The following is a 202,128-nucleotide window of genomic DNA, read 5'->3' as shown; positions in this document are numbered from 1 at the left end:
TCTTTACTTCAGGACATAAATACAGAATATACTAGACTGATACCTGTAATGGGCAGGTTGTCTTATAGAAATGTTTAAAATTATGAGGGGCATAGATAATGTGGATAGGGTTGGACAGGGAAGGTTGTATTCACTGGAGTTTAGAGGAATGAAAGAGGACTTGGTTGAAAGAGAGTTTTTTAAAGAATGGAAAGGGTGTTTCCTCTCATATAAAAATATGGGGTGACTAATTTAAGACAGATGAGGTGAAACTTTTCCTCTCAAAGGGTTGTGACTTGAAATAGAACTCTCTTCCTCAAAGCACAGTACAAGCCATCTTTGAATAATTTTAAGCTCGAGTTAGGTAGATTCTTAATAAGTAAGGGTGAAAGGTTATCAGGGTTAGGCAGGAATGCAGTTCAGCCATGATATTAATGAATGGTGGAGCACACTCGAGGTGCTGAGTGGCCTACTCCTGCTCCGAGTTCGTAGGTATCAAGAAAGTTTTGAATCAGTGGATCTTCGGCTTGGAAAAGTGTTCTTCACCCACGTCAAATGCAGCTACCTAGGTATTCTTTTTATACCTTATACTAGAAGGACAACTTTCTTCACACTGGGAGCTCCAACTGGGCATAGGGCCTTACCTGTCTGTTGGCAGAAACTTATCTTGCCTGTAGAATCAGACAGCTCACCCTTATGATGTTTTCATAAGTGGCCCTTCACAAGCGCAACCTTCGGCTGCCTGAGTAAAAGAGTGTTTGGAGAGCAAGACCTCAGACTTGGCCATTGGCCAAGACCTCAGCTCATTGGCTACCCATTTTCCTGTATGCTCCAAAGTCATGGACCATCAACACCTCAAAGCAATGGGGGAGGTACCAGCAATATTGTCTATGAAAAATCCTAAATGTTTACCAGTAAGATAAGCAAACCAAGGTCAGCTTCCTCACCCTTGCCAACATCCCACATTGAGGCCCTAAATACACTGCATACAATGGGCGGGCTTTAATCGACACCAGACTCCTGGTGCTGTATTCTGAGCTCAATCACAGCAAGAGACTTCCAGGAGGATGTTCTTTGAAGCCTCCATGAAAGAGTGTAATGTCCCCATCAACTTGTGGGAAACCCTGGCGTGTGAACATTGAAAATGGAGAAGGATCATCTAGGATGGCATGCCAGAGCCCACTGAGACTGGTGGAGGGAGTACACCACACTCCTTCAGGGACCTCCTGCCCCACCTGTACCGGAGTCTGCAGTTCTAACATTGGCCCATGGAACTGGAGTGGAAACAAGTGGTGTTCCGCCTTAAGAGGAACCCCTCTATAACCAACGCCTCTTTTACATTGTTTTCTTTGTTTTTATTCTAGATCTAACACAGACTACCCTAGTCCTGACCCATCAAACACTTCCACTCTCCTGCATGATTCACAATGGAGAACAGTCTGACGATTAAGTCTGGTTGAACAAGCCGCGTCGTTGCCCCAACCTGCACCATACCAGTCCAGAGTAGGGCGACCATTGTTCCCAACCGGGGGGGGGGAGGGCGGGGGGATAGGTACGGAAAGCAAACATCTAGTCGTGGCCCTCGGGATACCATTTGTTTCTCATTTAGCTAAATAGGGTGGAAATTCACCACTTAGCAACTAGTCACAGCAACTAAAGCCCCACCCCTACTGCATTATTGACTGGAAATCAACCTGATGGTTCATTTCTGGCGAAGAGCAAGATGCATTGCTGTTGGTATTTAGGTTTTAAATGATCACTAGGGTGATGTAGGGTATAAACAGTGTCTACAGATAAACCAACACACGCCTGGTCTTTTCAACGGGCTTGTGTCCATTGTAATTGTGGTCACCTCAGTCCATAGAGTTTGATGCGACAAGAGCAAAAAGAACTTGCTGCTGCCCTAGGAGCCGTGCAACCCCTTGCCGTGCCCACCCTGCCCCTTGCCCGGTGCTGCCACCGCCGGGGGGACGCGCCCCCGTTCACCCATTACATCACCCAGCTCGAACAAAGCCCGCGCCGCCTCCCCCCCGTCGGGACATGACTGGCAGCGCCGGCAGCCAATCGCTGATTAAAAGCCCGCCGACCGTTCGCGCCACCCGCCAATGGGAGAACGGCTCTGGCGCTCGCACCAATCGGAGCGCACGAGGGCGGGGCTTGTCGGGCGGCGTTTATAAATAGGCGGCGGCGGCGGCGGGGCGGGCAGCCGGTCGCGGGCACGGGAGCGGGAGGCAGCGCTGGAGATGACCACCACAACCACGTACCAGGGCCTGGACTCCACAGGCCGCAGCAGCTCCAGGTAGTTGCGGGGGCATCTCCCGAGCTGCCGTTGCCCTGGAGACGGGGTTGGGAGGGGCGGGTGGTCCGCCCCACCCACCGGCTCCGCGGCTCGGACCCCTTCACCCCCCCCCCCCCCGCCCCCCAGGGCCGGGTCCCTTCACCATCCGCCCCCCCCCCACCCAGGATCGGGCCCCCTCACCACCACTCCCCCCCACCCAGGGCCGGGTCCCTTCACCACTCTCTTCCCCCCCCCCCCCCCCCCCAGGATCGGGCCCCTTCACCTCCCCCCCCCCCCCCAACCACCACCCCACCCACCCAGGACCGGGTCCCTTCACCACTCCCCCCCCACCCAGGGTCGGGTCCCTTCACCACTCCCCCCCCACCCAGGGTCGGGTCCCTTCACCACTCCCCCCCACCCAGGACCGGGTCCCTTCACCACTCCCCCCCCCACCCAGGATCGGGCCCCTTCACCTCCCCTCCCTCCAACCACCACCACTCCCCCCCCACCCAGGGTCGGGTCCCTTCACCACTCCCCCCCCACCCAGGACCGGGTCCCTTCACCACTCCCCCCCCACCCAGGGTCGGGTCCCTTCACCACTCCCCCCCCACCCAGGACCGGGTCCCTTCACCACTCCCCCCCCACCCAGGACCGGGTCCCTTCACCACTCCCCCCCCACCCAGGACCGGGTCCCTTCACCACTCCCCCCCCACCCAGGACCGGGTCCCTTCACCCCTCCCCCCCCACCCAGGACCGGGTCCCTTCACCACTCCCCCCCACCCAGGACCGGGTCCCTTCCCCACTCCCCCCCCCACCCAGGATCGGGCCCCTTCACCTCCCCTCCCTCCAACCACCACCACTCCCCCCCCACCCAGGGTCGGGTCCCTTCACCACTCCCCCCCCACCCAGGGTCGGGTCCCTTCACCACTCCCCCCCCACCCAGGGTCGGGTCCCTTCACCACTCCCCCCCCAACCAGGGCCGGGTCCCTTCACCACCACCACACACCGCCCCTCCCAGGGCCCGGGCTCCTTCACCCTTCACCCCCCCCCCCCCCCCCACCCCCGCCCAGGGCCGGGTCTCATCAGCTGCCCGCCCCTCCTTCGGCTCTCTGCTTCCGCGCCCCCCCCCCCCCCCCCCCCCGGGACCTGCCCCGTCCCGTCCAGCCGGAGGGCGGTGCCGAGTGGTCCTGACCCCTGTCCGGGTCGCCCTGGGCCAGGTGGGCTGGTTCGAGCCCCCACCCCTCCGATCTGGGCGTTGCTCCCGACACACTGATAGCCGGGTTGTCTTGCTGCATTGTTCAAATCAATTCGAGCCGCTCTCTGAGGCAGACGCATTCCGTGTGGTTTCTGCCCAATGGTACCCGGGGTATTGGGCGACAACCGCTCCTGGACGCGTGTGCATCATTAAAACGGTGCTACAACAGTCTTGACAGTAGCACTAATTGGGTAAAACGAGCCTTCCTGGAAGCCCCGTGGAAAAGCAAGTGTAATAACGGCTCCTTGTGACCGTAATGATGTAGTTGGTTCTGACAATGGAACCCCTCTCGGCAGTCGGCACCTTCAGAGGCAAATTTCTGCCCATCTTTTATTCGGTTTTCATATGAAGCCCTAATGCTGCTTATGTACTTGGTGAATTTATTAGGTCTGCGGAGCTTTCCGATGACCAATTCTAACGCATGAAATGTCTGTGAAATGGCCCTGTTCCAGAATGATGGGTGGGTCGTTCTTTTATTGTCTATTAGTGTAAACCTGCAGTATTCAGATATAACCAGCCACGTATGTTCAGCATATTTGTAAACGGCTGATATATTCATCGTGGATTGGAACCCTGAATTAGATTATTAGCTGGAATGTACATATTGTACAGGTAAAGATGTTTGGTTGAAGAGCTTTTGACTGGCTTTATGCATTGCCTAGGTGTTGGTCAAATTCGGCCTGTTAATTTGCGTATAATAAAGGCTTGCAATCCAGATTTGCTTAATTAAAGATTGTGAATATGTATGATTGAATGTGCTTTGCTGAGCTCCTTTGTTCTGTTCTGGATTTAATGCACAGGCTTAGTAACTAAAGTTAATGGTTACTTGGGACTAAAGGTGAGAAAACAGGATCCTACTATTTGAGGGTAAGAGAGAGAACTAGGAACTACTGACCTGTAAGCCTGATATTACTTGTTGGGAAAATGCTGGAATCTATAATGGATTTAATAATAGAACACCTGGGGAAGAATAGAAGACTGAACAGTTGACATGGATTTATGAAAGGGAAAATCATACCTGACTAATTGGGAGTTCTTTGTGGATGTGACTAGTAGAATTGGTAAGGTAAGGAGAAATGATGGATGTGTTGTAAAAAATATTTTTGGAAGTCTTCAATAGGGTTCAATAAACTGGCTGGCCACTCCCCATCTCTTTATGCTGGCCACCTCTCCTCTCCACTCTTGGACCTGATGCAGGGTATTGACCTGAAACATTGACAATCTCTTTCCTCCCACAGATGCTGCTCAACCAGCTGAGTTCCTTCAGCAGGTAGTATTTGCCATAGGGTGTGTGCAGTGAAGATTTATTAGACTGGTCCCAGGGATAGTGCATTCGTTGTGGAGGGTGAGCTGTAGATGCCGCCATCCAGTTGATGGGTTAATGAGGGCAATTGGAGAGAACATAAAGGAACTGTGCAGCTCTGCACTTTGCAGCTTTTGAATTCCCTTTTCATGTTCTCTTGCCTTCAATGGGATGACTTCATCTGCAGCTTATCCCTACAGCAGCCCTGACCTAGCCCTTTGTCTTATCCACCCCCCCTTGTATCCTCCAAGTTAAAATCAACATGCTTTTTTTATTTCCCAACTCTGATGGAAGGTCTTCAAAACTGAAACCTTAACTCTTCTTTCCACAGATGCTGCCTGACCTGAATGTTTCCAGCATTTCCTCTTTTAAAATGATTTTTGGAGAGTGACTTGTACCCCTGCTGCTCCTCCCTTTTGAACACTTCCCTGTTAGGAGATGAACAAGTCTCTGGGCAAAACAGATGGGTGATGGTTTGGAGTTGGAGTGGGGTGTAACTGAAACATGGAGACATTTGAAAATGAGGATGAGCATCATGGAATTAGGATGCAGCTCTGCGAGCACAGATTAATGAGCCTTGATAAAGTTAGGATATGATCAGTAGAGATCTGGATGATTTTGTTTACAGGGCAGGTAACAGGTGAGATTGGTTATGATTACCTTGTAGCAGCCAACTCCAGCAGTATCAAAGGAAGATATGAAAATTTCAGCAGCAGATAAGATGGTGATATTGTAGAATATGACACAGATGCCTGTTGTCTGTCTGATTTGAGGTTGAAGACTTGATCTTGGGTCAAATGTGCCAACTTGTGAAAAGGCTGATTCAGTTTTGGACAGTTCCAAAAAGAGGTTGGGAATTAGTGACAAGGCAATGGTATTTGTGAAGGGATATGAATGTCTTGGGTCCTCCTGGTAGAATATAGAGCATAGTACGGCACAAGAGCAAGCCCTTTGGCCCATGTCTCTGCTGACCATAATGCCATCTGCCTGCACATGATCCATATCCCTCCATTTCCTTAATATACATGTCTGTCTAAATGCTGCTTAACTGGTATTATCATGTATGCTTCCACCCCTGCCCCTTGGCAGTGCATTCCACACTCTGCGTTTGTATCAAAAAAATGTAAAACAACTTGTCTTGCACTTAAACTCTTTCCCCTCTGGCCTTAAAGCAATGCACTCTAGTATCTGACATTTCTACCTTGGGAAAAGACTAATTATTTACTCTGTCTGTGCCTCTCATTATTTCATAAACTTCTATCTGGTGTCCCAGGCCTCTGACACTCCAGAGAAAACAGTCCAATTCTGTCCAACCTCCCCTTGTAGCTAATAATTTCTAATCCAGGCAGCATCCTGGTGAAACTCCTCTGCAAACCCCCCCACATCCTTCCCATAATGGGGTGACCTGAGCTGAACGCAACACTTCAAATACAGCCTAACCAAAGTTTTATACTGTTGCAACATGACTTCCTGATTCTTGTACTCAATGCCCCAATTGATGAAGGCAAGCATGTCATGTGCTGCCTTTACTATCCTCTCTACTTGTGTTGATCACCCTATCTACTCAATTGAAGGAAATTTCTTGATTAGCAGGATTTTGAGTAAGTCTCTTACTTGGGCAAGCCTACCACTACTGTCGTCTGGTGGTATGGAGACACGAGAGGCTGCCAATGCTGAAATCTGGAACAAAAACAAGATGTTTCAGGAACTCTGTAGGTAAGGCTGCATCTGTGGAGGGAAATGAACAGTTGTCATTTTGGGTGAAGACCCTTCATCCAGACCCTTCATAGCCTTCATAACCATAGATGAAGGATCTTGACCTGAAGTGTTAACTGTCCATTTCTCTCCACACATGCTGCGTAATATGCTGAGTTCCTCCAGCACCTTGTGTGTTGCTGTAGTCCAGCAGTGGTGTCAACATTTGAATAGGAATTGATAATCTGCTATCTAATGTTGTTGAGGGGCAGCATGTAAATGAATGTTACCAGAGAAGTTATTGCTGGTGATTCCCTGATTACGACTGTGTAGGTGAGAGGGGGAATTGGGTGACTATATTCCCAATTGGCAGGATATCACTGAAGGGGAACACCAGATTGCAGATGCTAGAATCTGGAGCAAAAAACAAACTTGGAGGAACTCAACAGGTCAGGCACCATCTGTGGAGGCAAAAGGATGGTTGACATTTTGGGTTGAGACCCTGCATCAGGACTTGGAGTACAGAGGGAAGATGGAAAGTACTGTATATGGAAGCAAGGGGAGGTAAGACAGGCTGGAAGGTGATAGGTGGGAGCAGATTGGTTGAGGGGGGGTCGTGGGTTGGGGAGAAGGAAGTGTTGAAATGGGCTTATAGATAATAGGTGGCGGGGGGGGGGGGAATGACAGATGGAGCTGGGTGAAGTGGGGAAGGGTAAAGAGAGACCAGCAGGTGATGGGTGGAACCAGGTAAGGGAGGGATGAAGGGAAATGGAACGAGGTGGGGGGTGAGTAGGGGATAGGAAAGGTGAATGAAGGGAGAAGAAACCTTGGTAGATAGAACCAGGTGAGGGATAGTGAGTCTTGGTGACTGGGGTGGGGTGGAAAAGGTGAACAAAAGGACAGAGACCCCAGATGGACTAGTGGAAGTGGGAAAAGAACATGGGGAGTGGGTTACCTGAAATTGGAAAAGTCATTGCTCCTACCACTGGGTTGTCAGATACCCAAGAGGAATGAGGTGGTGTTCTAGTTTGTTTGGCTTCACTGTGGCTGTGGAGAAGGCCAAGAACAGATGGGGGAATTGACATTCAACAGGAAGCTTGCGCTGGCTGTTGCAGAGAGTCCAGATGCTCTTTAAAACATTCCCCTAGTCTATGCTTGGTCTTAACAATGTAGAGGAAGTCGCATTGTGAGCACGGAGTGTAATAGACCAAGTTGAGGAGGTACATTTGAGCCTCTGCCTCACCTGAAAGGGCTGTTACGGTCCCTGTATGGTGCTGAGGGAGGAGGGACAGGTGTTGCACCTCCTATGGTTGGGGGAAGGTACTTGGTTGGGGGGGATGGTAGGGTGGGTGGTGTTGGAAGGGGATGAGCAGACCTGGGAGTCAGAGTGGTCCCTATGGGAAAACAGGAAGATGTGGCTGCTTGTTGGATCCCATTGGAGCTGGCTAAAGTGATGAAGTATGCTAGATGAGGAGGCTAGTAGGGTGAAAGATGAGGACAAGGAGAGCTGCTCCTCTGTTCTGTCTGGGGGAAGGTGGGTGAGAGCAGGTGTGTGGGAAGTGGAGGAAATGCATGCGAGTGTTCCATTGATTACAGCAGAGGGGAAGCAATGTTTGCTGAAAGGACATTACAGAAGTACTGGAGCAGAAAGCCTCATCTTGCAAACAGATGTGTCAGAGACAGAGAAACAGACCAGGGGTTGGTGTCCTTGCAGGAGACAGTGGGAGCAAGTATAATTCAGCTAGCTGTGGGAGTCTGCAAGTTTATAGCAGATATCAGTGGATCATTTATCTCCTGAGATGCAGATCCAGAAAAGGAAGAGGTGTCAGAAATAGTCCAGGTGAATTTGAAGGCAGGGTGGAAGTTTGTGGCAAAGGTGATAAAATTGACAAGTTCTGCACGTGTCCAGGAAGCAGCACCAATGCAGTTTTTGATGTTGGGGAGAGGTGCCAGAGTAGGTTTAGAACAAGGACTATTCTACGTAGCCATCAAAAAGACAGATGATGCAAGTGCCCATGGCTACTCCTATACTTTGTGTAAAGTGGGAAGAATCAAGAAGTTCTGTTAAGTGGATGAGAGTGTTAGTGGAAGGGAACTGGTTGGGTCTTTGTCCCAGAAAGAAGCAGAGGGCTGTAGCTTGTGGTGGGGGGGGGGGGGGGGGGGTGAAGGTGTATAGAGACTGGACTGCCATGGTGAAGGTGAGGCAGTTAGGACCAGGGAATTGGAAATTGTCAAAATGGTGGAAGGCATGACAGGTGTTCTGGATGTAGGTGGGAAGGAACTGGAAGAGGGAGATGGGATAGAATGGAGGTCTGAAGCGGTAAGTTCAGTAAAACAAGAGCAGGCAGAAACAATAGGTCTACCAGGTCTGACCTGTTTATGATCTTGGATAAGAGATGGAAGTGGGCAGTGTGGGGTTGGGGCACAGGTTGGAGGCTATGGAGGGGAGATCTCTGATGTAATGTGATCTGTAATGGTTTGGGAGGTGGTGTCCTCGTGGAATTGTGGTCTGGGGAAAGTGTGAGAGATGCCAACTGGCCTGTAAGGTAGAGGTCAGTGTGCCAGACCACAATGGCACTCCTTATCAGTGAGTTTGTTTGGGATTGGTAAGGTGAGCAGAACGTTGCAAGCTGAGGGAGTAAGGTTGGAAGGGATAAGGGAGTGGAGAATTCAAGGCTGTCAATGTCACATTAGAAATGAAAAGATTGCAAGGGCAAGAGGCCAGAAAGGGGTGTCCATGTGGAAGAGGAGTGTTGGCGAAATTGTGTGTGCGCGCGCATGTGGTTGAGGATTCCTTGTTGAAGAAATAGGCATGGAAGTGAAGGTAGTGGAAGAAGACCTTGGGCCTGGAACTCATTGAGGTACAGGGGTACAAAGGTGAGGCCTCTGCTGACTGACTGCTCTGTGTCAGGAGGAGCTTGGGGGGAAGATTGGGCTTTGAAGGGGTATCGGCAGAGGATGGCCAAAGACTGCAAATTGTGAAGACCAAGGAGGAACAGATTATCTTATAGTCATTAGTGGTTTTGATCAGGTCTGCTTTGGTGCTCTAGGGTTGAAAAACCTAATTCAGGTATGAGATCCAGGTAAGAGGACACAAATCTGAGAGATTACAGCACATTGAAGGACTTGAGGAAAGGAGATTGGAATGGAGCAGGAATCTGCAAAGACAGAAGGGGTGGTGGGGGGGGTGTTTTGAGGATTGGTGGTGAATTTGTGGGAGAGTGGGACAGTATCTGAGTGGAGTCGCTGTTAACTGTCACATTACAGGAAGACAGAATGGAAGATGGGTGCTTGGTGGGTGTAGGATCAAGGAAGTGGAAGCTGGGTCAAGGGGCAGTGCAGGAGGAGAGAAATCTGTTTGTGGGATGGGGTGGGGGTTGGCTGAAGAGCTTGGTTTAGTGGGCGAGTGGAAGGAAGTAGACAACAGGGAAGTAACCAGAGTTCAGATGTCTAACACCATTGTAGCAGGAGTTGAAGATGAGAGGTTTGGGATGACTTTGCAGAAGGCAGAAAGGCCTTATTAAATAATGCTGGAATGGTAAGCAGTTTTGGCAGTTGATGGGGGTAAACAAGTACTGGGTGATCATGAAGTTAGGAGACTAACATCTCTTTTCTCGCTGTCCTCAAAACCTGGCTTCCACATCCTTGACCCTAGCCCCCAACAAACTCTTGTTCAAATTGCTTAGTGCTGGGGTGGCTGAATCTCTGTTCAGTGTACTTGTGATCAGACAGATGACAAGGTAGACTTTGGTTTTATTATTTTAAATCAAGAGATTATGGGATTGGATTGACTTAATACCTCTCTGAGACTCCATTTGGAAGCTAGTTAATTCTCAATTTGTTTTGAAATTGATTTTCATTTAAGTGTATTTGTGTGATGGGAATGCAGTGTTCCAGGTTGAGGATGATGTTGATCAGCCCTTGAAACTGCAGAGAGGAAATGGGCCTACTTTCAAGGTGCAATGTCAGTAGTAATACTGTGGAGTGTTGTGTAGTTGATTTTGCCCACAATACACAAGTACAGTGAATGAAAGGGGTTGAAGGGATATGGCAATGGTGTAGTACTTGGTGTTTAATCTATTTGCTCTATTTGGAGGCAAACAGACAACATGACTGGTTGGGCTTAATGCCTATTTGTATTATAACTTGTTTAGATCTTGTTTTGACAAATTCTGTTCCTGATGTCAATTATGCAGCAAGGGGGAAGCCAATTAGGGAGGGGCCAGAAAAGCTTCAGTTTTAAATTTCACTGTTTTCTTTCTGAATAAATGAGGCTTTCCTGTTGCAAAATGGATGTAGCCAAGTTTGGTTCCTGCAGACTAACATGTCATCTGAGCTAAGGGCCCAAGTGTACACAAATTGCAAGGAACTTGTTGTTTTAGGGGTTATCTGTATATAATACTATGTAGTAGGGCTATTCAAGAGTTAATTGGGTATTTTAAAGACATGACATTCATGTAAGTCTTGATTTTTTTTGTCTTGCAATCAGAGTGTTGCAGCCTCCTGGTGGTGGATCCAGCATTTCATTCGGGGTGGAGGAAAATGTCAAACCTGTGCATTCCCGTCCAAACAAAACTGCATCCAATATCTTTGGGCCACCAGTGGAAAGTCAACCTGTGGCTAGAAGAAGCAACCCACCAGGTGCAGTGCAATGTTTGGTACTTAATTTAAATAAGCTTGGAGGTGCCCAAGCTTAATTTCTGTCTTGCAATCTCTCCTTAAGCACATCTGTTGAAACTAATCTGGTGTTGGGCAACTTTACACTAAATTGTACCTATACTTGTTTTTGTTCTCCACTGCCTGATCTTTATGCCATTATATGGTTAGTGATGGCCTGTAAGCAAAGCTTTCTGTAGGATGTCACTTGGTAAATGAATGGATTGTGTGCAACAGGTATTCTTTTTAATCTTAATGTCTTCTAACAGGTGATACAGATTCGAGTATTTAAATTTTGAATGCTTGGAGACAAAATACCATACTTCAGGAATAGTTTGCATTTAAGTTTCCTGTGACTCCTTGTGTGGAGGTGGCCATTTGGCCTATAAGTCAATGCCTGCTTTCTCAACCAGTGCAGTCAGTCCCATATTTGCAGCTCTGCAAATTCATTCCCCTTGCATACCTATCAAAGTTCCTTTTGAAATCATTTTTCAGTTTTCCTCCACAGCACATGTAAATAGTGAGTTCCATGTCATCACCACTGTTTGTATCTTGAAAGGATTTGTCATCCTCCTATACAACCTCCTCAAAAGTTCAAGTTTATGCCACCTAGTCTTTGTGCCATCAGCTAATGGAAACAGCTTTTATGTTTACCTTATCAATATCTGTTATTATCTTGTACTTCTATATCAAATCTCCTTCAACTCCTCTTCCATGGAAGACCAACACCAACTTCTCAGACCTAATCTTATAAGCTAAAATTCCTCATTCCTGGAGCAATCCTGTTTTGCATCTTCTCAAAAGCTTGCACATCTTCCTAGAGTGGCCTAATATGAACACAATTATCCAGTTATAGCCAAACCAGAGTTTTGTAAAGGTTCAGCTTAATTCCCTGCTTTAGTACTCAGCATTTGTTTGAAACCCCCAGGGTTACACACAATTTGTTAACTTGTTTTGCTATTTTCGAAAGAATCGTTGCAGATGAGCCCAAAGTTCTCTGTTCCTGCACACACTTTTGAACTATGCCATTGACTATATTGCTTCTCGCCATCCCAGCTGCCAAAATGCTTTGTACTTTGACTAATAACTTAATCCATGTATTATACAGGAAGTCCCTGATTTATGAACACCCGACTTACAAACGCCCATACATATGAACCGACCTTCGTGGTCTTAACGACCTTCGGTTCATAAGCGGGTCCGGCTCTCGATCCTACCACGGCGGCGGTACACCACCTTTGGCCCAACCCCGGGCCAAGTGCGCATGTGTGGCCAGGGAACCCCGGGCCAAGTGCGCATGTGTGGCCAGGGAACCCTAGGCCAAGTGCGCATGTGCGACTGAGGCCATGCGCGGCCACGATCCCCGGGCCAAGTGTGCATGTGCGGACACTGTTCCGAGTTACAGACAAAATCGGGTTACGAACAGTCTCAAAAACGGAACTTGTTCGTAACCCGGGGACTTCCTGTACTTACAATTTACTTCAATACTTTTGCAATCTAAATTTGAGTTCAAGGGCTGCATACTTTGTGGGTTCCAAAGAATTTAAATTTATTGCTCAGATTGCAGTATTCCTTGGTTTAAAACATCTGGTCTAAAATAGTCTTCAAACAGGCAGGACTGAGGGAGGGGCATATCAGAGATCCAGTCTTTTGTGTAATTGCAGTCCTGTCTGATCTTGCAGGTGAATGGCAGCATTTGAAAAGCAGGATAGGTATTTTGGTATAAGCAACACCAAATTTTCATTCAATATCACCAAGTCAGATTGGTTCTTTATGGCATTTTATATGTAGTCCTATATGGAAGTTGTCTGCCATGTGTTCCTACATGATGGGTGTCAAATAATACAAATTGGATTTGGATAAGGCCTTTAATGTTGTAAAACCTACCATTGTGCTTGATAGAAGTATAATTGGTCAAAAACAGTGGGGTTAAAGGAGGAGACATTGGGGTAGATTTAAAGCTTGATCAGAGTTGAGCTTGGAGACAGCTTGTCCTCTCCCATCTACCTGCTATATAGGTGCATCTGTCTGGGAGAACACTGATAGAAGTAACCATCACATGGTCCTTGTGGAGACAGATCTGTCTTCATATTGAGGAGTGCCTCATGTTGAGTGGCACTGTAATCATGACCTGGACCAGATCTGGCAGCTCAAATCTGGCCACCCAAGAGGTGCTGTAGACCATCAGCAGTAGTAGCAACACAGAACTACATGTATGCTGAACAGCATGCAATAGATGATGCTGTTAAACCAGTAGATTGTGTAACCATTCTGCAGTTCTGCTGCTTAGTTTGGAATGGTATTAGATAATCAAATAACTAATGGGAGGGAAGCTTTGGAGCATTCACTGATAGCAAATCCCACCATAAGTGCTGAAGAAGAGGCTGAAGAATTTGAAGACCAGAAGTGCTGAGTTGTCCATTCATCTTGTCTTCCTCCTGAAATTTTCACTATCACAGAAGCCAGCCTTCAGCCAGTTTTTGCTCCACATGCTGCTAAGAAACAGTTGAGAGCTCTAGATGTGGCAATAGCAATGAAATTAGACAACATCCCATTAGTAGACTGAAGGTGTGCTGCAAAACTACTCATGCCTTTAGTTGAGCTGTTCTGCTAGTTATAATGTGACATCTACCTAAAATTTCCCAGGATGTCCTGTTCACAAAAAGCAAGACAAATCCAAACTGATTAATTACTATCTATTCTTAATGACTGCCAGGAAGATACTGTTGACAGTGCTGTAAAATGGCACCTTCCAGTAATCTGCCTGCCAATGGAACATTAGAGCAGTATAGCAGTACAGGCCCTTTATCTGTGTTGATCATGATGCCAAATTAAACTAAACCTATTGTGTGCTCATGATCCATATTCCTCCATTCCCTGCATATTCATGTGCCTGTCTCAATGCCAACACCCAATATTGGTTTTGTCAGCAACCCTCAGCTCGATCCCAGCATAACATTAATCCAAACATACTCAAGAATGACATTCCAGGAGTGAGATGAGAATGGACTGCCCTTGACATCAAGGTAGTGTGGCATCAAACAGCTGTGGTAAAACGGTCAGTGTACATAAGGGAAAAAACTCCAGTGGTTAGTTGTCTCTTGCCCAAAAGATGGTTGTGGCTGTTGGTCAATTATCCCAGCCCCAGACATCACTGCAGGAGTTCCTCAGGACAATGTCTTCAGCTGTCTCATTGACTTTCCATCATAAGGTTAGAAGTGCAGCTATTTGTGAATGATGGTATGTGTTCAATTCAATGTGTAACTTCTCAGCGAATGAAGCTGTCTGTGTCTGCATGCAGCAAGTTCTAGATGACCACCTGGTGGCAAATAACATTCTACACTTCAAATTATTTCAAATCCTGGTTCTCCCAACCCAGTAACAATGTAGGAGTACCTCAACCAGATGTGTAGCAGTTCCAGGAGGTGGCTCACTACCTGAAATATTTCAAAGGTGGAAGAGCTGAGATTGGCCTAAAAGTGCATGGAAATTGTAAAATGGAGGTAACAATAGATCTGGATTTCTGCAGGAGTGGTGGAAGTGGGGAGTTTGGGGATTTAGGAGAGGAGCTGTGCTTGGTTAAATAGGATATGGATTTTGTAGGATGGACTGGCTGTCTCTGGTGGCAAATGAGAACTTCTGTCTTCCTATTACACGGTTGAAACCTTTGCTCTATGACTAAGGCTATGGGCTGGGGTGGACAGATCATGAAGTAGAGCTGGATGTCTGTACATGTGGAATGAGACTTTGGAATTTGATGAAGATATCCTTGTAAAAATGGTGAATGTGGATAAATGCTTGAAGGCTTTGGAGAAAGATTATGGTCAAAAGGCTATTCCAAGTAGCTCTGTCTATCATTGAAAAGGCAAGGTTAACTCTAGTGATTGTGATTTGAACTGGACAAAAACTACGGCAAGGGATGCCTTGTTACTCAAAGGTAAGTTTCCAGCATTTTCTATTTGATTTCTAGCATCTGCAGTTTTTTGACTTGATCAAAAGGCTGCTTGTTAGAGAAGGATGAACATGGGCATTGTTGTAACAGTTGCAAGTTGTCATGAAGAAATTGGGGTGTTTACATACTGTGAGCAGGGGTGAAAACATGATCAGGGAACTTGTAAATAAAAGCTTGGTTCATGAATATAGAGCTTGAACAGAATGAGAATGTCAGTTGGGTGATGATTGAGCACTTGCTCAATGTGAGCTGTCAAAGTTGATATGCATTTCTAAAAGGCAAATCAAGCCTAATATGGTGGATAATGACTTTTTATATTGGTTTTCAGACAGATCCAAAACAATGAATTCAATGTTTTAACATGGGTAGAGAATTAAAAGGTAGACAAAGCAACCAAACCAGTTAGCAAGGTGTGACAAGCTATGAAATCTATATTAACTTTTCAGTTTATTGGTGACTGATGGAGCGAGAACTATTTATTCAAGTTGGCTGATAACAATGTACTGTGACCCATAATAGAAGATGGAATCAAGAAGTGTGAATGAATGGCAGTAAATGTATTAAAATAGGCTATTTGAATCAACTACTGCTTTCAGTAACATGTTACAGATTCTAATTGCTTCCTGTATTCAGCATTGGATTTTGACTACAAATGGAAGCATCTTCATCAACTTTCATAATAGACATGAGAACAGGAGCCCTTCAAACCTTTCATATTGTTAAAGATGATCATGGCTGATCCATACTGGTCTCAGCTTCTCCTTTGTGCCAGTTCCCCATAACCCTCAATGTACCTGCCTCCACCACCACCCCAGGCAGTGCATTCCATGCCCCAACCACTCTCTGGGTAAAAAACCTTCCTCTGATATCTCCCTTCAACTTCCCACCCATTACTTTAAAGCCATGCCCTCTTGTATTGAGCATTGGTGCCCTGGGAAAGAGGTGCTGGCTGTCCACTATCAATTCCTCTTAATATTTTGTACAGCTCTCTCATGTCTCCCCTCATCCTCCTCTCCAAAGAGTAAAACCCTAGCTCCCTTAATCTCTCCTCATAATCCATACTCTCTAAACCAGGCAGTATCCTGGTAGATCTCCTCTGCACCCTTTCCAACACTTCCACATCCTTCCTGTAATGAGGTGACCAGAATTGGACACAGTACTCCAAGTGTGGTCTAACCAGAGTTTTGTAGAGCTGCATCATTACCTCGCAGTTCTTAAACTTGATCCTGTTATGAACCAGCAACAAAAGAAACACACTCAGTCATGATTTAGTGTTAAAAACTATTTTATTAATAACTACTTATGATAATAAGAAAAATAAAAGTAAAAAGTTAGAAGTAAAAATGTTAAACCTTGAACATTAACCCCAAAAACTAAACTCTTCGTGTGTGTGGCAAAGTCCCAAACCCCAAGTCCAGGAATGGTTCTTAAAGTTCAGTTCAGCAAGCCATAAGGTGAAACATGAGCAAAGGCTTCAACAACCACCGTTGTCTGAAGATAAGACGTAGATGTGGAGAACATAGAGAGAGTAATTACGAAATCCAAATGTTCCACGATGGAACCCAAATGACACCTCAGTGTGTACTTGGTAGTGACTTCCTCACCCCAAAAAGCATCTGAATCGTGGTCATCCACACAAATACCTGTTTCTTCTACAGGTCAGCAACAAAGTGAACTCCACCGGATTACTTCCAATTTCCATACGTGGATTGCAGTGACAGACAGTTATTGTTTCTCATCCATCGATAGAGAAACCAGCAGGCTGGCCCCTCCCCCAGACATTCACCGAGTCTGTAACACCTCCCACCTAAAGAATTTTTTTCCAAGAAAAAATTTAACTGCGCATACAGTTAGTAATGTTAATAATTATCATGCTACACAATTACAGAATATCAGACTAGTAAAGATGCATGTTTCCCATTTAACATCAGGTAAGACAATCAGCGATCATGTTATCTTTGCCTTTAATATGAGTTATCATGAGGTCAAACTCTTGCAAAATTAAACTCCAGTTTAACAGCCTTCTGTTCTTATTTTTGACTTGGCTCAGAAACACCAGTGGGTTATGATTTGTATACACAGTCAGTGGTTTCTGAGCGGTGCAAACATACACTGAAATGTTGCAAGGCTAAAACAAGTGACAGTAATTCTCTCTATGGTGGAATAATTCTTTTGATGCTTATTAAATTTCTTTGAAAAGTAAGCTACAGGATGGTCAATATCATCACGGTCACCCTGCTGCAACAACAGCTCCTGCAGCTTCATCACTGGCATCTACTGCTAATGAAAATGGCTTTTCAAAGTCAGGTGATTTGAGCACAGGATGGTAGCATAAAATGGCTTTCAGCTTCTCAAATGCTTCTTGACAAGGATCTGTCCAAACAAACTTTACTCCCTTCAGAAGATTAGTTAGGGGAAGAGCAACATCAGCAAAATTTTTACAAAATTTTCAATAATATCCAACCATTCCCAAAAATTTTCTAACAGTCCTTGTACCCGTGGGAATGGGGAACTCGGATATTGCTTGAACTTTTGCCTGAACAGGAGCTAACTTGCCTTGACCTACAACATAACCAAGATACGTCACAGCAGCATGGCCAAATTCACTTTTAGTCAAGTTAACTGTAAGGTTGGCTTTGGAAAGTCTTTCAAACAACCTTCCTAACGCAGAGATGTGATCTTCCCATGTATCATTCCCTGTCACTAAGTCGTCAATGTAGGCATCTGTATGTTTTAACCCACGAATCACTGAATTAATCATTATTTGAAATGTTGCCAGTGCATTTTTCATTCCAAATGGCAAAACATTATATTCATACAATCCAGAAGGGGTTACAAAGGCAGAAATCTCCCCTCCTCTGCCTGTTAATGGAATGCACCAGTAGCCTTTTAATAGGTCAATCTTTAATAAATTTAGCCTTTCCCATTCTGTCTATGCAATCATCCACCCTAGGAATAGGGTAAGCATCTGACTTCGTTACAGCATTCACTTTCCTGTAATCTGTGCAAAATCTAACAGTTCCATCAGTTTTAGGTACAATAACACAGGGCGAACTCCAGTTTGAAGCGGAACGTCTAATAATATCATTTTCTAACATGTATTCAATCTCCCGGTCAAGTTTACTTTTTCCCACATTCATTTGATATGGGTGTCATTTGATTGGTTTTGCATCCCCAACATCAACATCGAGTAACTATCAACGTTCTGTTTGGAACATCTGGGAACAGATTGTTAAATTTTAAAATTAATTCTCTCATCTGTTGTTTTTGTGAAACTTGTAAATGGTCCAACTTCATTTCAAGGTTCTCCAGGATATTTTGGTTTTTTTAGTTTTGATGGAACAATATTTGGTCTAAATTGGCCTTCCTCATTATCAACATCAGATATCTTAGGAGCAACATTCACATCACATGGTATTGCCTCTGGAAATCTAGAAGTTGCACACATGATGGTTAACAAATACTGATTTCCAGTCTTAGACTTTGGTAATGGGCCAACACAGTCCACAATTACCTTTGAAAAGGGTTCACCAAAAGCAGGAATAGGTTTCAACGGGGCCACAGGGGGTTCTTGATTTGGTTTACCTACCATCTGTCATGTGTGACAGATTCAACAAAACATCACCAGATCCTTTTTCAAACCAGGCCAATAGAATTGTTTCAAGATCTTCCCTACAGTTTTATTCACACCAAAATGACCACCCAAAGGCATACTATGGGCCAGATTTAAAATCTCATTCCTATAAACTTTAGGAACCACAACCTGATGAATAACTTCCCATTCCTCATTAACAGGGATGTGAGGAGGTCTCCATTTCCTCATTAACACTCCATTTTTGACATAATATCCAATTGGCACTTTCTCAATCTCATCACATGAGAGAGCTTTTTCTCTCAATTCTGTAAGCTCAGGGTCTTTCGTCTGTTCCACCATAAATTCTTTCCTCGACAAAGACAAATCTTTAAATTCAGGCTCACTACAAGGATTTTGATCCTCCAGTGAAGACAAAGTCTCAGACAAGGCATCATAATTTTCTTCCTGTTTAGGACTGTCACAGGGAACCACATCAGGCTGCACAGGACTGTCGGCCTTGGCTAATTCTTTAGCTCTAGCTCGAGTCACTGCACATGATGGGTAAACATCTGGATCATTCTCAGACTCATCAATCCTTGGTTTGGTCATTAACTGTACCACGGGGACAAATTCTCCATCTGCAAGGTCATTCCCCAATAACACAAGCTCCTTCCACTGGTAAACTAGGTCGTATCCCTATCTCGACAGGTCCTTCTATGAACTTTGACTTTAAAATCACCTTGTGCAAAGGGACGGACATGGTATCACCTGTAACGCCTCGCACTAGATTTACCTCACCAGTGTCAGTTTCTTCACCAAAATTTAAAACACTGTCCAGCAAGAGAGATTGGCAAGCCCCAGTATCTCTAAGGATTTTCACTGGCACCTGGGGTGACCCATCATTAGGTGAAACAAAACCCTCTGATACATAAGAACAGAATTCCTTTCTCACCTCCTCCAACTTTTCAGCCTTTACCTTTGGCAAGGACTGATCTTTAACAACATCCCCTAAACCTTTTTGATTTTTAATTACCTGAAAGCAAGCATTGGGCACGGCTTCCTTCCAAAAGGGCACAATTAGCTATTACGTGGCCAGGTTTCTTACAGTAATAACAAGTACGCTCAACAGGTTTCTCCAGCACTGGCTTCTTTTCATCCTTCCCTTTTTGATTACCTCTCAATTTAATCTCCGGTTTACCTGGATTGTCCTTATAACTCTTTTGAAAGGTTTTAGGTGGTCCCCATTTGGATTTATGGGTTAAAGCATAATCATCTGCCAACCTAGCAGTTTCTTGTAAAGTTTCCACCTCCTTTTCATTTAAATATGTTGTTATTCAGCTGGGACACATCTTTTTAAAGTCTTCCACTAACATCAATTCTGCCAATCTATCATAATCCCCAACTACATTTTTAGCCATGCACCATCGTTCAAAACATATTCTCTTTCCATTAGCAAATTCCATTTACGTCTAATTTGCGGATTTCTTCTGGTCTCTAAATTTTTGTCTATAAACTTCAGGTACCTATTCATAGGCTTTCAACACGGCTCGTTTTACCTGGGTATAGTCAGCTGCATCCTCAACAGACAAAACAGAATGAGCTTTAGCTTTTATTACACTCTGTAACATCAGAGTCCATCCTTCCTTGGCCAACTTGAACTCACGACAACCTTTTCAAAATGTTGGAAATATTGATCAGCCTGATCATCCTCTAGAGGAAGGACTTAATCGAACCTCCGTGCTGGCTAATCAACAATCATCAGAATCAGTTTCCAATCCTTCTCTCCTCATTTTTAACTCATGTTTTTCCTTCTCCTCCCTATCATGCTCCATGCTCCACATTTCCATCCTGCTTTCCTTTCTTCTGCCTCAGCCTCAAACATCAACCGAATTAGTTCCCGTTCCCATTCAGCCTCTAACTTCACCCGAGTTAGCTCTCGTTCCTGTTCAGCCTCAAACTTTAACTGAGTTTGCTCTTGTTCAGCCTCTAACTCTAGTTTCCTTCATTTGGCCTCTATCTTTGCCAGCTGCACCTGTGCCTCAGAAATTGCTGGTTCACTGCCCGGAAACTGTTTTAACACTTCCTCCTCAAATACCACCTTTTCCACATAATGGCCTGCTATTAGTCTCTGAATATCTGCCTTTCTCATAAATCGCGTTACTGCCTCAAGATGTAGCTCTGCAGCAATTTTCACCAAATCAGGCTTCCTTATCCCCTGCAATCCTCCAGGAGTGGGTTTTTTTCAAAAATGTATCCATTGTTGCTGGTTTCCACACACAAGCCGATTAAAAAGAATTTATCAGACCGACCACAATCAGTCGTTCACTAAGACCCCAATTTGTTCAAACTCAGACCTCCCTCGCCAATCTTTGGATTGGATCCTGGGCGAATCTCGTCAATCTGGGGAACAATCCCGGACAAGGCCCCCAATTTTGTTACGAACCAGCAACAAAAGAAACAGTCATGATTCAGTGTTTAAAAACTACTTTATTGATCACTACTTATGATAATGAGAAAAATAAAAGTAAAAGTGTTAGAATGTTAGAAGTAAAAATGTTAAACCTTGAACATTAACCCCAAAAACTAAACTCGTCGTGTGTGTGTGTGGCAAAGTCCCAAACTCCAAGTCCAGGAATGGTTCTTAAAGTTCAGTTCAGCAAGTCATAAGGTGAAACATGAGCAAAGGCTTCAACAACAACCACCGTTGTCTGAAGATAAGGCGTAGATGTAGAGAACATAGAGTAATTACGAAGTCCAAATGTTCCACGATGGAACCCAAACAACACCTCAGTGTTTGCTCGGTAGTGACTTCCTCACCCCGAAAAGCATCTGAATCGTGGTCGTCCACACAAATACCTGTTTCCTTCTACAGGTCAGCAACAAAGTGAACTCCACCGGATTACTTCCAATTTCCATACGTGGATTGCAGTGACAGACACAGTTATTGTTTCTCATCCATCGATAGAGAAACTAGCAGGCTGCTCTCGCTCTCTCTCTCCTCCCCCCCCCCCTCGACTGACTTCTTCAACAATGTCATTACGTCCTTTATCTTCTATTGACGTAAGCACGCCACACACACACTACTATTCTATCTTAAAGGGACATTCACCAAGTCCGTAACAATCCCACGATTTATGAAAGTTAACATCCCATAAGCTTTCTTAACCACCCTATCCACCTGTGAGGCAACTTTCAGGGATCTGTGGATATGAACCCCCAGATCCCTCTGCTCCTCCACACTGCCCAGAATCCTGCCATTTACCTTGTACTCCACCTTGGAGTTAGTCCTTCCAAAATGTACCACCTCACACTTCTCCAGATTGAACTCCATCTGCCACTTCTCAGCCCAGCTCTGTATCAATATCCCTCTGTAAGCTTCGACAGCCCTCCACACTATCCACAACACCACTGACCTTTGTGTCATCTGCAGACTTGCCAACCCACCCTTCCACCCCCTCATCCAAGTCAGTAATAAATATCACGAAAAGTAGAGGTCCCAGAACTGATCCTTCCCAGCCATTACTTTAAAGCCATGCCCTCTTGTAGTGAGCATTGGTGCCCTGGGAAACCACTAGTCACAGCTCTCCAATCTGAATGTACACCCTCCACTACAACCCTTTTTTCTACAGGCAAGCCAATTCTGAATCCACACGGCCAAGCCTCCCTGGATCCCTTGCCCTCTGACCTTCTGAAGAAGCCTACCATGTGGAACCTTGTCAAACACCTCACTAACATCCATGTAGACCACATCTACCGCACTGCCCTCGTCAATCTTCCTGGTTACCTCAAAGAACTCTACCAGGCTTGTGAGGCAAGATCTTCCCCTCAAAAACCATGCTGGCTGTCCCTAATCAGTCCATGATTCTCTAAATGGTCATGGATCCTATCTCTTAGAATCCTTTCTAACAGCTTACCCACCACAGACGTAAGGCTCGCTGGTCTGTAATTCCCTGGACTATCCCTACTACCTTTCTTGAATAAGGGGACAACATTTGCCACCCTCCAATCCTCCGGTACTATTCCCGTGGACAACAAGGACTCAAAGATCCTAGCCAACGGTTCAGCAATCTCCTCCCTTGCCTCGCGGAGCAGCCTGGGGAATATTCCGTCAGGCCCCGGGGACTTATCTGTCCTAATATTTTCTAACAGCTCCAACACATCCTCTCTCTTGATACCTACATGCTCTAGAACATTACCCTTACCAACACTGTCCTCAGTGTCATCAGGGCCCCTCTCCTTGGTGAATACTGAAGAGAAGTATTCATTGAGGACCTCACCCACCTCCACAGCTTCCAGGCACATCTTCCCATCTTGGTCTCTAATCGGACCTACCTTTACTCTCGTCATCCTTCTGCTCTTCACTATGAGAAAAAAGTCTTGGGATTCTCTTTAACCCTACTCACCAAACCCTTTTCATGTCCACTTCTTGCTCACCTCAGCCCCTTCTTAAATTCCTTCCTTGCTACTCTATATTCTTCACGAGCCCTATCTGATCCTTGCTGCTTACACCTTATGTATGCTGCTGCCTTCTTCCTAACTAGTTGTTCCACCTCTCTTGTCACCCATGGTTCCTTCATCCTGTCATTTCTTCTCTGCCTCACTGGGACAAATTTATCCCTAACATTCTGCAAGAGATCCCTGAACATTGACCACATCGCCATAGTACAGTTCCCGTCAAAAATGTCATCCCAATTTACACTCTCAAATTCTAGCCTTATAGCCTCATAATTTGCCTTTCCCCAATTAAATATCTTCCTGTCCTCTTTGCTCCTATCCTTGTCCATGACAATGCTAAAGGTTATGGAGCAGTGGTCACTGTCCCCCAAATACTCACCTACTGATAGATCTGTCACCTGACCCGGTTCGTTACCTAATACTAGATCTAATATGGCATTCCCTCTAGTCGGTCTGTCAACATACTGTGACAGGAATCCGTCCTGGACACACTTGACAAACTCTGCCCCGTCTAATCCTTTGGCACTAAGCAGGAGCCAATCAATATTTGGGAAGTTGAAGTCTCCCAAGACAACAACCCTGTTATTCTTGCATCTTTCCAAAATCTGCCTCCCAATCTGCTCCTCAGTATCCCTGCTGCTACTGGGGGGCCTATAGAATACTCTCAGTAGAGTAACTGTTTGTTCCTAACTTCCACCCATACTGACTCTAGAGAGGATCCTTCTACATTATCCACCCTTTCTGCAGCTGTAACAGTGTCCCTGACCAGTATCACCACCCCTCCTCCTCTTCTTCCACCCCCCCCCCCCCCACCATCCGTTTTAAAACACTGAAAACCAGGAATATTCAATATCCATTCCTGCCCTGATGTCAGCCAAGTCTCTGCAAGAGCCACAATATCATAGTCCCATGTACTTATCCAAGCTCTCAGTTCATCACCCTTATTCCTGATGCTTCTTGCATTTAAGTAAATGCACTTTAGCCCATCCACCTTTCAACTTTTATAGCCTGTACTCTGCTTCTCCTTCCTCAAAGCCTCTCTACCTGTCAGATCTGACTTTTCCCCATCCTCTTCTTCCTCTGACCTACCCCTCTGGTTCCCATCCCCCTCGCAAACTAGTTTAAACCCTCCTGAATCACCCTAGCAAACCTGCCTGCAAAGATATTGGCCCCCCTCAGGTTCAGGTGTAACCTGTCCTCTCTGTACAGGTCCCACCTTCCCCAGAAGAGATCTCAATGATCCAAAAATCTAAAACCTTCCCTCCTGCACCAGCTTCTCAGCCACGCATTCATTTGCCATCGCCTCCTATTCCTACCTTCACTATCATGTGGCACTGGCAGCAATCCCAAGATTTCTACCCTTGAAGTCCTGTTCAGCCTTCTGCCTAGTGCCTTAAACTCACTTTTCAGGACCTCATCCTTCTACCTATGTCGTTGGTACCCACGTGAACCACGACTTCTGGCTGTTCTCCCTCCCGCTCAAGAATCCTGTGGACCTGATCAGAGACATCCTGGACCCTGGCACCTGGGAGGCAACATACCATCTGGGATTCATGCTCACTGCCAGAGAACCTGCTATCTGTTTCCCTGACTGTCGAGTCACCTATCACTACTGCCTTCCTCTTCTCCTCCCTTCCCTTCTGAGCAGCAGGACTGGTCCCAGTACCAGAGACCTGGCTACTGCTACTTGATCCCTGCAGGTCATCCCCCCTCAACAGCTTCCAAAGCAAAAAACCTGTTACTGAGGGGAACAGCCTCCGGGCTCCTCTGCTCGATCTGCCTGTTCATTTTCTTTTTCCTTTTCTCTCCCCTGACAGTCACCCTTCTATCTGCTTCCTGGACTCCAGAAGTACCTGCTGTAAGGGGGGGGTGACTGTCTCCCAATGTACAGTATCTACATAACTCTCTTCCCTCCCTGATGCTTCGCAGTGTTTGAAGCTGTGACTCCAGCTCATTAATTCTGAGCCAAAGTTCCTCCAGCCTCAAGCACTTGCTGCAGACGTGGTCACCGTGCACCACAGCAAGGTCCACTAGCTCCCACATCAAGCAGCTGCAGCACACCACCATGTCCTCCATCTGAACTAATTCTTTCCCTACCTAGTTTTATCCTACTTAAAATTTATAACAGATAACAAGCAAACCTTACCTTTACCTACCAGCTACTCTACCGCCTAAGCCCCTTGAGCTAAAGCCCAAACACTCTGCTCCCTCTCACTCTGCTGCCTGCTCTGACGCTGCCTGCTGGATATGGCGGTCTTTTTAAACTGTTCGCGTGCTACTGACTGACGTCACGTGCCTGCGCAGTTACTCCCTGCTATCCCCGAACCATTAGAGAGAAAAAAACTTATCTGTTCGGAACTCCTCGGCTGCTTCCGCTCGCTCGCCTCTCACTCCTAATCTGGGTCCATACATGTTTAACCTCTGGCTTTTTGTTACTTTGGAAATGAACAAAGCACAGATTCATTGTTGATGTTATTATTTCATAATTTGTATATCTGTACCTTTTTGAAAGAGGTCTTTGCTCCCTGCCCCATTTACATCCCTTTCCATTCCTCCTTGTACAAGATGCTTAAAATGCACCATCTTGAACTTGGCAGAATTGAAATGTATTTGCCCATTATATGTATAGTTTGCAAGTTCATTGGTCTTGTATTTTGTTAGTCTACATCAATTAATTACACTGTAATTTCATTTTAGTTGAGTATCATCTGCATATTTTGAGTTGTACTTTGGTCTTTAATAATGAATGACATGTCCCAAACGTATCCCTGCGAAACTGTTGCCCACCATCTGCCAATTCATAACCCCTGCCACGTTCTGTTTGTGCAGAGCTTGGTCTTGATTCTGCTGTTAATCTCCTTATTCCATGCACCTGACCTTTATAATGGAGTTAAAATAGAAATTAATCACAAATTGAATGGTGGAACAGGCTTTAGGGCTGACTAACCTCTATCATTGATACTCTGCATCTTGGGATATTTTGGGTACTTGAAAAGCCAGCTTTGTGAATATACACATTTCAAAGACTTGGCTATATTAATGGGTAGGCTTCAAAAATCCTGCTGTATTTGTGCTGGTGTGTATGTGTTACTTGCTAGCAGATTAACAGTGCAACGGAGGTAACCATGGACTGAACTAAAGGAACTAGTTTTAAGCATGGTGTTGCCCAGCCAAATTTCCTTTGCTCATGTGTGATTGACCATGCTTTAAGTTTATTCCTTGAGTACCATTTATTGATAGAACAACATGAAATCTGAAAGTTTCAAAGTGCCAAGTTATAACGTGGTATTTAAGTTATTCATTTCTTATTTTCCTAGGTGGAAAAAGTAGTGGTATCTTTGGGGCAGCTACCACTGAAACGCCAGACCTAAAACAACGGAGAAATCCTCCTGGTGGCAAGACAAGTGGCATTTTTGACACTGTGAAAACACCTCCCAAAACTCTGGTAAACTAACATGATGTTGCCTGATAAGTTTGAGATTTGCAACTTTTGCTGCAGGGTACCTTGCAGTGCATATTGGGTTGAAGTCATCTCCGGGCAATTGTACTGTCCTTGACTTTTTAGCAAGCTACTTGTCATTAGTTTTAATCTAATGTAATGACTTGGGGACTAGTGCAGTCCTGTTGTGATCTTCAGCTGTAATTTGGTCTTTGGTAACTGCATTCTGTTATTCCCCTGAATAATACAAATCCAAAAGGTGGTTGTTCGCTCTGAATGGAACTAAGCAATGTTCAGGCTTGATTTTGATAGTCTTATTTGCTTCTATCATTTGCAATAAGATGCAATTTTTCATGGCTTTTTGGTAAATTGGTTTATTATTGTCACATGTACCAAGGTACAGCGAAAAACTTTGTTTTGCATGCCATCTGAACAGATCACTTCATTGCAATGGTGCATCGAGGTAGTACAAGGGAAAGCAATAACAGAATGCAGAATGAAGTGTTACAGTTAGAGTGCAGGCAGGCAATAAGGTGCAAGGCCATAACGAGCAAGATTGAGAGGTCGAGTCCATTGGATCTGAAGACATTAGGGCTTCTAGGATGCTCCTTCTCTGGATTCAAATGCTATCTATAGGCTTTATGAAATGTCATTACTCCCACTGTAAAAATGCATGTCATTTTGGTCTATGCATTCAAGACCATGAGATACTAGATTCTTAGCTGAGATGTGATTCTGGGGTACATTGAAATAGATGATTATTCTCTTGTACCAGCTATTGCTATCAGATAGTTCAATTATTGCTATCAAAATTAGTTATCTTTTTGCAATTTATGAAACTTCACCAAATTCGTGTATAACAATTGCGCTTCCAGGTCATTATATGTGAAGTGATTTGTGACATTTGCAAGATAACTTGTTTACATAAATACTTATTTGCTCAATTTGTTGCCAGTTGTTTGAGCACTTGTGATCAATCTGATAACAGACTTTATTACCCCATCGCTGGCCATGTTTTCACTGCCTGGACTGTAAGCACTGGAATTTCCGTACCAACTTCTCCGTGTCTTGTCTAAGATGCTCTTCAATTGTTTGTAGGTTTTGTTCCAGATTCCAGCATCTGTAGTCTCTTGTGTCTCTAGTTTGCTCTACAATCTACGTGAATCTAAGTTTTTGATTACTGGTCCAGATGCTGAAAATTTATTACATTAAAATGCTAAACAAGTAATAACTTTCCTGAATTGATGGGCAAAACCATATCAAACCTTGTGGCAAACCTTGTAGTCAATCACAAAATAAAACTTGTGTGATTTTGATCTGTCATATAATTCTGGTAGAGTCCTTAATGAGAACATTGCAATAATTTCTATATACAACTGCACTTTTATTTCTCACCAGTTAAATGCAAATGTACCTCCATTCACAATGTTCAGATGAAGTAACCCAAGGTTATGAAACCATATCCAATTTTCCAATACTGCTTTTCTGGCTTCTGATATACTGAATCTCCTGGCTAAAGGTAACTTTTTTAAAAGACAGAACAGGTTTAAGGAAATTTTGATGACATCAAAGCAGAGATTATGCCCATCAGAAAAGACTGAATTGCCTGTGTCTAGTGTGTTTAGAAAAATATAGGACAAGGTGTGAGCTGAAGTTCAATAATTTGAAAGGTTTGGCAGACATTTCCATTTGCTGTTACTAAAGTCCAGCATTGAATAGAGGATTAGAATTTGAAGCCTGTTACCTTAAGCAGACACACAGTTTGTTTTAGTCAAGTATGTTTTGTAATTTAATAGCCCTTCTATTCTACTTTGGAGCATCTTGCATTCTTTGTTAGGAAACTTTGATAAACAGTCTATCACTAAACCTTGCTACCTGGCTCGCATACACAGCATTGCATCAATTAAAGTACCATTGATCTGCTGTTTCAGAAAATGATTGTAATCTGCCTTGGTACCATTCCTGTAAATCTTCTGGCACTGTTTTTGCCAAATGGTTGCATTTAGCTAGAAGATTTAATATGGAAGATGGCAGGAAAACATCACAGGAAAATGGGTATTCATTTCAGATTGATGCCATAACCTTAAAGTATTTCAATTTGATCATCTTGAATACAAGTCTGTTTGCACTCTTATCAGTGCTTGGGAATAGATTCACACTCCTAAGAAGAAGGTCAATGTTCTGGTTATGTACTTCATAAATGAGCTTTAAGGTTGGACAATTTCTTTCTTTTTGTCTTGGCTTGTTTTAAGTTTCAATATGGTTTTCACATATCTATTCACCAATGTCTTTCACTGGTTTGGTGTTTTAATGTAATAAAACTTGGCACATTTTTTTAAACAAAATTTCATTGAGTTATTTAGTCACCAGTCCAAATCCTGGATCTTTATAGATTGAAAAGCATCCAAATAAGCTGGAAGAAGCTTGCTGAGGAAATTGCAATGTTTGCAGTTCAGGGGTGATGAGGCAATGAAAATCAGTAATGTGTAAGATATCAGAGATTGGAGGTTAGAAATGTGGAGGAGTGAGGCCATGGAGGTATACTGGCAGCCACCAAAGGTCAACAAGCACAGGAATAGTGTGACTTAAGACAGACTGCATTTAGATGGGTTCAAGTTTATGGGAGGGTTAAAGAGATAACCAAGGAGATGATTTACATTGTCAGGTTTAGTAGATAGGTGGAGGGAGAAGCTGAGAAGACTTAATGTTATATGGTGGCAGGAAGCAAGCATGGCAATGGAATGCAGATTTGGTCAGAATTTTTGTCTAATCAGATTCTAGGGTTTTAAACTGCCTGGTGCATTCTCCCTGTCCTAGGGGGAAAAAATGATGTTTCAGTGGTTGGGGAATAGATTCTCAATTTGTAGTTGGAGGAAATGTCAGCTTGTAAAATATTGGATCTTAAGTGAGAACTTCCCAAAGTTAATGCTGTTTGAAGCATTACCTGTTGTACACAATATGGTCTCCTCTGTAAACCTTGATATTCATTTTCCTTGAAATTGAAAATATTTGCATGCTGTCACTTAAATTTTCAGTGTGATGGAGACCTGTTCATTTGGTCTTTTGAATCTGTTGCAGCTCCCCAAGGTTGATATTGCCAATTGACTGATGCATCAATACATCACTTACCTTGCAGAGTAGGGGCATGCCACATGATCTACAATGTTCTGAGTCTCAATATGGAATTGGGTACAGTTTGAATGGTCTGCTTATGTATCAAAAAACCTAACCATGAAACACCAACTAAAAACCTGGACAAGCAGCAGCAGCAGGAAGAATAAGTGATAAGTGAAGAATAAGGGAGTGGCAGGTGTGATTAGTGGGTTAGGACATAGTTGGGAGCCAAGCACCAATCCATTTTAAAGCATTTCAATAATTTGGATGAAGGAAAAGTGTAATGTATCAAAATCCATAGCCTTCCATAATTTCTGTACAGTTTCTTGAAATTTGTGGCCAATTTGTACACTGAAAAGTTCCATAAATAGCAATTATAAATGACTAATCTGCTTTCTCCTGTTTGAACCATAGAACAATACAGCACAATACAGGCCCTTTGGCCCACCATGTTGTGCTGACCTTTAAAACGCGCCTAAGACTATCTAACCCCTTCCTCCCACATATCCCTCTATTTTAAATACCTCCATAGGCTTATCTAACAATCTCTTGAACTTGATCAATGTATCAGCCTCCACCACCACCCCAGGCAGCGCATTCCATGCACCGACCACACTCTGGGTGAAAAACCTCCCTCTGACATCTCCCTTGAACTTCCCACCCATTACCTTAAAGCCATTCCCTCTTGTATTGAGCATTGGTACCCTGGGAAAGAGGTGTTGGCTGTCTACTCTATCTAATCCTCTCAATATTTTGTATACCTCTGTCATGTCTCCCCTCATCCTCCTCCTCCAATGAGAACAGCCCTAGCTCCCTTAGTCTCTCCTCATAATTCATACTCTCCAATCCAGGCAGCATCCTGGTAAATCTCCTCTGCACCCTCTCCAACACTTCCACATCCCTCCTATAATGAGGCAACCAGAATTGGACACAGTACCCCAAATGTGGTCTAATCAGAGTTTTGTAGAGCTGCATCGTTACCTTGCAGCTCTTAAACTCGATCCTACAACTTATGAAAGCTAAGATCCCATAAGCTTTCTTAACCACCCTATCGACCTGTGAGGCGACTTTCAGTGATCTGTGGATATGAACTTTCAGATCCCTCTGCTCCTCCACACTGCCCAGAATCCTGCCATTAACTTTGTACTCCACCTTGGAGTTAGTCCTTCCAAAGTGTACCACCTCACACCTCTCCGGTTTGAACTCCATCTGCCACTTGTCAGCCCAGCTCTGCATCCTATCAATATCCTTCTGCAAGCTTCAACAGCCCTTCACGCTATCAACAACACCACCGACCCTTGTGTTGTCTGCAAACTTGCTAACCCACCCTTCTACCCCCTCATCCAAGTCATTAATAAATATCACAAAAAGTAGAGGTCCCAGAACTGATCCTTGTGTGACACCACTAGTCACAGCCCAACAATCCGAATGCACTCCCTCCACCACAACCCTCTGCTTTCTACAGGCAAGCCAATTCTGAATCCACATGGCCAAGCTTCCCTGGATCCCATGCCCTTTGACCTTCTGAAGAAACCTACCATGTGGAACCTTGTCAAACACCTTACTAAAATCCATGTAGATCACATCTACTGGACTACCCTCACCAATCTTCCTGGTCACCTCAAAGGCAAGATCTTCCCTTCACAAAGTCCCTAATCAGTCCATGATTCTCAAAATGCTCATAGATCCTATCTCTGAGAATCCTTTCCAACAGCTTGCCCACCACAGACGTAAGGCTCACTGGTCTGTAATTCCCTGGACTATCCCTACTACCTTTTTTGAATAAGGGGACAGCATTTGCCATCCTCCAGTACCATTCCTGTGGACAACGAGGACTCAAAGATCTTAGCCAGCAGTTCAGCAATCTCCTCCCTTGCCTTGCGAAGCAGCCTGGGGAATATCCTGTCAGGCCCCGGGGACTTATCTGTCCTAATTTTCTAACAGCTCCAACACATCCTCTCTCTTGTTATCTACATGCTCTAGAACATTAACCTTACCAACACTGTCCTCAGCGTCATCAAGACCCTTCTCCTTGGTGAATACTGTATTCATTTGAGAACCTCACCCATATCTAGGCACACCTTCCCACCTTTGCCTCTAATCGGACCTACCTTTACTCTCGTCATCCTTCTGCTCTTCACGTAGGAGAAAAAAGCCTTGGGATTCTCCTTAACCCTACTTGCCAAAGCCTTTTCATGTCCCCTTCTCGCTCTCCTCAGCCCCTTAAGTTCCTCCCTTGCTACTGTATATTCCTCATGAGCCTGCCTGATCCTCGCTGCTTACACATTATGTATGCTGCCACCTTCCTAACTAGTTGTTCCATCTCCCTTGAGGGATAAATGACATCTTGGACAGGAGAAGGAACTTGCTCTTCCAATAGTTAATACTTTACAATGACCTGAAGTGCAAAATCCTTACTTTCATCCCAAGAAAAGTTTCCTCAATATAGCATTCTCTGTGCTGCACTAGACTGGATGTTGTTTAACCACAAATTTTCTGAATGCACTGACCTACAGATAGAAGGCAGATGAAGTTTAATATAGTTTACAAAAATGTCCTTTATTATATGGTGTATAACATCCAAGTGTGTTAGGGTATTAATAGGGAAAAACATCCAATAGTCTGAAAAATCTGCCAGTCTGGCACCACAAGTCCCATGCATGCCAGATCATCAGTCTTACTGCACTAGTGAAGTGCCCAAAGCTTAGTGCCTATTGTATAGTGGAGTCTTTTATTGGTCCAGAACACCATTTGGCGAAATAATTGTTATCATTTCTGCTGCAATGTCTTTATCCCATGTACCCTTTTCCCCCATAAGGCACCTGTGTGAGACACTAATTCTCTTGGCAATCTTTAATATCCCATTCAGCTCTTAAATTTGTCCAAATCATCCCTATTTCACAATCCATATTGACTGCTGTTAATTAGCCAGGTCTCTCCAGGTGGAATTTCATTTAAGTTTGGACCACAAGGCCCTTTTCCCTCTACTCTGCATTGTGTCCTGTTAAGAAGTGATACTTTTCGACTGATTTTTGACCACTCACTTCAGTACGATGCTCAGATACTCAAGGCTGTATCTTCAAATCTTTCCATTTCCACTTTTGTTCTCTTCTGTGAAAATCAAGGCTAGGTGTCCTTGACATTCCTTTACATTGGCTGTGGTATTTCACTTAAATTCTTATTGCCCATTACCCATTATTTTAGCAACTCACCTATCTGATTTCTGTTTTGTATCTACTTGATTTTCTCTTCACCCCCAGATTTGTTAGTCTTTCCTTGTACACCTAATTTAAAGTTTCTACTTGTGCAAGGAGCTCCTGCTGAAGGCCTGGCTTCAGCCTGAACATAGAGCAGTACAGCACTGGACAGGCCATTCAGCCCATGATGTTGTGCTGATCTTGATGCCAATTTATACTAAATATCCTCTTTGTATCATCCATATCCCTCCATTGCCTTCATATGGATGTGACTATCTAAAAGCCTCCAACTCCACCAACCTGCCTGCTTCCACTGCTACCCCGGTAACCCATTTCAGGCACCTACCACTCTCTGCATTTTTCAAAAAAAAATTGCTCCTCACATTGCCTTTAAACTCCCCAACCCAACCTTAAAAGCATGTCCTCTGATATTTGACCTTTCTGCCTTGGGGGAAAAGATTCTATCTATCCTATCTATGCTTCTCAAAATTTAAAAACCTCAATTAGGTTCTGACACTCTAGGGAGAGCAACCCAAGTTTGTCCAACTTTTCCTTGTAGCTCAGACCCTCCTGGTAAATCTTTTCTGCACCCTTTCCACATTGTCCTATAACAGGGCAGCCAGAACTGCACATAATACCCCAAGTGCGGTCTGACTAAAGTTTTGTATAGCTGCAGCATGACTTCTGTACTCTGTATGCCATATGCTGCCTTTACTACCTTATCCACTTAAGATTCCTGTCCTCCAATGCTATCAAGGGACCTACATTAATTGTATACTTTCTCCTTTCGTTTGACCTCCCAAAGCACGACACCTCACTTGCCTGGATTAAAATCCATCCGCCCATGTCTGTAACTGATCTATACCCTGCTGTATTCTTTGCTAGTCCTTTACACTGTCCACAGCTCCACCAATATTGGTGTCTTATGTAAAATTGCAAATCCACCCATCTGCATTTTCATCCAAATCATTGTTATATATCAAACAACAGAGGTCCCAGCACTGGTCCTTGCAGAACACCACTGGTCACAGACCTCCAGCCAGAATAACAACCTTCCACCTCTACTATGGGGAAGCCAGTTCTGAATCCATACTTGCAATTCACCCTGGATCCCATGCATCTTTATCTTCTAAATCAACCTACCATGAAGGACCTTATCAAATTGTATCTTTGTATTCCACAAAGTGCCCAGTCTGATTTTTAGCTTCTGAAACCTTGCATATGCTTCCTTTTTCTTCCTAACTAAATTTAGGACCTCTTTGTTCATCCAGAGTTCCCTTACCTTGCCATCCTTGTCCTTGCTCCTTACAGGAATGTGCTGATCCTGAGACATCGTTGGTTATTCATCCATATTAAGCCACTGTTTTATCTAAGTATGCATTTCCAATTTGTTTAAATCTCTCTTCTTTTTGATCTTTGTGAACTCTAATTGAAGTATCTCTATTACCCACTTTTTCAGGAACCAGACTTTTCACTACCTCTTGGACAAGAAAATATTGATGATAAATGCCTTAATCTGCATTTGCATCATTCTGTGTCTGAACAATTGACTTTGTTCCTACAATTTTTAATTATCAACTTGATGCCTCAGGTAGTGACCTCTGACTTGGTTGTGGATTGAATTCCATTGCAGAGACTCCAGGCACAGGAGTGCTGTACTGCTTCAGCTGTCTTTCCCATGAGACACTGAACCAAACATTGGTAACTTGGATGAATATACTTCTGAAGAGGTGTTTAAGTATTTGGAATAGAATTTCCTCCTGATTGATTGTAGTATTATGGTTAATTGTACCAGTCCTGTTCAAAATTGATTCAACATGGTTAGGTTTTCTGGTTTGTTTTGTTTGGCTAAGGGAAACTGGGGTAAAGTTTGCCCCTGCGTATGTGTATCTTTCCCTTTGGATAGATTTGGTTGCATTCTCTCAAATTTGTAGCATTTGTGGACTCCACACTGTATAGACCTGGGATTTTGTTCTGCAGTATGCAGCAGTAACATTTGTCATTTCTCCCACTGAGTCTCTTGGGTGTGCTTGTAAATTTATTTTTGTTTATAAACAATAATTTAATAGTGGCTAAAAGTGAGAGTTCATTCATAATTAATAGAAAATTATTGTTGCCCACTTGGTGCTGATTCATATTTTTGAAACAATATGACATAAAAGTTAATGACGTTATGCTTTTTCACTTAGGATATTGCAACTGGGGAAGGTGAAAATTGCCCAGGTTCATGTAAGTATGATTCTAGATTAACAATTTGCGTTTTCCATATGTTCCTCTTCTTGTGCTTTGTTCTAAGAACCAAACCAAGCTTTACTAGGTTGTTATTAAACTTCCATGAATTTGATATAAAAAGACAAAAATAAATTCCACACTTCAAGCAGATTCTCTGCAAGAATGTTTGTTTAATGGCTTCCACCATCAGAACAGTCTTGATGAAAATTCATCAGCCTGGAGTGTTTTTTTCCACTGCTGACAGACCTGCTTATGTTCCTAGCATGTTTTGTTTTGACTTCAAATTTCCAGCTTCAGTAATTTGCCTTTTTTCACAGATGAGATTTATTTTTAATAAATTCAAACCATGGTGCCTAGTATCTTAGCTATTGCTCTTGGGCAAAACTAAATCGATCTTGCTTGCAAAAGTGAACAGTAATTTATTAAAGTATATGTTTGTGCATGAGCTAATGCTGTTAACCGACCTGAACTGAAACTTTGTATACTTAATGCAGATTTATTTTGGCCTGACAAGTGATACCTTGCTGATTAATTGGGTCTTCAGGTGTGTGGAATTGGTGCACTTTACATTAACTATACTGGTCCCATTCCAGTCACTGCATTCTGTGAATTTTTTGGTCTGTAATTTATACATAGTCCTGTCCCTTGAAACCTGTCCCTTGAAACCTGTCCCTTGAAACCTGTCCCTTGAAACCTGTCCCTTGAAACCTGTCCCTTGAAACCTGTCCCTTGAAACCTGTCCCTTGAAACCTGTCCCTTGAAACCTGTCCCTTGAAACCTGTCCCTTGAAACCTGCTGTAGGGGTGATGGTGATCACTGAATCTTAAGTGGCTCAAGATAGGCCTTTGTCCTCTTTCATTAGTCCATTGAGGTAAAAAACGTCTTAAATATCTTAAATACAGGTGTTGGGACATGAAGTATTACTGGTATACAAAACTTGTTGTACCCTTTTTAGATTAACTAAATTTTAAGTATTATGCTAATGAGATGTTTATTGAATTGGATCACCTTAAGTAATGTTAAATTAGCTTAACGTTATGCCTGTTTCCTGTGGAAGAGGGTATTGGGTCCTTATGGTTGGAAAATATACCAAATATGGGCTAGAGGCAATACATGGAACAAACCTTTCAGTGAATGTTCTGTACTAAGCTGGCAGCTCAGTGAATGTTGGGTCTCCGGGTGGCCATTAGTGTGTTGATTATCAGCAGGTTAATTAATGGGAGATCAAAATGCATCTGGATGACCTTGATTCTAGATTCAGATTAGTTGCAGACTAGTTTGTTATATACACCAGGGTGTAATGAAATTCCCTGCTTGCATGAAGCTCACAAAGTAATCAGTATACATGGTAACAATAAATAGTGAGTGCCAAAATAACAATGGTATATAGTAGTGCAAAAAAATGCTAAAGTGACAATAAGAGGTAGAATTAAGAGTTTGAGACCTTGACGGGATAGGGATGTGATAGAAGTGATTGGTTCAGGTGGCAGACTCTCTCAGTGCCCACATAAATATGGCTGAACAGAGTGCAGTTTTAATATTAGTCAACTATCTGAGAATTGAACCTGTGATTTATGGAGCTGTTTGGTTTTTTTTTTGCAGCAAGAAATGCAAGTTGATGTTTGGCTACCACATGGTGGGTTTTACAGGGAATCTTGTTGGCTTCTATGTATTGTGTAGGCTGCTTGTTAGTAAATGCACTGAAAGCTTCAAGGAATGAGTAAATAGTAATGAATACCAAAATAAATTGCAGAACACTGCTGCTGTTAGTGCAGGCTGTTTGCTCAGTGCTCATTTCCCAGAGGTTTACGGCTGGAGGTGCCTTACAGTTTCTGAGCATGTAGTGCACAGTAGCATGCTTTGACTGGAAATACTGACCTCAATCTTTGAACTAGTTTTCCATTATTCAGAATGGAAAAGTTTGCTATTCTATATTGGCTTCAGGATGCAGCAATGACCATATCAATACTGACTTGCCTTTTTATATAGGCATTTCCTTTAAGGGGAAGGATTTTTTAAAATTGCTTCTAATGTTCTGGTGACTTGGCTCAATGCATTGTACTTTATTCAACTTGTCTTTTGCATTACTTTCCATGTTTTAAGCTGCTGTTAATGAGCCTATGTCTTTGGTTCCAGTTGCCAGGACCACCACAGGAGCTGTTATTAGCCACTCTTCTGCATTTTTGGTTCATGTTCAGGAAGAATGCTGCTTTGTGGTTTTTGGCTTTACAGTAACTAGCAGTCTCTTTCTGATGTTGGAATAATACAGGAACTTTTGAACCCAACAACTGTCAACATTGGATTAAATGTACAAAGTTGTCCTGAGCCGTACTCATTTAAGGTGTCCAGAGTTGTAGGTTGGCTGGTTACTGCATGCTCTGCTTGCTGGTATTTTCACCTGTCTAAAACTTTTTCTTCTGTAACCCTGGTGTTAGTATCTGACACAAGAATTCAATGATGCCTTAGCTAACCAACTTAGTGTACCTCTGCTGGAGTGTGTGAACTTCTTGCCAGGATTGCAGAATGAATTTTTTATTTGAGCATGCAATTCTCTACCATTTCTATGCATGATGTAACATAATGTCTGCATTATTTTTGATGCTTGTACCCTGTACAATAACCTTTCAATGTATTTTCATCCACTTAAGTTTTGGAAGCCTTCTATTTTTAAGTGATGTAATACAGATCCTGGCACAACTGTTGTGTAACTGTTAACAGTATGAGCATAGACCTGAAGTGAATGAGGATTAGCAGGTACTTAATTTGCTCTGAGCCTAAACCTTCGCTAGAATTGTTTTCAGGATATCAACAGAATGTGCGGTGTTCAAAAGCCAGTCTGTAAAATGACATGCAAAGGGATAACTGCTTTAGATTTGTAAATGGGCTGTAATGGTATCCCAGCAATATGTAAATAGAGAAAATTATACTTGTGCTCAAAGCACAGGTAAGTGCATCTGCTGTGACCTTGCTAGGCTGTTGGATCATGATTCTAACTGGAAGTAAGAGGGATGTGCTATTAACTTGTTTGTATTTCAAAGTCTGGGGTTTGAATATTGAATTTTTCTGACTGCAATACCAGAATCTGACACTTAAAGCCAAGTCTCCATATGGTGTAGCTCTTATCCATACATTCTCTCCATATGTCTGCCATTTTCAGTTTGAGCGCAAGTTTACAAAAAAGACTGGCATCTACCCCCTCAGTTGCTGATTCAGTTGTGAATCTTTAAGCATCTGTATGAGTAATGTCTGAGTCCTTTTGTTTTAAGGTGTTCAGTAATTTCAATACAGCGCTCCACTGACCAGGCAGGTGCAGTACAAGAATGCCATGTACATTGGAAAAGGCAATCACCAGGCTGGTAGTTTGGAGTGCATCATTTTGATTAATGCATTCTGCTCTGTTGGCTTAAGCATTACCACTGAGCTGTTCGTGACTGGAGTACATGGTGAAAGTAAAATAAGAAAAGTACAACAAATCTTTAATTTTAAAATAGAAATGCACCACTCGCCAATTGCAATGAAAAGATGGAGTTTTTGCGTGTAATCCTGTACAAGAGCACTACTTGCCTGGAAACACGAGACTGCAGACTTGTAATTCGGAGCTAAAAACAAATTGCTGGAGGAATTCAGTAGATCAAGCAGCATCTGTGAAGGCAGAGGGATGGCTGACCATCAAATTATTTTCTTGCTACTTCCTTGACCTGTTTTTCACGGTAGAACTGTCTGTATTTTGGTCTGTATTTCTAATAAATGGATTCCTTTTAAAGGATAATGGATATGTGGAACTCTTGGATCCAAGTATTTTTTGGAAGAATTAAACATTTTGTGTGTGAGGCAAAATACAAATTGGGTGTGATCTTATTGGCAGCAAAACTCCGGGTAGAATGACTGCTTCTTGTTGCTGCCTTCCCTGGCTTTGTTGATGTATGCTACCTAACTGGGTGGGTTGGCTTGTTGGTCAAAGGTAGGGTGATTTACTGGGTTTTCCCCTATCATATGGAAAGATGAGGTTTGTGTGGGACTAAAGTGTTGGGCTTTGTGCAAAAAAAAAACTTTGCCACTTGAGGGTGAAAATATTTTGGTCTTGACAAACAAGTACAAACTCCATTTCCTGCCAATTGAAAAATGGAGGTGAGGGGCATTTTTTGGGCCCAACAGATGTTTCTGGGATGCTGTAAAATGTCACAAGCTGCAAGCTCTAAGCGGCAGTTTTCCTTGCCCAACTCCAATAAGAGGGAAACCTTCATTTTAAAAACTGCACACATTTTGGAAGCCGTTAAAGCTGTTACTATACACTGACAAACTCTGGCTCACTGGAGGTGTCTGGTAAGGCCAGTTTCACTGTTCTATTTAATCAAGTTGGATAATGTGCCCAGAATTGATAGAATGTGGAATAGGCCATTCAACACTTCTACAATGCTCTACCACTACTTTTGATCATACATCAGAAATAGCAGTAATGGGCTGTACAGCCCCTTGGGCCTGTTCTGCTACTTGATAAGGTCATGATGGAGCTGATTGGCCGCTTTCAATTTTCGTCTTTACCCATAAAGCCTGGATTAACCTGTGGCACAAGAATTATCTTCGCCTTGAATGTCCTTAAATAGGTTGGCTTCCTTTATTCCCTGATAGTACAGCATGTAACTAAGAATCATGGAATATTTAAATGTGTGTCCCTGTTCATCTATAGTCCTTTCCCAACTGTCTCGAGGTCAGAAATGTACATGGTACTCCTGGTCTGTTCTTTGCCAAACTCCTATTATAAGAATATTTTCCTACTTTTGTACTGAAAAGGCAGCATTCCATTTGTCATCCTAATTGTTGTCCTTGTTTGCTAACATGTCAAGAGACACCCAGTATCCCTGAACATGTTTATATATAGCGAAAGTAAGAAATTCTAAACCTTGCACGTTCCCTCTAGTGTTTGTGGTAATGTGGTAAATTGGTTGAATATCTTCGCTAAGTAATTAGCTAATCAAATTGCTGATTTTTAACTTGCTGTTCCAGCAGTCATGGTGACAAAACCATCGGTATGTGAAGGGAATGTATGGAAAGATGCTCTGAAGGATGACTTGATGCTTTTCAACTTTACTCCTGATATCTTAAGATTTGACTTTGAAACTGTATTTGTTTCTTTGACTTTGAGCTTTCTTTTCTAGTGATTTCTGCTGAATTGTGAAAAGGTTACAATATTTTGTACAACTTGAATGATATACATGAGTAATTGTGTACATGGTCTGCTTGGATAATGGGTAAAACCTAGAATTCTGTAAATAATATTTGGTCAGGTTGTAACCACATTCTCAAATTGGTTGCCATTCCCTTCAGACTTGTTCACGTGAAATATTTACTTGAATTGTGAAACTGCTGCTATCTTTGCTAACCTCCTTTCTCTCTCCTTTATAGTTCGCACTGGCAATTAGGAGTGTCAGGTAACAAATGCATGCACTATACATTTGAACCTGTCTTGTGTTTTGCGCTTGTGAGAAGGGAGATGGCTGGGCATTTATTTTAAACTTGCAGTTTCCATGCCTCCTGAATGAATTTTGTTTTGTAACAAAGTAAACCTTTTTCCTGAAATGAAGTGTGATGTCTTGAACAATGCGGTCTGTACAGGTCTGAGAATTTGCTTTTAGCTTGAAAACATTGTTCAAAATTAGTTTTATTGCTATGTCATTGGGAAAGCAGAGTGGTTCAATTACACTGGAAGCTGAACAACTAATGTAGGAGCACCATATTCTTGTGTAGTCCTTGCTATGTTTATCACAGTGGCAGCTAGGGCTATACATGTTAAGTTGGACTTAATTCAAAAGCCTCGTACCTGGATCGTCAAGCGTGTGTCATCACTAATTCTTTAAGACTGAGGATTTGTGAAGCAGGTTTATTGTTCGTAACTGCAGATTTGGCTTACTGTCCCCTGTACAAACCCTGTTTATCTTGGGTGTCAGTGAGTTATTTGTTTTCAGTCCCATCTGGCACACACTCACCATCATCTGGATGGTGGGTGTGTGCCAGTAGCAGACTACTCTTTCCTGGAATAGCCAGCATGATTATAAACACTTTGATTTTAAGCCTTTGAATGGGAAGGTTGGTGCCGCTCATCATATTTTCCCAATCTTGAAGACATCGCCCAACTGGCACAATATCAATGGTGCTGCCTCCGTTGGAGTGGATTTGAGGGTCAGTGTCATTCTGTATTTAACTGCACACCTGTGAGGATTGTGTGGTAGTTAGAACACAGAACAGCACAGAAACAGGCCCTTTGGCCCATGATGTTGTGCTGAACTAATTAAGCTAACAACACCACCTGCCTGCACATCCATATCCCTCCATTCTCTGCACATTTATGTCCCTGTCTAAGAGCCTCTTAGGTACCTCTATCATATTTGCCTCCACCACCCCAGCAGTACATTCCAGGCACCCACCGCTGTGCATATTTAAAATAAAAACTGCCCCGCACATCTCCTTTGAACTTCCCCCTCTCATGTTAAATGCATGCCCTCTAATATTAGACATTTTGACCCTTGGTAAAAAGATTTCTGGAGGGTAAAGGTACGTCCAATTAGAGACAAAGGTGGGAAGATGTGCCTGGAAGCTGTGGAAGTGGGTGAGGTTCTCAATGGATACTTCAGTATTCACCAAGGAGAGGGGTCTTGATGGTGCTGAGGACAGTGTTGGTAAGGTTAATGTTCTAGAGTATGTAGATATCAAGAGAGGATGTGTTGGAGCTGTTAGAAAATATTAGGACAGATAAGTCCCTGGGGCCTGATGGAATATTCCCCAGACTGCTCTGCGAGGCGAGGGAGGAGATTGCTGAACCGTTGGCTAGGATCTTTGAGTCCTCGTTGTCCACGGGAATGGTACCGGAGGATTGGAGGGTGGCAGATGTTGTCCCCTTATTCAAAAAAGGTAGTAGGGATAGTCCAGGGAATTACAGACCAGTGAGCCTTACGTCTGTGGTGGGTAAGTTGTTAGAAAGGATTCTAAGAGATAGGATCTATGAGCATTTAGAGAATCATGGTCTGATCAGGGACAGCCAGCATGGCTTTGTGAAGGGAAGATCTTGCCTCAAGCCTGATAGGGTTCTTTGAGGAGGTGACCAGGAAGATTGATGAGGGTAGTGTAGTGGATGTGGTCTACATGGATTTTAGTAAGGCGTTTGACAAGGTTCCATATGGTAGGCTTCAGAAGGTGAGAGGGCAAGGGATCCAGGGAGGCTTGGCTGTGTGGATTCAGTATTGGCTTGTCTGTAGAAAACAGAGTTGTGGTGGAGGGAGTGCATTCAGATTGGAGGGCTGTGACTAGCGGTGTCCCACAAGGATCAGTTCTGGGACCTCTACTTTTCGTGATACTTATTAATGACTTAGATGAGGGGGTGGAAGGCTGGGTTAGCAAGTTTGCAGATGATGCAAAGGTCGGTGGTGGTGTGGATAGTGTGGAGGGCTGTCGAAGCTTAGAGGGATATTAATAGGATGCAGAGCTGGGCTGAGAAGTGGCAGATGGAGTTCAATCCAGAGAAGTGTGAGGTGGTACACTTTGGAAGGACAAACTCCAAGGTGGAGTACAAGGTAAATGGCAGGATTCTGGGTAGTGTAGAGGAGCAGAGGGATCTGGGGGTTCATATCCACAGATCACTGAAAGTTGCCTCACAGGTGGATAGGGTAGTTAAGAAAGTTTATGAGATGTTACCTTTCATAAGTCGAGGGATCGAGTTTAAGAGCCAGGAGGTAATGATGCAGCTCTACAAAACTCTGGTTAGACCACACTTGGAGTACTGTGTCCAATTCTGGTCGCCTCATTATAGGAAGGATGTGGAAGTGTTGGAGAGGGTGCAGAGGAGATTCACCAGGATGCTGCCTGGATTGGAGAGTATGGATTATGAGGAGAGATTAAGGGAGCTAGGACTTTACTCATTGGAGAAGAGGAGGATGAGGGGAGACATAATAGAGGTATACAAAGTATTCTTGAAAATAAACTATCTATTCCTCTTTAGATAGTGGACAACCAGTGCCCCTTTCCCAGAGCACCAATGCTCAATACAAGAGGGCACGGCTTTAAGGTGATGGGTGGGAAGTTCAAGGGAGATATCAGAGGAAAGTTTTTTACCCAGAGTGGTTGGTGCATGGAATGTGCTGCCTGGGGTGGTGGTGGAGGCTACGTTGGTCAAGTTCAAGAGATTGTTAGATAAGCATGTGGAGGAATTTAAAATAGGGGGATATGTGGGAGGAAGGGGTTAGTTAGTCTTGGGCGTGGTTTAAAGGTCAGCACAACATGGTGGGCCAAAGGGCCTGTATTGTGCTTTATTGTTCTATGGTTCTAATTTGCAGGATTATCACCATTGCCCTCACCAACCACTCCCTGGGTAAAAAGACCTTCCTCTGATATCCCCCTTGAACTTCCCACCCATTACCTTAAAGCCATGCCCTCTTGTATTGAGCCCTTAAAGGAACAGCTTTAGCTACTCTCCAGTCCTCTGGGACCTTGCCTGTGACTAGAGAGGATACAAAGATCTTGGTCAAGGCCCCAGCAATCTCATCTCTTCTCTCAATAACCTGAGGTTTATCTCATATTATCATGCTTGCTGCAAAGCAGTGAACTTCAACAGAATATATAGAGCTAATTTTGTGGTGCAGGGTGTTCTAGCAAGTTTCCAGACCCAGTTCACCCTGATTTTAATTAAAGAAAACACTTGATGGTCAGGCAGCACCCTTGCAAAATAACTGTATTTCAGATCAGAGATCCTTTATTAGAACTTGTTTTTCGTTTGATTTTAGTTGATCACTAACACCAGCTCATCTGGATGACACCCAGGTACTTGCTGTGGGGTTCCTGAGGAAGCTGCCTTATGAAGGAAATCTAAAGTTCTTTCCCAGCATCCTTGTTGCCCAGGTGGAGTATTCCCCTCTCCAAGGATGGAGCTACCAGCTCCGGGAAGTGGCACTCTAGTAAACACAAATTACTTGCAAGCACCATGCATGCTTTCTCTGGTGTTGATGCTTGGGTCAGCAGAGCAATGTTGTCAGCATGGGTGAAATTTTGGTATTTAGTGATTTTTAGCAAGGCAAGACCTATGTGATTTTCAAAAAGCTTGTAAGCAGCTACAGCAAGCAATATTGTATGGTTAGGGGAATTGAATACAGAAAAGTTGTGCATCAGTTATATAGGATATCGGTGAGACCACCATCTGGAGCACAATGTACAATATTGATCTCTATTTTTGAGGATGTTAATATTGGAAGTTCAGAAGGTTTATTAGGCTGATACCTGAATTGGGAAGTTGTCTTGAGGAAAGTTTGGATGGGCTTTTATCTGCTAGAGTTTAGAAGAATGAGGCAATTTGATTGAAACAAGATTCTGACAGTGGATGTTTCCTCTTGTGGGAGAATCTCAAGCAAGGGGTCATGATAAAGTAACTTGCACATTTAAGACATGGTACAATTTCTTTGAATCTTTTGTAGTCTGCTTCCACTGCCCTGAGGAATATTCTTTGAATATATTAAGGCAGGATTAATAGGTTCTTGATGAGCAACGGTGGGAGTGTGGTGAAAGTTTGTCACCGGTAGATGGGTATGTAAAGTTGAGGTTAAAATCAGATCAGCTATGATCTTTGAACGATGGAGCAAGCTTGGGCAGACTGGCCTCCTATTTTGTGCAAAGAATGATTGACGGAGATGAATTTGCCAGGTAGATGGCTTTATCCCCCACAGCTTTAGATCTGATTGCTTTAATCTAGTGCAGCATTGGTGTGTGCTGAAGATGTTTGTATTTGGCTGTCTTGAAGGGAAATTGTCCCACTTAAAATTGTTAAATGTGGCCTCTGGAGGAGCAATAGGAAACCCTAAGTTGATGTGGTAAATCATGATGAAAAACTAAGGAAGATGCATGTGCATAGATAAGTGGCCAATGGAGGGAAAGGATTTGAGTTAGCAAGATTTGATGGATCAAGTTTTCACTGCCATCTTCGGTGTGTAAAACAAAACTTTAGTCTCTCCTCAATATCTCAAAGTATATAAAAACCAGAGAATATTGAACTTGTACAGAATGTTAGGCCAGAGTTATGTTGTGTGGAATTGGTGTTTAATTATAGGAAGCATTGGAAAACAATGGAGATGCAGTGTAAACTTGCCTGCATGTTAACCAGTACCCAGTGTTGATTATGGGGTGGGAGGGGGGGGAGGATGGTGGTGGGGCGGGATGGTGGTGGGGCGGGGCGGGAGGAAAGAGAAGAAGCAAGGAAGCTTGAGGCATTTACCCAGGAGCTGGAAAGCTCAGAAGCACATGGTGGCAACTTTAAAGGTTGTGCTCGAGTAAATGAGATTGTTTCCCTCCCTACCTTGGTTTACAGTTTGAAAATGAGTGTGAAAATTAGAGGGTAATTTGTACAACTGTGCTGCAAGCTGCTTCAATAAAACCTTTTGAAGGGAATATTAATAGGTATGGAACAGCTTGTGCAGTGTACTTGAGGACAGACTTGAAGTAACAAATGACTGGTTTCAGTGTTGGAATCTTTATCAAAAATCTGCCTGAGAACAGATAAAATTAAGTGTACAATGTTTGGTTGCCAGCTACAGTTTTAAAAAAAATTATATTCAAAGTTAATTCAAAATTGTCCAGGATGGAGACATGAACTTGTCTTTCAATAGTTTAAATTTGTAAGTTGGAAAACATGAACTTTTGTTGAGAGTATTGGTGTGGGAAAGTTAACACAAGTTGGTTGGTTTCATCCAAAGGACATGGCTTGAATTGCTCTCAATCAAAATTCCTCAGCTTTCGTATTCCAATAGGTTTTGAATGGGGCTGTTGGCTGAGCCTCTTCATGCCCTTTATCAAACTCCATTAGCAAACTATTAAGGAAGCCAAAAAAAAATAAGAGTAGCCTGTTTGGCCCTGCCATTCAGCAAATTCATGGCTGGTTTTTATTTTACCTCAGTGGCACTTTCCTGCATTATTCCCACATCAACAACACCCTGTCTCATATCCATTCATTCTACTTAGTATCTCTAAATCCAGAGGCAACTGGTGGAAATGGCATTCATGCAACGATCCTGCCAAGGCCCCTTAAGAACTCTAAACTTGAGTAGAAGTCAAGTCTGCTTAATCTCTCCTCACAGGACAAACCACCCCTATTCCCCCCACCACCACCGCTCTTCCACTCCAACTCCCAGGAATCAATCTGGTGAACCTTTGTTTTACCTCAGTTGCAAATGTATCCTTTTGTATAGGGATGTCAGAAGTAGGAATGTGCCTTCATAATTACAATGTTCAATTGTATTTGCAATTCCTCAGCAAGTGAAGTCAGTCCATGCTTGCACATATCAAGACCAGGTTCCATTCAGGCATGGGCTGATGAGTCTCGTACCATTTGTGCCACAAATGCAAGTCAATGACAGTTTCTAAGTCTTCAGGCATGTTGCTCTTGGCATTCATGGTATTGTCATTGTCAAGTTACCAATCAAAATCTTCGGATTACCATCGACCAGAAGCTCTACTGGACTGGTCACACAAACTGTGGCTATAAGAGCAGGTCAGGCTGGTTATCCTGACTGCACTGGAAACCCCAAAGCCTTCCCACCATGTGTAAGCCACATTTTAGGAAAATGAAGTCCTCTTCCTCTTTTTAATATTGGAATGGCCTTCATCCAGCCAAGAAGCTTGTCACCATCCAAGTCAAAGCAGACTGCTTGATTGGCACTTCATCACCATACTCATTCCTTCTACTCAGTGGATTCAGACCCAACAGCATCTCCCAACCCTGCAACCTGTATCACTGGGGACAAGGGATGTAAGTGCTAGGGAACATTGCCCTCCAAGTCGGTGTCATTCCTGATTTGAAAATGTATTGTTCCTGTGTCCAAATCCTGGAACTCCCCAACCGAATTGGGAGTCTGTGGTTTAAGGTGGTTCACCACCACAGGCTATTAGCAATGGGCAGTAAATGGTGACCTTGCCACTAATGTCCAGATCCATAGCCACCACTTTCCAGCACCTTGAAAAGGAGGTCATCAAACCCTGGGAATGCATCTGTTTTTGAGTCCCACTAATTTTTAATGCTAACTTCTTTCAGTTCTGTTTTGTTTGTCTCAACTATTTAAGTACTTTGGCTTGTGGTAGTAATTTGGATATTGTAACCATGCTCTGGAAATTTCTGCTGGATAGTTTTTTCTTGGGCAGTCCCTCAGGATTGAGAATTATTTACTTCCACTTTGGGTTCGGAGGAAGCAGAGGTTGATGTGGAACTACAGACCCTTCCATTGATGGGCCAGGTGGGGTGAATGAATGGTTTGTGAGGTGTGATTTAGCAGGCTTCGTGTACGCTTCATGCATTGACTTCGGTTCTCAATACTATTCTGAATGTTGCTTCATGCTTCAGATTGCCAGGCATGTGTTGGGATGCTACATCTTTTTTTTCATGGGGGCTTTGAGAATATCCTTGAATCTTTTCCTCTGTCTAACTGAGTCTTTCTCTGACAGGTTGTTAGTCTGTTATTGGGCATGTGCACTTAAATAATGCCATGCATTTTCCACTTGACTTAGACAAATGGGAGTTCAATAAAAAGATGGCATCAGATTGCAGCAGTCCCTCATTACTGCAGTGGAATCTTATTCTATATTTTGTTTCAACATTTAGTGAACCTGAAACTATTAGCTTCCGACTTGGATGAGACTGGTAACCATTAAACCATGCAGGCATCAGGTAATGAGACTGGAACTGTTGTCAGAGCTCAGTTTAACACTCTTTCTCTAGACATTAACCTCAGAGCATTTCATTTTTTAATGACCCTCTAACCCAGCCCTATTCACTTTTTCAAGCAGGGACCATTTTGGCCACTAGCTCAAATTTAACACATTGCTTGCTGCTTCTACTTTTAGAGTGATTTGTGTAACTAAGTCTGTGCTAAATAAGTATGATAAATAATCCTCTATTTAAAAAGGGAAAACGTATGGTATTTCAAAGGCAGCTGTGCAAGTAAACTTTAAGGTTTGTATTATTCTGTTCTGATTTTAAAACCTGTTGTTGCTGCTTGACTTTGTTCATGTAGTATTTGTAGTCTGTCATCATAATCTTACTAAGCTAGATCAAATTTGTTCCTCCTTCATATTGAAAATGTGCATTTATAGGTAAATATACTGTCAAGATATTTGATTGTCTATCAGAGGCCATGTTCTGGAAATAACCACCAGTTCAAACTTCATGATGTCATTTGTCTGAAGTTCCACAATTTCATTGCACTGTTTAGCACAGTCAAAAATGTGACAAAGATGACACACATGTGGAGGGAGTTAATGCAATTAGAAAACTCCTTGTACTTTCTTTGAATTTAGACTAGAATTCTGACTTAGATTGCTGAGCCTTTGGCTAGGATCTTTGAGTCCTCGTTGTCCACGGGAATGGTACCAGAGGATTGGAGGGTGGCAAATGTTGTCCCCTTATTCAAAAAAAGGTAGTAGGGATAGTCCAGGGAATTACAGACCAGTGAGCCTTGCATCTGTGGTGGGCAAGCTGTTGGAAAGGATTCTTAGAGATAGGATCTATGAGAATTTAGAGAATCATGGTCTGATCAGGGACAGCCAGCATGGCTTTGTGAAGAGCAGATCATGTCTCTTAAGCCTGATAGGGTTCTTTGAGGACATGACCAGGAAGATTGATGAGTGTGGTCTACATGGATTTTCGTAAGGCATTTGACAAGGTTCCACATGGTAGGCTTCTTCAGAAGGTCAAAGGGCATGGGATCCAGGGAAGCTTGGCCATGTGGATTCAGAATTGGCTTGCCTGTAGAAAGCAGAGGGTTGTGGTGGAGGGAGTGCATTCGGATTGGAGGGCTGTGACTAGTGGTGTCTTACAAGGATCAGTTCTGGGACCTCTGCTTTTTGTGATTTTTATTAATGACTTGGATGAGGGGGTAGAAGGGTGGGTTGGCAAATTTGCAGATGACAAAGGTTGGTGTTGTGGATAATGTGGAGGATTGTCAAAGATTGCAGAGGGACATTGATAGGATGCAGAGCTGGGCTGAGAAGTGACAGATGGAGTTCAATCTGGAGAAATGTGAGGTGGTACACTTTGGAAGGACAAACTCCAAGGTGGAGTACAAGGTTAATGGTAGGATTCTTGGTAGTATGGAGGAGCAGAGGGATCTGGGGGTCCATATCCACAGATCCCTGACAGTTGCCTCGTGTATAGGGGAGTGAAGAAAGCTTATGGGGTGTTAGCTTTCATAAGTCGAGGGATCGAGTTTAAGAGCCACAAGATAATGATGCAGCTCTACAGAACTCTGGTTAGACCACACTTGGAGTACTGTGTCCAATTCTGGTTGCCTCATTATAGGAAGGATGTGGAAGCATTGGAAAGGGTGCAGAGGAGATTTACTAGGATGCTGCCTGGTTTGGAGAGTATGGATTATGAGGAGAGACTAAGGGAGCTAGGGCTTTACTCATTGGAGAGGAGGAGGATGAGGGAAGACATGAGAGAGGTGTACAAAATATTAAGAGGAATAGATAGAGTGGACAGCCAGCGCCTCTTTCCCAGGGCACCAATGCCCAATACAAGAGGACATGGCTTTAAAGTAATGGGTAGGAGGCTCAAGGGAGATATCAGAGGAAGGTTTTTTTTTACCCAGAGTGTGGTTGGTGCATGGAATGCGCTGCCTGGGGTGGTGGTGGAGGCTGATACGTTGGTCAAATTCAAGAGATTGTTAGATAAGCATATGGAGGAATTTAAAATAGAGGGATATGTGGGAGGAAGGGATTAGATAATCTTAGGTGAGGTTTAAAGGTTGGCACAACATTGTGGGCCCAAGGGCCAGTATTGTGCTGTACTGTTCTGTTCTAATACCACCCTCTGTTCTTCCAACAGCTTGTACAAATGAATTGTAATTGAAATATTTCAATTTTTGAGACTGAGTTTTGAAAAGTGAACTCTGGAAATGTTGTAATCTTGTTCTGAAAAATGGTTGTGATGCTGTGTTACTGGAAGTTTGTTTTTCATCTAACCGGAGATTTGTTGAATTCTAGTGGAAAGGATGTCAGTCAATGCCAGGTTATCCACTGTGGATTCTCCATCTTTTTCCTTCCCTTTCAAGTAATTTGTGAATCTAGGGAAGAAAACAATTTAAGGACCCTGCCATAAGATGCCCATCTTGAATCATTGTGCATAGTTATACTGTCTCATACGCTTCCAGTAATGCCCGAAACTCCTGGTGATTCAGTGCACTTGGACCAATAACATTGACTACGTCTACAGCCAACTGCATGAGACTCTGCGTCTCACTATATATTGTTTTTACTTGACCCAGAGTTGCTTTTTGGCTTTATGCAATGGAACATGGTAGACCTGGGTATTTCATCCATCTACTTCTTGCATTGGGTGCATAGCCTGTGGGCAGATGTTAGCTTAGACATTATTCTTGACAAAAGATGGGTAGGGAAGCCAAAGTGTTGCCCCCTTTCAACTTTCAAAGCTATTAAACAGTATTTCTTTTGGAGAAACAAAACTATATAATTGTAAAACACATTTATCTGTACTTTCATCTGCAGCACCAAATTATGGTGCTGCCAAAATATCTGCAGGTAACTCCTGACAGTTCTTTCCACACTTCCTCCACCTTGGTCATTATGGTTGTCAGGCAGCCCACACATTTCCTTTAGGGATGCATTTTTGTTAAAGTCAGCACATGGGATTTCCACAGTAGCCAAAAACCCTTGGTAATCTCTGCATCAGTAAATGCCTTTACATGTCTTGGTAAAATTCATGTTTTCAAAAGATACCTCTGTAGAACTCCACAACTGCCCTCTAAAAGATGAGCAATAAAAGTTAGTGAAGCCGCAAATTATTCAGTTTTACTTGGGCTACTTCTAGGTGGGTAACTTTTTTATTCAAATTTGTGTAACATGTTCTAAATTGTGCTTCAATGCAGAATGTTATCTGTTCACAATTTAAACAAGGTTTGTACATACTGAATTTTGATGTCTCATTGTATATTGGTTAACCAAGCCCTGTACTTATCCTTATCTCCTGTACACCTGGCCAAATATTTCATGAAGTGGATACTGCCATGACTAATAGTGGTCCATTTCCAATGGTTATGATCATTTCAATAGCCAATTAAGTTGTAGTTTGTGTCCATAGGAGTTTATTTCTGTGCAACTGCCAGTCTAGTTGAGTGATCTTTGACAGAGATGTGCTTGTAATACCAATAGTGTGGTACAAACAATTAGTCACACTTGGCCATCGGGACCTGCCAATGGCTTGTTGACCCTTAATGAAAAATGCTTCTCTAACCAGCCTCTGGTAATTTGCCTGCATCATGATTTGTCAGGTCTCTCCCATTTCATTTTTCTAAGGAATGTGGCCTCCTTATTCTGGCTACCATAGTGTATCACCTCGTACTTGGCTATATTAAAGTTCAGTTGCTAACCATGTGCATATTCTACAAGTTTGTTAAAGTCTTCCTGCATTGCCAGATCCTATAATTACACCTTCCTTCCAATGGAATTTTCTGAAAAAGTGAAAATGTATTTGTAATAACAGGTCAATTTGTTTTAAAGTACAAGTGGCTGTTCTTCCTGGAGCATCCTTTCCTGCCTCGTCAATCCTGTGTAAATCTGCTTACAATCTCCCTTCTGTGTATTTACAGTCACGCCAGACGTAATGGTTGTATATCAGGACTTTTTTGAAAATTTGGATTAATTCAATTACAAACCATTATCCATATTTCTCCAAGGAATTTGATCGTGTTACTCTGTTTTAGACCGTGATTACTAGATTACATAGAATCATAGAAATTTGCATGTCAGATGGTCACCACTCTGCTTTCACCATTCTAGGTGAAGAGACATCTTTGGTTGTCCCATCCTAATCAAACCCATACATGGCCTACACATCTCACCATATCACAAGGGAAGATTCATCCTGAGCAGCTGCATCTGGTCAGGTCTAGCGCCACCCACATGGTCCCATTCACCGGGGCATATACATAGGGGAATTGTCATCCACTCGGTGTTCTCCCAGTGCACTCCATGTGGAATAATAGATTTGGGAATTGCACACTTGCAAATGTGAGTTAACATAGCAGCATCCCTGAAAGGCTGGGGATATTCTCCTGCCAGTGACACCTGTATCACTCCCTTAACTTGACACAGTCTTAAATTGCTAAGCACATGTTTTGCTTTCAGACATTGATCTGTTTTGCAGAACCTACACTACAGGTTTTCTTGAGCCTAATCTGCTAATTAGGATCCATTTCCCCCTTAGGTAGTGGTCCATTCCTAGAATTTTTAACTAATTCTCCTGTCTTTCACCCGGAAAACTTTGTTTTGTACAAATCTAGTAATCTCACCTCTATCAAATTCACCATTACACAGACTGCCTCATGGTGCATGTCATGGTCTGCCACTGAATTGGGATTGCCACTGGCCATGGGGGCCTGAGGCATGTTTTGGGAAGATGGCCTCTTGTTTATTTTCTGGGTTTAGTTCATTTGTGAGCTTTCCAGGGGAAGGTTAGGCACAACCCTGCCATTCTGTTGTGTATACGACTGCAATTCCATTCCTGCACTCTTCCATGATGGCTGATAGTGTCATTGTACAGTGGATTACATACCCTGCCTACAACTGGTGAAACATATAACTGAACACATTTCACTTGCTAAGCAGTCTGTATGGGACTTGGTTGTTACCTCATTTGGATTTGCACAAGTATATGGAGCTACTTCTATAAATTCTGTGTGGTTGTCTGCTAATCACTGGAGCATAGTTACTAAATCTGGTTGGCACAATTCCTGAAATGATTTACTTTTAGCCCACTCTCCAGATCAAAGGACTAGTCCAAGGAACTGGGCCATCTCCTGCCCGATGTCTTCCTGGGGTTCTTAACCTGGAACTCAGCAGCGCAGCTTCAATTGCTCCTACTTGTTGAAAACAGAAAACACTGCATACATTGACTGCACTGACTAACCCAAAGAAACTCCGTGTGGGCAGCTATGGAATCCAACCAAGTCCACGTAAACCTCTGTCCCTTGAAGGTGAAGGCAAACACTGGTGTTCTGGATACAAGGGATTTGACCAGTGGCTGCTGCTGAGCACTGGTTGAGCTGGGGATGCTTTGACCAAGTTGGTCACTGCAACACTTGTAGAGCACAAGCAAGAGTGTTTTTATTTGGAGCTCTCATCTTCACTGGCCAAATGGTGGTGTAGCAAATTCTACTAAGATGCCACATCCTCTTCATTCTTTAGAGATTCTCTTGTCTCAGGGATCCGAACATGGGCTATCTGTCGATTCGGAGTTTTGTCATTTTCTCAATCGTGTTGCTGGATAACAAAAGGCTTGGCATCGTGTACCAGGCCCGATAACCTTTGGACACCACGCTGCAATTTGTTGCATCTGTCTGATGTAGCCCAAAATGGTAACTAATCGGAAACACTGATTCTCTCTCCATAGATGCTGCCTGACCAGTACTTTATTTCTTAAAGCTAGTTTATTAATTTTTTTTCTCATCCAGTTTTTTCGATCACTTGATCCCATTTGTAAAGCTTCTACCTCTGAGTATGAGCAGGACTATCCTGGCAAAAATCTCATTACTTCAGCCTGCTCTTGTCCCACAACTTGCCTTGTCCTACTGTGACTCTGTCCTTTCTCCCCTTGTCCTGCCCCTTCCCACTTACATGCCTGACACCTTTGTCCTCTGCCACTTTGGTAGTTTCCAACTTCCTGCCCCCAGTCAGCTCACCTTCACCACACATCTAGTCCTCGACCACCTCAGCCCCACACCAGGTAGGTCTGAGGGCCTTTCACTTGACCAGAGGCCCAGCCAATCCCCCTCTGCTATGACTTGCCTTGCTCAACACCTCGCACTGAACAACTTCAACCCCACGCGCGTTCTCCAGCCACGTGAATCCTGGCAATGCCTGTCCCTCCTGGGATGTTGGAAACACTCCTGCTTGGGTCTGCTCCGTTTTTCTGGTGTATTGACAGTACAGGTGCTGTTTCCTCCAGTTGTACAGAACTCAATTTGTTACCTTTGCTTCCAGTTTTCACACTGTTCACTTTCACATGATCCGCATCTGATTCTTGACTTCCATTACAAGCCCACAGACTCCCACAACACGACTGCAGCTTCTCCCACCTTGCATTCTGCAAGTAATCTACTCCATTCTCCTGGTTTCTCTGGGTCCTTGGTATCTGTTCAGGTGAGACTTTCCACACCAGTATTTGGATGTCCTTCTCTTTGTGACCATGGCTGATGAGGCTCTCAAATGCATCTACTTTTATCTGACCTACTTCTCTTCCCCCTATCACCCAGTGCCAGGGTTCTGCTCGTCTTTGCCTCCCATCCCACCAACCTTACCGTTCGCTGCATCTTCCCCTCCCTCTTGCGTTTCAAAAGGACTGTTCTTCCAGCAACTCCCAAGATTGATCTTCCATCTTTTCCTGGCTACCCCTTCCCACGGCAGCTTCCCATGCAACATCTGCCCTTTCTCACTCCCATCACATGAAGTAGTGGCCACTTGCACTTTGAAATTGGTGCTTGTGCTGTGCTCTTCTGCAATGAAGAAACCAAATGTGGATTGACTGCTATAGCAGGACGCCCTCATTGGTCGACAAGGTTGACTGGTGCTGGTTGCCTGTCACTTCAATTCTACACCCCACTCCGACCACCACCTTTGGCCTACGATGTTCCAACACAGCCCAAGCTTGAGGAACAGCACAGCATCTCTCATCGAATCACTTTGCAGCCCTCAATCTGTCAAATTCCGCAATTTCAGAAAACCAGCCTTTGCTATTTGTTCAAACTGGCCAGTTCTGATACAGGATCAAGTTGCAACTTCAGTAAAGTTTGTCTCTCATAGATGCACCTGATTAGAGAATGTCCAGCATTTTATTTCAGATTTCCAGCAACTGCTTGGTTCTTCAGCCCAAGTTCCAGTGCTTTTCTCTACTGGCCTGATTCACCTCCCTCTATTTACACCTCCCCAGACAGATCAGCCAAAACTGATCATTCATCAGTATCTCTCGGGCCCTGTCAGCATTTGCAACCTGAACAATCTTGTTCCCCAGCCAATCGCAAACATTCCCCTTGTTCTCAGCCTCTCCTCCCACAGTTTAAACCACACTTGTTTTTCTCACTTTTCCAGTTCTAGTGAATTTCATTGACCTGAAACAATAACCTAGCATTATCTGTTATTCCTTCTCTCAGCTGGTCTTTGTGTCAACAGCCAGTTGCTGAGTCTGACTGGCAAGTGTGACATCTTTGTGCAAGGAGTGATTCCAACCATTGGAATGGTCAACCTTCTGCACCAGCTTGCCTGTGTTTGATCAGCCAGACCCACTCTCCCAGGGAAGCATTCTCCTCCATTGTAACCTTGTCTGAGTCTGTAATGTGCGGATCTGAGCAGTCAGTTCAATAGTTCTTGTGGATTTGGAGAGGTGGAGAGAGAACCAGAGACAAACATTACTGGGCTAAATTTCTACTGCACATGCAACAATCCTGGTTAACAGTATGCACAGTCCCAATCCTTTAAACTCTCTGTCCCAAGCAATGCCAAATGCTTTGCCCAATAAGCTTGTTACGTGAAGTTCAGTTAGATGCACACATGGATGACCACAAATGTGCTCTTGTGCTTGGATATCCAAGTGATTTGTTCATCTGTGACCTACTTGTGGTTTTCTCTCCTCTTCCTGGAAATCATGTGACCCACAGAATCCAGTCGAGCAGTTAAGCTATTTCCAATATACATTTAAGCCTTGTTCTACATTTGACGCCATGGTCTGTATCCAGTGCTGCTTCAGTTCTTGTGTCTGAACAGTTCCTGTTCTCAGCTTGTCTCAGGCTGTGGAGCAGCAAAGGCCCAAAATCTCCTGACATCTTTTTTCCTTTCAGATAGACCATGTTGCCTACAATTTGTACCTTGGGAGCTCCGGTCTTTGTTCAGTGGTAAAGGTCCCATTGAAAATTCCATGCATTCCTGTGAGGTAGTATGTTCAGAGTTTCCTTTGGGAACTCTCACTGTCAGCATCCTGCTCTGTAACCTTGTCCCTGTGAAATAGTGGCTCACCTCTGCGCCAATGTACCCAAAGGATGATGTCCAAATTAAAGCTCCAATTTGTTGAGAATGTTTAACTGCTGTTGCTACATTGTGGGTGCTGTTGGTTTCATGCTTGTGTAGAAGTGCTGTTTATCAAATGCCCTCTGCATTGTCCTTTAATGCTGTGTTTGCCTTGTCTAATTTTGCACTGCTGTATTGAGTTAGGTGTAACCATTCAATAATTTGTTTAATAAATAGGAATTTAAAAATTTCCTATTTCACGTGGAACTGCAGATCTTTGGTCTAATTTTTGTCTTTTTTTTGGTCCCCCAGCTGAAACTGCAAACCAACCAGAGGCCCAGGGAGAGAAGGAAGAGTCCGTGCCCAGCCCAGTGTCTGCTCAACCTGAATCATTTCGGCCCAAGAAAGTCCCACCCGGTGGAGTCTCTAGCCTTGTGCTGGGATAGGTCCACCGTTCACCTCATTATCTCAGCTGCAGACTGAATAAATGTTGATTTTATTGTAAACTTAAAATTTGAGCTTCACCATTTTGTATTGGCACTTTACATCTGAATGTTTCATAGGTGCTCCAAACATGAGGTCTCCTGGGAAAGGCATGAGTTATTTCCTCCCTGTGATGTAAACTACTGAGTGTTTGTTTTTCATGTGACTTCAGACTAAATTCTGGCATTTTGGACTTTGTATTGGGTGTGATTTGTGATGCAAATAAAAAAAATACTCCAAATGTGACTGACTTCATCCTTCAGATCTTCATGCACAAACTGAATGTTGTGGACTTAGCCATAGTGTGTATGGAGTTGGAGTAAATTATGGGTTTAAAAGCCTGTTCTCATTGGGAGGAGAGAATAACCTGAAGGAATGGGGGGACTGGTGAGGAAGAAGTGAGCAAACTGATGTCATCACAACTTTGTTCTGAGGGGTAGAACTGAAACCTGATCCCATGCTCTCACTGAACCTTGTACCAACCAAAGGATTTAACTTTCCCTTTCACAATCCAACCATTACCACAGAGGCTGCTGTCCAGCTCATCCCATCCCAGCCATTGAACCCACACTGCAGTGCAGAAATGGCTTGCTGGAATATGGTCAGTATGGTAAAGGACTGGATCCATGGCTGAAGACTTTTTAAATCCCTTATTTGACCCGCAGCAGTTGAATCTGGCTGGACTTCACTGGGTAGCAAAAATGGACACAAGGTAATGGATGCAGCTGAGTCGATGGCTGCTCACTTGAACCTTGTACCAAAGTGCCTGAGGAACAAACTGCAGGTTTTGGACTTTTGCTAAATAACATCAACCCCACAGAACAAATGACAGCAAATCAAGTTTGGAAACTGCTACAAAGTGGAGAGTATGTGGAAATTTTAAGTATTTGAATTTAGCAGAAATAATTGTATTGGAAAACAGTCAAAATTCCTTCAAAAGCTAAATGTTGGAAGGAAATGGTCTCGAGTGGAATTTGAACCTGACTTGGATACAGATACTACTAACTGGACCTGGGCTGCCTTTTGTTTCAAAGTACACCAGTCCCTTTGTTTAGTGTTGCCCTCAGCATTGATCCGTGCAGAGCTTTTGGTCCTAGAGTCCAAGTGTGCACAGGTGTGAAACACTTCTGGTTTTTAAGATGTATATTTTTATTTGCTGGGCTGGTAACCCAGCACTCCCTCAGCAATGAAATGGACCTCATTGCTGCACAGTTCAATGTAGAGAGAACAACAGGGTCCTTGGGAGGGCTGCTCTTGAATGGGGTGTGGTGAGCAATGTGGCACTTCTGGGCTGCATTTGGCAGCACTTGAACCCATAGAACCATATAGCACAAAACAGGCCCTTCGGCCCACTGTGTCGTGCCGTCCATCAGACCACCCTCACACTACCCAACCCCTTCCTCCCGCATATCCCTCTATCTCACATTCCTCCATATGCCTATCCAACAAGCTCTTGAACCTGTTCAATGTATCTGCCTCCACCACCACCCCAGGCAGTGCATTCCATGCACCAACCACTCTCTGGGTGAAAAACCTCCCTCTGACATCTCCCCTGAACCTCCGACCCATAACCTTAAAGCCATGACCTCTCGTCTTGAGCACTGGTGCCCTGGGAAGGAGGCGCTGACTGTCTATCTATTCCTCTCAATATTTTATATACCTCTATCATGTCTCCTCTCATCCTCCTCCTTTCCAGTGAATAAAGCCCTAGCACCTTAAGCCTCTCCTCATATTCAATACTCTCCAATCCAGGCAGCATCCTGGTAAATCTCCTCTGCACCCTCTCCAATGCCTCCACATCCTTCCTATAATGAGGCGACCAGAACTGAACACAGTACTCTAAGTGTGGCCTAACTAGAGTTTTGTAAAGCTGCATCATCACCTCACGGCTCTTAAGCTCAATCCCACGATTTATGAAAGCCAACATCCCATTGGCCTTCTTAACTGCTCTTTCCACCTGTGAGGCAACTTTCAATGAACTGTGAATATGAACCCCCAGATCCCTCTGCTCCTCCACACTGCCAAGTACCTTGCCATTCACCCAGTACTCTGCCCTGGAGTTTGTCCTTCCAAAGTGTACCACCTCACACTCCTCCGGATTGAGCTCCATCTGCCACTTGTCAGCCCAGCTCTGCATCCAATCAATATCCCTCTGTAAGCTCCGACAGCCCTCCACACTATCCACAACACCGCCTATCTTAGTGTCGTCCGCAAACTTACTAACCCAGCCCTCCACTCCCTCATCTAAGTCATCTATAAATATCACAAAAAGTAGAAGTCCCAGAACCGATCCCTGCGGGACACCACTAGTCACTGCCTTCCAATCTGAGGGCACTCCTTCCACCACAACCCTCTGCTTTCTACAGGCAAGCCAATTCCTAATCCACACAGCCAAGCTTCCCTGGATCCCTTGGCCTCTGACCTTCTGAAGAAGCCTACCATGAGGAACCTTATCAAACGCCTTACTAAAATCCATGTAAACCACATCCACCGCACTGCCCTCATCAATCTTCCTGGTCACCTCCTCAAAGAACTCTATCAGGCTTGTGAGGAAAGATCTTCCCTTCACAAAGCCACGCTGGCTGCCCCTAATCAGTCCATGATTCTCAAGGTGTTCATAAATCCTATCCCTTAGAATCCTTTCTAACAGCTTACCCACCACAGACGTGAGACTCACCGGTCTATAATTCCCTGGCCTATCCCTATTACCTTTTTTGAACAAGGGGACAACATTCGCAACCCTCCAATCCTCCGGCACCATCCCCGTAGACAACGACGACTCAAAGATCCTTACCAGCGGTTCAACAATCGCCTCCCTAGCCTCTCGAAGCAGCCTGGGGAAAATCCCGTCAGGCCCCGGAGATTTATCTGTCTTAATATTATTTAACGACTTCAACACATCCTCTCTCTTGATATCAACAACCTCGATAACATTACCCCTACCAGCACTCCCTTCCGCATCATCATGACCCCTCTCCCTGGTGAATACCAAAGAGAAGTACTCATTGAGAACTTCTCCCACTTCCGCCGCCTCCAGGCAAATTCTCCCACCTTTGTCCTTAATCGGACCTACCTTCACCCTAGCCATCCTCCTACCCTTCACGTACTTGAAAAAGGCCTTGGGATTTTCCTTAACCCTACTAGCCAAAGCCTTTTCATGTCCCCTTCTAGCTCTCCTCAGCCCTTTCTTAAGTTCCTTCCTCGCTACCCTATATTCCTCACGGGCCCTGTCTGAACCTTGCTGCTTATACCTCACGTATGCTACCTTCTTCTCCCTAACAAGTTGTTCCACCTCTCTCGTCACCCACGGTTCCTTCACCCTGCCATTCCTTCTCTGCCTCACCGGGACATATTTATCCCTAACATCCTGCATAAGATCCCTGAATATCGACCACATCCCCATGGTACGTTTTCCTTGCTCCATGAATTAAGCTGCCTAGATCCTGTGGTGTCTCGGCCGCCTCCTGTTTGTGGTCGTTGGTTTTTGAGCATTGCTGCCAGAGAGTGGTGGGTTGTGGAGAGCTGTGCAGCTAAACAGGGGAAGGTGGTCACCAGCATTGGCCTGCACCCAGGACTGCCCTGAGCCCCTGCATCTCAGGGCTGAGCAGACCTACCACTCGCACTGAGCCACACACCACCAGCTCCAGCAGGTATCCTCTGCCCATAACCACTGGCCCACTCCACACTGGGTTGTGGGGCCATCCTATCACTTCATCTGTTTCAGTGAGGGAGCATCATTGTGGGTTGAGCCCTCAACCTGGGTCCTGATGCAGTAGTGCGAGGGGTTCCTCTGGGTCCTAGTACAGCAGTGGTGAGTGCAGGGGTTCCTTGGTGTCCTAGTGCAGCAGTGGCGAGTGCAGGGGTTCCTCTGGGGTCCTGGTGCAGCAGTGCGGGGGTTCCTTTGGGTCCTGGTGCATTAGTGGCGAGTGCCAGGAACATCGCTAGGTATAATGTTAATGCTGATTCCATCAGCACACTTGTTTTTCTTTCTCACATTTGCAAGTCTAGAGAAGTCTGTTTGGCCCATCGATTCTATGCTGGCTCCAATCAAACTCATTCTCTCTCTTCCCACCACCCCCCTCCCCTCACTAATGGAACTGCAATCTATCCTCTCATTCCCATCACCATCCACCTCCAGTGAGGATAATTTACAGTGTCCCATTAACCCACCAACCAGTAATTCCTTAGGCTATGGAAAGAAGAGGAGAGGCTGTGCTTGATTTGATATTAGGAAACGATCCTGGTCAGGTGTCAGACCTCTCAGTGGGAGAGCATTTTGGAGATGGTGATCATAATTCTGGCAGATATGATGGCAGGATATAGTATTAATGGTCGGACTCTTGGCAGTGTGGAGGATCAGAGGGATCTTGGGGTCCGAGACCATAGGACGCTCAAAGCAGCTGCACAGGTTGACTCTGTGGTTAAGAAGGCATATGGTGTATTGTCCTTCATCAATCGGGGAATTGAATTTAAGAGCCGTGAGGTATTGTTGCAGCTATATAGGTCCCTGGTCAGACCCCACTTGGAGTATTGTGCTCAGTTCTGGTCGCCTCACTACAGGAAAGATGTGGAAGCCATAGAGAGGGTGCAGAGGAGATTTACAAGGATGCTGCCTGGAATGCGGAGCATGCCTTATGAAAGCAGGTTGAGGGAACTCGGCCTTTTCTCCTTGGAGCGACAGAGGATGAGGGGGTCCTGGTAGAGGTGTATAAGATGATGAGAGGCATTGATTGGGTAGGTAGTCAGAGGCTTTTCCCCAGGGCTGAAATGGTGGCCACAAGAGGACATAGGTTTAAGGTGCTGGGGAGTAGATATAGAGGAGATGTCAGGGGTAAGTTTTTTTACTCAGTGAGTGGTGAGTGTGTGGAATGGGCTGCCGGCAACGGTGGTGGAGGCGGATACGATAGGGTCTTTCAAGAGACTGTTGGATAGGTACATGGAGCTGAGTAAAATAGAGGGCTATGGGTAAGCCTAGTAATTTCTAGGGTGGGGAGATGTTCGGCACAGCTTTGTGGGCCGAAGGGCCTGAATTGTGCTGTAGGTTTTCTATGTAAACCAGAACATCCAGAGAAACCCAGGTGGTCACAGAGAGATTGTGGATCAGAGCAAAGCTGGGTTCTGGGAGGGGGGAGCCGCACCACTGTTGCTGCTTGTTCCTGGGAACACATCTTGAGCATCAACAAGGTAACAGTGTGTTAAGCATTGTCAAAATATTAGTTTGCATCCTACACTAAATATTGAAATACAACATTTGTCAATAGACACATTTGGGAGCTTGCATGCATTAAACAATGGATGCATCAGACTATGTAGTTAAACACTTAGCACTTTGAGCAATTACAAAAACACTCTCCTAAAATGATAAATCTGTTACTCTGGATCTGATCCCAAAATGTATCTCCACTTATTCCTGTTGAAAACTTAATTGACCTGTTTAAGAGCTCACCACCAGGCCTTACTCGGAGTCACAGAAACTGATCTTCAGCCCACCTGACCAAGTACCCATCTGAACTAATTCCGTTTACCAGCACTTCATTGGTAGCTGCCTGTGACTTGGTGATTCAATTGCTTTTCTAAATGCTTCAATGTTGTGGGAGGAGCTGCCTGGCGGTGCCTCACACAGCACATTCTAGATTCCAACCACTCTCTGTATGAAAAAGGTTTTTTCCCAAGACCCCTCTGAATCTTCTATCCTGTAACCTAAACCCATGCCCTCTAATTTTAGACAGCTTGGCTATCCCCGTCTCTGCCCCTCATAATCTTGTACACCTCTACCATATTCCTCCTCAGTTCCAAGGAAAACATGTCCAGCCTTTCCTCAACTGAAATGCACCATCTCAGGCAACATCCAGGTGAATCTCCTCTGCACCCTCTCCAGTGCAATCAGATGTTTCCTAATGTGGTAACCAGAACTACACCCAGTGCCCCAGCTGTGGCCAAACCAAAGTTTTATACTGTTTTATACAGCTGTACCATGACCTCCCTTCTGTGTCCTGGTTAATGCCTGCAAGTGTTTCACGTGCCTTCTTCACCATTTTATTGACCTGTGCTGCCACCTTCAGGGATGCTTGGACTTTTACCTGGAGATCCCACCGTTCCTCTGCTCCCTTCATTTATTCTGTCTGTTCTACCTTTATTGGTCCTCCCAAAGTGTACCTCCTTGCACTCAGCAGGATTCAATTCCATCAGCCAACATTCTCCAGATCTAAGCAACTGACCAATATCATTCTGTCGGGTACAATTACCCTCCTCATTATCAATGCCGACAATTTTTGTTACTAATAATACCAACTACTTTCACATTTAAATTGTTAATATATACAACAAACAGTAAGGATCCCTGTGCTACACAACTGGTCACACAAAGCACTCAGATCCCCAGTTGATCAAGAACGCGAGGTAGGGTGGGGAGTGACTTGCTGCAAAGGCAGCTGTTCTGAGTGGAGGGATTTCCTGTGATGTCAGGTACACTGGAGTGAGTCTGAACGTGGCTCTAAACAAGCACTGCCTTAACACAACCTCTCAAGGCTGTGGGTCGAGGCCAGATATAAACATTTGGAACTTACTCAAAGGGTTTAACTCCTGAGTGTAAGTCAGTAGGATTTAGGTTTAAGGCAGTTCTGATTTTTCACATGATCTCTTGGTGCTTTGAGCAGTATCTCTTCTACCAATTATCTCCAGCACTTGCTGGGATATAATAAGCAACCACAGGGGCATCAAACCACATCTCAGGCCTGCTCCCACATCCCGTGGGCAGGCACTGTAGTGTAGCAGTTAGCGTAATGCTATTACAGCGCCAGAGACCCAGGTTCAATTCCCTCCACTGTCTGTATGTTCTCCGTGTCTGCGTGGGTTTCCTCCGGGTGCTCCGGTTTCCTCCCACATTCCAAAGGCGTACGGGTTAGGAAGTTGTGGGCATGTTATGTCGGCGCCAGAAGCGTGGTGACACTTGCGGGCTGCCCCCAGCACATTCTACACAAAAAGACGTATTTCATTGTTTCGTTGTACATGTGACTAATATAAAAAAAATAATTAAATAATCCCACCCACACGGGATTAGAAAACATGCTAGATAACTTTAAGGATAAAGATCAGATGACAGTGTGGCTGACTCCAAAGGAATGAGAATGCTCCACGTTTGGCTGGTCTGAGGTGTTCAAAGGTAAACAGTATAACTGGGACGTATTTAAGGTGTTGTACAATACTAACCTCGAAAGAGCGAGAAATTCCACTTGTACAATTATGCTCATCCTATCATAGACTGTAATATTAATAATGAACACAAATTAACTCCCCCTCCACAGATTTCAGTTATTATACAGCTTTTTATTATTTTTTACAGCAAAAGGTTTTGAAATGTAATACCAAAATTACCTTGAATTTCTTAATGGTTGCAAGTGGATGGGCATGATGCAAAGTGCTTTGTTCAACGGTGACGCCCAACACTGGAAGAACACAGCGCCACAACGTGAGTGTGTGCGAGAGAGAGAGACATTGAAATCTCCAAGCTGGCCCATGTGGTCTGTCACCTAAACGTGGGATTACTGAATGTCTTTGAACAGCAAAGGGTCTACTCAGAAACAGGAATTGTTAAACATTCAGCTTTCTCAGTGATCTCAATGACCAAACATGACTTGTAACCCACCTGCAAATGTTTTCACAATGATCAAGTGCTGTGGTAATCTGCCCAGGCCAACACACCACACACTGTGAAACAGCAGTACAAGGAACCACGTTCTATATACACTGATGTGTGACAACTGAATGCCAAACAGCAGCAGGACTGCAAAATGGTACCGCAGCCACTGAATCAGAAGGTAGCAAGTCACAAACATTTAGACAGGGTGTCCAATGATCACATATGATCACATTTTCAAAGTAAAAGTGTAATACGCAATCAGAATGCTTGCTCTGGCAATCTTGGAGGCCAAAATGTATTTCCTCACCTCTGCCCATGATTGCAGTTACCTGTTGTCTGGGCTCTCGTTGAATTGGATCATCCCCTGACTGGAGGCCTCCCAAGTAAAGTGACCTTCCATGCCTGAATACAAAACCACAATCATTTTCAGGCATCCAGTACTTCCAGTTAGAGATGTTAGCATCTTCTGCATTCTGTTTCTTTTAAAATGCATTCAGTCTACATCAGATCACTGATAAAGCCAACAACGTCCACCCCTAACTGCCGATACAGGTGGAACTGAGCTGCTTTCTTGAAGGAACCCATGCAGGCCATCGAAGGTGTGATGACTTTCAGTGCACAATCCAGTTAGTGTCTTTCTCGTATTCAAGAGGATTTTCCTGAAATGCCTTCCCCTGTACCTTATTCTTGAAACGTACCACCTCATCAGGCAGTACGTTCCAAGCTAAACACCATTTGCACCTTTTGCCTTAAATCCTTACCACCCTGCTTATTAAACCAAACAAGAAAATTCCTTTATTTATTCCATCTAAATTTAAGATCCCTCATGATTTTAAACACCTCTTTGTAGACGGCACTGTGAACAGTGTTGATGCAAGCATAAAATTACGAAGGAGACATTAAGTGAATGTAAAACCAAGTAAAGGATTCAAACAGGTTCCTGCTTGGACCCAAGGGATTATCGAAGGGTACGTTCTACAGGATGAAAGATTGGCGTTGGTGACTCATGGAGATTTAAGAATCCATTTGCAAAGATTAAAACATTACGGGCAGGTGTAAATGTGATGAGAAACGCTGACATTTCACAGGCACTGAAGTGGGAGCTGACCTTCCTTCACATCCCATGCACTTCCTGTGGACCATTACCTCACTGGGATTTTTCTGCTGTTTTTGTAGAGTTTCAAAATAGGTCTCAATCTTGATGGACACTAAGAGCACTCACACGTAGCCCTGGACAGGCTGGGTGTCAGTCACTCCTCGTCTGTCACAGTGCCACTGTCATGTCCCTTCTCCAGCACACACAATGCCATCCTCTGGCCTGGGACATGTCGCTGGTCACTCTGTGCACCCAGTGTTCAGGCAGACAGACGCAGTCTCACTCCCCCACCCTGTGGCCTGGGACACAGCAGTCGTCACCCCCTGCACCTGGTACACACATTGCCGGGGTCACTCCTCTCCCCTCAGCACAAACATGGAGCCAGCATCACCATCCCAACCAACCCCAGACACACAGCCCACATCACTCCCCAACCTCTGGGGTGGACATGGAGTCAGCACGCAGAGGGGTTATTTGCACCAACATAACTGTGCATAGCGCACACTTTAAACACCAAGGTGGAGAGACTGCCCCATTCCTTCCAGCTGGGGTTGCTGACCAAGTTCTAGGCCCGAGCTGTGTCACACCTCACCACCACCTGTAGTGGGCGAAGGCTCGATTAGCCTCTGCCATTTTGTGAAGGTCATGCTTCTTTTTGACCACATTGCCCTCATTTTTGAAGGCAGCAAGCAGCTCCTGGGACAACTTCTCGGGCATGTGAGTGCGTCGGTGCCGGTTGTCACGGCATTCAGTGATTAACCATTTCATGGCCAGAAAACGGCGACGGTTGTCCTTAAGTGGTGTCGGAACCTGCAACAGAAATTCAGGGAATAAAATTCATTAATGAACCGGGAAGAAGCAGTCTCACGTCCAATCCGGAGCCCACACCCATAATCCAGGCCACACCCCTAGCAGTACCGGGGGACAACCTCACTGATGGGCTCATTCAGACGAGCATTAAACAGGGGTCCAGCCTATCACCTCAGATGTGGCTAAAGTCCAAGGTTACATATCTGAAGAGAAGGGGCATTCCTGGGGTACACTGGACACCAGTTTATATCAGCAACATCACAGAAATGTTTATAAAACAGAATGCTGGAAGCACGCAACAGGTCAGGCAGCATCTGGGAGAGACTTATCGTTACATCCCGAGAACAGCTTCACCGGAACAGTGCAGGTGGCTATGGACAGAAGTCAGCGTGGAAGTGGGATGGAGAATTCAAGTGAAAAGGCAAGAGAAAGGTCAGGGTTACCCTTGGAGACGGAACAGAGCCTTTCTGCAGGTGGTCACCCAACCCATGTTTGGTTTCTCCAGTGTACAGCCTCCACCCACAGAAGTTCTACTTGCTCTCCTCACCCCTATCCCATTCCTACCATGTGTGATTTCTAATTTCTCTTGGTTCTGACGAAAGTTCACCACTCAAACATTGACTGTTTCTCTTTCCGCAGATGCTGCCTTACCTGCCGAGTATTTTCAGTAGATTGTGTCCATTTCAAATTTTCAGCATCTGCAATTTATTTGCTTTTAAACACTGAAATGGTAGCACTGGTGCTCACAATATGTTCTGATGCACTGACACTCAGGATACGTTTCCTGGAATAAGGACACTAATAGAATCAGCTCTAAAAGGGGTCATTTCAACATAACCTATTGGGAGACATGTCACTGACAGCACTGGTGCCAGGAACCTGCCCACCCAGCTCTGTGCAAGGAATGTGTCGCAAATCCTCGCCTCCATTGGTGCTCTTGTGGCAATAAACTGCCTGTGGCTTGGTGCAGAGAGGCAGCCTGCAGGCTGTGGCATCAGGCAAGCTGGTGAGAATAACGTGGCCCCTCAGTACTGAGATGTGGGGCTCAGGGCTTCACCCTGGCCAGACATGCATGTGGACTCGTTCAAAAGTTACATGGATGATTACATGTGGTTGTGCATAGATGTAAAATACACCCCAGAATATATAGATACACATTTCATAAACTTGTATTCAAGTGTATTTGTACAAAAGTTGTATTACACAGAAGTGTACATATTTGTGCAGACAGGGTGTGTACGTACACGCGTACACAATTGTACATGGACATGCACCAGTTGGGAGAAACAAGAAGCCATGTCATGCTACTCAGATTCATGAACAGAACAGGAACAGGCCCTCCAGCCCCGATCTTGTGCTGAACTAATTAAACATCTAACTAAACTAATACCTTCTCTGTACACAATGTCCATAACCGTCCATTCTCTGCACATTCATGGGCCTATCTACGAGCCTCTTAAACCCCTCTATCATATCTGCCTCCACTACCACCCCTGGCAGCGCGTTCCAGGCACCCACTGCTCTGTAAAAAAAAAACTGTCCCGCAAATCTCCCTTGAACCCTTCCCCTCTCACCTTAAATGCATGCTCTCTAGCATTAGACATTCCGACCCTGGGAAAAAAATACCAACTGTCTCCTCCATCTGTGCCTCTCAGTCTTATAAACTTCTGTCAGGTCTCCCCTCAGCCCCTCCAGAGAAAATAACCCAAGTTTGTCCAACCTCTCTTTATAGCACATGCCCTCTAATACAGGCAGCATCCTGGTGAACCTCTTCTGCACCCTCTCCAAAGTCTCCACATCCTTCCTATAATGGGACGACCAGAATTGAATGCAATACTCCAGATGCGGCCTAACCAGAGTTTTATAAAACTGCGACATAACTTCCCGACTGTTGAACTCAATTCCTCAACTAATAAAGGCAAGCATGTCATAGGCCTTCTTTACCACCCGATCAACCTGTGCAGCCACTTTCAGGGAGCCATGAAGTTGGACCCCGAGATTCCTCTGTACATCAGCACTGTTAAGAGTCCTGCCATTAACACTGTACTGTCCCTTTACATTTGATCTCCCAAAGTGCAACACCTCACAGCTGGCCGGATTACACTCTATCTGGCATTTCCCCACCCGTATCTGGAACTGATCTATATCCTGCTGTATCCTTTGGCAATCTTCTACACTATCCATAACGCTACCAATCTTTGTATCATCTGCAAACTTACGAACCCACCCATCCACATTTTCATCCAAGTCATTTATAGATATCACAAACAGCAGAGGCCCCTGCTGAACACCACTGTTCACAGACCTCCAGCCAGAATGAGTCCCATCAACCACCACCCTGTCTTCGATAGGCAAGCCAATTCTGATTCATGCTGGAGTAGCCACAGCAGAACAGGACTTAAACCATGAGACACAAGAGGGAAGAAACAAACCAAAAGCAAAAGTTTGGATGAAAGGCAGCATTCAGTGTCAGGCAGACATACCTGGTAAGACTTGCCACCTCGCTGTACACTGGTTAACCCTATGATAGGCTGACAATTCTCCAGAGCTTGGTGGAAGATCTTGTGTGGGTTACATTCAATGACGTCTTTTGCAGACTCAGGGGCCTTGTGGTAACTTTCAATCTGCTTCCGTTTAATCAATTCAAAAGTCTAGTGAACACAAATCCCTCATTAGATCAGACCACTTAACACCACCACTCAGGATTCCCAGATTCCCCACATTACTCTGAGAAAGCATGCCATTAAAATATAAATGGAGAGCCCTTACACGTTGTGCAATGGGCAGGTCTCAGCACAGCTGGCACACTCCTGAGATACTGACTGGGAGGCAGCCTGGGAGGAACAGTATAGCAGAAGACTTGTGGGTGCAGGTACAGAGCTAGGGTGCAGGCTTGCTGAGTATTGGTACATCATTGTGTAAGAATGCAGCGTAAGGGGTGAGCTCAATGTTAGGTCAGCAGAGTGGATATAAAGAAGTCAGAGTGGATATAAAGAAATTAGAAAACTCATGGCAAATTTTTTTTTAGAGTTCTCAGGAGAAACACATTCCAGGGAAAGCTAATCCATTTGTGTTGAAAAGATTAAAGACAACACAGGATTAAAAAGAGACCAACAATGTTTGTTGAGAGTAGCTGGTTTGAGGATTGGCATGGTTTAAGGAATCACAAAAGAAGAGAGAAAATAAATTCAAGAGGAAAACTCACAGGAAATATAAAAACAGATTTTAAAAGCTTCTAGGTTAGAAAAAGGAAGAGATTGGTTAAAGTAAACACAAGATCATAGAGATGTTATAACAGAGAATAAGAATTTCATGTTAAATAAGCATTTTGCTTCTTTCTGCCCATCTGTACTTTAGGTTCAAGCTGTGTATCAAAAAGGTAGTGTTAAAATCTCAATGCTTTGAGTAAACTACGTAGATGGACGCTATGCCACCTTTGAGGGCTTGTTTACAATAGAACTTCACGTATGAACCATAATCTGACTGGTGTGGTTGCAATTACACAGGGACTTCAGCTCATTTTTTTTTACTTTTGGCCTGTTCTCAAATGTTTCAACGTGACCAGGTTTTCTGACTTAGGCTTGTTTTTTTCTACAATTCTGGATGTGCTCTTTCACTGGGACAGGCTTCACTTGAACTGGGTGGGGGCTGCAAAACAGACAAATTAGGAGCAGGAATAGGCCAATTGGCCCCCCCAGCCATGTCTAACCATTACCCAAGTAACCTTTTCCCCCTCCAGTTATCAAGAACAATCTACTTCTACCTTAAAAATATTGAAGGATTTTGCTTCCACTGCTTTCTGAGGAAGAGTTCCAAAGACTCATAACCTTCAGAGAAAAAAATTGCTTCATATATCTTAAATTAGCACTACTTTTTCAAAAAAAAGGGGGATCCTTAGTTATAGATTTGCTCAAAAGAGGAAACATCCTCTTCATATACAGCATTTTACATGTTTTAATCAGGTCACCTTTCTATTGTAAATTCTAGTGGATACAAGCCTAGCCTGTCCAAACTTGGCTAGTAAGATAACCTGCCTATTCCAGGCATCAGTCTTGTAAACATTCTCTGAACAGCTTTCAATACATTTACGTGCTTCAAGATAATACTGCACATGGTACTTCAGGTCTCACCAGTGCCCACTCTAACTGAGACATGATCTCCCCGCTTTAGTATTCAATTCCCCTACCAATAAATGACAATGCCAGGTCACCCAGACCCTTTGCACCTCAGAGCCCTGCAATCTCTCACCATCTAGATATGCTGCTTTTTTCTTATTGTTCCTGCTAAAATGAACAATTTCACATTTTCATATGAGACTCCATTTACTAGATCTTGCTTTATCACTTAAGGCACCCACATCCCTTTGTAACCTCGTTATCTTCTTTACAATTTACTTTCTTATCTTTGGGTGTGGCGGGGTGTGGGGGGAGGTGTTGGAGAAATACAGGGTACAATCAACTGTTACCTTGTTCATGATCGACTTGGACAGCAATTTCTGACCTCCCTTCATCATCATGTTGATGAATTTGCTGAAAAACAAATAAAACTGATATAGTTATAGAGTCATACAGCACAGAAACAGGCCCTTCGGCCCAACTGGCCCATGCTGATCAACATTCCCATCTAAACCAGTCCCATTTGCCATTTGGCCTACATCCCTCTAAACCTTTCCCATCCACGTACCTTTTAAATGTTAATGTACTTGCCTCAACCACTTCCTCTGGCAGCTCGTTTCATATGCTGACCACTCTCTGGGTGAAGAAGTTGCCCCTTGGGTTCCTATTAAATCTCTCCTCTCTCACCTGTGCCCTCTAGTTCTTGATTCCCCAACCCTGGGAAAAAGACTGTGCATTCACCCTATCTATGCCCCTCATGATTTTATACACCTTTATAAGATCACCCCTTATTCTCCTACAGTCTAATGAAAAAGTCCCAACCTACTCAACCTCTCTCCATAACTCAGTTCCTCAAGTCCCAGCAACATCCTCAAAAATTTTCTCTGCATTTTTTCCAGCTTAATGGCATCTTTCCCATAGCAGGGTGACCAAAACTGAACACAATATTTCAAATGCGGCCTCACCAATGTCCGCAACATAACATCCCATCTCCTATGCTCAATGCCCTGACTGATGAAGGCCAGCGTGCCCAAAGCCACCTTCACCACCCTGTTTATCTGCGAGGCCACTTTCAGGGAACCATGTACTTACACTCCTAGGTCCCTCTGTTCTACAACACTCCCTGAGGCCCTACCATTAACTGTGAAAGTCCTACCCCACTTTGTCTTCACAAAATGCAACACCTCACAGTTACATGAATTAAACTCCATTTGTCATTCCTAAACTCACTTCCCCAACTGATCAAGATCCCTCTGTAAATCCTGAGAGTCACCTTCACTGTCAACACCACCACCTATTTTGGTGTCAACTGCAAACTTGCTAACCATACCTTGTATATTCTCATCCAAATCATTGACAGAAACGATAAATAGCAATTCATTGGTTTCCTATTTCATCTTTATGTTTGAAACATTCATGTTTGAAAAACTCAATAAACACCAAAGTGCAAGTCAGATAGCCCCACACTGCCCACAGGAGGACACTATGCAAAAACAGACAGAACAACAGCCGTCAGGATTGTGTGGAGCAAGACTCCTGCACCTTGCAGACTGGCAGAAATGGTTCATCGCTACCCAAGACTAACAGGTCAGTAGTTTCCCAATTTCTTGCTCCCTCCTTTCTTGATTATTGGTCTCACATTTGCTACTCTCCAATCTGCAGCATCCATTCTGGAATCTTTAGAATTTTCAAAGATGACAAACAGAAACCCTGGGATGTAGATCATCACGTCTTCGGGATTTGTCATTTTTCATGCTCATTAACTTCTTTCCCCCTCCCCATTTGTATTGGACCTTTGTTTCTCTGGTATTTGAGACGTTTGTGTTTTTTTTAAATTTAATTCTACCATTTCCTTATTCCCCATCATAAATTCTCCCATCTTTGTCTGTAAGAGACCCACATTTGCTTTTCACATCTCTATGTAAGCTCTCACAGTCCGTTTTTGTGTCTTTCACTGATTCACTCTCACACTTCATTTTCCTTTCCCTCATAAATTTCCTCAACACCCTCTGCAGAATTCTAAAACCTTCCAATCCTTCAACTTACTGCTTTCATTGGCAACTATACAAGCCACGTCATACATTTAATACTATTTTTATTTTCTCCTGTAAATCACTTTTCCTGTTGTGTTTTTACACTTTACAGGAATGCATTTTTGCTGCAGTTCAAAACACTGACTTGATCATTGGGTCACAGAAGACGCTGCTGGTTGTGTCAGTCGGGGCAGCCTTTATTGGTTGAAGCGCCTTTTGTTCCAGGGCTGCCCTCTCCTCATTGCTGAGCTCAGTGGCTGGAGTCCGCTGCTGTTCCTTGCTGATCACAGGGTCCAGGTAATAGCGATTGTACCGTGACCACCGCACTGGGGTCATCCTGAGGACACCAAGGTAAATGAGAACAGGACAGGACTTCACGTAAACCCCACCTTCCCCCGTCGGTACTCTGCCCACTCGACATGTCCCGGGACACACTGATCCTCCACAATAACGACATTGTTAACACATTTCAACATGGTACATGCAACCTCCCCCCCACCCAAACCCACACCCTGAGACATTTACCCTAACTGCCCCCCACCCTTCCTCAGAGCCGTGCAGCCCAACCCTCTGCACACATCCCCCCACCCTCCCCACAGACACACACACCCCTCCCTTCCCTCCCCCCACCCCATCACACACAACTCAACCCACTCCTCCATACCCAATCCCCTCCTCACTCCCACCCCTCCACACCCGACCCTCCATCCTCATCCACCACCCACCCACCCCTCCACACCCGACCCTACACCCCAACCCCCCTCCCCCCACACTCCTCCCTCCCTTCCCCCCACCCACCCCTCGCTCACACTCCTCCCTCCCACTCTTCCCCCTCCCCTCCCCCTCTCCCCCCACTCCTCCCTCCCTTCCTTCCCCCTCCCCCTCCTCCCTCCCTTCCCCCTCCCCCTCCTCCCTTCTCCCTCCCCCCCACTCCTCCCTCCCTTCCCCTCTCCCCCTCCCCCCCTTCCCCTCCCCTCTCCCCCTCCCCCCCTTCCCCTCCCCTCTCCCCCTCCCCCCCTTCCCCTCCCCTCCCCTCCCCCCTTCCCCTCCCCTCCCCTCCCCCCCTCCCCCCCCCTCCCCCCCTCCCCCCCTTCCCCTCCCCCCCCTCCCCCCCTTCCCCTCCCCCCCTCCCCCCCTTCCCTCCCCCCCCTCCCCTCCCCCCCCTCCCCCCCCTTCCCCTCCCCCCCCTTCCCTCCCCCCCCTCCCCCCCCTTCCCCTCCCCCCCTTCCCCCCTCTCCCTCCCCCTCCCCCTCCCCCCTCCCCCCCCTCTCCCTCCCCCCTCCCCCCCCTCTCCCTCCCCCCCCCTCTCCCTCCCCTCTCCCTCCCCCCCCTCCCCCTCCCCCCCCCTCTCCCTCCCCCCCCCTCTCCCCTCCTCCCCCTCCCCCCTCCTCCCCCTCCTCCCCCTCCTCCCTCCCCCACCCTCCCCTCCCCTCCCCTCCACCCACCACGACAGCCGGACTTTCCCGCTCAGACAACCCGCCGACCGCCAGCCACAGGTCGCCGCCATCTTGTCCGGAACGCCAAGACCCCAAATGCGGCTGCCCTGCTGCGCCTGACTGCGGCAAAACTAGCGCCAATCGGAGAGCGCGGCGGGAAATAGCGGGTGGGGCCAGCAGCAGAGGCCCGGCGTCATCGGGTTTGATTGACAGCCCTCGTCCACTGGCCTTGTGCGCGGAGCGCGGCGGGGATCCCGCCCTCGCCGCTCGCCGCTCGCCCTCGCCGCTCCCCGCTCCCCGCTCCCCCGCCTCGGACCTGTTGAAGGGTTTACCACCGTATCCCGCCGTCCGACAGCCAATTCCAGGGGGGTAGAAGATGGTAACCAGAACCTTCACCATCTCTAAAGTGCCTTTTCCAAACTCTCTATAGAACATAGAACACTACAGCACAGTGCAGGCCCTTCGGCCCACAATGTGGTGCTGGCATTTTATCCTGCTCTAAGATCCCCCTGTAAATCCTGGAAATCACCTTCACTGTCAACACCACCACCTATTTTGGTGTCACCTGCAAACTTGCTAACCATACCTTGTATATTCTCATCCAAATCATTGACAGAGACGATAAATAGCAATTCATTGGTTTCCTATTTCATCTTTATGTTTGAATCATATCTAAGATCTATCGAACCCTTCCCTCCCACATAGCCCCCCATTTCTCTATCATTCATGTGCCACATTAAGAGTCTCTTAAACGTCCCTAATGTATCTGTCCCCACAACCTCTGCCAGCAGTGCGTTCCACACACCCACCACTCTCTGTGTAAAAAGCTTACCCCTGACATCCCCCTTATACCTTCCTCCAATCACCTTAAAATCATGTCGCCTCGTGTTAGCCATTGGGATTTAACAGCGTTTAGTGTCGCCAACTTCTCTGGCACCGGTTCACATTTCTTCAGTCCCTCGGTCCTGCTACACCCTTGAATCCCTGGTGTTTCCCGCTGGCTTCTTTAGCCTTCATCTGTGAAGGCAGATATAAGGTAATTGTTTAATTCCTTATTTCCCAAGATAAATTCTCCTGAACCATTGACCGTTTTTCTCCACGGATGCTGCCTGACCTACTGAGTTCCTCCTGCATCATGTTTTTTCATCTAGATTCCAGCATCTGATGTCCTTTGTTTCTCTGAATTCTTCCAGTTGTCTGTAACTGACCTATATTTGCTCTTGCTAGTCTTTTCTCTTTGACATACCTATAGAAGCTTTTATAGTTCCACTTTTCTTTGCATATTCTACCTTGTCTAACTTTACCAATTTCCTGGTCCTTCTTTGCAAAGTTCTAACATGCTTTCAATCCTCACAGGCCAATCGCTATTTCCAGTAATTTTGTAAGTCCCTTCTTTGGATTCAGTTTATCTTAAATTTCTCATTTCAGCCACATTAGAATGCATTTTTTGTTGAGTTTAGTGTCTTATAGAAATATATTCTGTGCTTGATTTAAATCTGTTTATCTGTTACCACCATGCTTTTCAATATTATGTCCCAATCAACCAGGGCCAAATCTCACCTCACACCTTTATAATTTTATTTGTTTAGATGTAAGACCCAGTCTTCAGATTGAACTGAATCACGTTCACACTCATTGCAAAGTTCCATCCTGTTATAGTCACTCTTTCCTTTACAGCAAGACTGCCAACTAATGCCTTCTCATGATGCAAAATGAGACACAAAATATCCTCTTCCCCTATTGACTCCTGAACCTACAATCCAGAAGACCATCATTCCATAAACTTGTCCTTCACCACAGTGCTGGTAATTGTCCAGTCTTTATATATTCTCCTGTGACTACCGTATTACTCCTAATGCACACACCTCTTACTTCCTCTACTCTAACTTTCACCCCCTTCCTCCGTTATCCCTGCCACACTATTAGCAAGGTTGTGATTGTGCTTGAGAGGTTGCAGAGATTTACTGGGATGTTGCCTGGGATAGAGTGCTTCAGTAATGAGGAGAGACTGGATAGGCTGGGTTTGTTTTCTGTGGAGCAGAGGTGGCTGAGCAAGGACCCAATAGAGGTATACAAAATTACGAAAGGCATAGTTAGGGTAGAAAGTAAGAAACTTTTTTTCTTGGCAGAGGTGTCTGAGACCAGAGAGCATAGGGTTATGGTGAGGGGTAGGAAGTTTAGGGGGACCTGAGGAAGTATTTTTACACCCAGAGGGTGGTTGCAGTCTGGAACAAACTGCCCAAGAGGATGGAGGCAGAGATTCTTGCAACATTTAAGAAGAATCTGGACCAGCAGTTGAATCACCAAGGGAGGTAACGGGATTAATGTAGACAGGTCAGCATGAATATGGTGGGCTGCGCTACTGACTCTGCGACGACTGTATTCCTGCATTCCGCTCTCTAGTTTACACAACTTTCCTGCACTGAATTAATATTGACAAGGTTAACAGAAGGATGGAAAGTACGGGAGTATCTAAGGTACAGCAAGCATTATATTATCTTTATTCATTTCCACCACCCATTAATCTCGTCTTCCTGCACTCCATTACCCTCCAGACCATTACTACATCAGTGCCCTCTTCATTGTGACGTTCCTCCAGCACGTCACCCCACCCACTCCAGTAGTACAGACTTCTGGCTAATTCACCACCACCCACGCACACCAACTCATCTGCCTCAGCCCATTACCCCCGCGTTGCTGCACTCCATCACACCCCACCCCATTACCCCCATGTACCCCATCCCATTACCCCCGTGTTGCTGCACTCCATCGCACCCCACCCCATTACCCCCATGTACCCCACCCCATTACCCCCGCGTTGCTGCACTCCATCGCACCCCACCCTATTACCCCCATGTACCCCACCCCATTACCCCCGCATTGCTGCACTCCATCGTACCCCACCCCATTACCCCCATGTACCCCACCCCATTACCCCCGCGTTGCTGCACTCCATCGCACCCCACCCTATTACCCCCATGTACCCCACCCCATTACCCCCGCATTGCTGCACTCCATCGTACCCCACCCCATTACCCCCATGTACCCCACCCCATTACCCCCGCGTTGCTGCACTCCATCGCACCCCACCCCATTACCCCCGCGTTGCTGCACTCCATCGCACCCCACCCCATTACTACATCCTTCCTGCATCAACTAACCCTCTCATTGTGTTCCTTCCGTCCTCCTCCACCCTCCACAGCTCCTGCACATTGAAGGTTTCCCCCACGTCGTTTTGGCAGGTCCTGCACCTCACATTTCCCTAATCCTCCCCCATTCATGGGTGCTACAAGAAACAGATCTATTGGGTGACCCTGCCCCAGAGTACGCTACCCCTGCTGAGCATGAGTGTTTGGCACTGATGGCACTGGGTGTGCTTGGAATCTCCGCCCTATTTCTTGTCCTCAGTCACACAAGTTAAATTCCTGCTTTGGTTCAAGGAAATGTTTGAATAAAGTACAGATTGCTGGCAGTGGCATGTTTGCATGCGACAGACAGTGCTGAGTCTATGTGCGGGAAGTGACAGTGGGGGCCACAGTCTGCCGCATCCCGTCAATCAGTAGCACGTGCACACTTCACCAAACCTTCCTGGACCACAGTGAACCTTGACAAGCAGCTAATGCCCTGGGGCAGAGTAGCTGGTCTAGTACTATGAGCAATGTGAGTTATAGATCAGACAGCACAACCCTGAAACACTGGCACTTCTAACTTTGCTTTATTGAAAATTGCATCTGCAGGTCATGACTTTGATGTGTCAGTGCTAAGGTTTGAGAGATTAAAGTCGATTCTTTGACAGGACATCCCTTGCGGTTTGGTGAAAAGTGTCTTGTCCGATTCTAGGGGAAGCAAGAAATAAAAATGAGTAGAAGGTATTTCAATATCACACAGCACAAGGAGACCGTTCAAACCTTCCAGCCTGTTCTGCCGTCCATGAGACCATGACTGATCTGTACTGTGGCTCAGGCTCCCTTCGCACTGTAACGGAGCGAAAATTTACCAACCAATTCCAGGTTTGAGGCTGTTGATTGAGCAATACACAGTGATTTTTCTGGGGGGGAGCTCCACATTTGTTTCAGCTTTTGCAGAAGGAAGTATCTTCAATGATCAGCCTCTGATTTTACCAGATTCTAACGAAACATCATCCACCCGAAATATTTACCCTATTTCTCCACAGATGCTGCCTGACCTCCCAAGTATTTCTGTTTTATTTCAAACTTCCAGCATCTGCAGTATTTTGGTTCTGATTTTAAGGTTGTGTCTTTGTTTGCTTGTGTTCCCCACAGTGCAGCATTTCACTTCACCGTACCAACTTCTTTCCCCACCAAATCTCTGAAAATTGAATCAGTGCTCACTACAGGGACCCCAGGGTTGGACAACTCAATGTGAAGGCTCACCGTGTCGATTTCCAGTCATCTTGTAGGCTGGCAACTGGAGATCTCAACAGCCACATGGTCTTCAGAATCTGGTGCCCGTCCTCCAGGATGAGACACTGACCGACCCAGGATGTAATGGAGCCTGACGGCAAGAAGAGACACTCTTTGAAGTCTGACCACTAATCTTCCGCGTGAGACCACAGTCACCACACACAGCCGTGTGTCTTGTTCTAAAGCATTCATTAGCTTGGAAATATTCAATACAGGATGTTTCTTTCAACATATTGCTTCACCATATAGTGGAAGCAGACAGAGGGCAGTTGGACAGGTGGGACGGTCAGAGAGAGGCCAACAAAGAGAGAGAAAGGCGGGCATAAAGCACGTGTGTGGAGTATCGAGTGAATCAGACAGAAAAGAGAGTTAAAGATGCTGAGAAAGAGGACATAGAGGCAGCGAGAGGATGGAAGGGGGAGAGAATAATCAAACTGGGCAGACAGGAAGAAAGGCAGTGTGTAATACGAAGGGGACTGAGGGGCACAGGCAGACTGTACAGTAAAGCCCTGTCGCCTGACGGTGTCCAACTACAGGTGGGGCATTAGATTGGGTTCTAATTTTATACCCGAGTACACGGCCCAGTGTGCAGTGGGTTGGTACATCAGTGAGCGGCTGATTCTGCTTCGACTTTCTGTGAATTTGAGAACAATGGTGCAGGGATCAATGGGCAGTGTGGGTGCGGCCGGCGTGAATTACCCAGGACTGGTGTGTGGGAATGCCATGGACCAGGGTACGAGTCGCGGTCAGTGTGAGGAGCAGCAGTAGGCCATTCCGCCCCTCAGCCTGTTCCAAAGATCACGGGTGACCTTCCACATAAATTATTCAGTTTGTTTTTTTGCCAGATTTGAATGCTGTCCTGGGTACAGAATTCCAATGCTCACGAGCCTTTCATGGAAGAAACTTCTCCACATTTCAGAGTTATTTCACACTTCTCATAACACAGGAGGCTATTCAGTCCATCGAGTCTATGCCAGCTCAGCATTCCCATCAGTCCCATAGCCCCATTTATTTCCCAGTAACCCATCCCTCACATGCCTGTTCTATTACTACCCAGCTACACCAGGAGTAAGTTAACCCACCATAGGATATGGGAGGCAACTGAAGCACCCAGTGAAACCCACGTCGTCAACGTAAATGTGCTCTGAGGCACGTATAGTCTTCCCAGGGTACCAAGAGAAAACCTGCATGCTGTACTCCATGGCCACAAAGCTTTGGTATAGTTTGAATGCGGGTTTGTGATGTATGATGGGGAGTGGTCTGTGCCACCTGCCTATCGGGAAGGCAGTGCCTGAAGCTGCAGAGTAGGCAGATCACACTGTCAATGCCCAATGATTTGATGCCAAAGCTGCCAAATTGCAACCAATATTGCAATGAGTGGCTTGCATTGGGAACTCTGCATTTAACTGCAGTAAGAACATCTCCGTTTAAAGGGATTTCCGATCACATGGAGGTTCGTTGGTGGGGAGCTGAGGGAGGTGATTGGAGTATTTCACAGTCTGCTGGCAGCCTCTGCAGGACGAAGTAGGGTCTGTGGAAGGGTGTGATGGGGAGAACGAGGAGGGCAACCTGCCGGGGGTGGTGGGAGGGAGGTCTAGTGTGAGAAGGGTTCACTTCCCCCTCAGCGAAGAGCGAACAGCCCCAGGCACTTCACCAAGGACAACTGAAGGAGACACAAGAGACTGCCGATGCTGGAATCAGGAACAAAGACCAAACTTCTGCAAGAACTCAGCGGGTCAGGCAGCATCTGTGCAGACAAAGGGATGGTCGACGTTTCGGGTCAAGAGGAGAAGAGAGCAAGTATATGGAAGTGAGAGGGAGGGGTGAGACGGGGGCTGGTAGGTGATAAGTAGAACCGGACAAGGGAGGGATGATGGACAGATGGAAGCAGGTGGGGGCAGTAGTGAATCTGGGTAACGGGAGGTTAGGGGAAGAGGTGAACAGATGGAGAGAGTCCCCGGGTGGATTGGTGGGAGTGAGAAAGAACACAGAGAGTGTGGGTTACCTGAAACTGGAAAGTTCAATGTTCACACCACTGGGTTGGAATATGAGGTGTTGTTCCTCTCGTCTACATATGGCCTCACTGTGGCAGTGGAGAAGGCCAAGGGCACACAGGCTGGTGTGGGAGTGGGGAGGGGAGGTGACGTGACATGCAGCCAGAAGCTGGGGATGACCATTGTGGACAGACTGCAGGTACTCTGAAAAACGGTCGCTTAGTCTACACTAGGCCTCACCGATGTAGAGGAGACCACATCAGGAGCACCGAGTGCAGTAGACCAGGATTGTGTGGGGGGGTGGGGGGTGGGGGGGGGAAGAGGGTTGCACGTGAATCTCTGCCTTACCTGGAAAGGCTGTTTAGGTCCCTGGATGGTGGGGAGGGAGGAGGTGAAGGGACGGGTGTTACACCTCCTACAGTTGCAGGGGAAATTTCCTGGGGCCAGGGAGGGTATTTCCAGGTCTCTGTGGGTTGCTGCACAGGATGGTCGCAACACTTTGTGATTTCAGCACACTGCTATGTTTGGGAAGTCAGATTCTCTCCAGGGGACAATAGTACAAGGGTTTGGTGGATTGCAGACTGTCAGTGATAGATAAGCGTAAAATGTGAATTGGTTTATCATTGTCACAGGTACCTTGTTTTGCATGTCATCCTTACAGATCAATTCATTACCTCAGTGCATTGAGGTAGTACAAGGGTAAACAATAACAGAATGCAGAATAAAGTGCTACAGTTACAGAGAAAGTGCAGTGCAGGCAGACAATAAGGTGCGAGGTCATAACGAGGTAGATTGTGAGGTCAAGAGTCCATTTTATCGTACTAGTACACTCAGGCTGCGGCCATCTGCATGCCTTGTTACTCCACTTATTGATTGCAAGGGTCTTTAAAGTTGTAGGAGAATTAATAGGGGGAGGGGGAAGTGACAGGGGAGGCAGCAGGTGTTATCTAAATGTATAATTATGAACGGAATACTCCTGCAGGATTTCAGTATGGGTTATTTCAATCTGGGGCCATCTGATGTCAGAATTGATTAATAACAACATTGAATATTGGTCTCAATAAATATTTATGGTAGTGTCAGCAATGTCTTCTGTGGGTAGTGTACATTGAGTGCCTGTTAATATTGTAGTTATTCTGCATTGTTTAATATTGGAGTTATTCAATTTTGGGATTATTAATATTAAGATCTATTAATGTTAATATTAGGATTATTTAATAGTAAGTTATAAAATGAGAGATGACAGTTAATAACAGAAATTATTTAATATTAGGAATTAATTAATAATGGAGTTAATTATTGTGGATAACTCATGGGTAAATTAATAACATAAAAGAAAATTCTCAAAACACTCGGCAGGTCCACCAGCATCTGTGGAGAGTGAAACAAGGTCAAAGATCCTTCATCAGAGGAAGTGTTCTGACGAAGGGCCTTTGGCCTGAAACATCAGCTCTGTTTCTCTCTCCACAGGCGCCGCCTGACCTGCCGAGTGTTTCCAGCAATTTCTGTTTTTATTTCAGATTTTCACCATCTGCTGTTTTTTTATCTTCATTTACTGGGGTAAATTAACATTGGTGCTAATACTTTTTTATTCACACTGGTGATGTGCAGGTTGCTGTGAAGGGCCCATTTATTCCCCATTCCTAATGTCCTTGAGAAGGTGCTGGTGAATTGACCTCTGGATCCACTGCAGTCTGAGTGGTGAAGGTACTTAATTGCTGCAGTTCACACCACTGAATGTCCTGCTGTCAACCCCAAGACGGACTGTATGAAATGACATGGACGTAGTCTGGAGTCAGGCACGGTTCAGGTGGGGAAAGCTGACAGATCTCCTTCCCCAACAGGACAGTTTGCTGAATGTGGTGTCACAGGTAGACAGGGTGGTGAAGAAGGCCTTCAGCAGTCAGGCACTGAGTATAGAAGTTGGGACGTTATGTTGCAGTTGTACAAGTTGTTGGTGAGGCTGCGTTTGGAGTACTGTGTACAGTTTTGGTCACCCTGTTATAGGAGAGATGTTATTATACTGGAAAGAGTGCAGGGAAGATTTATGAGGCTGCGGCCAGGATATGGGGGCCTGAGTTATAGGGAGAGGTTGGACAGGATAGGTCTTTATTCCTTGGAATGTAGGAGATTGAGGGGTGACCTTATAGAGGTGTATATAATCATGAGGGGCACAGACGGGGTGAACACACATGGCCTTTTTCCCAGGAAAAGGGAATTAAAAACTAGGTAGCATAAATTTAAGGTGAGAGGTGAAAGATTTAAAGGGGACCCGAGGGGTAACTTCTTCACACAGAGGGTGGTGGGTGTACGGAATGAGCTGCCAGAGGAAGTGGTTGAGGCAGGCACATTAACAACATTCAAGAGATATGTGGATAAGTACATGGATAGGAAAGGTTTAGAGGGATACGGGCCAAATGCGGGCAAATGGGATTAGTTTAGGTGGGAATCTTGGTTGGCACGGACCAGTTGGGCCAAAGGGCCTGTTTCCATGCTGTGTTACTCTGTGAGACCATTGAAGCAGATTTGCCTTTAAACAATAATCTCACTGTTTCAGGTCACCATTACGGACTCTGGCATCTCCCAATGATTACCTAGGCCTCCTGATCTTTGATCCACTGAATTACTGTGTGAATACATCAGCCTAGTGGTTCGGGCTTAATTATTAATGGCCTTAACTAATATTGTGGGGTATTTATACCGCAGTTAATTATTGAGTTACTTAACATACAGATCAATTAAAATGGGAAAATATTTATAAAACTAGTTAATCAGGATTGAAATTAATTAGAGCTTCATTTATATGAGTGGTTAATTCTTTTTGGGAGTTGATGGGGGTTAGTTTATACTGGGCGATTAATGAAAATAGTGTGCCCATATAGTGGGGTTAATTCAGACTGAGGTTGTGATCACCGGGGGTTGTTCTACACCTGGTTAATTGCCGACACACTGGGCATTCACGGTCCGGAGGTCAGTTCTCCGGCGGCCCCGGACTCACCCCCAGCCCACGCCGTGGACATGGTGAAGGTCGGCTCCCTGCCGCCGTGCCTGATGCCGACCACCGGCGCCTGTCGGTCGGCTCCCGCCTCTCCGGCCGCCGCCTCCACCGCCGTCCGGTAGCGGCCGCTCAGCGTCAGGTTCTCGGCCTCGCTCAGGTAGAAGGAGGAGCCCAGGTCGTTCCACCAGATCCCGGTCATGTTACAGCGGCCCGCCTGCAAAACACGGACACCGGCCGGGTCAGACACCGGCCGGAGAGCGGACACCGGCCGGGTCAGACACCGGCCGGAGAGCGGACACCGGCCGGGTCAGACACAGGCCGGAGAGCGGAGAGCGGACACCGGCTGGGTCAGACACAGGCCGGAGAGCGGACACCGGCCGGAGAGCAGACACCGGCCGGGTCAGACACAGGCTGGAGAGCGGACACAGGCCAGAGAGCGGTTAGCGGACACCGGCCGGAGAGCGGACACCGGCCGGGTCAGACACAGGCTGGAGAGCGGAGAGCGGCCGGGTCAGACACCGGCCGGAGAGTGGACACCGGCTGGGTCAGACACAGGCCGGAGAGCGGAGAGCGGACACAGGCCGGAGAGCGGAGAGCGGACATCGGCCGGGTCAGACACAGGCTGGAGAGCGGAGAGCGGCCGGGTCAGACACCGGCCGGAGAGTGGACACCGGCCGGGTCAGACACAGGCCGGAGAGCGGAGAGCGGACACCGGCCGGGTCAGACACAGGCCGGAGAGCGGAGAGCGGACACCGGCTGGGTCAGACACAGGCCGGAGAGCGGACACCGGCCGGAGAGCAGACACCGGCCGGGTCAGACACAGGCTGGAGAGCGGACACCGGCCGGAGAGCAGACACCGGCCGGGTCAGACACAGGCTGGAGAGCGGACACAGGCCAGAGAGCGGAGAGCGGACACCGGCCGGAGAGCGGACACCGGCCGGGTCAGACACAGGCTGGAGAGCGGAGAGCGGCCGGGTCAGACACCGGCCGGAGAGTGGACACCGGCTGGGTCAGACACCGGCCGGAGAGCGGAGAGCGGACACAGGCCGGAGAGCGGAGAGCGGACACCGGCCGGGTCAGACACAGGCCGGAGAGCGGACACCGGCTGGGTCAGACACAGGCCGGAGAGCGGAGAGCGGACACCGGCTGGGTCAGACACAGGCCGGAGAGCGGACACCGGCCGGAGAGCGGAGAGCGGACACCGGCCGGGTCAGACACCGGCCGGAGAGCGGAGAGTGGACACCGGCTGGGTCAGACACCGGCCGGAGAGCGGAGAGTGGACACCGGCTGGGTCAGACACAGGCCGGAGAGCGGACACCGGCCGGAGAGCGGAGAGCGGACACCGGCCGGAGAGCGGAGAGCGGACACCGGCCGGGTCAGACACCGGCCGGAGAGCGGAGAGTGGACACCGGCTGGGTCAGACACCGGCCGGAGAGCGGAGAGTGGACACCGGCTGGGTCAGACACAGGCCGGAGAGCGGACACCGGCCGGAGAGCGGAGAGCGGACACCGGCCGGAGAGCGGAGAGCGGACACCGGCCGGGTCAGACACCGGCCGGAGAGCGGAGAGTGGACACCGGCTGGGTCAGACACCGGCCGGAGAGCGGAGAGTGGACACCGGCTGGGTCAGACACAGGCCGGAGAGCGGACACCGGCCGGAGAGCGGAGAGCGGACACCGGCCGGAGAGCGGAGAGCGGACACCGGCCGGGTCAGACACCGGCCGGAGAGCGGAGAGTGGACACCGGCCGGGTCAGACACCGGCCGGAGAGTGGACACCGGCCGGGTCAGACACAGGCTGGAGAGCGGAGAGCGGCCGGGTCAGACACCGGCCGGAGAGTGGACACCGGCCGGGTCAGACACAGGCTGGAGAGCGGAGAGCGGCCGGGTCAGACACAGGCCGGAGAGCGGAGAGCGGCCGGGTCAGACACCGGCCGGAGAGTGGACACCGGCCGGGTCAGACACAGGCCGGAGAGCGGACACCGGCCGATGCCCCATCCCTCAGCCCCGCCCGCCCGCCCGCCCGTTACCGAGATGCCGGGGAGAATCAGCGCCAGGAGGATGAGCGGGGCGGCGGGTCCGGACGCCTCCATCGCAGCTCGGAGGATCAGCGGCTCTCGCTCCCTCTGTCCTCCCCCGGCGGCCGCTGACGCGCAGTTTTGCTGCTTATCTCGGCCCAGTGCGGTCCCCAGCCAGGAAACGGGGACTGGTCTGTCTGCGTCTGTCGGCCTCGACCCTGCAGTCTGGAGGCTGAAACGACTCCAACTGGGTGTCACCATCACCCCACCCATCGCTGATGGGCAGCTCTCGGCCGCCCCCACTGCCGGGAGAACAAGCGCAAACCGGAGGAACAGCGCCTCATTTTCCGTCTTGGAGCCTTGCAGCCTAATGACATGAACATTGAATCTCCCTCTTTAGGTCACCCCCCCCCCCCCACCAACCCAACCCCACTCCCCCCCCCCCCAACCCCGTGCTTCTTCTCTTCTTCCATTTCCTCTTTTTTTTACAACTTTTTTTTTCCGTTCCTTGCCTTTGACCCTCCCCCCCCCCCCAGTGGATCTGCTCTCCCCTCCTCCCCCACACCTGCCTCTCACTCTCTCTTACCTGCATCTACCTATCACCACCCTGTGCCCACCCCGCCTCCCCTCTTTTGTCCACCCATCACTGCTCTGCTTTTCCCTCCGATATATCGGGCTTCCCCTTTTCCTATCTTCAGTCCTGAAGAAGGGTCCTGACCCGGAACGTTGACCGCCTGCTTTTCTCCACGGATGCTGCCCGGCCTGCTGAGTTCCTCCAGCATCATTGGGTTTTTCAACCTGAATTAACCCTTGTTCTCAATCCCCTCCACCAAGCCGTGGTTTACCCTCACTCTCCGACCTAGATACCCCCCAGCGGTAACTGAGCCCCCACACCCCCAATCCCTCACTGAACCCCCAACCCAGAAGTGAAACATCCCCGGGGCACTCGCATCTTGGGCACTGTACAATCTATAAAAGTTAAATAGTAATCTGGAAATTAAGGGGTTTGGGGGAAGGGTGCCCTTGGTGTATTGGAACTGGGGTTTTAAACTGAAACAAAGCAAATCATGGAAGCACGTGGGGAGACCACATTAAAATATTAGCCCCTGCTCATTTACCGTTGACCGTTGACCTTTGAAAGAACTTAGAGTGAGGAACTCTGCCTCCCACCTGGCTACTTCTGGCCCTCCTCCATCACCCCTCCTCATTATACCAGCCATCTCGCCTCTCCACTCAGTCCTGATACAGGGTTTTGACCAGAAGCATCGACAATTCCTTTCCCTCCACAGATGCTGCTCGACCTGCTGAGTTCCTCCAGCAGATTGTTTTCTGCTGTTGATTTTAACATCGGCAGTGTCTAGTGCCTCCATTTAAAGAATTTATATTTTACGAAGGCCCAGCAGCAAAAGTGGTCCAAGCACGGCTAAGAAGTCAGAGATGGTATCAGATCAAAGGTGAAGGCTTAAATGTTGTTGAAAAAGGAAAATTTCAAAACTCAGCAAAGGGTGACCAAGATAAGAAATGAAAAAGTAAGAGTAACCTATTAAAAACACTTCATAGTTATACCAAAAAAACACAGCAAAGATTAATATGGATCTCTTACAGGAGAAGTTGTGCTGGAGAATAAAGACATGGCAGAGAAATTAGATATTGTATCCATCTTTATGAAAGATATGGTAGGATGGAGATAGTGGGGGACACCAGGTCTCCAGTGAATGAGATTCTAGAATGCTGCCTACAAACTGGAAGGTACCAATTTAAGATCAATCCTACTACTTAAGGAAAAGTGGAGACAGAAAACAGAGGTATAAACCAACCGGCCTGACAACAGAATGAAAATCAACAGAATGAAAATCAACAAAACTGCAGATGTCGGAAATCTGAACTAAAAATGGAAAATGCTGCAAAGACTCAGGTCAGGCAGCATCTGTGCAGAAACAGTTAAGGTTTCAGGTCAGCGACCCTTCGCTAGGACTGGGAGATGTAAAAGGTAGTTTTAAGTTGCAGGGGAGGTGGTGGGAAGGACCAAGGGAATGCCTGTGATAGAGGCCCAGTGAATTGGTTAATGGGGCAATTTGAGGTAATTGTGCTTTTGTCTGCATTATGCTTTGCTATAAATAGGGCTGTAGGACATGGCCTGCAGGTCAGGCTATACTAAATGGAGAGAGACAAACTGATCCAAAGTCACAGATGGATGACTGGTTCTGATACTGACACAAAAAACAGGCAAGTTACCCAAAGACGGAGCCGGAGTCCTGCAGACTGCAATGTGCCCAGATGGAAGGCGAGGTGTTGTTCCTCAAGCTTGCATCAAGCATTGTTGTAGTGCAGGAGAACACAGACAGGTCAGAGCAGGATGGAGACTTAATGTGGTAGACAACCAAGCTCACGATCGCGTGCAGACTGAATGCAGGTGTTCCACAGAGTGTTCACCCAGTCTGTATCTGGTTTCCCCAGTGTAGAGGTGGCCACACATTGAACACTGAATGCAGTCCACTAGCATGGAAGTGCAAGTGAATCAATGCTTCACTCGAAGACTTTTTGGGTCCCTCTGCGGTGGGAAGGGAAGGGGTGGAAGGACAGGTGTGGTTTTATGGGGAAGTGCTGCGTGATGGAGAATGACGGTTCGGGTTGGAAGCGTGGACCAGGGTATCTCAGAGCATGTTTGATGATGTCCATATTGGCTCTTAGATGAGTGGTGCACGTTGTGAAAGGGGACGGTTTGAGTGAGGGCAGTGGGAGAATGGGGCTGGTCGGCAGTTGGTGATCAATAGATCTAGAGAGGGTAACAGGCCAGAGATCTAAATCCGGGTGGGTCAGGAATTCTGGAGATGGGAGAAAGTGTTCAGTCTTGGTTGAAGACTCCTGACCAAAGACATGGGACAGAGGCAGAGACAGTGGAAGGAGAGTTCACAGTCACGCCACGCTCAAAGTGAATTAAAATGAGGATATCTGGGAACATGTCTGAGAGCTCTGCTGAGGAGAGTGTTTGGGATTAGAGAGGGGAAGGTTAGAAGTGATTGTGAAAACACAGTGAACACACAAACACAGCAGGGGTGGAAATGGGGGAAGAGATGGGGGGTCAGAGATGTGAAGGGAAGGAACAATCTGGAGCATTGTGGAATTTGAGCTGTGATCTTTGGCATCTGAATGGATGGAAAAAAAGTTGTTTGTTGCAGCACTGAATGTGGCAAAGGATGAAGTGGAACTACGGATCAAAAGCTTTAGGCAGAGTGAGTCTGTGTTGTTGGGAGAGGGGTCAGGATCTCAGGATGTGATGAGATCCCTGCCTTGAGACATGCTGGACAGTTTGAATGTACCAGTGATCCTGGGTGGGTCTGAATTGGAAAGGGTGGTATTTGAGTTGAGATGCACACAGGATGAGCTAGAGACATTTGCTGAGGAACAAGATGTGGGAACAGGTTTTGGTCAAAAGTTTATTGAAGACAAGGGAAAGAGAAACTACTGAGGGTGAATGAGGCAAAGGAGACAGGTGGAAATCCCACCCGAGGGGAGAACTTTGCGGCTGGTATCCCTGGAGAAGTGGCAGTGAATGCAACGTAAATCAAACAAATCTGCAGATGCAGGGCGTCCAAAATAACAAAACACTCAAGCAGCATCTGTGGAAACAAAGTCAACGTTTTAGGTCAAAGACCCTTCATCAGAATTTAGAAAGGGAATAGGTGGTTTTAAGTTGCAGAGAGAGGGCTGGATAGGACCCCCACCCCCCCCCCCATGTTAATAGGGGCACCTGAGTGTGATTATGGCTTTCAGTGTTGTTACTCATGGTGTGTCATGGACATGCCGAGCAGGTAAGACTGCACTAAAAAGGTGAGAGAAAGCCTGAGCTAACTTCAGAGGTGGATAACTCGGAGCAGAAGTGGCAGAAAAAGCAAGTTACTTAAAGCTGGAGGACTCGGTCTAGGGTCTGGAAGGAATGCTGGAACATATTAAATGGTAACAGGGCACTTTTTTTAAAAAAAAACAGGATATAAAGGGCAATAAGGACATGGCAGATGGAGTATGAAGTGGGGAAAAATGTGAGGCCATCCACTGAGGTAGAAAAAAATTGAAAGGCCTTTTTTTTTCTAAAATGGAGAGACTGAAAGGTGTTGGTATTCAAAAGGGACCTGGGTTTCCTTATTGACGAATCAAAGTTACCACTTGGATAATAACAAACAATTCTTTATTGTTCTTGCGTAGATTCCAAGTATACAGATAACCCAGACAGACTTTCATGAAATTGGGTCCAAATTCCAGTCACACACAACTTGCAAGAGGAGCTTGTTTTTCTTGCCATTTATGACCATCTCCGTTTCATGGAACAAGTAGTGTTGTCTCTTTCTGCAAATTGTCTCCAGGAATGAACGAAGGGTGCAGGCAGCAGATCTTTCTGCACCATGACTGGCTTCTCCAACACCAGGGAAAGCTGACTTTAATGTTGTTTTAACCACCTCCCCCTCAGATGCTATTTGACCAACGACACGCTTGGTCATTTGGACTGTGAAACTGGTAATGCTGGTTCTGTAGATAGTCCGTCCTTTAGTCCCCTTACTACACATCTGCCCCTTCCTCACCACTATGGCTCTCACAGACTAACCCCACCTTTTTTTTAGAAACCCTGTAATAGATTGGAAAGACATTGTGAAAGTGGTTTAATTTATTGTTCTGTAGTGTTTACAATGGCATTTCATTATGTTTTTAAATGACACGATTGGCTACAAAAATAGACTCCAAGGGAGCACCTTTACTCACTAAAACCATCTGTAAGTATGAAAATATTTCCTCAATGTTTACTACACATAGTAAAACAATAACAGCAGCCACCAGAAACTAAATTATACATATATTAAATATCACTAAATGTTCTGTAATTTAAAAAAATTCTAAATTTTCATTTTCATTCAAAGTTTAACTCCCTTAGAAATATCTAAAACCATACAAAAGTCATAGTGGTATAAAGCTCCCCTATTAAAACTATTTGCACCCAGGAAGTTATTTAAAATCCATCATTTTCCAGTGACTGTGCAAAGAGACAGGGAAAAGAAATGAGGAAAGTATTCCATCAGAGGGCTGAAGCATAGTGAATTAGGCACTAAACGAGCTGGCATCTCCCCTTGTCACAGTCCGATTCTGGGAGCTGCCTTCTTCCTCAACAGCCACCCCTTGTCCAATGGTATAATGTGTAGTGTTATGGCACAAAGCACACCGAGTGCTCCCATCAGTATCCGTCACCGTCAATCTGATAGGGAGGAGTAACAGTTAAAGACAAACACTCACTATAAACCTTTCACTGAACAGTTAATAAAGCAGCTAACAACAGGACAGAGACACCAGAGAGACTGCAGATGCTAGAAATCTGGAGCAACACACACACAGGGGGAGGAACTCAGCAGGTCAGGCAGCATCTGGAGGGAAATGGACAGTCGATATTTCAGGCCGAGACCGTTCATCAGCACTGGAAAGCCAGAATAAAAGGGTGGGGGTGGGGGGGGGGGAGAGAAAGAGCACAAGCTGGCAGGTGGTGGGTGAATCCAGGTGAGGGGAGAAGGTAGGTGGGCATCTGTCACCTTTCACCGCTTGAAGTAGAGCATCAAAGGCGGCTTTTTGGGGACCCCTGGTGAGATTGCAATGCGATGCGGTGGGTGGATGGAGGATGCAATGGATGATACATGGCAGATTAAATGGAGATACTTTGCAGGGTTGAATTCTGGCAGGTAGACCTGAACAAGGAGAATGAATGCAGCACGTGCACAAAAAGTAAGTTTTTAAAGTGGGCCAGTAGTAATTGTGGGACTCAGCAAATGCTTGTCTGCAAGGGGAAAGAAAAATCCCAGGAGGGTGATCCATCCAAAACAGGCAACAGGTTAAATTGGAGAATAGAATGCAAGAGTAGGGAGGTTATGGTGCAGATTTATAAAACATGGGTTAGACCACAGCTGGAGTACAGAGTGCAGTTCTGGTCACCACACTGTGGGAAGGATGTGGTTACACTGGAGAGGGTGCAGAGGAACTTCACCAGGATGTTGCCTGGGATGGAGCGTTTCAGTAATGAGGCGAGACTGGGTTTGTTTTTTTTTGGGGTAGAGGCTGGGGGTGGGGGGACCCGATAGAGGCATACAAAATTCTGAGAGGCACAGATAGGGTAGATTGTAGGAACTAGGTTGGCAAGAGGTTTAGAAGGGATCTGAGGAAGAATGCGTTTTCCACCGAGAGGCCGGCTGGAATCTGGAACACACTGCCTGGAGGGGGTGGTGGAGAATCTGAGAAGTATCTGACTCACATCTGAGAAGTATCTGGACAAGCACTTGAATCACTAAGGCTTTGAAGGCCATGGACCATTGCAGGTAAACCGGATTAATATAGACAGGTACTGGTTTGTCAGCAAAGACACTGACGGGCCCATTTCTGCACTGTACGACTCCAAGGTCAAGGGCAGCAAGTGCACAGAAACACCAACACCTGCAGGTTCCTTTCCAAACAGCACCACCCGATCGGTAAGTAGATTACTATTCCTTCATCGATGCCCAGTTCAAGTGATGGAACTCCCTGCCTAACGATGCAGCAGAGGGGCTGCAACAGCTCAGAGCGGCAAGCTCACCACCACCTTCTCCAGGGGGATTAGAGTGGACAATAACTGCTGGCCTTGCCCATTTCCCAGCAAATTAAAATACTACTTGATTATCTTAGGGAGGTGTGTTATTGCTTGTAAAGAAGTTCAATGACTGAGGGGGTTTGTCAAGGCCACTCTCCTCTAATTCATAACTGGGCTCAAAGGTGGTGATGAGTCACGTTCCTGAACTGGTGCCACCCAACGGTGTGGTTGATAGTTCTGAGATGTTGACTCAGTGGCAATGCTGGAACAACATATCTACAAGCAAGGACAATGCACGATTTGGCAAGGAACTTGCAGAGGTTTTCTATGTGCCTGCTACCCTTGTACCTCTAGCCCACAGAGGTCACAGACTTGGGGAGAGGCTAACAAAGCAGCTTTGGCAAGTTGGTGCTGTATGAGGGTGGTACGCACTGCTACCAAGCTGCACCACGTGGAGGCAGAGCATATTCGAAGCATAGATGAGTTGCCAATCAAATGGCCTGCTTTGTCCGAGATGCATCAACTTCAGACACCAAGGCTGCCCTTGTCCAGCCACGAGAGAAGGTGTTTCACCACGTTCTTGACTTGCACCTTGTTGATAACGGGAAGACTCGAGAGGCCCAGGAAGCAACTAACTATCCATGGAATTTTGATGTGTCCCAGTCATTTCTGGTCAATTACGAGCTGCAGAGGTTGGTGGTGGGGGATTAAAGGGAGGTGTTGGACTCTAGTGGGACATGCACATTGCCTGGTGCCTGTGCACCACAACAGTTTAACTCTGAGCTAACTTCCATAGTGTGTGCAAGGCAACGACGTACTGATGGTACCCACCTCCATTCATCATTCTTTGGCCCTGGGACTGTACCCCAGCCACATTCTTAGAGTTCCTGTTTAGATGTCCGAAGCTCCTGCAACAGAGAGTCACATCAACCCCTTGTACCTGCACAGTGACACAGCAATACTAATAAAATTCACTGCAATGTCACCCCCACGCCCCTACATGTGAAGCTGGAACGGCATCAAGAATCTTGTCGCTCACAATCCCTGCCACCACCCATCACCAGTGCTCCCAGGACTCCCCCTCACCACCCCACCCACTGTGCCCTACCCAGTACACCCTCCAGCAATACCTACAGTCTGTCAGCTGAAGCGGATTCAGATTCCAGTGTGCTCTGAATTTCCAGCAGAACTCCTGGGAAAATAAGAATCCAGAAAAATCAAATTCAACACCTGCCCTTGCATCCCAGACACGTTTACATCCCCTGTACCCCACCCTCAGAGGCATGTTACACATCCATACAACTGCAGAGATCAGAGACACCTGGAAGACTGAGTGACAGTACTTACTCTCATCATTGAGCAATGCATGTTCCATGATCTCCACCGTCTTCTTCCCTGGAAGATATTAATGCCAGATCAATCCAAACCACCAGAAACACTGTATAATAGCATTAAATATTTTATGGTCACCTTAATTTCTTTTGACTTTTGTGCAGCAGGTAATGCTGCTACTTCACCACCCCAGAGACCAGGATTCGGTCCTGACCTTGGGTACTGTCTGTGTGCAGCTTACATGTTCTCCCTGTGAACTGTTTGGTGTTTCTTTCTGAATGCTCCAGTTTTGTTCCACATCCCAACGATATGTGGGTTGCTACATCAATTGACCTTTGTAAATTATCCTTAGTGTGCCAAACCACCTTCTCTCATCTTGTAAGGAAACATGAGAATTCTCTAAAGTATTAAATATAAAGTCCCCTGTTTTAGATTTGTTTTGGAAGTGGCAATCTTTCATTAATACCAAGAAAGTAGGATTATTTGATTATTATTTATAGAAATGATCACAATAGGCAACAATTAGTACAACTTATTTTAAGCAATTAGTATGTCTTACTTTGGAACCTATCCCAGGAGTTTGGCACAGTCCAGTGATAGTAAATTCATGAGTGACCCGTGGTTACAAAACATACAGCAGTGGCAATGAATCAAAAACTTTATAAAATGTTCTAGAATGACATTCGACACCAGCACTGGGTAATCCATGTCCAAGCAATTATACCAACACTGTAATAAGGCCAGAGCTGTACAATGGGTCAGTATTGTTGCTGCAGAGAAATCCTGAGTTATCTAGTATGAGATGAATACATACAACTGTTCCAAAGGATGCTACAGTGAATCACCAGGCCTGATGAATAGACAGAGACAGAGGTCAGGAGTCCAAACTCGCAGGTGAACAGACTGCAATTTGTGTTGATCTGCACAGTGCCCATGGGGGTGTAGATGATCTCTTTTACCATTAATGAACTTCAGATCGACTTACCGTCACCCTCACTCCCAATGCTGGCCTGCCTGTTCAACCCATACTTCTGCTGTGACTGCACCATTTCCCTGTGAATCAACAGTACAACAACGTTCTATTAAAGAATGACCATCTCTAATCTGATGTATTTGTCAGATTCAATGGGAGTGGGTTGGAGCCCTCATCAAGTACATCAGAACATGGGCAAGAGTTACCCGTCTACGGGTGCAAGTCATTAAGGCATTTTGAACAGTAAATAATTTGCATTTAAACATCTTTCTCAACCTCATGTTCCACAGAACCTTACAGTCAGTGACATCAGAACACAGCCGAGATGAATGACTGAAGGATGATCTCCCTGATCCTGCAATGTGCCAAGAGCTCTACACTACTATTTAATTAGCAGCTAACAAGTCCAATGGAACAATTCATGGTATAGTTTTGTTCTCAGCATGAAAACCGATTCAGATGGAGCTCTGCCTCAAGTATGGTTAGACAACTCTACACAGTGGCACCTCAATCAGTACTGAGTAATTCTTCATTAGAACACTCATCCTTCATTAGGCAAATGCCACACAGCACAATACCCAAACAGGTTCTCACACCTGGAGTGCAACCACTTAGCGAGAGGAAAGCACGACTGAACAAATCAGCAAGTTACTAAGACAGTGTATTGAGTTGGCCAGGCACAAAGCTTACCCGGAGTTGGGTTTTGTGACGGGTCCATCTTGTGGTATCCTCTGTTGCGAAGTCCTGGTTCCTAACCCCTCATCAATGTCAATGACACACCTTGGTTCCACCACCCACTTTGAGGAAACAGAAAATCTCTCAAACTCGGAAGGAGAGATGAGATAAAAACCTGAAAAAGCAAGCGAACTTTGGTCAGTAGGAAAGTTTGTTACTGTCGGATCTGCCAGAGGGAGAGCGCTCAGCAGGTTCGGGGTGATGGGGAGCTGGCTGAATTCAGGGGGAAGAGGCCAGATTCAGCATGGCGAGGGAAGTTGCTTGGATTCACTGGAAGGTTCAGGTTAGGATGTAGACCACAGCTTTATGCAGTTTCAGTCCTCCACGTGGTTTATAGATTACTTGTCAATTTGCAAATTGGAAAGAAATATTTAATTCAACAACTGAGATTTTTCCATTTTCACTTTTAAGACGTCACTGAAGGGTTAATGAATTCTATTAAACATTGTGCTTTGACAAGGTTTCCAGTTTGGTTGAACTATTGTATATTAATACGATAATCATCTCACTTATAATTCCACTTTCCAGTTTGTGCTCCACAGACAGCAGCTGGTACTCCAGCCCCTACCTTGGCCAGACTTTGTGAAGACACAGGATGCAATTCCACTGACGTCCTCCTTCCTGATGCACTCATACCGAACTTGATTTCTAAGGGTCGGGAGAGAGATAACCTGGACATCGCCAAGGTTGGTCAGCACCAGGAGCCCGTTCTCACTGTAATCATCTGCTCGACTGCTGTTGAAATTGGCCACTGACACTTTCCGCACCCGGGACCCTTCTAGTGCTGTCAGTTTCAGCTTGGTTTTTGTGCTGACTTTCGGTAGTGTGAATATCTGTCGAGAGAACAGAGCAGAGTTTGAGTGCTTCACTACAGACCATGTGCGGTATGGGGCAGGTATGGAGTGGTCCAATCATGCACAGTGCAAGGAACACAGCTCATATTCAGAACTTTTTTGACAAACAAAAAGGAAAATTAAGAAATAAAACAGTTCCAGATCTGGAAGACAAACTTTGTTATTGCAACCAAATGTAACATCCAGCATAGGAACGACCTACCAGGGAAAAGCCACAGTGACCAGGTCTCTGGCACCAAGCCTGGTGTGTGGCGCAGAAAGGAAGGGGGGGGAGAAGAGGAGGGCAGTAGTGATAGGGGATTCAATAAGGGGGGCAGACAGGAGGTTCTGTGGACATGAGAGACTCCCAGATGCCAGGGTCAGGGATGTCTCGAATCGGGTCCACAGCATTCTGAAGGGGGAGGGCAAACAGCCAGAAGTTGTGGTACATATTGGTACCAGTGACATCGGTAGGAAAAGCAATGAGGTCCTGAAGGGGGAATTATTGAGAGCTAGGTAGGAAGCTGAAAAGCAGGACCAAGGGCAGTAATCTCTGGATTGCTGCATGTGCCACATGCCAGTGAGGGTAAGAATAGGTTGATTTGGCAGATGAATGTGTGGCTGAGGAGTTGGTGCAGGGGGCAGGGTTTCAGATTTGTGGATCATTGGGATCTCTTCTGGGGACGGTCTGACCTGTACAAGAGGGACAGGTTACACCTGAACTGAGGGGGACCAATATTATTGCAGGCAGGTTTGCTAGAGCTGTTAGGGAGGGTTTAAGCTAGTTTGGCAGGGGGATGGGAACCAGAGTGACAGGTCAGAGGTTGGTTCATCTAGTGTACAAGTAGATGCAGAGTGTAGAAAGACTGAGAGGAAGGAGAGGCAGTTGAAAGGGCAAAATTGCAGTCAGTTGGATGGGCTGAAGTGTGTCCACTTTAATGCGAGGAGTATCAGGAACAAGGCTGATGAACTTAGAGCATGGGTAGGTACATGGAACTATGACGTGGTGGCCATTAGAGACTTGGCTATTGCAAGGTCAGGAATGGTCTGCTGGACATTCTGGAGTTTAGATGTTTCAAAAGGGACAGGGACGGAGGTAAAAGAGGTGGGGGAGCGGCTTTGCTGATCAGGGACAGTGTCACAGCTGTAGAAAGGGAGGATGCCCTGAAGGGATCGTCCACGGAGTCAGTGTGGGTGGAAGTCAGAAACAGGAAGGGAGCGATCACTCTATTGGGAATATTCTACAGACCCCCCCAATAGCAGCAGAGATGCTGAGGAGCAGATCGGGAGGCAGATTTTGGAGAGGTGCAAAAATAACAGTTGCCATGGGTGATTTCAACTTCCCTAATATTGATTGGCACCTCCGTAGTGTAAAGGGGATAGATGGGGTAGAGTTTGTCAGGTGTATCCAGGAAGGATTCCTGACAGCACGTGGACAGGCTGACTAGAGGAGAGGCCATACTGGACCTGGTACTAGGCAATGAGCCTGATCAGGCTTCAGATCTCTCAGTGGGAGAGCATTTTGGAGACAGTGACCATAACTCCTTGACCTTTACCTTAGCCTTGGAGCAGACGATATGGGAAAGTATTTAACTGGGGGAGGGGGAATTATGATGCTATTAAGCAGGAACTTGGGAGCGTAAATTGGGAACAGATGTTCTTGGGGAAGTGCACAGTGGAAATGTGGAGGTTGTTTCAGGAGTACTTGCATGGGGTTCTGGATAGGTTTGTCCCATTGAGGCAGGGTAAGGAACCGTGGTTGACAAGAGATGTAGAATATCTTGTCAAGAGGAAGAAAGAAGCTTACCCAAGGTTTCAAAAGCAAGGATCAGAAAATGCTCTTGAGAGTTACAAGGTAGCCAGGAGGGAGTTTAAGAATGAACTTGGGAGAGGTAGAAGGGGGCATGAGAAGGCCTTGGTGAGTAGGATTTAAGGAAAACCCCAAGGCATTCTAAATGTACATGAAGAATAGGAGGGAAGATGTCTAGTGAGGGTAGGGCTGATCAGGGATAAAAGAGGAACCATGTGCCTGGAGTCAGAAGAGATAGGAGGTCCTTAATGAGTACTTTGCTTCAGTATTTACCAGAGAGAGAGACCTTGACGTTTGTGAGGATGGCGTACAACAGGCTGATACACTGGGGCATGTCGACGTGAGGAAAGAGTATGTGCTGGAACTTTTGAAAAACATTAGGATAGATAAGTCACCAGGGCCGGATGGGATATATCTAAGGTTATTACGGGAAGTGAGGGAAGAGATTGTTGCGCCTTTGGCGATGATTTTTGCATCCTCACTGGCCACAGGAGTAGTGCCAGATGATTGGAGGGTGGCAAATGTTGTTCCTTTGTTCAAGAAAGGAAGTAGGGATAACCCTGGGAATTACAGGCCAATGAGTTTTACTTCAGTGGTGGGCAAGTTACTGGAGAAGATTCTTAGAGACAGGATTTATGGGAATTTGGAGAAGCATAGGCTGATTAGGGACAGTCAACATGACTTTGTGAGGGGCAGGTCATGCCTCAAGTCCAACTGAATTCTTTGAGGATGTGGTGTACATGGATTTTAGCAAGGCATTTGACAAGGTTCCTCATGGAAGGCTCATTCAGAAAGTCAGGAGGCATGGGACTTGGATGAGGATGTGGAAGGGTGGGTTAGTAAGTTTGCAGATGACATGAAGGTTGGTGTTGTGGATAGTGTAGAGGGTTGCTGTAGATTACAACAGGATATTGACAGAATGCAGAGCTGGGCTGAGAAGTGGCAGATGGAGTTCAACCCAGAAAAAAGTGTGAAGTGATGCACTTTGGAAGGCAGGATACAAGGTTAATGGCAGGACTCTTAGCAGTGTGGAGGAACAGAGGGATCTTGGGTCCATGTCCATAGATCCCTCAAGGTTGCCGCACAGGTCGATAGGGTTGTTAAGGCGGCGTATAGTGTGTTGGCCTTCATTAGACAGGGTGTTGAGTTCAATAGCCACGAGGTGATGTTGCAGCACTATAAAACTCTGGTTAGACCACACTTGGAGTATTGTGTTCAGTTCTGTTCACCTCATTAATAGGAAGGATGTGGAAGCTTTAGAGGGTGCAGAGGAACTTTACCAGGATGCTGCCTGGATTGGAGAGCATGTCTTATGAGGATAGGTTGAGTGAGCTGGGGCTTTTCTCATTGGAGAGAAGGAGGATGAGAGGTGACTTGATAGAGGTGTACAAGATGATAAGAGGCATAGATCGAGTGGACAATCAGAGACTTTGTCCCAGGGCGACAATGGCTAACACGAGGGGACATAATTTTAAAATGATTGGAGGATGGTATTTGGGGGTGGGGGGGCAGGAATTTCGAAGTTAAATGTTTTATTTATTTGTTTTCAACCTAGGAGTCCAGCAGCAGAATGCCAACTTCCCAAGTGAAACTGGGTGAGTACCCACTGAACCCATGCAGGCTCCTACCAGGCACAAACTTACAGTTCCACACAGGGTCAGATCAGGCAAAGGTTTGGCAACTCCATTCTTTTCAATAGCAAGAAACAGCCAAAGGAGATGGGTTGGATTCAGGTCATTACTTATGAATTAGTCACCAACTTAATGTTTGCTGGTGCAGCTTGTTGTAATCATTGAAAATTTATGACTTGGGAAGAGGCAATTCAGCCCACTACCAGTCAAGAAAGAGCCACCCAGACTAACTCCATTTTCTAGCATCAAGTCCTGCTTCTCAAGTACATCTCAAGGGCTTTATATGTGGCAAGGATTTCTGCTGCTTCCACTCTCTAATCCTCATACCACTTACATTAAATCAAAGTCTGTTTTTTGACCCCAAAGCAATGGGAAAGAGTAAATAGTAAAGATTTATCTGGGCCCCTCATTTAAGTCACATCTGTTCCAAAGAGAACAGCCCTAGCTTATCCAATCTTTCCTCATAGCTACAATATTCTAGTCCTGGTGACATTTCCATTTTTTGGATTTTCATTGCCAGCTTAGTAAAATTGGCTGTACCTGATTTAGAACTTTTATTCCCATCTCCTTCCTTTTCCATAATTATGCCAAAGTTGACTGAATTATGATCACACCACCCCTCCCCACAGAAGTGCTCTCCCACTCTCCCCACCTGCCCAACATTCCCCAAATCAAATGCAGAATCCCCTGCCCTACTTTTATGTTGGGCTTGCTACATACTGGCTGAAGAGTTCTGGATACAATTTGGGGATTCTGTGGCCTCTATCTCGGTTAATATTTGGGTAATTAAAAATTCCCCACCATCTCTGCCCTAGTGTTAATTCACTTCCAGAAATTTGGCAGCAGATTTGCCTTGCAATTTCTCTTGGGCTGTTGAAGTTCACAGTACACAAGCATGAGGCTGCCTTTTTTGCTCTTTACTTCAACCAACTGGTCTCAGTTCAATCTTTCTAACACATTATCCTTCTCACACCTCTGATTAACGGACCAATCTCGCCACCTCTCCTCCATCCCATTATCTCTTATGAAAAGTCTAACTGGGAATATGAAGCTGCTATTCCTACGCCAGAGGCGCACTAATTGATCTATCATACTTCACATCTGTTGGTTCCTTCAGCTTACCTGCCTGATGCACACCAAGCAACAGATGTCGTTTGGTCTATTTTCCAACATCTGTCAGCTATCTTTAAATTTCACATATGCATTTCTCCCCTCCAACCTTTGTATGGCTTCCCAGCCCCTGCAAACTAGTTTAAATTCTCCCTCACGGCACCAGCAAACCTACAAGCAAGGACATTGGTCCCAGTTCTGTAGGAGGTGCAACCAGACCAGCACAGATCACCCTTTCCCAGAACTGGTATTAGCTCATTAAATCCTACTTCTAGACTGTGCCCTTTTTACTACCAATGTTGTTTTTAACCAATATGGCTAAAGACCTCTTGCTCTTCACCCTCCCCCTCCAGAACTTCCTGAAGAGCTTATGATATCCTTGACCTTGGTACCAGGGAGGCAACACACAATCCTGGAATCACTTCTGTGGCCGCAGAAACACCCATCTGCTAGCGTCACTGTAGAATTCCTTCCAGCCTCTGTTCTCCTGACCTTTTGCCTTCCTCCCTGTCAGCTAAGCCACCAATGGCAGCATAGTCAGTTCCCGCTGCACCATCTCACCTGCTCACACCCCAGGGGAACACCCCTCTAACTTCAGTAAACAGAACCGAATGCCGATTACAGAGTAAAATGCCCCCAGGGATCTCCTGAACTACCTGTCACTCACAGTCCTCCATCTATCAGCGACCCATTCTGCCTCTGCCTGTACTTGGATAGCCTGCAGAATCCTGAGCTCGAGCTCCTCCAGCACATGACGCTTCTTGCTCTGCTTTAGCCACAACATAGAACACTACAGCACAGTACAGGCCCTTCAGCCCACAATGTTGTGCCGACATTTTATCCTGCTATAATATCTATCTAACCCTTCCCTCCCAAATATTAACCCTTCCCTCCTATTTCTCTATCATTTACGTATCATTCATTGGAGTTCTTATCTGACACAGGATTTATATTCTGTGGTACCCTATCACCCTTCCATTAACCCACTTAAGTAAATTTAAAGTCCTTTCTTGTATTTATTAAAATAAACCCACTGGGACTCCATCTCCCACCCTCCTTTTAACACACTGGGACTCCGTCTGCTTGCATCGGCGTTCGTTAGTGCCTTCATTTATAATCAAGAACTTCATTTATAATCAAGAACATCCAGAGGCTTCACAGCTTTGAAAGTTGTTAGAGACAGGAGGACCAAAGCAGGTCAGGGGGCAGAGTTTGCCACATTTGGCAGGAAGGCTCTGCACTGATCAGGAGCCATCTTTGGGAACCAAGTGATGGTGAAGGAGTGTTAAACATGGTGCCTTGTGTGTCACTGAGGCGTGACCAATGGACCATCCCGTGGGCTGTGTTGCACCTCTCTTGCAGATAATGTTGGGGAATCAGGTAGATTGTCACCACCATAGAATATCCACCTACTGACCTGGTTTTTGTAACCACAGTACAAGGCTCAACCAGTTAACTTTCAAGTCATTGAAACAGGTTGACTGAAGGAGAAAGTTGGTGATGGTTGTGTCTTCAGTTTTCAAGGGGTGGTAGTTACTCTCACGTAGGTTATGATCACCTGCTAACACTTGCACCATGTTAACGTTACTGCCACGCCCAGCCCAAGCCTGAACACCATCCAGGTCTTGCTGCATGTGGGTACAAGCTACTTCATTAACAGAGTTGCTGCAAATGGAACTCTGATGGGAAGCAAGCTTTCCCGCTTCTCACCCATGGAGAGCAGAACTGTTATGAAGGTAGTTGAACCTGGGACAGGGCTCCAAGATACTTGCAACAACATCCTGGGACTGAGCCGACATCCTCATCTGTGCCAGGTACAACTGCACCCAATGGACATTTCTCAACCTTTTACTCCTCTTTACCACTCCCTCCAATTCCACCAACTTCAAATTTTGTTAAAGCTTTGTATTAATACATCATCAAATGCTCCCTTGACATTAGTTACTTACTTAATTCCAGACACTTGGGATTGGTTATCGTCAACTAACTTCTGGAATTAAGATTAGAGCCACATTTCGATCAAGGCTACAATGAGGTCTGGAATCTAACAGAACCCAAGCTTAGCATTAATGAGAATTAAAGTTGCTTCAATGCACTGTCAATGCAGACTCCATTTTACAGATGACTGTGTGGACCTGGTAGCGGTGATTTATCTTGTTCATGGGACTACTGACAGCGAAAGAAAGTTGTGATGCAATTTCAATTTAAACAGATACAGTGCAGGTTCCTTAATTTCTGGGATTCTGAAATAAACCATCTTCAAAATTTGCTCAAAAGCCTAAATTATCAAATTAAACCAGAAACCCAAGAAAGAAAGATGTCAGATCTGTGATATTGTATTTTAAATAAAGACTGCCAGTGTTTCTGTCAGTAAACTCAGAGACTGAAAGCCTTGGAACTGCATTTGTGCAGTAGTACTTAAGACTGGAAGAGCATCAAGACAGACCCAGACTGTTCTCTGAACCTGGTTAGATTGAACCAATTACCTTGAACTGTTCTTCAGATACGACTAACAGCATGTGGTTCCCGTGCATGTCAGGGCTTTTGGAGAGGTCATGTGCTGCTTCTAATGGTTCAGGTAGGAGAACTCCTCGACCATCCAGAATAAAGATCCCAACCACAGGGGCTCTGTGCATTAGCTGAATTTCCTTTGCTGTGAAGAGAGTGGAATAATAACATAGAACAGTAGAGCACAGTATGGGCCCTTTGGCCCACGATGTTGTGCCAACCTATATAAACCTTATCCACATTCTATCTGTAACTGTATTCCCTCTGTAACTGGATCCTTGACTTTCTAACACACAGACCGCAATCAGTGAGGACAGGCAGCAATACCTCTGGCAGGATTATTCTCAACACTGGTGCCCCACAAGGCTGCGTCCTCAGCCCTCTACTCTACTCCCTATACACTCACGACTGTGTGGCCAGATTCTGCTCTAACTCCATCTACAGGTTTGCAGATGATACCACCATTGTAGGCCGTATCTCAAACAGTGATCAGTCAGAGTACAGGAAGGAGATAGAGAGCTTAGTGGAATGGTGTCATGACAACAACCTTTCCCTCAATGTCAACAAAAGAGCTGGTCATTGATGTCAGGAAAGGGGGCGGTGTTCATGCACCTGTCTACATCAATGGTGCTGAGGTTGAGAGGGTTGACAGCTTCAAGTTCCTGGGAGTGAACATCACCAGCCTGTCCTGGTCAATTCATGTAGATGCCATGGCCAAGAAAGCTCACCAGCGCCTCTACTTCCTCAGGAGGCTACAGAAATTTGGTTTGTCCCCTTTGACTCTCACCAACTTTTACAGATGCACCACAGAAAGCATCCTATCTGGATATATCACGGCTTAGTACGGCAACTACTCTGCCCAGGACTGCAAGAAACTGCAGAGAGTCGTGGACACAGCCCAGCACATCACGGACACCAGTGTCCCCTCCTTGGACTCTGTCTTTACCTCTCGTTGTCTTGAAGCAGCCAGCATAATCAAAGACCCCACCCACTTGGGTCATTCTCTCTTCTTCCGTCGGGTAGAAGATACAGGAGCCCGAGGGCACGTACCACCAGACTGAAGGACATCTTCTACCCCACTGTGATAAGACTATTGAACGGTTCCCTTATACAATGAAATGGACTCTGACCTCACGATCTACCTTGTTGTGACCTTGAAACTTATTGCACTGCACTTTCTCTGTAGCTGTGACACTTTACTCTGCTATTGTTTTTACCTGTACTACATCAATGCACTCTGTACTAACTCGATGTAACTGCACAGTGTAATGAATTGACCTGTATGGTCGGTTTGCAAGACAAGTTTTTCACTGTACCTCAGTAAAAGTGACAATAATAAACCAACACCAATCTATCCCCCTGTCTACTTCACCTCCCATAATCCTTTATTTTTCTTTCATCCCTGTGCCTATCTAAGAGTCTCTTAAATGACGCTATTGTATCAGCCTCTATCAAACCCCCCGGCAGTGCACTCTTTAAAAAAAATGCTACTTCTGACATCCCCCTGAACTTTCCTCCACGCACCTTAAACGGGTGACCTCTAGTATTGGCCATTGGGCCCTGGGGAAAAGATGCTGGCTGTCCACTCTGTCTATGCCTCTCATAATCTTATATACCTCTCTCAAGTCTCCTCTCATCTTCCATCTCTCCAAAGAGAAAAACCCTAACTTGCTCAGCCTCTCATAAGACATGTTCTCCAATCCAGGCAGCATTCTTGTAAATCTCCTCTGCACCCTCTCCAAAGCTTCCACACCCTTCCTATAATGTGGCGACCAGAACTGAACACAATATTCCATATGTGGTCTAACCAGGGTCCTATAGAGCTGCAACGTTACCTCTCTGCTCTTGAATTCAATGCCCAGCTAATGAAGGCCAGCACACCATACGCCTTTTTAACCACCCTATCAACTTGCACGGCAACTTTGAGGGATCTGTATACTATAGAACCACATGATCTCTCTGTTCCTCCACACTGCTAAGAACCCTGCCATTAACCATGTACTCTGCCTTCAAGTTACATCTTCCAAAGTGTATCACTTCACACTTCTCCGGGTTGAACTCCATCTGCCACTTCTCTGCCCAGCTCTGCATCCTGTCAACGTCCTGTTGCAACCTATGACAACCTTCTGCACTATCTACTACACCACCAACTTTCGTGTCATCTGCAAACTTACCAACCCACCCTTCCATTTCTTCATCCAAGTCATTTATATATATCAAAAAAATCAAAGAGCGGGGGTCCCAGAACAGATCCCTGCAGAACACCACTAGTCACCAACCTCCAAGTCAAATACTCCCCTTCTACAACTGAAGTTGAGAGCAATTGAAATAATTCTGGAATTTCACCTCAATTTCTGCAGAGATTTTGCAAAGGTCAAAGAATTAATATTAATGCAATATTTTCTTCTCAAATGAAGAAGGAATAAAGCTTAAAAATATTTCACTCCAGAGACAATACACTTCGACACAAAGCCTGTGCACTCTTTTGAAGGTGAGGGATCAGGTGGGCTATCACACTGTTCTGCCTACAGAACAGGCATTGTTTGTGCAGAGCACAGATGTGCCAAATTCTGTAATGTTCCCTGGATGATCAAAGAGGTTTCAGATCATTGATTTGTGGACCAGGCTTTGTAGGTGACAAAGAACTAGCTCCCTTGCAAGGAATGGTTTGACAAATTAATTGACATTTGGCTTATATACAATTTCACTTTGCCCAACAGCAAAGCATCTAAATATCTCATCCCTTCATGTGTGATTAAATATATTGATTAACATTACATTCTTCCATTTATTTTCTTTGATAATCCATTAGCTGAAGCAAGCAGCACTGTTTGATTTGATGAGGGAACAGAAACTCTGGAAAGGCCCCCTATGGTTGTTGATTATCACAGCAGCTCAGGAGATAAATGAGGGACAAACTGGTTGCCTGGAGATTTGTAAATACAATTCACACTATTAATTTTATTAAGCTCGGATAATGAACTCAGAGCAGACAGTTTATAGCACTTTGCTCATTCAGTAACTGTTGTTTTCTATGGTTCATAGAGGAATAGGATTACAAATAAAGTGTCTTTGTTCAAAACCCTTAGGCAGTTTAACAGCATTAGGACAGTGCGACACTGCTTGCAACATTATTCACCTGCCACATCTTTGACAAAATGAGATGGATATTTAATATCACCATGGTGACTAACAGTAAAGTGGGAATCAAAAAGGTGTCTAATCAGCACTGATCAAGTTGGAGACATTGAGCTGTATGGCTCAGGACTATAACTCGCCTTGCAAGAGATGGCAGTGTGCAACTTACCCTGTGCTGCAGTGACTGGCTCTTCCATTCTCCTCTCCACAGGAGGAACATGGATAGCGTAAGCAAATACAGTTCCACCGTTGGTACCAGCCCACAGTGACGGCTCATGATAGGAACCTGTAAAACCAAAGTCCAGTTGGACCAGCTTCAAAACAAGAAATCTAGCTTAATTACTATTTTAGCCACAGTTGTGTTGATTACACTATCAAAAAAGTGAAAATTTACATACAAGAGATGAGCAAAACAAAAAAGACACGAGATATTGGAGATAAACTTGGCATTGCTGAAGACCGACTGTTCAACAGGAGATACTGGAGGTGGACGGAAGATTGGCTCAGTGTGACAACAGGCACTGCTCAAAAATCTGCATTCCAGCATTAGATTTTTTTTAAACCTACTTTATTACTTTGTGATAAGTTGGATAAAGGAATAGAGTATTGCACTTTTAAATGGGTAAAGTAAATGAGGAGGTAGAGTAGGTTGAGTATTGATAGAAAGGATTTTCAGAGGAAAATGGATTTGATTGGCCAAAAACCACAAGGGCTCGTACGATGCGCAATATCCACACCTGGCCACATCAACCTTGGATCATTTGGACAGAATCTGCCACAGAAGGTAATACAGAGTGCTGGATATATTGATAGTGCTTTTACACTGAAGATACCAGCCAATGTATAACAGTGTGAACTCCAAATTGCGGAAAGAAGTGGTTTAGTGCTGGACACGTGCCATTAACTTAGATCTCTTGAAAGATCAAACTCCCACTGACATACTGATCAAGGTGTAGATTAAGCTACCTTGTGTGTAACTAATCCCCAGGATCAACAGCTCAATTCACAATATTCCCTCACCATCTCTTACAAAGGAATCTGCAAAATAAAGTGATCGGACAAATCCGGTGAAGGAGTCATCGGCAGAACGAGCCTCAATCCTGCGCTGTACTGGTGCTAGCTCCATTTCATTCAGTGCTTCTCGATCCATCCTGGCGTTGGCCTCCTGTACCTGGAGGCAGAGAATAACCGCGTTACATCAGGAGTGGGACACACATGATTACAGACCACTTAGAGTTAATAAGGTTTTATTCAAGCAAAATATGTTTGCCTAACCCAAGTCTTTTAAAACCCTTCCTCTGCAATACTTCACAGCTGTTGCAAGGTCATGGACCCGAAACATCCCCTGTACAGGTGCTGCCACATCAGTACTTCCAGCATTTTGTGTTTTACTGCAAATTTTTTTTTAAAAGTTAAGATTGTAAAGCTTGGAACATTTTTCTCAGAGCACAAGGGATGCCCAGAGCCATAAATTGATTTAGAGATAATCAAGGAACAGAAGGATTTTGTGGGAAAGTGTGGACAAGATACAAGACTGGCTCTGATATTGAATGGAGGAGCACGATTCAGCAGCTGTATGGACCACTCTTGCTTTTATTTCTTGGATAACCTTGTGTTGGTACAGTAAAGGGTGGATGCAGAGTGAAGCTTGCACTGAATAAGCTCACATCCAAAAGAACATCAACTGCTCAGCAGCACCGCCGTCGCACCTTACTCGGACACCGGCATGAACATATCCCCGTACCCTTGCAACCCCTCCGATATAAAGCACATCCCAGGTACACAATGTTCTTTCGATCCCTCAGATCCACACACAGCTCCCACCCTCAACCCCGATCAAAGATGCAGACCTCCTCTAACCTTAGCTGCACCGTCCCCATGTACTGGCCGCTTCCTTCCAGACGCTCTGGTGCCCCGGATCCGACGGAAAGATTGTCGCAGTGATTTCTTAATCGATTTTACTCGTGACAGGGGCCCTTCAAGTGCCAATTGGTCACTGGGGTGCAGTGTACATCTACAGGTGTCAGGGGTACATGTGGGGGAACAAAGAGGATTAAGGTCAGATTACTCAGTAATCCAATGGCAGCAGGATACACACCAGTTACACAAGAGGTCAAACAAGCATCTGTTGGCTGTACCTGCCCTGGGACTCTAATAGCGAGTGTAGGTGGAGCTTTAGTACTTGCATTGGAAATACTCAACACTTACAGGGGAGAAACGGAACACCGTTATCTATTCCCAATGCACATCTAAATATTGCACAGTGAGGGACGAAGGGATTTAACTCCACGTTCTTTGAGGGGATGCACACTGTCCCAATTGATCAAAGCCAATTTAATCCAAGTATGTCAGGAGTTCCATAATAGTCCAGTTGATGTGCGAGGGAGCTGTGGTCCCAGGATATCAGCACAATCTGCTCAGCAACCAGAATCTGAAGATAAGTTGCACATGACTTTCTTCCAGCCCTTCATTTTACTTCATGCAAGAATTCAGATGCTTCTTCTGTGGAAGGTCTACGTTTTGTTGTAATTCTCAGCTTGTGCTGGCCAATCATTTCAGCCATAGGCTACAGGGAGTGGGGGCAAAGAGTCTAGGAGAAGCTGTGTATGAAGTGCAGTACAACACCAGACCATCGTAAAACTGATCAACTGCCTCCATGGAAAATGGAATTAATACAAATAGAATCTGACAAGCTGAATAGCTGCAGAATACTGGTATTCAGCTTGACAGATTCTATTTGTATTAATTCCAGATTCTGTTTGTATTAATTGTGGCAAGCAATGATATTGTGCTAGATTGTTTGTGTACCTGTGGATAGCTGCAGCGGTGAAGGTGGTGGGGAACCATTGGTGAGTTTTAATGGAGTCAGAGGGTGTGAAATGCTGGGGCTGTTATTGGTGCAGTAGCCAGTGGACATCTGAATCCTTGATGAATAGCAAGGAACTGGAATTGAAACTACTGACAAACACTGGAGGAACAGGTCGGATGAATTAGTCAAATCAGGGGCAAACAGTATTGGAATGACAGAAAGAAAATGAATGTAAAATTCAATTATTTGAATCTTGTATGGCAAATAGATTTTATTTATATATTTATTTTAAGTTCTACATAGGAGAGCTTGCAAAGATTGGATCTCATTGAACTGAAGAAAAAGTGATCTGGTTAGGCAGAAGACTGCACTCAAATTAGAAGCAAATGGCTCCTGTGTAACTGGTGTGCATTCTGTGCATTTAAGATTAAGCTATCTTTATTAGTCACACGTACATCGAAACACACAGTGAAATGCATCTTTTGTGTAGAGTGTTCTGGGGACAGCCCGCAAGTGTCGCCATGCTTTCGGCACCAACAGAGCATGCCCACAACTTCCTAACCTGTACGTCTTTGGAATGTGGGAGGAAACCCACGCCGACACGGAGAGAACGTACAAACTCCTTACAGACAGTGGCAGGAATTGAACCCGGGTCGCTGGCGCTGTAATAGCATTACGCTAACCGCCACACTACTGTGGCGACCATGCACTCAAATTGGAAGCAAATGGCTGTAATACAATTCAGAATCTGTGCTGTAGCTTTAACTGTTTATCCACTTAAATAAAAGAGCCAAATATTCAAATTTGCTGTTGATAAAGATCGGAGATAATAGCAGTGCAGAGAAGATTTGAAGATGTTGCCAGAACTCAGGGGCCTGAGTTATAGGGAGAGGTTGGGCAGGCTAGGAATTTATTCCTTGGAATGTAGGAGATTGAGGGGTGACCTTTGAGCTGTATAAAATCATGAGGGGTATAGATTGGGTGAATGCACATAGTCTTTTTCCCCAGAGAAGGGGAACTAAAAACTAGAGGGCACAGGTTTAAGTGAGAGGGGAGAAATTTAAAAAGGGACTCGAGGAGCAACTTCTTCACACAGATTGGTGAGTTAATGGAATGAGCTGCCAGCAGAAGTGGTAGAGGCAGATACGATAGCAACATTTAAAAGACATTTGGATAAGTACATGGGTAGGAGGGGGGGGTTAGAGGGATATGGGCCAAACATAGGCAAATGGGACTAGCTTGGTGGGCACCATGGTCGGCATGGACAAGTTGGGCCGAAGGGCCTGTTTCCATGCTGCGTTACCCCGACTCTGTACTGATGTACGTAGGGCCATAAAAAATTGGTGCGAGGTCTTCCACTATGCATTAATAAACAATAGATCAGAGTGTCCTTTAAATGGTGAACAGCCAAAGGCAGCAGGGGCAGTTCACATTTATGAATCAGTGAAGTACAATTAGGCATTGAAAAAGTTCTAAGGCAATTGGAATATTGGCCTTTATACTTCAGTCCTCTGGTTATAAACCAAGGAAGTTTTGCTGCAGTGATACCGAGACCTGGTTATAACATGTTTTCTGTGTACAGTTCTGACTAATGCAGCCTGTTGGTCTTGCAAAGAGTACAGTGCACGTTCACCTGAATGTTTCCAGGGCTTTGTTGATTATGGGGGAAGATTACACAAACTATGGGTTAACATTCTATATTCTGGGAAGTGCAAGAAGAAATTTGATCAACATTCCTTGGGTTTTGAAGTAAGAGCCTGGGCATTCACAAGTCAGGTAACACTCCATCACATAGGGGCAGTCAAGAGTTGAAATCTCTTCCACAGAGAGCAAATGCTGGCTCAATTAATAATTTTAAGTCCAAGGTTGATAGGTTTTTGCTAGACGTGTAGTCAGGGCAAGCAGCTGGAATTCAGAAACAGATCAACCTTTCTCTCACCAAATGCCAAAAAATGCTGAATGGCCCACTCATTTCCCTAAACACAAGGACACGGGAGCAGGTCACCAGGCCCCTTCAGCCTGTCCTGCCAGTCAATATGATCACAGCTGATCTGCCCCAGGCTTCACCTCCTCTTCTGTGCCAGTTCCCAATCATTCCAAATTCAAATTCATTAGGCTTTCAAATGTTTATCTACCTCTTTAAATACCTTCAATGATCTAGCCTCCACAATCACCCAGGGGAGAGAATTCCAGAGAATCAATATTCTTCAGGAAGAAATTCTTACATCAGTTTTAAATAACCACTCCCTTATTTTGTAATCACGTCCCCTCATTTGAGGCTCTCCCATTTGCGCAGACATTCCAATATTTACCCCATTATGCCCTCTTAGGATCTTGTATAATTTCAATAACATCACCGCTCATTGGTCTAAACTCTAAGGGATACAGATGCAACTTCTTTAGCTGCTCATGACAGGACAACCCTCCCTTTCCAGGAATTAGCTAGTGAATCCCTTTTGGACTGCCTCCAATGCTACTGTATCCCTTCTTGTACAAGGAGACTAAAACTGTCCACAGTACTCTGGGTGGCTTCACCAACACCCTGTACAATTCTTAACGCCAACCCCCTCAGTAAAAACCAATTTGCCCGTTGCCTTCCTAACTACTTGCTGCACATGCCTGGTAACTTTGATTCATGCACAGGAACAGCTAGATCCCTCTGTATTCTTATTTGCAATCTATAATAGTCTGCCTTTTGATTCTCTTACTGAAGCACATGACCTCACTTTCCCCACATTAAACGCCATTGCCAAGTTTTTGCCTACTCACTCAACCTATTAATATCCTGTTGCAGTCATAACGTCCTCATTGCAACATGCCTTCCCAACTATTTTAGTGTCATTGGTAGACTTGGATAGCTTCACTCTGTCCATTTCTCCAGTACATGGAGCTCTAACATTCTACAATTGTTTTATTGACAATCCACGTGCAAATTAGAGGTGGAGATACAGGGCCAAAAAAAAAAAGCAAGTCAAACAGAAACTCAGATTAAACTGAGTATCTCAACTGTGGAATTCACTCTCACAAGGAATACAAGGAAATTGGTTCAAGGGCAAGGATGAACACAAGGAAGAGTAGGATAATGTTGATGGATAATGTCGATGGATAATGTCGTTGGGAGAGAAGGATAATCAGAAAAGGTTGGTGCACAGTATAAATGCAAGTATTGGCCAGAGAGCCTGTTCTTGTGTTGTAGATGTTCATTTTAGATAAAGCACAAAGAAAACTTCAAAGAAAAATTGCTGCAGGTACATAAAACTGAACAATCTAAAACAGGGCCCAAACTAAAAACCAGAGTGAATGGTAGGAGGTACAGAAGCTTGAAGTCCCACACCACCAGGTTCAAGAACAGCTACTTCCCTTCAACCATTCGGTCCTTGAACCAACCTGCATGACCCTAATCACTAGTTTGGCATCACTGTGACCACTTTGCTCTAAAATGGACTTTTGTTCTATTTGTGTTCTTTTTTGTAAAATTTTGTAAAATTTGTTTAATTTATGTTTTTCTTGTGAATGCTGCTTGTATGATGCCATGTGCCTGTGATGCTGTTGCAAGTTTTTCATTGCACCTGTGCACACACAGGTGCAATGACAATAAACTAAAATTTGATGTCACTTCCTGACCCGACAGAACACACCATTTCTTGAACTAACCTGACCATGACAGTACGTTTTTGCTGATAGTCATAGAGGCCAAAGCCATGACTTGTGCCAAACGTCACCAGCTTCCATTCTGAGTGCAGGGCAAGTGATGTGACAACAGCTGGAGGCTGACACTGCACCAGGGCAAAGGGCTGGAAACCAGCAGGGAAGTGAACCAAGTCCTCATGTGGATTCAGCCGCTCATGGCCTTTCCACTTGAAAGTGTCCTGATCCTGCAAAATGTCGACGAGAGTGCAGGGCACTGCCTGATCAACAGCCTCATCGTTCAGCTCCATGACCAAAACCTGCCAGAAGAAAACAAGGTTATTAGTGGCACAGGTCCAACAAGAACTCACTTCCACACCAACATCCTGGAGCTACACGAACAGATTCTGCGAGATACTTGATTCACATCTGTACAGCACAGGAGTTGACCATCATACTGGAGGCTTGTAGCAAGGGGGTCTTCAGTTTAGGGATTCAGTTAAGCCAACTGTATGCTTTCTGAACGGTTGTTATTCCTTTTTTTGTTGCACTATTTATTTTGTAATTTATGGTAATTTTATGTCTTTGCACTGTACTGCTGCCACAAAACAACAAATTTCATTGACATACATATCAGTGATAATAAACACCGATTCTGACTGTGTTAGTCAAACAGGCCAAGAATTAAGTACAGTAATAAAAGATGTTGTAGGGCACAGCAGAACCAAGTGCAAAGGTCAGACTGGTACACACAGATGGATGATGAGGTACAAACAAAGAAAGCATAGATGGTAGCTTCAAACAGATGGCCACAAACAATATCTGATGCACAAGGGAGGCAAGGACATCGGGAATCTCAAGGCTAAAAAAAGTGGTAGAGATAGGAAGGTCAGTATCAGGAAACCAGCTTTCAGGGACTTAAACACAAATAGAGAGATCTGAATTAAGAGAGGAGTATGTGTCCCAACTCATACTTTGAATTTTCAAAAAAAAACCAAGGTTGATAACAATAGGCATGACTCCGTAACAGTATGTGTACAAGCACAAAGCTGCAAGCAGAAATGAACTACAGAAGGCTGCATAAACTGGGATCTTGGGCTGTTCAGCACATAAACCCAGGACAGAGGGGAGCACTGAGACTGGAACTCAATGCAAGTTGCTAACTGCTCTTTGAATAAATATTATTGTTTGAATCACTTGCCTGGTTTCCAATATCATTTTTGTTTTTAAGTACCAAAGTTTTGGTAAAAGACTCAGGAGGTGAGACGGGGGCAGTGGTGGTGGGAAGGATTGGGAGGTGTCAGGAAACCAGAATTATAGTTTAATATATAGCAACTTTTGGGTTATGTTACCATTTTTGAAAATTTACCATAGTACTGAATTGCTTCAGGTAATTAGGTGGATGTGTACCCAGCAACATGTCCCATATGTGAAACAGGACAGTCCCTGGCAGAAAAGCAATTCACAGGTCATTCCCAAGAATCATTATTTACAGTGGGTTCACTGGAGGGGTTTTGAAAATGATCAGGGCTCTCGGAAAGGTTGGAGATAAAGATCGCCAACACTCACCTGTCCAGCTGTGCCGGCTACTGCCAAATAGCTGCTGTACTTGCACAAGTGAATCTTCTGGATCCCCAGCCTGGGATCATCACTGTATGGATCAAAGCAGCCTACCTGTAAAAGCAAACATGAAATCTTAACAGCTCTACCGCACATAGCTAGTGGAAATCCTCCAGACCTGCTGTCGGCCTGACCTCAGTACAGCTACCCTTAGGTGCCCCATGATCTGAAATACTGCCACATCTCATTTCAGAGCCATTGGTACAGAAGGCGCCAAGGGGAGATTTAACTGGGGCACATAAAATAATTGAGCAGAAAGACACACCTGCCCCTCTGGGCAAGCTGTTTTAAAATAATGTACTCATTTTCCAGAATCTGGTCATTGCTGGTAAGACCAGCATTTATCGCCCATCAGGTGGTGGTAAGCTTCACCTTGAACTACTGCACTCCTTCAGGTTCTGCTCCTCCTATCGGTGAGCGAGTTCCAGCATTTGGATAAAGAACCAGCAATATATTATCTACAAATCAGGACGGCGTGCCACTAGGAGGGGAACCTGCAGATGGTGGTGTTCCACACACCTGTTGCTCACCCTTCATGACGGGGATCGTAGGTTTGAGGTGCTGTTGAACTCTTGGAAAAGAACTATGCAAATATCTGGCAAAGATGCATGGTGTGTGAGCAGGATACTGGGAAAATTGTGACGTTTACAGTAATAGTAGGAACAGTCAGAATATTGCAAAAAGCACATTGACACTAAGTGGGAGGATGATGCGAGCAGGGAAGTAGTGAGACTGGGAAAGTTTTGTGCTCCACTTCATATTTGGTATGTGCATCCAAAACAAAAGGGATGGCAAAACCCGAGGCTTGGAGGCCACCCAGCCCCCTTAGGGTGGATTCAATGTGCAGGGCCGTGCTTTTCCTGAATCACGTCTGCGTTTTACTGATGGACAGGTTTAGAGTTCCCTGCATTGCTGTTGATCCCTAGTTACCAGGACTCCACGCTTTAATGCTAACAGACAGCACGTACCTTCCTCAGGGGCGGCCACTCGTCCTCTGAAGACTGATTTAGGTTGTCGTTGTGATCTGCGTCCGTAACAAATACATTGACTGTGCTGAGTTTATACAAAGGCTTCAGGCACACTCCTGATGCATCCCAGAAGCGGATTGTTCCATCTTCATGTCTGCAGAGGAGGAGTAAATGACAACAAAAGCAGTGATGCAGGACCCAAATCATTCAGGGAATTCCATCCTGATCCATGCTGTGGATGTTGATTACCAGGAAATGAGGCATATTGCCTTGAAAAATTACAGGTTGGGCATGAACATGAGCTCAAGAGTTGTAACATCCATCTTTATCCAGAGCCAGCTCCAGACAGGAACGGCAGAACACTGCACTCTATCAAAATATCCCAGAGTCACAGAGCCAACCTGAAAACATACTGCAACTGGCTCTCACCCCACACTCCCACAGCAAGTCTGAAGCCTCTGCTTAGCAACCAAACCCATTTTCAAGGCAGTACTCGAGCACATTCTATCACTATGTGGCACTTGGCTTTGGAGAAAACACAACTCACTTTTCCTTTTAATTCAACAATAAAAATCCCAGAGGTCTGTGGAATTCAGTTTTGCCCATTCTCTATTTTAAATAAGAAAAATAAAAACAGCTTAGGGACAGGACTCAGTGTCTGTCAACTATGCCTTGTGAAAGGGTCTGGTCCTAATCAATATAGCAAGTCTGTGCTTGGAACATAATGCACCTAATTTCTTTGAGCTCAGGCCAGCTCTGCAGCCTAATGCAGGATGCTGCCAGATGGAGCTGCTGCCTTTTATATGAGATGCTTCTCCCAGGGCTGACCTGCAGCTCCTGTAGGTCAGCAGTGTGAAAGATCCTGTGGTAATAGCTGGAGAGAAGTCCATGTGCTCACATTACTCCCTCACCCACAGATTTTTCCAATTACTCTCCTCACTTGCTTGGAGATCTTACTGTACACAATCTGACTGCTGTGCTTGTTTATTCGAGGGCAGCACAGTGGTGCAGCAAGTAAAGCCTCTGCCTCACAATGCCAGAGACCCAGGTTCATTCCTGACCTCGGGTGCTGTCTGTGTATGGAGCCTGCACATTCCCCCTGTGATCACATGGCTTTCCTCTGGTTTCCTCCCACATCCCAAAGTCATGCAGGTTGGTAGGTTAATCGGCCACTGTAAATTGCCCTAGCGTGCCGGTGAGCGGTAGAGCGTGCAGGAATATTATGAGAATGTGGAGCATTAGTGCAAATGGTTGGCACGAACTCGGTGAGCCATAGGGCCCGTTTCTGTGTTGCATCTCTGACAGTTACTGAGCTTCCAAATAATTTACAAGACGGAATTTCAGCGAAACAGACATGCAACCGAGGCACATTAGACACATCACTGTGCATGACTCCATACAACTGAAGGCATGTGATAGTCTGTCCTTACCCTGTGAGAAGGAGATCTCTTTGCAAAGGTTCAGGAGCGGTGCTGTACCCACCATCAATAGGCCACGGCTGTAGAGACAACATAACCAGTCACTTCAAACAGAAACTAGCAGCAATAATTCAAGTATCTGACTGACACCTGCTTACACATGAAATTGGAGAAGGAACAATTTCACAACGTCTATAGTGACCTCCCTTGCCAGCAGAGGACTCTTTGCCCAGATTCCCAGGGACTGAGCATTGCCTGTACTTAACCTGTGTCCATCTGCCCCTAAAAGGTGGCAAATAGTGGGTAAATGGGGGGAGAAGGGGGGTAGAGAATGAAACAAGAGATTCCAACCATGCACTGCCCTTTAGATACATACAGCAAGTTAATTAAATGAAAGCAAAGTTTGATCCTATATAAACCTGGGGCCTCCAAACCCACCATTTCCACTCCACAAATTAGCATTAAATCCTTACCTCCACATCCCAGTCCCAAATACATCAGGACAACACACAGCTCCTCTTCATCACCTCCAAAGTCCACATCTTCTCTGAGCCACCCACCACACCACAAACCAATCCCAACAACCAAGTCCCTTTGCTGCATCTCCTCCCCAGCCAAATGCCCCACGTTTTCTCCCTAACCCCAGATCCCCGCACAGCCTCTCCCATTTGGTCTGAGGACACATCAGATGACCTGTCCTGGGCCCAGCACACAGATGTAATCACAAGGTGTGCCAATGTCATTACTTTCTTAGAAGGCTTGTCACCGAACACTCTAACAAACTTCTACAGATGTACTGTTGAAAGTGTCCCGACTAGTTGCATCAGAGTCTGGGATGGCAATTCGAACGTGCAGGAAAGCAAGCTGCTGCAGAGAGTAGTGGACTCTGCCCAATACATCACGGGCACATCTCCCCCCACCATCGATAGCACCTACACGAGATGCTGCCTTAAGGCAGCAACATCTGTCATCAAAGATCCCCACCATCGAGGCCATACCATCTTCTCGCAGCTATCAAATCAGGCAGGAGGTACACAAGCCTGAAGTTGCACACCACCAGGTTCAAGAATAGCTTTTTGTTCCTGAACCCACTGGCACAACCCTAAGCACAACCTCAGTATCGCAACACTACGACCACTTTGCACTACAATGGACTTTGTTTTTATTTGTTCTAATTGTGTTCTCTCTTGTAAAAATTGTGTAAATTTATGCTTTTCTTGTGAATGCTGCTTATCTGATGCTGTGTGCCTGTGATGCTGCTGCCGCACCTGTGCACACATGGACTTGACTTTTTGCCAATTTCCAGCCCAAATTTTTCTCTACTTAACCAGTGAGACATGGAAACAAGACCTGCCTATGCACAGACAAGCAGCATAAATCACCAAGCCTTCTAGACTTGCACATTTCTCATCAACTTTAAAGTGTCACATCCATAAGTAATGATACATTCCCTCCAGTAGGTCACAGGGTTTATACACTACAAAAGAGAAGGCACCTCACAATAGTAAACTCCAAACCATAGGTTATCAGAGCATTTCTGGACTCATCTGCACCAGTTGTCTCCAATTCCCAGCCCAAGGATTTTGGCCCTCTAAATTTCTCTCTCCCTCTTTGACACCCACCAACAACTTTGAGCTTCTGACTTCCTGCATCAGTACTTCCTGTGGTTTGGCTGTAAGCTCTGTTTGATTGCAGGGCCCCCCCATGAAAGACCTTGGTCTACAACTCCTCATTGTTTGCAAAGGCCAGTGGGTGCATCTTGCAAGTTCAGCTGGGAGTTTCAGTTAAATGACCACGGAAGGGCTTTGCTTTCTTGAAGCACCACTATTACTTTCCCCACTCCGCCACAACTCCCCAGAGGGTAGACTATGAAGCTGTACCTTGCTGGAGTAGTGGGTGATCTGCTTGCTGCCTGCAGCGATGATTCTCTCCCAGAGTTTAATGGGGATGTTGGAGACATGGTGGGAGCAGGTGATAGCTGAGCAGTGGAGAGGTATCAGGTACGGAGATTGGATCACTGGCCACGAAGGGGTCTTTAAGTCAATGGCTACCAGTTCCTCCTCTGCTAGGACCAACAGAGCACTTGGGTCATCACAATCTAGAAAAAACAAGAGAGGAATTTCAAAGAGTGTGGCAAGTCCTCACAACATTAACAACAGTAGTGGGACCAAGTGAAACATCACCATCCTCCACATGTACAATGTTTTATAAGATATCTTTATTAGCCACACGTACATTGAAACACAGTGAAATCCATCTTTTGTGTGGAGTGTTCTGGGGGCAGCCCACAAGTGTCACCACGCTTCCAGCACCGACACAGTATGCCCACAACTTCCTAACCTATACATCTTTTGGAATGTGGGAGGAAACCAGAGCACCCAGGAGGAAACCCACACAGACACACAGGGAGAACGTACAAACTCCTTACAGACAGTGGCTGGAATTGAACCCGGGTCGCTGGTGCTGTAATAGCATTACATTAACCGCTACACTAACGTGCCTGCCCCACTGGTCACAGTAACTAAAGAGTTAAAATCACTACTAGCCATTTCCTTTGGAATAAACATCAACGTGACCAATACCTAGAGCTCAGGCAAAGCTGAACATGGAACTCTTGGGGCACTTGGACCACAGGTCCATCAAACCACACCTTTCAATTGTAAATATCAGTGCTCAACTTGGAGGGACAAGTCTGGCATGAAATCAGGGCAAACGGAGTATTCTCAGTGGCCCCAAGACTGCCAGCTACAGCATTCTCAATGGATTAACTCGGCATCATCTGCCACTGTCCAATTATCCTAGTTTACGAGGTGACCATTTTTGGCAGGGCAAACAAGCTCCAAAATTTCCAAAAACTCTGGTTTCAACTTGTACATTCATATTCACTACATTAAAAGATGACTTCATCCTTTAAACAAACTAAACTTAAACCAGCGTTGGTTTAACCAAGATGACAAAATTAAGGGTAATAACAATATTTGGTTTCACACAAGTGAAAATATTTATAGCTCTCAAAAATAAGTGCAAAAATACCCAAGTAGTGCAAAGACCTAACTTGCAAGAAATAATTTTCTTCAGATAGAGGCACACAGACTAATCAGGAGAATTAACTCGCTGCCTGCCTGCTTGTGATAAAACAAAGAACAATGAACAAAAGCAGCAAGCCTGACAAAGGGTTCCATGGTCTGCTTATTTAGTGATCTGTCTGGGAACTGGAAGGTATATGCCAGAGACAAGTAAAGCACTACGATTGTGCTAAAGGGGAGAGACTCAGAACAGATCTGGCAGCTCATATCTGGGTATCCTTGAGGCACTGTGGACCATCAGCAGCAAATGTACAGCACCACTATGTAACTCATGACTTAGTTACTCCGGAGTGGATGTTTTGCATACCTCCATCCATTCAGAGTGGCTTTAAAGGAGTTTCAGCAGAAAACACGAAGCAGAACAAGCAGAGGTACGTTAATCACATTATAGACTAATTAGGTGGACAAACTTCCTCAGCCATCACTGAGAATTTGTATCAAGGGATAGACAGGCAAGACCACTTACCTGATTCTGATCCACCTTCATCGACAACAAAGAAATCAATGACTCGAGAGGTGAAGTCAAATGCAATCTGTTTGGATCCATGTAAGACAGAAACACAGTGCCGGTCACCGTAGCTGGCACGGGGCATCCCTCCTTTGAAGATGATGAATGGAGTCCTGTAAAAGAATATTTTCCCTCTGGGTGTGAATCTACTTCAAAGCTACGTTACAAGACAGCCCCATGACCACAGCACAGATTTACTACAAATGTGCAGCTCAACACTCCTCACCACTGCCACAAGGAATGCTCTCCCTAAAAAGTCTGCACTGTCATTGCCCTTACAACGCTGCAGGCTTTATAAAATATATTTTTATTCTTCACTTTTTTTTTTAAACACCCCTAATATTGTCCTCAATTTTTGTGTCTCAATATTTCTTCCCCACTGTCATTAGACTGACTGGCAAGCAGTTATTTGGGGTATTACTCTAAAAACAAAGAGTGTAACATTTGCAATCTTACCCACATCTCTAGAAGGAGAGAAAGATTCTGACCAGAAACTCCACAACTGCCACCCTAACTTATCAAGATATAAGCTAACAGGAACAGAGGACCAAGTGGTTTTAATATCAAGGTCTTGAGATTTTAAGTACCTCCAGTGGTTTTAAAATCATTCAGTATTATTACTCTCCCATCCTTTCCTGCTCTTTGGTTATCTGAATTACTGAAGGAATTTGGAAGGAATGCTGGAAATATGGAATGAAATGTTGGAAGTGGTCATTACCTGACTTGTTGAACTCAATATCAAGCCCCAAAGGCTGCAATATGCAAAGTTGATGATTAGGTGCAATTCCTCAAGCTTTCATTTGGCTTCATTCAAATGGTTTAGGAGGCAGAGAACAGGGCGGACAGTGCGAGACTGACTGGGAAAGTGACCAATGATCAGAAGTGCAGGGATTACACTTGAACAGAAATAATATGCAAAACAGTAACAGTTTGAATTTGATCCAATAGAGACCAATTTGTGAGCCATGCATTGAATACCTTATTTAAGGCAGTACAGGTAAATTGCTGCTTCATGCAGAAAGTGTTGGGGGATCTGGATGGTGAGCAGATAGGATGTAGAAGCACAGATTTTGCATCTCCTGCAGTTACATGGGAAGTGGAGCGAGTACTGATGGTGATGCAGAGCATCTGGGTGGGAGAGGGGAGAAGGGGCGAGAGGAGTTCAGACTGGAGCACTTCTCTCCTCCTCTTCTCCACCTGCTTGGATCTTAAAACCAGTTTCTATTTCCAGTCCTGAAGAAAGGTCATTGACTCAAAACTTTCACTTTCCCCACACCCATTCTGATAATGTTATGCTAAGAGCTCAATTTTTAATTTTGTTTTTAGGTTTCACTGGCAAGGCCAGAAATTATTACCCCCAACTGGGTGAAGTGGGGGCAGTGGTGAACTGCTTTACAAGCCACTCCACTGTATCTCTCAGGAGTACATCTTTGAGCCTTCACTTAACATTACAGCTGTAATGTTAAGTGAAGGCTCAAAGATTCAATCTTTGGTTATAATTAAGGAGCTATTACAACCCTGCTATTAACACCATTTGTTCTACCCATCCCTCCCCCACCTTCTCTATCACTGAAAACATACTTGTATTACCTCTTTCCCAATTCTGACAGAGGGTCATTGGCCTAAACGTTAACCATTTACCTTTCCTCAAATGCTGCCTGACCTACTCAGTTTTGTTTCGAGTTCCCAGTCTTCCCTTGGAGTTGGTTCTGTTATCTCCACCATACCAGAGTTCTGAGCTCCAACATACCTACAGTTTGCCAACCTGGTTATGCCCCTTGAAGATGCACGTGTGCTCCAGTTAAGCCAGTGCTGCATTTAGTCCTTTCTTTGAACCATTCACCCCACCAAGTCATCTCTACACAACATGCACACTTGCTTATTGCATCGCATTTCTATGAACAGCAACAAAATGACCTACCTTTGCTTGGTAGCCAACCAAATAATCTTTGGAATTGCTTTGCAGGGGTAGGGACCTGTGGACAAGGAGGGGAAGCGAAGCTTTATAACAAATCTGAAGTATTCCAGACCTCACATGACACCCAAAGTCTGCTCCCTATATGCCCACATTCACAAATACACCTCCCATTTAGCACTACCCTGCAGAGCAATGATTCACTATAGCCTTCTTGGTCCTGGAGTTCAAGCATACACAGGGATGTACCCCACCATGCTTTAAAAAGACATCTGCTCTAGCTGCCTGCTGCTATAATGGAACCTGGTACTCCTGCAGCAATGAAATAGTGGTCTCATCACCTCCTGGTTCAATATGAAGTGAACAACCCAAGGTGCAGAGGCTGCTTGAGTGATGGGGTGAGCAATGTAGCCACTTGGCAATGAGACCCAGCACTCAGTTGCACCCAGGGTGGCACAACAAGGGCAGGCATCGCTGGGACTGGCAGCACCTGCTCCATGGGTTGGCAGACCACCTAGATCCTCCCATCTCTCATCACCTCCTGCTATGTGATGGGGGCTGCTGTTTCTCCTTCCCTAGCCCAGAAACACATGGCTGGTTGAAAGCTCAGTGGTGTTCACGTGCCATTAAACCTGTTGCCTTTGAGGAATCTCTGGGCTGGGGAGAGCCATGTAGCCAAACAAAGAGAGACTATAGCATCCATCATATCCAGAAGGTGATGAGAGCGAGACGGTAGGATCTGGGTGACTTGCCAACTGCCACCTCACCCCAGTAATGGACACCACTGGCCAGGATGCAGCCCTGAGCCCTCCATCTCAACGCCAAGCGAATGCAACACTCCACCAACCCACTCAACACCAGTCACTTGGACCATTTCAATTATTGTGGGAGTGTCTGCAGAGGGATGAGCCCTCAACCCAGTCCCCAGCACGGCAGCTGGGAGTGCAGGGACTTGTGCCTGGCTTCTGTCAGTTATGCACCTCTCAAGCATATTTATTCCTGGGAACACACCCCGAGCATCAAGCGAGGTCGTGCACAGAGAGTAGACACAATCACTACTTATGAAGTTTGCTTTGACATTTTAAAATCCATCTCAAAGCACAAAAGTAATTCTTCCATTTAAATTTCCTCCTCCCCTAGGATTTATCCACTAGCCTATGCTGTCCAAGAACCTATGAACATCACTGCTTCCACATGGTTGGAAATCAACTGGTAAACCAATCCACACCGCCAACACTGTGCCCTTGGCATCTTTGGAATACATCCCTGCAGACTATATCCCCATTACCTCTCCTGCATCCCGGAACATAACTGCATCCAACAAACATTTATTGTCTCCCAGATATCCCTGGAGCACTTAAGTAAAAGAAACATTGAAGGGAAGCATAAGAAATACAAGGCACATTTGTTTAGCTTCAGGTGTTCATGCCAAGTTTTCCCAATTAAGCTGTTTTTTTTATTTTAAAGTTCTCTGTTTGCCTTTCAGTGTAGGTGACATTCCTTCATCAGTACATACTGACCATAAGGCACTGATTTTTCCAGAGGTTGTGGCAATCGGTCATTTGAAACAGGCCACTGATAAAAACTACCGTCACTGTGCGAGCTGATGATCTGCCGCCCATCTCTCTGCCAGGCCACACTCTCCAACTGCTGTGAACAGAGAAACAATCAAGAGGTGAATAAGCAATCCTCAGTTCAATATACCTGGATCTAAATGGCAGCAAGGAAGATTCCCGGCCCACCAACAGGCAAGGCAGATAAGAAATTTTCTTGCTACAAGAGCCGTGTGTGAACACCAGAGGATAACTGTGCATGTGACATGAATCTATGCCACTTTTCCTTTCTTCCCAACTATCTCTGGAACTCCAGTAACAACACGATCTGTTGCTCTATTTCTCGCATTCACCTCTTCCGTCTTGCAACTCTAATATTTAAACTTTTAATGCTAAAACTTGGAAGTATTTAATCTTTCTGAACACAGAGAGAAAAGTTCATTCACTGCTGATTGTGCAGTCCAAACTCCCCAATGGAATGAGTATACCCTAATCTGTCTTCATGCTTGAAAACTGGAACTACGTAGTTCCTAAGCCGCTGCACAATAGTACATGATGGCGAGAGTAGAAATGATCAAATTTACACATTTCATTATGTCCTTTTGAGAATGTGGAGCCAGTTTAAAAAAAAACTGACGTACTTATAAAGTAATCAGGAATTGTGTGTTACAAGCACCAAATGGTTCACTATTAGTCTTTGCAAGACTTTGTTGTTCTCATTTGGCCTGGCCCAAGTACAACTCCAGTCACACACCAGGATGGTTGACTTTTCACCAAGGTTTGGGTTGTCTCAAAGAACTATAAAAATTATGCATGAACTGCACTAGCTCTATGGTGCTACTGACCCAGTAAGTGCACATGGTCAGAGGTGGATTAACAAGTCAACAAGTACCTGGTCTCCAAGAAAGTGGTGTGTTGCTTGGTTGGCCTGCAAGTCCCACAATATGACAAGGCCTCTACTGTATCCAACCAGAATCTGATGGGGGTTTCTTGGGTTCTCCTGCAGGGCCTCAACAGATCCCAGTGAGCGTCGACTTCGATAGTCATCAGGTACACTGGAGGGATGAACAAAAATAGGTCACTCATTTTAAATTAGTGGTCTCCTCTCCCTATCTGCCCCCATTGACCTATCCATGGTCTACAACTAAAGGCCTACAGTAAGGGAGATGGGCCATTGAGGTGCTTCAAGGCAGGACAGAAGTTCCCGTGAAGCAGAGTGTCTTCGAATTATTCTCTGAATGACTGGAAGGAATTTGGGTGAAGTTTACATTCTACTTTTAGACAATTCCCAACAATCTGCATTGACAGCCCTTCCAAATGTTACTTGTTAGTTCCCCAGATTGTTGTCTAATACAAAAAAAAATACAACTATGAAGCAACCCATACAAGTTTTTGGCATTGGATCCATTACCAATCAAATTAGAACTGCTCCAAAAAGCCTGAACAGTTCTCAACTGTTCCCAAAAGAAATTCAAGCAAAAATAAATGTTCCATCTAAAATGGAGTGGAGCAAAGCAGTCACTTAGGATTTATGCAGCTTGGATGTGGGCTACTTCAAGCTGAGGCAGGTGTGAAATCATAGAGTCTGTGAATGTGACAGGTATAGATTTTGTTTCAGTACTGGAGAAGGGCAGTCATAAAAGGAGCAGTAGTTTGCAAAGAGTGGATAAGATCAAGGTTAGTTCTGTTGGGCGAGGAGGTGGGGGAGGTAATTTGGCAGATTTGAGGGGGAAAAATAACCAAGGAGAACCACCAACAATATCAGTTAACAGTGGCCTGGAAGGCAGGTTGGGTGGTAAGCAGTTGATGGGAATGTAGTCTACTTCAAAGACAAAAATGGGTTCAGAGAAGTTATCCTCTATTGAAAGCATCATTTTCTAGAAGAGATGCAGGCAGAGATAGCTGATCTGATGGTCCAAGTTTTGGGGACAATTAGACCACAATCTCATCAACTCTCACCAGAGGCAAGGATAGAGGGGAGAGAATGGAATGAGCAGAGTCAGGGGTTTTCTTTAACTTCCAGGATGATCTTGAAAAACAAAAGAGCATTTTAGGCCTGAGTGGTCCAGCCAGGTTTGGTGATAAATGGTTAAACATGTTGACTGCCACAAACAAAGGCTGTGACGGAGATGAGGAACAGACAGGGGTGGATAGAAACAGGAGACCGAAAGATCAAAAGGAAGAGAAATTTTGACAGATTTGGTAGCTGGGGGAAAGCATGAGACTAGAAAATTGAGAACCAGTAGACTGGGCAGAAAAGTGGACAGTGGAAAAGTTTTAATTACATCACATCAAACTTTACAAGACGTACACTGACACCAAAACGTCATCACCAACTTCCTTCATCAGTTTATTGCCGCTCATTTATTTAAACCAGAAATAAATGAGTGGCAATTAATTGATGAGGGCAGTGATTAACAACTTCCACTCCATACCATCTCTGTAGAAGTTCATTAGGTTACAACCAGTGACAGATAAGCAGACGGGAGCACCAGGCTTGGTTTGAAGCATGCTGAGGAGCAAACGCTTACTTCTGTAGAACAGCTTCCTGGGTGATTGTTCTCTCCTCCTGCTCTCTGAACGACGGTTGTTCCACCACAAACACACAGCCACCTTCTGTTCCCAGAAATATCACATCACCAGACGAATGAGGCAGGACCACGGTTATTGTAGTGACACTTGGAGGAGCACTGTAAACAGGAAATTAGGTCAGATAGTTCTAGCTGATTTAGAAAGCAAGACTGACAAAAACCAGTACTACTGCCTGGTGTGGATACAAGTCACCTTTAAACAATGCACACCAGTTCTCTCAGCCAGCATTCTGCAGCCTCTAGCAGCATTTTTTTGTTGCATAACTAATAAGAGGAATGGAAAATGATCTTGTTAGGACATTTGTTGACCTTCAAAGTATTTTGATACAAATATTACGGGCTTCTGCTCCTGACAACCAAATGGACTCTGGGTCTTAAAGCAAGATCAACTACACACTCAGAGCAGAGTTTGATAACTGACCCCATTTGTAGGACTCAATAATCAAGACACAGGCACTACAGCAATAGTTGTATTTATTTCACTAGGTTGTAACATTCTGAACCCTTTACAACATCTTTCATTATCCAGCAGAGGTTCAAAGTGAAGAAAACCTTGGTACACAATCCCCAGGAAAGGACCATGAAACCACACCCACTACACTGCCCCAATCCACCATGACCTCATGCTACGCAGAGTTCTCCCCACGAAACTAGAGTTAAGGAGAGACTGGATAGGCTGGGACTGTTCTTCTAGGGAGTGAAGGAGGCAGAGGGGTGACTTTAGAGGTTTATAAAATCATGAGGAGCATAGGCAAGGTGGTGGTCATGGTCTTTTTCGCCCCAGTGTAGGGGTGTCCAACACCAGAAGGCATAGATTTATGGTGAGGGAAAAGATTTAAAGGAGACCCGAGGAGCAAGTTTTTCCACAGAGAGGCTGGTGGTATGTTAGCTGCTAGAGGAAGTGGTAGAGGCAGGTACAAGTACAATGTTTAAAAGATATCTAGACAGGTACATTGATAGGAAAGGTTTAGATAGATGGGACTAGCTCAGGAAGGCACCATGGTCAGCATGGACAAGTTGGGCCGAAGGGCCTGGGTCCTGCTGTGTAACTCTATGACCCACTATAACTGACAATGACTTGCTGTCCAGTCCCAGTCAAGAAGATTCTCTTCTCTCACCTGACCCGTTGCCAACTCTCCCCCATAACCACCCGAGCACACCCCAACTCAAACCTAGCCACTTTAAACCCTTACCCAGGCTGCCCTCTTAGATCGAAGTGAGACTCCTCCTTCAGGATGCTCAGTCCATCCAAGCTTTTCTTCAGCTTCCACAAGTGCAAGCTATTGTCATCCAGGAGTGTCACCAACTGACCCTGCAACAAAGATATTCCACATCAATAGATGCTTGGCCATTTGACCACACATTTCAGACCATCACTGCCATTTTAGTAATGGTTCTCTTATTCCCTGTTACACTTCCCCTACCTGATTTTTTGTTTAATTAAATTATCACCAACTTTTTTAGACTACACTAACACCCTTGCCGTTTAACTATCCCAGATATGGAGGGAGTGGTGGGCAGTAAAAAAAAATCAAGGGAAGAGGAACAGATAGCAGAAAGTGGAGGGAAGAGGAGAGCAGGGAGGAAAAAAAAAAGAGGGAAAGCAAGGCAGGGAAGTGAGGAAGAGAAAGAAAACAAATAAATGAAAAGCAAGGAGGAAGGAGCCATTACCTGTTCTGGTAGGAAGTGAATCTGGGTAACTGCTGCATTCTCCTCATGCAAGCCCATGATCTCCACCTCTGGTGCTCCATAGCTGCAGCCTCAGGTTAAGGACTAATCAGTTTAAAAATGTGTGCTGAAATCTAAGTAGTCAACTTTTATTATTAGTTCAGAAACATTTCCCAAGTCACAATTTTACAGGGAGACATCAATTTCAGAAGCAGTTTTAGGAGGTACAGGATTGAACAAGTCAGAACAGTGTGCGATTTGGTGGAGATACTGTAGATGATATCAGCCAGCTGCCTTTGTCCTTCTCGGTGCCAAGTTGCAAGTTTAGACCACGCTGCTGCTGGAGTGGCCTCAGTGAGCAACACCAGTGTAGACTACAGCTATAGTTCACTTGCGGTGAAACGAGACATATTTAAAGTGCCACATGCAGGTATGGACTGTTTCATTCAATTGGAAATAGGAACAAACATTGTGCAGTCAGCAGCAAACATCTAACCTTCCACACAAGGTCTGTCATTGATAAAGCAGTTGGAGATGGCTGGGCCTAGGACCTGGCCCTGAGGAACTTCTATGGTGATCCCTGGGCTGGGATGACTAACCAAAAATCAGAATACTCTTTTAGCGCCAAGTACGATTCCAGCCATTGGAGTGCTTTCCCCTTGATGACAATTGATTCATTTTACCAGGATTCCTTAATATTGCCTTTGAGTGAATGATAATCACTATCATCTTCCAACCTTGGTCAAAAGATGACAAGGTACTTAATTGCAAAGGAGGAGGCCTGGAGCAGAGTGATCCTGGCAGAAACCAGGAACAGTGAGCAGGTCATTGGCAAGTGCTATTTAGCAGCATTGTAGATGACACCATCCAGTACAATGCAGCCTGCTTAACAGGCAGTCCACCTACCACCTTAAATACTGGTGTACCATTCACAAGATCCACAGCATCAACTTAACCCAGTTTTTTGACGGCATCCCCAAAATCCATGGTACCTACCACCAAGACAAGAAGACAAGACCAATGCTGGGATAGTCACCAGCACCTAGTTTCCCAAGTCATGTGCACTCCCAACTTGGAAGCGTCATTGTTCTTTTATCATTGCTGGTCAAGATCTTGTACTTCCCTCCCCAGGAATACTTTCACCAGGCTACAGTGGCACAAGGTGGCTACTCACCACCAAGAGCAGTTAGGGACACACAACAATGACTCCCAAATGCAGAGATGAAATTTAAAACAATAGCAACACATTTAATAACATGACTGCTGCCAATAAATCCCCATTCCATTTTGTCATATCTTTTTCAATGATGCAGTTACAGATCTAAATGGTTCAAGGTATTAAATACACCTATTGCTCAGAAGTGGTAGTGACTCCTGCTGTGGGTGCATTTAGACACAGCAATGCAAAGGAAAATTTGCCCAAAGCACAAGCACAAAGCGGATTGCTTGTCCGCACCACAGCCCCAGTCAGATTCACAGAGCACAGGAGCAACCACTTAGCCCTTCATACCTGTGCTGACTCAGCTATTTGCAAACTCCTTTTTCTCCACACAATAAAAAAAATCTATATTTTGTATTCAGGTAGTGAGAACACTACAAGGGAAATGGCTAACTCAAAGAACAGCTGAATAGAGTCATAAAATATTTGGAAACACAATGGAGGCACAAGAGACTGCAGATGCTGGAATTTAGGAAGCCCATAGAATATCAGCACAAACTTAACACTTGCTTTTTAAAGAGGCCATACATGGTTTGATCCCAGTTAAGATGAAGCTCTGTGCTATTCATACTGCTGGCACAAGTTGATTTCAAACCACATGCAAACTTTATTTGCTCCCCTTTTAAAAACATTTTGGTTTCTTTTGTTTTTTGTCAGGAATTCTGTGCACTAACACATCTCTGCTTTTAAAATTCCAATTCTCTCCAACACTGACTTCCAGAGCAGGAACACATTGCTGGAGGTAGTGCACAGTCCTTCCAACAGGTTGGAGACAGATTAACAATGGAGTTTAAAAAAAAGTGGTGACATTCCACTCTGATCTACCATTAAGGAGCATGTGATTTATCTTCTCTTTTAAACCTGGCGTAAAATTAATATGAACTATGCATCTAGAAATGTGGCTATTCCCCTGCAGCGAGAGTCAATTGAAATTCACTTGCTCTTTTACGTAGTATTCGAAGAATCCAGGGTTTTCATTTTGTTGCTCCATTTTACAGAACATAGTGTAGCGAGTACAAGTACAGATGAATCAAAGTGGCCATGATAAAGATCACCAACTTGTTGCAGTCCAGTTTGCGAGTAACTTATCCCTACATTTGATTAGTAACCAAATACAAAAGTACTTGGTTTCAAATCTCACATGAAAAAAAGATACATCTTGAAGGCTCCCGATCGGCTTCCAATGGCCATGAGCTGGAGAACAGGACTATAAGCCAATGCACTGGGCTGGTGCGGAAACCCATGCTCCACAGTCTGTTGGAGAGAAAGAAACATCATGTATTAACGGCTCAAAAAAAAACAAGGAAGGGAAGTTTTGAGAACCTGGAAGGTTGTATGACATGTGGGTTACAACCCAAGCATGTCTTATCCCATTTATAGCTTAGATAAGAAACAGCTGTGTACATCTCAAAGATGTCAACACAGATATATTGTCATACAAGGCTACTAACCAATTTAAAATATTGTGCATTTTTGCAATTGTAAAAAGTGTACCTTAAATTTTGAAATCTGAGCAATGTTACTTGCATTGGTTTAAGGCCAAGTTACTTCCTCTTTTCCAAGAGGCGGTGCCTCAAGAAGGCAGCATCCATCATTACGGACCCTCACCACCCGGGACATGCCCTCTTCATGTTATTACCATTAGGGAGGTGGTACAGGAGCCTCAAGAGACACACTCAACGTTTCAGGAACAGTCCTTCCCCCTCCGCCATCAGATTTCTGAATGGTCCTTGAACACTACCTCATTATTCCGCTTTTGCATTATTTAGTTTTGTAACTTACAGCAGTTTTTAATGTCTTTACCTCCTGCACTGTACTGCTGCTGCAAAACAACACATTTTACGACGCACGTCAGTGATAATAAACCTGATTCTGATTCATAATTGTTATTGACCCTTGATACTAGCTACAAAGTTAAATAAGAGTTATATAGCATAGAAACAGGCCCTTCAAATAAATAAAGCAAAGGAAAGGATGTACAACACCCAGAGTCTGCTCTACCACTCAATACGTTTGCTGCAAATTTAACACAAGACTTAACTCCACTTTACTGAAGATCTGTGGGACTCCTGCCATTCAAAAGCCTGCCCTTGAATTATTCAATGATTTAATCTCCAAAATGCTTGGGGGGGGGGGTGGTGGGTATTCTAAAACCCTCAACTTCTTCCTCATTCTTTTTAAAATGAAGATGTCTTTGCAACTATGCCCCTTAGTTCTAGATTCCCACAAGGGGAAAGAAATATCAACGTCAGGACTTAAGTATCAATGTCATGTACCCCAGTGAGTGTGCCACTCAAGTCTACAAGCAAATTTAGATAAATCTTGTTTATCTGAATTCTGACAGCCCTGTCACAATCCTGTTTCAATAAGATTACCTCTCATTCTTAAATAATTAAATTAATCATGATTAACCTTGATAAGAATGAGGTGGGGATGAACTTTGAAAGACCTATACAAATGAATATAGGGCCCTATGGCGTGTTGAGGAACAGAGGCACCTCAGCAGACAAGTATTATGTTCCCTAAAGATGGCAGCCAGCACAAGTATCAGAATCAGATGCATTACCACTGACACATGATGCAACGTTTGTTGTTTTGCGGCAGCAGTACAGTGCAAATACATAAAAATCTATAAATTACAAAAATAAATTAGTGCAAAAAAGGAATAACGAGGTAGCATTCAAGGACTGTTCAGAAATCTGATGGCAGAGGGGAAAAAGCTGTTCCTAAATCGTTGAGCATGGGTCTTCAGGCTCCTGTACCTCCTCCCCGATAGTAATAACGGGAAAAGGGAATGGCCCGGATGATGAGGGTCCTTAACGATGGATGCCGCCTTCTTCAGGCACCACCTCCTGAAGACGTCCTCGATGGTAGGGAGAGTTGTGGCTGTGATGGAGCTGGCTGAATCTACAACTCTCTGCAGCCTCTCGTGATCCTGTGCATTGGAGCCTCCACACCAGGCAGACAGATGGATAGAAAACTTTTCCCAATAACAATGGAGTCAAAAACTAGAGGATGTGGGCTTAGGGCAAGGAGGAAAGATGTAGAGGGGATCTGAGGAACAAGTTTCTCACCCAAAGGTTGCTTGGAATCTGGAACTCACTTCCTCAGCAAGTATTGGAGGTAGGTATTCTCACTAGTAGTATCTAGCTAAACCCTTGAATTGCCAAGGCAGAGAGGCTACAGACCTAGTGCTGGAAAATGGACTTAGTATTTGATGGGTTATTGACCACTAGCATGGATACAGAGGGCCATAGGCTTGTTTTAGTGCTGTATGACTCTCAATTCCAGTGAGTATAGGCCCAACTTGTTTTTTGTACCTCAAAAGAGACATAATTAGTACCTATTACCTGATTGAATGAGGTAATAAATATTGTTGCAAATCATCAAAATTGTGGGAATACAAATGCAAGGCACAGCACTCTTAAAATGGGATATGATGTCATGGGTAAAATGCTGGTTAAATTTGCTTCCAGAATACCATGAGCCTTGGGCTCAAGTCATTAAAAGGTAAAAGATCTTTAAATGACAACAGTATGGAAAATAAATAGCCATTATTCACAAGAGATATCATGACACCTGACCAAACCACCACCCACTTCTTCCCCTAAAATCACAAATGCTCAAGAGGAGAAAGGGTAAATGAATCCAAGTGTAACCCAATCAGAAAGTTCATAAGAACAGGAAAATAAAGCTAAAATGAGTTACCTAAACTGAAGGAATTGTAAGCTGGCAGTAACAAACAGTTTGTTTAGACAACATCTGTCAAGGACGCGTTTCTTTTATTGTGGCTACAGGCTGTAAAACATGAACTACGGCCCAAATAATGTGAAAATGACAAGGAAACCCAAATCCCAGTTAAAGGGTAGAGTGAGAAAAGGTGCTCTGAAGTGGATGCAACACCATCATTGCCTCAACATTCCAGTTACTTCCAAGACAACAGAAAAAGCAGTTAACCAGCAAGCCAGCCATCTGTCAGATCTGGTCTCAGGTCATGTTGTTGCTTTACTAATAGTGTGCTGTAACTGTGTAATTGTTAAATAACACTTTTTTGGAAGTTCCCTCACCATTATAATTTCCTGTCAAGACTTTACAAATGGGATTATCTTCTTCGTTCTAACTCTTGTTTCCTGTATACATTCCAAAATGCAGGATTCCAACATGACCAGACACAACATTGCTCTTTGTGCAATAGGTTACTGGCATTCAACAGATACCACTGCCTTATTGGGCTGATTATTCTCACTATTCTAGTGTCCTGCATTTCAACAGATTTCCAGTGCCCTGCACCCGGCTGAGGATGCCACAGACAAGTCTACAGGTACATTTGCCAGGTTCTCAGAAAGCCACTTGCAGGGAATTCAGCTACTGCTTTAACCCTATGCATTGTTCTCCGCCAGCCTTCAGAACACAGCTACCACCTTTCCTTGCTTGTCCTTTTAAATCAAACAACAAATAGCAGTTTTTGTTTTAAGTAAATTATCTTATCTAGCTCTTGTAGCAAAATATTAAATTATTTAAGTTTTTTTCCCTTAATGTACAAAATGTAACTTGGCCAGTCTCGATTTCTTAAATGACTTTGAATGCCAAAATAAACTAATTAGGTTAAGAAATCATTCCAAAAATGAAAATGATCAAGAACAGATGAAAGTACATTTCAACTAAAAGCTTGAAAGAACACATCCTTCAAGTTGTTTGTATTTCAAGTGTTTTGGTCTTATTGTATCAGGCAAAACATAAAAGTTTTTTTAAGTGGAAATCATTGAAATTGGTCAATGTAATTTATGAGAGTAATCATGCAACCCCAAAGAGGTGAAGTCTTCCAAAGGAAGAGAGTGCATGGAGTAACTCCAGTGAGTGACTCCATCCAGCGACTGCACCAAACCTCTCAAAATTAGAGGCCAGTTTAGACCCAGCCATCCTGCCCATATACAGCAGGACAGAAGTGTCACACTATTAAAGTGTAACCTTCATGCAAGTACAACATTACAAGACTGCCCCTTGGGTAAGGAAATAAGTCACCACTATGTTGGCAGTTAATAGGATGGATCACCAGCAGATCTCTCATTTTTATATCAGTATTTTTTTAAAATATTAATTGAAGGGATGTGGGCTTCACAGGCTGAGCCAGCATTTAATTGCCCATCCCTTGTTGCCCTCGAGAAGGTGGTAGTGATCTGCCTTCTTGATCTGTTGCAGTCCTTGAGGTGTGGGTATGTCCACAATGCTGTTAGGTAGGGAGTTCTAGGATTTTGACCCAGTGACAGTAAAGGAACGGCGATACATTTCCAAGTCAGGATGGTGTGTGGCTTGGAGGGCAACTTCCAGAGGGAGGTGTTCCCCATGCTTTTGTTGCCCTTGTCCTTCTAGCTAGTAGAGGTGATAGGTTTGAAATGTGCTGTCGAAGGAGTCTTGGTGAGTTGCTGTATGCATCCTGTAGATGGTACAAACTGCTGCTACTATGCATTGGTGGTGGAGTGAGTGAATGGTTGTGGATGGGGTGCCTATCAAGCAGGCTGCTATGTCCTGTATGAAGTCAAGCTCCAGGTGTTGTTGAAGCTGCACTCATACTCAAGGGAAGTGGAGAGTGTTCCATCACACTCAGGACCCGAGCCTTGTAGATGGTGGACAGGCTTTGGGGTATTCTCCGCAGGACTTAAGAGTTTAGTGGTTAATATTTCCCATAAAATGTTATGTTATATTTTCAAGTTAGTCATTTCAGGTAACCCACACCATTTCTGTTCCTTTCCCACTTCCACCAGTCCACCCAGATTCTCTACCCCACCCCACTTGTTATTTAGACTCCTTACCCTACCCCATCTGGTTCCATCCGCCCATCACCAACATACCTCTCCACTTGGGTTTCTTCTCCCATGGTTTACCTTTGCTATCCCCTTTCCCTACCCTACTGGCTCCATCTGACCATCATCCCCCCCACATCCAGTTCCACTTATCACCTACCAGTTTCTTCCTCACCCCTCCCTCTCACCTCTCTATAGTGGCTCTCTTTCTTCTACACTTCCAGACCTGATGCTGGGTCTTGACTCGAAACATCATCCATCCCTTTGCCTCCAGAGATTCTGCCTGACCTGCTGAGTTCTTCCAGCAGTGTGTTTTTTGCTTATTTTCAAATACCGTGGTGGAATTTGAATGCAACTTCGTTCAATAGAATATTTCATTCTCCATTCTGTCACTTCCCCTGCAGGACTGCATGCTTGAGCTCTGCTCCACTCAGTGGGATTTCAGTTTGTCACACTTATTTTTTCCACCCCACTTGCTTCACATTTAACAGATTATTCTTCATCATTTCCATTTTTCCCTCTCCTCCTCTCCCAGCGTTCCAAAGGGAACATCCAATATGTGACTCTCTGGTTTACCTCAAGTTTCCATCACATTCTGATCTCTGCACTTGGCCTCCCTCACAATAAATCCCAAAGCAAGATCAAGGGACAACCAACTCTGTCTATTTTTCCTTTTAAAGTTGCTGTGTGGCCTCATGAATACTTCCAGTACATTTATCTTTAAAGGCTCCTATGGTACAACTTGAACAGGAAGCCCTCCCAATAGCCTGGTCAACATTCATCTCTTAACCACTGACAAGACAGATGATCTGCATTCCATGACTGTTTGATGGAACTTGAGGTCTATAAATAGGCTCTTGCACATAGCTACAGAGTCTACACAAATTCTGTGACAATAAGAGTACATTTTGTTTCATTTTTCAAGTACAAACTAAAGAAAGTCATTGTTCTAAGTAAAATTTGCAGAAGATTCTTGGGCAGCACAGTGGCATGGCACTTGGAACTGCTGCCACACAGCTCCAGCATCCTTCATTCAATACAGACAGCATCTGAAGTCTATCAAGTCTGCATGTTCACCCTTTGACCACATGGATTTTCCCCTGGGTGCTCTGGGTTCCTCCTACATCCCAAAGTTGTGTGGGATGGCAGGTTAATTGGTCAGTGTAAATAACCCTTAGTGTAGAAGAGTGGCAGGAGAATCAAAGGGGAATTTCCCTCTCATAACAGAGGGAACAGGGACAGATGGGGATATTATGAGCTGGTATAAATTCAATGGTCCAAATGGCCCCCAAAGACTCTTGCAGATTTCTACAGATGTACAGTGGAGAGCATTCTGACTTGTTGCATCACAGCCTGGTATGGAGGCTCCAATGCACAGGATTGCAAGAGGCTGCAGAGGGTTATGGACTCAGCCAGCTCCATTATGGGCACAACCCTCCCCACCAGAGGGCATCTTCAAGAGGCAGTGCTTTAAGGCAGCAGCATCCATCACTAAGGACCCTCACCATTCAGGACATGCCCTCTCTTCATTACTAACATCAGGGAGGAGGTACAGGAGCCTGAAGACCTACACTCAACGATTCAGGAACAGGTTCTTCCCCTTCATCAGATTTCTGAATGGTCCATGATCACTACTTCATTATTCCTTTCTTTTTTGCACTACTTATTTTGTAATTTATTGTAATTTTTTTGTCTTTGCACTGTACTGCTGCCGCAAAATAACAAATTTCACGTCATTAAGTCAGTGATAATAAACCTGATTCTGATACAAGAAAATGTGAACAGACCATCTATTTTGAGCTTATAGTCATCTTATGGTCTCCAGGTCTGTTCTCATTAGGTGCAAGAGTTGGAACATGATTACATACCACATGCAGTGGCTGAAGAGGAATCACTATCCTCAACTGCTATCCAGTGACATATGCCGGACAGTGCAATGACATTGGTAGTGGCTTAGATAATTCTTAGAATTTAGCAGTCTGCCAATAGGTTCTATCTACACACAACCAAATCAGTTAAGCAGGAGATAGTGAACGCTTGCTGAACGGTTGCAGGCCCCTGGTGAAGGTACTTCGATGTTGTAGGTAGGGTGTTCTAGGATCTCAAAGGAAGTGGACTTTGTAGTTGGAAGATTCAGCGAAGGGGGAAGGTGAAATTCTAGGTGAAGTCTCCATAAATAAAAGGTACCTGATGCCTTAGCAGGCTTAAAGGTGGACAAGTCCCCAGGGTTCGGATGTGGATGTGGCAGGCATGACAAGTTTTCAGATGACACAAAGATTGATGGGGTTGTTGACAGTGTGGAGGGTAGTTTTATGCTACAGGGTAATATCGAGGTGTTGATGAAATAGGTTGAAAAATGGCAGATGGAGTTTAACCCAGATAAATGTGAGGTGATGCATTTTGGGAGTCCCAGGCTGCTATGGAAGACAAGGGAAGAGAGTTTGGTGGGACTCTGACTGAGATTTTTAAATCTTCACTGGCCAGAAGTGATGCTGAAGATGACTGGAGAAGGCCAACGTGACCCCCCCTTTCAGGAGGACAGCAGGGAAAAGCCTGGTATTTACAGACCCGTGAGCCTAATGTCAATGGTAGGGAAGTTACAGGAAAAAGTTCTGAGGGAAAGGATTAATGATCACTTGAAAAGGAAGGGACTAATCAGACAGCCAGCACGTCTTTGTCAAGGGCAGATCCAGTCTGATCAATCTGACTGAATTTTTCCAGGAGGTAACAGAGAATCAATGAGGCCTTCAGTAAGGCTTTTGAAAAGGTCCCACAAGAGACTGGTTCAAAAGACTAGGGCCCTTGGGATCCAGAGCAAGTTGGTTAATTTGATCTAAAATTGCTTTGGCAATAGGAGACAGAGAGTGATAGTGGATGGCTGTTTTTGCGATTGGTAATTAGTGGTGTTCCACAGAGATCAGTGCTGGACCCTTGCTGTCTGTAATATGTGAATGGTTCGGATGTGGATGTGGCAGGCATGACAAGTTTTCAGATGACACAAAGATTGATGGGGTTGTTGACAGTGTGGAGGGTAGTTTTATGCTACAGGGTAATATCGAGGTGTTGATGAAATGGGTTGAAAAATGGCAGATGGAGTTTAACCCAGATAAATGTGAGGTGATGCATTTTGGGAGCACTAATGAGGCGAGGATTTACAACATGAATGGCAAGGTCCTAGGGAATACTGAGGGACAGAGGCACCTTGGCATACAAGCCCAAAGATCCTCAAGGGTGGCAGCGCAGGTAGATAACATGGTTAAGGCAGCATATGGGATACTGGCCTTCATTACTTGGGGCACTGAATACAAGAGCAGGGAGCTTATGCTTCAACTTTATAAACACTGACCAGACTGCAGGTGGAATATTGCGTGCAGTTCTGGTCACACCAAAGGAAAAATGCAATAGTACTGAAGGGGGTGCAGAGTAGATTCGTCAGGACATTGCCTAGGATGGAGCATTTCAGTTATGAGGGATTGGAGAGGCTAGGTCTGCTTTCCCTGGAGAAGAAAAGGGACATAATTGAGGTATATAAAATTGAGGGGCATTGATAGGTTAGACTGCAGGAAACACTTCCCCATAACAGAGTTAGATAAAACTAGAGGACAAAAATTTAGGGTAAGAGGCAAGATAAAAGGTGACCTGTCTCACCTAGAGAGTGGTTTGTAGGGTTGCTGACAACATTTAAGTGTCTAGACAAGCACTTGAACCGCTTAGGTATAAAGCCTATGGACTAAGTGCTGGAATATGGGTGCCCACTGGTTAGCCTCGATGTGGTGGGCTGAATGGCCTACTTCCATGCTGTACGACTACGACAATGAAGCAAGGGCAAATGATATCCCAGGATGACACTGAATGGACTGGGCAGCCATAGCTACGAGCATCCTCTGGGCAGGGAGGAGAGCACGGAGGACAGGCTACAGCTGACAGTGGAGTGTGGCACAACCTTTACTAGGTTAGTAGTTCATGTTTCGTATTAACCATTTCTATTAGTTGCTTATTAATAATTGTCATTTAATTACAATACAGAATGATTCAGCTCCATGTCAAGTGCTGGCTGTTGGATAGAACCGATTTAATCCCACATATCTGCTCCTTCCCCACAGCTTACCCTGCTCATCTTTAAAATTAATAAAAGCATCTCTTTTTAACACAAATACTAAACCTGAATGCAGCAAACATGACACTTAGACACGGGACATCAAGAGGAAAGGAACTGTCCCCGCCACACATTCAACCCACCTGGTCTCTGCTGCCTCTCAGACCAATTGGAACAAATGCTGATCAGAAACTTAACTGGACTGGCCACATGAAAACCAACTACAGGATCAGAGGCTGGGTATCAAACAGGGAGTGACTTGCCTTCCAGCTCTCCACGTGTGATGGAATACTGCGTGTGCCTGGGTGAGTGAAGCGCAATAGCGCCCAGAATACCAAAAATAAAACACTATTGGTACCTCCACTTTCACAACATCCACAATATCCACTGCAGTAACCAGTCAATGCTGTAACACCGCACAAACTCATACCACCACTGCTTGAAAAAGGTGGAGGGCAGCAGCCACATTAAACCAGCACTGCCTGCACCTTCCCTTCAGAGCTTCACACTGTGCTGATCTGAAAATACATCACTGTCTCATTGGCACCACGTGAAAAATCATGGAACTCCTTACAAACCGCACCAGAGGGCATAGGTTTAAGGTGAGAGGGGAAAGATTTAATGGGGATCCAAGAGGCAAGTTTTCCCCACAGACGGTAGTAGCTATATGGAACAAGCTGCCAGATGAAGTGGTAGAGACAGGTACAATTACAATGTTTAAAAGACATTGGACAGATTCATGGATAGGAAAGGTTTAGAGGGATCTAGGCCAAACAGTGGGCAAATAGTACTAGCTCAGGTAGGTATTTTGGTCGGCACGGAGGGCCTGTTTCAGTTATGTACAAGTATGACTCTACTGGTTAACGGGTGTTATTGTTGAAAGCTTCCTTCCTGCATGGTTGCACAAGGCTCAGTACCAGGTCACTTGTTCTTTCTATGGATCAGTGATTTAAACTTAAATGAGGGTGGCATGATCAAGAAGCCCGTACAAGATACAGAACTTGCTGTGACTCATAGAGGAAGATAGTTGCAGACAAATCAGAAGGTGGGAGCAGACCAAGTTTAGAATACATGGGCACAGGTGGCAGTGAACAGAGATAGTGGATAAAGTGAAAATTGACAGGGAGGCACCAGAAATGCTAGTTATGCTTCAAGTAAACAGGTTACCTAATCCAAATAGAATGCATCCCATGAAGTTGCAGGAGGTGGAGTTTGCAGAAGGGTTTGCCATAATCAGGGAAAACATTAACAGGCACTTTGGAGAAATTGGAGTTGATAAAGTAGAACCAACACATGATGGTTAAAGGGAAAAATAAAATCAATCTTACCAAAATTGGACAGCAGAAGCAGCTACTGAAGACAAAATGGTGTCAATGCACTGGGAGATGGTAATGGTTCAGAGAAAATACTTTGATGAGATAACAGAGGAGGGAGATGTAAGGATTGCAGCAGTTATCATCCACCTGGATTTTCAGAATGCACACACTAGAATACTTAGCAAGATTGGGGCCCATACCACAAGAGACATGAAACTAGGTTAAAGGCAGATAGCAGAGTTGTGGTAAATAGTCCTTTTGCAGACTCTAATATGACAGATCGTGATGTTCCTCAGGGACCATCACTAGAATTAGTGGCTTTTTTTTCCGACATTAGTAACTTAGAAATGGATGTAAAAGAATAAAAAGTCCATATATTATCCACATGTTTAGAAATGAGGTAAGCATCAAGGAGGATAATAATAGACTGCAAGATGACATAGACAGGCTGGCTAAATGGGCAGACAAGTGGCAGGTGAAATTTAATAAGTGATGGGCTTTGGAAGAAAAAAGATAGTGGATGTCACAGAATGCAGGAACAGAGATCTGCATGTATACAGTGGCATGCAAAAGTTTGGGCACCCCTGGTCAAAATTTCTGTTACTGTGAATGGCTAGGCAAATAAAAGATGACCTGATTCCAAAAGGCATAAAGTTAAAGATGACACATTTCTTTAATATTTTAAGATTACTGTTTTATTTCCATCTTTTACAGTTTCAAAATAACAAAAAAGGAAAAGTGCCCAAAGCAAAAGTTTGGGCACCCTGCATGGTCAGTACTTAGTAATACCCCCTTTGGCAAGTATCACAGCTTGTAAACGCTTTCTGTAGCCAGCTAAGAGTCTTTCAATTCTTGTTTGGGGGATTTTTGCCCATTCTTCCTTGCAAAAGGCTTCTAGTTCTGAGAGATTCTTGGGCCGTCTTGCATGCACTGCTTTTTTGAGGTCTATCCACAGATTTTTGATGGTGTTTAGGTGGGGGGACTGTGAGGGTCATGGCAAAACCTTCAGCTTGTGCCTCTTGAGGTAGTCCATTGTGGATTTAGAGGAGTCTAGGATCGTTATCCTGTTGTAGAAGCCATCCTCTTCATCTTCAGCTTTTTTTTTAATTACAGACGGTGTGATGTTTGCTTCCAGAATTTGCTGGTATTTGAATTCATTCTTCCCTCTACCAGTGAAATGTTCCCCGTGCCACTGGCTGCAACACAAGCCCAAAGCATGATCGATCCACCCCCGTGCTTAACAGTTGGAGCGGTGTTCTTTTCATGAAATTCTGCACCTTTTTTTCTCCAAACCTACCTTTGCTCATTGCTATTTTAACCTCATCAGTTCACAGGTTTCCAAAATGCATCAGGCTTGTTTAGATGTTCCTTTGCAAACTTCTGACGCTGAATTTTGTGGTGAGGATGCAGGAAAGTTTGGAGAAAAAGGTGCAGAATTTCATGAAAAGAACACCTCTCTAACTGTTAAGCACGGGGGTGGATCGATCATACTTTGGGCTTGTGTTGCAGCCAGTGGCACGGGGAACATTTCACTGGTAGAGGGAAGAATGAATTCAAGTAAATACCCGCAAATTCTGGAAGCAAACATCACACTGTCTGTTTTTTTTAAACAAAAAACTGAAGATGTAAAGAGGATGGCTTCTTCAACAGGATAACAATCCTAGACTCCTCTAAATCCACAATGGACAACCTCAAGAGGCACAAGCTGAAGGTTTTGCCATGGCCCTCACAGTCCCCTGACCTAAACATCATCGAAAATCTGTGGATAGACTTCAAAAGAGCAGTGCATGCAAGACGGCCCAAGAATCTCACAGATCTAGAAGCCTTTTGCAAGGAAGAATGGGCAAAAATCCCCCAAACAAGAATTGAAAGACACCTAGCTGGCTACAGAAAGTGTTTACAAGCTGTGATACTTGCCAAAGGGGGTGTTACTAAGTACTGACCATGCAGGGTGCCCAAACTTTTGCTTCGGGCCCTTTTCCTCTTGTTATTTTGAAACTGTAAAAGATGGAAATAAAAAAGTAATCTTGCTTAAAATATTAAAGAAATGTGTCATCTTTAACTTGATGCCTTGTGGAAATCAGGTCATCTTTTACTCGCTTAGCTACTCACAGTAACAGAAATTTTGACCTGAGATGCCCAAACTTTTGCATGCCACTGTATGTGCAAAAATCCTTTAAGTGGCAGGGTCCATTGAGAAAATGATCAAGAAAGCATATGGATCCAGAGAGCACAGATACAGACATGTTATGTTTAACTTGTAGAAAACAGTGGGCAGGCCACGTGCTCCCGAACTTTAGGGAGGCAGCGAAGGGTGCAAAGATTTACGAGTGGTTCAAGAGATGAGAGATATCAGCTGTCAGTTCAGATGGAGAAACCAGTTTCCTTTTCTTTGGAAGGAGGAAGATTGAGAGATTTAGTTGAGAGGAGGGACTATACAATGTAATTTACATGGATAGCTTGAGAGAAGCTGCTCCCAATAACAGAGGGTTCAAGGAACAGGAGAACAGATTTAACGCTTTCTGCAAAACACACAATGGATCTCTTTTATGATCTTGTACACTTTGTTGATCACTTTCACAACGTACTCAGCCACAAGCATCTTTTGCTCACGTACACCCAGATCTGTTCCCAATTGTAGGTGCTTGGACAAGGGTATTGGACAGATTACAAGAGAATAATTGTGGAGCTGTGGAAACCATTGGGAAATAGGAATGCTCTATTAGGAACAATCAAAGTACAATGACAATAGGCTCTCCTATGCCATAATAATTGAAATGTTAAGGCAAGATGGTATGCAAGTTTAAGAATCTGCAGGTAGTGATTCGTCCATGAGCCTTTCAACTTGTCCTTCTCAATGGTAGAGCTCACAGTCATGAACATTTAGGGATGTGGATGGGGCTTCAATCACACAGATTGATTGGGCCCTGCAATCACAAGGAAAGTGTGCCAGCATTTTTACCTCTTTAGGAGGTTAGGCTTGTCACCGAACACTCCAAACTTCTACAGATGTACCGTTGAAAGTGTCTTCACTGGTTGCATCACAGTTTGGTACAGCAATTCAAATGCTCAGGAACACAAGAAGCTGCAGAGAGTAATGGACTCAGCCCAATATAGCACTGGCACATCCCTCCCCACAAATCGGTAATATCTACAGGAGGTGCTGCCTCAAGGTGGCAACATCCAAAGATCCCCACCATTAGGGCCATACCATCTTCGTGCAGCTGCTAATAGGTAGGAAGTACAGAAGCCTGAAGTCCCACACCACCAGGTTCAAGAACAGCTACTTCCCTTCAACCATTTTCTTGAACCAACTGGCAAAACCTTAATTCACTAGAGTTTAGCAACACTATGACCACTTTGCACTAAAATGAACTTCTGTTCTGATTATGTTCTTTCTTGTAAAAATGGTGTATAATTTATGTTTTTCTTGCAAATGCTGCTTATACGTTTATGTGCCTGTGATGCTGTTGCAACTAAGTTTTACGTTGCACCTGTGCACACATGTACTTGTACACAAGTTTATTGTCATTGACTTTGCTTTGTCCTGGATGATGCTGTGCTTTTTAAGTGTTCCTACAGCCCTACTCATTCGGGCAAGTGGAGACTATTCCATCACACTCCTGACTTGTGCATTGGAGATGGACTTGTAGCCAGCTAAGTTTCTGGTCAATGACCACCCTAGGATATTTTGGTGGTAGGGGAACTTGGCAACACTAGTGCCCTTGAATGCCAAGGGTAAGAGGAAGAACTCTTATTGGAGATGGTCATTGCCTGGCACCTGTCACACTAATGTTACTTAGGACTTGGGGATTTGGCCCTGCCGCATGTAGGTGTGGACTGCTGCAATTTCTGAAGAATTATTAATGGATTGGACATTTGTACAATCACCAATCATTCCATGTCTGAGCTAAAAAAAGACAAAGTGCTGGAAACACAAGGTGGTGTGGAAAGAGAAACAGAGTCAATGTTTCAGGTCCTAGACCATTTACCAGTACTTTGGGGGGTGGGGGGGGGGGGTGGAAGAAAAGAGAAAACAAGTTAATTTCAGTACCAGAGGGAGGGGAGGGCTCTGTAGAACAAAGGGTTTCACTCTGCTGTGTCAAACATCTGGTGTCACCCTATCTCTTAGTTATTTGAGTTTACAAATTAGCAGAACAAGGGGGTAACCAGTGGAGGTGGTGTATTTGGGGCTTCCCAAAAGCTTTAATTCTGCCAAAGAACAAATTATTAAACATCTAAGGGTACTCCAACACGGTGTAATGTACCAGCATGGATCAAGGATTGATTAATAGCAGAAAACAACTGGAATAGAGAGCAGACACAAGATGGAATGGTCCTGGATCAAGGTCTCCACTGAAACATTGACAATCCCTTCCCTCCCCACACACAGATTGCTGCTCAACCTCCAGGATGTGCAGGGCAAGTTTTGTTTTCAGAACAGAGTGGTGGGTGCTTGGAACATGCTGCCAAGGGTGGTAATGGAAGCAGATACGACAGTGGCATTCAAGAGGCTTGTAAATAGACAAATATGCAGGTGGGGGTTGGGGGTGGGGGGGGGGGGGGCCTGCGGTAGGAGAGAGATACAGACCACATGCAGGCAGAAAGAATTAGTTTAATTTGGCAACATGCTCAGCACAGACATCGTGGGCCAAAGGGCTTGCTCCTGTGCTATACTGTTCTAGGTTCCTCCAGCAATTTGTTTTTTTCTGCTGTAGTAGGAATAGAAAGGTCATTCTCAAGTTGGGAGGCAGAGACTGTGCTTCAAACTATAATCAATAATTTGAATGGAGTTGGATCAGGTTTGCTAATGATACCAAATTGGTGGCAGTGTGGACTGTGAGGAAGGTACAGAGAGACTGTGGGGGCAGCGGGGGGTGGTGGTGGCAGGTGGCAGGAAATACAGACAGACTAACTGAATGGGCGAGGACAGTTGCAGTATATTGAAAAGTGCAAGATCAACCACTTTGATAGTGGTTGGCTAAAACAGCAACATTTTTCAAATCTTTCAACTTAAAAGGTGTTCAGAGGACTGGAGAGTCCTTGTACATGAAATCACTGAAAATGCAGGTTCAACAGGCAGTTTGGAAGGCGAACTGTATGTTGGCCTTTATTGCAAGAGGATTCAAATGCAAGATTAGAGACATCTTGTTCCAATTGCACAAGATTCTGGTGAGATAACATCTGGAAGGTATGGATAGCTCTGGTCTTCCTACCCAGGGAAGGAAATATTTGCAATAGAGGGAGTGCAAAAGGTTCACCAGAATGACTACTGGGATGGCAGACGTGTCACGCGATGGGAGATTGACTGGGCTATACTCCGAGTTTAGAAGAATGAGAAATTCTCTCATTGAAACACCTTAAATTCTTATGGGGTGCAACAGGGGAGATGCAAGTTAATGTTTCCCCTAAATAATGCCGAGAACCAGCAGTCGTGATTTCAAAATGAAGGACTGATTGGCCATTGAAACAAGAAGAAATTTCCTCACCCAGATGATTACAGATTTTTGGAATTCTCTACCTGAGTGCTGTGCAGGCTCAGTTGCTGAATGTATTCAAGACAAATAAAAACTGAAAATACACAGCATTCTATGGATTTTGCCTAGCCTTCCGAGTATTTCCAGCATGTGTTTTTATTTCACATTTCCATCAGAGCTTTACTTTTAGATATTATCAGAAGTTAGGAGAGTCATACAGCAAATTAAAGCGAGTCACCTATCACTAATTCTCCTTCCCACTTATCTGTGACCTCTGTCTCCTGTATTGTTTTAATGATGCCTCGAACAAGCTTGAAGAACAGCATCTCAACTTCTGACTAGGCATGTTACAACCCACAGGACCTCATATTAAGTTTAATAGACGCCCTCCTCTTTTAAGGATGTGGTTTGACCTTCGTTTCAACTACTGATTCTTAAAATAATTCTTACCTTGACAATTTTTGGTCTGAGCCCCAACACAGACATTCCTTCTGTTCTTTCCACCCCTTCCCCTCAACACACTCATCTTACTTCTCCAGTTCTGATGAAGGATCACTGACCTGAAATGTTGACTCATTTCATTCCCCACTGTTCCTGTCCTGACCTGCTGAATGCCTCCAGCATTGTTTTTTTTTAAAGCTGATTCCATGATTGACACTCAACAATATCAGCATGTTCTGGAGAAATGAGCAAATTCACGCACCTTATTAAACTGGAATAGGTCCTGCTTGATCCGTTCTCTATGCAACTCATTCCCATGTCTTCGGAATCTCTTCATTGCTCTTGCTCAGTGGTGGCAAAGCAGCTTCAGCACAACAGCCAAGTGAGCAGCTCCTGCACAAAAGATGATACAAATGTTAGTTCACAGTTTGAACAGATGCCAGCTCTTACCCTTCTTCTAGCTTCTGGTGACAGGGTACTCTCAGCTAAAGCATACTCTGCCTAACTGCAGAGCCTCCAACATCAAGTCCTTTGTAACGCTGTGTCCAACTAAAAAAAATATCACACAGTTGGCTGGTATTCAGTTGGCAATAATTAACCTCCATGTTTACAAAGCACAGTTCAAACAGTGCTTCTTCCACATGACATCTGAATATAGAGAACAACTCATTACAGTCCTATCTACTTCACTTAGTTACTGGGTTTTCTGGATGCCTGGTTCCCTCCTACTGATCTCTCCCGAAAACCTTTCTATTCAAACATGCCATTTCAGGATGGGCTGCAGTTGCATGGGGACAACACAATTGGCTATTAGTTCTTTAAGCCCCATTTCATCATTTAACTGCTTTTTTAACTTCACTTAACTGCTTTTTTCACCTCTCTTGCAAAAAATAGCTAATGGAGGGGAAAAAAAAGTCAGACTTAAAATTAATATTTTCATCTTGCACATTGTGGAAGGGTTCATTACTTCCACCATGCTGTGTAGAGGCGGTTCCTTCCCTTCATTCCCAAAAGGTCTGGTCTTAATTTTTGGACAATGCCCCAGTTTTAGACTTCCTAATTAGTAGCTTGTCAAACCTCAATTCAAACCAAATTGTAAGGGCTACAGGGCTTGTTGAGATGATCTTGGTCTTATTTTAATCCTTGAAATTTCAATTTCATTCACATAAATCTCCGTGTGCTCCCACTTCGTGGGTTTAGATTGCCCACATTCAGGAAGGGCTGATATGTATCAGAAGTATCAGACGTATCAAATACTGGCAGAAATATTTGCGGACATATTCAACCTCTCCCTGCTTCAATCTCAGGTTCACTCCTGTTTTAAGAAAACCACTATCATCCCAGTACCAAAGAAAAGGTAACATGCCTCAATGACTACCGACCAGTGGCTCTGACATCCACCATCATGAAGTGCTTTGAGAGGTTGGTCATGGCACGCATCAACTCTAGCCTACCAGACAACCTGGACCCATTGCAATTCACCTATCGGCGGATACCATCTCCCTGGCCCTACACTCAGCTCTGGAGCATCTGGACAGTAAAGACACCCAAGTTAGACTATTGTTTATTGACTACAGCTCTGCCTTCAATACAATAATTCCAAGCAAGCTTGTCACCAAACTCCAAGACCTGGGACTCAACACCTCCCTCTGTAACTGGATCCTTGACTTTCTAACAAACAGACCGCAATCAGTGAGGATAGGCAGCAATACCTCCGGCACGATTATTCTCAACACTGATGCCCCACAAAGCTGCATCCTCAGCCCTCTACTCCCTATACACTCACGACTGTATGACCAGATTCTGCTCCTCTAAATCCATCTACAAGTTTGCAGATGATACCACCGTTGTAGGCCGTATCTCCAACAGCGATGAGTCAGAGTACAGGAAGGAGATAGAGAGCTTAGTGGAATGGTGTCATGACAACAACCCTTCCCTCACTGTCAACAAAAGAGCTGGTCATTGACTTCAGGAAAGGGGGCAGTGTTCATGCACCTGTCTACATCAATGGTGCTGAGGTCAAGAGGGTTGACAGCTTCAAGTTCCTGGGTGTGAACATCACCAACAGCCTGTCCTGGTCAAATCACATAGATGCCACAGCCAAGAAAGCTCACCAGCACCTCTACTTCCTCAGGAGGCTAAAGAAATTTGGTTTGTCCCCTTTGACTCTCACCAACTTTTACCGATGCACCATAGAAAGGCATCCTATCTGGAGGTATCACAGCTTGGTACAGCAACTGCTCTGCCCAGGACCGCAAGAAGCTGCAGAGTTGTGGACACAGTCCAGCACATCATGGACACCAGCCTTCCCTCCTTGTATTCTGTCTTTACCTCTCGTTGTCTTGGTGTAGCAGCCAGCATAATCAAAGACCCCACCCACCCGGGGACATTCTCTCCTCTCTCCTCTTCCATCGAGTAGAAGATACAGGTGCCCGAGGGCACGTACCACCAGACTTAGGGACAGCTTCTACCCCACTGTGATAAGACTATTGAACTGTTTCCCTTATACAATGAGATGGACAATGACCTCACGACCTACCTTGTTGTGATCTTGCACTTATTGCACTGCACTCTCTGTAGCTGTGACACTTTACTCTGTACTGTTACTGTTGTTACTGTACTACATCAATGCACTTTGTACTAACTCAATGTAACTGCACTGTGTAATGAATTGACCTGTACGATTGGTTTGTAAGACAAGCTTTTCACTGTACCTCAGTACAAGTGACAATAATAAACCAATACCAATATGTAGCAAGTGACATGCAGTGAAATGACCATTTCAACAAGACAGCATTTAACCACCTCTCCTTGACATTCTGCAACATTATCAGTGCCAAGTCCCCCATCAATATTCTGAGGGGTTATTGTAGACTGGAACTCAAAATGGATCAGCTACAGAAATTCCATGGTTACAGAAACAGATCGCAGGTCCAGTATTCTGTAGTGAGTGACTCACTGCCTTATACCCCAAATCCTTTCCACTATTTGCCAGATGCAACAAAAGAGTGTGATGAATATTCTCCACTTGGATGACAGCAGCCCCAACTACTCTCAGACTGCTCAGTACCATCCAGGACAAAGCAACCCACCTGACTGGCACCCATCAGTAGCCCTAAACATTCTCCCCACCAGTGCACAGTGGCTACAGTATGTACCATCTACAGAATGTACTACTGTTACTCACCCAGACTACTCTGACAGTACCATCCAAACCCACAACCACCACCACTAAGGAGAAGGGCTTCAAGTGCATGGGAACACCAACATATGCATACCATGGTGTATAACATGGGGAGGGTATCTCAGAATAGTGTTCTTTTATAGTTGCCATGTCCAAATCCTGGAACTCCCTACCCAATATTATGGGAATACATTCAACACAAGGACTGTAGTAGTTGAAGGTAGCAACTCACTACCACCTCCAGGCCAATTAATGCCAGCCTTGAGAACAGACAGATCCCAAAAGAGTAAAACTTGAAACCCAAGGCCAATATATCTTTGTAAAGTTGTGATATATTCTTCCAGTTTTGATAACCAAGACTGCTTGGGAGTACTCCAACTATGGTCATATAGCTGTAGAATCCCAACCTGTCTTCTAGATGCAAAGGTCAGTGTCCCATTACCCTCATATTTTCTGTACCTGGTCATAACATTCATATTTTGTGCATTATGCTTTTAATGCCCAAACTGGATAGCTTCTCTTTGGCCCATGTTGAAATCCCTTCATCCCTTTGCCCATTAACTCCATCTATTTACATCCCATGGTAACTTGACACTTCCATCTAAACTGCTTATATTACCCATCTTTAGGTCACTGGACAAATTGGGGGAAAAAAAGTCTTTTTATTCTGAGTTACTTCAAAATACAATGAAAGGTTTGCCTCAAAGATTCTTACCATACACTAGTTTGTGCAATTTGGTATTGGTTGGGCATTTTGTATACAAGTATAACAGCTTGGGTACCTAAAATTTCTTTACCATCTCCTACATAAATCAATAATTTTTCCATCAATCCTACAAGTTACAACTTCCAATTCTGTGGAATTCCATAGAAATAGTGTCCATGGATATACCTCCTTCCATGACTTTCATACAATTAAATGTTGGCCTTCTCTAACCAGTGTATTCTTCTCAGTGTCCTTACTTTAAAAAGCCAACCAACGTAATTGGTCTAATTCCTTAGTTCCCCTCTAGTCTTAAAATATCCGATGGCCTGGTGCAATTTTCCAGTACAAGGGGATTCTTCATTATGAGGGAACCTTACGATAGCGAAAGCATCTTCAAATTCTCGTCTACCAGAATGGAAACTATCTGGCCTTGGACATGCAACATTCTTCAACGCCAGCACTTATTATATAATTTTGGTGATTTTGACTCCAGTTCAATGCCGGTTTTCTCATATTCTGAATGCTCTCCTCTTCCTCCATTTTAACTACCAATGCACCCATCATCTCCTTGCTTTGTTTACTACATCACCAGCTTTTTGATGTTGCTTACCATTCAAATAGTGAAAATTGAGATTTTAGTTTCTCTGGAATGTTTGCTTCTCCTTTTGTCATCCATTGCTACTCTTCTCAACAGAATCTGTGCCAGCTGTGCCTTTTTGCATAGATTTTTTTTTGAGGCTCCTGACCACTTTAGCAAGTAGATTTCTTGGGCGTTAGTGTAACAAACTGGTTATAGTAAATTCTGTTATGACTATATTCTGCTATTAACTTAGCCATTAGGAGACCACCCATAGTCAACTGAGCCAGTCAATGTTTCACTGTATGGAAGTTAACCTTATCCAAATGTAGAATCTTAGGTTTGTATTTCCTCCCTTAAGCTATTCAGGTATAGGATAAGCCATTACACAATGTTGGCTCCATTGTTGAACTCTTAATTAAAATTGGCTCATTACCTATTATAGATAACCAGCCTGAACGTAATCCAGAAGTACACTAGTCTGCTCATCCAGTTTAAGGTTAAAATCTGCACTTGACTACACACCTGCCCAATTTCTGTACTTTTTCACCTCCCAGTTGCTATGGGGGAAGATTTCTCCCATTAAAAACTAGACACCTCCAACCACATGTCCCACTAATCCCAACCTGTTATCCTCATCTACCATGTGAACCCAATGAAGTTGCTAAACAAATGCAAATCTTTAATGGCAATCAATCTCTACAGATGCTGCCTGACCTATTGAGTGTTTCCAGCATTGTTTTTATTTCAGATTTCCAGCATCTTTCATTTATTCCTGATTAAGTGCAATTGCAATATTATACGAAGAAATACTTTTGGATTTTTCTAGATTTTCATTTATGCTCCACATTGACATGAAAACCCAAGCTGGCACACAGTAGAAACAAAAGCTTCAAAACTTCAGGACAATGATTCATAATTATAGCAAAAACTTAGGCTACAAACAGTCTGAGAATCTTCAAATTGTGCAGAGAATGTTCCAGAAACCAATCCCCCAAAAAAAGTTGAAAAATTTGATTATAAAGCTCATTTAGCTTTCTGATATTAATCAAATTACATATTGTGAAGCATAATTAGAAACTACTTCAGAAACTGTAAGAGCAAATTAATAGGCAAAAATCAAATTGCATGTGGAACAAACTGAAATGTGAACGACTTCATTAAGCAACTTAAGAATTGTCCTCAAAATTCCCGTAATTGTCAGTGTCCGCAAGTGTGTCAACTTGAGAATAGGAACCAAAGCATATGTATAAAAGAGAATCTAAGCTAATATTTGTGTAAAACAGATGATATTCCCATCTGCAATAGTGCCTGTCTGCACCCCAAGTCCAAAATGATTATGCACAAAGAGATCCCCAGGTTAATGGATTGAAGACGCAAAAGTTTGAACTTCAACATACACTGGATTCCAATCTCAATCAGCTTTCTCTCATTCACTTACTTGTACCCACCTTTACAACTGCATCAGAGTGCAATGGCTTCAAACACTTCCAATTGCAGTTGTTGGAACTAGAGACCAAATCAAAGTTTACAAAGGCAATACTGTACTTTTTTAAAAATAAATATTATTGGGGCATTGCCGCATTATGGCAGATTCGATATGGCCCACACACAATCTGCAGAGCATTTTTATGATGCAATGGCATGCATCTTTTGCCTGTGCTGCACAAGTGGCATTAAAGAGAAATGTTAATTGATTGATTTTAATGAAAGCATGACTAGTCCTATCCAAAGTTGAATTTACCCTGCAATTTAACTGAAGCCTTGTACTCCACATATTTGTGGAAAGGACTTATTAGGACAACATGAACTAACCTATGCTTCCATCATTTCCCAGCAGGAGCTGGCTTATTGCACCATATCACATGACACCTTCATTCCACTTTATGGCAGACAGAGGGTCCTTGGCTTCTCCAAACAGAAATCTGACTTGTGGCCCTCCACCACCATCTCCACTGCACCTGGCTGAACTGGCCCTCCTTCTCATCATTCAAGGACCCAAACATTCCTTGGTAAACAAAATCCAGTGTGCTCACAATGTGGCCTCCTTTATACTGGGGAAATCAGACTGTGACTGTTTTGTAGAATGCCTCTGCTCACTCCAGAAAGGTAGTGCCCGTCACTTCCATTTAACTTGCAGCCATCTTTGGCCTTCTGCACTGTTCCAATCAAGCTCAGCGCAAGTTCAAGGGACAGCATCTTGTTTTCCAATTTTTGTTGCAATTTTCAAACTTAAATGCAACTTGGATAATGTCTTTAATCTCATTTACAGCATTCATTTTCCCTCTTATTATTTTACTTTTGATTTGTCTCCAATTTACATCACCTCCAGATACAAGTTAACCATGTTCTCTCAGCTAGCATCAACATTACTTGTTTGTCTGTCTGTAAGAGTTTGTACGTTCTCCCCGTGTCTGCATGGGTTTCCTCCAGGTGCTCCAGTTTCCTCCCACATTCCAAAGACGTACAGGTTAGGAAGTGGTGGGCATGCTATGTTGGCACCAGAAGCGTGGCGACACTTGCAGGCTGCCCCTCTAGAACATTCTATGCAAAAGATGTATTTCACTGTGTTTCGATGTACATGTGACTAATAAAGAAATCTTATCATTCAATCTCCCCTGGACTTCATCCTATCACAGATTTACTCATGTTCTCTGCCTGCCCGCGCCCCCCCCAACCCGACCACCTTCCTTTCTCTGCAACTTAACTGATTTTAGTTTTTTTTAATAAAAAACTTTTCTGACAAGAGGTCATCAACCTGAAACATTGTCTTTTTCTCCACAGATGCTGCTTGACCTGCTAAGCATTACTAGTATTTTCAGTTTTCAAGAATGTCAAGACAAATCAGGAATCGCCATGAACAAATTAATACAGCATTCAATAAGAGCTGACAATCAGAGGTCATCATACCCATTCTGCTCACCTACCTTTGCTGCAATTGGTGGGCAAGTATCTACACTGATCAAATATTGCAAGCTGAATGAGCTTTAAAGAGGCAGTAGTGAGTGAAGCAAAGTGGCTAAACCTCAACACCCTTTAGAGGTTTTAGTTTACTTTGAAAAAGTGTACACAGGTACAATGCCAATAATCCCCAAGTAAAAATAGTCTCCCCTTGTGCTGCATGATTGTTATCAATGGTTGTGAGCTTTCTACAGGACGTCCCAGATCGCCAGTTCTATGTATAAAACAGGCCTTTGACCCAGTGTAGTTTTATGTTACAAGTGTAATGAAAGCAACAAGTACACCTAAGGCAACCTCAACACCAACTGCAGCCTTGTGTAAAAAAGTAGATTCACATGCAATTATTGGAACATGGATCACTCATTCTGATAGACCAAGATGGAGCAGATAGGCACAACTCTATACATAGTCTGATAAATGAGCCTTTGACCATTAATTTTCAAACTGGAACACCAGGTGGCCCAGAGACTGAATGGTGTCTAAATGTGCTGGTGGTCACATCCAATTTTTACTCCTTTAGGTCAGTGGCACTAGTTTCCCTTAAGATTGCCAGCTGTCTCATAACTGAAGACAGAGTTCTGGATTCTGGTTGTTCATGTTAGCATGGACATCCAAAGGACACTACACAGTGCCTGAGATTGAACTGTGGCCCAAGGGCAGGAAGTTTGATGACTTTTTCCAGTAACATGCAGGGGGTGGTGTCAGTATCTCAAGCAAATTACTCTGGTCACAGAGTAGCCAGGAGCACAGTAAAGGCAGGGAAAGGAATAGCCAGTTAAACTGCATTTATTTCAATGCACAGATAAGGCAGATGAACTCAGAGCGTGGATTGGCTCTGAGGACTGGGATGTTATAGCCAAAACAGAAGCATGGCTGAGAGAAAGGCAGGACTGGCAGCTCAATATTCCAGAACACAGATGCTACAGGTGTGACAGAGGTACAGGTAAGGCAAGGAGAAGGTGTTGCCTTTTTGATAAGGGAGGACATAACAGCAGTACTTATGACATTCTTGGGGGATCATCCAGTGAGGCCATATGGGTAGAACTTAGAAACAAGAAGGGAAGGGTCACTCTAGTGGGGATGTATTATAGACTCCTCCCCTCCTCCCCCCCACACACACACACACACACGTCAGTGGGAACATGAGGTGTAGGTGTGTGAAGAATAGGGTTGTGTTAGTGGGAGATTTTAATCTCCCCCAGTATTAACTGCACTACCCAGAGTGTTAAGGGCCTGGACAGGGTGGAATTTAGGAAACTTGCCAAGACACATTTCACGAGTCAGCACTTAGAGCCCTGCTAAGGAGGGTGCAATACTAGACCTACTCTTACAAAATGAGGTAGGGCAGGTAACTGAAGTGGCAGTCAGGGAGCACATTGGTGCTAGTGACCATAACTCTATTAGTTTTAAGATAGTGATGGAAAAGGATAGGACAGGTCCACAGGTAAGGGTCCCAAACTGAAGCAGGGCTAATTTTGGGGGAATTAGGCAGGAGCTAGCAGAGGTCGATTAGGCGAGCCTGTTTGAAGAGAAAGGAACGAATGGCAACTGGAGGCTTTTAAGAGTGTGATATCAAGAGTCCGGGAGCAGCATGTTCCTGTTAGGGTGAAGGGTAAGCCTGGCAAGTTGAGGGAACCTTGGCTGACGAGAGATAGAGGCTCTGGTCAAAAAAAAAGGAAGCATACATTGTATTTAGGAGTTCGGGGACGAGTGAATCCCTTGATTAAGAATACTCTTGAGGGAAAGTCAGGAGGGCAAAGAGAGGGCATGAGATGGATCTGGCAGGCAAGGTTAAGGAAAATCCCAAGAGGTTCTATGGCTATATTAAGAGTAAAAAGGTGGCCAGGGAGAGAGTAGATCCCCTTAGAGATCCTATGTCTGGAGCCACAGGAGATGGATGGGATTTTTAAAATGAATATTTCTCCTCTCTGTTTACGGAGGAGAAAATCATGGTTGCTCATGAGATAAGGGGAAACTAGTGGAGATGTTTTGAAGAACATTCATATTACCAGGAAGGAGGTATTTGCAGCCCTCTTGGACAAATCCCCAGGGCCTGACCGAGTGCATCCTAGGACTTTGTGGGAGGCCACAGGAGAAATTGCAGAGGCCTTTGTAGAGATGTTTGCTTCATTGTTAGCCACTGGTGAAGTTCCCAAAGACAGGAAGGTGGCTAACGCTGTTTCGTTGTTTAAGAAAGGTAGCAAGGACAAGCCAGGGAACTACAGGCCAGTCAGCTTGACATTAGTAGTGGAGAAGTTACTGGAGGGAATTCTGAGGGACAGAATCTACCAGCATTTGGATAGACAGTCTGATTAGGAGTCAGCATGGCTTTGTGCGTGGAAAGTTGTACTTGACGAACCTTTTTAAGAGTCTTTTTTTGGGAAGAGATACCAAAAAGGTAGACGAGGGTAGGGCAGTGGATGTTGTCTATTTGGACTTTAGCAAGGCCTTCAAAAAGGTCCTGCATGGTAGGCTGGTCTGGAAGGTTGGATTCCATGGAGAGCTAGTTAGGTGGATTAAAAATTGGCTCAGAGGTAGGAAGCAGAGGGTGGTGGTTGAAGGTTGTTTCTCAGAATGGAGGCCGGTGACTAGTGGTGTGCCCCAGGGTTGGTGTTGGGACCTTTGTTATTCATTATTTATATGGTGCAGGGAGGGCATTCAGATTGGAGGGCTGTGACTAGCAGTGTCCCACAAGGATCGGTTCTGGGACCTCTACTTTTCGTGATTTTTATTAATGACCTGGATGAGGGGGTAGAAGGGTGGGTTGGCAAGTTTGCAGATGACACAAAAGGTTGATGGTGTCGTGGATAGTGTGGAGAACTGTCGAAGATTGTAGAGGGACATTGATAGGATGCAGAGCTGGGCTGAGAAGTGGCAGATGGAGTTCAATCTGGAGAGGTGTGAGGTGGTACACTTTGGAAGGACTAACTCCAAGGTGGAGTACAAAGCTAATGGCAGGATTCTGGGTAGTGTGGAGGAGCAGAGGGATCTGGGGGTTCATATCCACAGATCTCTGAAAGTTGCCACACAGGTGGATAGGGTAATGAAGAAAGCTTATGGGATGTTAGCATAAGTCGCGGGATCCAGTTTAAGAGCTGCGAGGTGATGATGTAGCTTTACAAAACTCTGGTTAGACCACACTTAAAGAGTACTGTGTCCAGTTCTGGTCACCTCATTATAGGAAGGATGTGGAAGCATTGGAAAGGTTGCAGAGGAAATTTACCAGGATGCTGCCTGGTTTAGAGAGTATGCATTATGAGGAGAGACTAAGGGAGCTAGGGCTTTACTCACTGGAGAGAAGGATGAGGGGAGACATGATAGAGGTATACAAAATATTAAGAGGAATAGATAGAGTAGACAGCCAGCACCTCTTTCCCAGGGCACCAATGGTCAATACAAGAGGACATGGCTTTAAAGTAATGGGTGGGAAGTTCACGGGAGATATCAGAGGAAGGTTTTTTACCCAGAGAGTGGTTGGGGCATGGAATGCGCTGCCTGGGGCGGTGGTGGAGGCAGGTACATTGGTCAAGTTCAAGAGATTACTAGATAAGCATATGGAGGAATTTAAAATAGAGGGATATGTGGGAGGAAGGGGTTAGATAGTTTTTAGGCATGGTTTAAAGGTCAGCACAACATTGTGGGCCAAAGGGCCTGTATTGTGCTGTACTTTCTATGATTCTAAATGATTTGGATGCAAATGCACAAGGCTCGATCAGTAAGTTTGCCGATGACACGAAATTAGGTGTTGTTGATAGTGAAGGTCATCATAGATTACAGGGGCATCTTGATCAGTTAGGGAAGTGGGCTGAGGCGTGGCAAATGGATTTCAATACAGATGTGAGAGGTGATGCATTCTGGAAAGTCAAACTAGCACAGGACTTGTACTTGAATGGTAGGGCACTGGGGAGTGTAATGGAACAGAGGGACCTAGGAGTACAAGTGCATAGTTTGTTGAAAGCAGTGTCACAGGTAGACAGGGTGGTGAAAAGGACATTTAGCACACTGGCCAGTCAGGGCATTTAGTATAGGAATTGGGACATGTTGCAGCTGTACAAATAGTTGGTGAGGCTGCACTTGGAGGACTGTGTACAGTTTTAGAAAAGATTAGAGGGATTAGAGGGCCTGAGTTATAGGGAGAAGCTGGCCAGGCTAGGTCTTTATTCCTTGGAGCATAGGAGAATGAGGGGTAATCTTATAGATGTTTATAAGATCACAAGAAGCATTGATAAGGTGGATGGTAACAGTCTTTTCCCCAGGGTAGGGGAGTCCAAAACTAGGGGGCGCAGATTTAGAGTGAGAGGGGAAAGATTTAAAAGGGACCCAAGGGGCAACTTCTGCCACGCAGAGGGTGGTGAGTATATGGAATGAGCTGCCAGAGGCAGTTGAAGCAGGTACAATAGTGTCGTTTAAGCACTTGGATAGATAGATAGATGCAGGGGCAGGGCTTGGAGGGATATGGGTCAAATGCAGGAAAATAGGTGGGCACCGTGGTCGGCATGGACTCATTAGGCCGAAGGGCCTGTATCCATGCTGTATGACAACATCTCAATGTGCATTGTTAACAAGCCTGCAATAATTGAATAATTTAATGCTATGGAGGATAAAAGACAAGAGCATGCAATTAGAATGGAGAGGGATTACAAAGAAATTAAGCATTCTGAACTATCAAGCCTTTCAGCCACATCCCCAGTGCCTGTCATGTTCTTATGTAACTATTTTTCAACTCACTAATCCACAGACATACTCCCCAGAAACACGTTTTTCCTGGCCCATCACTAAACAGACAACATTCAATGGGTGGAGTTCTTCCCATGACTAGTGGTTACAGTAGCTCAGTAACAAATCCTGAACATAGCTGCAAGATTGGGTTTCCATGTGGTGGTGAGTGAATCAGCGAGGGATAAACCCCCATTACTTTATTTTTACCAATCTACTTGTCATAGTTGAACCTGTCCACAATAGACTGTTCTAAGAGAGGCAAAAATCTGTTTTCATACCAAGGACATGCATGTTATATGATGCTACCATTGTGGTAAACAGTCTGGACTTTGAACAAATCTAGCAATTCAGAAATGGCATCCATTAACAGCCAAATTATAGTCTGCCACAACCTGCAACCCCAACCTGGTATTGCCCCTCCTCACCAATACAAACAAACCTGTTCAATGAAGAGTGCAGAAGGGCAAGCAGAGATTAGCATAAAGCATACCAAGAATGAGGTCCCAAATTGGCAAAGCTGTAAGACAGGACAACATGCTTGTGAGATGACAAGCAATGGACAGAGTTCAGCGAGCATCTCAGAACTCTGGAATCCTGCTCAGTCTAGTGTGGACAGTTAAACAGCTAAGAGGCAGCAGTTCCAAAAACATCCTCATTTTTTCTTAGCCCTGCATGCAAGTGCTGAAAGTTGAAGCCTTTGCAACCACGTTAAGCCAGATGAAGCAAGTGGATGACCCATCTCAGCCAGAGATTCCTACCTCAGAAATTAGAATGATTTGAATTAGTTGAAGAGTAAGGATTTTAAGAAACAAAGCCCTCGATGGAGCAAAAGCTACTGGACCAGATAACTTGCTATACTGAAACCTTGAGGCCAGATCGAGGTACACTACTAAGTTATTTCTGTACAGTTACACTACAAAGCTGCCTGTCAGGACAAATCTAATACAACCAATTATCATCCAATCAATCAGCAGCCAAGTGAAGAGTGATATTAACAAGGCCATTAAGCAGCACTTGCACACTAATAGCTTCTCACCAATATTAAGTCTGGTTTTCCCCAGGAGACTTCACAGCCTTAGTTTAACATGAACCAAAAAAGTACTGAATTCCATAGAAAAGCGTGACTGGTCCTGATATCAAGGTAGTAGTTTACTTAGCATGACATTAAGGAACCATGGTCACAAAGTTAATCGGAATCAAGAGATAAATGTTCCAAAGCAGAAAAACAAGTTACTTGAACTCAGCTGGTCAGGTAGCACCTTTGTAGGGAAATGGACAGTTGACGTTTCGGGTTGATACTCTTCATTTGGACCGATGACTGTCCGTCAACTGTCCATCTGTTGACTGTCCATTTCCCTCCATGTGCTGCCTGACCCAGAGTTCTTCCAGCATCGTTATTGCTCCAGATTCCAGCATCTGCAGTCTTGTCTCTCTCCAAATATTCCAATTGTTGCACAAAGGAAGACTGTTGTGGTTGGAGGTCAGTCATGCCAGCTTCACTCCAGCTGAAGTTCTCAGGACATTGTGTTAGGTCTAATACCATTAACTGTTTCCATGATGTTCCTTCCATAACATTAGGGATGATTGCTGATGTGGTCTGTTCAGTTTCATTTTCTATTCCTCAGGAATTGAAGCAGTTCAAATCAAATGCCAAGTTATACCTGTGACACAGGTGCTCGGCAAGAAATCTCCATCAAGAATCCTTGACATACAATAGCATTACTGTCTGTAGTCCTCCACTTGAGGGTCCACCACTGACCACAAACTTATCTGAACAAGCCACAAATTTGGTGGCTAAAAGGGCTGGGGTGTCATGTAGAAAGTTACTCACCTACTGACACACCAAAGCTTTGCCATCACCACAACACAGAAGTGTTGGGGAATATTGTTCACTCACCTGCTTGAGAGCAGCTTCAACAACAGAAGCAGCTCAACACTATTCAAAACAGAGCAGCTCATGTGATTGGCACTTCATCTACAACTCAGAAACACTTTCTTCCACTGGCATCAGGCACACAAGAAATTCATCTGCAGGTTCTCCAACTATCACACCATCCCAACGTAGAAATATTTGGTATTTCTTCACCGCTGAGTCTAAATCCTGGAACTCCACCCAACACCACTGTGGGAGTGCCTTCACCACAAGGAACTGCAGTCATTTGAGGAGGTGACTCACTACAACATTCTCACAAGCAATTATAAATGGGCAATAAAAGCTAGCCTTGCCAGCAATACCTGCATCCCAAAATATTCTGGCCCTCTCATTCTAAACCAACTGCTAGAAACAATTTTTTTTGTATCTACTGTCCTACCTGTTCAATCTCTAACATCAAATCACCCCTGTATTGTTGGCACCAGGTAGCATCCTAGTGAATCAGCACTAGTTTGATTGATCCTCAGGCAGTGTGGAGATTATAGTGTGCAGTCTATCATTTCACACGATTTTTTTCCTCGTATATATCCAGGCCTGTTCTTTGAACATTTTGAACTGAATCAAATACAACAGAAAAAGATTAGCATGGAACAAGCAACCTAGAGAATCCTAACCTAGTACTGTCCCATAGAAATCAAATAATCCATGAAGATATTGGACTAGGCAACAGCCAACTTCCATGGGATGAAATCAGACTAAGTTAATAGGCTGAAAAACATGAAACACCTGAAGATATTTAGACTCAAGACGCATAATACAGGACACACGTTGAGTGGATGGAAGAAAAAGAAATGGTAGAGTTTACAAAGGAGCAGCGAGGCAGAAACAAGATTCAGTAGAGAATTTCATATTTGTTTGAAAAATAAAAAAGGATATGGGGAAAGGGCAGGGAAATGAGATTGCAATAAATCATTTCAATTGCAAGACTAATACCAGCACAGGCACAATAGGTCAAATGAGGATATCCCTATTGTGGCTTTAAGTTTTTATTTCAGTGTCACCCTAATCATCACAAGTTAGAGGCAAATTTATGGATACGGTGGTTTGTGGGATGCCAGATTTGTTACACAAGTGTGATCAAGCAAAGTGGATCTTTAATTTAGTTTAGAGGAATGAGGAGCTCTCTTTGAAATATACAAATTTTTAAGGAAGCTCAGCAGGGTAGATAGAGGAATGATATTTCCCCGGGCAAGAGTCTCAAAATCAGGGGCAAGAGTCTCAAAATCAGGGATTAGCCATTTAGGACCAAGATGAGAAGAAAATCTCTTCACATGGAGGATGGTGAATCTTTGGAATTCTCCATCCAAGTGGGCTGTAGAAGCTCAAATCACTGAGTACATTCAAGACTAGATCAATACAATTTTAGGATACTAAGGGAATCCAGAGGCATGGGGTTAGTGTGGAAGTGGTCCTACAGGCAAAGATCAGCAACAAACCTAAACCGAAACAGGTATAAGGTGCTGAATGCCTTCTAATTCTTAAATTAGTGCAGCTACAGAGCTAGCATGTGTGGAGAGTCAGATCATGTGAAACCTGGACCAATATATCAGGTTCACCAAGAGCTTCATTCCCCCCCCCCCCCCCACTATTTGATCTGCAAAGCAAGGACAATTGTCCATCCAAGGAGAAAAGACCAAGACCAAAAAAAAACACAACAGCCTGGGTGATCCTGCTGTATGGGAATGGGGAGGGAAAGGTGGTCAGGGAAGGGCATGTGTGTTGGTGGCTTAACAGCTGTAGATGCTACCTCACTGGATACTAGGGTCTCAATGGCTACATAACTGAAAAGGGGTGCCAAGCAGGCAGAATTGTATGGAAACTAGTATAAAGGGGAAAAAAGACTGCAACTAAAGTGCAAGGATTGAGAAAATTCACAAGGTCAAAATGCAGGACCTCAAAGGGCATCTAGAGATTACCTTAAATGACTTGTACTTGTGGGTACACAAGGTTGGTGCAGAAGGAAGAGCATTACGTTCATGACAAATTGGGAATGGTGCAAGTTAGACATAGATGGAGATCGAGATTTTCAAGAGTCAGTTTGTTAGTGGCATCGGTAAGGGTTAATACAAATATAGGAACAGGAGCACAGTTTCTAAAAGGGAAAAATGAAAAGGATTAATTGGAGTGTGGAAAGCAAAGACGATAAAGGCTGACAAGGCAATGAGAGGAAGTTGGTACTGTCTACATCAGCATTAAACTTCAGTGTGGGAGGGGGGCAGGATTAATGAAATGATAAAAGGAGACTAAAGGAAATCTGTACTGAGCCCTCATTGATCTTGCTGGACTTTGAAACTGAGCAGCTGAAAGGATAAGTAGTAGGAAAGCATTTTGTTGGGAGCAAATCAATTAAATTTAGCAGAGTTATTGGAAAGGACAAAGATCAGAGAAAAATAAAAGCTCCACAGGAAATGTGACCTCTACCCTATCACAGACTTCAATGTCTGTTCTCTACCCCTCTCTACTTCCTCTGCAACTTAAAGCTCATTTTGTTTGTAACTTACTCCAGTTCTAATGAAAAGTCATTAATCCAAAACAATAAAAAGGTTTCTCTGCACCTTTGCTACCAGCCAAGAACTTCCACCAATTTCCTCCTGCTGACCAATTTCAGTCTGGAATAAATTCAACAATTCAGCAACCACAGCCTCCTTAAAAGCCTCAGCAACCCTCTGTACAAAAAGCCTCATCTCTTCAAGTAGCTGACCCTTTATCCCAAAACTATGCTACCTTATTCTGTACAGCAGTAGTTCAATGTTAACTTATTCCAAGAATTTTTTTTTCAAAGCATCAACTATTTTTCAGTCTCTAATTAATAACACCACACTTTAATGCAATTGGGATGCAGCAACTTAATATTCATACATCACTCATTCCTGGATCATTGCAATAGTATTACCCAGAACATTGGGATAGTTGCTGGGGAAAATGGGGCCTGTACAAGTGGGACAGGTTGCACCTTAACTGGAGCGGGACTAGCATCCTTGCCAGGAGATTTGATAGCACTGCTGGGGAGGTTTGAACCGAGTTGACAGGGGAAGGGGGCTCAGAGTAGTTGTTTGGACAGAGAGGTACAATCACCTAGAGGAGAAATGGTTAGCAAGTCTAGTAGGCAGAGCAAGCAAGTGAATGTCAAGAGAATTCATAGCAAAAATGCATCTATTTTAATACAAGGAGTATAACAAGTAGATGAACTCGAAGTTTTAATTAACACAGGGGTCGACGATATCGTTGCCATCACTGAGAAGTAGTTGAAAAAGATTGCCAGGACTGACAACTCAATATCCCAGGGTATAGATTTTCAGGCGAGACAGAGGGGAGGAGGTATTGCACTGTCAAAGACTGCATTACTTCAGTATTGGAGGGAGTCATCAGGTTGTGGGGCATTGAGGAAAGCCTCTTATATCAGCATTTCTGTTGGCATTGTTGTTTTGGAGTCAGGTTGATGTAGTAGTAGTGGTCAATCCAAATCATCAGAACTGATGATGCAGGTAATGCTGAACTTATTAACTGTATGAACCACATGGCCAGAGGTCAGCATTGTAAAGAGCTGTGGCTGGAGGAAGGCTCACAGCCCACTTGTATGATTGCCACATGGACCACTATCAGTGTGATTACCACCAGAAGATACATTTGAACTGATACATAAGCTCTCCTCAAGATTAAAGCTGATAAGCATTTTTTTTTGTGGGAGAATGTATCAGAAGGAAAAGCTTTCCGTACAAAATTGACAGATTCTTTTTGGCAAGAGTTGGGAACAAAAACTAGTGCCAGGATTGGAACCAGAAGACAAACTTTAATTAGACATGGAGCCAGTTGGGGGGTGGTTGGAAGATGATTCCAGATACCCGAAAGGATGATAGAAGCAAATTCACTAGTAAATGTTCAAAAGAAATAACTGAATAAATGAAGCTTTAAATTGCGAGAATGGGACTAAATGGAGATGCAGGCACAACAGACTGGCTGGCATCCGTCCTAGGATTCTTTTTATATAGTACTGAACTCTTCACCCTTGGTTTACCGCCTGGCCCAGTTGCCCAACTGCATTAGTAGACTGATCTTCCAGACAAAATGTACAGTGGTGGTTCTTGGCTGGCTAGCCTTTGAGGAATAATATCAACAATCTTTGTGATTTCTAGATAAGTAATAAAAGAGGAAACCTTAATTCCTGCTGCTCTGATGTACATAGTTTGTGGCAACCAAGTTCTTTTCTGGGCATATGCAAGGAAGAAATGTGTACAAATCTGATAATCAGGTGAACAAGGATTCAGAATGAAGGAATTTTTTTGGCAGGACACCAATGAACTCCTGCACAATACAAGGAGCAAAGCTTTCTCAGGGCTGGGCCTAGATGACTCAACATTACAGGGAATAGACTGTTACATCCCAACAGAAATTCAGGGCTGGTTTTCAGTATTTATATTAAATCTATGCCCTCTAGTTTTAGACTCCCTACCCTGGGAAAAAGGCTGAGCATCCACCTTATCTATGCCCCTCATTTTATACATCTCTTCAAGGACACCCCTCAGCTTCCTTGGTCCAGGGAATAGAGCCCCAGCCTATCCAGCCTCTTCTTAAAATGCAAGCCCTCCAGTCCCAGTAACATACTTGTGAACCTTTTCTGCATCCTTTCTAAGTTAAAGACATAGCTGGGTGACCAGAATTGCACACTATACTCCAAGGGTGGTCTCACCAATGACTTGTACAGTTGCAGCATTACATCCCAACGCCTGTACTCAGTTCCCTGACTGAAGGCAAGCATGCCAAATGCCTTCTTCACCACCGTCTACCTGTGTCGCCACTTTCAGGGGCTATGCATCCGTGCCCTCAGGTCTCTCTGTTCCACAGACCTACCATTTACTGTGCAAGTCCTGCCCCAGGTTAACTAACACAACACCACACCTCACTTAGAGTTAAATTCCATCCGTCATTCCTTGACTCACTTCTCCAGTTCATCTAAATCCTGTTGTAATCTTAGACAACCGTCTTCACTGTACACTACACCAATTTTGATGTCATCCACAAACTTACTAACCACTTTAATAACACTGTCACCCAAGCCTTTAATACATAATTATAGCAAACAGTGGACCCAGCACTGATCTCTGTGGCACACCACAGGTTACAGGTCTCCAATCTGAAAACAACCCTCTACAATCACCCTCTGATTCCTTCCACCGAGCCAGTTTTATATCCAATTGGCTAGCTCATCCCAAGTGATCTATGCTTCCAGACTAGCCTACCACGCAGGACCTTGACTAAGGCCTTGCTAAAGTCCATGTAGACAACATCTACTGCCCTGCCCTCATCAATCTTCATTACCATAGAACAATACAGCACAATACAGGCCTTTTCGCCCACCATGTTGTGCTGTCCTTCAAACCAAACCGAAGACTATCCAACCCCTTCCTCCCACATATCCCTCTATCTTAAATTCCTCCATATGCTTATCTAAAAATCTCTTGAACTTGTCCAACGCATCAGCCTCCACCACCACCCCAGGGAGCGCATTCCATGCACCAACCACTCTCTGGGTGAAAAACCTCCCTCTGATATCTCCCTTGAACTTCCCACCCATTACCTTAAAGCCATGCCCTCTTAGTTTTGAGCATTGGTGCCCTGGAAAAGAGGCGCTGACTGTCCACTCTATCTATTCCCCTTAATATCTTGTATACCTCTATCACGTCTCCCCTCATCCTCCTTCTCTCCAATGAGTAAAGCCCTAGCTCCTTTAGTCTCTCCTCATAATCCATACTCTGTAATCCAGACAGCATCCTGGTAAATCTCCTCTGCACCCTCTCCAACGCCTCCACATCCTTCCTATACTGAGGTGACCAGAACTGGACACAATACACGAAGTGTGGTCTAACCAGAATTTTGTAAAGCTGCATCATTACTTCGCAGCTCTTAAACTCGATCCCACAATTTATGAAAGCTAACATCCCATAAGCTTTCTTAACTACCCTATCCACCTGTGAGGCAACTTTCAGTGATCTCTGGATACGATCCCCCAGATCCATTTACCTTGTACTTCACCTTGGAGTTTATCCTTCCAAAGTGTACCACCTCACACTTCTCTGGATTGAGCTCCATCTGCCACTTCTCAGCCCAGCTCTGCATCCTATCAATATCCGTCTGTAAGCTTCAACAGCCCTCCACACTATCCACAACACCACCTATCTTTGTGTCATCTGCAAACTTGCCAACCCACCCTTCCACCTCCTCATCTAAGTCATTAATAAATATCACAAAAAGTAGAGGTCCCAGAACCGATCTCTGTAGGACACCACTAGTCACAGCCCTCCAATCCGAATGCACTCCCTCCACCACAATCTCCTCCCTCGCCTCATGAAGCAGCCTGGGGAATATTCCGTCAGGCCACAGGGACTTATCTGTCCTAATATTTTCTAACAACTCCAACACATCCTCTCTTGATATCTACATACTCTAGAACATTACCCTTACCAACACTGTCCTCAGCATCAAGACCCCTCTCCTTGGTGAATACTGAAGAGAAGTATTCATTGAGAACGTCACCCACTTCCACCTTCCAGACACATCCTCCCACCTTTGTCTTTAATCGGACCTACCTTTACTCTCGCCATCCTTCTGCTCTTTATGTACGAGAAGAGAGCCTTGGGATTCTCCTTAACCCTACTCACCAAAGCCTTTTCATGTCCCCTTCTCGCTCTCCTCAGCCCCTCAAGTTCTTTCCTTGCTACTCTATATTCCTCACGAGCCCTATCTGATCCTTGCTGCTTACACCTTATGTATGCTGCCTTCTTCTTCCTAACTAGTTGTTCCACCTCTCTCGTCACCCACTGTTCCTTCACCCTGCCATTCCTTCTCTGCCTCACTGGGACAAATTTATCCCCAACATCCTGCAAGAGATCCCTGAACATTGACCACATCTCCATAGTACATTTCCCTTCAAAAATGTCATCCCAATTTACACTCCCAAGTTCTCGCCTTATAGCCTCAATTCACTTTTCCCCAATTAAATATCTTCCCGTCTTCTTTGCTCCTATCCCTGTCCATGACAATTCTCAAGGTTATGGAGCAATGGTCACTGTCCCCCAAATGCTCACCCACCAATAGATTTGTCACCTGTCCCGGTTCATTCTGTAAAACTAGATCTAATATGGCATTCCCTCTAGTTGGCCTGTCAACATACTGTGTCAGGAATCCATCCTGGACACACAAACTGCACCCCATCTAAACCCTTGGCATTAAGTAGGTGCCAATATTTGGAAAGTTGAAGTCTCTCATTATAATTACCCTGTTATTTTCACATCTTTCCAAAAACTGCCTCCCAATCAGCCCCTCAGTATCCCTACTGCTACCCGGGGGGCCTACAGAATACTCCCAGGAGAGTAACTGCTCCTTTCTTGTTCCTAACTTGCACCCATATTGACTCTAGAGAGGATCCTCCTACATTATCTACCCTTTCTACAGCTGTAACAGTGTCCCTGACCAGTATCGCCACCCCTCCTCCTCTTCTCCCCCCCCTCCCTATCCCTTTTAAAACAGTGAAAACCAGGAATATTCAATATCCATTCCTGCCCTGATGTCAGCCATGTCTCTGTGATAGCCACAATATCGTAGTCCCATGTACTTATCCAAGTTCTCAGTTCATCTCCCTTATTCCTGATGCTTCTTGCATTTAAGTAAATGCACTTTAGCCCATCCACCTTACTACTTTTATAGCCTGTACTCTGCTTCTCCTTCCTCAAATCCTCTCTACCTGTCAGATCTGACTTTTCCCCATCCCCTTCTTCCTCTGACCTACTCCTCCGGTTCCCTTCCCCCTTGCAATCTAGTTTAAACCCTCCTGAACCATCCTAGCAAACCTGGCCGCAAGGATATTGGCCCCCCTCAAGTTCGGGTGTAACCCGTCCTCTGTACAGGTCCCACCTTCCCCAGAAGAGATCCCAACGATCCAAAAATCTAAAACCCTCCCTCCTGCACCAACTTCACGGCCACACATTTATGTGCCATCACCTCCTTTTCCTACCTTCACTATCGCTTCACTACCTCTTCAAAAAAAAACCTCAATTTGTGAGGCACAATTTCCCATGCACAAAGCCACATTCCTAAGTAGCCCTTGCTTTTCCAAATGTTGGTAGATCCTGTCCCTCAGAACACCCACCAATAATTTTTCCACCACTAATGTTAGTGTCACCAGCCGGTAGTTCCTCGGCTTATCCTTGCAGCCCTTTATAAATAAAGGGACATTAGCCACCCTCGAAATCTTCTGGTACCTCACCCATGGCTAAAGATGACGAAACACCAAGTGACTAGCTAAAGGCTCAGTTGGTGCTGGACCACAAGTCTGCAGTACTATAGAATTATTAGCTAGATATTGTCTGGTCTCATAGCGTTTGCTGTATCCAGTGATCTCAGCCATTCCTGCTATCACATGGGGCAAATCACATTGGCTATAAACTGGCTATAAACTGGCTTCTGAGATGGTGGAAATGTCAGGCCTTTGTTAGAACAGGAGATTAGGCCCTGTCCTTTATAAACTCATGGCAGTGTTAATGATGAAATATTCATTAAGGTCTACTGTTGCCAACAATGGCATTAAAACCTATGTGCTGCATTTGTTTGATACAGATTTCAAATGGACATTCCTGATGACCAGAGAAGGGAATGGGAGAACTATACACCAAGCTATAATCAAACTGCAGCAAGCCACTCCATGTCAATATTGTGCTCATGCTTCATTGGTCCAAACCAGCAAGAATTTAAATTTCCCAGTGGGGTTTACAAAACTGAGCAAATCACCTCAAACGTAAAAATTTGTGTGATGCTTTTAAGCTACCAAATTAAGCACTTTGACCAGCAATCATTTCAACTTGAATAATTAGACTGCTATTACATTGATTTATGTTAATTTATAAAACACCTGAAACACAAGGACAATGCTTAAAAGAAATATCGTCAAACCATCCAGAGCAGGTTACCATTTCCCTCATCCCATTGTGGGTGAAACTGTTCTATAAGGAGCACATAAGAGTCAATTTATGCATATTAGAAACAAGTCACCAGGGGTTGCAATTTGATTCCATGATGTTCATTTCCAGATGAATGAACGAACATCAGGATATCGTGAAAGTGCCCTTAGTATTAGAAACTACAGATGCTGGAAATCTGAAATTAAAAAAAACAGAAAATGCTGCAAACACTCAGGTCAGGCAGTCTCTGGGGAAATAGTGTTATGTTTACCTAAAGATCCGGGCTCTTGAATAATGGTGCATATGTGAGAAGTTTCTACTTGTGCTCCAAGATGCTTCTTTTTTCTTGCATGCCTAAAGACTGCAGGAAACTTAAACAAGGGTCTCAATCTGTATTCAAACTATAGGCAATTAATCTTTCAAGTCATGTGGAAGAAAGGTCGGGGATGGAGCATCAAAGCAAGAGGGCGTTGGAGTAAGAACACATGACAAGCTGCTGGGGTAACAAATCAGCGAAGCAGCAAGGACCATAGAGGAAGCTGTGGTTAGAGCAAGAAACAGTCAATCAAGGCAGATGTGGGAGGTTCCAAAGTGCATCAAGAATGAGAAAGCAGTAGAAGGTAACCATGACAATGCCAAATGTTGAGGCGTGCACCCGAGAAGAATGGAGAGAAAGGGGGACATGTTATAGATTTAGAGTCATACAGTACAGAAACAAGCCCACCACGTCCATGCCAACCATTACACCAGCTATACTAATCCAATTTACTCACATTACAGGTGGTCCTCGGGTTATGAGAGTTCCATTCATGAGAACGGTTCATAAATTGGAAGTGAACAAAATCATGTGGGAGGGAAGTTGTGATGGGAAAGCGAGTAGGCGCAGGAACAGCGGCTACCAGCTGGCCTCTCTGACTCAGTGAGTGTGCCTGTCCGACTGCTCAGCACTCCCAGGTGCTCATGACCTGGGGAGAACCTGTCACAGAGTCAGAGTCATACAGCACAGAAACGTGTTATGAGGCAGAATAAAGCAGTTGCCCCGGATGAATTACTGAAGAGCTAGGGAATTATTGCACAAGGATGGCATATCCACCACAAGTGAAACTCTACAATCCCTAGAACAGAGAACAAGCACAACTAAACAAACCAGTTCTGGGAAGCAAGGTGGAGTAAAAGCACACCGGGTCAGATTACAAAAATCCCAGCCAGCCATTGCTTCCCACCCACCCCTTTTGATTGACTAGAGTATTGAACCAATCAATGCTTCAGTAGTAAAAGTTTAACCTAGATTGCCTAGCATAGGACTATGATAGGGTATATGGTTTCACATTCACCATTTGTGGTTGCTTGCTTGTGTTAGATACATCAAGTAAACCTCATGTAAGACAGAAACTTTGGATCTGTGGTATGGATGGGATTCACACTCCTATTTAGTTCGATGGTGATCACTACACAAGCTTTTAAACTGTGGATAAATTGTGACATGCAAATGTTTTACCCTAATCAGCTATGTGGGAATGGAATAATTGGATTCTAAAAACAATGCTGAGCCCTCTCACTCAACAGGTTGACACAGTTTTGTCATGTCCAAGGTGTAAGACAATTCAGAACAATTCTCTGATGACATCTTAGAAGCATGCAAAGTTATATTAATCAACCTCACAGCAGCAGCAGTCCTCCAATACTCTGGCATGCAGCCAGAGAGGACAGAAAAATAAGAGGCTCTGCAATTTCCTTCCTTTGAGTCTTGAATACATTTCACCCAGGCTTGATTTATCATCCATTTTTTAAGATGTCAGATGTTTACTACGTCTTGCACTTTATTCATTCCATCCAATATTCCACAAGTTTCTCAACTACATTGGCATCCTCCAATAAAAATTGAACTATTTGACAGCACTAAGAATTATTTTGAAACTTGATCATTTTAAAAGTGACATTGCATCAGACTTCATTCTTCCATTTTGGCACAATACACAGATGAAATAGACAAACAGAAATTTGGAGCAAATGGGAATATTTAATCTATATTTCCATATTTAAATTTTGCACTGGGCTGTGCAATAATTTCTATCATTTGCCCCAGAACACAAAAGGGAAGATTACACACCAAATGGAAACAAGTTTTTGAACTGGTTTAAATTATCCAGGTATAATTCAGCAACCGACAAGTCTGATATCAGACAAAAATTAAAGCGTAGCTTAGTTACTAACTATCAGTTATTATATAACTTTCTGTTGGGGAGGTTTGTGTCAATGCCAACGAACATGTAGTGTCAACATTTGATAACCTGACCACTACCTTAATTACTTAAATCAATGAGATGATTTAGCAAAGTTCTGAATTCATCCTGATCTTTTGGCAAGACCACCTGAAAGCCAAAGAATGGCCTGTGTTAAATGATACACATAGCATTATACCATTCTGCAGACACGGTGGCAATGGTTCTGGGAGGCAGTTGGAAATGTATAGTGTATTTGCTCTGAAGAACAGGTCTCTGACATGTGGTTATTGATGACAGCACAGTATGAGAAGGTTAAAATGGCTCAGGAGATTAAGGCAGTTGACTCAAAGTACTAACATACCCCACAGACAAATAAATTTTGAAACAACAGCATCACACACATTAGATTAAGAGGATTTTTTTTTAAAAAGTGGTAAAAATAAAGGAACATAATGAAATAAATAAAGTGACAGGCTGTGGGAGAAATGGTGGTGCCCTGGATAAGTCATCTGCACAGTAAACTACAGCTTTAATCTCTATCGAGCTGATCTTCCTTGCCAGTACTAATTCCCCACAGAAGCCCCAGTTTTCAGCATTAAATCTTGTCACTGCCTGCCCCGGGGGAAACTCTTCAAGGAGTCCAATAGGCTAAGTGAAAGATCATTCTCCCAAATGAGCTTGTGCCAAAATGGAGATCTGCAAAAGCAAGTGATTACAAGTAGTTTCCAGACAGATCTGTCCTATTACAATATAGTCTTTGTTTGCATTAATATACAAATAGCTCAGAGTTAGTGCTCCTTCCACAGAAAGGAAAGGAATACGAAATCTTGTACTCAGAGGATACGAGAACAATTGAGTACATTATTGGTAGGGTAAAATGGCCAAGACAAGGAGACTGCTCTCCAACTCAATTGACAATGTCATTCATTTAACCTAGAAAGGACACTGCAAGACATTTATAGTGAGAAAGCTATTAAATTTAAGCTAATACTTAACTTGCTAGACTTGGACCAGCAGTTAAATAACAAGACTAAGTCAGAAACAAAATGACTAAAAACCACTGATTGTGTGGGTTAAAGAGCCAAGCGGTTTTATAGGTCACAATAGCTAGGTTGACATCAACAAATAAAGTTCCAATAAAGACATGCTTTGCAGTAGATTTGGAAAATCTTGCTTTTTAAAAAGGTTTCAGTAGACATTGACAAGTAGTAAATGCAGCTTTTGATCAGGGTTTACAAGCTGTGTGTTAGCCTTGGCAAGAGGTGATACAGCATATCCTGCAGCCCCAGTTGACTGAGAAAGTTAATAATTGTTTGTTATTCAGCCCAGCAGGACTTAAAAGGCTAGAAAAGTTTGGTCCTCAGCAGCCCAGTCCATAGCTACGTAACTAAAAAAAAGTATGCCTTATACAAAATCCTACTTTAAAAGAACAAGTATTTCAGATCAAGACTACGTCACAGCTTCAAGCTCGAGGGGTCTTTATTTCCAATGTCTTTAGCTTTTCATCATTCTTTGGGTTACCTACTTTAAGAATAGAAACCAGGCATCCACTCAGGTTGTGTAACCCATTTGCCCATTAAAAGTTACTGCCTGGTTTAGGTAGGCAAGAGTTACAGATTATCTGTCTATAAAGACAAGCCAACATTCACCTGCAGGTCAATTTAAAAATCCAAGTACAGAATCACAATAAAATCTATTGGTTTAAAGTCCAAATGCCTTCAGCAAACAATCAAACACACAGCATAGTGCACATTAAGAATGCACACTACAAAAACCAGTACAAAATTAAATTTGTATACATATTACACTTACCTTTGTTACACTCCAAATGGTCTCAAATAATGTTTGCAAAATACTGCCTTTTATTACTGAATACATACATCAGGTCAACTAGCTTCATCTCTAACCCAGGAAATCTCTCTTCCCAACCTTTATCTAACCTCTAGCTTAGTTTTTGAACTCATAAAGCATGTGCAACTGGTACCCGTACCCCCAGGAGCATTATAGATCAGCTCAAGGTTTAGCTTCACGGCCTAGCAGCGATTTGGCAGAACAGATTGGCGATAAATGGTTTAATATTCTCTTCACTCTAATGAAACCAAAACAATGGAAACAGATTTCCAAAATTCCCCACCCAGAGGAGAATATTTTCAAAGCACCCACTGTCAAACCCCCCCCCCCCCACCCCCTTCAGAATCCTGAGGACTTCACCTCTCATTCTTCCAGACTCCCTTGAGGATAGGCCCAACAATTTCTCAAAAGATAACTGCATCCCAGGAACCAAACCACTGAAACTTCTGAACTGCCTCTAGTACATGTACATCTTTCCTTAAAGGAGACCGAAACTCTCCAAGCAAGATCTCGCCAACACCAGTTGCAACAAGACTTTCCTAACTTTCTACTTCACTCCTTTTGCAATAAATGCCAACATTCCATTTGGTTTCTAATTATTTGCTGTACTCGCATGCTAATCCCAGTGTCTTCATACGTGAAATGCAGTTTCCTCTGTTCTACAGCATTCTAAACGCTCTCAGTTTAAACAATGTACTGCTTTTCTATTCTTAAAGTAAGTAACCCAAAGAATGATGAAAAGCTAAAGGCATTGGAAATAAGAGACTTGGGGGTGGATGGGGGTGTGGTGTATGTCACAAACACATAGAAAATAAGAGGGTAATAGAATGCTGACATTTATATCTAGGATGACTGGAGTACAAAGGAGTAAAATTACAAATTCCTTAAGTACAGTAAGCAGTTATTGGTAGCAGACTTTTGAAAGAGCAGACCATGGAAAATTTACGAGATTAGCAAAGGTTAAATTATCACGAATGATTACACAAACTTTGGTTAATTCCAGATAATACAGATGGTTGAAGGGCAATTTGGCAGCTTGGTCTAAACACAGGAGATTGTGAAAAATTGCAACCTTTCCAACAGCAATTGATGCTCATTCAATTGTTAATTTTCAACCTGTCATAGTTCCTTTAGTTAACAAAAGCCTAAAGGAATATGCAGAAAAGATGTGCGCAATACCAACCCAAATCTCACTGGATGGTGGAACAGGCTTGAGGGACTTGCATTATATCTATGTAGATTGGTGCACAATGTGGTGGTGTACTGCAGAAATTCTATGACCACTGGGCAAAGAACTAAAAGTGACCTTCAGTCTTTTACATAGTAAGCTGTTGCAAGCCAAATGCACTGCCTGATAAAAGGTTGATGGAAACATATGCAATAGAAACATTGCAACAAACTGGACAAAATGTGGAATGGAAAACACTTCAGAGTGGGGGGGGGGGGGGGGCAAGATTAATTGAAATAAAAGAAAATGCTGGAAAAACCCAGGTCAGGCAGCACCAGTGGAAAAAGAAACAGTTAATGTTTCAGGTATTCATCAGAAATAAGAGAAACAAGTTAAATCTCGGTAGCAAAGGTGTAGGAGGGCATGGGTGGAACTAAGGGAATTTCTCTGATAGAAAGAAATAATGTGGTAGTTAAGGGGTAGTAATGTTCCTTTGACTGTGGAATGTGTTGTTAATGCTGAAAAGTCTGACATACCTAGCAGTCCAAAGCATACAAATGAAAGAAAGGGAAAAATAACAAAAAGGAGTGGCAGGCTGATACAAACAGAAAGAAAAAGTTATTTACAGTTGGAGAATTTAATATCGAGTACTGCAGGCCACAACGTGCCCAGAAATACAAGATTAATTTACGGCTCTCCCAAGGAACCAGAAGAGGCAAAGGGCCAAATGATCTCCTTCAGTGCTTTATCATTTTATGACAACAATCTTAAGTAAAAGCAGGCACACACACCCACTGCAGTATGAGGGCTCAGTGCCCATCCTTGCACATCAATATCTACATAGCAGTAGTCACAGAATTTCTGCAGTACACCACCACATTGTGCCCTCATCTACATAGGTTAAAAACTGGGAACTGAGAAGATTTACTAGTATGTTGCCAGGTCTTCAGGAGTTGAGTTACAGGGAAAGATTGAACAGGTTAGGACTTTATTCCTTGGAGCGCAGAAGAATGAGGGGAGATTTGATAGAGGTTTACAAAATTACGAGGGGTATAGACAGTAAATGCAAGTAGGCTCTTTCCACTTAGATTAGGAGAGAAGTACGAGAGGACATGGCTTTAGGGTGAAAGGGGAAAGGTTTAGGGGGAACATTAGGGAGAACTTCTTCACTCAGAGAGTGGTGGGAGTGTGGAATGAGCTGCCATCTGACATGGTAAATGCAGGCTCACTCTCAAGTTTTAGGAATAAATTGGATAGATACATGGATGGGAGAGGTCTGGAGGGTTATGGACTGGGTGCAAGTCAATGGGACTAGCGGAATAAAGTTTTGGCACAGACTAGAAGGGCCGAATAGCCCGTTTCTGTGCTGTAGTGTTCCAAGGAATTACAAAATCTTTTTCCTTTTTAGAAAGGAAAGTTTAAACAATGATCATGCATGTTAAGGGAGCAAGTTTATTTAAACCAGATGATTTATTGAAAACAACAGGAGCACAGAAGGTAGTCAGCTCACAGCCACACAGGCTGATGGTGCTCTGAAATCACCATCTACGGGACAACAACCCACCTTGAATGACATCCACCAAATGCAAATGAACCAATGCTACTATCCTATGGAACCTACGATAACTGCATAATGTACCAGGTCACAACAGTTCTAAAAAGGGGAGGTGTGTGTGTGTGTGTGTGTGTGTGTGTGTGTGTGTGTGTGTGTGTGTGTGTGTGTGTGTGTGTGTGGGTGTGTGTGTGTGTGTGTGTGTGTGTGTGTGTGTGTGTGTCATTACGACAACAACAGGAGATGACGACATGCTGACGTTTTGGTTCAGTCAGAGTCAGAAGGAGAGAGAGGAGAAAGAGAGACACTGCCTGCTGGTCTCTGTATCAATGGATGAAAAACAGTAACTGTGTCTGTCACTACAATCCACGTATGGATTTTTGGAATTAAGCAGTGGAGTCCACTTTGTCGTTAACCTGTAGTGGGAAACAGGTACTTGTGTGGACAGCCACCATTCGAATGCCTTTCAGAGTGGCAGATACTTCAGAACAAAGCAGTGGAGATCATCAATGACTAAGGTGTCATATGGGTTTCATCGTGGAACATTTCGTAATGTCTCTATTCTCTCTCTACATTTTCTCTTCAGTCAACGGTGGTTTTGCAAAAGCCTTTGCTCACGTTTCACCTTATGACTTGCTGAATTGAACTTTGAGAACTATTCCTGGACTTGGAGTTTGGGAATTTGCCACACACACACACACACACACACATGGTTTGGTTTTTGGGGTTAATGTTTAATATCTAGCATTTTTACTTCTAACATTTTCTCTTTTTTTTTCTTATTATCATTAGTAGTTATTAATAAAATAGTTTCTAACACTTACACATGACTCAGTGTGTTTCTTTTGTTGCTGGTACGTAATACATGTGTCATCACTGCTTGTAGATGAGTGCCCCAGCAACCAGTCTGATCCAAGGCAAGACACCATCCACCACAGGAGAATGGTCTCCCTATGGTCTACTGCTCCACTCTGCCAAGATCAGCACTTCATCTACTTCACACATCCAGCCACAATCCCTGCTGTCTCATTCACCCAAGAACCAACAAGACGGCAAACCTGCATCTTGGGGTCAAAAATTCTACCAATGAAACAATACAGAAAAGTGCATTAACCTCTGTCAGGGTGCCTGAAATTGCCTTAGCAGCGATAGTTTTGCAGTACAGTACTGTATATTAAAGTAACTGTCAAAGATGAAGTGTCAAAATGTCAATAAATGACACTAATATACCTGACATTTCAGAGAAGTGAATGAATCACAAATTTATTGAAAACAATAGTAGAAAGTAATGGCACCATTCACTAATAGATATCCAGAACCCAGTAAAGCACATTTCTACGTTGGGTTTAAAGAGATGACAAGAAATTGTCAATGATTACACTAACAGGCCCTTTGGCCCACCACATCCATACTGGCCATCAAATACCCAGCATCTTCCAAAGGTTCTCGCAATTCAAAATCTACTTAGATCAGATTAGAAATCAAATTAAGAAATCAAAGTAGGAGTAGGACACCTGGCCCCTCAAGCCTGCCGCATCATTCAATACAATTATGACTCATCTACCCCAGGATTCAACTCCTGCTCTGTGCCAGATTCCCACAGCCCTTAATTCCAATCTTTCAAAATGTATACAACTCCACTTTAAATACTTCTATTGAACTGGCCTCCACAACTCTGGGGTACAGAATTCCAGAGATTCACTCCCCTCTATGAGAAGAAATTTTTTTTTTAAACATACCTCAGTTTTAGATAAGGGGCTTGTCATTTATAACCATATCCTTTTGTTTGAGACTCTTCCACCAATGAAAACATCAACATCTACCCAGTCACATTTCTCCAACATCCCATCCCCCCCCCCACAAGAATTATAGAACAGTACAGCACAATAGAGGCCCTTCGGCCCACAATGTTGTGCTGATCTTTAAACCTCGCCTAAGACTATCTAACCCCTTCCTCCCACATATCCCTCTATTTTAAATTCCTCCATATCATATGCTTATCAAGTAATCTCTTGAATTTGACCAATGTACCTGCCTCCACCACCACCCCAGGCAGCACATTCCATGCTCCAACCACTCTTTGGGTAAAAAATCTCCCTCTAATATCTCCCTTGAACTTCCCACCCATTACCTTAAAGCCATGCCCTCTTGTATTGAGCATTGGTGCCCTGGGAAAGAGGCGCTGCCTGTCCACTCTATCTATTCCTCTTAATATTTTGTACACCTCTATCATGTCTCGCCTCATCCTCCTTCTCTCCAATGAGTAAAGCCCTAGCTCCTTTAGTCTCTCCTCATAATCCATACTCTCTAATCCAGGCAGTATCCTGCTAAATCTCCTCTGCACCCTTTCAAATGCTTCCACATCCTTCCTATAATGAGGCAACCAGAACTGGACACAGTACTCCAAGTGTGGTCTAACCAGAGTTTTGTAGAGCTGCGTCATTACCTCGCGGCTCTTAAACTCAATCCCATGATTTATGAATCCCATAAGCTTTCTTAACTACCCTATCCACCTGTGAGGCAACTTTCAGGGATCTGTGGATGTGGACCCCCAGATCCCTCTGCTCCTCCACACTACCCAGAATTCTGCCATTAACTTTGTACTCTGCCTTGGAGTTAGTCCTTCCAAAGTGTACCACCTCACACTTCTCCAGATTGAACTCCATCTGCCACTTCTCAGCCCAGCTCTGCATCCTATCAACGTCCCTCTGCAATCTTCGACAATCCTCTACACTACCCACAACACCACCGACCTTTGTGTCGTCTGCAAATTTGCCAACCCACCCTTCTACCCCCTCATCCAAGTCATTAATAAAAAAAAATCATGAAAAGCAGAGGTCCCAGAACCGATCCTTGTGCAACACCGCTAATCACAGCCCTCCAATCTGAATGGGCTCCCTCCACCACAACCTTCTGCTCTCTACAGGCAAGCCAATTCTGAATCCACACAGCAAGCTTCCTTGGATCCCATGCCCTCTGACCTTCTGAAGAAGCCTACTAAAATGCTTTACTAAATGCCTTACTAAAATCCATGTCGACCACATCTACTGCACTACCCTCAATCTTCCTGGTCACCTCCTCAAAGAACAGTAGGAATAAACAGGTCATTTAAACTAAGAGGCTATGACTGGTGGATGCTGCAAGAATCCATCTTGGGGCCCCAGGAGTTTATAATCTATAATCATGACTTGATAAAGGACTAAGTACAACAAATCCAAGTTTGCTAATGATACTGAGATGTGTGCCAGTGGTTATACTGGGGATGCAGAGAGGTTTCGGGGAAGCCAGGTGGGCCAAGTGAATGAGCAAGGACATGGTAGATGGAAAATGTGACATGAGAGAACACAAAGTACAAGAGTTCGTCTACTTTGGTTGAATAAGTAGAAAAGCAACCTTTGTTAAAATAAAGATTGAAAGGTGGTGATGTTCAGATGCATCCAAAAGGCTGAATGATCTACTCCTGCTCCTATTTTCTATGTCCTTGTAGGTGAATCACTGAAAGTTAATATGTAGCAAATGTTAGAAGGCTGATTATTTTATTAGCCCTTATTGCAAAAGGAGTTGAGTAGTAAAGAAGTGGTAGTCTCACTGGAATTTCAGGGGTCCCGGGTGAGACTGTACCCAAAATATCATGTACAATTTGGATCTCCTTAATCCAAGGGTATACTTGTGATAGAGGCAGTGCAACAAAGTAAATAGGAGTGCAGCAAAAGGCTCACCAAAATGATGACCAGGATTGCTGGTGATGATGCGAGATGGGGCAGTGGGGTAGAAATTGAACTAAATGGAGTTATGATGAACTTGAGAACCAGAGGAAATCTCATTGGAAATACAAAGTCCTTAGTGCTTGGCAGGGTAGATGCAGGGATGACACTTCCCCTGACCAGGGTGTCCAGAATCAGCATCATAAAATCAAAATCAGGCGATCATTCAGGACTGCAATGATATATTATGGCAGATATTTTGAACTTTCTAACTAAGAGGACTGTAGAAGTTCATTTGCTGAGTACATTCAGGGCAGAGATTGATGGATCTTTTGGACATTAAGGGAATTAGGGTGTAGGGGGAGGGGGGTGTCATGGTGGAAGGAAAGAAGTGTGGAGTGTTTCATAGGAAAGTGGTGCTAAGGCAAAAGATTAGCCATGATCTTATTGAATGCAGAGCAGGCATGAGGGGCTCCTGCTTGTTACATGCAATGGATTTCTAATGGATCCAGTAAGGCTTTACACAAGAAACTAAACAAATCTTCCATGATATTCAAGAAAATTGATCTTGCTATGCAGAAGGAAACAGGGATCATGGGATGTACCTGAAGTTGAAACAAGCAACTTGTGTTACACAAGAATCTCTGCAAGATCTAGCTATTCAAAACAAAAATCAATAAAAAGCCAAATATTCAAGCTCACTATTAACAAAAAGTGAGGTACAAAGAACTGCAGGTGCTAGAAATCTGGAAAAAACAGAATGCCAGAAATACTCAGAAGGTCAGGCAGCATGTGTGCAGAAAGAAACAGTTAATGCTTCAGGTTGAAAACTTTTCATTACAAGGTTATCTATTGGGTTCAATCTGCTGAGCACCTCTGGTATTGTGTTTTAATTTGGAGATATAACCATAGAACAATATAGCACAATACAGGCAGTGTATATGGGATGTACACGGAATAACAATGCACATGGGACCAAAAGTTAAAATGGTGGTACTGACAGATTAAGTGAACAGCCACGATGCAGCAGGTGGATTTCAGTGTAGTTATGTGTGATGCCATCCATTTTGGAACAAAACAAAAATCCAAATGGGAAGATGGGACAGCTATAGACAAGTAAAATGGTCAGCATGGACATGGAGGGCCCATTTCTGTGCTGCACAACACTTTGACTATAATGAATGACCAAAATACATCCACATATTATCAGTACTCAAATTCATTTCAGAAAGAACAATAAAAAGGTGCCTAGGATATTAGGGCAGCAATGGTTAGCACAGCTGTCTCACAGCTCCAGAGACCAAGTTCAATCCTGGCCTTGGGTACTATCAGCATGGAGTTAGCACATTCTCCCTGTGATCATGTGGGTCCCCCAGGTGTTCTAGTTGTTAGGACAATTACCCCAAATGCCAAAGATGTGCTGCTTGGTAGGTTAATTCATTACTGTAAACTTCCCATAGGATGTAGGTGGGTGGCAGAGGAAGAGTGAGAAATAAAGTTGATGGGGATGCAAGAGGGAAAAAATGGGATTAAAGTAGATGGGTGCTTGATGGTCAGTGTTGACACAGAGCCATTTCTCTGCTGTATGATCATGACAATGGAAGACTGGAATACAAAGAGTATAGTTTACTCAAACAAACTTTGCCAAAACCTAGTTATGGTGGCATGCAAAAGTTTGGGCACCCCTGGTCAAAATTTCTGTCACTGTTAATAGCTGAGCAAGTAAAAGATGACCTGATTTCCAAAAGGCATCAAGTTAAAGATGACACATTTCTTTAATATTTTAAGCAAGATTACTGTTTTATTTCCATCTTTCAGAGTTTCAAAATAACAAAAAAGGAAAAGGGCCCGAAGCAAAAGTTTGGGCACCCTGCATGGTCAGTACTTAGTAACACCCCTTTTGGCAAGTATCACAGCTTGTAAACACTTTCTGTAGCCAGCTAAGAGTCTTTCAATTCTTGTTTGGGGGATTTTTGCCCATTCTTCCTTGCAAAAGGCTTCTAGTTCTGTGAGATTCTTGGGCCGTCTTGCATGCACTGCTCCTTTGAAGTCTATCCACAGATTTTTGATGATGTTTAGGTCAGGGGACTGTGAGGGCCATGGCAAAACCTTCAGCTTGTGCCTCATGAGGTAGTCCATTGTGGATTGAGGAGTCTAGGATCATTATCCTACTGAAGAAGCCATCCTCTTTACACCTTCAGCTTTTTTTTAAAAAAGTGTGATGTTTGCTTCCAGAATTTGCAGGTATTTAATTGAATTCATTCTTCCCTCTACCAGAGGAATGTTCCCCATGCCACTGGCTGCATCACAAGCCCAAAGCATGATCAATCCACCCCCTATACTTAACAGTTGGAGAGGTGTTCTTTTCATGAAATTCTGCACCTTTTTTTCTCCAAACATACCTTTACTCATTGCGGCAGGACGTGTTTCCGGAATGCATCAGGCTTGTTATATGTGTTCCTTTGCAAACTTCCAACACTGAATTTTGTGGTGAGAACAGATTCTTCTGATGACTCTTCCATGAAGGTCATATTTGTGCTAGTGTCACTGCACAGTAGAACAGTGTACCACCACTCCAGAGCCTGCTAAATCTTCCTGAAGGTCTTTTGCAGTCAAACAGGGGTTTTGATTTGCCTTTCTAGCAATCCTACAAGCAGTTTTCTTGGTCTTCCAGACCTCAACCGTTCCTGTTAACTGCCATTTCTTAATTACATTACGAACTGAGGAAACAGCTGCCTGAAAATGTTTTGCTATCTTCTTATAGCCTGCTCCTGCTTTGTGGGCATCATTCATTTTAATTTTTAAGAGTGCTACGCAGCTGCTTAGAGGAGCCCATGGCTGCTGATTGTTGGGACAAGGTTTGAGGAGTCAGGGTATTTATAAAGCTTTGAAATTTGCATCACCTGGCCTTTCCTAACGATGACTGTGAACAAGCCATAGCCCTAACAAGCTAATCAAGGTCTGAGACCTTAGTAAAAGTTATCTGAGAGCTCAAATCTCTTGGGGTGCCCAAACTTTTGCATGGTGCTTCTTTCCTTTTCCCCCCCACTTTAAATTGTACAAAACAAAAATAATACACTAATCTTGCTTAAAATGTTGAAAAGAATGTTTCATCTTTAACTTTATGACTTTTGGAGATCAGTTCATCTTCTACTCACTTAACGATTCACAGTAACAGAAATTTTGACCAGAGGTGCCCAAACTTTTGCTGTATAACACATGACTATTGTGTACAATCCTGGCTAGTGCACCTTGGATAGATCTGGCATACAAATTTACCCAAGTATTCTCAGGAATCGAAGAATTCAATTACAGGGAGACATTATATAAACTAGTGTTGGCTGAATGGCCTAGAATGGCAAGGATATTTTTATGATGTTTTAAGACTGTGAAAGGAATTGTGGCATAGATGTTTTCTGGGGGCAGGTATAGCAGAAACAAAGATTAAGTGGGAAAAGCTCAAAGAGCTGTGGCATTCCGAAGTTAAGAACTGCTCCTTCAAACAAAGGTGGTCAAGTGTTGAACTCTTCCAGGAAGAGATAGATGCCAGAGATAATGAAATTATTCAATGAATAATCATGTATACTCATCTTGCAAAAAAATGTAAGGGATGCAGAGCCAAGACAGGTGGCTGGTCAAGATACAGATCAGCGTACTGAACAGCAGAACACACAGGGTCAAAGGGCCTGCTGATTTTCCAATGATGCAGTGGGACCTTATATTGCCACTTCATCCTTCAGATGGTTTGAAGTCTCATCCAAATGAAGGATGGGTGCTGTAAGCATCAAACAATCCATTGGAGGAAATCTATGGATCAAGCAGCATCTGCAGGGGAAAAGGAATCATTGACATTTTAGGTCAAAACCCTGCTTTAGAACCAGGAGTGGACAGGGGAGATGGCCAGTGCAAGTAGATTCATTTTCCTTCTCTCACAGCCCTGAACTGATCTCAAAAGTGGACAGAGAGTCTAAGTGTTTCCTCCACCATTACAATCTAAACTCCACAGCAAGCTTGGAATGACTGAAGTTCTTTTAGACCAATAAACTCACCAATTTTACTTTCTAAATTTTAATTTTCCCCTATTTTAACAAAGACAAAGTTGCTGTTGGAATCCTGCTAAGCAAAGTTAAATATTATCTGGGAGAAAAGGGATGTGGTTCAACCAAACCTAAATGGCAAACTATTCCAGGAAATGAATGCAGGGCAATGTAATGAGCAGTCAGCTCGGATTAGAATTGAAATGTAGGACAATATTATCAAATGCTTACTCAAGCCCAATTATGAATCAGTTTGCAGAGCTGATCATCAATTTACTACATATGTGCTGTGGTCACTCCAGATGAAAAGAAAATCAATGACTCACCAATTTCTCAGTGATGCACAAAGATCAGAGGCATTTCCTGCACAGAAAAAGGCAAAAATGCTAATGACTGCCACCAGCTATAGAGTGCAGAGAAAGGAACAACTTTTGTTAGTCTGACAACTCAGCAATTCCAGTAGTTATACAACAGGATATTTTTCACAAACAAAGACTGACTATGTTACAGGACCTAAAGGCAATTACAGATGCATTCAATGTAAAATACTAGCAGATTTGGCAATACTACAGCTCAGCATCATTAAAGCAAACCTTGCATAGTAAAAAGCAATTCTCTCCACTGACCCCATCACAGTAAGATACAGGAAGGAAGGGAGATCCATTTATACTCTAAGCTAAGGGCACAGAGGCTAACTGGAGCTTCCTTGCTGTCAAATGAAAGCAGGTAACCAACAGAAACAATCCTGTCTGAAATCATCCACCAAACTTAATACATATTATGGCACATTCGGAATGCACTCACTCATTACTGACAATTGGATCATTAAGTTCAGCAGCAAAATCAGCCACTTACTAGCAATTTTTTTTAAAAATCAGCTTAGCTCTAGTTGGGAAAAGTTTTAAATTACGCATTATGGTTTGTACTAAATCAGTACTTCAAAAAGAAAATCAAAGCACAGGGTGCAGACTTTGCTACTTGCGCTGGCCTTTAAGTTTTAAACAAATGCCCTTATAAAGCAAAATTCTTCAATGAAAAGGCCCTTTTACAATAACTGAGGCAAAGCAGAGTCTGACCTGTGGATTCTACACATCCCAATCAGCTAACATGAAGGAACATACCAGGACTGCAGTTACAGCTGGTCACACAAGGTACAAAGCTTCAAAACACAGAACAGCAACAACTGCCCATACACAGGGTCTCCAGGTATTCTTTACACAAAAAAAATCCCTTTGTACAAAACACACTGTCATTTTAAAAGAGACAACTGATTGAAACCAAAGGAAAACATTCCAAACTGCTGCACTGGTAATAAATTGTTGGTAAATTTCCAGAGTAAAACAGGTAATTTCCAAAGTCAGATGCCAGAAAACTAGTCACAAAATTCTCACCAAACAAGTGATACTGTACAGGTCAGAACAAGCCTTGATGACACCATACACCAGTACATTAGTCGTGCAGCAGGGACAGAAAAGCACATACCCAAACATCACACTTTATCACATTACTGGCATACAACCCTCTCAGGGATGCTCACAGTGGATGACATTTTTATATTTCACTACAAAATATAGTGCCAAAAGTCAAGCTGATAAAAAGACAGTTATAAACCTATAATTTTGGCTGGGATTGATTTTAAAGGTGATGAATTAAGATCACAGAAAGAGCATCTCCAAGCACAAAGGAAAAGCAGCATGTGTGCTAGTGCCTAATGCTGAGCTCCCAATTCATTTTCTTAAACCACAAGGACTGAGACAAGCCCAAAAGTTGCTGAAACCTTCACTTTGCCTCTCACTACCTCCAATACAATCCCAACTAGACCTGCCAACCACCATAAAATAAGGTGTACAAAATATTAAGAGGAATAGATAGAGTAGACAGCCAGCACCTCTTTCCCAGGGCACCAATGCTCAATACAAGAGGGCATGACTTTAAAGTAATGGGTGGGAAGTTCAAGAAAGATATCAGAGGAAGGTTTTTTTTTATCCAGAGAGTGATTGGGGCATGGAATACGCTGCCTGGGGTGGTGGTGGAGGCAGGTACATTGGTGAAATTCAAGAGATTGCTGGATAAGCATTGGAGGAATTTAAAATAGAGGGATATGAGGGAGGAAGGGGTTAGATAGTCTTAGGCAAGATTTAAAGGTCGGCACAACATTGTGGGCCGAAGGGCCTGTATTGTGCTGTACTGTTCTACGAGTCTATGATAAACTGCAACTCACCCATATCTTTCCTGCCAATGGCCTGCCCTACAGCAGCTCTTACCCCTAATTGATCCAGGTCTCAAAACTCACCCATCATCAAATCCCCTCCTGACCTCACCCCAATCCTGGCTTTATTTTCCTAATATCTCCAGATCCCCACCTACCTTATGCAATCCTCTACCTCCCCATCTGATCACTGGCACACATGCTTTTGACTGCCAAAGCCAACTCTGGCTGAAATGACTCAGCCTTTGGGTCAAAGTCTCCCTGAACTTTCTTTACCCATGTCCCCTTCTGTACCAGTCACCAAATAAATACAGGTGGCAGCTGTGCACTGTTAACCGACAATATTTATGAGACCAAAACCCGAGCTCAGCTCAAGATTTAAAGTTAAGGACCAGTCAGCAGACTGAAGAAACCACACATTTATACCAACTCTGATCACAATCTCAGAGTCCCAAAGTCCTCCATTTCCAAACAACACTTCCTGAAATAAAAATCATTTAAATAAACAGTATGCCCAACTGTGCACAGCAAGACCTCATGAACACATGGGGGACTGACAAGTTCATGTTTTTGTGGTATTTATGGATCCTGACAAGCCCAAATACTTGCAAGTTTTTTTCCCATACTGGAACCATCCATGGCAGTAAATATGGCAATCCCACTGCATACCTGTCCAGGGATGAAACACCAAGTACCAAACAGGACAGTACTAAACTGGATAAAGCACAGAGCTTGGCCAATATGACTCAACCCAAATGATCCAGAGTGCACACCCAATACTCATGGTTGGGTTCTGCCAGGCTCTGCTGGGAGATACCTTGAACATGACTCTGAGAGTTCTACCACTGAGCTGCACAGACCAGGATCGCCACGGAGCGACTTCTGGGACCTAGTCTAGATCTGGGAGGTTAACTACACTGTACCCTGGTACAACAGTAGCCAAGTGTTTGCAAACCACCAGAAACAAGCAAACTTGAGCAGCACTTCATGACAGCAATTCACCACCACCTTCCAAAGGGAAAGTAGGGATGAGCAATGAGTGATGGCCTTGCCAGCAACAACTAGATCCCAAAAATGAATTTTAAAATATATAACTTTCAGGCACTGAACCAGGAAATTGTGGGTCAGTTTGGTTATAGATAGTACTAGATCAAAGGAAAAGGAAGAGCAAGGCTGAGGATTGGAAAAAATTTCAGAATTCAGCAAGGGAGAATCAAGGCATTGATGTGGCAAGGGAAAGCAGAATGCAAATGTAATCTTGCAAGTCACTTTGATCTGAGATGTTAACTTTGTTTCTCTTTCAAAAGATGCTATCTGACCTGAGTGTTGCTAGCAGTCAGCTCAGGAAAGGTGCCAGAAGACTGGAGCATAGCTAACGCTGTGCCTCTATTGGAGGAGGATAGCAGGGATAAGTCAGGTAACTGCAGGCCAGTGAGCCTTATGTCAGCGGTAGGGAAATTGAGAAGATTCTAGGGGACGGGATTTAAGTACGTTTAGAAAGGCCAGAACTGACGAGTGATAGCATGGCTATGTGTGAGGGAAACCCTAAGAAAATTGAAGAAGGCAGAGCGGTAACTGTGGTCTCTACAAATTTTAGAGGCATTTAACAAGATCCCACATGGTCAGCTAATCCAGCAGGTTAAGGCACATGGGATCCCAGGGTAATTGGATCCAAAATTGGCTTGGTGATAGGAGGCAGGAAGTAGTGGTGGTGAAAGGTTGTTTTTCTGATTGGAAGTCTGTGACCAGTGGTTTACCATAGAGATTGGTGCTGAGACCCAATGACTGTGATGTAAACTAACAACCTGGATGTGAATATAGGAAGAATGATTAGCAAGTTTGTAGATGGTAGAAAAATTAGTGTTGTGGATAGCAAGGATGGTTGTCCAAAGCTGAAGCAGAGATAGATCAGATGGAAAGTTAGGCAGAGCATTGGCAAATGGCACAGCAACTGTGCACAGCAAGACCTCACGAACACATGGGAGACTGACAAGTTCATGTTTCTGTGGTACTTATGGATCCTGACAAGCCCATGTTTTTGTGGTACTTATGGATCCTGACAAGCCCAAATACTTGCAAGTTTTTTTTCATACTGGAACCATGCATGGCAGTAAATATGGCAATCCCACTGCATACCTGTCCAGGGATGAAACACCAAGGCACTCGAATAGTGGCTGTCCACACAAATACCCGTTTCCTTCTACAGGTCAACGACAAAGTGGACTCCACCAGATTACTCCAAAAATCCATACGTGGATTGTAGTGACAGACACAGTTATTGTTTCTCATCCATCGACAGAGAAACTAGCTGGCTGGTGTCTCTCTCTTCTCACCGACTCTGACTGTCTGCTCCACCAACATCATTACGTCCCTATCTTCTGTTGACGTCATCATGCCACACACACCATCTGAAAGGGACATTCCTCAATAGCAACCTAATCCATAACGCTCCTCCCGCCTAAAAATTTTGATGTGCAAGAGCAAAATTTTTAACCACGCATACAGTTAATAATGTGTTAATAATTACCATTCTACACAATTACAGAATATTAGATTAGTAAAGATACATATTTCCCATTTAACATCGGGAAAGGCAATCAGCAATTACGTTATCTTTGCCTTTAATGTGAGTTATCATGAGGTCAAACTCTTGCAAAATTAAACTCCAGTTTAACAGCCTTCTGTTCTTGTTTTTGACTTGGCTCAGAAACACCAATGGGTTATGATCTGCATACATAGTCAATGGTTTCTGAGCAGTACAAACATATACACTGAAATGTTGCAAGGCTAAAAAAAGCAACAGTAATTCTTTCTCTACAGTGGAATAATTCTTTTGATGCTCATTAAATTTCTTTGAAAAGTAAGCTACAAGATGGTCAATATCATCATGGTCACCCTTCTGCAACAACACAGCTCCTGCAGCTTCATCACTGGCATCTACTGCTAATGAAAATGGCTTTTCAAAGTCAAGTGATAGGAGTACAGGATGGTAGCATAAAATCACTTTCAGCTTCTCAAATGCTTCTTGACAAGGATCTGTCCAAACAAACTTCACTCCCTTCTTCAAAAGATTAGTTAGGGGAAGGGCAATATCAGCAAAATATTTTTTTAAACAAAATTTTCAATAATATCCAACCATTCCCAAAAATCTTCTAACAGTCCTCGTACCCATGGGAACAAGGAACTCGGATATTGCTTGAACTTTTGCCTGAACAGGAGCTAACTTGCCTTGACCTACAACATAACCAAGATACGTCACAGCAGCATGGCCAAATTTACTTTTAGTCAAGTTAACTGTAAGGTTGGCTTTGGAAAGTCTTTCAAACAACCTTCCTAACGCAGAGATGTGATCCTCCCATGTATCATTCCCTGTCACTAAGTCATCAATGTAGGCATCTGTATGTTTTAACCCACAAATCACCAAATTAATCATTCTTTGAAATGTTGCCAGAGCATTTTTCATTCCAAATAGCAAAACATTGTATTCATACAATCCAGAAGGGGTTACAAAGGCAGAAATCTCCCCTCTTCTATCTGTTAATGGAACACATCCCAGACGAGCCTCCAATTTTGTCAGGATTAAATTCCATTTTGGTAAGTCAAATAGGGTAGGACATACATAATAACTGGGAGGACACTAAGGTATGCAATGAACAGAGAGACCTCGGGGATCAAGTCCACAATTTCCTGAAAGTGGCAACACAGGTGGATAGGGTGAAGGGAAATGGCACGCTTGCCTTCATGGGGTGGGGCACAGAATATAAAAGTTGGGATGTCATGTTGCAACTTTTCAGAATGCTTGTTAAACACTTGGAGCACTGCATGTAGTTCTGATCACACTATAGAAAGAATGTGGTTGTGCTGGAGAGAGTGCAGAAGATATGGTCTGGATCAGAGAGTTTAGTTATGGGGAGATATTGCATAGACTGGGTTTGTTTACCCTGGAGCAAAGGAGTCTGAGAGATGACCTGATAGAGGGATACAAAATTCTGAGAGGCATAGATAAGATAGAATATTTTCCCCCACGATAGGCGTATCAAAAACATGGGTTTAAGGTGAGAAGGAAGCGCTTTAAATGGAGATTGAGGGGAAAGCTGTTTTGTTTTTTCACTCAGAGTGGTTGATACTGGAACTTGCTACCATAGGTGCTGGTGGAATTAGATACAATCACTACATGTAAGAGACATTTAGACAGGTACTCGAAAAGGCAAAGTATAGAAGGATATGAACCTAATGCAGGCAAATAGTATTAGTGCACAAAAAGTGAGCCAAAGGGCCCATTTCTGTGGCCTACAAGAACTGAGTCAAGGAGAAGTTCCTTCACACAGAGAGTGAAAAATGTTTGGAATTCTATACCCAAGAGGATTGTGGAAACTCAAATATATTCGAGACAGATGAATGGATTTTTAAGTATTAAGCAAATCACAGCTATAGGATTGGTGCAACAGTCTCATACTTTACCACATTAAACTCCATTTGCCAGGTTTTCACCCATCGCTCAATCTATTTTCCCTCGCAATGTCACAATATCCTCATCACAACTTGCCTTTCCACCCATTCTCATGCCATCAGCAAACCTGGATACCTTAAACTCTGCCCCCTCCTCCAGGTCATTCATATAAATAGCAAATAACTGAGGGCCAGAAGCAGATTTTTCAGGTACTGCACTAGTTATATCATTTCAACCTTAAGATCCATTTATTCTAACTGTTTATTATGTGTTAACCACTTTTCAATCCACGTTAACACTTCATCCATCCCTTGAATCCTTAACTTGTGCACCCACCTTTTGTGGCACCTTGTCAAATGCCTTTTGGAAACCCAAATACATTTACAGGCTCCCGTCTATCAACTATACTTGTTACCATCTTCAAAAAACTCAAGCAAATTTGTCAAACATTTGCCTTTCATGAAGGCATGTTGACTTGATCTGATTACATTCAGCTTTCCTAAATCATCGGCCAATCGTTTGGTTATTGGCTTTGGCATCTTGCCAACATTTCTGTGTCCTACAAGAACTGAGTCATGGAGAAGTTCCTTCACCCAGTTTTCCTGCCTTTTGCCTTCCTTCCTCCTGGAACCAGGGAGTCACATTTGTTCTTTTCCAATCCACTCGTATCCTCCTGGAATTCAGGGTTTTGAAAAACTTCAACCAATATGTTCACCATCTCTGCAGTCACTTCCTTTAAACCCATTGGGTGCAGGCCACTGGGTCCTGGTGACTTGCCTGCCTTTAGTCCCAAAAGTTTTTCTAATACCATGTCCAATGTGATTGGGAATTTTATAGGTTCCTCCTTGCTACTGTTATCACCAGGATACTTACAGTAGCCTCCATGGCAAAGACCAATGCAAAAAATTCTTTAACGTATCTGCCATTTCTTTGTTTCCTGATACAATTCCCAGCCTCATTCCATACTACACTAACCTTAGCCACATACACATAGAAACTTTTACTGTTCACTTTGATGTTACATGAAAGTTTTCTCTCAAAATTAAATTTTCTCCTTTAAGCTTTTTAATCCCTCCCCGCTGGTTCCTGAAAAATTCAGTCCTCATCTACCACTAGCGCTTGTTATTTTGTATGCCCTAATTTTTGATTTCACATTATCCTTGACTGAAAGGATCAGCACGAGGGATGAAATGACCTACTTCAGTTTCTATTTCTATTATTCCAAGACTAGGAACAGAAATATCTTCATACAAAACAGGTATCTTTTTTGGAACTTTTCACTTATTCCTACAAACATTCACCAGAATCTGTAATGCTCTGCCTATTATTTATCCCAAAAAAAATAGACATTTATCAGGTGCATTAGTAAACTAGATATCTGGACTAACAACCCAGACAGCCAAGTTCAAATCCCACCATGGCATCTGTGAAATTTTAAGTTATTAATCTGTAATTTTAAAAACAAGAACCAAAATACAGAGCACTAAAACGGAGCCTGCTCTGCCATTTATCACAGTTGGTTGTTAACCTCAGCTCCATCTTCCTGCACTATCACAATATCCCTTAATCTTCTTAAATATCCAGAAACTAATCAATCTCTATTTTGAATGCAATCAATGACTGAACCTCCACAGCTCTCCAAGGCAGAGAATTCCAAAGATTCAACACCCTGTGTGAAGAAGTTTCTCCTCTGATCTCTGGTTGTAGACTCAAACTCTTCAATTAGGGAATTCATTCTTCCTACATCTATTCTATCAAAGCCCTACAAGAATTCTGTATGTTTCAATTACATTACTTCTCATGATTTCTTCTGATCCCTAGAGAATACAGTCACAATATGCTCGATCTCTCTTCATGTAGCAAACCCACCATCTCTGAAACCAAGCTGTTGAATCTCCATAGCACTCCCACGATAGCAAGTGCATCCTTTTTAGGCAAGGCGGCCAAAACTGTACAAGGCATTCCGAGTGCAGTCTCACCAAGGCCACATATAATTACAAGACTTTTTACACCTGCATTCAAACCCTCTCTCAATAAAGGCAAACATACGATTTTCCTTCCTAATCACTTGCTGCACCTATATGTTAGTTTTGAGCGACTTGTGTATAAGGAACCCTTGAACATCAATTTTCCCAGTCCGTCACCATTTAAAAAAAGGCCACTTTTCTGACCTATCCAAAGTATAAAACCTCACGTTCGACCAGCCCAGTCTCTTACCCACTCACTTAACTTGTACAAGAGAAGCCCCTTTATATCCTCTTACATACTCACAACCCAACGTGGCATCACCTGCAAACTTGGAAATGTGACATTTGGTTCCCTCGGATAAATCGTTGATATTGATTGTAAATACCTGGGGCCTTAGCACAATCCCTGCACGATACCATATTCATAATCTGCCTACTTAAGAAAGTAAACAAAGGGAATAGATGGTTCTGTTAACTCACTCTCAATCAATACCAATGTCTTATCCCCAATTCCACGTTCGCTAACCTTGTTGGCCAACCCCCCATGAAGGACTTTATCAAAAGCCTTTTGAAAATCCAAAAATACCACATCCACTGGTTTCCCTTTCACAAGTCCATGGTAAATCTGCCCAGTCCCAGTACTCTTATCCAGGTGCTCTGCCATTATATCCTTCGTTAGAGATTCTAGCACTTTCCCTCCTGCTGATATCAGGCTAACAGATCAGTCGCTACTAATTTTCTGTCCCTCCCTTCTTAAATAGTGGGGTCAAATCGTTACCCTAAAATCTGCAGGAACCACTTGAGAATCCAGAGAATTTTGAAATTTATCTTTTTATTTAAAAAAAGTATAGTGAACTAGATGGATTCTTACAGTGTTAGAACTACCGCACAGAAAACAGGCCATTTGGCCCTTCTAGTCTGTGCCAAAACATTATTCTGCTAGTCCCATTTACCTGCCCCCAGCCCATACCCCTCCAGACCTCTCTCGTCCATGTATCTATCCAATTTACCCTTCAAAGTTAAGAGCGAGCCCGCATTTACATCAGATGGCAGCCCATTCCACACTTCCACCACTCTCTGAGTGAAGAAGTTCCCTCTAGTGTTCCCCCTAAACCTTTCCCCTTTCACCCTAAAGCCATGTCCTCTCATACTTATCTCTCCTAATCTAAGTGGAAAGAGCCTACTTGCATTAACTTTGTCTATGCCCCTCATCATTTTGTAAACCTCTATCATGTCTCCCCTCATTCTTCTCCACTCCAAGGAATAAAGTCCTAATATTCTCAATCTCTCCCCGTAACTCAACTCCTGAAGACCCAGCAACATTCTTGTAAATCTCCTCTGCACTCTTTCAATCTTACTGACCAGAACTGCACACGATATTCTAAATTTGGTCTCACCAATGACTTATACAATCTCACCAAAACATTCCAACTCCTATACTCAATACTTTGATTTATAAATGCCAGGATGCCAAAAGCCTTTTTTTACAACCCTGTCTACCTGTGACTCTACTTTCAAGGAATTATGTATCTGAACTCCCAGATCCTTTTGTTCCTCCGCACTCCTCAGTGCCCTACCATTTACTGTGTATGTCCTCCTGTTAACCAGGAAATTGGCCTTCCTTACCCATGTGTGCCTCCAGACCCCCAGCAATGTGTTTGGCAATGAAGTGGTCCAGAAGGTCATTCATTTGTACCTTAACCGCAATATTAAAGTAGAAAAAAAGTGGACCTGCAGTTTTGTCCACTACTTGCAGTTAGATGTGACAACTAACAGCATATGGGAGGAAGTGGCTCCGAGGATTGTCCTCAACAATGACAGGATTGTGCACACAAGGATAAAAGACAGAAGCAGGTACAACTATGTTCAATGTCAAATGAAAGATCCATCAGGGTTTCCTCAAAACTCCATCATAGAAGCCAGTCTTCAGCCAATTCACTCTACATAACATCAAGAAACAGCTCAGAGCAGCAAAGAATCTCAGACCAAACAGCATTCTAGGTGCAGAGCTGAAGTGTTTTGGCATTAGCTATGCCTCTGGCCAAGCTGTTCCCATACAGGTACAACACTGGCATCAACCCGACCGTGGAAAATTGACCAGGTACGTCCTTTCACAAAAAGCAGAACAAATCCAGTCCAGCTAATTACTGCCCATTCTACTCAATCACTAATGAATTGACAGAAGGTGTTGTTAATAGTGCCACCAGAAGGAGGCAGTTATACGTCAATAATCTGCTCACCAGTTCACACTTCGCTCTGCTCCAGACAGCTTAACTACGTGGTTATTACTGAGCTATCCACCATTAACATTTCAGAAACAGGAGCAGGTTAGAGGCTGGGTATTCCATGCCAAATGACTCACCTTTTGATACTCCAAAACCTTTCTACCATCTACAAGGCACACCAGGAGTGCGATGAAATACCTGGCACTTGCTTGGATGAATGCAGCTCCCAACAACAAGTTCCAGCTCCCAGGACAAAGTCTGCTTGCTTGGCACTCCATCCAGCACCTTGAATATTCACTCCTTTCACAGATACACAGTGGCAGAAGTGAGCACTCTCTACAGAACGAACTGTAGTTGCCTGGTTAGGAAATTCCAACAAACACATTCTCATCCATGAAGGAAGACAAGAACAGGGAGCACATGGGAACACAACCTGCATGTTCTCCTTCAAACTTCACACCACCCTGATTTGGACTTTGTCATCATCACTGGGTCAACATCCCATCTACTACAACAGCTGTGGGAGTAGCTTCCCCAGAAGGACAGAAGCAATTCAAGAAGGTGGTTCTCCACCATTCTATTAAAGTCAATCAGGGATAGGTGATTAACATCAGCCCTACCAGCACCATTCAGATCCCAAAAAGTGATTATTGTATTGCTATTTATGACAGTGTGATGTACACCAATTACACAATGCATTTCTTACATTACTTTGAAAGTGCAGTCACTCTTGCATTTCATCAGCCGAAGGGCATTTGGAGACAGAGGTCACAAAGTCACCACATAGGTGCTTCTCCCCCTCACCCTGCATTTTCACCTACCTTCCTGAACACCTCAGAATCAGACCTCAAAATTTGAAATACACATCGGAGCATTGGAGCAAGTTGCATTTCACTTCATTTTTCAAACACTTAAGTTGTAGAAATAAATGCAAGCTGTTACTGTGTACACAAGACATTTACAACAGCAAAGCACACTTTGCCACAACTGAGACAAGCTTAGACAGACATGCATTTATATGTCTGACACATGGATGGGTGCAAACAGTCATTTAGCCATGAGCAGAATTCACAACACTTCAATAGCACAATACTGTAGCCCCAAATCCAGGAGTAGAGTTGTGGGAAAGAGACCACACCAACACCTTACTGGGCCACTCCCCAAGGGCAGAAGAGCACCCAAGCCAACACTGCCCCCTCCTGGCAGCATCAAAGCCCACCCAAGCCACTCACAAGTACAGACACTTCATTCTCTAGAGGAGCCTTTCAGTGACTCAAATCAGGAAATCATTTCAACTTTTCCCCTCATCCACCCCCAGACTGATCCAGCCACCTGAGAGGCAAAGAGCCAATATTAGAAACATTCAAACCACTAACTACAAGCCAACAATAAGAAGCATGTAGGCACACATCACATGCAGCAGAACACAGAACATACAACCACAGTCCCCTAACCCATCCACCATCTTCAAAACTCCTGCCGACCCCTTGGGGTTCCCCCACCCTTCAAGTCGGCAGCAAGGGATGAGAAAGGGGCAACGTGGAAGAGGATTCCAGGTGTTCATTACGTTGAGCAAGAAAACAGGCTGCCTAATCATTTCAATTTCTTTGAGTTTTCTTATGGTAATCAAAAATCGTGCAAACTACCCTCAAAATTAACCCCCTAAGCCCTGACATATCACTTGTATCTGGCCACCTACCTGGTTCACATGCCCAAACAACTATTAAACACAACTATTACCTTCTGTCAATCGTTACTAGGCTGGTTATTATGTCAACAAACTGGTTATCACTATGGGTAAAGCACCCCTTTCCACAGCTAGGAATCGCAGTACCCAACGAGTTATCTGTTACCGACTAGTAACAGTATTTACCCAGATGGATCGTGGCCTGGTTAACCCCCGTGGCCGGCCGCTCAGCAGCCTATCGCCCAGCTCCGGCGAGTCACAAGCGCCCCGCTTCCTCCCGGCAGCCGAGCCCCAGGCTGCGCCTCTCGTCCTAGGCCCGACCCGGGCTCAGCCCGGCGATCGCGCTAAGCAGCCGGGGGGAGGGTGTGCCGCCCGGCCGCCCGCGCTCTCTCACACTCACCTGGGCTCCCGGCGAAGTCCCGCTCCCTCCCAGCCCACCGCTAGGTGTGTCCCGCCCGGATCCGGCGTCACCCTTTCCACCAGCCAGGTGCAGGCGCCAGGTAACCTCTTAAAGGGGCCGCGCCGGCTCCTCACCGCACAATCACAGCGCCTCCCCTCCGACGCACCTCCCCTTTAATGTGGCTCTCCTCAACAACAACAACAACAACAACTTGTTTCTGTAAAGCGCCCTGAATGTGCCTCTCGACGAGAGAGTAGAGCGGGTCGTTAAATGTCAGAGAGTTACCAAGCTTCGCGCAGAGGGACAGCATTTAAGATCACGATCGTCAGCAAATACGGCAACGAAAGTGTTTCCAGTGGCAGAAGTGTCAGCACTGATTTTGTCTGATTGTTGTAAGAGCTGAGGATGAGATGAGAACACAAGAGGGAATTTTATCTTAAGCAGTGAGTTGTTATGATCTGGAATGCGAAACCCTGAAAAGGGCGGAGAAGAAGATTCAATGTTAACTTTCAAGAACTCAAACTCAGACTTCAAGACCCAAATTCAACGATTCAGGAACAGCTTCTTCCCCTCCGCCATCAGCTTTCTGCACGATCCATGAACCCATGAACACTACCTCGTTATTCCTTTTTTTTGCACGATGTATTTATTTTTGTACTTTATAGATTTTTATGTCTTGCACTGCACTGCTGCTGCAAAACAACAAATGTCACGTCATATGTCAGTGATAATCTGATTCTGAACTGGAGGTGTACTTGGGGGGGGTGAAATTGTAGGGGTTTAGAGAAAGAGCTAAAAACATTAACAGCTTTTTACAAAGAACTAACAGAAGAATGGTAGGCTGAATACCGTCTGTTTGAGCTGCATTGCCTTTGATCATTTAAGAGATGAAGGTGCTTTTTGGTAGAAATTGCAGTCTCTGATCCCAGCAGGGGTAAAAGAAGGACAATATACTGTATGTCCAAGTCAGGATGACAGGTAAATTGGAAGGTGTAGCATTCATAGGAATATAAATGTAACTGCTTATATAGAGTCATGGAGTGAAACAGAAGGATCCTAACCCTTTGGCCCAATAAGACCACAAGAATGTAAGGACACAAGAAAATGGAGCAAGAGTCGGCCATCTGACCCATTGAGCCTGCTCCACCATTCATCAAGATCATGGCTGATCTGGCCGTGGACTCAGCTCCACCTGCCTGCCTTTTCCCCATAACCCTTAATTCCCCTACTATGCAAAAATCTATCTAACTGTGTCTTAAATATATTTAACGAGGTAGCCGCTACTGCTTCCCTGGGTAGAGAATTCCACAGATTCACTACTGTCTGGGAAAAGCAGTTCCTCCTCATCTCCTACTCCCCCGAATCTTGAGGCTATGTCCCCTAGTTCTCGTCTCACCTACCAGTGGAAACAACCTTCCTGCCTCTATCTTATCTATCCCTTTCATAATTTTATATGTTTCTGTAAGATCCCCTCTCATTCTTCTGAATTCCAGCGAGTATAGTCCCAGGCGACTCAGTCCCTCCTCACAGGCTAACCCCCTCATCTCTGGAATCAACCTGCCCAGGTGCAGCCTCACCAGTACCCTGTACAGTTGCAGCATAACCTCCCTGCTCTTAAATTCAATCCCTCTGGCAATGAAGGCCAGCATTCCATTTGCCTTCTTGATAACCTGTTGCATTTGCAAACCAACCTTTTGCGATTCATGCACAAGCACTCCCAAGTCCCTCTGCACAACGGCATGCTGCAATCTTTCACCATTTAAATAATAATCTGATCTTCTATTTTGCCTTCCAAAGTGGATGACCTCACATTTACCAACATTGTACTCCATCTGCCAGACCCTTGCCCACTCACTTAACCTATCTATGTCTCTCTGCAGACTCCGCATCCTCCGCACAATTTGCTTTTCCACTCAATTTAGTGTCGTCAGCAAACTCAGATACACTGCACTTGGTCCTATCTTCCAAATTGTTAATGTATGTCGTGAACAGTTGCAGGCCCAGCACAAACCCCTGCAGCACTCTGCTCTCCACTGATTGTTAACCAAAGAAAGACCCATTTATCCCAACTCTCTGTCTTCTATTGGTTAAGTAATCCTCTATCCATGCTAATACATTACCCCCAATGCCATGCATCCTTATCTTATGGATGTCTTTTATGTGACACCTTATCGAATGCCGTCTGGATATCCAAATATACAAGATGCACCTGTTCCCCTCTATCCACTGTGTTCATTACATCCTCAAAGAACTCCAGTAACTTTGTCAAACAGGATCTGCCCTTCCTGAATCCGTGCTGCATCTGCTTGATGGAACTATTTCTATCCAGATGTCTTGCTATTTCTTCCTTAATGCTAGCTTCAAGTATTTTTCTGACTACAGACGTTAAGCTAACAGGCCTATAGTTACCTGCCTTTTGCCTACATCCCTTTTTAGACAGTGGCGTGACATTCAATGTCTTTCAATCTGCCAGAGTCCAGAGAATTTTGGTAAATTATCATAAATGCCTCTACTATAACTTCCACCATTTCTTTCAGTACCCTGGGATGCATCCCATCAGGACCGGGGGACTTGTCTGCCTTTAGGCCCACTAGTTTGCTCAGCACTACAGTGACAGTGATTGTATTGAGGTCGTCACCTCCCATCACATCCATAACATCTCAATTTGGCATGTTAGACATGCCCTCCACCATGAAGACTGATACAAAATATTCAATCAAAGCCTTGGCCATTTCCACATTACCCAAAATATATTTTTATATTTGTTCTTTCTTTATTGCTTGCTTAGTGGTTTTTTTGTTGCTTTTTAAAGTATTCCCATGCCAACCATCAAACACCCACTGTTAGGGAATTGTCAGACATGGGACATCTGTAGGGGCTATGGAATAGAAGTATCAGGTATTGACACAAACAAGAACCAACCACTCTTCAATAACTGTTGAAATGTAAGTACAAACAGTAACCAATTTTGGAATTAAAAGGTGACTACAGAACACAGGCTCACAGCAGGAGGCTGGCTGCTCAAGAGATATGGTTTGTAAACTAACATGATCGTGAGACATTCTCGTCTGCATCAGCCAAACATAAGACAATGGGGCTATGTTAATTGACCTACATCAAACCAGACACCAGCAAATTTATTTTGTCACTTAACATATCAAATGTGGTCATGGGCATATTTGCTCTATCAGTGATAGGGATATTTGTGTACTCAGAGAGTCAGCCGTCCCAACACTAATTCTGGGTGTCTGGCTTTTCTGTCCACAAAAGCTTTTAAGTTTAAGTTGAAGTTTATTGTCATGGGCATACATACACAGGGCATAAATGCAGTGAAAATTAGCTTTTCCGGTAGCAGCACAGTACTTTGCAAACATGATGAACATCATGAATATAGTCCAAGCTAGAATTAGGGTTTTTCAGGTCGGTTCAAGAACCTGACGGCAGTAGCTACCATCCAGGTGAATCACTTTGAACCTGTTTGAACCTTCAGAGGTGTTTCATCAGTCACAATGTGCTCCCACTGTAAATACGTAATTCAATGGAACCATTTGTCAGACACAAAATATTGAAGTAAACAATGTCACTGTAACTATTGAAATTGTATTGAATCACCTTCTGTTACCTTTGTTCTTAAGAGTATAAAAATTTGATGTACTTTGAGTTTGGGAGATTCTACCGAGAAGGTCTGCAAGAGAATGCTTGTCGTAATAAAGAAAGACCCTCATATCTGCCAGTTTCTCCAGTGACTCAGTTCACAGTCACAACACCCACTTACACTAATCCCATTTGTTCACCCCACATTCCCATCAACATCCCCTCCCCCCAGACTGTACTGCTTACCTACACACCAGGGGCAATTTACAGCAGCTAACCTACTAAGCCACACCAGAAGGAAAGCCATGAACATGCAAACTCCGCACAGACAGCTCCGGAGGTCGGGATCAAACCCAGTGCGCAGGAGCTGTGAGGCAGCAGCTGTACAAGCTACACTGCTGGAAGTCACATATGCCCATCTTTTGTGGGAGATTGAAGGTTATAGTAATCAGTGCATGATCTCCAATTTCATGCAAGATCAGAGTAAGCTGTACATGGGAGCTCACAGCATTCAGTACATGAGGGATCACAGGCGAGGGTAACACATTATGGGAGATGAATGTGGGAGAGTACAGTAATCATTACACGGGAAATTACTGTGAAAGCTAAATGTGAGATCAATAAACTACATGGGAGATAAGAATTATCAATGCATGGGAGATTAGAAAAACCATCAGATGGGAGATCACAGTAACCAGTGCATGAAAGATGGCTGTAGTTAGTGCATAATAGCACACATACCTGTACAACAGAGAACACTGTATTCAATGTCTGAGGTCACAGAGCTTATCACAATAATCAGTACATTGGGGATCCCAATAACCAGTACATGCAAAAGCACAGGAATAATTACATGGGAGGCCACTATCAGTAGTTTGGGAGACCTCAAGAATTTGCATAAAAACAGAAAATGCTGCAAACACTCAGCAGGTCAGGTAGGGTCCGTGGAAAGAAAAACAGAGCCTTCAACCTGAAATGTTAACTCTTTTTCCCTTTCTGCAGATGCTGTCTGACCTTCTGAGTGTTCAGTTAGGACATTGAGCACAGGAGTTGGGATATTCTGTTGCAGTTGTATAAGTCGTTGGTGAGGCCGCACTTGGAGCACTGTGTACAGTTTTGGTCTCCCTATTATAGAAAAGATGTGGTTAAACTGGAAGGAGTGCAGAGAAGATTTATGAGGATGTTGCCAGGACCAGAGGGCCTGAGTTATAGCGAGAGGTTGGCCAGGCTGGGTCTTTATTCCTGGAAATGTAGGATAATGAGGGGTGACCTTACAGAAGTGTTTAAAATTATGAGAGACATAGATAAGGTGTACAGTAAGTCTTCCCAGGATAGGGGAGTCCAAAACTAGGGTGAGAGGGGAAAGATTTAAAAGGGACCTGAGGGGCAACTTTTTCATGCAGAGAAGTGGTGAGTGCAAGAAATGAGCTGCCAGAGGAAGTGGTTGAGGCAGATACAATAGCATCATTTAAGAATCATGCGGATAAGAACATGAAGCGGCGGGGCTTTAAGGGATATTGGCCGAACACGAGAAATTGGGATTAGATGGGTGGGCACCGTGGTGGGCATGGACTCGTTAGGCCGAAGGGGCTGTATCCGTGTTGTATTGCTCTATGACTCTAAGATCTCACTGAAGCTTACAATATTATTATAGGGCTTGACAAGTAAATTGGTTTATTATTGTCACATGTACCGAGATACAGTGAAAAATTTTGTTTTGCATGCCATCCATACAGATCATTTCATCACATCAGTGCATTAGGTAGTACAAGGGAAAACGATAACAGAATGCAGAATATAGGGTTACAGTCACAGAGTTACAGAGGAAGTGCAGTGAGGTAGACAATAAGGTGCAAGGGCCATGACAAGGTAGATCGTGAGGTCAAGAGTCCATCTTATCGTACTAGGGGACTGTTCAATAGTCTTATACCAATGGGATAGAAGCTGTCCTCGAGCCTGGTGGTACGTGCTTTCAGGCTTTTGTGTCTCCTGCCCGATGGGAGGGGGGAGAAAAGACGTCCGGGGTGGGTGGGGTCTTTGATT

At 44.3% G+C, this 202,128-nt stretch overlaps 4 protein-coding genes across 10 annotated transcripts; 1 reads left to right on the top strand and 3 right to left on the bottom strand.

The window, feature by feature from the left end:
- The first annotated feature begins 2,145 nt into the window (after window positions 1–2,145).
- On the top strand, window positions 2,146–56,889 carry LOC127580086 (jupiter microtubule associated homolog 2-like). Of its 3 annotated transcripts, XR_007957777.1 has the most exons (7): window positions 2,146–2,278; window positions 11,000–11,151; window positions 26,465–26,592; window positions 35,087–35,126; window positions 40,533–40,558; window positions 47,755–47,820; window positions 56,478–56,595. XR_007957777.1 is itself a non-coding variant. In XM_052033295.1 (6 exons), exons 1-5 carry the CDS (start codon window positions 2,223–2,225, stop codon window positions 40,547–40,549), a joined length of 393 nt encoding a protein of 130 aa, XP_051889255.1. In that variant the 5' UTR covers window positions 2,146–2,222; the 3' UTR covers window positions 40,550–40,558; window positions 56,478–56,889. The 3 variants fall into 3 exon arrangements, 2 of the variants coding, with proteins under 2 accessions (XP_051889255.1, XP_051889254.1); XM_052033295.1 differs by lacking the exon at window positions 47,755–47,820 and having other exon boundaries at window positions 56,478–56,889; XM_052033294.1 differs by lacking the exons at window positions 40,533–40,558; window positions 47,755–47,820 and having other exon boundaries at window positions 56,478–56,889.
- A 7,070-nt stretch (window positions 56,890–63,959) lies between these two features.
- On the bottom strand, window positions 63,960–74,807 carry mrps7 (mitochondrial ribosomal protein S7). Of its 2 annotated transcripts, none has more exons than XM_052033292.1 (5): window positions 74,644–74,807; window positions 72,487–72,678; window positions 70,659–70,722; window positions 68,677–68,844; window positions 63,960–66,193 (listed from the first exon to the last, which is right to left on the bottom strand). In XM_052033292.1, exons 1-5 carry the CDS (start codon window positions 74,652–74,654, stop codon window positions 65,972–65,974), a joined length of 657 nt encoding a protein of 218 aa, XP_051889252.1. In that variant the 5' UTR covers window positions 74,655–74,807; the 3' UTR covers window positions 63,960–65,971. The 2 variants fall into 2 exon arrangements, with proteins under 2 accessions (XP_051889252.1, XP_051889251.1); XM_052033291.1 differs by lacking the exon at window positions 74,644–74,807 and adding an exon at window positions 73,787–73,892.
- A 2,669-nt stretch (window positions 74,808–77,476) lies between these two features.
- LOC127580085 (avidin-like) lies at window positions 77,477–85,588 on the bottom strand. Its single transcript, XM_052033293.1, has 4 exons — window positions 85,220–85,588; window positions 83,194–83,407; window positions 78,172–78,292; window positions 77,477–77,613 (listed from the first exon to the last, which is right to left on the bottom strand). The coding sequence occupies exons 1-4, from the start codon at window positions 85,478–85,480 to the stop codon at window positions 77,553–77,555; spliced, it is 657 nt and encodes a 218-aa protein (XP_051889253.1). The 5' UTR covers window positions 85,481–85,588; the 3' UTR covers window positions 77,477–77,552.
- A 3,794-nt stretch (window positions 85,589–89,382) lies between these two features.
- llgl2 (LLGL scribble cell polarity complex component 2) lies at window positions 89,383–196,671 on the bottom strand. 4 transcript variants are annotated; one of them, XM_052033277.1, is made up of 26 exons: window positions 196,492–196,671; window positions 146,248–146,378; window positions 130,011–130,108; window positions 127,639–127,720; window positions 127,161–127,279; window positions 125,908–126,066; window positions 124,269–124,431; window positions 123,344–123,473; window positions 121,830–121,884; window positions 119,867–120,021; window positions 118,195–118,412; window positions 116,327–116,394; window positions 114,897–115,050; window positions 113,878–113,982; window positions 112,336–112,628; window positions 107,733–107,886; window positions 106,893–107,043; window positions 106,042–106,158; window positions 102,713–102,879; window positions 95,411–95,675; window positions 94,798–94,957; window positions 94,120–94,187; window positions 93,150–93,197; window positions 92,937–92,994; window positions 92,634–92,710; window positions 89,383–90,449 (listed from the first exon to the last, which is right to left on the bottom strand). In XM_052033277.1, exons 2-26 carry the CDS (start codon window positions 146,320–146,322, stop codon window positions 90,445–90,447), a joined length of 3,144 nt encoding a protein of 1,047 aa, XP_051889237.1. In that variant the 5' UTR covers window positions 146,323–146,378; window positions 196,492–196,671; the 3' UTR covers window positions 89,383–90,444. The 4 variants fall into 4 exon arrangements, with proteins under 4 accessions (XP_051889237.1, XP_051889238.1, XP_051889240.1 ...); XM_052033278.1 differs by lacking the exon at window positions 196,492–196,671 and adding an exon at window positions 196,278–196,489; XM_052033280.1 differs by lacking the exon at window positions 196,492–196,671 and adding an exon at window positions 195,226–195,363.
- Between the last annotated feature and the right edge of the window lie 5,457 nt (window positions 196,672–202,128).

The sequence above is a fragment of the Pristis pectinata genome, chromosome 18 (genome assembly GCF_009764475.1).
Source record: "Pristis pectinata isolate sPriPec2 chromosome 18, sPriPec2.1.pri, whole genome shotgun sequence".
NCBI classification, from domain to species: Eukaryota; Metazoa; Chordata; class Chondrichthyes; order Rhinopristiformes; family Pristidae; genus Pristis; species Pristis pectinata.
Note: the sequence above shows the minus strand (reverse complement) of the source record. Positions and strands in the feature narration are given on the sequence as shown.

Coding starts and splice junctions, on each gene's coding strand:
- LOC127580086 (XM_052033294.1), top strand. CDS start 2,223: ATGACCACCACAACCACGTACCAGGGCCTGGACTCCACAGGCCGCAGC. Junction 2,279..10,999: donor ACAGGCCGCAGCAGCTCCAG/GTAGTTGCGGGG, acceptor TCTTGCAATCAG/AGTGTTGCAGCCTCCTGGTG. Junction 11,152..26,464: donor TAGAAGAAGCAACCCACCAG/GTGCAGTGCAAT, acceptor TTATTTTCCTAG/GTGGAAAAAGTAGTGGTATC.
- mrps7 (XM_052033291.1), bottom strand. CDS start 73,848: ATGGCGGCGACCTGTGGCTGGCGGTCGGCGGGTTGTCTGAGCGGGAAA. Junction 72,679..73,786: donor GGGAAAGTCCGGCTGTCGTG/GTGGGTGGAGGG, acceptor TGGTGTCCTCAG/GATGACCCCAGTGCGGTGGT. Junction 66,194..68,676: donor GAGGTGGCAAGTCTTACCAG/GTATGTCTGCCT, acceptor TTTCTGTTGCAG/GTTCCGACACCACTTAAGGA.
- LOC127580085 (XM_052033293.1), bottom strand. CDS start 85,480: ATGGGTGGGGTGATGGTGACACCCAGTTGGAGTCGTTTCAGCCTCCAG. Junction 78,293..83,193: donor GTCCACGGCGTGGGCTGGGG/GTGAGTCCGGGG, acceptor TCTTGCCGTCAG/GCTCCATTACATCCTGGGTC. Junction 77,614..78,171: donor GATGACTGGAAATCGACACG/GTGAGCCTTCAC, acceptor TGCTTCCCCTAG/AATCGGACAAGACACTTTTC.
- llgl2 (XM_052033277.1), bottom strand. CDS start 146,322: ATGAAGAGATTCCGAAGACATGGGAATGAGTTGCATAGAGAACGGATC. Junction 120,022..121,829: donor TGGTTGGCTACCAAGCAAAG/GTAGGTCATTTT, acceptor ATTCTTTTACAG/GACTCCATTCATCATCTTCA. Junction 106,159..106,892: donor AGATTCCTTTGTAAGAGATG/GTGAGGGAATAT, acceptor TTGGTTTTACAG/GTTCCTATCATGAGCCGTCA.